At 37.5% G+C, this 261,677-nt stretch overlaps 5 protein-coding genes across 13 annotated transcripts; 1 reads left to right on the forward strand and 4 right to left on the reverse strand.

The window, feature by feature from the left end:
- Nucleotides 1-17,899: 17,899 nt before the first annotated feature.
- Nucleotides 17,900-54,242, reverse strand: foxo1a (forkhead box O1 a). The gene is made up of 3 exons (XM_028045070.1): nt 53,610-54,242; nt 25,080-25,271; nt 17,900-23,716 (listed from the first exon to the last, which is right to left on the reverse strand). Exons 1-3 carry the CDS (start codon nt 54,240-54,242, stop codon nt 22,535-22,537), a joined length of 2,007 nt encoding a protein of 668 aa, XP_027900871.1. The 3' UTR covers nt 17,900-22,534.
- A 2,336-nt stretch (nt 54,243-56,578) lies between these two features.
- On the forward strand, nt 56,579-65,704 carry slc25a15a (solute carrier family 25 member 15a). The gene is made up of 14 exons (XM_028045719.1): nt 56,579-56,866; nt 57,039-57,104; nt 57,596-57,854; nt 58,639-58,779; nt 58,871-59,046; nt 59,119-59,277; nt 59,787-59,905; nt 61,639-61,756; nt 63,173-63,276; nt 64,005-64,077; nt 64,188-64,270; nt 64,366-64,569; nt 65,096-65,230; nt 65,348-65,704. The coding sequence occupies exons 2-14, from the start codon at nt 57,050-57,052 to the stop codon at nt 65,537-65,539; spliced, it is 1,818 nt and encodes a 605-aa protein (XP_027901520.1). The 5' UTR covers nt 56,579-56,866; nt 57,039-57,049; the 3' UTR covers nt 65,540-65,704.
- A 1,369-nt stretch (nt 65,705-67,073) lies between these two features.
- On the reverse strand, nt 67,074-98,847 carry mtus2b (microtubule associated tumor suppressor candidate 2b). Of its 5 annotated transcripts, none has more exons than XM_027998883.1 (15): nt 98,689-98,847; nt 81,895-83,838; nt 81,529-81,712; nt 81,029-81,208; nt 78,441-78,584; nt 76,614-76,712; nt 75,561-75,733; nt 71,024-71,090; nt 70,532-70,746; nt 70,296-70,401; nt 70,146-70,219; nt 69,964-70,062; nt 69,763-69,882; nt 69,362-69,462; nt 67,074-68,816 (listed from the first exon to the last, which is right to left on the reverse strand). In XM_027998883.1, exons 2-15 carry the CDS (start codon nt 83,665-83,667, stop codon nt 68,609-68,611), a joined length of 3,543 nt encoding a protein of 1,180 aa, XP_027854684.1. In that variant the 5' UTR covers nt 83,668-83,838; nt 98,689-98,847; the 3' UTR covers nt 67,074-68,608. The 5 variants fall into 5 exon arrangements, with proteins under 5 accessions (XP_027854684.1, XP_027854683.1, XP_027854681.1 ...); XM_027998882.1 differs by having other exon boundaries at nt 69,362-69,459; nt 75,561-75,748; XM_027998880.1 differs by having other exon boundaries at nt 75,561-75,748.
- Nucleotides 98,848-99,786: 939 nt separating this feature from the next.
- Nucleotides 99,787-117,278, reverse strand: LOC114161435 (high affinity cationic amino acid transporter 1-like). Of its 4 annotated transcripts, none has more exons than XM_028044703.1 (12): nt 115,891-117,278; nt 108,183-108,583; nt 107,942-108,097; nt 107,092-107,263; nt 106,871-107,004; nt 106,565-106,787; nt 105,354-105,493; nt 104,660-104,762; nt 104,017-104,213; nt 103,779-103,930; nt 102,569-102,677; nt 99,787-102,480 (listed from the first exon to the last, which is right to left on the reverse strand). In XM_028044703.1, exons 2-12 carry the CDS (start codon nt 108,550-108,552, stop codon nt 102,311-102,313), a joined length of 1,926 nt encoding a protein of 641 aa, XP_027900504.1. In that variant the 5' UTR covers nt 108,553-108,583; nt 115,891-117,278; the 3' UTR covers nt 99,787-102,310. The 4 variants fall into 4 exon arrangements, with proteins under 4 accessions (XP_027900504.1, XP_027900503.1, XP_027900506.1 ...); XM_028044702.1 differs by lacking the exon at nt 115,891-117,278 and adding an exon at nt 115,747-115,883; XM_028044705.1 differs by lacking the exon at nt 115,891-117,278 and adding an exon at nt 115,489-115,727.
- Nucleotides 117,279-127,263: 9,985 nt separating this feature from the next.
- On the reverse strand, nt 127,264-243,331 carry gbe1b (glucan (1,4-alpha-), branching enzyme 1b). Of its 2 annotated transcripts, XM_028044700.1 has the most exons (18): nt 243,152-243,297; nt 234,880-234,929; nt 233,628-233,703; nt 228,388-228,557; nt 224,578-224,693; nt 221,347-221,472; nt 217,098-217,233; nt 212,720-212,810; nt 211,169-211,378; nt 195,481-195,596; nt 193,944-194,071; nt 193,591-193,689; nt 185,424-185,534; nt 185,164-185,335; nt 166,072-166,256; nt 158,800-158,930; nt 143,556-143,673; nt 127,264-127,945 (listed from the first exon to the last, which is right to left on the reverse strand). In XM_028044700.1, exons 3-18 carry the CDS (start codon nt 233,633-233,635, stop codon nt 127,883-127,885), a joined length of 1,980 nt encoding a protein of 659 aa, XP_027900501.1. In that variant the 5' UTR covers nt 233,636-233,703; nt 234,880-234,929; nt 243,152-243,297; the 3' UTR covers nt 127,264-127,882. The 2 variants fall into 2 exon arrangements, with proteins under 2 accessions (XP_027900501.1, XP_027900500.1); XM_028044699.1 differs by lacking the exons at nt 233,628-233,703; nt 234,880-234,929 and having other exon boundaries at nt 243,152-243,331.
- Nucleotides 243,332-261,677: the final 18,346 nt, after the last annotated feature.

Here is a 261,677-nt window from a genome sequence, read left to right on the forward strand (position 1 = left end):
TGTCAACTAAAAAGTTTATTTGTTGTTCTAAATATATGAATGATTTTATTGACTTTTTTTCATTCCTCTCTCCTACAGATTAAGGAAACTTAATCTAAACTTAATCTTAATCAAAATTTAAACTTAGCCTAACAACTTTTAGGACTTCCAGTAGATACTTCTCAGTTAGCAACTGAAATGCTTATGGCTATCCTTGTGATAGAGCTGCACAAAAAGCAGCTGAAACATATTAAATTTTACAATGAATTTTACAACAATCCTCTCTCTGAAGGCCTCCACAAGCTCATTCCATATTCTCATGGCGTTCACTCTGATTTCAAACAGTCAGGAGCACAACAAACTAAACACCTGAGATTTAAACAGAGCAAGCTACTTTTAAAATGCCAAAGAACTGCGTTGTGGGGTCGTCCTTTTTAATCCTCACCAGAAATTGCTTCTTTTTTTTTTTTCATTACACACTGTTTTGTAAAACTGTAAAATTTTATGGGAACTTTTGGAGTTTTCATCGTTTATTTATATAACTGGAAATAGTCTCTATTGCTACAATTAAGAGCAAATATCCACATGTTCAAATATATTAGAAAAACACAGGATTTTATGTGTCATAATTAATTTCTCATGTCTGTACAGCGCACTGTTTTCAGTGATGAAAAGTTCAGACTTTTGTGTCAAGATCTGCCCCCAACCAAAATGCAATTGAAAAGATGACACGGGTCAAAAGTAAAATTTGAAGGCGCTAACCTAAAGATTGGGTTGAAAAGTTGTGAATCAAATCAATACTCATTTTAAACAATGTCTTTGAGACTAAACTTGGATTTGTCAAGAAAAATACATTTTAGGCCAATTAGAAGCATGGACTGGTAAAACCAGTAACTGACCAAAGTAATTAAATAAATATTAAGTTGGGTGCTGATTAAGTGACTTTCAAACACCTAGGAGCTACAAATCTTTCAAAGAAACTTGGATTTTTTCAAGTTGTGGTTCTTCTCTCACTTTTTCCAATCCCAAAATGTGAAGTCAGTGTTTTACAAGCAAATGTCAGCAAATGAAACCAGCCTGTCTCCCAAACTGGCAATTCAACCAGCTAGAACAACTTATTTATAGAGGCCTGGTTGAGATAGTTGGATCAAATGTTGGAAATTCCCTTATTCCAACATCAATTGGAACTTAGTTAATGTAACATTTTTGGCTAGTTTAGGGATAAAAATCCGTTTATTTAAACAAAGTGTGAAAAAGCGGTTATTGCAGAAATTCACTTGCTTTAGTCAAATGTAATAAATTTCTCTACAAATTCACCAAAGACTGTGTTCAGAAAAAAACCCATGTTTTGAGGCCTTTTATCCTCTGTGAAATATCTGTGGCTCTAACAAGCTCAGGGAGTGAAAAGAAGGGAGCCCTGTAGCCTTCCCACCTGCTTACTGGCACAAGCACCTCAGGGAGCAGGTTTGGATTACAACTTGCCTTAAGCGCTCCACCCCCATGAGACATCAGGCCACAGAAAGCCTTGTCCAGACTTGCCAGTGTACAGTAGGATTGAATCCCACCCTACAAGTCAGGCCTGTTTTCCTGTGTCTAGCCTGCAGCTTTACGTGGGATAATTAGCCAACTCTCAAGGATGGGTGAACCATTGGATTAAGTGTAACACCTGAGCCTCTGCAGTAAAGGGTGTCCTTGTGGCAGTGTGAAAAACCAGTTTAAGGTGTGTATGAAACCACTTCATGGTTTTCTTTTTGCTTTTTCTCAACTTATTATAAACAGATTGATTATGTTAAAGAAAAAAAAAACACTGGGGAAAAAAAACTCTTGGAACCAAGTCAAATTAAACAATTTGCCTACATTTTCTTTGTGTAGACATTCTAGATATCTTTGTTATTCATATCTTATTCATAGACGTTTTTAGTAGTGTCATATTTGCAGCTGTTGTTGAAATGGTCTAAGTTTAATAACTAAAACACATACAAAGTTGATAAATTCCAACCAATGAATTACAAATAGTTATTAGTCGCAAAACAATTGTTTTTTTCCCCTCTTTTTTCCCCTCTAAATCACAAGAAATTTAATTACACAAATTATTTTTCATTCTGTTTCATAGTGGCAATCTTAAATCGCAAAATATGTTCATATTTTATTGAAAAAATTACGTTTAGTCAGTCGCTTATCAACAGTGGGACAACAGCATATACGTATTTAATGTCTTCTGACTAAGAAGCAAAGAATACAAGTTGGTTTGTAAAAATTTCTTTCAAACATTTTAGATATTCTGTACAACAAAAATCTGCAAATACACCTATGTTCCATAAATTATTTGCTGTTATGGCCCACTGAAAAATCTGCAAAACTGTTTACCTTGATAAGTAGTTAATTTCTGATCCACTCCAAAATTCCTTTTTTGTTATTTGGTTTGGTTATCCTAAGTAATTAACATTAATAAACGTAAAATAAACTTGGGATTCCTTGCAGTCTAATGCATTGGACCTTATGATTGCTGAAATCCCTAAAGTGGAGTATCATTAGTTGGAGGCTTTTGAATCCAGTGGGCATAAATCTCAATTAAATCACAACAAAAAACATGAGAGCCTCCTCAAAATAATAGAGTTGTCCTGCCTAAGATTTCAAAATCCCTGTGATCCAGTGTATTGTGTTGCACTACGTCCACCATGCACAATCCTTTGGGGACTACGAATATGTGTCATACATATTGTAAGTGTCTCCTAAATCCAACAGTGAGAGGCATTAGTGAACATTCCTGACAAATCCTTGCAGAGATCACTGTAGCATGGCTGCATTACAGGCAGCCCTGTGGGTATCAGCTGGGAAAACAACTAGAGACTGATAACAGATCAGACCCACATTCCCTCCAGAGCCGTGCTGAGGGGCAAAGCAGACCGCCGCTTTTCTCATGCACTGAGAGCCGCAAAGTTTCGCTGCAAGTGTGAGGCCTGCAGAGGCCGAGGGTTGGCGGCGTCTCACACAACTCCTCCGCTTTGATACACATCTCATGTTGCGACCAGGTTGCATGCGGCCGTGTGAATGCCTTCGCGAGAGCTGAAAACAAAAACATACGTCTCACTGACTTCATTCCGAGTCGGTTTTAGGCGAGTCTGTTTCCAATAATGTGAGGAATGGTTTGGAACTGTAAAGCCCAGGTGCTGACAGATCTCCCTCTGAGCTGAGCAAGGCTTTGGGGGTCCATGCTGCGCAGGCCTGGCTGGGCCCTGCTGGACGGCTGAGTACAGGTTGCTCAGCAGGCTGTGTTGTCTCAGCCTTCAGCCAGGGATGATAGATGAAGCTGGAAAGGCTCCCAGAGAGGGGGTGAGCACGTGTGGCAAGCAGTGGCAGGTGGTGAGCGCTGACTTGACAGCAATTAAATGCACAAATCTTTGATTAAGCGGGGTGGAAGGCAGTCATTAGCGAGTCTGAATTGGCTCTCACACACAGGCTCAGCTTCAGTTTCTCTCAAGGTACACAAACACAGACACACATTTCTTATCTCAGCGCTAGCACTAATTTATGACTAGAACTTATTGAACTGAAACAGTCTTCATGTCAGTCTTATTCTTTTGATTTCTAACAGCAACACACTCAAACACAAAACAAAACAAAAAAAATCAATAAATTGAAAACAGAAATTGCTAATCTCTCTCTCTGTGGATCTATGTATTTTTTGTGCTGGTATCAATAAATGCACTTAAAAATTACATATATCAAAGGCTAATGTTTAATATAACATGCACTTTTTTGGATTTTCTCAAGAAGCAATACTTCAGAAAATAAAATAATAATAATAATAATAAAAAAACACATATGGAACCTAGAAAGTTTGGAACCTTTCTAGGTTCCAAACTTCAGTTCTTACAACTTCTCTACTATCCATAAACAAAGTGCAGAAAACACTGCAAAAAAGTTTTTAACTTTTCATTCATTGCTAACTTTTCAAACAGGTAAAATGACAATTTTTGTTTCTAAAGATGGTGCCATATTAGTTAAGATCTAAGTCTCAAGATTTGTACATCCATAAACTCAATATCTGTCCGCTCTTTCTATGTGACAGCTAAAGCTTTGTCAGATTATGCGATTGATTCTCAGTTGTATTAAGCTCTAATCTTGGACTAGGTAATTATAACATTTGCTTTGGTCAAAAGAGTTCCATTATATTCAGGGTAAGTGTACGACTAAGTCTAACTAGCTCTGCCTATCTCTGCATCAACCGAAAACCACATGATGTAGCCACTACCATGTTTCATGATGGAGAATTTTGTTTGTTTGGTTGACTTGTTCTTTTTGGAAGGTGCACCTTCAAACCCGTCTCAAGTCTTTTAGAGCCTCTTAACATGTTTTCTTCCGGTATATTTAGCTCCATCCATCTTCCCATTGAAACGTCCTAAAATTTCCATTAATGCAAATGTTTGTTTTCCAACAAACATACTCTATCTGGGACATCTGGACACAGTTGGTTGCTCAGGTTTTAGTGGTAGCAGAGAAAAGTGGAATACAAATGAACCCCACACTTTTTAAAAAAATTTCATTTACAGACTTTTAAATGAAAATGCAATTGAAAAGCCAATTTATTTTAAGAACTCTTACTTGTCACTAAGTGAAACACGCTAGATAGATTAAATCCACACGGATGGGTTGGTAAGCCTTTATTTCTTTTAATTATGATAATTTTTTACTTACAGCTAATAAAAACATGACATTTTTATTGGTCTGATGTATAAGATTATTACATCAGATCAATATTTTTTTAAAACAGAAAAACATGTTTAATGCCTTATTTAATAAACGGTTCCATGTACTTTTCTAAGACACTTTACTTGGAAGGATGTATGACTTTACATAATGTCTCATATATCTAACAAGGCCCTTTAGAGTTGCCACAGTCTTCCTGAGGGACTAAGAGAGGTAATTGCTACCTCCTTCTCACCTCACTAATGAGCATAAGGTTATCTCTTACTCCAAGGCTCTTCTGAAATATCTCACTGTCTATATCCCATAATCCCATCGTCTAGGAAACACAGGAATTTTTATGTGGCTTTGCACCTGAGATTCCTCCTGTGAATTCTGTCAGCTCTCAGTTGCCACACAGGATTACTTAACATCTATCAAGTTTCAGTGTCAATTGCACACCCGGTGTCTGCTACCTGTTATTCATATAAAAATGTTTGCTTAATATTGCTAATAGCACATGAAAAAAAAAAAAATTACACTGCAAATGTTGTAGTGCTAGCTCTGCATGTTTCATAGGAGTCTGTAACCATGGAGATGTGAATGTTCTTCCTCCCTGTCAGAGCCAGGAGACACTGCAGCTCATCCCACAGGACCAAACTCATCCAGTGATGAGCTAATCAAACAAGGACTTAACTGTTCCACACCTGTGGGAGGGTAAATCATCCCAAGTAAATGGTGTTCTATGTTATACGGGATACATTTTACTAGAATCATAAGTTTTTTTCAGTGCAATGAACTATTTCAGTTTAGCAGTTTATTTTATTAACACCAGATACGGAGGGAGACATAATGATAGCAATATGAATTCAACTTTTTGTCATATTTATAAATGGTAGAAGATCAAAAAAGATTGATTTTATACCTAACAAAGCATTTCTGTGCTGATCTGGTAGTTCCCTCCAAAGCAGTAGCGGTTTCTGATACAGGCGACCAGAGCAACTGCCCAGGGCAGGGGGGGGCGCCAAACAAGACAGGACCGCCTTTGAGAAACTCCATGATTCCAACAAAAATCCCAGAGCTTTTGGAAGACAGCCATGCTCACAACTTTACACCAATAGTGAGGTTTTGCTTTTCCACTGATTCATCCTTTGTTTCATGTCACATACACTTGGATTGATCGCTGCCAAAAAGCTCAATCGTAGTCTAGTCTGACTAGATCACATGGTTCAAGTTAAAAATCCACGTTTGTGTTTGTGTTGGTAGGACTCAAATGATTTTTCACCTGGCATGCTTAACAAACAACTGGTTGGAATGAAGATTTATCTAATAGTTGTTATGGAGACTCTGTGGCCTTAAGATGCAATCTAATCAAACCTGGATGCTCAATCTTTCTAGTTCGTCACAATTTTAGTAATTGTTAAAGTTTATAAATGCGTTCACTGGCTGTAGATGAGGGCAAGTTTAGATCATCAGCAATGATCATGCACCCACTTCCCAAAATATGGTTTATTTTCTGAGTGAATCCCTTTAGTTGGTCCAGAGGCTTTTTGACATGATTTATTTAAAATGTAACTGTCAGATCTTAGAGTATTTTATAAGATAATTTAATTTACAGTAATTGTGGAATTGTTACCAATATCCACTTTTACATTTAAATCAACCTTTACATAAACTGTGACTGAACTAAAATTAGAGCTTAAGCATGTAATTCATATATAAACAGATATTTATTATATTGTTTACTGTTTGATCATTGTACAGTATATGTTCACTATGTTTTTGTTCTGGTCATTGTGTAATATATATATGTTGTCAGGAGCAACAGATAGAAATGACCTCTGAGATTTACGATCTAATATAAATCATACTTTCCTTTGAGATTAATGCCCCCATTCATGGTTCTTGTTAAAATAAACAAACTGTTTATGTGATGGTGATTTTCCCTATGAAAATCTTTGTTTTGAAGGAGGTGAGACGTTGCCACACACCACTTCACGTCATCATATTAAGACACGTCATGACAAGCTGTCAATAGCATTTCCTGGGTCTTGTTTCATTTCCCCTTGTTTTGCTGCCCACCCCCTCCGACCTCCTCCTCTTCCTGGAATACGCTGGCCGGCCTAATCACAGGAACCGACCCAGGCTAGAGGTGCATGCCTTTGCACATGGCAGCACAAATTAAAACGTCTCCTGCCACCCGCCTCCCTAATTCCCTGGCACTATGCCCTGGCCAGTCCCTCGAATTACAACCAGGCCTCCGTGTAGCGTAGCCAGCATGGGGCAGGCCAGCTTATTGACATGGAGCCCCTCCCTGAACTCTCCGAGTCAATAACTGAGTATCTCAGAGCACATGCATTCGGCCAGCCACATGAGGGTTAACCTCATTGTCAAAGGCTGTAGTTAAGAGCTTGGACCTGCAGGAGGGATTTTTTTGTGTCCACTAGTTACCACACAGAAAGAGAAATTTGAAGTTCAAGCTTTGGTTGATGTTTAATCTTCTTTAGCGCATTTCTTGAATGAGAATCTCTATAGATAATTCTTGAGCTTGAATCCAACTTAAGATATCCCTATAAATAAATCAGAAAGTTTAGGTTTTGATCTTATCAGCATCTTAATTTTTATTTGTTTAATACAAATTTAAAGTTTTATTCCTAAGGTAAACAGTGGAATTGTACAACAAAAACATAATTGAATAGTTGCAGAGAACCAGTGTAGAGTAGTCACAAAATCCCATTCAGGCTGTGCTTTTCTTTATTCATAAACACATTAGAGGTCATTTTCAGTCTTCTTACCCAGGAAAGACCAACTTTAAAATTTGGGGACAACTTTCTGAAGGATGTCTTTGTAAATATGTACGATATACGACAAAAAATGTATTAGAATCAGCTATTTCTAATATTAAGCAAGATTTTTGTTGACAAAGTAGAGCCATTAAGTAATGGGGTTCCAGTGTTGAAAACTTTATAATCATTCATTATGGGGATGAATGGCTTTACTCTGTTTTCCAAAGTGGAAAGACAAAACAATAAAACACTGTACTGATCCAAAACAATAAAAGAGGACATGCAAAAATTACATTAATTACACCTTTTTTCTACACCACACCAGGATGAAATTACACACTCAAAAATATGCATAGATTGAATGTCCTTCAGACAGTTTTAGACACTCATTATGAGAAGTTTTGGCATAATTCTGAGTGGATATTTCAACACTTTTAAGCATCGGTACTCCATCATTACCACTGATTTTGCTAAATTGACTTTTGGCATGATGCCAGAAACACACTAGACAGTGTGATTTGGTGTAAAAGCCTCATTTTGACTATTCCAAACATGTCATTGTGACCAAATAGCTCATCCTTAGTATTATCTAACAGTAAAGTAATTCTAGGTAATGCCTTTTGCTTGTTCAGTTGGCAAGTCACAAGAGTCAGTTGAGTTTGAAGGAATCCATTTTGGACCAAAGACCTCTTTCTAAATTGGCACAGATTCAGCATAAAAGTTCTGGGACACTGCTGTTCCACTTCATGTTGGGCTTGAGCCTTAGTGGTTCTTCGGTTGTTCTTGACCATCCTAACCAATTTTCTTTCATCTAAGGATAAGTACAACAGGCCCAGCGTGTTGGGTGTTCCAAGAATGCAACCCAGCCCAAAACTAATCGAAACCAGTTTGGAATTGGCAAAGCAGACTGATATTAAGCTTATGGAATAACCCATACCAAAATGTTTGGAAATTTTGTGAACTAAAGCTAGAGTCCAGATATATGTCAGGAAAACCGCCAGATTAGAGAAACAGGAGCCTGTATGAATGATTTTGACAGGGTTAGAAAGCTTGCAATGCACTGAAATGCAAGAACCTTGGAGACTTAATGGCTCATCCCACAATAAATAAGGCTAAAAGCTAGAAAAACTAGACCTGTGTCCCTGAGTTTTCAGAAGTACAAAATGTATTCCCCCCCTCATGGAAGGCTTTGCCTTACTTCAACAACATAAAGGTGCTAAAACCAATAGCACAACTCGGTGGCAGAGAGCCAAATTAGTCAAGTGAAGGAAAAAGGAAATTATTTTAGATTTCTTTTTACATTTAACAGCATTAGTACCTACTTTAGAGGTTTTTACAGACACAAGGTTAACATTTTGCAGTTGGAGACTGTATACCATATGGCACCATGGATTTGTATGTGGAGGGAAAACATTTTAAAGTGAATTACCTTTTATCTCAAGTTTCTTGTAATTTAAGTAGTGGAATAAATTGAATATGCTGATGAACCATCTTTGTTTGCTAGCTCAAGGAACTTCTGTTGCACAAGCCCGTAATCTTACAACATATATTCATAATAAACACATGGAGTGCATACAAAGTGAAAGGGGCGTCTTTAGGATGAGCTTGCATTCTGTAATGAACGATGTCTCTCTGTCTTATCAGAATCGTTATCCACAACAGCAATGAGATAAATTCTGTGGTTGAAACCCGATCGACCGCGCAGACTCACAGCTCAGTGCCAGGCTTTCTACACGAGAACGCCGCTTTGTCAGGATCAGCGGTCAATGTTTGCCGGCCGCTCTCAGCGCTGTTGATGGTGTTGTTTTCAAATGTCCTGCTGATACTCGCCCACGAACGTACCCTGAATGCATATTATTAGGTCGGTGCTCAGGTAAGCGATATGTTCCTAGATAAAACGTAAACAAGCCTGAAACACCTCATGACACACATGAGTAGAAGGGACACAGAATTAAATGCTCTCATGAATAATTTCATCAGTGGGTGAATGAGCCTCTGGAGCAGCAGGGAACTGTCTATATCTTGTCTCTAGCAACTGAAACACATGAAATATGGCAAACTGTTAAATAATACCTAAGGGATTTTCTCAGTTAGATTAATTTATGTTTAAAAACTCAATATAATAGTCTTTCAACTCCTATGTAGGCTGACAGATGTCCTGTAAATCAAATCTTGATAAAAAAAAAAAAAAACATCTTCTGAACTTTTTAAATACATGGCCTTGACAATGTATTCATATCCCTTTGAACGCGTTTACATTTAGTCATTTTACAATCACAAATTTCAGTGCTTTTTCTTTCTTTTTTTCTTGCTTTCAAATGCAAACCTAAAAGGCTTGGTGTACATTTTTATCCAGATTGCTCTGATTCCTCTGAATAAGCAAAAGGGTAACCATTTGCCTTAGTTTAATAAGGTGTTCTGGTCAAATGACCCAAAAACTGAATGTTTAGATCTAAATGGCAAAGCACAGTATGGCAAAAAAGGCACAAAAAAAACTGAATTCACCATACTAGCAGAATCATAATAATGGCAGGATAATGTGTTGGGGATGGTTTCAGGTTTTCACGTGAAAGCCGCTGTAATTTATGTTCTTATTTACAACTGAGTGTTAATTTGTGTTGTTCATTAAATATCATTAAACTACATTAACATTTGAGGTTAGACTAGGAAAAAATTTGAAAAAGTTAGAAGTTGGCAGAAGCATTTTTGCATCATCCCACTTTCTTGATGACACATGGCAGACATTAGAGGGAAGCTATTTCAGTTACATTTTTGGTGATTTATTAAGAATATTGGGGTCATATTTTGGGACTTTTTGCAATTTTTCTTTCTAGGCTAGTTTAGATGAAGTCAAGCCCAAGTCTTCTGCACAACAACTAATGCGTGCATAATCTGCCATGTGCATGTCTCAGAAGAAGACTTGTATACTTTATAGTAGTGATGTATTATCCCACAGCAAAATAGAAAAAATATGGGAAAAACATGGTAAAAAGGGTGTTCCTTTCAGTGAGAACGGACATCTTTCTGTGGAAACTGAAGAACCACAGCTGATCGTTGTCAGTCTAAACATCTCAAGGCAGGCAAAAAAAAGACTAGCACCACTCTGTTAGTGTATGGGAATTAGGTTGCTACTCAAAATGCAAATTGAGCCGCTTTCCTTCAAATTTCATGCACTAAACCCCAAGTTATCATCACACACTGCAATCTTGAGACCTTGTGGTTTTTACTTTTTGTTTAAGTGTGAAGATGCAGTCTGTGTCGAAAAGTTATGAATTTGTTTTTCTTCCCTGAATGACAAAAACGTAGAGCCAATGTTTACTCTTTACGTTTATTTTATAAGACGGACCACACAATGTGAGTGGATGCTGCTGTTCACAGTTAAAAATGTATTCATATCCCTTTGAATACATTTTCAAGTAGGAAAATATGTGATCTATTTAAAACTCGGAAAACACATTAAACAAAGTGCGTTGTGATCTTTTACTTTTCCCCCTGAATATTTTCAGCCAATATTTATTTTTAATCCTTCTATTCAACTGTTTCTTTTATTCCATTTTATGATATACTCTTAAGCATATGATGTTTTTTATGTTTCCAAAGATGAGCATCTGTATTATTTAAAGATGCTTTACAACAGCATTCAGATGAATTTTTTTACTTTACATTATGTCACTTAGCAACCAATGTATCACTGGAATTATATGGATTCAACCTACAAAATGTAGCATACTACATGACATGGAAGAAAAAATACATTCAATTTTGGTATTTATATGCCTTTTAGTCTTCTTTTCCTTTCAGCTTTTTCCCTTTAGGGGTCACCATAGCGAGTCATCTGTCTCCATGTAACCCAATCATTACCCCAATATCTGATATGTATCAGTTTTGGTTACACTGAACTAAATGAAGTTTAGTGTAACCAAGTGCCTCTAAATCCTACAGAATTAGTAAACATGGGGAAACCTGCACAATCTATTCTCAGTATAGGTAGCTGTTCTGTGAAAGCATCAGAAGTTTATAGGAGGACATTAGTGAACAAACAGAATCATTCAGACTGAGAAACACAGCAAATTATTCAGGGTTGAAGCAATGGAAAAGTTTAAAACAGACTGGATTATTAAAACAATATCCCAGACAATTAACATCTCATGGAACACTCATTCAGTCCATTTTCAGTTTTGAACAACTGCAAACTACAAATGGAAAAATAAGTTGAGAGAGAGTATTTGTTGTCGTCTCCACAAATCTCGTTTCTTTCAGAAGAATGGCAAGAAGAAAGTCATTGCTAAAAAAATAACCACAAAAAAGATTTTTCCACAGGGCATCATGCCGAAAAAGTTGTGCTGACCAAAGAAGAACTGTTTGGCCTTAATGACCAACCCCATGTATGGTTGAAAAATAATCGGAACAAATAATAGCTATAAGGAAGAGAGCAGTGTGAGCTTAGTGAAGCCGTAAAGAAGAAGCTAAAATACAATAGTTTAGATCAAAGCATATTCAAATGATGAATTACCCAATCAAAGTACAGACCTAAATTCAGTTCCGAATCAGTAGAAAAAAGGAAGAATTCATCCAGTGTGACTAAGCTTGAGCTTTTCTGCGAAACAATGAGCAGAAAGCTCATCTCTGGATGCCCAAAGCTGGTAGAGAAAAACCCTAAAAGATTTGCAGATAAAGCTGCTGCAAAGTGTAGTTCGCAGTGTTGACTTGTGAGGCTGATTACAAATGCATAGCACTTTTTATCTGTTCACACATGTGAAAACTATTACTTTCTTCCCTTTTTCCAAATACCTAAAACTTCATTTTGGTCTATCTAATATGTTCCAATAAAACACAAAAAGTTTAAAACCTAAGAATACTTTAGCGAGGTATTGTCAACAGACCAGATTTCCCCCCTTCTTTCCCTCCTTGTAGTTTTTTTTGCAGCTATGCCACACAGCTTTCACTGTTTACATCCTGCTCTCTTTTCAAGATCTGTTTATTCTTGGCACTGCCAGTGTGTGACTCTCTTGACTTTCCTACTATCACTCTAGAGGAAATGCCATGAGTCGCGTGCCAGTCACAGCTAACCTCAAACCCAGGCTTGGGTGGAGAGGGGCATTTTTCTTATAAACCATGGAATATGCCTGTGGGCGATCCATTGGCAGGCAGAGCGAACAGCCGCAAATAGACACCCATTACATGTAGTAACAGCTTTTAGCAACACAAAGACTGACTTTAGCAACCATTGCCTGTGGTATAGCTGGAGAAAAAGGGCTCCCATTGTCTCTGTGCAATGCTGACTTAGTCATAAGATATTCTCAGACGGTCAAATTTAATCCATCAGATATGAACAGTTTAAATTCACATCTGTCCGTTTTCTTCTCAGCACCGCTGGGTTTGCAAGTAAGACAGAAACTCCCTTAATGAACCCCCTCTTGAGATGTCAGTGGGTTGGGTTTGACATTTTTTGGTTCTCAGTGAGACACGCACAGACTCTCCTCTGTCTGGCACCATTACCCAGCACTACGTGCATCACACGACATAAACAAAGCTCTCTGGGATGTATATCTTATGTCTTGATGATAGATACTGAAATACTGCTGGAGGTATTAAACAGGGGCACAGTACAAAGGCAGCAAGGAGCTAAGACTGATGTGGAATGTAACCAACCTGGAAGCTTGACTCATATGGGGCTAATCAGTTCTAGCGAAGCATAAATTACAAAGGGGAGAACGGCGATGGTGGGCACCGCGGTCACAAACTGTAAAGATAAGAAAAAAAAAGTGAGGGAGACGAAGACAGAATCAGATCAGTATGCGTATGTCATGCCTGTTAGGCGTCTTATCTGTGCTGCAGAAAAGGTCACGTTGGGACACAAATCACACCACCATGTTGTGCTGTCTCCTTTTAACTTTAAACAGCAGAACTACATCTGTTTCTCCTTTTCTTTTTCCAGTTCTGTGTGTTTCTGTCTTTTTATACCATTTGCTGGCTCCAGAGCAGTCGCTGTTGGACTGACTGATGTCTTGTAATGCAGCATTAGTTTTCTACAGTGCTTCATACATTTAGGCAGTGAAAACTTTAAAACTGTGCTTTACAAAAGCCTTCCTACTCATTAATCATTTTCAGGCGTTGTCACCGTATGACCACAAACGTCTACATATTTTACTCAGATTTTATTTGACAGAGCAACCTCAATTACTCTATCATTTTAAACTAAAAGGGACAGGATACATGGTTTTAAATGGTTCTTGTAAACAAAAAGCTAAAAAATGTGAAGTACTTTTGCATTCATTCCCTCTTTTAGTCTGATAAAAATCCAGTGGATGCCCTGCAGGAAGCATAACAAATGTTTCTTTTGTTGGTAAAAGGTGCTCTGGGTGGATGAAAGCAAAATGAAACTCTTTAGCCTTCACACCAAAGATTATGTGTGGCATAAAACTAACACTGTGCCACATCCAGATGCAGATCAGTGATGGGGAAATCATGCTGAGGGTGATTTTCTGCAGAAGGGACAGAGAGGTGATTAAAGTTGAAGGCAAGATGGATAGAGCAAAATGTAGGGTAATCCTGGACTTTTAAGCGTACAGCAAGAGGAACAATGAAATGGTTTTAATCAGTTCGTGTTCATGTGTTAGTATAGCACAGTCAAAGTACAGACATAAATCTGATAGAGAATGTAGGGAAAGACTTGTAAATTGCTCTCAGATGCTCTTCATCTAATCTGATCTCAATAAGATATTCTGAAGTGATACACTTTATGCAGATTTATGCCGAAAGAGATATGCCAAACAAAAAAATGTACATGTGCCAAAAGAAAAAAAACTGGCAAGTTAGCCTGCATGTGTATCTTTTATTCCTCATAGAGTAGTACAAATATTGAAGAAATGAAAAGCTCTTCAATATTTTACATAATTTGATCTAGTTTGACTGTCCAGTCTGTTAAAAATGCAGGCAGCAGAAAACTTTACCAATGATTGCTGAATATTGAAGAAAGAGTGATATGAGACTTTTTGAAACATAAGCCAGTGGAATTTTTCTTTCTAAAAATAAAAATCTAGCACTTGCTTTTGAGTATGGTGTCTGGGGAGAAAAAGAAAGAAAATAGAGAAATTGCAAACAAACAAAAAAAAAAACAACATACTTTTAAATCCAATATTTTTGTCAAGTTAAATGGAAAAAAACAATTCTCAGTTATTTTTTCATAAATGAACCATGGGTCTTTAAAAGGTGGTGATTTCTGTGTTCCACACTGGCACTTCGCTGGTAACATGTTCCCATTTGATCCATGTCTTTTGGGCCTGATGCCTCTGTGAGACTTATTTGTGTCATTCCCAACGGATCTCCATGAGCACACACTGTCTTATGCATGTTCAGGCTTGTACGAGACCTGGGAAAGATATGTTTGACATAGCACACAAGAAGAAGAAAAAAGTTGCCAAAGAATGCTTTGTGTTTTCACATTTTAACCTGTTAAGACCGGATGCAGCACATAGATAATGTGGGATGATGCAGGATCTTAACTTTTTCTGCAGGGTGTTTTTTTTTTGTCATAAAAATGGACACAAAAATATTTATGCATTTCAAATCCTTTTAAAATGTTTTTCACCTTTAATAAGATACATTGTGAATAATTCAACCAAATAAGCAAATCCTTAAGTATTCAAAACTAAAACAAAAAAGACATGTCATCATAGCATTGCATTATTGTTCTCCTCTTCAAATTTATACAAGTTTTGTTTTTCTTATGTTGTTTTTCATGTTGTTTTTCTTATCTGATTAACCTGATATAAACTTCCTTTGATTTTTTAAGATTTGTCTCATGCTACTTATTTACATTTGCACCATTAATTTGCAGAGAGGTCATAAAGTGATCTCAATATACAAAGGGATCATTCAGAAGAAGGGCATAAAAAAGTCCTTTATACAAATAAAAGACAATTGAAGATTGTCAACAAATGGATAAAATCCATCCATCCATGCCGAGGTTCGATTCCAAAAAAACCGCCACTAACTTTGAATAACTTCAAACATTTTTGACAGAGTTTCCATTTCGGTTCTCAGTGTAATGAAACAATTTTAACAGTAAATTCATATCTGTCCAGTTGAAAGCGGACGTTTTAATCAGCCATAAATGTGTTCCTACAACATTCCCAACTGACAGTGTGGAAATCAAATTGAACAGATAGTCACGGCATCAGCACTTGAAGATGTAAGATTTATTTACTGGGAATCTCCTAATGGCCACAATTTACTGCATTACAAAACAGTGACAGCACTCTATTTATTTTCTTTCAATTCAAAGCAGGAGCTGAAGGAAACACTCACACTACGTCTGTGTCCTGACACGGCCCCAGTCATCCAACCGCATTTTGTCTCCTGGCACCCAGGGGTATGTAGGGATCACATATGCCTTTGGCAGGAGTTCACGCCCACATTCCTCAGCTATGTGCTCACACGCATTTTCTTTGCTCCAGCCTCCCTCCCACTTTGCTCTGACACCAAAAGTTGGCTCACATTTCTTTGCATTATAAAGAAATACACACACTGTTATTTCCTGGCAAATGGGGGGTGAAGTATGCATTTGCCACCTCTCTGAAAGTCACTACCTAGGCTGACTCATACAAGTTGGCTCCAAAGGTTTTTCAAGCTTCTTTATCACGCCACAGGGATTTAGTAGGGAACCATATTTAAATGTTTTTGTTAAACATAAAATGCAGGAATGGGACTAAGTCTTTTTATAAGCCAGGGATTTTCAGATGACTAGTCCCCGGTGGCTTATAGTTTTGGGTTATCTATTACTCAAGTCAAAGTCAAAGGCAACGGGGCCACAGAGGCTGTGCATTTTGCTGTCTGGGGTGAATGAGTTCATGGGTAGGGGGTGCATGGTGAGGAATGTGGCTGTAAGAAAAAGCCAGGAGGAATCATTATAGGGAAGCAATGAGACGCCAGAAATGGGAGCAAAGCAAGATTTCTGATTTTTCTGTTTTTGGGGAAAAAAGAAGTTTCTGCATGTGGTTTAAATCTTCCATTTTTGCAGGCAGATCTCGTATGCCTGTGTGACATTAACTTCTTTCCAGTTTCCTATACTCTATGGAGCTGTTTAAGCCAATACTTTGTAAAACTACTTTTGCTTTTCTGAAGACTGAAATTTTATTTGTTTATTGTTCTTTACCAGCTTGATCAGGCGTGTTGAAACAAGGAAACGTCAAGAAGTTTCAGAATTAATGCCCTAGAGCAGGGGTGCCCAAAGTCGGTCCTCGAGGGCCGGCATCCTGCATGTTTTAGTTCTCTCCCTGGTTTAATGCACCTGGATCAAATGATGGCTTGTTAGAATGCCTAAGAAGAACATTGACATGCTGAAAAGGTTGTTGGTACTACCAGACATCTGTGAAATTGTTTGCTGCAGCTGTATGATGTTGTCTCCTTAGTCTTAAGCAATTTACAGACTATAACAGGTTTTTATCCAGAATTGTTTTGTATTTAACTCCAGCCTTCTTTCCATTAAGTCTAACCTGCTTACCTGTCTCCTTAAAAAAGCTTCCCCGCAGCATGATGCTGTCACCACCATAGAGATGGTGTGAATCTGTCACCGTTTGTGTTGAAGTGTACTTCACGGAAGATGATAAAGGAGGAAAGCTTGGTTGTGATCTGAGGCTGCTTTGCTACATCTGGCACAGAGCGCCTTGAATCTGTGCAGGGTACGATGAAATCTCATGGCCTTAAAGACAGAGTGTCTGCCTAGTGTCAGAAAGTTTGGTCTCAGTTACAGATCATGGGTGTTCCGACAGAATAATGACCCAAAACACAACTTAAAACTCCCAAGAATAGCTAAAAGCAAGACATTGAACAGATCTAAACATTAATGAAGGTCTGTGGAAAGAGATGAAACACATCATCTGGAGAAGGCACCCTTGAAATCTGAGACAATGGAGTGGTTTGCCCCTGAGGAGTGGACCACAACACCTGTGGACAAGTGCTGAACTCAACAGATACAGAAATTGCTCGATTTCTTTTAAAAAAAACCCTGTGCAACAAAATATTAAGTTATAGATCCTACCATTTTTGTCCAGGTCTGTTTCAGTAGTTTGTAAAATGATTGTGTCCACACACATTTCAAAAGTAATGTCTGATTTTCATTAGTTAATTTTTGTTAAATGTTTATTAATTATTTCTTTTCTCAGTTTCAAGTTATTTCAGTGACCATTGTGGAATTTTCATTCAGAAACAGAGGTGTACAGACGATGTTGACCATGTGTGTATGTGCACCACCACTGTGTATTGCTCTGTCTGATAAAACCCCAAAAGATAGAAATGTTTGGTTATCATGTGACAAAATGTGAAAAAGTTCAAGGGGTTGAACTTTTATTGAGCTTTACGTGTCATCTCATTTTCTTGAGATGAACCAAACTAAAACAAGATTTCAAGCAACTTTTGTGCCCACAGAATGACAATTCCGACGCACATTTTACACAGAAGTACATTTATTTAGATCTGAAAACATTGATATCAAACAATATTACAATTTCTTATCATTACAAATCAGACTTCACAATTTCAGTTTTTTTTAAAGTAAATGTAACAGATTTTGACTCTAAACTATAGCATGGGAATTCTTCCTCTTGTTACGAGGAGCCCTTTGTAATAAATGTAAGTAAAAGTGCATCATCTAAATTGGTCCAAAACATGCCTTTTGAGCAGGACTTCTCTGATGAATAAATATTGTGTATTTCATTTTCAAAATGCAATATAACTTCACAAGTTTTTTAAAGTAATTTGCTTTTGTTGCTATTTTTCTAAAAACCTTTGATAATTTCAGTAAAAACAGTATAGTTAAAAGCTTAGCATATCGATCACTGCATCATCTATTTTCTAAATAAACTTCACCCCCCACCCCATATAACTATCAGGAACATAACGTTTTGACAAGAACAACACCATAACATCACAGGGTTATGTTACATTAAAATATTTTTGTTAAAAGTTCAAGGGGGAAAAAAAGGAGAAAATATAACGGCAACATAGAATTAAGGAATACAATGCATAGATTCAATCATCTGAAAATGTAGAGATATAATTTACTTAGTACAGCTCTGTAGTTTTAGAGTAAATCTACATAGATTTAATACAGTTAATCCTGACTTGAGTGACCGGCACAAATATATTTATACATTTTCACATAAAAATTATATATATGATTTTAAACACATCACATGATGGAGACGTTGAATATATCGCTTCGACTTCAAAGGCAAATTTGGCTATAGTACATATAATGGCATGTTTGGGTTAAGGAAAGGCAATGCCTGGCATGTAGGCTAAGCAGCAGCTTCTTTGAGGGCTTCTCTGCTGGTTAAGAATTTAGCTTTAGTCTTCTAAGATTTGACTATTCTGGCTGTACTGAGATGTTACTACATTTACATGCTCAAACTGAAGTTTTCACAGAACATTTATCTGTGTTTCTAAAGCTGAAGTCATGTCAAAAAAGGTGATATAAAACCCGGCAAACGCAGAGTCCTCAAGAAAACGAGATTAACTCTCATCATGCTCCAGATACAGCACCCTCCACAATTTTGCAACCCTGGTAAACATGTGCAACAAAAAACCTTAAAATGATATGAAAGTAATCTAAAAATGATAAGAATGTCATGTGAACTTATGGGGATCAAAGGTTAAGTTGCTAAGATACTTGAAAAACATAACCATCTCCATATGAGTGCCATTTAAAGCAGTACTTGTAAGTGAATTTAGTGTAAAACCTACATTTAATTATATTACCATTAAATATAAATTTTAACCTTTCTATAACAAACTTCATTTAAGACGATTAAAGTTCATTTAGATTTACGTGAATCTGTTGCAACTCATAAACAGGTTGGAACTGTAAAAATAAACTATGTTGATTAACAACAGGTTTATCTCTTAACATTCTTTTGTGGTAACGTCCTGGTTTGTGATGATCACTATACATTTGCCTTCACAAATAAATTAAATTAAATAAGTAAAGGCTTTTTCTAAGTTTCACAGTTGTTAAAACTATAATTTTTTAATATGGGAAGCTTACTCTACTAAATAAATGTAGTTAAATTAATGGTTGGATTTAAAAAAAAAATTCTAAATGAAATTATGCTGCAGCTGCAAAAAAGAATTGTTACACAAGGCTTTACAAGGTGTTGCCAATAATTGTGGGTTGCACTGTAAATCCCACTATTAAAGTTGCTGTCAAACTTAGTTTATCAAATTCCTTTTCATTCGTGATCCTCTTTGCCTTTTCGCCATGAAATGAGTCGACTTCATCGGATGAAGTCATGTTCTCAGACAAATTCACATTTTTGACTCTACATAAGATGAAATGTCTGTTAGTCAAGCGATCAGCGAGAAAATGCAAATATACAAGCTTAAGATCAGACTAACACTCAGTGGCATTTTTTTTAGGGATAATAAATTTAGTAAACCTTTTAATAAACAAAAATTAGGTGCCATCAAGACATGTAAATATTTAAAGAGACAACAATAAGCAGAGGTAGGAGAGGGCAGATTAAGAGAAGTAAGGCTGTTCTTAAAGACAGCATCAGAGGGCTCCTTTGGATCAACTCTAACCTTTGACACCAGAAAGAAAACACAACAAAGCTCTGGCACAGGCTGGTTATTTGCGTGAAAATGACAGCAGCGCTAGGAAATTTCTTTCATCCAAACTGTCTGGAGCTAGTAACATTCACAGCACTAAACGTGTGTTCAGTAAACCTCAGCAACATCATTTTACAACTTTTTTTAAAAAAAATTGAGCTCCAGAAAAGCAAACGGAAATTAAAAATATTTTTTTTCTCTTCAAGACTGCTGTATTTGAGCATCTCCTTGACCGTAGACATTTACAATATTATCTGAGCCTGCAGTCAAAATCTACATTTTCAGGCACTACAAATAGGCCCCTGTGGTATTAAGGTTCAGAGTGACGAATAACTCAGAACGATTCCAACGCCCGAGTGCAGTTTGTGCACCAGCGTAAATCTATATTAACCTCAAATAACTTAGCTCACAAATATATACTATATCTAGTAAACATGTACTGCTTCATTTTAATATACATTTGCAAAGTATGTACAAGAACTCAGCTTGACTGACCTGTTCACCCAACTTGTAATTAAAAGATCCAGTTTTCATTTTTATTTTTGAGCTCACTTCTGCTGGTTTGATTTTCATTTCCTTTCTGTAAACAGTATTTATAAACTCAATAAAAAAAAAAAAACAAGAAAAAAAACAAAACAAGGAACAAATATTACAAACTGTTCGATTACATTATGTACACTCAGGCAACAAGCATGTTCGTATCATTCTGAGTCCACCGAGAAATCTGTCATTTTTAAGCACTTCAGTTCCAAAACACACAAGACGCGTTACTTTCATCCTTCGTCAGAAGCTGAAATCAGTTATTTGGTACATAAAGCTTGACTGATGGAACATTACAAACTGCTTGAGAAGGTGCCCATCTTCTGATTGTTGTGCTGCTGCTGCTGATGAGATGCATTTGGCAGTGTCCGTAACCTTTTGCGTGTAAACTGGAAATACAGCGCCTTACAAAGGTATTCATACCCCTATAACTTTTTCCACTTTTTGTCAGGTTACAAAAACAAACTTCAATGTGTTTTTACTGGGATTTTATGCAACAGACCAACACAAAATGTACATAAATGTTAAGTGGAATGAAAACAACTCAAAGTTTATAGACTGTTTCAGACATAAGCTGAAAAGTGTTGTGTGCTTTTGTATTCAGCCACCTTTAGTCTGACATCCCTAAATTAAATCCAGTCCAATTGAAAGCTTTCACCTAATCACTAAATAGAGTCCACCTGTTTATTTAGAGCATCATAAAAATCAAGAGTCAACATGCCCAACAAGCCAGTGAGCAGGGATTAGAATTAATTCATAAAACAACATCAAAAGCTCTAACGCAATATTGTTTCTTTTTATCATCACATGCAAATACAAAGAAGCCCAAGTCTGCAAGAGTTACAGGTACCACAGTTCAGGTGAGAGAATCACATTTGGCCTTTATGGATAAATGGCAATTATAATGCTATTGTTGAAAGACAGCAATGCAATGTTTAAAATTTGCCACAAGTAAAGGGACAGATTTATTGACGTCGTCGCTCTGGTCAGGTATGACTAAAACTAGACTTAAACTTTCTGACATACATACAAAGCATGAATTATGAAGGAATTCTAATACTGCCAATCACCTCTGGAAAATAAATGCATACTGAAACATGATGCTGTCAGCATGCTGTCGGGATGCCTTTTTTGAGCCATGTTGGGGAAATGGATACTGAAAGCAATACTGCTGGAGTCTACAGAAGACTTGAGTCTGTGGAAGAAGTTGACCTAGCAACAGGAAAACAATCCTCAATCTGCTTTCAAAGCTAGAATGGAGCATATTCATGTTTTAGAAAGGACCAGTCAAAGTACAACAATAAAATCCAATTGAGAGTCTGTGTCAACACCTGAAAATTTGCAAATGTTCTCCATCCAATCTTATTGGGCTTGAGCTATTTTACAAAGACGAATGAGCAAATTAATATCAGTCTTTATTAATGTCAATCTCCAAATGTGTAAAAATTAATACAAGATCTGGAGAAGGTGGTAGAAGGTGAAAGGTGGTACTTCAAAGTTTTCACTCCTATTTACTCAAAAACATCTTGAACAATTTTTTTTGTCACATTCACTCTTAAATTGTGTTGGTTTTTGTCATGAAATTCCAGTGAAATATAATTGAGTATGTAATTGTAATGTGGTAAAACATGAAAATGTTTAAGGGGTATTAGCCCTTTTTAAGACATTGTTTGTGTTTCAGTTCGACTCTCGTTAAGGCAAAATGTTTGGCACTTGGAGAAAATCCTGATCTTGTCTTCATTGGCTCTGAAGTTGACATGTCCATAAAGGGTCTGCAGAAATAACGTTGCCTGAAAATATAATTTTGGAGCAGAAATGTCGCTGCATTATTATTTTTTTTTTTTTGATACGAAACTTTAATCTCATATTTAATTTTCTTTCTTTGCCTAAACAGCATTGTGTCAGTTGAGTAAATCTCTGATTGCCTTCACTTTCTACCCAGACACCCAGCTGTGTGTAGTGGTCTTCACTCCGTGTGGGAAACCTTGTTGGGTCACGACTGGCTCAAAGTTGAAGTCCAGTGAGTCGCCGTCCATGAGTGTTTCATGGAGCACCCTCTCCATGTCGATCTCAAACTTCTCGATGGACATGTCGTCCAGGTCACTTGGAAGTTTCTCCATGTGCGATGGTACGGACATGCCCGCTCGACCATATCCGTTGGTGTTGAGAGGACAGAAGTTGCCGGGCATGCCTCCCCCACCAACGTGCCCAGGGAGGCCGTAAGGCATCTGCATGGGGCTTTTGGTGACAGGTAGAAGCGCGCCGCCCCCATTGTAGCTCAGCGACATGAGCAAGCGGCCATTCATAGCTGGTGACGTGGCCTGGCCTTGGCTGTGCACGTTGTGGGGGTGAGAGAGACCGTGCGGGTGAGCGTTCCCTCCTGCCATGAGTTTGGCTGCGTGCTGGCTGCTGCTGTACGGTGGCAGCATGCAGCTCCCGCTGGACTGAGACACCACTGTGTCCACTGACGGCATCATCTCGCTGTGCTGGTCGGTGTCTGATGTCAGCAGTTCCTTCAGGAGCCCGGCGGGGCAGCTGTACTGCCCCATGCTGGGCACGAAGCTGGACTTGTTTTCTGACAGAGTCTGCAGAGGCATGGAAGGCAAGGTGTTCATCCCAGCTTGGCCGTAGACGCACTTGTGGAACTCCTGTTGCGACTGCGAGCCCATGCTCGGGGAGCTGTAGGCCGGGTAACCTGGGCTCGGCTGCATCATCGGTGAGGGGGAGGACTGGGAGGAGCCGGGGGTCGTCGCCCCCCCTCCGACCTGTGAGTTGTTGGGCGACAGCAAGTTCAGGTTGTCCAGGAGGTTCTCCATGACATTCTCAGAACTGTGTCCCAGAGATCCAGTCATCTCGGTGAGGCTGGGCAGTGTGGCTGTCATCTTTGATCCTGGAGCTCCAGGGTAGCCCATGTGCACGTCGGATTCCCCAAGGTCGTCCTCAGGCACGAACGGTGACAGGCGGCCGCTCACGGTGCTGGCATTGGAGCTGGTCCGAGGTCTGAAGCCGTTCCAGGCTTCATAGTCATCGTTGCTGTGGGAGTTTGGGCTGCCGGGCCACTTGGAATAGGAACCTGGGCTGTCTGCGCTGCCATCGGGGCCACCCTGCAGGGACAGCTATGAGGAAGAAACCAAAGGGAGATTATTACTGTACAGCAATGAAATAGAGAAATTAATTCAAACTTTCATTTAATTTACACAACAAGTAATTATATTCTAGGTAAAGTAAATAAGTCTAAGTTCAAAGGAGAATGTATATGTTTATAGAGCAGTTTTGTTTAATTCTACTTGGGAGCCTTTCCCAAAGACTTAATGTTATTTACAAGGAAAGAATGTTTGAGCCCCTTGCAAACTCATAAAGTTTGCAAGGGTGGATAATAGTTATCATGCTTATAACAAGGTGTAAAGCAGCACGGTATACCATGTACAGTTTTTAAAACTGTTTGTGCTTCATGTAACTGATATAAGCATAACAAAACTAATAAGAATATGATCCTGGCTAAATGTTTCCGAGGAAGAAGGGAAAGTAAATTAAAATCAAAACCCGTATTTGGTCTAAGGTTTTTATATAGAGTGTTTTGAATTATCATCAAAACACTCTCCAAATGAGTGTCTTCTAATATTGTATCTGGGAGGCTAGTAGATCTTGAACATGTAAAAACATGTAAAAAAACTGTTGTCTTTATGGGATTAAGTGCTTATCTTAATCTGAGTAGAAACCTTTAAAAGAAGTCAAGTGTCAACTAAAGGAAATCTACCACTACTAAATAATTCTATCATCGGCAAAGAAGAGAACCACAGCTGGATGTAGACCTATTATTATTTATATTAGTACAAAAAAGGAACTGGTCCCAAAATTGATCTTTGACAAACATTATTAGACACACTTTTGGTTCTGTCAGTTAGTTTATAAATAAATTCAACATAGGTTCACTAGACTATTTATTTTTAAGTCTTAAGATGTTCAAGTCAGGCTTTTCTTGCCTGACCCAATTTCTGGTTTTCTTTGAGGTCAGAACTGCTGATTCTGACTTTTTCCAAGGACTAAATCATACAAAACTATAAAAAGTATTGTATGTTTCTTGATAGAGCAAATAGTTTTCAATACCAGCAGAAAATGTTTAACCATCAAATTCGATCTCTAAAAATTCTTATCACTGAATGCATCAGTGACGATCATTTTGATCAACCACTCATTGACCAGAGCTCACCAATTGAAAACTGACAGATTTTTAGATGTAACTCAGTTTTGGATGTATCTAAAAAGAAAACAAGTTTGGCATATTATTTTTTTGTTACACAAAGCAACCTCGTCCAAAATGCTACATGTGGCTTCAAAAATATTCTTACTGGCTACTTTTGGCTATACAAGATCCAATTTCTAACACTTATTTTGATAACACATTTTAATTCATTTAAACAGTGTCAGAACTTCTGCAAGTAATTGTTTTACACATGGAAAAGTACTTGACTAACACACCTTTTTCTTTGCTGCTCTTCCCCTGCTCTTGGAGAACTTGCTGTTGTTGTCCATGGAGGCAGCCCTGCGTCGTGGGGATTTTCCACTTTTCCCGCCTTCTGGGTTCAACATCCACCACGAGCTCTTCCCTGTCCCCTCATTCTGGACGCGGACGAAGCGGCTGTGCAGGGACAGGTTGTGTCTAATGGAGTTCTGCAGGAGAGGGAGAGAGAGGGGGAAAAAATGATGAGGAGCAGACAAACAGGGACATTTGCCCTTTTCCCAAAACACCTCAGATGTGCTTTATCACAGAAGTGTAAATCCGTGCGTACAGGTGGCGGCCCTTGAAAACATGCTTGCCTTGACAATTGACTTATGAGGAGAGAAGAGAGGTTTTTAAGGTCACTCAACGATCCCATGCTGTTTGGTTTCCAAAGAAAACACACGTGCACACACTCAATAGATGTCAGTGGGTTTACACGAGCAACACATCCTGAACTAATGTGGACTCATAGGAAAACAGAGAAGGCTATTGTAGAAAAAAAAACAAAAAAAAATACCCAGCAGTCACATTCCACCTGACTCTGTGTCTTGTCTAAACCAGCACAAATTCAAAGGGAGGAAACCGACTAATCTTTCCTCCTTACAGACACATTAATGCTAAGCTCTGACGTTGCTTAGTGACACCACCAGTGGAAAAACTAATTTTTGAGCAGGAAGCTAGTGAAGCGTTATAAAAACAGGGCAAACAAAAGAGCGAGAATATTGGGTAAATGTCTACTGAGCAAACCGCAGAAAGCGAGACACTCTTTCTCTTCCACTGCACTCTGACGCCTAAGTCAGAAAACACTCAGGACTTCACCTGTTTGTTTGATTTTAAACTCCACACTGACTCAAAGTGCTGCTAAAGTGACCGTTTAACCTCAGAAAATAGTTTCAGCTCTGCCTTCGCATCATTTTCTGTACGTATTTAAACATGAAGTAATGAGCCTTGCCCAGACATTACAGTGCCTGCGTAAAGCTTGTTGTTTTGGAGGAAAGGCTGGAAGTCCCGGCACGCACACCGATACACACACACGCACACCCCCACTCGCACGCAGAGCTTAGCGTGCATAGCAGCCAACGTCATCAAGCCTTTTGCCCGCCGTGAGTCACTGCTTCACATCTGGTTTGTAGTCTGCACCCTCTGTACTGCCTTCACCTCTGTTTCTACTCATCTCAGCCATCACTTCTTCTGAATTCCAAAATAAGTCCCGTGCCACAAATTACTGTCACTGTCTATGCGTTCACTAACTAGATGAATATTCTGATTACACAATAATGTCTGAGCACAACAAACTTCCTAGAATCTGAAAATCATTATAAAAAAGCACCTAACTTTTTTCCCTCATTCCCTGACATTAAATCAGATCAAACTTTTCCTGTTTTATGTCAGTTAGGATTACCAAAATTATTTTTATTCATCAAACACCAACTGTATGACTTAGGTCAATTCTTTTCTTTTTTCACTCGTTTTTGACATTTCCCAGGAAATATTGCTCCATTAATCCTGACAGAACTGGTGAAACAGAGTCAGGTTTGTGCTAGAACAACTTTCTTCAGCACTGTTTTTTATAGGAATGAAACCAGAGCTTTGTGATGGCTCCTCCAAAAACATTGACTCTGGTGTCCTTAAGCCACTTTGTAGCAAATTATTCAGTATTACTACAATCATTGTCTATTTGGAAGACCCATTTGTGCTTTCAGAGATGTTGTTTCAGTATTTCCACAGTAGTTTCTTTCATCATTATGCTATCTATTTTGTTAAGTTCACCAGTCACTGCTGTAGCTCAACACCCAAACACTATGTTGCTGACACACCTATACTTTACAGCTGGGATGTTCTCAGGCTTCCCCCAAAATCTAAGCATGACCATTTTGACTACACACTTCAATTTAAGTTTTATCAGAATTATGATAGTATCGTACAAACTACAGGCATATCTTTACAGGATCTTGCTTTTGGTCCAGCAGATTATAATATTTTGCACCAAAAAGTTTTTCTCTTTTGGCTATTCCTGTATGTAAAGTCATATTCAATAAATTATAATATGCAGTCCAATGAGGCTTGTTTTGTCAGATTAAAAGCACCATTTGAAAAAAAGGCAGGTATTAAAAAATCATAAACCCCACACTTCTGTACATTTTATTTTCTTCCAATGTAATATTCTAATCTAAAATGTCATGTTTTCATCAGAAAATCATAACTGAAAAAAATCAGTCTTTGTGTAATTAATCTATATAATATATTTCACTTAGTGAACTGACTTATTCTAATTTACTGAATATATGTATATGTAATCAAATATCTGGTTTAAACTGTACATATTATTGTAATGAAAGTTTTTAATTTCTTTGTTTTTCAAACTCAAGAGAACACCAAGTTAATTGAACATAAAAACAAATGTGCAAAATGAAAAACTCTGTCCGTTCTTCAGGGGTTAAATAGTCATCACGCCATTTAACTCTAAGCTCCTTGGAAATGGGGAAACTTGCAAGATTTAAGGAAAAAAAGTTGTTTGTATGTCATAAGTTTTACATAATGCATTCTAATAACACCTCTGCAAATTACAGGAGCTGAAGAAATGTTGCTATTTTAAGATGCAGATTCATGGCAATTTTTTTAAGTGAGGTACTGCAACATTATTATCAACTTGTGTCCCTCTATGCACTTGTATTACTCACTTTCTTTCCCTTCTCAAAGCCTCCAAAGGCCCATTCGGTCCGCTATGAACACGGAATGCAATTATTCCTGAATTAAATGACTTGACCGCCAATTGTTTTGGGCGAGTTTTCATGATCTGGGGTACGTGACAGCCCTTCCCTGATTAGCTTCGCCAATGCTTCTCTCCCGTTTCTCCTCTTCCTGCTGCTGCACATCAGTAGTTATGACAAAAGGCAAAGAGAGAAAAGTCTAGTCATGAGTCTCCGTCTCCCATGACTGCTAAGTGTGCTGCTTTATTCAGCTGTGCTGGAGTAAGGAATGCCTGCAATGTGTGTGCAGACGCCGGGATGTCCTGTTACGGCCCTTCCATCATCCTGATGACAGGATTGGGAGAGAAGAAAAAAAGTCTCAGCATTGAAGAAATCTATTTTGCCTTGTGACACAATTTAAAAGGCAGGGTGTGATGATCTAGAACATTTAGTCCAGAAGGAATGGAGCAAAAGAGTGAGCAGATGCGAGGGGACATAAAAGTCCTCTGATGGGAAATACCAAAACTCTAACAGAACTTGGTGTGCTGTGTGGGGAGTGTGGCCCGGGGTGTCTGGTGTGGCCAGTGGAAAACGCTCGTCGTCTGCCCCACTGTGTGTGTGTGTGTTTTTGTGGAATGGCACTATGACAAACAGCAGCTCTGTAAGTCTTTGATTCTGCAGCACAGTCTGCCTCAGCCAGTGACGGTGGTTTAAAAAACACACGCAACTGGGGATAAACATGAACACACACAGTTACCCACGTATATGAATCAAAGTCCCTCCGGTTACAGTGTTTTCCAAAATATTCGTGCCGCTCAAACTTTTTATTACTCTGTCCCGTTCAAGTTTCACGTTTATTTGTATAGCACATTTCATCAATGAGGCAGTTCAAAGTGCATAACACGATGAAAACATAATTATGAAACAAGTAAATAAGCTTTGTCGTGTCAAATTCATCAAGAATAATCATCATCATATACAATGATCGTCCAGTTATGAATCAAAGGCAATTCTAAACAAGTTTTTAGCTTTATTTAAAAGAACTCAGTGTTCCAATTGTTTTGCAGTTTCTCGTACCTTCTTCCAGATTTATGGTGCAAAACTGAACGTTTCTTCTCCGTGTTGGGTTCTGATTCTGCGTCTAACAGGTTTCAGTTAAGGATTACCTTGTATTCACCTCTGCCCAGTTTCCCTGTTCCCTGGGAAACCATTCCCACAGCATGTTTCAGCTACAACAATATTTTTACCATGGGGACGGTGTTTTCAGGGTGCTTTCCAGCATTTGTTTTCTACAGAATACAGCCCTTTGCATGTTTTGTAGGGCAAAAAGTTCAATCTTTTCTTCTTTCCACATGGCTTGTAGCAGACTAGCCATTTGGAACATGAGCTGTGAATCTCTGTAGCTCCTCCAGAGGGCTTCTTGGCTGCTTCTTTGATTAAATCTTTTCTTACCCAATTTGCCAGTTTAAGTGGACAAGTGTTTCTTGGGAGGTTCATAGTTGTGCATTTGTACCACATTAAAAATTTTCCATTTGTAATAAATGTGGTCCAAAAGCAATCTGTTTACTGAAATTAGGGATTTCAGATTGATGAGCGTCGAAACACTTTTCAGATTTTTATTTCAAAACAAAATGTGTTAGCCTATTACATGAAATCTACCCCTAACATCACAAAGTATTAATTTTAAGAGGTACTGTACCAGTTTCAACACGATTCTTCTGCATGAAATAAAGAGCGTTTCTTTTGGAACCAGAGATGCTTTGTGACAAAGATTTATCTCTGGCTGTAGTACACAGGAATCTAAGCATTCCAGCTAATCACTGTGTGCAAAGTTCAATTGTAATCTCCGCCAACGTGCTAGTATCTTTTAGGAAACAGTAAATGCAGGATTCCCAGCCAGGCAGTCATCACAATCAACATTCCTGAGCAAGGTTACAAAATCCACAATTTCACATAGTTGAACTTTGATTACTGTAGCTGGGGGACATCTCGGAAAAAATACATGATAATGATGCACAAAAATAAAACAAATTAGGAAGAGTTTCTAAAAAAATAGATGGAGAAGGCTAAAGTTTCAGTCAACACACCCAAAAGTCATTTTGCACTAAGATATGCAGCCATAATAAGCAGGCCATAAGCTGACATTACTGTCTTTGTGAGAGCTTACTTATGCAGCCGCAGATATGGAGAGAGAAAACTTCTCGCTGTTGTTCTTGAGCCCACCGTGAGGAGCACCACCTCCTGTTCTCCGAGTCAACACAACAGTACTGGCAAAACAGAAGGAAGTGACCACATGAAAGAGGACTGTGACAGGAAACAGAGCTGACTTCCTGCCTCAGGAAACATGGCGGTCGGTAAGCAGTGAAGAAGGCATGGAATGCGAAGCCGCAAAGGCCGCGAGCCAAGTGGACACCGCAATCCCCAATTCAATCCCCGTTCTGTCAGCCAGAGGAGTTTATGTTTAGCAACAGGCACTAAGGCCTGTTGTCAGAGCACATGCATTAAAAGAAAGTAATGTTCACTATGCCAAGGCGGGGCTGAAAGTGAATTACATGAGTGGATGCATCATGACTCAACATGTAGTAAGTAGTAAGGGGGTCGTCTGGGTGGTGAAGGCTGTTGAAGAAATGGAGACAGAGTAAGCTGTGTGTGTCCAAGGCTTGGATCCTTAAAGAACACACTGTGCAAACTTTAAACTGCGCAACTGGCAGTGCTACTGAAAGAACTCTCTGTTTGGTATATCGCTCTAGATTTGCATTTCTCCTTTTTTCTTCTTGCCATCTGCCATTTTTTCCTGACCTTTCCCTTGCCTATTTTTTCGTGTTCTCATGATCTTTTTGGGTCTCTTTCCCTTTACAATGTCCCAAATTTTCACTTCAAGTTCTCCTCCTCCTCTATTCTTATTTCTTAAATTGATAAAGCACATTGAAAAAGTATTCATACTTCTAGTTTTTGCACTTTATCTAGCACTAGGATGGCTCGGTTTTCGAGTCCTTCCCATATCGGCTCAACAGGGCCAAAAGGCCGGAGTCCACCCTGACGACTCTGATGGCTCAAATTAGCATCCCTTCTTCAATTGTAAATGTGGCCGTTGACCGTCAGGCCAGAGGGTAGGAATGTGAATAGTCCATGTTGGGGGTGGGTGCGATCTATGATGGAGGCAGCTCTACAGTAGACTCTCCTGTAGGTAGTGCTCTTCAGTTTAGTTTTGAAGCATACATGAAGTGTTTTTGGAGAGATGTTACCTTTTGCAGCTGATCCATGATGTTGTGCTGCATTATCCAGGTCATTTTGCCAAATGGACATAGAGTTTGCAAAACATACAATCTGTTTCAAAAAATATGCAAAGGTTTTTCTAAAAGAAATTAGAAATGTTTCTCTTTGAAATAAAGCTAAGAGGGTATAACATGACAGTTTAGAAATAAACTAACCAAATTAATTGTGTTAATCCACCTCAAAAAAATCATGCAAAAAGTGTAAGCAAAAGAAATCTGGGAGACTTTGCACATGCAAATTTGCATGCAGCCTTTTGTGCTGTGGAGGATAAATAGGTGACTGCTTCACCTATTTAGTTCACAAGAACTAATGGCATTTATTTCAGTCATAATCTTGCGGGGGGTGACCAAGGTTCCATCACTATGTGACAGCTGGTCAGCAAACCTGGCAAACATGATTGACATGGCAGCACTGAATGCACATGTGCTTTATCAGGCATGCATTGGGGTGCAGGAGAGACGGGTGGACTTCCTGGTTGAGCTTGCAAAAGAGTTCGGTAACTCTCATGTGAGTGAGAAGAAGGCACACAAGGAGAAACTGCTTCGGCAACAACCTTCCACACCCAGCTCAGGCAAAAGGGCGAAGTGTCAGGTCAACCATCGATGCAGGATGCGTGTCCTGAGGCCGAAACATCGTCAGTGACCCCTCACACCCCCACCATGGACTGTTCTCCCTGCTGCCCTCTGGAAAGAGGTTCTGCAGCATCCGGTGCAGGCCCACCTGGCTCCGAAACAGCTTTTTCCTACTTGCCATCAGACTGCTGAACTCTTAACTGGACTGCACTCAAAAACTGGTCTCCACTTTATACCTTGCACATGTACAGAGCTAAATAACTTCTATTTTACTGTCAGTCCTGCACTTCATATTTTATATTTAGATTTATATTCATATTTTATACTGTATTTTATTTTACTCACAACATTGGAACCTCAAACATTATCCTGAGCCGTATGCAACGAAATTTCGTTCTGTATACACCCTGTGCATTGAAAATGACAACAAAGTCAGTCTAAGTCTAAGTCGAAGTCTAAGGAACAATTGTGCAACTGTGAGATGCGTTGAGGCCATTACCAGGGTACTTCTAAGGTAATGGCCCTATTTACTGAACAAAAGCACCTGCTAGATAAAATCCTTCAGGCCAGTTGGACTATCTAAGCCGAAATAGGTATACGTCAAAGTGGACTAACTCAAGCCATTCTATAGAGATGCACCAATCCAGTATTAGTATCTGTATTGATGCTGATATAGCAAACAACTCTAGATTAGGTATCGCTGATATGCCGAAACCATATCTATTCAATCTAATTCTCTGGCTTGGCTCTGAGCAGCATCATAATTTCTTATTTATTTAGCATTTTATTTAGAATTTCTAACTACATTTTCTGAACATCTGAAAGAAGGTTTGTTAATTTTGCATATTTGACCAAGGTAGTTCTTCCACTTATGAACTTTTTTTTTTCATGAAACTGTTCAAGTACAGTCAGTTTGTTTAAATTTTCATTTAACAGATTCTTATTGGATGTATTCCTTCCAGGATTGTTCCGTATGTAGCTACACCCATCTTCCCATTAACTCTGACCAGTTTTCCTGTTCTTGCTGAGGACTGCAACAAGTGCAAAGATTCCCTTTTACAAGTTATTTTGAAAACCATTCATCTTCTTTCCACTTCACCTGTTGCACTCTGTTACTCTTTCATGTAATATTACAAAAAAATATATTAACCTTGAGGCTGTAACCTAAGAAGATGATAAAACTCCACTTATTTCCTTTATTCTCTCTTTATCATCACCTTCTCTTGCAGACTCAAGCCATGTACTTAAAGAAAACTGACTGCAATGCAACAGAGAAAGAAAGTTGTTGGCACAGTGACCTTGGTGCTGACACTTTCAGGGCTGCTCAAATGTCAACTTGTCTAATGAAAAAAATCCCCGGAGGAAAGCGCAACACCACCTACATGCAGCGCCGCTTTGAATCAGTTGAAGCCACATGTAAAACCTCAGCTGCAAAGCCCATACAGTTATGGGTACGAGCAGCGGTGCTCTCTTCCTCACTGACTGAAAGCGTGCGAGCAGGTACAATGTCACACAGCAGCAGATGCAGCTCAGCACACATTCACCCAGAGATATGGAAGAGATGAAAGTGAAAATTGTGGTTTCCCTGCACTAGTTCCACTGAAGTCATTAGAGAAACGGTGCTGTCCTGAGCAGAAGTTTTTTCCTCTTTCGCTGCAAGTGTCTAAGCTTTAACAGTAGGTGTGTTTTTGCATGGGAACTACATATTTTTTATGTAATGTCTGAGATTATGAAAGCTGACATATAGGGCATGAGCCATTTCCAACCACCTCAGTAAGTAACCCTAAAGCTTCAGCCTGGTCATGTCTGGAGGTTAGTGCTGTTTCTGGTTTATTTAGGGCTGTGCGGTTGAGACAGAAGACATGCAAACTTGTCATTAGTTTAACACTGGATCAGCATGTCTGCCCTCCTAACAACAGCATGTGGTTGCTCATGTCGCTGCAGGTGAGAGGGTAAGACAGCAAGTGACAGCAAAGTATGTCCCACAAAGATCACAAAGTCATCAAAAGATGAGTCGAGCTGTAGCTTTCTGCCCATTGTGATCAAATATACAGTCCATAATATGGAGCGGAAAGGATCAAATGCTACCATACACAAAACAGTAGCATCTGGTCAAATCTAAAGCCACCTTTTCTGGAAACTCACATGCATCAATGTTCATCTTCATGGCTCATCTTGAGCCTGGTTCTGAAGGAAGATTCTTTCTGTTAAAAATAAGTCACTCATATCTACCTTGTGCTTGCCGAGGATAAGGCAATTCAACAAAATAAAGATTCAAAGCAATCTGTTGGTTTTCTTGGTACAAATCTAACTACAATGATTTAAGCAGGATGTAACTAAACTTTATAATTTGATTTCAGAATCTAATTGTATTTGGTTTGATAATATTGGAATTAATCAAACAAATGTTGACGGAATTGGTGCTGAAATAGATATTGCAGATTTTAAGGTACATTAAAAACAAGGTGGAGAAAATTAACTGGAATCACATTTGTTTTTTAACAGATCATTGAGTCATTGGGTACCCAATGACTATCAAAATTCATGAATGTGAAATTAATACCTCATACATGTAGACATGGAAAGGCAGGGTTGTGACACGACTCGAGTAGTAGCCATCGCTATCTCGTTCTATGTGCTGGGCTTCCCCCAAATAGCAGACTTTTGTAAGTCACTCTTGTTCGTCGCTCCCAGTGTCGAGGCTGTTGTAAACACAACTTTAGTTTTTCAAGTTGGACTTTGCTGCTGTACTTTTCGTACCATTCTGTCTAAAATGTTTTTTCTAGTTCAAGTGCTTTCACCTTGCTTGAACCTGATCACCGCTCAGTACTTTGGGGCGTGCTGTGGTGGCGCAGGGGGTTAGCTGTGCTGGCGCAGGGGGTTAGCACGCCCCACATTTGGAGGCGACCCGCGGACGTCGCGGGTTCGACTCCCGGTCACGACGACCTTTGCCGCATGTCCTCCTTCAAAAATGGCGCCGTCTCAGCTGGCTGCCTGCAGATGCAGCTCCCGTTGTGTGTGTGTTAATCTGTGTATAAAAAAGTCTTGCTGTAACTGCGAAATAATTTCCCTGCTGGGATGAATAAAGTAATTCTTCTTCTACTTAAGGGTTGCACTAATATCCACACTCTTGTGTGAATGCTGTTACTGACTAAATAATACTTAAAGTTAGTTATTTTCAGTGTCAGTAAGGTATTCAAATACAAATTCGGGAAAATTGCAGAGTTGAGACATGTCTGAGTTTCAGCTGGCCAGCCACAGTGAGAGAACAAAACTTTAAAGAAATAAGAGAAAGGCTAGAAAAATATATAGAGATATTTCTGTCATACTCTTTTGAGGTTTTTAACCTCTGCATATCTGATTTTGGAAATTTAAGAGTAAGGGTAAGGATGTACTTTCTAAATGGAATATACACAGAGAGAGCAAACTTGAACGAAACGTATAACTTTTAGCATGTAGAACTTGTCTTGTTTTGGATGCTACTTATTAGCTAAAATATGTTGTATTTGCTAAGGGCTCTCAGTCTGTAGATGTGGGTGTTCTCAGGTCATTCATAGTGATATGAATTCAGCAGTAGGTAAGATTTTCTATACTTCTATACTTCCATTAGGCCACCAAAGCACCACAAGCTACATAATAAGTTAAAACAGGCACTGAAGAACATCTTCACAATTTTACTTTAAATATCAAACGAAAGCAACTCTTTTGCCTTTTGTTGAAAAAAAAAACAAACTTTGGCTGATGCTGCATTTTGCTACAATATACTTGAAGAATAATCAACTAAAATTGGACTGGCAGAAGAAAGCTTTACAAAAACACAAGGGCAGACACCTTGCAACAATTTCTGATTGGTGCATTTCTAATTTCAAGTGACTGATATAATTTTTTACAATGCAATGACTGGATCAGTTGTAATACCTCTACATTTCACTCATTTGTCTTCACAATTATTCATCTCTTTCTATAATCTTTTGCATACTGGTACTACCATCTTCACAACAGGCTGAAGATGCCAATGCAATTCATGGTTTACATGCAAACCATAAATGTATAACACTTTTAATTAATATATTATTCTACATTGTGATAATTATCTATATGTATTGTATTGTACAACCAAAGAGTCCAGTTCTTTGGTGTCTTAAACTATCTATTAGGCTTGTAAAGTGACCATATTTATTAAGTTCTTTCTTAATAAAGACAAGAAAAACAAAATTTTAAAAAGCTTTAAAGTTTGAACATTTTATTTGAAGTTTTAGAATGTATTAAATGTTTAATATTTAATAAATTAGGAAGTCTCTTTACTTTAGTATTGATGTTTTCCTTGATGAGGCTGAATGTTAGAACATGAAGGATGTAGTAGAAAAACAAACAAAATCACATTCTGTTTTTCTGTTAAGTTTTAGGTTAATTAAGTTTTCATTAACCTAAAACTTAATTAAATCTAAACTAATTCACATAAACAATAAATAAATACAAAGAAATCATGCAGTTGTTCAGTTCATTTTTGTAACTGAACTAAAAGTCACCAAAGGACATTCTACAAAGTAAATAAGTTAAATGCAAATCCAATTTATTTCTTTTTGCAACATCATAACATTACCACACTTACAAAGCAATCTGAACAGACGGCAATGACTTCATGTGTTTGCAGTTTAATAGGTTATCATCAGCACCAATATTGAACTGTCCAGTTGTAATCACTGAAATCACTGACCTGTTTACCAAAGTCAATATGGCGATGATTATAAAAAGGCAGTGGAAATGAAAGGCCAAACACAGGAAATGCACAGCCCCGGGTCTTATTTTTTGTAATATTTACATGCTCAGATTAAAAACAGAAAAAACACAGTCTGAAAAATGGAAATGATTGTTATCATTAATGCTGCATAGCAGCGAGCAGCAAAGCAGAGTATAAATGTGTCACTGTTAGCAAGGCTATAAAAAGGAAACTGTTTTGCCACAATTTCTTTCAGAGAGAAAGCTTTTGGAACAAAAATGGAAACTGACCCTAGGACATGGGTAACCAAAAATAGGCAGTTTCTGATTTCTCTTCCATCCCTTATTATTTCCAGTTGCTCCTTCAGGCTCCTTAGTTAAAGATCACTACTTGCTGCACCTGATTGCACACTCGTGCTTCGAAAGGGTCTCTTTCAGCAGCTTATGTCTCATAGGCATTAATATCATATTCATTTTGGAGGTTTTATTTTATTTTGGTCATTTTTTTTAATGGATGTATATGGATAATAAAAAAACTGTGATGAATAAAAACAAACTGGTTGACAGTTTGAGATCACTATTTTTTCTCAAACCTAAATAGGTTAAAAATATACAAACAGGCTCAAATATATACATGTACCACTGCTTACATTAGATTAACAGTCTCTTAACAAGTTTAATAAAGAATGCATACCTGGGTTAATTGAAGTAGTGGTCTTCCTTCGAAATGGTTGCCGTCTAAGCACACACTCAGCTTTTAAGCAAAGCTCCTAAACTGTCAGTAGCGTTGAGTTGGGATCATCCCAGAAGCTTAATGTCTGTTTTTTCCCTCCCCACCAGTTTTATTGTTTGTTTGGAGTCCTTTTCATGATGGAACCTCAAACCGTGTTCAAGACTGACTCATCCTGCTGTTGGGTGATGTGAAGTTAATCTGGAGGTAGTCCTCCTTTATCATTAAACTGTTCACTTTTGTTACTGGTACTGCAAGCAACAGTGTTACCGGTGGAGAGAGCAAAATGCTGGAGAAAGAACTGTATTGTTAAAAACCCAAAATGTAAAATGACCCTCATCTCAGTCATAAATGAATTAAATTTTCTGACCAGCAGTGTGTATCTCCAAAGATAAGACAGCAGGCTATGCATTGAGCTGCCAGTGTGCAGCCCCTCAAATTCACTTTACAATTCTATTAGCCTGAATAGTAGTCAATGACTTCCAGGAAAGTACTTCTTTACAACAGCCATTACCAGATGGTGAGATATATGACCATTGTAAAGAGCAGATGGAACGACAGAAAACACAAGTCATGCAGAAGCAAGTCTGTCTGCAAATGTATTTACCAACTGCACTCTTGGCAGGATCGCCTTCTCACAACCCTCTGTAAGCAATCTCAGAGCAACCAAACTCTCTTTCTCCTCAAACTTACACACAGTCAACTAAGTTTGGAAGCCACAGAGGACACCGACTGATAAAGATGAGAAGTGATTATTCTCAGAGTCTCTGCAGAAAGCAGATTTTGCAAACGATGAGGATCCACAAGGCCTCTGGCACTCGGGGATCTATCGTCGCTGTGACCGCTGCCGTCCCGTATAAGGCGCAGATTCGCTATTAGCAAACTTCCTGCTGCATTGTGTCCACACAGGAAGAGCTGGCCAGTCCTGATACTGATCCCGCAGATGCCTCTGGTTTACTTGAAAAACACCACAAAATGAGACCCTGCTAGGTGCAGAGCCAAGGGACCAGCTGGAGAAAACAGTGGGTTCATGAGCCACAACTTCCTAATCAAAACTCCAGTCTGACCGGGCAAAACAAGAGGAAAAAGGAAAGAGTGGTGCCTGGTCCAGGTAGGCCTTTTCATGGAGAGGTTACAATGGATCAAGAATTACTGTACATCCCAGAAACTATTCTTCACTGAAGACTTGACCCCATTAGGTACCCAAAACAAAGATAAATAAATCCTCTCCTGTTGTTCTGGGTTTGACAGTTTGGAAAAATATTCAAAAGAAAACTTGGTTGAGGAGGTATCGCTGTGATCACATTGGAAACAAAAAAGTTCATATTTTGTCACATCAAAACTACAAAACTACTTTTTATCTTATTGACATTTTATAAGTTAGTCTAGCTCAAAATAGCACATAATTACAAAATAGAAGGAAAATGATACATGTTTTTATTTGTGGCATTTTATGTTATTTGGATTTAGGTCTACAGTTTCTAGCTTTATGTTTTGCGTTGTTGTCCTGTGGAAGATCAACCTCTGCTCTAGTCTAATGTCTTCTCCAGCCCAGCCTCTAATAGGCTTTCACCCAGTTTTAAGCTTCAGCCATCTTCTCATCAACTTTGAGGAGCTTTACTCTCCTTGGTGAAGAAAAGCCTCCATGTGGTCATGACCATGACAATCTGTGAAAGAAATCAAACTCTTCTGCTCCTTCCCTGTGGTCCTACTGCCATCTGCAGAAATACGCAGCTCAGTCTGAAACAACCAATCAACTCCAGGAGGAGGGTCTTAGCACTGTCAATCAGCCTTGTGTATGTACCACTGACATGTCCCCCTTCCTCTCCGCTTCCCTACAGCTCCTCCTCCACAAAGGAGCCTGCCATGAATGAGCAAACTAGTTAGCAAGACCACCGATGAGTGTTTTAAGTTTTAAGTTACTTGCTGCAGCTTTAAAATTTTCGCTTATAAATGTTACAAATATTTGCACATTAATGTAACGTAGCTGTAGGTTTTGACAGTGGACAGGTAATAATGTTAATATGCTGTGAAAATCATGTTCCTACAGTAGCCCTGAGTGGACAAACCAAAGCAGGGCTCTGGATTGAGATTACCTCGTTCTGTGTAAAATGTGTAATTAGTTTTTTTTCCAGGGGCAACTTCATCTGTGAAGATGGATGTAGACTATTCAATAGTTTTCATTGATATCTTTTTTTATTTTTTTAATGAAGTCACACTGATTTAATATTAAATGTTCAAAATACACCATTGTTTGCAACATGACTAATTGGCATTGAATGACTCCAACTGCTTTATTCGCATTTATTATATTTTTTATAAGTGTTGTTAGTGACAAATTCCTTGTAAGTAGTGTCTCGGCAGCAATGTGAGCTCTGTGTTCACATGTCGGGTTCGCTCGTGTGCTTGTTGATTATCTGACTCAGACTGGAGCAGCGTGCAGCTCATGTGTATAGACAGGGACTGAGTTGTGCTGGCTAAGCTTGCCATGCTAAAATATGTGCATGTGTTGCTATGTGTCACACAATGTGAGTCTGTAAAATGGACAGAGCTGTGTCTGTGGAGTGGGAATATTTTTTGCCTCTGATCCGCACGGCCAATGATGCAATTAATTGTTTATTACGACAGGCATAGTGTGCAGCATTAAATCCTTGACTCAAAGTCCAGAGTCTGCTATTTTGAAGACAAAGTGCTGCTCATTACACATTATTGGACAAAAGAGAGTTACTGATCAGTGAAGTCTTTATTGAATACAGATTAGCACCAATTCATGTCAGAAGCATGGTCTGATTTTAGACTTTGATGTAGAAATGCAGGATATATCGTCATTAACATTAGTAATGGCCGATGTCTATTTTTAACATATCATTAATGGCCCTATAAGTATAACTGGGGCTTGGTCATGTGGTGTTTGTAGTGAAAAGGATTGTGGGATGTTTCACTGAAGCAAAGAAGCAATGTCAGTTGTTTTTTTTCACAATGTCCAAAGGTCAGGAAATATTTATAATATGTAATACAGGTGAACAGCAATATTGTTCATATCAGTATCATATCCCTACTCTAATATATAATATTTAGCTAATTTCCACACACTATTATTTGGAAAATTGTCAAATGTGAAGTAAAAAAAAATAATGTGAGAATTTACATGAACAAGCATCAAGAGTGATTCACTTCCTGCTCTCAGCAGAGTTCAGATGAAGGATGTTGAAAAATTAAGGAAACTGGAAGAGGAAGAAGCCACTGAATCTGGCATCACGCTCCCCGTTGCTTCCTCTGCGCATGACATCACTGCGATGGTGCTGCATACCTTGAGCTGTTTTCTAAAAAGCCCGCTTCCTGTCAGTGAGAGGTTTGAAATTTACATCTTCAAAAAGAAAAGATGAAGTAGGTGGAGAAAAGTGCCGGTGACAGGTTCTAGAAAAGACATCGATGTTGCTCCTGTGAGCTGATGACACAGAATAAACTGATAGGCTCAACCTGGAGTGCTTTAAATTAATCGGACACTTTTCTTCATCTTGTTTCTGCTGCTCACAGTCTGTTCCTGAATGATACAAAGACATAAATGTAGCACCTTGCAGAAGTATTCACACCACTTCCATGTTCAGAGAAGATAAAAAAGGAACACATGCAAAAAATGCTCTTCGTAGAGGAAACACAGTAGATTACCATCCTATCATGAAACATGATAGTTTCATCATAATGAGCAGATGATATTATGATGAAGGAAAAAAACTGAGTTGACTTTCAGCAGGACAGCCATCTTAAACATACACAGAGGGCTACAATGGAGAGGTTTCCAGTCAGAACTCTTTTCCGCTTAGAAACTTAGGTCTTGGTTCGGTTGAATGCATATGTGAATACAAGCACCACTCAAAAAGCTGGAAGGGAACTATTGCCCAGGGCATTCTGGGTAAATACAACTAAAACAAATGTGCAAATCGAATGCAAGCAAGAGAAATGGCTCATGGCCATTTGCCAAAAAAAAAGAGAAATCCTACAAACTGCTAAAATTTGACGCCACCCCATTTTTGTTTACATTTTGTGAAGAAGGAATTAGTGCTCATGTCTTCTTGAGAGGTTTTTGGTACAGCGCCACCACAGGCGAGGGAGACAGTAGGTTTTTCAAACAGTTTGGTTTGATTGACACAGATGGAATAGTAACAAATGTTGCTATTTTGATCCCCACTTGAACCATGTCTATCAGGTGTCTATTGAACCACACTCTCAGGTGTGAAAACCCCCTAAAGCTTATTCATGACTGAGAATGGCCAAGTCAAAGTCAACAACAAATCCAAAGGAGAATCTGTAGAAAGACTTGAAAACTGATGCTCACAGATACTTTACATTCTGTCTGACTAAGGTTGAGCCATTTTGCAAAGACGACTTGCCAAAAATTAAAGAACTAACTTTCTGGAGGAACAAGTTGAGTTCAAGTGATTTTTTTTTATTTTGTTGAGGGGGACTCCAAAGATGCAGTTTTCTGAGTTTAAAGTCAGAATTCGGAGAACTAAGACAGATTTCTGAGAAAAAAAGTGCAAATTCTTAGATTAAAGTCTGATATTTTTTTTCTTTTTCAGGGCCTCTAATCCTCTTGTAATGCGATACAGTGCTGAAAAGCTCAAAGGCTAAAGGGCAAGACACTCTCAAAGACATGAACTTAAGAACAGCTAAGTGCTGGTTCAAATATCATCTGAAGTAATACTTCAAATAGTGAAAGAAGCAAAAACTGCTGAATAAAAACTTTTCGTCACAAGGCTCATGACATCAACTGACCTTTCTCACATTACGGCCGCCACCTAAAAATATCACTTTATATCAAGTCTTAAACAAGTGTTGAGGGTTTTTTTTTTAGGTTAAGTGGGTGATTAATTCTAATCTTTTGCGTCAATTACGTACAACAAGAATAGGAATGAATCATTGGGAGACAAATAAAGAGATCTTTAAAACCATACTCTCAGTCTCACTCTGAATTAATCACAGATTTAAATTTCCACTGCTGAGCATTCATGAGTGCGACAGAGAGGGTTGAGTGAATGTGTGATGGTGTGATAATGCCAGGCCAGTCTGACAGGCACCGTGTATAATCGCTTTAGGGCAGGAATTGCACAACAATGTGGGTTTGGGTAATGCCAGTGGTTTGGGGCCCGGGGCAGCGAGCGAGCAGTCCCGTTAGAACGCTGCCCTCCCCACGGGTCTGCAATCCAGTTCAGAGATCCACGAGAGCGGATTTTCACATGTGAAAAAGTACTGGGGACTTTCATTTCTCGTTTTAACACTAAAACATCGACAGTTCCTCTTTTTGCACCGTAAAACAATGTCGATGTCTTCCTGCAAAAAGAATCAGGAGATTTTCTTTTTTGGTTTGGGTTGTTCAGTTTGTGTGAAAGATGAGAAGCTGCGACGGCACGCGGGGCAAAAGCACACTCTGCGCCAAGCCCGGCTAGACCCGCGACCAAAACAAAGTATCACGTGCTCCTGTCCCGCTACTACCAAACCCGCTCTGAGAAAAACAAAACATTCTGACTCATCCTAAATGACTGTTTACCTGGCAAGCTAACATGATCTCTACTCCATATTTTCACTCTTAGTGTAAAGCCCCTAGATTTGGTGCTCCTCCCCTCTTTAGCTGAAAACCTAACTCTTTGCTGTTACGGCTACACTCACTGTGAAGTTAGTGGTCAGCCAGGACACTGAGTGGTCTGTCCTCTGGGCTGAAGCCAGAAAATGGGGACTGACAAAACAAAACACTGGCAGGAGCACAGCGTCTGAGGTGGGTGGAATCAGCCGGGTACACATTCCACCTGATTTGTTTGAAAATGAAAGGGTCACAATATGGGATTTTCCAGAGTTCAGTCCTGTTATATAAAGGCTCAGTAAGTGTTAATTTACCAGCTGCAGCACCTGATGTTTCACTAACTCGAGTAAAAAAAAAGTATTCCACAGCTCAGAACACATGCTGTGTAAATGGAAGGTGCTCTTACTGAGTATGTTTGACCTACTTTTAGAAAAGTCTTGTGGTTTGATGTAGTGCCTTGCAAAAGGATTCATGCCCCTTGAGCTTTTCACATTTATTCATGTTACAACCAAAAACCTTAAGCTGTTAAGGTTGAAAGACATGAAAGACCTGGGGTCAGCCAAGCAGCCATATTTAAGTTCACTTACACAAGAAAAAAGTTGTCTAAAACCGCAAAACTTAGAAAAAAAAACCATGCCCTGTCTGGTGGAGGGACTGCTGAAACCAACTGGTTTTTTTTCAGTTTGTATTATAAACACAACTCACCTGTATTTATTAATAGGATTGATTTAGAATACAGTAGATCCCATGTTCGAGGGATGTAGGGACCTGAATTGGATAGCTGAAATCCACAAATATTTGAGACTCCCTTTGGAATCCCTCACAATTGCCTATTTTACCAGTTCTAACATGAAATGCACTTTAACATGCTTTAATTTGCACAGTTGAAACCACTGAAGCTTTCTTATCTCTGCTCTTGAGGATACAGTCAATCAACGGCAAGGCAAATGAATGGCACTCCTGGATCGGCTGCTTTACAAACACAAGCCAATAGCGTGTCGAGTAGCAGGTATCTCAGCTTCCAAAGATGCTAAAAAATCCACAAATATGTGATTTTTCAGTAAATAATTTCAAGTAGCGCTCCACAGAAAACTCTGCAAGCAGGTGAATCCTCAAATACTGAACAACAAACAAGTGAAGATCCATTGTAATTTGCATTATATTTGTCTGTATGATAGGATTGAATTGACTATATATTTATTTATATAAATTGAATAAATTTGTTTTTAAAAGACGAGATCAGTGCTATATAAAAAAAACTGTATAACAAAAATATACAGATTTTTGTTATACAGATATACTAATAAACAGATCTTTATTTAATATGCACCAAATGAGATCAAACTGTAAAACAAGGACACCAATGAAGAAGTCCAACATGAGATAAATTAGAAACATTCAGCTGAAGTTAAAATGATGTGATGTCACATCATCAGAATAGCATCCATAAATAAACACACGTGTTCCACACTTAGACATCAACATGCAAACATCATTTGATAGCTGTGCCCTGCTGTCGTGCCTGTTTACTGCTTCAGTCTACTGAAGTTTGATTAAATCCCCTAAAGCCCTTCTGGGCAAACAAGAATGAAAGAGTGCAGAGAGCAATAGTAGTGCCGGAGCTGAGGAGGTAAACAAATCTGGAGCAGGATAGAAGGGAAAACATGACGTTGTGAAATCGTCTGTGGGGCTACTAGTATCACGCTGTTGCTCCATCAGATCAGCTTGGATCAGCACAGTTACGTCACAATGTTACATCGTTCCCTGCCAGCACCATCAAAACAAACTGATTGACTTGTACTTACAAGGGCATAAAAACCAGATCATGTGAAAAGAAAAACCTTCAGTTTTTTAATTAATATATTAAACTAATTATCTGAATAATCCAAATAAGCAAAGACAATCCAAGAAGGAACAATGTACTGTTTTGCAGTAGGAGAAGGAGAGCTGTTGTAGAAGAAAAAACAAAGGACCTCTGGTAACTACTGACAAGCCAGAGAGATCCAATCCATTGATGTGAGAAGAAGCAATTGCTGAAAATATGCCATAAGAAGTTCCGTTTGCTGTATGCAGCAACCAGTGTGGTGGCCCTGTTTTGCATAACTTCATTTCAGCAGGAAACTGCTCAGTTTTGGCTGACTTATATCAAAGCATATATATGTTTTGCAATGGCCCAGTCAAAGGTCATACCTTAATTAAATCCAAAATCTGTCCTAAAGTTTTAAAAAGACATGTTTACAGATACATTCCATCCAACTTGATGGTGCCCATAAATCAGTTCCTATGTCTATTCCCACTTTGCTTGACACCCCCTGTGTGCAGTTATGGTAATTCAGCACTACAAAACGAAATGTGATCCAGTAAGTGAAGAGTACAAAATCAGGCGGGAAGAAAAAAAGAAGACACAAAGTAGTCCTCTACAGTAAAGAAAAGGATATAAAAGCATGTGCTGGAATGTTCCCTGTGTCTGCCTGTCTGTCTGCCATCGTGATTGTGCATCTGCCAGCAGAAGAGCTTTAATTATGAGGCCCAGGTTATGTGTGTGCACTCACACACTCACACACGCCTACACACGCACACACACACAGAAGACTAGGGTCCCACATATCTCCAACACAGGCCTCACAGTTCCGCTGACTAACCAGTGGCACCAGACTTTGGCCTGCGGCTCCCTGATTCCAGTAAATGTCTTGTTATGCAACTCCTCACAAGTGTCACCCAGACTGAACTTGGAGCTTTCTGGGACTCTCCTTCCCTTAATCTTTAGCTCTTTGGTTTTGTACAAGGAATGGAAGCCCCTGGTGTAGCTGAAGGTTTGACAATGGCAAAAGAATATGGAGAGACAACAAGGGAGGGGAGTGTCTGGTAACCTTTTAAAAAATTAAGTGTGACCTGCTTTTTGCTGAGGCTAGAAACTGGGAATGAAGAGCAGACAGTGCAGGCAGGAAATGGGGAGGAGGGTGAGGAGAGCTCCTTCAGTTCTTTTTGCCTAAGAATCACAGATGCCCCTCATGTCTTGGGACAATGCCAAGGCTAGACTCCTTAAATGCTTCACAGGGGTTTGGTGTGTGTGCTTTTTGAGTGTTTAGGTGTCCTTGTGTGTGTGTGTTTTGAACCAGCTGAAAGAAGAGGACTGCTGTTCTATCTAACTTTCTGTCCCACTTAAAACACTTTCAGGGAAGTTAACAATCTTAGAGTTGTGACAAAGTTCAACTAGCTTTGTGCTTACTCAGGATTATAACACCTTCGGTCTCAGCTTCTGGTTGACTTTAAGCCATATTTCAGAGGTTTATAGGGCAAACATTCCAACATTAAATAGCTTTCTGTATCCTTGCTCAAAAACAACAAAGAGTTAAACTGTAGCCTATAAGTTACTTAACTGCCTCAATTCAACTGAAGAGTGTTCATCATTCCTCGCTTTGAGGGAAATGTTTTGAAGAGTTTTATTTCTAAGGCTGACAATATTAGAAAAATGCAGAGATACATTATTATTGTTCAAATACTGTTAATTTGGGACAATTTACATTGAGATTAACCCAAAGTAAATCTAGTTCATGCCTGCCATTTCAAGGGCTTGCAACTGAAAAGACAGCATAAAAAGGCAATATCAATCAGTAGCTTCTTTCTTTTCCAGTTTAAATTCTGACTTTAGGGAGCACTATAGTTTTACCGAATGGGAACTCAGAAAATCTAACTCCAAAGTACAAAGGGACCACACCATAAGTACTTCTTGTTCCAATCAAACAATTACCAAAATATATGTCACAAAATATTGAAGAAGCCTCCGGTGGAGATAAAATGGCCAAAGAGAAAGACCAGATTTAAAAAAGCCATGCAAACCATCTTTAAGCTCTGAAAAAATACGACAACTGGATAATTGCTATAGCTACTCATTGTGCCAAAAACTAGTCTTTGAATCAGGGCTTATGCTATGTCATGAGTTGGGTAAAAGTAGGTTTCAAGTCAATACGTGGTAGAAATGGAAACAATAAGTTAACAATAAGTTCTGATATTCATTTTATAAAAGCTTGGTTGTTCACTCTTTTTGAGTTCCTTCCTGCTTTCTCAGAATTTGAGAGGACTTGTTCATGTTCTAGGTGAACAAAGACTGGCCTGTTTTAAAACCAGCTTTGATTATATTTGATCAAATCTCAACAGATTAAGTAACTCTTATCAATAGCTTTCAGAAATTAAACAAAGCATCAATTGACAGACCCATGGTGAAGCCTAGGGATGATTCAGTTGCCAATTTGCAACTGAGCAATTACAAAATGATTCAGTTCAACTCTGAGTAATTTCCAATGAAAAATTTGTTGCATAACGCAATCATTTTTTTAAGCGGGATGTTTAATTGTCTTCCACAGATTGCATAACTGCATTTGGATGTCAAAGGTAAGATAAAAATGCAGAAACAAGCAACTGTTAGTGTGATGTAAATAACCAGCAAAACCCAGTAATGAGAGGCTGTATTCAGTTTTTACCCATTACTGGTTGAAATGTTTAATTTACTGGTTCATAATTTTTGTACTGGGACAGGAAGTGATCAAATGAAACGTTTGATATTTGAAGAAAACTATCAACTTATGATACTATCCTGCGTCATTTGTCTGATTTGAAAGATAAATATATCTTTAAATCATTTCAGTTGTCATTCGCTTCTATAGGTGTTGCAGGTGCTTGGGAGTTATTCTGTTAAAACGCTGGAGCAGAACCTTTCTCCTGTCAAAGTCAGTGTTTACAGTAAGACTGAGTGGGATGGGAGTCAATAGGCGCATTGACATGGTAATGACCCTTGTGCCGCTTGCCGTACAATCTGCTCAGACCGATGTGTTTGTCCGCTGCTACAGTTTGTTTTGAGTTCCGTGGGAGTATTTACCAGCGTAGGTTGAGGAATTTCAGGTCAAGAGAGCGCCGTGTACGGAGGAAACCTCTGACTGAACTGATCCTGATACTGACATCAAACGCACCTGAGCCATCAGGCTCCACCAGCTTAAAGCAAATATTTATCCTGTAGTGACGTAAAAGCAGAAAAAGAACAGATTTTTGGCAGGTATGAATGCATGCGTACCTCGTGTTATTTTAATGTGTGACTTTATTTATCTCATTAATTCCATTCATAAAGTTAAACTAATATACTATACAGATTCTTTACACGCAGAATAATAAAAGTCAAGCACGTATTTCTGTTAAGTTTTATGATAAAGGCGCCAATGATGCAGCACCAAATTGGTGTTCATGAAGCCCAGGTTTCTTTAATACTAGTCTGCAGCTTGTCTGCATTGTTGGTTCTGATGTCTCTCATCTTGCTCTAAACAATATGCCTCAGATTCTCCATAGGGATCAGGTCAAGTGAGCTTCCTGGCCAATAAAACACATTGATTCTATGGTGACAAAGACAGGTATAAGCAGTTTTGTTGTAGTTTGGAAAGTGTCGAAACCTCTTGAAAAATAAAATCAGCAATAAACCTTATCAGTAGAGGGAGACATGAAGCACTCTAAAATTTCATGTGCTGACTAATACTTGAGCTTTTGAAGCACACATTTTCCTTCCACATAACCTTCTACTAATGTAGAACAGAGCATTTAACTGCCATTCCATCTGTATAATACTCTTATAACTTTGTGTAAGCAAAAATAATCAAAATTAACACAAATAAATTATCAAAACGTATTAGTGCGTGCAATAAATCTATATAATAAATGCATTTCACGTTTTTAATTGAATAAAAAAAAATAAGAGAATTTTTCAATGATAGCCTAATTTCTGGAGCTGTCCCTGCATTTCTGGCAATAACGCTTTACAAAGGGAAATAACTGATCATAAAATGTGCACAGATCTAAGACATGGAGAATGAGCTCAGCAAAAATGTTTGGTGATGCATTGTTTGTGCCATCTGCTCTCTTTCCTATCAGGTGGCATCCTGGGCTTGGGCCAGTGCCCAGACCAAGCTGATCCCACCTGACACAACTGTCCTCCAAATTCACACTGTCACAGACGGCCTGAGAAGTGTGGAGGCTGTCATGACTCAGCTTAGACTGGACCTACCGTGGAAGATTAGTGGGACTGTGAAATGAGCTCTGTACATTTACAGAGCACAGAACCCTAATTAGATATTAATGAGAACTTTATGTGCTTTCTTAGCTAACAGTAGATAGTCATAGCAATAAACCATCCTCAAGTTAATTATAATTAATATCTGAAGGTGTTAAGGAAACCAAATATTTTTTTGATATGCGGCCAGTCATGTCTACTGTAGCTCACATAGAAACCACTGTCAGCCAAAGACTTACTCAATCAGTGAGTCAGCACAAACCACATATTGTTTTCTGATTCAGTGATTTGTGTTCTGTTAAGGTGATTTGGTATGAGTGCTTTTATCAAAATTACTTTTCCAGCATCTACATTAACAGAATATGTGCCTGTAACTAATGAAACCAACATGCTTTTGTATTTCCAGAGAGATATTTTGTCCCATTTGAGACAGAATGTGGGTAACAGATAAAAATTAGGATAGCAACAAGCCAAAACAATGAAGACAAAAATGTTAGAATATGAGAGATGAGACCAGAACTGACCAATTTTTAGCTTGATTAACCGTAACTTCTGACCAGTCAATCATAAGCTCATTTTCTGTTTAGTTATTCCATCACACAAAATAAGTGTTATCAAGTTGCAATGACAACAATCTTCAAAGTAAAAGCTTCAACGACACAGATTATTTCAGTGTCTTGTAGCTAGACAAAGGCTGAACAGAGTTAAGTAAAGAGATCATGTTTTATCCTTTTGAAACTCCAACCTTGGCTTGTCATAGAACATGCAAGATTTGGAAACATTGATAACTTTTGGGAGCATCCAGCTAAGCTAGTGATCTAAGTTATGTAGAATTTACAATTGGAGACTGCTGTTTTAGTAATGTTAGCCATGCTAACGGCTACAACAACGCTAAAGATGCAAATGCTAATATAAGATGCCAAAGATAGTTTTAAATGGACACTTCATAATAGCTTTGTCTTAAAACTGTTTCCCAGCAACTCTCCTCTCACACAGTATACTGACTTTAAGGCTGCCACTACCAGAATTGAATTTTTTTTTTATATATATTTCTCAAACTGTTCTTATATTATAGTAGAACTTAGCTGATCCAAATAGAATTAGCCATTCAAGATTTACCAAAAACTAATTGGAAATCTGTCAAAATTTAAAAGGAGAAAATTAGTTTAAATATTAATTATATTAATGTCTTTTGAGTTTGGGCTGCCTTACAACTGAGCTCCTGCTGAAGATACATTGTGTGACAGGCCCCCTGTGTGGAACCGAGCTCTATGAATAACTCCTCTCAGCAGTACTGAATGGTACTTTGCTTTCCAACAGAATTACTCAGTTTAAACACCCCCAACATGGCAGGAAAGGCGGCAAACCCAGGGGGTAGCCAAGCACCCCTCACTGGGCTGCCAGTCACACACAAACTGCTACATGGCTGCTACAGCAACAGAGAGGAAAGCTGTTAACTTAGATGCAGTAGATCAGACAAAAAACATGTTAAGATTCTGTCAGTGTGACTGTGTTACATACGTTATAAAATAAAAATTGACTGATGCAAATCAGAGTGCTGGAGACAATTAACCAGCGTTGATATTTTGTAACACTGTTTTGCTATAACAAAGTCACAAATTATCTCATTATGCAGGACTCCAAAAATATAATGATCAATGGCTGAAAAACTGAAAGTGGGGTACCAACACCTTTCTTCCAGTAATCTTGCTTCTGGTTTCCTAGTATTATTACAAATTAAAAATGGTTCCATGCATTAATATATTCCAAGGTTGCACAAATATTCTGTCAAAATGTTGCTACGGTTTAAAGTCTGCTTAAAGCTATGTCAGAGAAAGTCTTAGACCAGACCTTTCTCCTACCTGTTGCTAAAAACTCTGGGTCAGCTGGGTGAGAGAACATTGCTACAATTTCTCCTCACTTTCAGGAAAAGCAATTGAGTTGTTTGGGAACAAAAACAGCTATGATATCCAAATCAACATGATAAATAAATGTTAATTATAGTCAATAAGTTACTTTATTTCAGCAGAAGTGGAAATAACAGGGTTTTTTTTCCTTGTCTCCAATAATGGCGATTCAATAATTTTTTGTGTAGATCTTTGTTTTACTTTTTTTTTAGGAAATAGCATTTTATTGTGAGTATCTCATACTGGCTAAGCTTTCAAAAGACAATCATTAAAATGGCAATTAAAAAAATACAATAAAAATTTTAATGCAATGTTTGATAGTTATCAAAGAAATTCTGTAGGCAGGTAGTTTTTTTTGCATGTGGATTAAATAATGATGCACCTTCTCAAGTAAAAGCAATGAATCCTGCTTACGACTTTGTGTTTGTGTTTAGCCCGCAAATCGTATAAAAACGCACTGCGAGAACATTTTAGAGCAAAAATGCACATCCAGAATAAACAGTGGGTAATTGACTTCAGGTAAAAATCTACTTGAACAATATCAATCCCCCCCTTGCAACACATCTGTCCATTGACGGCTTTGTTTACTGAGAGTATTCCACTACACTGGAAGGGTTTTTCCACTTGTGGGACAACATCTGACAACTCAATGTAAATTTTAAGTTAATTTACTAAAATCCTTGAGGTCAGAGAGATAAATATGAAGCAAAATGTTTGCAAAAAAGAAAAAATACCTGCATGAAAACAGTGAAAATCCAAGTGAATCAGTATTGTTTATATCAATCTGTGTCAGATTCAGCATAAGCACTAAAAAATAATATTTTCTCCAATAACCGTGACTGACACATATGTCAAATTTCAGCACATGAGGTTGCTCAGATGGAGACAGCCCAAACAATAAAGAAAAAAACTACAACTGCTTCAAATTTCAACAACCCGGACAGCTTACAATAGAGAACAGTTGTAGTAAATCTTTCAGTATTATGGGCTCACTATGATTTCCTGCTGGGAGAGCAGACTGTCATTAATTTATTGTCAGACATCAATGAAACTATGTCTCTCCAAACAATAAATTTAATGAACGAAACATTTTCGCCCCTCAATGGTCCTCAGTAGGCGTGCTTTCTTTCACACCACATCAGAAATTTTGAATCTACTCTTGTGTAATGTTTTGGGACAGTTTCTAGGACACATGATCGGCTCCAGTGTCTCCTTACGACATAGTCGCTTAAACTCAGCTGCATTGGAGTTCCACAGTCCAATGTGGAAAACTGTGATTCAGCCTGAAAATGTACAACATTTTCGCAGGACAAGAAAAAACAGAGGGGAGCTGCCTCAGCGGTACAGTGATTACCATGATTACCATGTTTAAAAGATCAATACGCCAAACTGGAAGAAAAAAAAAATCCTGTTGAGTCAGGAGACTCACATAAGTCACATTGTGCAGTAAGAAGTCAGATGACTGTTTAAGGTGATGGTAGTAACAGACAAGTTTGCAAAATTATAATGCACTGGTTGTAAGACATGGTACAATTAACAATTTCATTGGCATTTAAATGTTCTTGCATGCTTTTTCAGTTAAGACCATTGAAAAAGCAATGATCTAAACTTAATCGTGAGGTGAAATTAAAGATGTACCAATCAGTCAGCTGGGGATCGGCTTAGGCCAATTTTTCTCTTGATCAGCTCTAATTTTTGACGGCGTGTACTTTTTGAGTTTAAGAAAGATTAAAAATGTTAGGGACTTGCAGTATGAGTGGAGCATATTGTTTTCTCTTTTATGTGTTACAGTCTGAATAGGAGAAAAAACCCCTGAAGTGTCACAAATTAAAATCGACAGGTCAGACATGATCAACCAGGAAAATCCTGACGAATGAATCATTTGTGAAAATGTAGACCAAAAGATAACATGCCAGTAACACAGACAACACAATGGAGATATAAAAGTAAACAACTCTAAAACAAAGGCTACAAAATAAATTCCTTGTCTATCAAGCACCACAGAGAAGCCAAATCTCCCCAGAGGGGATATTACAGTTATACCACATGAGATAAAAACAGCATAAAACACAATGAAGTCCATAAAAACCCACTGTGAAATACCAGAGACACAAAAAATTCCCCTGTGGATAACATTGTACAGGAACTGGCATAGGCAGAACTGGCATTGGCCAATCTTCACCTGATTGGCACTGATCAGAGCCGATCATTGTTTCCCCAACAGTAAAAACAGCAAAAGATGTTTAACCACAGATGGTAAGAACTTCATACCATTTTCAGTCCCTAAATGCATCAACCAATGACAGGTTTTGCTGCATAAATATCAGATTTGTTGTGACTATTCTTGACAGCACTTTTCTTTCTCCTGTTTTATGGATCATAGTCATTTGAATTTTAAAATATTAAAACCGAAACTAGCAGGTCAAAGTCTTGTCAGCTTTGTTGACAAAAATGTTTTGACTTAGCCAGACCTTTTCTGTACAACTAAAACCACATGCAGAATGACTAAAACTACAGCAGAAATGAGTGACATTTATGCTATTGAATAAAAACTAAATTGTGAAACTACTGGAAGGATTCATATTTAATTTTAGCTTGAGGGATGGTGGCATAGATTGTTTGTGTTGCAAGATATACGTTTATTTCTATTGCATTCTAAAATGAATATTAGACTTTGATGTAAAATATATATATATATATATATATATATATATATATATATATATATATTCCTGATAAAAGTGAACTAAAAAGTATTTGAATATAGCTTTGCACTATTGTCAACTGACTAAATTGTGAGTAAAGTCAAATTACACTTTAGTTAAAAGACTGTGAAAAACCCCAATTTAAAATGTATTTCTACTTCTTCAAAAAAAAGAAATCGGTAATGGGTATCAGTCAGGAAAAAAAAAACATGATTGGTGCATCGCTAATGTTGTCCACAGTAAACTCCAAGAAGCAAGTATGAAAACAGTCAGACATACCTTCCAGCCTGCAGAGCTGTTGCTGTCTCCCTTGTCCTTGAAGTAAGGCACACTTTTCACCATCCAGTCATAAATCTGAGACAGCGTTAGTCTGTTCTCTGGAGAACTTTCAATAGCTTTGGTTATGAGGTCTGCATATGACATATTCCCCCATGCGTTCCGCCGAGAGGAGCTGCTCTTCCTCTGTGCAGCGGCTGCAGCAGCTGCTGCGGCTGCCGAAGGTGAGGAGCCCACCGGGGTGGAGAGCAGAGGCACCTGCTGCTGCTGCTGCTGCTGCTGCTGCTGATGCGGGAGTTGCGGGTTTGGGTGCTGCTGCTGATGCTGGTGATGATGTTGCTGTTGGGCTTGCTGGTGGACGCAGTTTTCCTGACACTGAAACTCGCTGCACAGGATGACCGGCTTCTGCTCCGTGAAGTCTTCATTCTCCTCCAGCAGGCTCAGATTGTTAATGAACTCCGCATTGCCAACGCCGGGCTCCTGCTTCACGGACGGCACCGGCGACGAGGTGTTGGAGTCTCCCGGGTTGATGAACTCCGGCCGGGGCAGGGGCCAAGTGCACGACCGGGGCCGCGGAAGGGGTTCGAAATCCGGGTCGATTTCCACCAGGTGTGGCTGCTGGGCCGCTTCCGCCATGGTGTCGAGAGATGACCGAGTGTTCTTACAATGTCATATAAGTGTGACACCTTTTAAATAAGTAACAACTTACGTCTTTGAAATGTTAAGAAACTCAAGAAAAGTCTCAGTGCTCCGCCTCCGCAAAATCCTCACTGGAAGTTACATCCCAAGCCGGTGGAAACGTGAAGCAGTTTAAAAAAGTCTGCGACCGAGTGGTCTTTCAAGGGGGCTAAAGTTGAGTTGGTGGGACGGTTCTGCTGGATCGCTGGTTTGTTTATGTTGTCCAGTCGTGGTGATGTTCCGTCTGATGTCCCTCACAGCCTGTTGACTCTGTGTTGTAGAGCATGTGAGGAGGACTTACTGGAAGTCTCATTTGTCAACTGATACCACCCACATTTGACTGACAGCCCTGAGCCGCCAATGAATGCTATTTTAAAAGCTCCTCTGGTTTTATTCTGAGAAGGACCAAAAATACATTTAGTTCTCAGATAGTCTTCCAAAGTACTTTTAAATGTCAGTTTAATCGACTTTCTCTAAAGTAATCTGGCTTCTATAACAGTTTTTGTTGTAAATTTCTCCCCCTAGAATTATATTATATTATATTATATTATATTATATTATATTATATTATATTATATTATTAAAAACTGCAGTAACACATGCCTATTTCAGTAACACACAAAGAAAGACATTTAATTACACCCTTTTTTTCTTTTTTCTGTTAAATACTATAAGAATAAAGTTTTCAAAAGTTACTTTCTGTCTCACAAATGAGCCTCATTGGAACACATATTCTAATTTATTGAACATGATTGAATATATATATATATATATATATATATATATATATATATATATATATATACACAGTACAGCTGTGTATATATATATAGTGTATATTTAGACTGTGTGAGTTCAAGGTAGAGCAGATGAAATCAAGTATTGTAAATTAAAAAAAACATTTAGTTTTCAAATAAAATTAGGCTAGTTATATTTTCCATGGTGCAATTTTTTTAGGTAAAAAAAAAAAAAACAACAAAAAACCAAGAATCAGATCAATGTTTCTGATTAGTTGGTTGATGAATGTGGTGGCAGCATCAAGCTGAATGACAAAATGTTTTCATTAGGGTCACCTGAAGCACGATGTAGCTGAATTTGAAGGAAGAAAATCTGCAAAACACTTTATCCAATAGCAGAGGTTACCTTCCAACAGATCATACAGTCATCATAGAATAGTATAACATGACAATGTCCAGACCTAAACCCACTTAAACATATGTGGCAAGATTTGATAATTGCTATTCAAAAATGCTCTTTAATCAGTCTGGAATTTTTTTTTTACCTACGTTAAAAAACAATGGAAGCTTTTAAATGGTAGATAAAAAAAATTCTCAGGCAACATGTTAGCTGAGCCCCCATAATGATCAAGAGCAAGAAATGTTAAAAGGATATGTTCTAAATGGATCAAAAGTGCAGTGCAGTTGTGATGCACATAATGATTCATCAAAAAAGCCCCTTTTGCAACATCTGGACAACATAACGTCGTTTTGATCTCTCTCTATTTCTCTCTCTCTCTGTTTGCCTCTCCCCCTCTCCCATTCTCTCTCTCTTTTTTCTTTCTCTCTCAATCTCTCTCTTTCAGAATAGAATAGAATTAAATTGTACCATATTGCACAAAGAAATTAGGACGACCCATTTACCAAATACTTTCATATTTCACTGGATCTCAGAAAATGGTGGATTCAAACATTCAAACGCAATGAGAAATCTTAAACGAGAAGCAGCAGCATAAAAAAAGAAACTGATTTATTATGCAACTATGTTTTTTGCTAGGTTTGCATTCTGTTCCTCCCCTTATGAATCACAGCATCAGCACAGCAACTTATTCTTAAAAATTTATATATATATTCCTAAATAAGGATACATTCAAGTAATTTCGTCTACCCTTATTTTGCACTAAAATGCTTGATAGATAGATAGATAGATAGATAGATAGATAGATAGATAGATAGATAGATAGATAGATAGATAGATAGATAGATAGATAGATAGATAGATAGATAGATAGATAGATAGATAGATAGATAGATAGATAGATAGATAGATAGAGTTAGTAACTACAAATTTCAAGGCATCCGTGGAATCTACTGACATCTTGTGGATAATATTAGGTATTACAATCTCAACTGTGTTCGAATAACCTATTCTGTCACTAGAGGGTTTAGTAGATTTTATTTCGGTCATTCTGAGTTTGAGGCTTTACGAGAATATATAAACAGAAAACATATACTAACTTTCTATTCCGAACCTTTGTAGTCATGTCTAAATTGATTCCATGTTACTTACAGAGAGCGTCTCATTTCTGTCTTCTGTCATTGATATCAGTCTCTTGACGCGCTTACGTAGGGTGTGCGCCACATCTTCAGGGCTCAAGGGAGACGGAAGTTCAGCACGGAGCACCGACGTTAGCTCGTTTCTTCGGGCTGTGTGAGAGCTCTGTTAACCTTTCCTGGAAAGTGTGGTGAACAGTTTTACCTGAGTGGTTCTTGTGGGTTACAAAAAGTAAAGTAACGCTTCGATTAACAAATAACACCGTCTTACCTGTCATACTCTAAATCCGAGTTAAGGGGACTACAGAACAGGTGAGTGTGAAATATAAAGGTATGTACTGGGTGAATTAATTAACAGAGTAATTCTCTTACTGGGTGCTTTTCTTTTTCTGCTCTAAAGTTCTTTTTCTGCTCTAGGGTTTGTGACTCTTTTTTATGAATTAAAAAAAAGATTTGACCCTCAGGTTTGTTTACGTGTACACAGGCTTCATCATCATGGCTCCACATCCTGTAATACAGGCAATCATTGACTTTTCAGCAGGAGCAGCAGGTGAGTTCATTATTTTCTTAAACCTTCATTCTGTTAATTAAAGGTATATCAGTCGAATTAGACTACATATTCATGCTTTTTAAGGACCAGTTATGCAGAGATCTACAGTTGGGTGATAGAATGCTAATTTTGGCCACTACAAGTCTGCCTTTTATGATATAGCTGCAAGAAAAAGCACTTGTTGAAAGAAACCAATAAGAGCTCTGATTTGGAGTTTTATACAAGCCACTACAAAGAGGACATCTAGGTCCCTAATCACAGTTAAAGGTCATTTTACAATATATTTACTCAGGAGAGCTGGATACAAATGTGTGCCACACACACTTTTCAGATATTTATTTGCTAAGACATGTTGTTTGTTGATCTGTAATATAGAAGTCCAATATAACACAGTTGAACTTAATTATTTCCTAGCCATATCTACATATACCTTAATGGTGAAGTAGAAAATGTTTGTTCTGCTTTGTAAAACTTAAACTGTCCTATTTTAGGTGGTACAGCCTGCGTGCTAAGCGGTCAGCCATTTGACACCATCAAGGTGAAGATGCAGACGTTTCCCAGCATGTACCGTGGCTTCATCCACTGCTTCATTTCAAGTTTCAAACAGGTGGGACTCCGTGGTCTCTACAAAGGCACCACACCAGCCCTCCTGGCCAACATCAGTGAGAATGCGGTGCTCTTCTTGAGTTATGGCCTGTGCCAGGACACTGTCCGTCTTTTGTTAAGGATGGATAACGGAGCAGAGCTCAGGTTTGATACTGATGAGGATTTCTGTTTCTTTTATTGCAACTAAAAGTTTCACTGTGGACAAATATATTTGCTCATCTGTTTCCCAACCCTGTTCTTCAATGAACACTGATCTGCATGTTTTAGCATGCAACATACCACATTCAGATGATAGCAATTCAGTAAAACCCCTTTAGTCAACCATCAATTGAAATCATGTGTGCTGAAGCAGGGGAATGCCTAAAACATGCAGGGCAGCGTGCCTTGAGGACCAGGGTTGAAAAACACTGTTAGGCCACCACATTAATGTTTTGTAAAGTTTTAAAATCTGTACAATTTGCAGATCTCTTTGAAGAAGTGCTAGTAACAGGATCTTATGGCTTAATGAGCTCCCGCAATTTTTCCAACTTGTAGCAAGCAATATTGATATTTAAGAAACATTTATTTGTTAAGATATTAGGTGCACAATATTTCTGATAATTTTGACTAGAAGACTAGTTCTGCTGTGGGGTGTACTGTAGAACCTCTGGAGAAAAGATTCTTCATGAAATCTAGAACATTCTTAACCCTGTACAGTTTTTGAATAAACTTTGATAATATGAGTTAGAAAAACCTCTTAATTTTTCTTTGGCATTAATAAAGTATTTTTGGACTAATTACTAAAAGAACACTTAACTAAAGTTGATTCTTGTTACCTAACACACATGTAACAATATAAGCATATTAAATCTTGATTATTCTGTGCAAATTTGTGTCTGAGGACTGCCACTCATCTTTATACATTGAAACATTTTCTGTTTGTGTTCAGTGATGTCCAAAAAGCTTCTGCAGGGTCTTTAGCTTCCATCTTCTCCTCCATGGCCATTTGCCCCACAGAGCTGGTGAAATGTCGCCTACAGGCCATGCATGAAATGGAGGAGACTGGAAAAGTTGCAAAAGGACAGCGAAGGTCCGTTTCATCAGAGATGTTGGAATAAACAAAGCATTTTCAGTTTTGGCTGATTTCACCTTTCCTTTCTGTATTTGTTTTGGGACATTAGCACCGTCTGGTCTGTGGTTAAGACTGTGCTGCGGACAAATGGTCCTTTGGGTTTCTACCAGGGACTCACCTCAACCATTGTCAGGGAAATACCAGGTTACTTCTGCTTCTTTGGTGCCTACGAAGTATGTCGGAGTACATTTGCACACCATATGGGGACAGACAAAGACAGTATAGGTAGGTTCATTTAATTTTAGTTTTGATATCTGTGCTTAAAGCTACTCTGCAAACTGACATCTTTGTTTGCAGGCATTCTTCCACTTATGTTCAGCGGTGGATTTGGAGGGGCTTGTCTTTGGCTAGTGGTCTATCCAATCGATTGTGTGAAGTCTAGGATTCAAGTCTACTCTTTAGCTGGGAGGCAAGAGGGTTTCATGAAGACCTTCATGGGTATTATACGCACTGAGGGTAAGCTTTGACGATGCAATGTTTGCCTACTTTGACAGCAAATGCAGTTAGCAGTTGTAGAATACTGGGCATGGCTGATAGCTAGCACAGCAATCCCCAATAGAGACAACATCACACGTTTCTCTTGCTGGAGTTATGGAGATAATATATGACAAACACATTCAGTTGTTGCAGTCTAAAATATCAAGATCTAAAATTAAGCCCTAAAGCACTGAGAACCACAAATATTTAACATTGTTAATCATTTTTGCATTTATATACAGCTTTGCTAATATAGCAGATGTTTGAAAATATATTGAAAAATGTCACACATATTCATGTGCAGAATGTCATAAATGCATGTTATCCTAAACAGTAACATAAAACTGTATGCGGCAAAGCTAACTTACAAGTTAAATGAGTGATGAAACTCAAAAACTTCCTGGAGTTGTGAGGATACTGTCTCACTGTAAGAGTATTGTACAGGTTTTGCATTTTATAGCCACTGTTTGACTGTTTCTGCCTTACAGGTTTCACGGCTCTGTACTCTGGTTTGACTCCTACCATGATACGCACCTTCCCTGCCAACGGAGCACTCTTCCTAGCTTATGAGTTCAGCCGTAAATTTATGATGGACACAGTGGGGGCCTGATAGGGATGATACAAAATGTTTGGTCAAAATCATTTTAAATAAAGTTTTAATACAAATATTCATGTCATGGCTTCATATTTTTTACTTGGTATGAACATGTAAAAAAAATTCATCTAATCAATGGATAATTAGAACAAGTGCAATAATTGTTTAACTGTAGCGAAACTGAAGGATCAAAGTGACTGAACAGTTCAATTCTTCAGTTTTCATAAAATGTCAAAACTCTAAAAACGTAAATTCCTCTAATGGAATATTTGCATAGACCTGCTTTTACTTGCAAACTACTGTATGTAAACAGAATAGAATAGAATAGAATAGAAGTACTTTCTTCATCCCAGCAGGGAAATTAGTTCTAATGGAAAATAGGAATGCTCTTGTAGCAGGGAAAATATCTTGCATTGTGCATATCCTAAAATTGATGTTTTTTGTTTAAAAATACATCTTTATGTAGCCTTCTCAAGTTACATTTGGAAAAATCTTGGAAGAAGGCAGCCTTTTGGTTAACTAATCAAGTGTTAGCGGCTCATCAAAACCTGGAGTTCTGTCATTTAGCTGGTCTTTAACACAATGTCAATAAGATAAACATCATTGGTGATCTTGCCATAATGTCATATCTATAGTATTCGAAGTCCATTCTACATTAAGAAGGATTTTTCTAAAGTTGAAAATCATTTATCATTCATTCCAGGAGTAGACATCACAAAGTTTGATGTGCAGTGCTCAAAGAAATTTCAAAAGACACTCAAACTCTGTCTCAGACTCCACAAGCCTCAGCCATGTCGAAGGTCATAACAGTAAAATGCTAAAAAAAATAAAGAAATAAACTGACTAGTGTGGCTTGTTTAGCAGCCACACTGGATAAAACCATGTCCATCTTCTTGACTGCTTTTAGATATGGATGACACCAAAGTGGAGATGTATGCCCGATAATGCACGTTACAAAGTTTAGAGACAATAAAAGCGAATACAGGTTACTGGCAAAAAAAACTTAATGTTGATTTGGACTTGTTTTGCAACCATAGGTCATCGGCATCTTGAAGACTTTGAATTGACTATGTATTTTATTCTAAATTAAAATAATGTCAAGTCTTTATTGTTTAATGAAATATTACTGTTTGGGGAGTGAAAGGGTTATACATTTTAAGGCAAAATATAATAATTTGAGAACCTTGCTTATGTATTAAAGTGAATCAGTGAATTTATTCTAGTCTAACAGAAATATTTCTCGTCAGTCCAAGATAACTAAGTGACATGCTTAGAGTCAACAGGTTTTATTGAATTTCCCATTCAAGCCTTCTTACTTTCTCTGTGAACAATATGAATGTGGTTATCACACCCCTATTGTTGTGAAAAGGCCGTATTTCCTTTTTGCAGTCGATGAAAAAGACATTAGCGAGAAAGTAATAAACTTCTGTAAGTCATTTCTGTGGAAGGACTTAATTTTTTTCTCGTTAAAGTGAAACGAGAGAATGGTCACGCTGTCTCACCACATAAAGCCTCATGTTTCAGGACGTGATTATTTATTTATCATCTGCAGTCAACAAGTGACTGACTCCTGCAAGGGCAAGAAGATAATAGGATACCAAGAGGACTGAATTTGGAGTTCTCAACTGCGGAAAACATGCAAAGGCTGGATGCACTGTGGCTCAGGTTACCACAGCAATAGACTTGTACAAGGCAGGATGAGAGAAATGGATAGACCACACCCCACAGACAGAGGAGGGAAGTAAACAAGTGTGCCGCTGCAGCTCCAAGTGTCAGACTTCTCTCCAATGATCTCAACAACATCCAGCACAGTGGAGATGGTTACTCCACGCAAACTTCAGATCAGTGAAGAAAATGTTGAAGGTAAGTACTTTTTTAAGATCTTCCCATAACCATTATGGATACATGTTGTAGGTTTGAAATGTTCGTTAGCTTCAAATGAGGGGGATACAATGAATTATTGTTCTGAGGCAAATGTCTGCTTTTATCTGTTTATTGTATTACATTTTCTAAAGTAAGTATTTTTTTACATTGTAATATATGTTATTATTAAATTAATAAATATACGTTTTGATGGCTAGTGTTCTAGATCACCATTCATTGGCTGCTATTTTCTCACTAGCTCTACCCTCACTGACTGAATTGCTTTATTTCTTTCCATCCATAATCCAAATTCACATTCTGTGTTGAAAATTTAGCTTGGATAAATATGTACATTTTTCCAGTTATGATTGCACAGAAATGTTAAATGAAGCTATGAAAGTACAATTGTATACAGCACCTCTTATTCTAAATTAATAAGAGATGGGACAGTAAGGAATTTTCCTCTTACGTAAAATCTGGCCTTGATCATGTTGGCCAGCAAAGAGGTGGAGGTTTTAATCACTATCAGCCACTCTTTTGTCTCCCCTCCACAAAGTACTGTGTTTGAGAGAATAAAAATCACTAAACACTAAAAATTACTAAAATTAGTTAAACAAAAGCAATCAAAACCGTTTATAGCCTAGTTTGACTTAAACTGTCAGATTTTGTTTTCAGCCTAATAAAAAAGTATTGCTGCCGTTTACAGATTTAATCAGGTTTTGCTTTTTTGTACCATCTAAATCCTTTAGACTTTTGAACAAATTTTAATATCATACAAAGATAACCCACTTAAATACAAAAATCTAATTTCAATCATGATTTTATTTATCATAAAATCATAAATGGTATCCAAACCAACCTGATCCTATATGAAAAACGTGTTTCCTTTCTTTCAACTGAAAAATTAACTACAAAACCGGGTCAATTTGGTCAATTAAACTAGTCAGACCCAGCCCTAATTAGCACATTACCTGTAAAAGCAAGAAAGCATTTGGCTAGAACCTGCATGGCAACATGAAGTAGGCTTCAAGATATCAAAAAGCAACAGCTTAAGAAATTCAAAAGAGATGAGAAACAAATCCTCCTTGTTGGTGTTACTAGAAAAGATGACAGTAATTTACAATGATATATCAGTTGGTTTGCAAAACATGTCTTGATTGAGACAACCTTTAGGTCTTCATAGTTTCCCTTTGAGATTAATTACATCATTAGTTACAAATGAGATGTGTGAATTTACTGCAGCCCTTACGTGACAGCGAGGATGTTCTGTGTTCTCCCACTGGATTGTATTACTTTCTAATCTGCCATCAACAATCGTACTACAAGAGATGTGTGTTTTCATGGCTTATTGAACAGAATCTAACTTTAACTAAGCAGACACTTCCCATTGTACTTTGAACTTCTCTCTCTCCACAGATAAAAATGCAAGGAGGTTGGAATGTTTTGGTTGGCTGCTGGTAATTATATCCCTCCTGTTTATAACGCTAACCTTCCCAGTCACGTTGTTTATGTGTGTCAAGGTAAGAAAATGTTCTTATTTGTTGCTGATCAGGCTGCATGCAACAGACCAAAACAGTAGAGGGTTTCATTGTGAACTGGAAGGAAAATAATACATACATGTCTTCCATTTTACTTTTACAAAAAATAAAAACCTTAGTGTGGCATGCATTTGTTTTTAGTACCCTTTACTCGGATACCCCTAAATGAAATCTGGTGCAACCAGATAATCCTGTTTTCTCTGAGGATTTTTAGATCAATTCAGTGAACAAAATGTATAAGGAAGAGCAAACAGGGCAAACTGTTGTTGAGAAGTGTAGAGCAGGATTAGGTCATAGAACAACACCCAAAATCCTAAACTGACAAGTCAAACAATGAGAGCATTTACCAGAGAAGAAGCCATGAGGGCCATCGCTAGAGGAAATGTGGGGATTAACAACTCAGGTTCATGAAAAAATCCAGCTTTTACAAAACAGTGGAAAAACGAAAACAATTGCTGAAAGATGAAGACGAAGAATTTTAGCCTAAATAATAAATAAAAAAAACATACATTATCCACAGAGAAAATGTTGTGGCAGCATTAATGAAAGATGGATGGAGCTAAATATAGTATAAAATGCATACTTTTTATTGTAATCTGACAAAATTGTGAAAAAAGTCTAAGGAATATGAATGCTTTTACATTCAAGAAGTAAAAACTTTTCCCAGAATAATTTTGCTCTCTACACTGTTTGCTGTCATTGGTGTCCAGATAGTAAAGGAGTATGAGCGAGCGGTCATTTTCAGACTTGGGCGAATCGTCGATCGGAAACCTAAAGGACCAGGTTTGTAGTTTTACATGACGGATTATACACACCAGATCATTCCAGAAACTGATTTTCAGAAAAAAAGTTGAACTTGAAACTGATGCAGTTTGATGTTTCTCTCTTTCTAGGCCTATTTTTTGTTTTGCCCTGCACTGATAACTTTGTGAAAGTTGATCTAAGGACTGTGTCTTTTGATATCCCTCCACAAGAGGTCTGTTTTCTTTTTGTACATAAAATGTAAAGCCACAATGTGTTTCAAATAAACCTTCCAGTGTACTGTTCATTTGTATCTGTATTCTTTCACAGATCCTGACCAAAGACTCGGTCACTGTGTCCGTGGATGGAGTTGTCTACTTCCGCATTCACTGTCCCATCTCAGCTGTGGCCAATGTGTCCAATGCACACACATCCACACGGCTGCTTGCGCAAACCACTCTGAGGAATGTACTTGGCACCAAAAACCTTTCAGAACTACTGTCTGACAGAGAAGGAATTTCAGTGAGCATGCAGGTTAGATAAAAGACAAGAGACAAATGGTCAATTGTACTGAAATGAAATACAATCCCATGGAAACATAGTGATTGTCTCAACAACGACAAATTATAATATATTAAGATTTGCTATGACTGACCAACAGAAAATGATAATTGTGAGGAGTAAGAAAAATGATATAGAGCAGGTTTTTCAAAATTTTGTACAAATCTAAATTCATTTTTCATGTTTGCTGTAATCTCAACATAGCTTGTGGCAAACTGCAAAGGGGAGTTTTTTTCTTTACACCATTTATTTTTTTATTTGTAAAAACTGAATCATTTTCCTTCCACTTCACAACTATTCACTGCTTTGAGTTTGTCTACCACTAAAGTCCCAGTAGAGGGAAATATTTTATAGTTGCATGTGAAATGTATTGAATGCTAAAATTTCCGAGTATTTATGTAGGTAATAGCAGCCTTAAAAATATCTTTACTCAAAATATTTTGAATAATTTAATCTGAGTTTCTGAAATGAAGCTGAAGGAGTGTTTGTTTTCATACAGGAGGCCCTGGATGAAGCCACCGACTCATGGGGGATCAAGGTGGAGCGTGTGGAGATCAAGGATGTGAAGCTGCCTCAGCAGCTGCAGAGAGCCATGGCTGCAGAGGCGGAGGCCAGTCGGGAGGCCAGGGCTAAAGTGAGAGCAGTAGTGGAAGATTTACTTTCCATATCACACTCTACATCACTAAAAATAAAAATAAAAAAAATTGTAGGAAATGCTTGCAAGGCTGATTATTGTTTGTGTCTGTTTCAGATCATTGCTGCAGAAGGTGAGATGAATGCTTCCCGGGCTCTGAAAGAAGCAGCTCTAGTCATCAATGAAGCCCCGTCTGCTCTCCAGCTGCGATACCTGCAGACTCTCAATTCCATCGCCGCGGAGAAGAACTCCACCATCATCTTCCCTCTGCCCATAGACATGATGCAGAGTTTCATGCAGAAAAAGTGATGAACCATGTAGTCTGCACAATAATTTTCGTCCCAAAGTAAGTTCGCATGTTTCAAACAGGGAGGAAATAAGAGCTACTCGTTAATGCAAATACAAACCAAACACTGTTTTTGTGTACTTATTATGCTTATTGTGATTTAATAATTAAATACAAAGTGCAACATACACAGCCATAGCCTCTCATTATTAACCTCAGCTAAGTTACAGTTTCAGTAGAGGAGAGCGAATGAAGTAGGCAAGAAACAAAAACAATTCACAATAAACTTATAAAGACATGCTTTCATGGAAACTTCTCTGGAGTATCTGATTACAATCATTTTTAACAACAATCCACAGAAGTAACAACATCGACGTGATGCAGCGACCTCTCTCTGATATTGCATGAAAACTGTACACAAAAGCTTTTACTCTTATTCATTCATTAAATGTGTACAAGACGGTGTCCACAGGACACAGAGGCAATCAGTGCAATCGGAGTACCTGATGTAGAAAAAGGCAACTTCCACTGTCGGAATACAGCAAATCCTCTTCCCAATAAACGTAATTATCTTATCTACCAATAAACGCAGCCACAGCCAAATACCTGCTTTAAACATGTTTACACACTTTACGATACATGAAATGTATAAATGAAATACTGTAATGCTTAAAGCTGCAGTAGGGAGCTATAATAATCAATTTGTTTTTTGCATAACAGATAGACAGATAATCTGGGAAACAATTGAGCTCCTCCGTTTTCTCACTGTTGTCCTGCAGCCATCTGCAGTAATACACCGCTTCCAGTCAGAAACAACCAATCAGTGCCAGGACGAGGGTCTTAATTCTGTCAATAAGGCTCGTGTATGCACTGCTCAATGGGAAAGAACTTACTGTTACAGAAAAAACGTTCATCTGTTGTCATCAGTGGCCATGCTAACTAGCCTTAGCTTTCATGGCAGGCTCCAGTGTGATAAACTAGCTGAGAGCAAGGGGAGTGTGTGAGCTGCATGTACACAAGGGTGATTGACAGTGGTAAGACCCTCCTCCTGGTTCTGATTGGTTGTTTCTGACTGAGCGGAGTATTTCTGCAGATGGCAGTAGGACCGCAGGGAGAAGGCAGAGGAGCTCAATTTTTCACAGATTGCCTGTCTCATGTTTTAATAAACATGTAAAAAGCATATTGTTTCCAAAAGTTACTCACTGCAACTTTAAGTAGTGATTTTTTTCTAAGACCTTTTTGAAACATTTCTACCTACTTCTAACATCTAAATGCCTGTGTAAGAGAAATGTTTACCGAGACAGACTTCTGACGGCTGGTTGCCAAATGTAAACATAAGCGAATAAAATAAATGAAATTTAAATAAAATAAAAACCATGGCAGTTGTTTCCCTTTGATGACTTATGCATTTTCTCAAATCCTGAGCTTAATCAAAACAATGAAAAATGAGGTAAGATTGCATCAGACTTTCATTTCTTGCTTCTAAGTGACTCAGGAAATGTTGCAAAACAGGAACACTGCAGATATGGTGGAGAGACTTTATAATTGGTTTAGCCGTTCAAACTGTACATATGGAAATATGAAGACCACTGAACAGAGCGCAGAAAAGATAAAGCAAACTGTTACTGCTGCAAAAGGATTCATGCCCCTTAAGCTTTTCAACAATTTGTCAAGTTGCAACCACAAACTTAAATGTTTTTTATTAGGACTTTATATAAGAAACCAATGTAAAGTTGTGCATAATTGTAAAATGAAAGGAAATTGGTAGTTCGCAAATAAAAAAAAGACTTCTGAAGTTACTAATGGTATGTATATGTGGTTTAATCTCATCTAAATACAGGCAATTGGGTATTAACGTTAAATTTTCTTGAGATCTCAAGAAGTTTTATCGTGGTTAAATAAAGGTTGAATAAAGACCTTTATTTCCACTGTGGAAACACAGTGGTAGCAGCATCAAGCTTATCGGAGTTGATGTGAAAATGAATGGCGCTAAATTAAAGACGAGCCTGCCGGAATATGAAAAGGTTCCAGCAGGGCAGTAACCCTAAACACATCGCCAGATTTACATTGGAATGGTTTAGATGAAAGAATAATCATATGTTGGAATCTTACATGCATGCTCTTTTAGCTTACATATGTATGGCATACTTTTCAGCTTTCAGCTCATGAAATCCAAATAAAAACATTCAAGTTTGTGTTTGAAACATCCCAAAATGTAAAAAAAAAACTCAAGGGGCTTCGTCTGAAGCATGAATGTTCTGCATTGAGTTCCAAGCATGTAACTGATGCAGTGTGTTATAGTTTAAGAACTTCATCTTTGGTGGTTTTATTTTGTGTGAGTTGACTACCTTTTCTTTAATTCTACTGAGGGTGAGGGTTCTTTCTTCTCCAAAATATGTTGAAGTGCTTCTTTTTAATTCTTATCATCATACATACATGAAATAATCTGAAAATCTGTTCTAATCGGAAGACAACCCATGCTGCAAAGATAGTCATACATCTACAGAGTCTACACACGTAATAACTCATAATATACATACACTGTATTGGCAGTAAAGTGGAGTTATGAATGGTTTGGGGTTAGATGGCTTGGTATAAATCATACACTCATGATAAATGAAATGTTTCTACATGAAAATGTTAAGAACTGAAGTTGGCTTTTTCTGATAATACTGCCAACCCCCAGGTGGACCTTGCTGGTGGGAGGGAATGGATGACTGAAGGCGCTTCATGTTTTTTGAGTTTACTATGTCTTATTTATCCATCATCCTGAGAGCTGGAGGAGAAGATGAAAATGTAAATGGAGGCGATAATATGTAAATGAGGCACTGCGATGCTCTCTGAACTTTCACCTGCTGGAGAAACATGCTAAGGTTTTACTCTTCGTGTAATCATCCGTACAATTCATGAGGTCAAAGAAAAGAAAAAAAAATGTTTTGGAAATGCATCAAATGAGAGGAGATTCTCCCCAAACAAACAGAACATATCACTGTCTCTTTGTCCACCGATTGTATAATATTCCTTTAAAACAGAGGAACATTTTTTCAGAGTTAAACAAAACACTGATAAAATAAGATGTTTGGTACAAACAGTCACTGGTGGTAGGAGTGGGGGCGGGCAGGGGAGCCCGGTCCAGAGGCTGGGTGGTGGATGGGGGAGGAGCTGGGGGTCATGTGTGGACTCAGCTCGCCTGTCTGCAGACGCCACAGCAGCTCCTCATTGGTGCGGCTCAGACGCTTCTTCTCTTTGCTCTCCATCTCCACGTGCACCTGCAGATTGGCGTTTTCTTCAGAGAGTTGTCTGAAGTAGAAAAGGGACAAAAGGACATAAGAAAAATTGTAAGTCATTTTGGTAGTTACAGTGTTCGTGCCCCTTAAACCTTTAACATTGTTGTGATGCTACAACCACAAACGTGTGTTTTATTGAGATTTTATGTGACATCCATTACTGAAGTGACAGTAAAATGTCTATAAAATGCAGCATGCATCTCTATTCACACTCATTTATTTTGATATTTTTTAAGATAATCTCTGGAGGAGCTGCAGAGATTCTCAGCACTGATGGGAGAAAAAAAGAGACAAAAATAAAGTCTCATTTAGTCAGTGTCAACCCAAATGAAATAAACTTTTGCAATGCACTGTGAGTGTTGAACTCAACTTATATTTATATTCATATTTTATACTGTATTTTATTTTATTCTGGAGTAACCTCACAACATTGGAAGCTCAAAACACTGTCCTGAGCCGTATGCAACGAAATTTCGTTCTGTATACACCCTGTGCATGCAAAATGACAATAAAGTCAGTCTAAGTCTAAGTCAACCTTAAATGCACATACAAACAGACCTGGACACAGCTTGATTCTTGTCTATCTGCTCTCTCAGGTCTTCGTTCTGCTGCTGCAACACTTGCAGTCTCTCCTCCAGGTGCACATTCTTTTCAGCCTGCTCAAAAACACAGGAGAAAACAGTGCAAAACATTAAAGTCTTTAAATAAGTTAAAGCATTAGAATCCATTGAATGATATAGATGGTAATGCCATTTGATTTTACAGTCAAAAAGGTAACGAACGTAATAATCATTTAATTTAGACCATTACTATTTGACTGTTCTTGCAAGGATAGCAATTTAATCAAATTCAAATATATCTTTATGTTTAATTTAATATTACAAAAAAAATAGGAATAAGACACTCAAAAGTCATAGCTGTTACTTTACAAAATATCCGGAATAAAAGTTGAAGCATACTATTTTCTCCAGTTCAGAAATCTTCAGCTCCTGTTGATGAATTTGTTGATTCTTCATCTCCAGAACTTCTTTAAGGCTCTTCAGGTCCTCATCAATATGCTTATATGGAGCCAAAGCATCCTGAAAGAGAAGCGCTGTTTGTTCTGCAGGTATTTTCAGAGCTGTCAGTGTGTTATAGTGTTCTGGATCATGAAAACTTACAACTATCTGCTCATCTGTGCTCTTACGAAGAGCTTCTTCAAAGCGTTTTGCTCGATCTCTCAGGCTGCGGTTCTGAAACGTAAGTGTGTCCACCTGATCCTGAAAATCAAACGCACACAAATCTGCTAGGGATTTACTTTTTTCTGGTGGTAAATTTTACCTTAAAATGAAAAAACACATACCTGGAGTGAAAGTCTGATTTTCTCAAACTCTTCCTCTAGAGACTTTTTCTGTTGTTCATGAGCCATTTTCAGATCTTTTAAAAGACATAACATATTATCGTCTCAAACTGAAGAATATGCACAGGAGAAGTTTTTAAAAGTGCTTCTTACTCTTTACTGTCCTTGCATGCTCCTCCTGCAAAGTGTCCAAAGTGTCATTGTGGGCTGTCTCCATCTCTGTCAAGGATGCCTCATGATTCTCTGTCATCTCCTCAAGCTACAACGAAAATGTTGAAACATTTTTCAGTTTTGTTTTCAACAAAAAGTTCTTCATTTTCAGTTTGCATGCCAAATCATTAAAATCCTGAGCAAGTGAAGACATTAGAGTCTGTTTCTGCATGCTGCACCTGCTCCTGGTGTCTGAACTGTAGCTCCTCCAGCTCAGCTTGCTGATGGGCCTGCAGGCTCTCGGTCTCCTCTGTGTGCCGAGCCTTCAGCCTCTCCTCCAGCGCTCCCAGCTCGCTCCGCTGCTGAGCCCGCAGCCCCTGCAGCTCAGCCTCAAAACGGTGCTCCTGATCCTCCTTCTCCTGCTGCAGCTGCTCCCAGTGCGCGACACTAACAGCTGGAAAACATACAGAGGCGAAACTAGATTCAAATGTTGGTAATCAGCTACTCATCAAATGTTCAAAATAATAGATTTAGTACTATGCCTCATCTCATAAATAGTGGATTTTAAATAAACCATTCTGGTTAGCATGTTTATTTAACCCAGTTTGTGCAGTTGTGTAATTGAAAAGTGTTTAACTCTTATAAATTCAGGTTTCCACCTCTTCTTTTCTCTGAAGAGGTCATCTATCACGTACATGTTGGGAGTCCGGCTCCCTGAGGTTTCCACTTACCCACTTCATCCCTGATTCTGCCGAGCTCCAGGGACAGCTCCCTCTCTTTCACAATGGCGCTCTCATTCTGGAATGAAACAGAACATGACACATTTAGGGAGACAAACTGATGTATTTAATAGGCAAACTGCAAAATGAAAGAATTTTATTTCCATCATGTTCAGCACAATAGATAATGGTCAAGACATTGGCAGGAAGATAAGCTTGGATCCTCAGGGGGCTCTGCCTGTCACGGTTTTAACTATTTTAAACTTAAATTTATTGAGAGATTAATAGGAAAATGTGACGTTAAAAGTTAATGTTCCGGATCTAACAAGAACAACAGATTTGGGAAAAAAAGAAAAAGATGATTAACACCTGATTTACTTCAAATTATTGCTAAAAATATCTTGTAATTGGTAGCAGAGATATATTTCATCGGTGCTATTATACTGATGCGCCTCCTGTCAGTAATAACATAGAGATAATCAGATAATGTAATTATCTGATGATGAACAAAGTTCCAGTAATAAATTTCTATCTCAACCCATCTTTACAAATATAGCAAATGTCTTAAAAATTTCAAGCTATCTACAACTGTAAGCATTTTCTTGCGTTAAGCTTTTTTCAACTAGCTAAACAGACCCGAGATGCATTGCGCCAATATGGGGCAATTAGTAGGTTTTTGTAGAGGTTAACATCTTGCAACATATTTGTACGGCACACACCTGTAGGTGTTGAATGGCCCAAATTATGAATGAACCAATAAGGTTTTTTAAGAGAGAGAGAGAGATAAAAGACAGCAACAAGATATCTGATCATAATTAATGTCTGCAGAAAAATCTCTAATCCAAAAATAACTCAACAATCCTGAAGAGAGAAAGACTCAGAGGGGAACAAAGTGGAGCTTCTGAAAAATGTATGAAACAGTCAACAGTATGTCCCAGTAGAAATTATGTCACCATCTAAGAGGTTTTCTATGCAGCAGAAAATCATCACTAAGAGACTGGAATGATCTCAAGAGGGATGAAACATGTTCAGCATCATTTTATACACAGAAGCTCCACCCGTCCTCCAGGTTTCTGCTTATCAGTTCTCTGTGCTTTTTTTTTTCCTTTTTAATTTCCTGCCCGGCAAAGTAACTTAATCTAATTTAGAAATGCAACTATTGAGTATTTATGTATGTAATAAAATTGTTGATTCAGACTTTTCATGATTATTTTGTTTTGTAGTATCAAAAGAAATCTAGAGTAAAGGGCGGTAACAAGCTATTCCTTATAGAATACCAATACATTTTTATGTAATGTTTCAGGGGGGAATAAAGTGACATTTATTAATAGATACATTTTTACATATGTCTGACTAAATACCCTTAGTTTAGTGCTACACAGAGTAAAAAATAGAATAAGTTTCTGAAAAACTCTAAATAGAGTTAACTAACTTGAAGCAGTCATTTATTCCAGCCTAAGTGCAGCTTTAGTTTCAGTGGTGTAGCTGCTTATTTGGTGGGAGTTTTTGTCTTGTAACAATTTAAAGGCCAGGAAGAACATGAGAGGCTGCAAGAAATCCTCCTTGTTAAAGATGAAACTTTCATCCAGAAGTCATTTAAAAACTGCTGTGCTTTGCAACAGTAATTATATTCCTTGGACTTTTGCATTATTTTTCACAGTATAGCAACAGTTAATTTGGGTTTTCAGGATTTTGTGTTTGACTAAAACAATGTAATGCAGAATTACTAAATTGAAGGAAAATGATACATGGTTTTCAGAACCTATTGCAAATAAATATCTGAAAAATGTCGAGTAGATTTGTATCCGGCTGTTTTGATAATAATTCCCCTAAACAATATGCAATCAATTGTGTGGGAAGTTGGATGAAGTTTCACATTTTGACAGAAAAGCAAGTTTACAATGGAGGAGTTTAGATCAAAGCCTATTCACATGTTAGGAGGAGAGGAGAGACATTGACACAGCACACAGGAATCTGATCGATAAATGCACACACACACACGCACACACACCCCAACACTGAAATTATTATATCAGAATGAAGCACAGCTGCAAAATTATTCCATGCCGTCTTCCTGGAAACTCAGGCAGCTTTGACTCAGCACAATCATTCCTAGCTCTTTGCTCTCTGCCGGCTCTGTCGCTAGGAAACAAGTGAACATAATGATCATATAGACACACGCATTCAGACTCCTACAGCACCAAACACACATGAGCAAAGCTACAAATGCATCAAGGAATCCTCGGTGCCGGACAAAAACAAGCTTACTGCCTGCAGTAGACACTGTCTTTACCGTTTGGTCCAGACAGCAGAGAGGGAGAAAATGAAGCCTGCAGCAGCAATGGCCCATATTAGGCTAGCAAACGGCAGCATCCCTTAGCCTGATGGGGAGGCAGCAGGGACAGATGGGAAGTGAAAAGAAAGATGCAGAAAGAATGTCAAAGCAGAGGGGAGGGATGAGGCAGGCGGAGGAGAGGGAGAGAAGAGAGGAGAGAAGAGAACGACCAAAAGCTCACCTCGCTGCTTGGTTTGCGAGCATCATTTCTCTCTACTGGAACAAAGAGAGCCAGACCCAGCCCAGCTCTGACTGTCCTCCTCTCAACCCCCCACCAACACGCCCCATACCACAGTCATAAGCATGACAGAGAGCAACACACCCAGACACACGCACACAGCATCTTTGAATCTCTGAAGGCAGACGAAGAAACAGGGGAGTGACCTGATCAATAAATGCATAGATTCTCAGATTAGCGGGAAATATTGGCTTATTATTATTCTTTTTTCTCCTACAGAAGCTGCAGAATTACACAACAGCATACATCTGACAAAAACTGCCTAAATAGTTCAGCCCAAGCACAGTTTAAAACATTTAATACTTTTTAATCAAAAGGAGTTTTAATTCAATCCAGAATGAGCTAATCTACTCATAATGGGTTGGGCTCATAGTAGGACAAATAAAATAAAATCAAAGGAAGAGATAAAAGGACAAGACAATAGTTAAAAAGCAGCACACACAGCACCATTATTAGCATTTGCATAAGTATAATAGGAAATTAATTGAAATATCTTTTATATTTTCCTTAGATTTTTTTAGGGAACACCCGAAGTGTTTCACAGTCCAAATTTCAGTATAGGCTTCATTGAGAATGAATGTGTCCTCTACTATTATTTCAGCATAAAAACAAACTTTGGTATAGAACTTTAATTTGGAATTTTTTTTACTTTCTTAAATATCTTGAAGATTTTGAACTAATGTATTTGCAAAGCAGCCCAGAGTCAACAAAGCACAAAATAAAATCTACAACAAATCACGCAGTGGAAACATCTTAGTGCATTAAACAGTAAATAGCTAAAGTTCTCATGCTTCCTTAACTTTTTCATGTAGTGTCACATATCATTCATAAACTTATACATATATATGCTATAAGTGTATTTTAATGTGATTCTTATGTGAAATCCGAAACTGTGAAGCGGAAGAAAAATGTTCAATTACTTTCAAATTTGTTTACAACTTCCTTTCTTTACTGCAAAACTGAAAAGTGTGGCACATACTTGTATTAGGCTCTCTATGTCAATTCCTCTGGCTTCAAATACATCTGGATTTTAGTAGAGTGTCCTTACCTGCACAACTAATTTTGAATCCAATAATAGAAGCACAAATCTGTATGACTGTTATTTTGCTAGTGGTACATCTTAAATTCTCCACTGAGGGATAATAAAGATATTTCTAATATCTATTATTTTCTGTATTTGTTTCCCTTCATCTTTCTGTCATCTAATCTCTGACCAGCTTCCTTGTTATTGTTTAAGTATAAACAACACCCAAATTTACACTTCCCTTTTAACTATTATATTGACCTGATTGAAAATCTAAAATACACCAAACGTTTGTGACATCATATCAAAATGTCATAAAGTTTAGGAGGTAAAAATGCTCCCTTAAGGCACTCTATATATTGAAGGCAAAATACAACTAGTCTTCTTTTTCCCATTTTAAATAAATATAAAATCTTTGGAAGTCCTCAAGTTTGATGAGCCCTGATGCTGCAGACTCACACTTGATGTGAAAAAAAAGATTTAAAGAAATCAAAGGAACTTGCTTTGACAGTAGCAACTGGATGCTACAGGTGTCTTTTGAACAAAGGGATGTTGGATGCTTTGTAGTTGTATTGAAGCTCACAGTGAGATTCTCTCAGCTGGCTCTATCAGACACTATTGGTCAGAAATAGTTTAAAACCATGCAGCTAAATGGGGATCTAAATGGAAGCAAGTTCAATGATGATACTGTTTACACCATAAAATTTGTGCATTGTCCTTATGAAGTGATAGTGTGTAATCTTGTTTGCTTCAACCATAGCTTCCTTCAACACAAGAAAGCTAATTCAACCATATTCTTAACATTCTTCCCTAAAAAACAATTTACTTATCTAAAGCTCTTAAATCTTAGACATCACAGCTAACTGACCCTACGTGCAACTTTTTTTTTTCACATAGAACTGACAGAATCTAATCTTAGCTCTAAAGGAGTATTTATTTCTGCAGAGCCTACCTTATCACAAAAGTGCAGAGTGGTGATGCTGAAAACATCCAGGCACAGAGAGGCCTTCTTCAGCTGGACCTGGAGAGTCTGCAGCTGCAGGGCCTGCTGCTCACATCGCTCCTGTAGCCGCTGGATCAGAGCCCGGTCCACTTCCTGACACCGTCCTGTCCGAGGAACCGCTGCTGTTCGACCGCGAGGTAGGAGCACAGATAACCAAAATGTTATTGATTAGACTCAGATGAGAGTCAAAGTAAAAATGATCAGAGGAAATATACTAATCAATGATATTTCCTTGCAACTATGGCCCCCTTTTCAGATTAAAAAAATAAATAAATAAAAATTTATATATGTATATATATATACATAATATACAGTTCGCCACTGTATGTTTGAACATTATCTAACTAATTGGACTCCTCTGAATCTACATAAACTTTACTTTTTAGATTAAACTGATGAAATGAATCATTTTTTATGATATTATAAACTAATGGGGTGAACTTGTACTAACTGCAATGAGTCATACAACTTTACAACGATGAGCTCTGTTTGCTTTGTATAATTAATTTTCCTTTCTTGGCAAATCCCCAAGCGGGGAAGAGGAAATAAGATCGATTTCTGCACATTGTGGAAAGAGGAGCAGCTTCCTACTTTTCAAGTAGGACCGCATGATGTGTGTCCTGTATTGGAGCATTGTTCACTGTACTGCAACTCTATATGTTACTACCGCTTCTCTGTCTCAGTGGTCTCTGAATAAAGCAAAATTGGTGGCGAGCACTGATGTAATCTGAGCTGGAAGAACAGGCACAGAGGGAGCTATAGCAGCATTACTGCTACTGTAGCTTGTTGCTATGACAACGTCAGGTCGCCCGTGTGTAAGATCAGGAAATGAGGAGCAGAGATTGTGAACGCAATTTAAATTTTTAAAGGAACGGAAGCAGCAATTGACATGGAACAAACTTAAGATGACATCATATCATATAGGACACAACCTGTGAGTACATCATCCGTGTAAAGCAGAGAGAAGTTTGACGTGTGAGCAGTGTGACATGACAGACTCACAGGGTGATTGTGGCTTTGGTGGAACCACAGCACATCTTTTAGGGGAAGATCTTGGTGAGAGCACAGCCTCTGTGTCCTTCTGCAGGTTTGTCCTCGACACTATGCAGAATAGAAAACTGGTGATCTGCTGCAAAATGTCCAAGATGAAAGCATTCTTTGATTTCCCAAAGCATAGAATACATGCCAAAAATTAGGAGGTTACATCAAAAGAGTTCCAAAATAGATTCTAGTAAAGAATAAACATGATTATTACATAATGGGTTACCTATAAGAATACATTACATAATTTAGAAGGATGTCCTTTCTTAGAGTTTGCTTTCTTCAAGGTATATCCTCCTCTGGCTTAAACCCCAGCATGGCATGCATGTCAAAAACCAGAGGTTTTATCAAAATTGAAACCTTTTCAACTCATACAAATTTTTCAGAAAAGAATTGTGAAAACAAAAATATTTCAACAGCTATACATTATGTACTAAAATGGGCCAGTCAAAGGCAACACATAAGTACAAGAGACAATTTTTTAGTTAAGACTGAAAAACTGAAACTGAATTTCACACCAATTTCCATTGGTCTTTAAAATCAGGGCAAAATTAAATTAAATTCGTGTGAGAATTGTTAAAAAGTGTAATTGTGTAAGAAACTTTAAGTTTATAAATGTAATCTAATTAGATTTATGACTTAGTAAATCTCATGAAAAGCGATAAAAACATTAAAATAAAACATTAAAATATATTTGCCTTGAATAAATAATTATTGTATGATAGTAAAAATCCTAGATACAATGCCGGTTAAAAAGGGGACAGTACAGACGAACCGGGCAGCTACGAAATACACAGAATTACCACTAGATGGGGATGATTTCCAACATTCAAATCAAATATTAAAATGAGGAATTTGATCGAGCTCACTGCCTCCTACAGGAGCAGAAAGGAAGTGCAGTGTGTGGTGCTTCATCACTTCTGAACTGCAGCGCTAAGCAGTAGTTACAACAGCACCGAGGCCTGCAGTTGTGGTGTTCTGCACATTCTTTCAGAAATCCTTAATTAGACTATTAGTGAGGAAACTGGTCATTAAGACATTGTTGATCATAAAGGAATCACTCTGTGATTGCTGTTTTTGGTTTTAAAATATCATGCTAAGATACAACTTAAAAAAGCAGAAAATGAAGCAAAACCTCTCAACAAAAACACAATGCTCTAAGAAAAGCCTAATTACTATTTCTGTTTTTCTTTTTTTAAATATTTTGGGTAAGAAAAAAAAAGTCATTTTATCCATTTATTTTCTATGCCAGTTTGTCCTTGCATGCAAGGGGATGCCTGTGCCAATTTCCAGTGGTCATTAGATAAGGAGATAGAAGTACATCCTGGACAGGTCACCAGTTACAAGGCAGTACAAAAACACCAGCAGGACCAAAAAACGTGCACACACACATTCACTATATAAAGACCAATTAACAAATGGTCATGTGTTTGGGAAGAAGCTGGAGGAGAGATCCCAGAACCTAACTCTTTCTTCCTAAAAGGCAACAGTGCTATTCAAATGCTTTATCTAAAAATATACAAAACAAACTTCATTAAAGAGAAATAAGAAATGGTTTGCAGCACTTATCTGCAATTTTTCTTTTTTAATGGCTTCTTTTGGTGACAAAATCAAATGATCCGGCACAGCTCGAGGTCTAAAACCAGCTGTCAAAATTCACATCCAGGCATGGAAATAACGTGATCTCACCTCAGGATAACTCTAAATTGATAATCGCTCACAAGCACACACACTGAAACTGGATATCGGAAAACTATTTCTTCCTGTCTGTGCGATGTGTGACTGTACCAAGGGAGGAGCCATGTTGGGGTGATAGGTTACGATTCTGCAGACTCGTAGTGCTGGAGGGCTGAACCCGGCCCTTAGCCTGGGAGGTTTCACTGTCTATGACGGCTTTGTGTGGAAGTGTTTCATCACCGCCAGAGCAGGGATCTACAAAGGAAGGAGACAGATAAACGTGAATCTCTGTGCTTTACCTGCAGGTATGTCTGGAAAAAGCAGCAGCCCTGTGACATGTTAGAGGAAAACTAGACTATTTAAGCTGACGTTAATGTGATTTCAAATCGAAAGAAGAATTCTTTCCAACTTAAAGACACTCCAGTAGCAAATTTTCTAAATAACCAAAAGCACAAAAAAGCATTGCTGCAAACATCTTTATTGCATTTCTGGTTTTTGCACCAGAGATGCAAAAACCATCTTTGGTGTAAAATATACCAAAGATGGTTGTATATTTTTGCTACTCAGTTTCTGTGTAACCAGCAGCTTAAAAAGACATTTCTGTAGAGAATGTTCTAAATGTCTAAACTACCAAGAGCACAAAAAAGAAATGCTGCAAACATGTTACTGCATCTCAGTTTGTTTGTTTTTTATATTATGAACAGTTTTAGATGTGGAGAAAATATGAACAAAACACATTTTCTTTAAGAGAATACAATATTAGCAGCAAAATGGTAATCATTTTGCCAATAAAAAAATCTGTAAAAAATAATAACTCACACTTTCAATATTCAAATGTACCATCCAACAGCCAGTACTTTAATACAATTTATGTATTAAATGTGGTTACCTTCATAATAACCATATTTGAAACTATTAACAAGAAACTTGCAGGATGCTTTTCCTAGTCAAAATTGCAATATGTATCTTTTATTAAAAAAATATGTTTTATACATATTTGTTAAAACTGTTACTTTGTCATGATTGTACAAAATGAGACAGAAAAGCAAAAAAATGAAGCTCCTCCCTGTAGTGCTATTGCCATTTGCAGAAATACACTGATAGTTCAGAAACAACCAATCAGAGCCAGGGGGAAGGTCTCAGTTAGAATTGTCAATCAGGCTTGAGTATGCGCCGCTTACACCCTCCCCCTTACGCTCTGCTACACTATAAGTTATGGTAATAATGTAAAATTGGAAATGCGAGGAATATCGTACTTAGTGCATTTCTAGTTTTTAATTTGAGTTGTTTCTAACCATTTTTACATACAAACATGTCTAGATTAAAGTTTACTATGTCTGCGTAAACAGGAAGTCAAAAACCAGACAAACAGATTACATTACTTATAAAACATTCAGCTGCTAAATCAATGGTTGTGCTGACACAACTCCACTTTCTACAGGTAATGTGACACTTTCAAACTGAAAAAAACGGAGTCTTTTGCCCTTGAGCATCTTTACTGTGACCTTAGTCCAGATCAGATTGCACTGTACACTACTACACACTTAACTGCCTGAATCTTACAACTGCTGCAGCTTAATATAGTCTGGCTCTAAAATGAACACCCTGTAGGTCTGTGTGATACTTTCACAGGGACTGTCGCATCTCTTCACACTGCAGCAGTCTGAATCCACCTGGGAGAGTCAGCACATTTTCCCTTTAACTGAAGCTGATACCAAGCCAGGAAGAGCACTGACTAATAGGCAGAGCTATACAGCAATTTATGCTGTTGTTTGCATGCTGGGCTGCATGTGCAATATTAGTCAAACCTCCACAACAACAACACGATGAGTAGAGGCCTCAGGCACTCTGATTGGTACCTTTATATTAGAAGTTGCAACAAACTCTTGGATTCTGGTTAGCATGATCCGTTTTTTTTTCTTTTTTTATTTTAGCTAAAATTGTATTGCTGCCATCTTACTACAGCACACTTTCAGGAGACCATACATGGATGGATCAAAGCTATGTTTTTGGCAGCCAAAAGATAAAGTTGTTATAAATTGATTGGAACACAATACAGTTTTTAATAAGCATCCTTTTATGAAAATAAATCACAGTTAAATAAATCTTACAAATTGATCGCTCATCAATTTGGGGTATGTGCTGTAAGCTGTAATTATGAAACACTAGAAATACTGCAGCACTCTTTTTGTAATCAATCTAAGAATGTCTTATTCCTTGACTTGAATTACTGAAAATAACTAACTTTTTATTGATATTCTATTATATTAAGATGCACATTTATGAATATTAAGAGATGTAAGCTTTAATTGTGATGTTAATCAGTATATCTTAACAAGCCTTTTAGGTTCAGTTTGTTTGCCCAATATTAAAAAACAAACAAAATCCCAATATTTAATGAGAAAACCACTTAAGCCACATCATTGTAGAGAGAGGAAAACAAACTTTTAACATTGCTACAATATAACATTTCTGGAATAGAATCATTTCTTAATTGTGTGAAGTGATATTCTAAATTTCATGAGTACTGTAAGGCAATGGTCATCACTTTAAATAAATCCCTCTGTGTTTAATGAATATGAGTTTCACTTTCTTATTCAAATAAATGAAATAAAACATGTTACGACAGTTTTCTATATTTATTGACTTGCGCCTGTATAATCAAAGCACAGTCAAATAGAAAAAGCATCGCGACTTACAGTGACATTGGTCGTTGTGACAGCTGTCGTTGGACTGGCTGCTGGACAACGATGAGGCGCTGGAGCTGCGTATGACGCCTAAAGCAGCTAGTCGAGCAGCTGGAAGGCTGGAAAAGCCTGGAGGACGGAGACCGGACTGGCCCGACTTCAGCAGGACAGTTTTGGGTGTAATTTCTGGACCTTGGCAGAAATATATGTGGTTTTCCATGTGGAATACAACACAATGAAGCTGGGGTTCCCTTTTTAGGTTATAATTGTGGTGACATGACTGCTTAAATTGATCTAATTTAAATAAATAAATAAACATTACAAAATCATAAACCTAGTAAAAAATACATCTATTCAGAAATTTAGAGCACAATATAGAAGAGACCAGCATGTACCAAAGCACAATAGGGCTTGAAAAAGTTGAAATATGCAATGAATATTGACAGAAAGTCCTAATGTTAACCTTTTAAAGATTTCTCAAACTGATGGAGGTTAACTTTCCTCCATCTTACCTGTTTGGTCCTGGAGGCCTGGGGTGGACACGCTTGCTGCATGGCAGGATAGTGGAGCTGACCTCTGACCCATCTGCGGGACTCTTGTCTTGGCCGCGGGCTGCCTGGTGACTGCCCCCAAACCTAGCTGAGGCCTCAGAGTTCTAGGTGAACGATAGACGCCTCCACCGTCTTGGTAAAGATGCTGATGAAGGACATTAGCAACCAATTACTGTCACAAGAGCTACATTTCCTTTCACAATGAATATATTGAAGTTGAGGGATGCAATGGGAAAAAAAATTAAAAAGGTAAGGGAGATTGATTATGTTACATCTTGATTGTCATTCTATGTTAGGAATAGGTGAAATCCAGAATCTACATCTCACCTCTTGGACGTATTTCTTCGACATTTCTTCATGAAAGCTCTCTGATTTCCCGCTCACCCTCTGAGGTGCGGTGTACCCTGGAGGTTTCACGCCCATCGGAGCTGCGCCTGGCGGATAGTACCCTGCCTTCTGCAACTCCTGTCGATATTTGTCGAACAGTACATTGGAGGAGCTGAGAACCGGAGTGGATCTGGATTGAGGAACCCCCTTTGAATCCTTCTCAGCTTGTGCACCAGAAGAAGATAGTGGTTGAGTTGCCTTTGTTAAGCCTTCAGACTGGGTGTTGGTGTCTTGTGATTTTGCTGGTGTGCTTTTTCGAATGTATGTAATGATTTTTGGTCTCACATTTTTGGGCTTCTGTGGTAGAGGGGGAATTTTGGGCTCATTTTCTTTCTGTTGAGAGATGGGTTTGGGAATGCCACTATTTATGTTTATTTTATTCGGAAGTCTGACAATCTGACCAACAGTTTTTTGAAAAGCAGCACTTCTTTCCAAACTCAAAGCCCTTGTGCCCTGGACTTTAGCTGGAGAACCTGGCGGTTGTCTTTTGGGTGAGCAGGAGGTAGTTTTGGGAGTTGCCGGGGCTGCAGATCGACCAGGGCTTCCCCATGTTTTCCTCCGCTCCTGAGATGACAAGCTGGAGCTGTTCTCAAAGGAGCCCTGCTTTTTCAGGCTGTTATCAAAAGAAAGCTGCTTCTTGAAAGAATTCTCAAAGGATGGCTGCTTTTTGAAACTCCTGTCAAAAGAGTTTTGTTTCTTTAGACCGTTATCAAATGAGCCTTGTTTTCTTATGGCTTTTGGTTCACTTGATGGATGAGTTGCTTTTGCACCACTATTGACTGGTTTTATCAACTCAAGGATTTCACTGGCTTGTGTGCTTTTATCCATTTTAGTTTTGCTTTCTACACAGAATAAAGCTTTGTGGTCTGTATTATCACAATCTCCCTTTGAAATGGTTTTTCCTTCCACATTCCTCTGGTTATTATCTGTGTTCTGCTCGTTGCTTACATCCTCGCTTAAGACACCATTCTCCACTTGCTGTTGTGGTACAATAATCTCTGGATGAGGTGTTGAATTTAAATTCATGTCTAAATCTTGCTGGTGTGTTGGGCTTTTTCTAGCTGACAAGGAGAGATCAGCTTTTGGGGGGGCTTTGTCTCGCTCAGAGACGATGCTACAGGTTTGGGAGGCCACAGTAAGATCCTCTGAGAGGGCAGAGTGGTTACCAGGGGCAACATGCCAGGAGTCTGTCGTCGGAGTAGCTGTGGTGGACAAGCAGGTCACAAAAACATCAGAATCAGAGACATGAGACGCTGATGACTCCTGCTCACAAGCAACATCCACAACCGACTTCATTCCTTTACGATTTGTACCACCTGTTGCCTGTTTTTCTGTGGCATTACTACACGGTGAGGTCTCCTCTTGATGTTTCTTCCTTTCTGTGAGCCCAACAAAATCTTCCCCATCCTCAACCAAATAAGCCTCCAACTCCTGACACTCCAACATCTCAAACTCAGCCAGCTCAGGGTCGTCACACTGAGAGTCTGTGCCCCAGATGATGACTTTGTCTTGCTCTGCTGTCTCAGTCATTATCCCTGACAGAGAGCCAGTATGTCCAGTTCTCCCATCATCCTCCTCTGTCTGAACTCTGTTGGCATTTGCATCACCAGCACCCTGCTGGTTGTTGTTCCTCAATTCCCGGTCACCAACTTCTTCTACTTGATCACACATTATGGACAAAGTTAAGAGTCTGTGGCACCCTAAGGAGGTCATTCACATCACTCATCCATAGCGTCAGTTATAAATCTCTGCCTTCTCATTTAAAAGCCTTACATGCGGAAGAGGAGCACATAATGACATGCTTTTTTCCAGCACTGAAGGAATCAGAATGTCTCAGATAAGAGCAAATTTTGAAGAGATGTCCTCATTACATCTTTTTGGAGTCTGTAAGACAAGAGCAAAATAAAAACAGCATGACATTAGAATTGGTATTACAGCCTGATCCCACAATATTTGTCATTAGAGCTGAAATGATTCTTTGGATTAATTGTGATGAACTGATTATTGAAATAATCGTCAACTAATTTAGTAATTGATTAAACGTTAACTGGAGAATACAGACTCAAGAAAAGTCAGACATTCAGAGAAGTAATTACTTTAACTTTAAAGAGGCATTATAGTGGGACTCAGTATCAGTAAATGTCAGATTTTAATGTGAACCTGAATAAAATATCAGTGGTTCTTGTAGGACACACAGGTAACTATAAATCTGCTAGGATTTATAGTTTTTAGAAAACTTGTTTGTAAGCAAGTTAACCTGAAGTATATATCATGTAGTATGAATGAACACTTAATACAACTCTCCCAGGTCTATATGTGACATAGATAAAACTATGTAGTATTAAAACAGGAGACAGAAGCTCATCAAGCTTCAGATGTCCTGTATAAATATGACTGTAAACAAAAGTGGAAACTAGGACAGACCTCACTAGTCCTAAAAGAAGGATTTAACAACAACATTATAAATAATGATGACTGGAGGGAAAGGAACAAAGAAATGATCAAATTATATTTTTGAATTACAATGAAGGAATGACTGAATATCTGCCCTGTTTTTTGCAATGTTGAGAAACATTAACAGAGAGGAAAACAAAACAAAGAATGCACCATATAATTTTAACTTATCTGTTTCCCCATCAGTTGTATAGATATTGTCATAAATAACGCATTATGTGGCAGCTGTTACTTTGTGCTGTATTTTCAATTCTAATTTCTGATTTTTTGTTGTTGTGCGCACTTATAAATGCAACAAGAACGACAGAACTTACATCGACCATGGCTCATCACTTTGACATGGAAGAAACTATGTTGTCTTCTGAGAAGTGAATAAGAGTTGCATGCTGTGCTGCAGGCAGAACAGGAGGCTCTTAGCATTGTTGATGGCTGCATTTACTATGAAAGGGTCTGCATTTTCAGAGCTAGTACAATTAAAGGGACAGCAAGCCATGTTCAAGCTGTGCAGCACTGCTAATGGTTTTTGGTTCTCTTAATATAGTGGCAGAAGCAGTAACTTGGGTGGATGAATCCTTCAAAAAAGGTCACTGAAAGATTTGTTACTTTGCCATATTATTTGGGACTTTCTACAATAAATTTTGCATAGCAAGTAGGGATCTGTTCAGTAATGCAAATGCTTTTTTGTTCTTGTCTCAGCTTATAGAGAAAAGGTAGAAATGGGGCTGCATATCTAAAAATGATTCAGTGATCATACTGTAATGTTAAATATAATGATAATGTAACCAGCTGTAATAAATCCACATTAAAGTTTTCTGTTATTATGATGAATGTTAATCATCTTAGATACTATCGCGTATGTGAAGTATGGACATTTAGTAGTTCAGTGAAATTAAAAATTTGTGATACTTGCAGCATAACAACCAAGAGATATTGGATTCCAAACAGTTGTTTGTAATATTTTTTATTATTGCAGACAATGATGTTGTGATATATTTGCAATGTAAGGTGGCGCACTAGTTGAGAAATTATAAATCCAGTCATAATGCTTGATATTATTTTAATCTCTTTCTTTTATTTTGGATACAACACCACTACCCCATTCAAGGCCTTGCCAATAATGTGTCACATTTATTTGTTGAATTAAAATAATACACATAAAATGTTGCATAGGTTATATACAGGATACAGTGGAATTGTAAAGGAAGAATACGATATGTAATGCACTCTACTTATTAAAACATCTGAAAGTAGCCAATGAAATGCCTGATTAATCCGTCTCCAACTGGAATACAGTATTTTGATTTTCACTCAGTGGGCGCCACATTCCTGCTGTTCATGAGCAGCTGGAGTTTTGGTCCACCCCAGAAGTGAAATTCTAATATTTTAATATTTTAAAGAAATTGGAATCTTTGATAAAGTATATGATACAGATCATTTTTCAATCACTATATGTCTCTGAACAGACTTTGAGCTGCTCTGCACTTTGTGCATTTAAAGCCCCAGTTTTTACGGAGATATTGTTTGAAACGGCTGATGAGGATCCCTGTCCAGCTGTGGGAGTATTTGAAGTTAACATATCACAGAAGTACAGTATTGATGTACTGACAGAATGTACATGACTGATGCTTATATGGTGTTACAGCCATCGAAGACAACTGCATCTTGGCCATAATCCCACTGACCACAGCATGGTCATGGTTATAGCTTTAGTAACAGCTGAGCACATTCACATATATCACAGCAGTAACATGAGTGAGAGCTGTTAAACCTTTACTTCATTCTCTTTGTGGGCTGGAGATTCACTGACGTTTAATAAATTGTTTACTACATATTAAAGACTAAACTGCAACGTAAAACAGCCCAGACTCTCCCTCAGGGTCGAAGGACACACAAACAAAAGCATGAGTAATGTAACAAGATGGAGTGAGGTTGGATGTAAATCTTGTAAGAATGTGTCTTTAAGTTGTTTTGAAGCAGAAGAAAAACATATACAAGATAAATTTTAAATTTGAGCCTTTTTTCCCTTGCCTATCTCTAGAATTCTATACTTCCATACTTTTTATATCTGTGAAATTTACCAACTTATTTACTTACCCGATCACAATACAATAAAAAAGCTCTAAAATATTTACTTGGATCATTTTGACTCACATGAGCTCATATGTGCCAGTCAGGTTTCTCAAATATCTCTGCTGGAGGAAGTTTTGCAGCTGCTCAATTCTGCAAAGTGGAGGAAATCAGAGGCACAACTTTACTGCCATTTCCCTTCATCTTTTCAGGCAAAAAAAAAAATTAATAAAGGATGTCTGCAAAGGATTTCCTGACTGAATTCCTGTGCAGAAAAAGAGCCTTGAAAGTCCCTCTGATCTCAGCCGTGCCCACAAATCCACCTGCATTAAGCTCTCATCGCCAAATCTAAGAATTTATCCTCTGCTGTTTTAAAAGTTCATTCAGCTCATAAAATCTAACTGGACATTTAATAAAACTGTCCTGTTGCCAATCCTCATTATAATGATCAGTGTTTTTTGGGTTTTTTTTCTCACAAAAATGTGAACCGGCAAAGGGTTAAACAAAGGCTGGATTAATCTGCTCTGTGCACAAACAGAACTTCAGTAAATGTCTTTTTCACACATATCAACCTGTTAGCAAAAAATTAAACTACTGAAAACTGCTCTGCTTCATGGTTTTACTCCCCATTTCTATCCCTTACACAGTAGAAATAAAAACATCCTTGTGAAGGCTTGACATACAGTACAGACCAAAGGTTTGGACACACCTGTGTGTCCAAACTTTTGGTCTGTACTCATTATTATGAGTACAGACTTGTCTTGTCTACAACAAGAAGAAAAACATGTACCTGCAAAAGATGAATGAAGTTTACTAGTTTAGTTCTATTCGCTTATGGTTACTTAGGTTAAAAGTCGAGCTGCAGAGATTTCCCACAGTTACTTTGCACTTGCAGACACATGAGACGAGCTGATTCAGCAAAGCCCTCGGCTGTACACAAACCGATAAATCACATATCAGATTTCTTTATACGTGCACTTCCTGTTCCTGCCGATCAGGTCTCATACAGCAACGCAAGAGGTTTTAATGAAGTCAAAGTATGAACTGATTTCTGCTTTCAGGTCTCTCAGGTGGGTTATAGGTTGAACATTTCCAGGAATGATGGAGACTTTGAAATACAGGAGCAGCCACATTTATCAGCAACCTAGATAATTGTGTGAAAAATCCTACAGGCCTACAGGAGACTTGGTGACCTGAAAACACTTATTACACACTTTTAGCTCTCTTAAACTGCTGTCATACTGTCACCTATCTTGCTAGTTGCTATGAATGTTGGCATATTGAAAAACATATATTATGTTGGTCTAAATGTAGGAAAAATGAAATTTCTGACATGTCGTGGAATTACTGTCACATTTGAAGTGCATAGTGCATGTGTATTGCCATCATGGGGCTGTAATTTACAGTATTCTGCTGCATCATACCCAGGTATTTTACTTTTTCAGTAGTCGCTCTTTGGCTTTATTTATTTTTTGTCATATATAAGGATCAACTGACTCATTGGAAATAAAACATAATTTATTGCTGACATTCATTTCATACCAGGTCATACCATCATTTTCACCTGAGTTGACTGAATTTACTGCAGTGCAGACAAGCTGTATAACATAGTGTGATATGCTATTATTAAGTCACTATGATTATTGCAACATTATAACCACAAATGAGAATATGTGCAACATACATGTCATGTGAGAGCTGTGCTGTTCTTGTGAGATTTTGCTCTTCCCATAAATGATTACTTTAGTTTATCTTTTTTTCCACACATCACTACAAATAAATGTGTCAGTCAGTGTAAAGCACACATACCTGTTCAAAACGATTTGTATATTTTTGTGTCAAAGATCACTAAAAAGTAAACGGAATGGAAAACACTCTTAGATAGAATAAAAACACAACAGCCAAATGACTGCTGTGTTATGTCTAAAGAACAAACCTTGTGTTAGCTTCTCCTAAGCTTTCTGTTGAAAGCCTATAAAATGTGAAGAAACTCTGAGATGAGCACGAGACTGCTTTGCTCATCTCCGCAGCATTTTATTTGCGATTCTCTTTGTGGTTCTTAACTTTTCATTGTGCGGATCAATCCCAACAGCCTGTATCGAGCCAGCTCACATGAAATTTCTTCACACCAAATAAAGCTTAGGCCTCCTCTAGGGCAACCAGACATCCAGGGACGCCTGACAAGAGATCATTTTCAAGAAAGTAGCTGCAGTTCGGTAAAAAGGCTTGTTTCTGCCGTGGTCTTGATTGCTTTCCCATGCCTTAAATTGAATTCCAGCTTGAAATCAATCCAGCACAAAGTCAAGCCAATGCACAGACAGTCCAGGCCATCAGTATTTATCAGAGCAGTGGTGATAGATATGATATGGTGCACTTATTACATTTTGAAAGATTTATTCAATCAAAGCTCTGAACAGTTTGAGTTAGAAAAACATGAGTACAGTGTAACAGTAATTGAAGAAATAAACTTGATTCTGTTCACACGTTTAAGAAAAACAAGCTGCTTCTTTTGCCAGCTGGAACATGTCCAATGTTAAATTATTATTTACAGTATGTTGCACATACATTTATATCCTTGAACTTGCTTTTTGTCACTCAGAAATGTCTATGTAATTTATCTAGATTTTATGTGACAGACCAATTATGGAATAACGGTAAAGTAAAAAAAAAAGCAACACCTATGATTTTCACAGTTGTTGTTTGTTTTTTTCAAATAATAAGAAAAAAACCCGAAAAGCTCATAATCCAGACCTCTTCAGCCAGAGTAGGAGAATGTTTTGACAGGAGAACTTTTAGTCAGCAAATCTAGCTTTTATGGAACAATGTAAATCAGAAAGACATCATAGAAAGAGACAATTAAAAGTTTAAAGTTTGTCATAAGCCATGTAAGAGTCAAAGCAAACAAGTAGAAGAGACTATATCTAACTTTTTCTCCCTATGTAAAACTCTACTCTAATTGACACTGCATGTGACCCTGAACACATAATTTCTACACTAAACAATGTGCTACAGTGATGGTTTCCTTAAGCAGATAATGAAACTGTTCAGAGCCAACCGAAAAAGAAAAAACTAAATATATCTGAATCCTAGAAGAAAACCTCTTAGAGGCTACAAAAGAGTTGAAACTGGGGCAGAGATTTACCTTTTGTTTTGATAACGACCAAAAACATAATCAAAGCAAGTATTGACTCGGGTTGTTCAGACACGTATAACTTGGAAACAAACAAGTTCCATACTTCCTTGTGGAATTTCTTTCTAATTCCACTATTACATTCTACTTTGCATAGGACTCCCATGTGAAATCTTAATGAAATACATGTTTCATTGTTTATGGATGTAACATGGAAAAAATGATTAAAAAAATATTTCTTCAAGTCACTATTTGTGCCATACACAAAGGTTCTTCTGACAGTATTTGAGAAGAAATATTCAGTTTTCTCAGAGAAAAGAGGAATGTTTTTTTCTCTCAGATGAAAGAGAAAAAGTAAAAGAATACACTGTGTTCCAAATTATTATGCAAGTGATATTTTCTCAGATTTTCTTAAATGGTCAATGCAAATGATGGTCAGTATAATTTTCAAGTCATGAACTATTACAGCATAAATCAAATTTTACTGAACAAAGCTCCCCATGAGAACAATATTTTTTTCAAAAATACAAAATTCAAAATGCACTGTTCCAAATTATTATGCCTCATTATGCCTTTATCTGTAGAAACCCATCTTTGTTCTGTATCAGCCACAAATCTCTTCACAGTACGATAACTTCAGTTTTTGTTAAATATCTAATGTTTTCATATCTTATCATACGGCACTACACTATCTGATGAGTTTCGTCAGCAGAGAGATCCTTTCTCTTTCCCATATTGCTTGAAACCTGTGGCCTGCTTAATAATGTGGAACATCCTTCTTAAGTAGATTTCCTTTAATTGAGCTCACCAGACAAACTAATCAAGTGTAGTGGATCTAGAAATTAATGTGTTACTAAAACAGACACCCCCATTTTTGAAAAGATTATTTTAAGATGATTAGAACAACTGTCTAACATTAGCTGACTCATGTCAATGACTACCTAGTCAGTAGAGGGCGCTACTGTGAGTGAATGAACAAACGAGGAAACTTCTATAGTGTCTGCCCGCGCATGCGCAGTTAATAATAAACCGCTGCCAGCAGAGCAAGGCACAACGTATTAACGTGTCTGTTCCTCATCATTCACAGATCCACAGCGCATCCTGCCTGTGCATCGCTTGTGCCGGCCCAGATTCCCCCTAGGTCTGGGGCCGGTAACAATTGGGGGCTCGTCCGGGATCACCAGTGCCACCTAGTGGGGAGAGTGGGAACGGCTACAGAGAAAACCTGTGTCCAAAGCTTCAAGGAAGGCTGCAGTGCTGTGCGTCATCCAGAGAGTAGAGGTTACAGAGGTTAAAGATGGCTACCACAACCCCGCGAAGGATGCTGGTTTTCAAAATCCGAAAGAGACTGCTTGCATTGAGTATCAGTCAACTACAGGTCATCGCCAGTGCAATTGATGACGGATCGGGGCCGGACGCTGAGGGCCTTATGGCACTGAGTGAGCCAGAACTGTTTGATCTGATTGACGATTTCTTAAGAAGCGAGAAGCTAAGCGGCATGGAAGATGAAGGCATGTCTCAGATTCTTCACCTTGACGACATGCTCGATCACCTGTTACAAGACACGAATGAAGAAGATACGGTGGGGGAAGCGAGAGAAGTCAGTGAGGCTGCACCCCCCCAGGGGGAGGATACAGACACTCGTCGACGGATCAGTCCGACTACGGTATCCATGGGCTACCACCTGCTACCATCACCTGGAGAAAGAGACTTTCCCAGCCCTCAACCGACCACAGCCAGAGACGATAATGGACCCCCCAGGAACCTTTCCACCACATCGCCAGTTGAGTCCACCGCCAACAGCGCAGGCCTTCCTGGCCGTGCCAGCCTGTCTTCCAGTGTTGGTGAGTAGGTTGTAAAACTCACTGATGTAGCTGCTCTGTTTCCACGTAGAGAGTTTAAGATTTATGGTGGTCAGATTTCTGACACCGGGTCTGAAGTGTCCTACAGCAGCCTCTGTAAACAGATGGATCAAGGTTTACTGGAAGGGTTTAGTGAGACAGAAGTTATTCGCACTGTGTTTAAGATAACTAAACCTGGTACGTTCAGGGAGATGTTGACTAGCAAAGATGATCTTACTATGAGTGAGTTAAAAAGGTTTCTCCGCTCTCATATTAGAGACAAAAACGGGACCGAACTTTTTCAGGAGCTTAGTACTGCTAGACAGCAAGACAAAGAGGCCCCACAGCAATTCTTTTATCGTATCATGGGTCTAAAACAGAGGATTATTTTTGAGTCACAACAGCCAGGTGCAGATTTTTGTTATGATAAAAAACTCGTCCAAGGTACATTTCTTCACACTCTTTACCAAGGGTTAAATGAGAAAAATAGCCATGTAAGATGTGACCTGAAACCTTTTCTCACAAACTTACAGGTTACTGATGACCTTCTCTTAGAACAGATCACTAAGTCCACTGGTGAGGAGACAGATAGGTTGAAACGCCTTGGTACAGTGACTAAAACCCGACCAGTGTCTGTAAATGTGGCTCAAACTGACCAGACTAAACCGACCGCTGTTGATGCTGAATTACAGGCTAACCGTGTTGCTATTCTAGAACTGACTGCACAGGTGAACTCGATCGCTCAACAAGTTGCCCGCGTTGTCAAACCTTTAGAGCCTGTGACCAATGGGAGTCCTTGTTCCCCCTTCACCCGGCCCTCAAATCGATCCCAGATATCAGCTGAGAACAGAGGCAGATGTCAGGAGTGTGTGCAAAAGAACATTAGGAGCTGCCCACACTGTTTTGTTTGTGGCCAAGAAGGTCATAGAGCAGTTGGATGTCTGCAAAGAAAGGTGTCGGTAAACGAGAGGAGGTCACAGGAATGAGGCTGCCTGTGACCGTCGCCAGTAACAAGCCTCCAGCACAGGTTAACTCAGTTGAAACCGCAAACCCAGTAGACTCAACTACACTGCTGTCCCAGCCCACATCTAGAAACCGTGTAGCACAATTAATTGGCAAGCGATGTATGGTCTCATGCGCAGTGAATGGAGTCCCACTTCAAATGCTGCTTGACTCAGGGGCTCAGGTGACCATGGTGGGGAGAGCATGGGTAGATGAAGCGCTACCCAGTGTTAATATACAGCCACTCTCATCCTTATTCCCAGACCAACCGCTTGAAGTATCTGCAGCTAATGGCACCACGGTTCCGTTCGACGGATGGGCTTATGTTGACTTACAGATACGTAGTAAGAGCCATGGACACGTTGACATTCAAGTACCCATATTAATAAGTCAGAGTTGTGTTAATGGTCCCCTTTTAGGTAGCAATGTCATTGCAGAGATGATTGAGGAAAACAAAGAACAGGTAGATATTGCTGCCATACTGAAGGAAGCCATGAGTCTCAGTGAACAAACAGTGGAAACTCTGATCTCCATCCTCCAGATATTGTCCCCTGATGAAACACCTTCCCCTTGCCCTGTGCGAGTCGGAAAGAAAGGACTAACAATCCCTGCTGGTCAAATCTGTGAGGTGAGGTGCAGAGTCAGAGCATGGCCACAGAGTGGAACAATGCTATTTGAGCCCAGCCTAGAGAACAACTGTCCTGAGGGTTTAGACCCCCTTCCTACTTTAGTCAACGTCCCCTCAGGCGCATCAAAAACTGCGAAAATCCCCCTTCAGAACTTCACCAAACATGACATCTATCTGCCACAGAGAACCATATTGGGCACAATTGAGGGAATTAGTGAGGTAAAACCTATTACCCATTCTCCCAGCAATCCGAAGCAGACAAACAGTTTCACTGTTCAAACCTGCTCTGCTCTGATTAGAGAAAAATGGCATCCACCTATTGAACTGTCACACCTCGAAGAGGATGAACAAAACATTGCCAGAGAGATGTTATATGAGGAATCAGATGTCTTTGCCAAGGATGATGCTGACATCGGTTGCATCCCAAAATTGAAACTCAAAATCCAGCTTAATGATGAGACCCCTGTTCAAAAGCGCTATAATGCGATCCCCAAGCCCCTGTACGGAGAAGTAAAAGAATATGTGCGGAAATTACTTGACCATGGCTGGATAAGAAAGTCCACCTCACCGTACTCATCTCCAGTGGTCTGCGTACGAAAAAAAGATAAGAGCCTACGTCTGTGTGTCGACTATAGGGCGTTAAATCGGAAAACTGTCCCAGACCGTCATCCGCTGCCGCGCATTCAGGACCTGCTGGACAACCTGGGGGGCTACTCCTGGTTCTCCATACTCGACCAGGGCAGTGCTTACCACCAGGGTTTTGTCGATGAGAGTTCCAGGCACCTGACCGCCTTCAGTACCCCTTGGGGATTATATGAGTGGCTTCGCCTCCCTTTTGGCCTTACCAACGCCCCAGCGGCTTTTCAAAGATGTATGGAGGGCGTACTTGATGGTGTGAGGGACGAATGCTGCTCCCCGTATCTGGATGATGTACTTTGTTTTTCCAAATCATTCAATGACCACGTGGAGGACTTGAGGCGGGTGCTCCGTCGGCTACGGGAACATGGCATTAAGCTACGCCCAAAGAAATGCGAACTGTTCAGACGACAAGTGCGATACATTGGGCGCCTAGTGACAAGTGAAGGTATCCAGATAGATCCTAAAGACCTGGAAGCAGTGTTGCAACTTAAAGAGAGAGAGCCGAAGAATGTGGGGGAAGTCAGGGGTCTGTTAGGCTTCCTTAGCTATTATAGATCGTTCATACAAGACTTCTCAAGAATTGCACGACCTCTGTTTCAACTCATAGAGGGTGCCAGGCAGCCAAGCCAGAAACCTGTCACAGGTAAAAGCACCCCAGCCAAACAAAAGATGTTGAAGTCTGGGCCGCTTCTCTCCAATACACCTGTCCAGTGGACTTCTGGACACACTGCTGTTGTCACTCGCCTTGTGGACATGCTAACCAATCCACCTGTTTTGGCCTACCCCGACTATAATTTGCCCTTTGTACTGAACACCGACGCATCCAATGAAGGGCTGGGGGCTGTGCTTTATCAGCAGCAGGGAGGCAAACTTCGTGTGATTGCTTACGGATCCAGAACACTTACACCAGCTGAAAAAAATTACCACCTCCATTCTGGTAAGCTGGAGTTTTTGGCCTTGAAGTGGGCAATCTGTGACAGGTTTCGGGATTATCTCTATTATGCACCTACATTCACCGTGTATACAGATAATAACCCCCTTACTTACGTCATAAGTACAGCCAAGCTCAATGCGGTTGGACATTGCTGGGTGGGTGAGTTGGCAGATTTTCACTTCACCATAAAATACAGGCCAGGCAAGGCGAACGCTGACGCCGACACCCTGTCACGTTATCCAGTACAGCTGAAGGGTCACGTATCAGAGTACACGGAAACCCTCCCCCCTGAAGTTGTTTCCACTATATGGCAGGGGAGCAAGGCTGTAGCTCAGAAGGATGTGCCATGGATGGCTGCACTACATCTCCATTCTGGTGATGAAGACGACTCCTCTGTGACGGTCCCCATCATCACCCCAGAAGACATCCGAGTTGCTCAAATGGAGGATGAAGCAATCAATGAGGTGATGACACTGAAGAGGAGTGGATGGAACCCCAATGGTAAAGATAAAAGACGGATGGGACAAGAGACAAGGAGACTTGTACATGAATGGACCAAACTCAAACTGGACAAAGGAATTCTGTACAGACATACAGGAAAATGGAAACAGCTCGTTCTTCCAAGTAAGCTAAAGGCGACCGTGCTCAAACATCTGCATGATGACATGGGACATGTCGGAGCTGACAAAGTCATCCACCTAGCAAGGCAAAGGTTCTATTGGCCATTCATGCAGCGGGAAATAGAAGATCATGTCATCCGCCGGTGCTCGTGTATTAAGCAGAAAAAACCCACTGTCCCAGAAAAGGCGCCTATGGGGTCACTTACAACTAGTGCTCCGTTTGAGCTCGTTTCTATTGACTACCTGCATCTGGAGCCAAGTAAGGGAGGATTTGAGTATGTATTAGTCTTGGTCGATCATTTTACACGCTTCGCGCAAGCGTACCCAACTAAGAACAAGTCAGGCAAGACGGCAGCTGAGAAAATCTTCAGTGATTTTATTCCCCGTTTCTCTTACCCTCAGATTTTGCACCATGACCAGGGACGGGAGTTTGAGAATAATCTATTCCAGCGGCTCCAACAGCTGTCTGGCATTGCTCACTCTCGTACTACCCCATACCACCCGCAGGGGAATCCGGTCGAACGGCTGAATAGAACGCTGTTACAGATGCTGCGCACTCTCCAAGAGGAAAGGAAAACTGAGTGGAAAGATTATTTGCCCCATATAGTCCATGCGTACAATTGTACGAAACATGAAGCCACCGGCTATTCGCCATTCTTTCTCCTCTATGGAAGAGCCCCACGCCTGCCCATCGACTTAGTCTTTGACCTGGGGACAGAGGAAGAAGTGCCAAGTCGCGAGGAATATGCATAGAAATGGGCTACTCGAATGCAAGAGGCTTATAGGATAGCCTCAGAGAATAGTCGTAACAGCTCAGTTAAAGGAAAAAAATACTACGACCGTGGTGTTAAAGGAATTGCACTTCAGCCAGGAGACCGCGTGCTTATCAGGAACCTCTCAGAGAGAGGTGGCCCTGGCAAACTCCGTGCTTATTGGGAGAAGACAGTGCACAGAGTTATTGAAAGGATGGGGGACAGCCCTGTGTACAAAGTTCAAGCTGAAAAGGGAGACAAAACTATCCGTGTACTCCATCGTAACCTTCTCTTATCTGTTAATGACTTGCCATTCGAACAAGATGAGCAATCTTGTCATGCACAACGGCAACAAATAAAGCAGAGACACAGACAGATGAGCAACAGAGAAGTAGATGAGCAAGATTCTGATGGTCCTGTTGAAGAGGAGGGATATGTGTACAATCCCCGACGGCTGCCTGTGTATACAAGGAGAACAATAAGACATCAGGAGCCTCCATCTGATACACTCGGCAAGCTCAGAGTAGGGGCACAAGAATTCCAACCTCAAAGACGTGCATCAGCTTCAGGTGCTGAGTACAGGCAAATGGAATCTGCTCCCATGGTCGTACCAGCATCAGCACCAGCACAACTACAGGATGACACACCGTCAGCTGAGAATGTCCATGAACAAACTGGAACAGTTGATCGAGCAGATAATCCAGGTCAAGGAATGCCAGAGAGGATGGTTGAGCCTGATAGAGAGTCACAAGGTGGAGAGCTCCTAAGGAGGTCCACCCGCAGGGTACAACCCAGAGAGAGATTCACTTATGACCAATTTGGGCAGCCGTCATACCAGCCCTGGCGACACGGAGTGAATGCTATGTTCTCCTTTGTTCCTTACCCCATGACTCCGTACCCCGTCTTACTGGGAACAGACTACTACTCTACTCCAACTGTGTGGACTCATTAGACAGATGACTTCTCCTAGACTATTACCTGTCTAGGTTATTTCTTGTTGGTGTAGTTCTGGATGTCCGGAGACATCTCTTGAAGTGGGGGTGAGTGTAGTGGATCTAGAAATTAATGTGTTACTAAAACAGACACCCCCATTTTTGAAAAAATTATTTTAAGATGATTAGAACAACTGTCTAACATTAGCTGACTCATGTCAATGACTACCTAGTCAGTAGAGGGCGCTACTGTGAGTGAATGAACAAACGAGGAAACTTCTATAGTGTCTGCCCGCGCATGCGCAGTTAATAATAAACCGCTGCCAGCAGAGCAAGGCACAACGCATTAACGTGTCTGTTCCTCATCATTCACAGATCCACAGCGCATCCTGCCTGTGCATCGCTTGTGCCGGCCCAGATTCCCCCTAGGTCTGGGGCCGGTAACACAACCCAGCTCTCTGAAATTAATTATAGTGATTCAAAGAGCCCTGACACACAATACCATCTATAAACTTAATAGCACAACAAAAAAATTAATCTTCAAACTTTAACCTTAAATCCAATTTGCATAATAATTTGGAACATGTTGTAAAGTATCATAAAATGTAAGGACTCAAGTAAAGTGCATATGATGTATTCCAAATAAAGTGCAGTTCCTTAGGGAACACACTCATGCTTTGCTGGACAGTTATAGCTGTACAGTACATTGATGCTAGCCCGTGCGGCAGTTTCTTTCTTGTTTTCCTGCTGTTGCTGTGCTCTTCAAACACCTCAGGCAACCTGATAATTATAGCACAAGGGATAATTAGGAAATTTCTGCCAGTCCTAACAACACGCTTCCCTGAGCATATTTCTCCCTCACCATCCCCCATAACCCAGCGACTCACCCTGCCACCTGCCTCCTGACAACCAGGAAGGACCTTCGCTGTGATGAAATCTGTACACTTGTTTCGACTGTGGACTGCAATAACTTGTAGTCTTCTGTGAAACTGAGGCTTCCTCTACATCAGGAGTTATCATCCTGAAGCAAAACAGAGATCAAGACCTACGTTTAGTGTACTTAGCTTCACTGGGTGGTTTGTGCAGGATTCTCATGAAATATTGAGGACGTATGAAAATGGAGGCACTAGTCTCCCTCCAATTTTTAATGCCTGAGTGGTCCTGATTTCTTTGTGTACCCACTCGAAGTCTGCAGCGTTAGGTGTGCAGATGGTTTGCTGTGTTAATGAATAAAACTGTAACATAAGCTATAAGCTTCAGGCCTTAGATGTAGACCGTATTTGTTCTTTGCTGTGACTGTCACATCTGGACTAACTGTGAACAGTAACCAGCTGAATCTGTCATCTTAGTTTTACTCATCTCCAGTCCTTCCTTTTCTAAATATAATACATCTATATTCATCATCCAAAAAGAAAAGGGAAGGAGGGATATTGCAAATTCAAACATTACAGATGAAAAACAAGATATGGATAACTCAGGATCTGACAGAATAAAGGTAAGCACACCTACAGGAAGGAGATATTATTCCAGGATGACTATAATCAAGCTGCCACTCCTAAAAAAACAATTAACCACAGCTTACACGTTATTACAGACACCAGCACCAACAGGCTCACCCGCAGCATCCCAGCAGATGCAGCAGCCTTCATCAATCCCATTTATTCCCGAGCCTGCGAGTGAGACGGAGACGAGCAGGACTCACCTGCTGTCCTTCAGGAGGAACGGAAACGCTTACCGGCTGGATTCTGCAAGTCCTCTTCTGAAGGGCTCCAAGGCGAAGAGAGGACGGAAGAGAAGCGAAGTATTGGGTGTTAAGGCGAGATGGAGAGGAATCAGTCTGCAGGATTGCTGGAAAATAGGGAGGAGGTGAGAAGACGAGAGGTGACGCTGAGGTGGGTTGCCACCTGCTGGTCTGAACCAGTAATTACACCCAATAACTTCACAAACACAAGATGAAGTACTGCTCAGAAGTAAATGACAGAGCAGTAATGATAATAAAACACTGAATATATCTTAGTACCTGTAGGGATAATTTTTCCTGGCAGTCTTTCAAAAATAATTTAAATTAATTTGCTTTGATTGGACTTTGCCCTTTACTTTTTGTACTAAACCACTTAATGACATTTGAATTGTTGAAATATCTCATTGATGTTCTGTGAAAGGCAATGTAAATTGCTGTCTGCACAATTTTGCACAGTGCACATCCCCTTAACCACAGGAGCCTCTTGGTGAAACATTATGGTAGCAGAATCGTGCTGTGGGGACGTATTTCTGTAACATATCTGTGCTACACACTGTTTTGAATTTTATCAATAAAACACCTCAAAAACATTTTTCTTTTCCACTTCCCAATTATGTCATTCTCCATTGGTCTATCTTTTCAAAAACACACAGACATTAATGTTTGTGGTTGTAATCAGACAAAATGTAAAAAATTTCAGGGGCTGCTAAATTATCTCTCATAACAAACAAGGTCATGTCTTGACTTTTGCAGCCTTTTGTAGGAAAGTGGGGGAAACTGACTTAATAAACAATATTCATTTGAAATGTTGAGGAACTTCACTATGAATGAGAGAAAATCTTTTCAGCAAACGTCTTCAGAAAGTCTGGAGACCTAATGATTAAGACTCTTTCAAAAAAATAGGAAAACAGACTCCTTAAAAGCATAAAGTACAGAGAGGTTGCATGTGCAACATTTCAAGAGATTTAACTGTCACATCACAATTATTAAAGTTGAACTTAATTTCAACTGTATTTTTTTTTTCAATTTCAGTAGTTAGAAGATCCGATACCATGTAAAAAAAACACAAATAAAATAAATAATGAGGGCAAATTTAGGTTTTAACATTCACCATCATTTATTTACAGAACCAAATAAATCCATAAACAGATGATGGACACAGAAAACAAATACTACCAGAATATACTGTAGATATTTACCAAAATACTACAAAAAATGTAGGTTAATGTGTATAAACGAGCAACCAGCAAACTGTCCATTTGTCACATAGCATTTGAACACTGTACCATAGTCTGCATGGTAAATGCTTCAGTTCGAAGGTGAAAAAAACCTTTACAAGCCAACCAAACTTGAGTAAATTTGGCATATTCCTTTATATTGTTATTGGTATTTACAACATGGATTAAAACAACTCTATGACGCACAATCACACAATCAACAAAATCTGAGCGTAGTTACATTTTATGTACATTGTTGGTTATCTTACATGAAAGCCAGCACACTGACACTGTGACAAAGATCAACACAAAGATCTGTTAATAAATAGAGCAGTGTCCTGACATGGAACCATTTAATTTACCAGAATTGAATTCAAGTCCAGCAGACAAGTTAACGGAAGATAAGTAGAACCCAATATTGATGCTATTCATATTCAAGTTTATAGGTAAATCCATGGTAGAAATTTAAAATGGAAATTTTCTAATGCACACATTTCACCTAGTTGCCATTTTGACATGTAACATTCACGTTTGAGCTGCCTGGTGGGTCTTCACACAGTCACAGTAGCTTTCACTGTCATCATCAGTAAATTGTATCATACATAGCACAGTCCTGCTTCGGTTATGTCCAAATTAGGCATGCCCTAGTACAATCCCAAGCATTTGAAGAGGGTCCAGAGCAAGACATTTACATGATCGGTGTAGGCATCTATTGGTAAGCTTCACTCTTTATATCCATTAATTGTGTAAAGACGGTGATTTTATGTTAGCCAACCTCCCAGGAAACTGAGTTTTTTAAAAGTAGAGGAGATGAAATTGCAAAATTGTTCCAGATTATTTTGTTGATCTAACAATCTGAATATTCACAAAGAATAAAAGTGTTAAAAATAATTTGCAATGAAGATCACCACAAAAGAGACAAGAGACTCTTTTGGCTGTTGTAGCTTTGAGTGTGTCTATCATATCACTAGTTCTATATGCTGAACAACAACTGTTGATGGGGGAGACAAGAATGCAGTTGAAACATAGATCATTAAATTTTATGATGATCAAAGCAGAGTACTAAGTTTATAAAACAGGAGAATAAACCTTTGAATGCAAGTTTCTTCTAAAATCAATCAGATATTTGCCCAAATTATCAACAAGTCACATCATAACTGAATCGGCATTAGCCTAGCATGTTCCACATGAAAGCACAGTTAACAGGAGAAATATGTAAGTTTACCAAAGATTGTGGCTGTAAGACATATCTCTAGACATGTAAGACTGACCTGCAGAATACCTGAAAGGTCAAAATATTGGCTGCTCTTGTGAAGAAATGATAATACAATGTCTGGAATATCACTGGTGAGTGAGTTAAATGCAACACAGTCACAGTGGTAATGCTAACCACGTATTACTGATGAAACATAATCAGAAACTTTAAAGCTACTAAATTTTGAAGCATAAGTTCAGCATTGATTGCTGGGCAAATGGCTCGAATGGTTCGGCCCTGTACTTGGGACGAAATTTTTTAAAGAGACACCTGTTGCAGTTGATACAGTAAGTTTGAGAAGAGCAAATTAAACGAGTTTTGACCACTCCAACAAAACTTGACCACAATAAAACTGTTCTTCCTGTTTAAATGCATATGCACAAAAATGTAAAAATGGTCCAAAAATAAAATGTTCTATTTTCCTAAAAACCGGATTTTCATACTCCAGAGCATACTTTATATACAGACAATAAACTGCATTGTCATCTCCTAACAAGTATCAAATGTTTAAAGAATCTCACCTTTAAAGTTGTGACATCTCTTTGGGAAAAAGACACTTAAAATAATCCCTCTCAAGTATCTGATAAAAACTCCATATTAGCAGCTTTGCAGGTTTCAGATAAAACGTGAAATTTCCCCTCAAAAAAACAACACTCATCTTTACACCCAACAAACTTGTGTCATTGATCGGCTAATTTGCAATACGTTGACACATTGCTCTAATTTGCGATTAGAGCAATGCGTATTGCTCTAATTTGAGCAGCTCATCGAAAGCAGCATAATGCATTTCTTTGAGATGTAAAATTAATGTATGAAGCAACTATTTTTTCAGTAACATGAATATATTTTTTTCAATGCACCTAACACTTAATATATGTGTTAGGTGTTGTGGCAGAATGGCAGAGTGGGTGATTGTCAGCTCTGTCGATAATCTCTGTAATTCACAGTAAGCAACAGATATTAAAACATTAGGCTCTGAGTCTGTGAGCCACAGCTAATTCTGCACAACAAATATACCACTGAAAATGTGTTTGTTGTTTTGGCAAGTTGTCAGTTCAGAGATGGCGAACTTTAAAGACAGACATTCAAGGATGCATGCATGCATGGATCTGTAGCGTTTTCTGTGCAGCTGTTTCAGAAAATATCAACGTGTGTAAGCACTCATTTCCTCATCAGCCTCTCCGTCCCGAGTGCAGTTTGGTGTGTTCAAGGACTCCTTCTCTCTGGTCATTGGCTCTCCTTTTATTGAGCAGGCATCAGACCTGGTCGCCTCTGCACTGTTCCAAAAGCCATAGAGAAAGTAGATAAAGATACCTGCAGTAGTGGAGGAATATCAGGTCAGAGAGGTCAGACTATACTTAGAAAAGCTGGCAGAAAATGTTGCACTCTTGAGACCCAGTACCTATCAACATCCAAATGGTAAAGAGCAGCCAGGTTCCTTTATTGAGCTGCATCATCAGGTAGATATTGACAAACATGCTGATGATGGGAATGAAGGGCAACAAGGGAACCTGTGGAGAGAGAATCCATTTCCAAAGGTGTCCTTAAAAAACTCCTTCACAAAAACATAGTTCTGAAATCTATCAAGATAAATGGAATGAATGACTTCATGTATCTAGAAGGAAATCCAGCAAAAGAAGTGAGAAGAGCAAAAAAAAGATTTCACAGTTAGGTTTCTATATATCATCACTGGTTAAATAAAGTATTAATAAAATATTCAAGAAAAACCTTAGTCTGACTTAGATTGTTCAAAAACTGTCATTTGGGTTCACCCTCATCACTGAAAGGGAGTTGCACAAAAATCTTCCTGTAGTGGTACTAGTGGGTATTACAGGCCCAGTGTGAAAGCTTAATAAATATTTGACATTTGCAAAGTTTTTCTAAATAAACAGAAGTTCTGTGCTCTTCAAAGCAGCTGCCCAACACAAAATATCAGTGATGAGAGGAAAAGGAAGAAGGAAGCAAAACACTTTCAGAGAGTTGTTTTCTCAGTTAATATAAAGTAATACATGTTGACAGTCGAACTAAAGTTTGGAAGACTAATCAAATTGCCTGAACCAAGACAAATCAAGACCTGCATCTGATCACCAAGACAGGCCCAAACCTTTGTGCACAAGCTGCAACCACACCTATACAAATATGACCTTCACTATAATACTATGCTCTAATCCATACACCTAAATGCAATGTGAGTAGTTTACAAACCAACACCCTGATCTGACAAAAGCTCCTTATTTTGTTTGCCAAGTCTCCAAAATAAATTGTAGAAAACAATAATTGAGACTTCTTATAGGTTTATTTCAAAACTGACATTGTTCTTGCTACTCCATTATCAAAAATTTGGGGAATGCGTGACAAATAGTGATACTATCAACATGAACCCTGGATGGCTTACTAATTGAATTGCTTCTGAAAGCAGTTGGGAGCACTGAGTTTGAAATTCTTGTTTACCTCTGCTTTACTTCAATAATATACTGCGATGGTGCTGTTTTGTGTTGGTCTATCACATAAAATGTCCCAAAAATACACAGAGGTTTGTGTTGGTAACATTCCAGAAATTGAAAAGGTAAAAGCAACAAAAAATTAGCAAAAGGTTTAAAGTTCAAACTCACCTTAAAGGCCAGCTTGGCTTTGCTCTGAGGCTGCCTGAATATAACAAAGGTGAGAAGTACAATAGCCGCCATGGTAACACTCATCAGAATCACTGCCCAGGGGGCCAGAATTTGTTGAGCAGCAACAGCACTGAAGACACACATCAGAACAACTGGAGGAGAAAAAAAAAGGAGACCTCGTCACGCTCTTGGCCAGTTCAACATGAATTGTTCACTTTCATCCTCGTCCATGGCTCACCAAGTATGCTGGTGCAGATGTTGACTGTACGACCAGACAAAGGAGAGGGTTCAGGGTTGGACGGGGACAGGAGATTCTTGATGCTGACCGTATCTTCTGGTTGAGGAAAGACATCAGAGTTCCCTTCGCTGTAAGACTCCGGCTCATCCTGGGTGTTGGCCATCTCATAGGCCGTACTCAGCTGCTCAGGCTGGTACCTTCACATGACAGGCGAACAGAGAGCAGACAAGTCACTAAGGATGGGGAGGCGGGACTTAAAGATGAGGTGAAATCATTTAACAATAAACAAATTTTATATCTTTTAAAAGCAAGAACTGGGTGCGTGAATACAAAATCTAGCTCATTGTAGATTGTGTTATAATCTAGTAGACTTAAAATTATAAATATATGCTGAGATGGAGGGAGCAGGCCAGAGAATTAGGAGAAAATCAAGAACTAGGAGAAAATACTTAAATAATCTAGCTATGAGTATGTGCTAAAGTTTGAGAATTCAGAGATAGTCCTTTAAATGTTCAATTTCTAATCTGAGAATTCATTTATTCTCATGGCATATATCTAAACTTCAAAGTCAGGAGTATTGCATATTTCTTGGAATTTGGTTTTGGTTACATGTCTAATAAAACACGGTGAGAAAAATAACTACCTGAGTATCAACACACAGGCAGCAACCAGAGTATAGGCCATCAAAGTGCCAATAGACATGAGGTCCACCAGGTCCTTTAGCTCAAACAGGAAAGCCATCATAGCTGCGAGGCACAGAGGCGAAAATACACATCAGCAGAGTGATTTCAACAAAACACACAGCAGAATTAGATTAAATATTATTGACACAGTATTTTAATTAAAATAAAGTCTAAAAATAAAGCAGAAAACTGCCAATCTATTACTGTAAAGATCAAATACATTTACAACTATGTGTGATTTTTCCCCTCCCTCCTTCTTCCACATGGGGGCACTGTTGACTTTGGCTTTATCTCGGCCACCTACCAGACATCAGCCCTGCCACCAAGGTGGAGACGATGGGCGTCTTCCTCTTGCTGACACGAGCCAGAAACGAGAAAATCACCCCGTCACGAGCCATAGCAAAGATAATGCGTGGCAGCGGAAACATGGAGCCAAGGAGGCTACGTCGTGAATGAAGGGAGGAGGAGGAGATTTTAGAACGTAGCTGTTGTTCCACACGAGCCCTCAAACATTGTCAGCCCAACAGAAGAGCTGCTGCGTCAGCTAAAGTTTGCTGCCTTTGTGCTGCGTTTGCATGTTAGGTGTTGAGGGGCCTGCTTCGCCACATGTCGTGCAGCATTCTGCCAGTTAGTGAGTTTAGGGTGTGAGCTCACCTGCGACTATGCCGGAGGTTACTGTAGCTGATAGCGGGGTTTTGGTTCGCGTGCTGATTTTAGCCAAACATTTGAAGAGCAGGCCATCCTCCGCCATGGCCCAGATCACTCTTGGCATTGGGAACATGGAGCCCAGCAAGCTGGTTGGTGCAGGGAGGGAGAAAAGAGCATGCAATGTCAAGGAAAACACATACACACACACAGCTTCGATATGTATATGTATGTTAGAAAAAGCATATAATGTGGGCCATTTATGTCTCAGCAGAATCATTTTATTAACATTTTACTGTATGCTTGTTAAAGAGCTATCAAAAATTGATTGTTGTATCTTTATGGCTGACTAAGGTTTTTGTTAGTTTTCTGTGAGTATATCATGTAAACGTAAAATATGCACCACTGGAACTTTTGTATAATTCCCGAGTGTGGTGTAAATTTGGATCTACCCAACTGTGGTCTATGCAATTACTTTAATAAGAACAAAAAATGTATTTCACTTATTTTTTATGGTTCCTGAGCAACTCCAGTTGTTTTTGAAGTATTTCATATTCTCCCTAGGCCTCCATGCAAGGTTTTCTGCATCTCCACATGGGGTACTGCTATTCTTGAATAAATGTGGGAACTAATTGTTTAAAGCTAGACATTAATATTCAATCGAGAGACTTAAGAGGAAACATAAAACTCAGAAACACATATGTACCTCAGAAACAAACAAAAAGGAAGGAATGAAAAAAGGAGAGAAAGAAACAAACAAAGAAAGAAACCAAAAAGCAAAGAAAGAAACAACAAAACAAAGAATGAAACACAGAAGGAAACAAAGGTTCATACTATTTTTTTCCATATTTATCCACACATTGAAAATAGTTAAATTCCATATTTTTCCAGAAATTTGACCTTGTAGTAAATACTACAAGGATCATTATTTACTTTCAGAATCTAAATGATTTAAAATTTGCATTTATATATTGTATCAAAAACAGACAAAATGTTTCTAACTAAGACAATCTTTCTAATCTGTCACCTGCCGCATACACCCCAGTCCTTCCAACCTACTATTCTTTAACTGCAGCTTGTTGGCTACCAGCGAGTAAAGCATTATGTAAAAGAATTCACTACTCAGAGTAGCTGAAATGAATTATTCATTTTCTAAAGATTCCTGCTGAACAATTACTCTGTGGCTTCTCATGCTGAGAGGCAGTAGGAGACCCACTTACCTGGTCGACAGAGCACATAAAGAGCCAATGGCTACTGCATAAGTGGCTCCCTCCCAGCCTACATACTGAAAGGCCACTGGAAGAGGGCTGTTCTTGTCCAGCAGGTAGTACGGCATCATAACAGTGAGAGCCGCCGAAACTCCGAAGTAAGCCACAAAACAGATGAGGAGAGAGGCCACGATGCCAATGGGAATGGCCCTCTGGGGGTTCTTCACTTCCTCTCCTGAGGGGGAAATAAACAAAAAACGATATGTCAGGTAACAGAGCTCGTGTGTGTACTACCCATGTTAATGCATTTGCTGTCACCTGTAGTGGCAATGCAGTCAAACCCCACAAAGGCATAAAAACAGGTAGCAGCACCAGACAGGACTCCTGTCCACCCGAACGGCATGAAGCCGCCTGCACCAAGACTTCCATTTTTAGGGTGGGGAAATGTGGTACTGGAAGTAAGAACAAAAAGTACTTATTTACTTTATGAAGATAATTAGAGATGGTAATCATAATACACTGATCTTTATTGAACCTACTTATGGGTGGCGTTTCCAGTGGCATTGAGGATCTTTGCAGGGTCCAGTTTCCAGTTTTTTAGGTCTCCTTTAACCAGTCCAGAGATGATCACAAACAGCAGAACAAGCACATTGATGCAAGTGAATATTTTATTCACCATGGCCGATTCTTTGACTCCAAAACCAAGCAACGCTGTGAAAAGTTGAAAAGGAAAAAATATGATAGGATATATGACAGAAACAATGGGGGTGGAGGGAAGAAACCTTGTAATTTTTAAGCCCATTGTTTACGCAAAAATAAAAAAATTAAAACATAGGAAGGAAAGAAACAAGAAAAGAAGGAATGACAGAGGGATGGATGCGAAACTGAAACAATTAATCAGATTAATCGTGACTAATCGTTTAATGGAATAATTGTCAACTAATTTAGCAATTGATTAATCGTCAACTGGAGTATACAGACTCAAAAGAAGCAATTTGCTAAAGCAATAACACACTCAGAGCAGTAATTATGCTAAAGCTGTAAGTAGTTGAAAGAGAAATCTTCAAAACGCAACAATTTTTTTATGCAATTAATCATCAGAATAGTCAATAAAAGAATCGATTAGTAAAATATTTTTAGGTTGTAGCCGTAGATGGATGGATAATTAAAGGAGGGATGGACAAATGAAAGGAGGGAGTGATGAACGAATGGATGAATGGGTACAATGTTTAGATGGTAGAACATATATATAAAAAATTGAAATAGAACGGATGTTCTATACTAAGTTGTCTTTCTTATTCTGATCCAGGAATGAAAAATCTAATTCCTTATTTTTCTAAACATATCCACACTGTACCGGAGTCATGGAAAGAAATTATTGTGTCTAACCTGTCAGAGAGAGTATGATGAAGACAGCAAACATGTCTGGATATTCTGCCAGCCATGGTATATTCATTTTCATGTATTGATTGCAAAATTTTTCAATGTGCTTTCCGGTGAGCTCATCAAAGGTGGCACTCCAAGCCCTTGCCACACTTGAAGTTCCTGCACAGAGAAATCTTCAGGTAATTCACAAATCACAGAGATTAGCAGCCAGGTATTTCCCTTTCCTGTTTCTAAGTGATCTCACCAATGACATAGGAGAGAATGAGGTTCCAGCCCGAGATATAACCCCCCAGTTCTCCCACCGTCACATAGCTGTAGAGGTAAGCTGACCCGGTTCTTGGGACACGGGCTCCAAACTCGGCATAGCACAGACCAGCTAGCACGGAAGCTAGCGCAGCGATGAGAAATGAGACGACGATGCAAGGTCCAGCGTTTTCACGAGCAACGGCACCAGCGAGCACATAAACACCGGCACCCAATGTGCTCCCAACGCCCAGGGCCACCAGGTCAAAGATGCTGAGGCATCGGGCCAGCCGGGTTTCGTCTGTGCTGCAGTCCACAACCTTCACCCTCAGGAGCTGCTTCCCAATGCTTTGTAATTTAGCCAGAATCATCTCTGTTTGCGCCAAAGGGACACAAAAATACCTGTGGACAGACCAAGACAGGAATGGGGATGGGATTATGACACATCTGTAAACACAAGATATTCTGTTAAGCCTGTCACAATATAAAATTTTGCTGGATGATAAATTGTCCCAGAAATTATTGCGAGAAATGTTGTTTTCAGACCATTTTCAAGTAACATATTGGTAACGGCGTAAAATTGCAAGTTTGCCCTTTCAAAGTTCAACAACTTTAACTTTGTAAAGAACACTTCACAATGGAACTAAATGTATTTTAAATATCCAAAATAAAACACAATGACCACAAACCATAAATAAAATGAAAATAAAAACCACAAATAACCGAAACCATAAATTCTAGTCTATAAACAAATTTGCTCTTCAAAAAGTACCATTAGAATTTATCAAGCTCATTTTAATTTACTATGCAATTGATTATTACTACATGCTTATATTCAATGCTTACGACTTACAAAAAGTATTCAAACCTCATAAGCGTTCCATTTTCATTATGACAGATCAAAAAGTAGTGAATGGCTGTCAAGTGAACAAAAAGTTATTTAAGTTTTTCACCAAAAAATGCTTGAAAGGATAGTATGTAGTTGTATTTATTTGTATTTGCCACTAAAAGCATGGAACACAGCAAGCATGTGGAAGGAGACATTCTGATCTGGTCCAAAACAATAGTTCTTATTGTCCCTTGTGTTGTTATCAAAGTGGTAACAAAAAATATTGTGATAAATCTTTAAGTCCATATTGGACTCTTTAAGTCCATCCCTACTGAAAAGGCTTGAATTTTCAATTACAGAAAATTGTGGGGGTGCTCATAGCAAATGTGTGTGAAAACTTTTCAGCATCTTATTTGTAAAACAAAAATTAAAACCCTTTATCATTTCTCTTCCACTCCCCAGTTGTACACTCATTTGTGCTGATCCTTTATATAAAGTCCTGATGAAAAGCATTGAAGTTTGTGGTTGTGACACGACACGGCAAAATGTGGAGAGAGTGCAAAGATTTCACAAGGCACTGAATCCGTGCTCAGTGTAGAAAAGCATGACCCTAAGATCACATCTTTTTACCATCTATGGGCATTCCAGGAAAAAGGCTCATCAGTTTATGGTACTAATTTACAACATCCAATCAGGCTTAATGCCACAGATCCAGCATTTAATCTGAAAATGTCTAGGGCAGCTTTCTGGTTAATGAACACACCTCATTCAAAAACCAGTGACAGATTGACGTGTAATGTCCACACCTAAAATATGGGTGAACTAACTATTTGAATATCTCTTATTGTAAGATATGTTCCACATTTAGTTTTCTTAGTTAGTCCCAGTTACATCAATTATGCTCTGTTCCTTCAGAAAGCTAAATTAGCTTCTTTCAAATTTGTTTGAGCTTACAGCTTTATTGTAGTTTTCTTGTAAAATATCAATTACTAAGGGAGCTAACATGTACAATATCCTGCTACTGAAAAGAGTTAAAATGGAAGGGGACAATGTCTGATCAACAGAAACGGCTAAACAATTGTGACACTGCAGTCATTGCTTCAAGCTTCTGCAAAAACAATACATCAGCAATTGAAATGATAAAGAAAAGTACTCACTTCCGTTTTACAACAAAATCAACACAGGTTCCTGACTTTCACTGCTGCCTATACTCTCACAATGCTCCCAAGCTGGATTGTCCAGATGGCACATCACCTTACCGCCAGCTTTAGATGACATATTTACACTCAGGGGCTTGACATGTGACACAGATGCCAATTTGTGTACAAACCATTCAGGTATTTGGTGTACAAATAGAACAGTGATATATCACATGGTCTCAGACGCAGCTGTCTTGACACCAATAAACCCCCCTTCCTCTTCAGAGACCATTTCAAGTTCATATGTAGATAGACGCAACCTAATAGGACTATTTCTTTTTGTTATAGCAGTGAAATAGAAACTTATATCAAACAAATCCTGAGGAGATTTTAAATGTTATGTTCATGTGGTCTAAAAACGTATTGGCAAAACATCCCTTAACATTTTGATGGGTTTTTTTTCTTCTTGAAAGGATACTGTTTGATTTTGAAGGTTTAGAACAAAGCAGAGAGAATAGCATACCTGTGTACAAGAAATGCACGATATATCGGCACTAACATAAGTATCGCCAAGTATTAGTCATTTTTAATATGCGAGTAGCTGACTGATAAATAAAACAGATATTTGCAACCAAAGTTTATTTCTATCTTGATTTTGGAGGGGGCAGAAAGTTAGTCGTGGTATTTGTTTGCTCATGTGACAGTCATAGTAATGCAGTGCAGGATTGTGGAAATTTAACTGAAGCAGAGAAGCAATAACATGGTTGTTTTTTAAGGCTTTTAAGGGGTAGTGAAATGGTCATTGGTCATAGCAGCAATATTAACCTAGGATATCAGCATTGGTCCAAAATTGTATATCTGTTTATCTATCCTATACAACATTTATAGTCTGGGATTTGACTAAGTATAGGCCAGTCTGAAATGCTCCTAGTATACGTTTCAGTAAAGATACTGTGGTAACTTTACCATAGTATTTTTGCCTAAATATATGCAATTTACAATTTCTCAGGATGAAATTTTAATATTTGTAATAAAAAATGGTGGTACTTTATTGTTGCCTTATTATCTATTTCAAGCAGTAAACAAACCTCAGTTGAAGCCAAACAATTTTAAGGTGCGTGCCCAGGTCATACTGAACTGTTACACTGACCCATATGCAGTTGCCAAAACAAACTGAACCAAATAGCCAAATATAGACACTAGAAAAAAAAAATCAAATGGAAAAAAAATAATCTGAAAACTATAAGTATTTCCTTCTCCTGAAGCTAAAATAGGCTAGCAGGAATGTTTCCTTATATGCTGCTGGTGATTGGGATCATTAGCCACATCTCTATCCAGGAAAAAAAAATAAAAATAGGAGTGTTGTGATGAGTCAGTGGCTCCGAATTAACAACACAGATACACAGCAGAATGAACATGACGTGGTGTGTCTTAGCTGAGCTGAAAAAGGCGGGTGGGAAGGATGGGACACTGCCCTCATCTCAGCCAATCTCTGTGCTGATGACTTGTATCGGCATGTGCATGAATTTAGGAAAGCAATTGGTCCCACAGTCTTTAATGTTTGCCTGCAGGCACAATACATTTACTCCTTCAAATGACTTTTATACCGACAGTCACAGTTAGGCCTCAAAGACAACTTCTAAAAGCAGATCAGCTAAGTAATGCATAAATTACAAAGTAATTACTCATTTGATTAGATTCTCTTCATGTAAACATTGGTTTCAGGCAGAAGTTTTTGAATATAAAGGGGATGTGAGTGGACTGGAAGTGTACACACAGTGCCTGCTCACTGATGCTCAGCATGATGATGCAATGTTGACATACCATAACTACTTCAAGTTTTTTTCCAAAAGTTTCAAGCTAATTACCAACATGCTATCATGCTTTACACTTTACAGCGCCTTGTATTTGCCTAGCACCTGGCGCCTAGTATACCAAGTTTTGCAGCATTAAAACCACAAACTTCAATTCAATTTATTGGCACTTTATGAGACAGACCAACACAAACTGGTGCATATTGTGAAGTTGAAACAAAACACATATGTTTTAATGCTTCCACAAACACAAATCTGAGAAGTGTGGCATGTATTTGTCTTTAGGCCCCTTTTTCTCTGATACACTATCTGTAAATGAAAATGTGGCTACTGCAGTCATAGCTAAACATTTTCTTAGTTAATAAATGTGGTCATAATCAGAACCATAGGCTTTTTCAGTTAATATATGCACTATTGTAATTGTTTAATGCATTCCTTTGAGTTTTTGGCAGGAATGTAGCTCCATACACCATGGTAACTAAAGGAGCTGCAAAGTTCCCAAGCTTTAATGAGAGAACATATTGACAGAAACAATCGGCATCAATTGATTCTTGGGAAAAAGCCAAAGTTAGGTTTTCACTATAGCACAAGCCATGGGGGGCACACAGCAAACATATGGAACTCCACAACTGAAGGTTTGGGCTCTCATGCAAGTATTATGCAAGACACCATGTTGAAAGGTAGCATTATCCTGGGAAGTATAAATGCTAATCAGACTCCATGGGAAGGTGGAAGGAGCTGTTCTTCCATTTTCCAAAAAGTCCTGATAGAAAACGTGTTAAAGGCTGCAAAAGACTAGAGACTAGGGTGAGGATTTACATCCTTCCAGGTGAACAACCCTATAGCCAGATCTACAAGTGAATGGCTTAGTTCAAAAGATATTCATGAGTAAAGATTGCCAACTAGGACAACACAACTGAGAATCTATGACAAGACTCCATGTCCATGTTTTCTACCCAATATGACTGAACTTGAGCTAAAGACGAATGGACAAACATCTTAGTCTCCTGGTACAAGCACATGAAAACAATATGAAGACTTGTAGATATAACTGCGGTCAAAGGTAGTTCCACACCATATTGACTCAATGACAGCTGAATACAAATTGCAATGTTTACATTTTTATTTCTAAAAAAATATTCAAAAGTACGCATCTTTTTTTCTTTCCACAGTTTTCCCAGTTTTGGGGTATGTTGCGGCATACATTTCCAACAGAATAAAAAGGTTAAAGGAGGCAAGGCAAGCTACAGCACAAAATAACACACAGAAACTTAATCACATATCTCCTCATGTATCCTTGATAAGTGCCTGACCTCTTGGTAATAACCCTGCCTGTAGCATTGCTCCAAAAATATATTTAAAAAAGAACTATTAATTTTATGGTTCCTTGTCTGGTGGCAACACTGCTTATTAGGGGAATTAATTACTACCTTGAATGTATTTGCATTTATTTTAAGAACCTTGGAAAGGCTAATTAACCGTTATGACAAAAACTCTGAACTTTGAGTTATTTGTTAATTTCTTCGTTGTAGTAATTGGTGTTCATTTTCAAACTCAAGTTGTAGAAGCAAATACAGAATCATCATAGCAATAACTTTAAAAACAAATAATTAGTCGATTCATTTAGGGCTGAAACGATTCCTCGAGTGATTCGAGTACCTTGATTATTAAAATTCCTCGAGGAAAATTTATCTGCCTCAAAGCTTTGTTAAGTTATATTTTATTATTTAGCGCACCGTGTTCCGGCCGGGTTATTACTGGCATTGGACAGCGCTCTCACTTCCGCCTGAGTTACTGATGAAAGCTAAGTGTTAGCAGCATGACGTCCAGTTTTCAAATTCGGCCTGAGAGGATTTTATTGATTGATGATAATGTCCGGGTCTTTGTCGTTTTTCAGGGGACCAATACGCATCCTTAAAATGACGGGAGTGATGCTTGGAGTACGGCAGCTTTTCTCCTCTCGGAGCTGCTGCCTGGTGGCGGTTCAGAGTGAACGGTGGGGACGAGCGCCATAGGTGTATTTATACAGGTGAGTGGATAGACTGAACACTGCGGGCGGCTGTGCATTATTTGATTAACGTAAGTGTAGCTTTACGGACGAACCGGAAAATGTATTTCATATCATCCCGGTCTCAACAAATGGGTGGCGAAGCACTTCATGGCGGCACGTAGCTGGTAGATGTTTCTGTGTGTGATGAACAAAGATGTCAAATCCCGTCGTTAACATAAACACAAAAGCTATAAATGTCTGGGCAAGGTGAGAGTTCATCTATTAAATTGACTGAAGACGAATACATAAACGAAAATCTGGAGTGGACAATCTGGAGTGACTTTTTTTTTTCTAAGCGTATTTGTGAGCCTGCCTCTTTATTATTACATTGAGTATAATTTCAGATTTTTGTATAACTTTTCTTCAGCTTAACTTAAAAAGTGAACTATTGTAGTTACAGGTTAATTTTCTAAACTACAGAAAAGTAATTGTTAGGGATGCTTAAATATGAAAAAGTGGACTGATGTTGATATCCGATAGTAACTTTGCTGTTATGTTAGATTTACCAATGTTTTACTGTATCTTTTTTTATCCGATTACTCGACTAATCGTAAGAATAATCGATAGATTACTCGATTACTAAAATATTTGTTAACAACACCCCTAATTTCATTCCCTCTGAGAAAAAGACATATTTCCAGCCAAGTTTTAGGATAAGCATGGTTCTGTTGGGAGGAAGAGGGACTGATGCAGATGCTGAATTTAAGAATTCTGTTACTCCAATTTGAATTCTGTTTTCCTTTTACAAAGAGTCAGGATGCTATGATGATCTGAAATCTGACCGTCATAGTTAACTTTGGTGCATTCAGTCTCTGGAAGGCCAACGGTAAAATAAATCAACAAATATTGTCTGCAGATAAAATACATGAAAATGATTGCCTAACTGATTCTGAAATAATTATTAACCCTTTATTACACATATTATAACCTAAAAACCTTTGGCCGTCTAGGCTTTTTGTCTGGTTATTTTACGTTCATGAAATTCAGTCAGGGAAATGAAAATGTCCAGACCAACAAGCCTGAACACAAATTAAAAAAGAAAGTGCTGAATCTTTGTGTCTTTTAAATTCATTGATCACTAGTTAAATAAACAACGTCAGTGCTGATTTCAAAGATGATCAAGTATGGACGGAATGAAAGTGCCCCACAAATAAACTCTGCTTCAGTCTCAAATAACTTTGGGTCGTCTCTGAAAATAATTAAGATTCACAATGTAACACAACTGATTTGGAAAACAAAACGTTGTGATCTCAGTGACTTGGATTCCTTTCTAATTTACTGTAGATAAATTAAAACAGGTCCTAAACCTGCCTCAGAGAACAGGAAGTTTAATTCATACGTGTTTTGGGTTCACGTGAGTTCATCCGCCAGAACTACAGCTGTGAAGCGCACTCCTATAAAAGGAAATGTTCCTCCGCCTGCAGTGCTCACAGTTTTTAAAAGTGTAAACATCAACAAAACTTCTTTAAACTTGCCTCGATGCTTAGGTTTCTTGACAATTTACGCCACACTCTGAAACTTCAAAGTCTGCTAATGTGAAGAGTGGATCTTCTCTGAGATGCCCTGAAGTTTTATTGCATCAGCCGGATGATCCGTTAGTCCTCTCGGAGTCCATGTGCGCTGCTTCCTTATTAACAACTGCAGCGTGAGCGTGGCTCAGATGAAACCCGCGCGGCTGCTGAGTTTTTGCCCTCCTCTTTCATTCGAAAACAGAATAATTAACAATCACTTACTTTCAAATCAGCAACAAACAGCTTTAGTTTTCCCCGTTCAGGAAACTGACAGATGATTCCGTAGGAAGGGCACGCGCATGGAGGTGTTCAAGTACTCTCTCTCACACACGGAGAAAAAAAAAAAAAAAAAAGGAGTCCACCCACCCAGCTGTCGGTGGCGCCTGTGGCTCCACCCGATGCTGTGCGCTGCAGGTGATTCGCACAGCCGCTAGATGGCGCGGTTCACAAGTTAATGCTCCTCCAGGGCGTCCTTAGGATCTCTGAGGTACCTAGGATGGAGATCAGAGCACAGCGTGTCCTCCGGCCATGTCTCACTTTTAAAATTACCCCTATAGTCCATCAGTATGCGTGCCTTCACATCTGTCCCTGCTGTTCTTTTCAACGCTGGATGATTATGAATTTCTTGTGAAGTTGTAAAAGACTCTGTGGGGGGAAACAAAGCTGCTACGCTCCATTCTCCCAGTGTCCTGCTGTGGCTGAGTGGTGGTGATCCTCTTATCCCAGCCTGGATCTTCATAGATAACACAAATCTACATCAGGATTTAGGTTTGTCTACACAACTTTTACAGCATTTAATGCAAAAGTCACTATTACACTCATAGGCCAATTTATTAGGAACACCTGACTAGTAATGAGTTGGACTTCAGTTTGCCTTCATCGCCCCCTAATTTCCTCATGGAGTACATTCCTCAAGGTGTCAGAAACATTGCTCTGAGATTTTGGTCAGTATTGACATGACACCATCACACAGTCACTGCAGATTTCTGTGGCGATCCGTGATAAGGATTTGTTCCACAACTTTACAAAAGTTCTCTGTTGGGATAGGGTCTTGTAATTGTGCTGCAGGAAACTGGAAACTAGTTTGAGATTATTTGAGCTTTGTGACAGAGTTCAGTATGTTCCTGGAAGCAGTCCTCAGAAGACAGAGTTGCTGTTAAAATAAAGAGATGGACAATTTGAGCACCAGTGCTTCGATATGGTTAGGGTGTGCCAAGAAATTATACCAAAACCACCATCCTGATCTGTTGATACAAGACTCACTGAATTCATTCTTTCTTGTTGTTTACATCACATTTTGACCGAAGGTTGCAGCAAAAATCAAGACTTTGTTTAATGTCCAGTTCTGGTGAACCTGTATGAATTACAGTATGAATTCCACAGCAGATGTGGTCTTCTGCTGTGGTAGCTCACCTGCTACAAAGTTTGAAGTGTTGTGTGTTTATCATATTCTACATACTGTATATGGGCTACTGTCACATTCTTATGTCAAATCAGTTTGTCACTTTTCTTCCGATCTTTAACATCAACAAGGGAATTTATCCACATAAGTGCTGCCCAATTGATTTTACATACTGTACTTAGCTAGCAAATAGCTAGCTAAGTATGTGGCGCAGGGAAATAGGTCATATTTACTTAAATTTATGCAAACCAATTGCCTCAAAAGATTAAGTCACGGCAACATATAAAAGACAAGTGTAGTTACATTGTGTGATTTTGGCAAACAATATTTTTAAACTCATCCAAAATATTATTCTCTGCAAAACTTATTTTATTATATTTGAGTTTGTGCAACAAACACCAAAAGAAAAAAAAACATTATATAAAACCTGAATGGCCATTCAGTTTGATAAATATTTACACAGACCGTCATTCAATAAATTGATAGAAATCCAAGTGCACACATCAAAACATCAAATCTAAATAAATAATATGAACTGTATTAAATATTTTAATACAGACTGATGGTTTACATTGATCATTTATAAGCTTTAGTAATGGAAAATTCAACAACTACAGGTGTACTATATTTTGTTAGTGAACACACTCCATTATTTGTAAGATAATGGATGGAGGGAAAGCATCATTAGGGCCTAGAAACATACAGCGTATAAGTCAGAGACAAAAGTAGTGGATAATTTTAAAGGTAAAAAACAATTCCCCATGTTGTGACCAACTCTAGGAGCATGGTTGTGCAGTGTAAAAAAAACTTTCAACTTTGGGGAAAGTTGAAAGTTAAATATGAGTAGCCTCACCTAGGCCTGGTTAGTCTCTGTCACATATTCTTAAGAAATAAATTTACAGATGAGGAACTTTTACTGACATGTATCACACTAGCAAGTGTTAGAGAAAAAAACCTATAAGAGTTTAGTTCTTATAGATTCATTTTATTTTATTTTTTTTAATGGATGAAGGAAATCACAAACGCGCAGTATGCACTGACTAGTTGTGCTACCATAAATAATGCAGAAAAACTGTACGTTTTCTTTAGAGATATGTGTGTACTCTTTTGCAGGGACAGGGACTTTTTTTCCCCCCCTCACGACTGCTTCCTACACGCACGGGCGCACATATGGTGTGGTGAGTAGGGGAGGGCCACCTGCAAAGGGAATGTTTATTGCTGAACCCAGGGGCTCTGCTGCATCTCCTGAGACACAGAGTTAAAGTCAGAGGTATTACAACATTCTATTTAAATATGCTATATTGTATATTATGTAATATTCTGGTTAGTGATTATCTGTCATGTATTGTTTTCAAACTTTATTTGTATTCTTCTTAAAACTCATAGAGGTCATAAGGAGTTTACCAAAACAAAGTGTCACAAAGATGGTGAGCAAATGTCCTGACCATCCCGAGATTCATCCTGTACTGGTGTTTAAATTCTACATACCAGAGAGAATGTTTTATTGCTGATCCCTTTTAATTGCATTCTTCCTAAACTTCATAGAGGTCGGAAGGAATTTTCGAAAGCAACTTGTCACAAAGTTGGTGAGCAAATGTCCTGACCATCCCAAGTTTCATCCTGTGCTGGCCAAAAGCAGAGAGGTTTTTGTGCTACAAATAAATAATGCACCAGGGGCTTTTACCCCCTCACACAGATGGCATGTTGAGCAGGGCTGGGGTCAGCCCCCTTCCCCCACTTCATGCTAGACTGTAGTACATGCTATATACTGTATATTGTTCTTGATTATCTAACACTTATTGTTTTTTCATACTTTAGTTGTATTACTCTTAAAACTCAGAGGTCATAAGGAGTTTACCAAAACAAAGTGTCACAAAGATGGGACTAACAGATGTCAAAGGAATGTTTATTTTAGGGGGGGCACATCCGGTCACCGGAAATTAAAAGCAATTAATGATTAGGGTCATAAATCAGTCCATTGATTAAATTTTATCATATGGGTGTCTATATATCTCTCTTACTACAACCATGCTTTCTTAAATTATTTTCTTTCTTCCCCGTTCTGATGCTTGGTTTTAACTTAAGAAAGTAATCTTCTCTTTGTCCAATGTTTCTGCAATGTGATTGGCTGACTGGCTCTGTGTGTTAGCAAGCAGTTAATACAGTGAACCTTATAAAATGGATGGTGAGTGTAAAACCAACCATTTCAATACTTAATGCTTTTGACAATATGTCTGCAAACCAGAGAAGTAATTTTGTCCGCTTAGGTTGTTGACATCAATTGGATTCTTTTATTACTGGAATGACTTCCTCTTTTACTTGGACTACAGCTAGTACCATGTAACAAAACTTTATTGGAATAGAAGAAGCACTACAGATTGCCTCATCTGACATTTTTAGATATATTATGGACTGCTACTCACCCTGTAGGCCAATTGTGGGTATCCTTGATGAATGGTAATAGGTGCTCTTGGGTGATTTTTGTAGCAACAAAGTTCTCAGGGAAGGAAGTGGTTCAAAAGACATATTAAATCAGATCTCTACTTCTTTCCGGCTCACTAGAAAGAGACATGTCTAGAGGGAAGTTCCCTCTTTATAAATGATCATCTAAATTAATGAAGGTAGTAATCTTGTTTCTTAGTAACATAGAGTCTAACTTTGAATCCCAAATATTTGTGCTGTGTAAAGACTAATAAGTAATACAGCTAGAAGAAAAAATATAACATGCAGTGCCACGCAAAATATTAATACGAAAAAATTGTTCTACATTTGGTCATACAACTACCACAAACCTCAGCTTCACAACTATCTGCTGCGGAGAATATCATGAGATTCGCGGAAAATTCGATTAATCACCATTCCCAAAAGTTTTAGTTGATATTGATATTGAGTTTTATAGCAAAAATAAAAAAACGTGCAAGCTTCTGTAAACACAGAAGCCATGCAAGCACTTCAAAAGCTTCCGTTTGTGTCTGTTGTGCAAACCAATTACATTAAAGTCACAGAGCTGAGCATGCTTTAAAAACACATCTATTGATATTTTCAGACTCTCAAAGACTCTTTTAAGGTTCTGGAGGGAAAAGAACTGAAAAAGGGGTTTTGCATGATAAAGAACATTATCCCAAGTTACAATTCAACTTCCTAATCAAAACAAACTGAAGTCATAAATTAATTATGTATGTGTTCAGTTTGTACATCATAAAGCCAACTAAATGCAAAAACAAAATATTGTCAAAGCTTGTTAAAAGATGAAAAGCTTACCAAAATTTGTATAAGAACTAATATGTTTATTTGTGGATTCACAGTTTAACTCTGTACAAAAAAGATTTACATGCTAGAAATTTTTTTAAGTGCATACCGTACAGCATCCATCTCTTTATTGCTCACCCATGAAAACGTGCCATCCGTTTAACAGATATGCTTAAAAACATCAATGATTGAGTCTCCATGAAAATATGTAACCATCACCTTGTAATTAATCAGTATAAAATACAAATTTAACTTATTCGATTAAATTACTGAAATAATACAGTCTGTATTTGTGGTGGTAGCTTGAAATTTTAAGAAATGTTTAGAAATTATATTTGAAATTTTTCAAATATTCTCCAATTTAAAAAAATATATATATCAAAAGTAGAAATGTCAGAAGCAACAAATTTGGAGGGAGCACTCTTTTAAAAGAACAGCAACCACAAAAAAATCTAAAATTGTTAGTCTAAATGGAATAAGATTTCATGCTGTGTGTAACAGGTGTTCAAAGCTGCAGGAGCTTATTGTTCATAAATGCCATAAATACCACGTACCATTCCCTCAAAAAGCTACACTGGGAGCGGTGTGTAATATAGAGGTACAGCAAGCAACCTGTATACAGATACTATTAGTTCTCAATGCAGCTGCCCAGCTGGTTTGATTCCTGACCTAGTGACCATTGCTGATTATCTTCCTGTCTAAATATTGCAAATAAAACTGTATGTTTCTCATAACTGCAGAGAGAGGTGTCCATGCTGAAAGATCGACTTTACTCTTTTAAAAGTAAAGATGCAAAAAAATGATTCCAAACAATTCCATACAAGTGAGTCTGAGGGCAGCTAAGTGTTTTGTGTTAGCATTTATTCAAACATGAACAGATTTTACAAGATGGCATTTAGAAATGCTCTGGAGGAAGTAAACTGCGTCTAAGCAGATTTTTCAGGCACTAGGTGTTCCCTGCTGCTTGGACTGTATTATCCTGCAGAGAAAGGGGAGCTGTAGGATAGCGTACAAAGTGTAAACCCCTTTCATCACTCCATTCGGTGACATCTGCCATTGGATGAAACTGTATTTGAGCAGCAGCAGTTAGCACAGTGAAAAACACTCTCTGACTGGTGCAGTCTCATGGGCTAGACAGACACCATCCCCTCCGTGTCTGTCACACCTCCCAATTTTGATGACATGACTCCTGTTTAGAAACTTATTCATGAGGGCAAATAAGGAATGCAATTCAACAAAGTATTACAACACAGAACCCCCGCTACAGCCTCCTGTGTGAAGTCTTCTCATGTACTGTACTGCATAGTTTATACAGTACGACATGCATTTTTCATGGCACAGATACCTACAGGGAGTGCTGTCAATAACATGAACAGGTGTAAAATTCAGTGTTTCAGAAAGGTGGTTATTGCTCTCAGGTAGGCGTTGAGGCCATATCATGTGGTATTGATGTATTTTCTTTGCAGCATGTTTTTAGCATTGTCTACACTGTCAACACGGTTACCCCATTTGTGTTTCAGCACCCTCTCAGGTCAAACATACAGCACATTGCAAAGATACTCAACCACCTCCAACCTTTTCACATTTCATCATGTTGCAACTGAAAACCTGAAATCTGGTACACATCAACACAATGAGGCTCATAATTGTGAAACCGAATACAAATAAAAGGGGTTTTCAAGCTGTTTTAAAAAATAAAAGTCTGAAAAGTCTCTGTTTATTTGTACTTTGATACATCTAAATAAAATCCAAATGGATTCCAACTGGGTGTAATTCAGGGAGCATTAGAGAGAAAGCAGCTTTATTAAGAACAAGGACGACAGCAGACAGGTCAGGAATAAACCTGTGAAGAAGTTTAAAAATGGGTTTGATTATAAATCAGTAGTCCGAGCTTTGGACCTCACCGAGCACGTTGCAACATATCATATGAAAAGAGTACAGAACTTACCAAGACATGGACGTCCACCTAAAATGACAGGCGAACATCAATCAGTGAAGTAACCATGGCGACTCAGGAGCTGAAATGCTCTACATGTCAGGAGGGACAATCTGTTGGCAGTTCAAATCTTAGTTGTTAATCTGGCCTTTACAGAAGATTGGCAAAAATACAACCAGTGCTACAACGGAATTGTTCAAGTATATTCATGTGTTTCAGTAGTCCAGAATCCAGATTATTATTCAGTTGAGAATATGTGGCAAAATATATAACATTCCTGTCACAGACACTAATTTGACGAGGTTGGGCTATTTTACAAAAAGGAAAAAATGTTGAATCTCTGCATGTACAAAACTGGTAAAGACATATACCAACTATTAGGGTGAAATCACAGCAAAAGATTTTTCTTTATTTTTTGTTGTGCAAAATATCGACTCAGGCAGGTTGAGAATATAGTAAAGCTGTGGTGAACTTTAATCAGAGGTGGATTTTGATGTGGGCTAAATGGGCAGTTGCCCAAAGCGGTATAAGAAAAGGCTGGACCTCCCAAGAACTAGAAAATAATATATATCTTATCTGCCAGTTGTGCCTACAAGAAGTTTGCAGCTACTCATATCTATATGCAGTAGAATATGCTTGTTGCCTAGTACTGGGAGACTGGGTTGTCTTATGCTGGGGGAAAAAAAAAATCTGATTATTGCTTGAATTTTATTTGGTTGGGGCGGGCGGAAGAAGGATTGCAGCATTCCTGCAAGAACAAACTGATTGTAATGTGACAACTGTGAAAAAGTTACTGGGTTGAGAATATATTTAGAAGACAAAAACACATTGGATAACAATAGCTGGAAACTACTAACTTAGCAGGGACATGCAGATTCAAGGTTGTTTTTTAAATATTTGTCAGTGCCCTTGTAACAGGCTTGACAGTGCAGACAGTGAAAATTTGGGTGAGATCTGTGATGCTGCTCAAAATCAATCCAAAACTATTACTTCTTAGATGATGCCATATGATCCAACAGCTGAATCTTCAGACAGAAACAAGAAAAATCCATAGAAAAGAGTTAACAATAGAAAAGAAAACAATACAGAAAACAATAAAAAAATCCCCATAAGAATTGAATCCACACCTTTGTGAGACAGCCTCAACAAAAGCTATTGTGATCTTCCCTTCACTGCTATTCATGCTACAGTTGCTATTAAGAGGCTTACACCGACGCCTGTGCACAAAGACTCATAATCTGGTGTAAGTAGAACAAAGTGTGGGGGCCCAGGAAATAGAAATTAAAATATTACAGTCTGATGAGCTGTCTTTCATCCTCCTTGCATCATGTTGTAGGGAATCACTTGCGGTGATTTCTTCCGTGCAGTCATGTGGCGGCATTTCACAGCTTTTCTTGTCACCAAATGGAAAATGAAAGTTTTATGTGCTGCAGCACAGACTGTAAAGTAGATTCCTTCCTTTGTCGTCTGAGAGATTTCAGGGCTCTTTCTGCAGTCGACGGCAATATCCGAGCACACAAAACAAACACGCAATCTATCTGTGGCGAGTTATTTTGATTGAAAGCTGCTGCATTGTTTATGTTTACACTAAAATGTTCGGTTGTTCAGTATTCTTAGAAATGCCTCTGAGGAATTATATGTGCATAATTTTTAAATAGCAAATTAAAGATAAATATCGCTAGTTTTAACTTGCAGATGAATATTTTGTCATACATTCCAACTGCAAAAGACATAGCAATCTCTGTCCAGTTGCGATCTGAATTTCAGAAAAATTCTGATAAAAACAAGTATATGTTTAAAGTGAAAAAACCCTCAGGCTGTAAAAGTGTAGGCCTCTTACTAGTATCATGGTTTTAAAAAGCTGTGGTTTAGAAATCGCTAAAATATACCATCACATTATTTCTACGGTTATATTGACAAGCCTGGGAAAGTGCTGGAGTTTTCTCAGCAGCACTACACTTGCCTCAACTGTCACTGTACACTGCCAGTCAGCTGGCTGATGGAGGTCCCTCCAGTTTTCCTTCACTTACAAGAAAGACAAATTTGGAAATAGTCCAGTTCAAGAAACAAATGTTAGAAAATTTAAGACGATCCCCCATTCACTCTAAAACTGGCATAATATGCGTAGTCGTCACTCTATCTTGAAAACCATTTTTATAGTGGACTCTGCTAATGCTTGAGACACTTATAATCACATATTTCAAACATAAAATATACATTAATATGCATAGTGGAAACCACCTTAGCAAAACTGCAGACTAATATCTGCAGCAGGACTCAATAACATGTTAAAATTGGACAAATCCTCTAACCAAGATAGATTAAAGGCATCCAAAAGTTAACTTTTGCATTCAGATGTGATTTGCCAGTTCAAACAGGGTTAAGTTTGGTTTTCTGTTGTCAATTTTACATAAACCCTGCATTGCTGGTTTGGTATGCCAAATGTTGCATTAATATTTTTTTATTATTGTAGGAATTTAATTATTTTTTTTATTTATAAAGTTTAGAAAAATACATCTTTTTTTTTGTCTTTCCTAAAACCATGGACTGGGCCACTTGGAAATGATTTCTGAGCTGCATGCTTCCACTGAGCTGCCATTTGAAGAGATCTGGTCTTGAGGGTACAGCCAATTAGTACCAAAGGAATTAATTGGCAGCTTAGCAACCAATCCAGGAAGTAGCATTGCAAAAAGGTTTTCAGCTTCCCAGGCTGGATTGTACAAAAAATAGGCAGATTTTCTGTGAATAATTTAAAGTCAAGTTCCAGAGAAAAATGACTGGTGAATACTGATGAATTTAATGTGAACTGGGAATATGGAACCTCAAATAGACTCAGGTTCACTGTACCTCCTTTTCAATACAATTATTTAATCAATGTTAGATTATTTTAGATTATAATAGAACCCAAAAACCATTTGTTGCTTTTCTGTTTTAAATAACATCAAGGTAATTTAGATCATCCAATGTGTTACTTTTTGTAAATATGCTATTGTAAAATCGGCATGTTTTTACTCAAGGTAACATTCTGATTTCATCAGCATGCCAAAAGTTACCCCCACCCTCTCACACATACACACACCTCCCTCCATACTATGTCAAGGATGCAATAGAGGGATCAGTAGTCTAGACATCCAGGTTATTCACATTGCTTTGGTTTGACAGAGTGTGATTTTTTAAAATCTTTATTAGTAATGAAAGAGAAACGCTAAAACAGTTACAGTCTATCAGACATCAGACGTTCTTCAGAGAACAAAAGAGGACAATTGGTTGTGGCAGCAGCAAAATGACAGTGACACTGGGTCAGATACCGGGTGATTAAAGACTCTAATTCAGGTGCACAACCTTGTTGCTTTATAATATATGCAAAATGATCCTCTGAGCAATTTAAGAGGTGGAGAAAGTTCTTTCTTTTTGAATACTTAAACAGAAACAATGACATGTTCATGATACTTCTGACTAAATAGAGGAAAATCGTGTTGAATTTGAATGTGTTTTCTTTAAGCTGCGGGGAAGGCAGATCAAAACCCACCATGAGCTACAGTATACACCTTAAATGACTGAACCAATTCAAAAGGTGTGGATCATAATAATCTGAAAATCTGCATTTATTTGCAAACATTTTTTTCCCCTTTATTCATTCAACTTGGAAGCCGCTTAAAAACATCCAAAAGCAACAAGGGACTCCAAAGAGATTGAAAATGAAGCGAATATACAGACTGGCAGGAGATCTGTTATCACAGTTATTTTCACAACATACTTTGTGACATTTTGTAAATGTGTGTGAGTTCAGCAGTCAGCATCAGCGACGTTCCTCGGTTTATTTAAGTTAATCAATAACCTTCTCACACAACAGCACTGCTGCGCTCCTAGAGCTGTTCGATAATCAAGCAAGTTGAGACAAAAGTCACAAAAGTCACAACTAATTGAAAGAGGCACATCGCTCTATGTGTGGATTTCCCTTGCTTTTTTGGGGGGTTTTTTCGGGAACGATCCCAAGGGAATGCAACAGCACCTAATGAGCACGGTGTACATAAATCACACACAGCTTCCTAAGGTAGTCAAGTATGTGAGTCACACATGTAATACTGTCTTCTGTCTCACGCTGGTGTATGCTGAGAGATGGTGTCAATGTTTTGAAGTGGGATGTAGTTTGAGAATTTTACAGTAAAATGACAGCAGAAAACTTTACGCAAAGGGAAAAATTGGGTAATTTCAGCACAAGCGTTGCTTTTATTTTATGCAAAAACTGAACAAATCGATTTTTAAAATGGCAAACTGATGACTATTCATAAATGAAGTGGTCAATAAATCAGTACAACATCCAAGGAATATGAAGTGGATTTGAATGTGCTCTGAGATCCAATCTAACATCTAATAATAAATTGCATGGTGTGTGATTTATGTACACCTTAGCCATTAGGTGCTGGCAGAGAGGCAGGAGGAGATCAGATGCTACTACAAACTGAACACACCATCCTCTCTGTAAAATATGGCAGTGGCAGCATCATGCTTCAGGGACACTTGTATGAAAAGGAGAAAGTGAACCGTGATGGATGTAGCTAAATAGAAGGAAATCCTGAAAAAAAACCCCGATGTATGCTACAAAAGACGTAAGACTGAGGTGGAGGTCAGGACAAGCAGCCACCTAAATTAACAGATGATCCAGATCAAAGCCTAATTGTGTGCTAGAATGGTTTAGTCAAAGTCCAGAGCTAAATCCATCTGAGAATCTTTAATGAGACTTAAAAATGTATTTTTATTGACATACTAAAATCTAAAATATGGCTAAACTTGAGCTACTTTGAAAAGAAAAAATTGGGAAATGTCTCAGTAAATATGCAAATTTGGTGGAGATGTAACCCTAAAGAATTGCATACTATAAATGCAGCTAAAGTGTTTCTACAAAGCATTGACACACAATGTATGCCACATTTTTCACATTACTATGTGTAACATTTTGAAAACAATGTGTAATTTTCCCACAACGTCAAAATTACTCCGAATTTCGTCTGGTTTTGAATTCAAATTCCAACAGAATGCATTGAGGTTTATCGCTGTAATGTGACAAAATGTGAAAAGGCTCACAGAGAATAAAAAACAAGATCATTTATATACATTGAGTAGCTTTTAAAAAACAATATACAAGACAAAATGATCTATCAATTCATTATTTAGTGCAAGGGACTTTTTATTTGTAGACAGGAAATGTTGAACACAGACGGGTCACAGGTGGTTACATACACACACATTTTGGTGTCTCTTTCTGTATTTTATTCTAATAAAAAAGGAATCCAAACAAATCACTTCTGTTTCAGCACATCTAACAGTCTGAAATACTCTTTATTTTCTTTGATCTTTTTTTATGTTTGAATAAATGAGTGCTGGCTCTGTCACAGTTGCTGGTCGTGTTTTTCAGATGACAAGCCAAATGCAACCAAGCCGAGAAATAGGTGCTGGCTAGTGTCGGATGGACTCGGCAGTGTTTTTGATTTTTAGCATCTAGCTGCTCAGATAGGTTGGACGCTTCCCAAATGGACCGATCTGAAGTAAATGGGGTTACACACCGTCTAAGGTTACAGATGGTATTTTGAAAGCACACAATTTTAAGACGCCTTACTGTCACCCCTTCATTCAGAAAAAGACTCAGAAACAAAAAAAGTAGGTTTTGGCTGGTGTGCAAGGTTGACACTTTAAGATGAAGGTGATTGTTAACACTCAGTTTGAGCTTGGAATCTGTTCTCAATCCTGGTCTCTGTGGAGACAATCATCCTCTAATAACAGTAATCTATCTCCTCGTTGGCCAGGACAATAGCTGTTCTGCAGGGGATGTAGACCTGAGGAAGAAAGAGACAGGGAGAAAGAAAGAAAAGTGAGACAACTGAAGATTAATGATGTTAACAAGATCACCAATTTGGAGATTACCAAATCTTCAAGTTTATTGTATATATTTTTTTAGAAGTGACACATAGACACTTGGTAGTGCCTCATGATGAGGCATAGACACTTTTTCTGTCCTTTTTAACCAAGGTCGATGTGTCAACTGGGGAAGGATGAGGAGGAGGAAAAAGACAAAGAGGTGTATTCACATGTGAGCAAAAAAGTAAGTCCTGATAGGAGACAAACGCCACAGCTTTGATCAAAGTGAACCGTCAAGGTTAGGAAGGTATAATTAACGTGACAGCGTTGCAGCTCCTTGGCCTCTGGATGGCACTAGAGTCAGGAAACTGAGCAAAAGGGTGTTAAAGCCCAAATCCCACTGCTGCTCTCCCCTCGACAACATTTCGGATATTTTTGGTTGGGGAATGCAACTCTGAAGCGCCTGACAAAAAAAACAAAACAAATGAAACTAATACATTTACATCAATCAAAAGTTGCTGAAGGTTGTGTCTGGAATGCAGACCCAGGGTCAAAAACCAAACCACCACATGGCTTCCCACATTAGACTCAGTGCAAAGATTTTAGAAGTAGTGATGATGACTATGTTAAATTATTTAAGACAAGGGAAGAGGAGCAGAAACACATACATGAGAAGATGACCTACCTGCTGAGGGACCAAAATGCAAAAGCACCATTTTGAAAGGGCAACCAAAATTTGTGTGCTGCGTAGCATTTCTACCAAATCCAGTGACTTATTGCTTGATCGAAGCAGTTCTTAGAAAGATGTTGAGTCGTGAAGTTCATGTTATTTATGGCTTTCACGTTTGAGTAACAATTGAATGTGCTGCAAGTGTAGTTTGTGGAGAAAAAAAAACTTTGGCCTAACGTCTACAGGAAAGCTTCTTTGTGTAAAGGCTTGACAATTTGTTATTATAGTACTTGAAGCAATTCAAAGAGGATTAGGGAGGTTTGGAAATTCAAGGCATGTTCTGTTGCTTTTTTTTTTGCTCCACGCACTATGACAGGAAGTAGTGCTTTTGTCGAACAATTGAATAACCTTTTGATAATGCAAGAAAGACTATGCACTCACCAACAACTCAAGCAATTTGTGTTCACCATGTTTAGGCGCATATGCAATGAGTTGCTGCCAAGTTATTGGCTGAATTGCTATTAGAAGAAGTTGAATAGGTATACCTAATAAAGTGGTAGATCAGTGCTAAGGATGAGGCTTTACATCAGAACCGCAAGCTAAGTATTGATTAGTACATTAAGGATCATATTTTTCTTTATTATGTTCCTCCTTTAGATCAGATAATGTTTTTCTTAAAGCTTCAAATGCAGCATTGGTGAGACAAAATGACCACTGGTGAGACAAGGCTGTGGTTTTGTTTTAGATGAACTCGCATCTCACTGCAATCAAGCTGGATGTAATGCAGGTGCTGGCAGCAAATATTCAACAACATAATCCAATCTTATGCGACTATTTGGCAGTCTTGCTTAATGCATTTGTAACATAATTTTTTGATGTCAATCAAAAGTAGATTTGAGTGATTGTGATCCCGCTTGAGATTACAAATGTTTTCTTTTCCTTCCCAAAACCACATGGACACAGTCCGTCAATCAGTCCTACTGTTCATCCTCACAATGCTATTGGATAGAAAATATGTTATTAGTTCTATTCATCTACCCATGAACATGCTCATCTCTTTAATTTATTTATCTACATTTGTTCAACTTATTAAAATGTCTAAAATTATAGATGTTTGAAAAATTGAGCTAATGAGCTTTTTTAAAATCATATGTTTGCCATATTATTGTAATTTGTTTGACACTGGATGTTAGCATATTATATCTTTTAGGAGTGCCAAACTCATCTTCATTTGATGGGCCTCAACCGGCCCATCAAAATTGGGCCGGTTGAGGAAAATCTATTGATAATGCAAATTAACTTGTTTAAATACTAATAAATTGGTAAAATAATGTTTAAGTACATATTTGTTATTTTGAAGGTTCTATTTATGTGGCTCACCAGAGTCTAAGGTGGGCCAGATTTGGCTCGCTTCAAGTTTGACACACGTGTCTTACATGGTCACCCAGCACTTCTCATTTGTTCACTTATAGACAAAATGTTTCAGAAATACAAAAAACGTTCTTGTTTGTCTGTCACTTAGTTGTGCATTTAATTATCTGTTAAAATGTACTTAGTTTAGACAATACTTAAACACTTTATTGTATTTTCGAAACTCTATCTACCTAACTTAACATATTATGACTTGTATTTTTATTGCTTTTGTTTTGATTCAATCAAAGTTAACACAACATAAACAACAAAAAAATTGCTGATGAGAAGCCTTTTAAAACACTTGTCCAACAAATGTGTGGGCAAAGAACTTTGCCATTTCATGCAAAGAAGTGTCCAAATAAACTGGACACTTTCCACAGGATGGTGCACCAACACACACACGCGCGCGCGGCCCCCGCTTTTGGAGCAGTCGGCCCTAACAACATAGTACTTGTTAAAATATGGTCCTTACATATTATATACATACACCCCCCCCCCCCCCCCCCCCCCCCCCCCCCCCCCACACACACACACACTTGTTTTAAGCTCTATCACAGTTACTGAACACAAACTGGGGTCGAGATAAAATTAATATAGGAATTCACACCAAAAGCTTATCTCAGCACATTGAAAATAAACATAGTAAATATTTTATCATGACTTTTGCTAATAAATGGAGAAAGACTTGACAAAAATGTTTCATGATATCTACTGCCTGGAGGAAAAGTAAACCATTAACCTTGCAAATGTATCCATGAATTATATTTGGTCTGACAATATGAGGGGAAACCGCAAAATATTTGCTTTTAGCTAGTTGAAATATGTTACAATCTAACAAAAACATTAAAAAAAACTAAAATACTTTAACTGCTCCATCAGAGATCGCCTACAACATCACCTAGCAGGGGAAAAATTCTTTCATATTTTTTTGTCTGCACTTAGATCTTATATCCATTTCTTTAAACAATTTAGGGATAGCTTTCTAATGTTGGAAGCCTTTTAAAGCTTTCAATTGTTCAGTTAATTTGGTTGAAATTTTATTTTTTTATTTTTAATCCAAAGCAATTCCATTCACAAAAGAGGAATTGTGCATGAATTGGAGGCGCCCCGTCTTCTAAAATGTTAATTTCCAAATTCTCCAATCAATGCAATAACTGTTTCTCATTATCTCCCAAATACTGCCTGTGTATCTATTGTAAATATGGGCTTGTGTGAAGATGCACAATCTGCCACTGGGCATAAACTGATATAAAAGAAGCTCTGTGGCCGAGGCAGGAAAAACAAACAAAGCTTGTAAATGTCAGATTGCCTAAATATATATGGTACAAAGAGTCGGCCTAGTGAGGGCCTCATTTTCAAGCTGTGTGGCTAATAAAGCCTTTGATCAATTCTTTTGATATTCACAGTGTCATTTGGAGGCGAGAAGCCATCGTGTATCATTAGTCACTTCAGATTCATGCCAAAGGAAAAGCAAGACAGACATAAATGATGTGATATTTCCCCAACAGAACACTAAAAAAAGTGAGCAGAGTTGTAAACAGTTCAATCACCCTGCTGAACTCTCCCAGCCGCCCCTCAGCATCAGTAGATCTGAGCTCGCCGTGGATGCGTTTCTTTGGCAACAGTTTGTCATTGAGGGAGTCGAGCAGCCCGCCGCTGAAACACTGACACAGACATTGGTGCCTAATTAAACAGTCACAGTGGGAGAGTCTGCATGCAAAGGCACCACAGAGGGAAGAAAAGCCAGAATGAATCGCTGCACCTGTTCAGACAAAAGCTACCACTGCGCCAAACCTGGAGTATGTCAACAGCTTTTATTTCCACTAAACGGATAGTGTGACAAACAGTGACAAATTCTGAATGAAACGGAAAATGTAGAGAAGCGAGGAATGCATTCAAATTAACAAATTACTTCAAACATACATTCTGACAAACACAGCTAAAGACTTTCATCTGCTGACATAACTCAAATGTTACAGGATTCCCTCCACAATCCGAAGATTCAATATAACGAAATACTAAAGTCTTTAATAATAAATAATTCAGTATTCAGTAAAAGCTGTTCAAAAAGAAAGTCTGGCATTTCTTCTAGTTATAGTGAGCATAAAACTGCAGCAATGTCAAGAAGCCTCTCATAAGGTGCATACAGCAGCTACAGTACCATGCAAATATTTTTAATTGCCCTTAATTACGTTACTTTTAAATCTTTTTTTATTTTACAACTTTGTGGGTTTTTTCTTCTTTTTTCTACTTTTTCACACCTGACTATGCCGGTATGTTGTGCAGAATGCATTTTATTTGTAAGCTTTGAAATAAACCTGCAGCAGATGAGTATTATTAACTTAAACAATTTGTGGTTTCTCTAGATTTCACAAACTCAAATTTAAGACTTTTGTACACTATTATGAATTAAATTATAATAATACGACAGAAACGTACAAAAAATGTGAGTGCATATAAGTCGATATACTGTATATATTAAGAACACACATATAGAATAGATTTAATTTTGAATGTAAATGGAGCAAACCATTTGTAGCCACTTCATATTCCAGTATTTCTTTTTTCTTTAATCGTTTACAACACTTCTCTCTTTTGAGTAATTTTTTGACTCAAACAACAATCACTGGACTTGAATATTCATTCTTTTGGTTTATTTTGCTTAATTACTGGTGCATAATTGATAACTTACTTCATAAATACTTTATCAGTCCTTTTGATTGATAAGGTATGGACAGTCGATACAAACATTTAACATTGGGTTAAGTAGATTTTGCAGCTTAATCAAAGCTGCTAAATCTTTGATTTGCCATTTGATTTTTAACGGCTCCACGTTATTCACCAGGAGCCGAATAAAAATACTCACTTTATATGATAAAAGTTGCTGACCACTGTGCAAGTGCCAAGAACTAGTTTCTAACAAGATATGAAAAATTTGATTTCTGCTAATAAATAACAGTAGAGAGTGTGTGTAAAACGGTTTCACAAACGCATCATCTGTGATAACCCTGCTGATATTCCTTGCTAATGACTTCACATCCCCGGTTAAATCATGTGGGGGATTTATGAATCATCATTCCCATCCACTCACTCACTACATATTCAAATGAATTACTCAGATATATTCAACTTAATTCTCCTCGATGCATTACTGTTTTTTCGTCAGGGCAAACTGTCCTCTGGGATTTGTTTGAACATGTCTGCAAAGCCTCTGCTGCCTCTGATTACTCATTAGGAGTAGGTGTTTACTACTTCAGCCACTCTCAAAGCACATTTCATTCCCACACTCATAAGGAACATCTCATATCTAGGCAACAGCAGGCTCCTCTAACCGTCGGATCAAACAGCATTTACTGTAGGACAAAAAACCTTATCTCCACTTTACTCCATCACAGGTGCACAGCTTAATGAGATGAGAGAGAAGCAAAGTAGATTTCGCTTTTAAATATTGGATTAGCAGAAAGTTTGCCGACACACTTTGTCCTTTTTTTGCCTCCTTTTGTCTCGCGGATGTTCTTTTGTTGCCTCATTGCGTGCTCACATGAGAGAACTTGGATTTTGCACTCCCCTCAAGAGCTGAGTCCAGCCTTTGGGCTAATACTCAATCTGATCAATGTTCAAACACACTGATAAAGGATTCATGAGGCGCTGCGCTGGAACATCCACTCTCTGCTCTCCAGACCCCAGCTGCTTGTGAACGCATTGCCTGACTATCTGTGCACTTTAACTCTCCAGACATGTCTCTGTTTGGCTCCATTACTCACTTAACAAGAATCAACCCGCTGTAAGCACTTCTGTAGACAACATGTAGTTTGTATATTAGGCAGACAAAGAATCTGGCAGGGTAACAATTCAAAACCTGCCTTGGAGGTTGGCTAAGCTTTGGATTTAGAGGATTATATGCTCACAAGAAGGGTTACTAGATTGTCAAGCTAAAACATTCCATTCTGATGAATTTTATTTTTATTTGGGTAATCTTGAGAAGAAAAAAAGATGAAATCAATAAACTATTTTCCATTCAGTGCACTTGCAGTTTGGAGTATGAATTACATAAAAATTCTAGTCATTTTGTCACATTGTGACCACAACATAATTGCACTTTATTACAGTTTGTTGCAATATACCAACAAAAATGAGCTCAAAATTGTTAAAATTACACATGGCTTATGATGGTGGAAGGTTTAGTGTCCACTTGTATTCAGACTTGTTTTTTCCCTACATGTTAAATAAAGTGAAACCAAGTTATTTCAAAAGTCCTTTCATTAATAAAGGTCCACCTATGTGTAATGTCTCCAAAATGTAACTTTCTAGGCAACATGGAAATTGCTATGTGTGACAGACTGACACTGCATATCACCCTCAACACATCATCACTGTGGAGAAACATGGTGCTGGCAGCATCATGCTGAAGTATTGTTTTTAAGCATATACAGCATAGATGGAACTATTTATAGGGCAGTAAAGAAAGAAAACATTTCTTTGCGTCCGCTCTATGAAGTAAAACCCCTAAAACCACTGAGGGTTGCTTAGTGGCCAGTCTAGCTAACGTAACAAAAAACTTTATGTTTTCCTGAAGTTTTGACTTCTAATCACTTTGATTAGATGGTTATTGAAGGAGCATAGTTAAAAGCTTTTTTTAAAACCTTTTTTTTAACTGTCTAAAAAAAATTTTTCAGCCATATTGGATTTTGAGAACTGGTGTGAAACCTTCAACCTTCCAATTTTTCTTAGGTTTTCCAATCTGGATATTTAAACAATCTGACTAAAATAAACCTTCAAACAGATACTGCCAATAGATTATTTGTTTTTCTTTAAATGACTGCTGAATGTTGATAGCATTGTTTTTGCGCAGCAAGCTTCTAGTCTATCTACTTGGAGTCTGCATGTTCTTCTTGACTTGTACAATTAATCACTCTTTTTTCTAGTGGGTGCAGAAGATGGGCACAAGCAACAGTAACTGGATTACAGTGGTATAATAGACAGATGGGTAATAAATGACATTGTTGACAGTTTTTGGACAATATATACCTTTTTTATCATTGACAGTTCTGCACTACTTTCTGTTGGTTGATCACATTAAACTACATTTAACATAGTAGTGTTTAGGCTTGTAATTGATATGTGAAAAACTAGACTTTTGTGATGCAGTGCAAAGAGGTGTGAGTGGATTTAACAGCACTCTGTTGGATATTATATATGTATGTAAAAGTACGAAGAAGGTCCTTTGCTTGCTGTCACAGTTTTATTCTGTTAGTTCATACCTCCTCATCAACGTCAGGTCTTAGATCTGCGCCACGGAAATGAACGGCTTTTGATCATTTGCCACAAGCCTGCTACATTTCTCTTCACTTTCCTTCTCCTTCGTATTTCAGATTAATTTCTTTTTGAGAAACTGTCACAGGAGACAACCCCCTTTGATGCATGCAAAGTTTATCAAAAGGTTTCAGAGCAGATAATTATTCTTCACACTTTCTTAGCATTACATTTTTGACATTAGAACACTCAAACAAAACTGTACATGTGACACAAACTCCAAGAAGGATAGCCAAAAATTTCCTCACTGAGGGAGTTTTTATTCTCAGAGTATTTAAAAGTTTCTGTCAAGTTAAATTAATATACTGTAATTGTTCAATAGTAGTTCTTGATGTACAAAAGCCTCATAAAAGGCTCCCCATAGGAGATCAAACTGTCAGTTCTCTTAGACAAAGAAAGTTGAAGGATCTTTATCCAGATAAAGAGAATGAGAGCATTTCATTCAGTTTTATCTGTATCCATTTAAAACAATTCCCTTTTACATATTGCCCTTAATGAGACAAACTGCTGATCTAAACTGCCACGATTAACAAAAGTTTCACAAAGATATGGTTATAGACAATGAATAGATGGTATTATGTGCTCCTTAAATGTCAGTATCTTTTGCACATAGATAAAACCAACAAATGTGCAAAAATTTTTATATAAAACTAAAAACTTAATCTTGAGCTGGGATAAATTATATTGTAGCTACATGCAGTGCAGTGAAAATATGATGCTTGAAAGATGATTTAATTCATTAAAAGGAAAAAGAAAAGATATTCAAATTGAACTGTCCATTTGTGAAAGCATTAATGTTCTCCTTGTAAAATAATAAATTACCCAAATTTTCTTTATTTTTAAAATGTATTTCCCTTGAAACATCCAGGTCTGATTACCGTGAGACCTGTGGATTCAAGAAATTGCTTAAATTGTAAATATCTGACAATTGAGTAGGTCAAAAGACCAAAATGCAAAATACAAAGCCACACTTTAAAGAAACTCCAAAACAGGTGAAGAACAAAGTTATTGACTGCTATTCGGGTCAGAAGGTCATTTTAAAGCTTTGGGACTCAACCCCACTACATAAAGATACTGTAGATTATAGTCATAGAGAAAAAATCAAATAGAGCTCAATCTTCCCAGGAGAAGCTAGTCTACCAAAATGAATCCAAGAGCAAAGCAACGGCTCATCCAGGGAGTCAGAAAAGAATCACAAATGATATTGAATATACTACAGGCCTCACTTCTCAGTTAAGATCAGTGTGTCATGTTTAAATAATATGACTGAAACTTGGCAATAATTACATCTAGAAATCAGAAATGATTAAATAACTCTTCCAAATAACCCTGAAGGAGAATGTCTTGATGTTCAGTCCGGCTCTTAAGCCCAACACTGTTGTTGGTAATATTCTTAAGGCATACAAAGACATTATGTGAAAAACATACCAAAGTTGGAGTATCTATTAGTTGACTTTTTTTTCACGCTTGAATCAAAAGAATGTCTAAAAATGTAGCTTTTCATGCAACATGTTAATAGGTGTGTGTGTGTGTGTGTGTGTGTGTGTGTGTGTGTGTGTGTGTAAACAACAATAAATGCAAGTTGGACCTAAAGTGTTATCTGTATTGAAGTTACATTATCTTATCACAGCAACTTACAGTAGACTATAATACGATTATAGATGATTAGATAAAAGTATCAGTTGTCATATCTGGTACTAAATGGCCTAAAGGTAGGTGGAAAAAAAACTGCTGTTTTACACATAAGTAAAAAGAGAATGAAAAAAACTACAAATGTACAAAATAGTATTGGGCTTAAATGCAAATCTTCTCTCCAAGCAGCTTTAAAAAAATATGGTTGCTTAAAATGGCCACCTTATTCCAGTGCACATCTACCATTTTGTTGTAGTTTTATTCAAAATGATATTCAAATGTTTCCTTTAAGATTTCTCTGCTATAAATCAGGCTAAATTGCCATGTCAGTAATGAAAGGCTATTCAACTCTACTCTGTAAAACAACCCCTAAACATCCACTACATTTTGAACACATCTCACAATGAGGTCTTTATGGCCTTTGATGAAACAGTATGTTTCTCATTCAAACACGCTCAATGGTCTGGTCGTTTTCCTGTCTCAAACTTCCCCCATCTTGTTCAGTCACAGAAAAGCTATTTGAAAATGGCCTTTATGAGTTGCTCTGGGTTCTTTTGAAACCTTTAATATTAAATACCTTGCTAACAGAGAAATCCATGTTGGTTGACCAAACCCAAAAGCACAATGGTCAATTCCTTAATGAGTACACAATTTGATTTCTACAATCCAAACTCTTTTTGTGATGTTTTCCAAAAAAAAAAACATCACAATGATGGGTTTTTTTAAGAAAAAAAAAGAGCTTCCAAAAACTTTCTGTCTTTTGACCATATTCCGTATTTCTTTTCTTACTTTGACAGATACTGGGTGATGGTAATGGCACTTTTTAACCACATGACTTCAAATCCGTTTTTTTAAGAGATCTATGTAATTTTATATATGTTTTAATTTGCTTATTTAAAACAATTAGTCTTTATTTGTTCAGTCAGAAAAATGGCACTCCCATATTTTGCTTTCGGAACTGTTTTTCTGGAGAATTTCTTTTGTCAAATAAAGGCCGTAAGTATTTCTCACTCTGTGTAATGAAACTATATGCAATTATATATTAGCTTCACTCTAAATTCCCTAAACATTTTTTTCTCACATTTTTACTGGTCTAAGTTTAAAAACCAATTAATATTTTTCTTATCAGTTCACAATGATGCACTAGTTTATGTTTGTCTTCCATTAAATGTCTGAATAAAACACATTACATTTTGTGGTTGCAATGTGGCAAAATGTGGAAAGGTTTGCAATGCACTGTGTGTACAATCTATACGCTGTTTTAGGATCTATGTTGGTATTTTCCTTTGTTTTTGTTTTGAGGAGTTGGATCTGTTTTATCCTTATTGATTTCTTTGATAACGTAGAAAAGGATTCCACAGACAGGCCTAAATAGATTACAGTAAGCCCTGACCAGATTTGCAAACACTGGGTGTCAGGGTTACATACTGTTCTCCAGAGTCTACCAGGATACAAGGATGCTCCTGACTTTGCCTCCTTGATCTAATTATGTGCACTCACAGGCTGCAGTGTGATGCGTTCCTGGAAGACATAGAGTTTATTACCGCTCTGTAATGAGGAAGCTTGAGAACAGTCAAGACACATTAAAAAGGCGGGAGAAAAGAAGTTTGAGCAGACTTTGAAAGCATTAGTTGTTAAATAAAACATGGATGATGTGGGCACCTTACTGCATCCCCCGCAGTGGCTTTTGTCTGATTATTCTTGTCATTACCCGGTAGGTGTGAAGAGGAGGAGAAAAAGTAGCTTTATTCCAGACTATATTCTTATTGTCAAGTCTCTATGAAGCCGCCTTTAAAGGAGATTGGGTGCCGCGTGTGCAGAAGGGTCCCCGCTTGCCTCCATCCTTTTCTCCCTGTCGGCTCCTTCCCTCTCACTTCCTCTCATTCTCCCCATTAATTTGCACGAGTGCCAAAATTAGCAGATGACTAGCTAACTAAACTTCACATTTTAGCCAGGAGGGACATGACTGAAGAACTTGTGTTTAAATTAATAAGACTCAGAAAAAAAAGTTAACAGATTGGAGTAACGGTGTCATTAAGTGATGAAACCTAAGCTAATATGATAGCAGATCAGAGTCTGCATGAAAAAGGAGGAATCTTTGAAATAAAGTTGACAAAATATCTCTGGAATGATGTGTTTAGGAATGGCTGAAGATTGCAAAAGAAATTCATGGCAGTTTGAAGTTCACAGCCCAACACCTGATATTGAATTATATCGTCCACCCATTTACAGCAACACTTTAAGTATTGATCCAGAGAGGTTCAAGTGAAGTTCAAATGAACAAGCAACCTAGCAGGTGCAATGTCAAATATGGTACAAATATAAAGGGACAGTTCAGACATCTTTAACAGTGGCTCTGTCAAGAAATCAACAATTAATATCTTACATGCAGCAAATACTAACAGCTAGTGGCTTCATCTGAAATTCGGGGTAAAATTGATATAAAATCTTAGCATAAAATAGGTTTGAATCACATTGGAGTTGCTTTGTGTTTAGATAATCCAATATATAAGATTTACTTCAATGCACCATAAATGTGCAGTTTTTGGGAAATCCTTTCTGATCAGAGGAACTTCTCATCACACCACTAGTGCGTTGCCATTTGATATGCTGCGCGGAATTTTGAGCTGGTTAAATGGCTCCAGGCAGCTGGATTTGAACTTTATCAGATTTTTCTCCATTATAAGTGATGTACATTCTGCTTGACATTGTTTCCGGTGAGTAATTCAGTTAAGTGCGAAGCGGGCTACATATCTTATTGCGGTTGAAAAATATGAATGTCGACATAAAAATTTGGTGTGGTTCACCTTACTTCCTGCACTGTAGCGTCATGAGAAAAACCTTATTGCTCCCAGCCAAAGCTGTGTGTTGTCTCTGTTTTGCTTTGGTGTTTTGTAATTGCCCTACAGAACAATACATCCAAACATTGTGCATGTGTTAATGTTTAAAACAACACTGCATATGTTTGGCACATGTGCATAGTGAATTGAAGGGCTTTACCGGATATTTTTGGTAAAAATAATATCTGGTAGTATAAAAAGATATTAGTTTGGCCCAGTCATGGAAAGGAGTAGGGATCAATCAGTCTATTTTGATCTCAAAATCAACATGAATACAGTCACTGCTTTAATCTCTGGGTAATTTTTATTACAAATTCAATATCTTAAATTTCACCTGATTAAGATTTATTTTGAACAAAAAAAAAATACAAAAGATAATGATAACAGCAATTCTAGTACTAACGCAGGCTTAGAGAGGTAGTTTTACAAGTGACAAATCAATGTCCAAAATATTATTCAAGTGAATAACAATCTAACATTCACCCAGAGTTGTTGAGTCATTTCAGAGTTAAGAGAAAGGGGTGCGATACGTTAGTTCTGAGTTTGTGCAAATATTAGGTTTTTACCTGCAACTTTCACCCTGTTTTTGTATGCATGGCAGCCATATTGTATTTTGAATTCCGACCTGGCAAGCACAGACTCTCCCAGTCATATTTTCAATTTCAAGGGGAAACTTGAGTGGATGTGTTTCGGACTGGAAAATCAGTAAATTCAACTTCAGAGTACAAACAGAAAATGCCATAATTAACAGTTTATCTGCCTTGAATGCCAATTTCAAGAGTACATAGTTTTTCACACAAACCACTATTATGTTTCTAAAACCAGAGTTTAGTTTAAGGTATTCAATTTCCAATTTTTTTTTGTCAATCTCCCAGATTTAAAACTGTAAGAGCGACATATATCGGTTTATATTTAACAAAGAAGACTTGTGTACTGCAGTCATGATATTAAATGCTTATAAACGTTTGATAGAACTTTACAAATTCTGAACTTTCTCTTTAAATAATTCAGGCACAACCATAAGATATTTACAAAGCACAAGAACAACAAAGCAAATGTAAAAAAAGAAAACACTAAGCATCACTTCATCATTATATCTAAACTGGATTAAATATAAAGCAGGTAACCATTTGAGTATATCTGGGCATCAGTGGAGCAACCATGACAAAATTAAAATTTTTAGAACCAATGCTATTTGATCATATGAGCCTGAAGAGGTTCTCATGATGGAGGACCAGCGGTTCATTGTTTCAGGTAGTTTACATCCCTACATAGTGCCGTGGAGGTTTAAAAGGCATGCACATGAAAAGGTAAGTTCTGACGCCATGAATAATGCACACTGTTTGCTGGGGAGACTGAAAGAACCACAGATATCAGATTCCCATGACGCCCAATAACTTCAGGGAAACTGTCAAGCTTGCGCAGAAGAAAATGCAGAGAAGGCAAATATGATATTCACAAACAAAACCTAATGCAATGGAGACTAGATACAGTACTTTCCTTCCCCCTGATGGATGGATCTAGCCTTGATGCATGTAGCCACATTTGATCATTTCTTTATCTGAGATTAAAAGCTTGAGAGGAAACTGGTAAATTATGGGGCTGTTGTTAGGCTGAGAGTCCCAGACCAGGGAGATAGTGGCACTTTGCCAGGAAAGCAGCCCTCTTTCATGCCAGCACACTTAAAACTCATTAGAATGGCTTTAGAACATTCTCTCACTGCAAACCCCATTTCAGGCCAATTAAGCTGATTTGAGAAATCAAACATTCAACATAAAAAAGGAGAAAACATTAATGCGCTGACAGCTATTTCATCAGACTTTGTTTCTCCTGGCAGCACTTACAAAATTACTTTGCAACGGTAAAACTGTGAGATTAAAATAGTTAAAGAGATGCATATCGGCTCAGTGAGGGCGGGGTGAAGACATACATGTTTGAGAAAAGAAAAGCAAGCAACCTCTCCTGCCAAGAAGAAGAAAAAAGAAAAACACTGCCAAGAAAGCAAGATAATGTAGACAGATTTCCTGCAGTCAACATCCAACAGCAGTCCCATTCAAACTCCAACTGCATAAGAATAAACCCCTTCATTAAAGCTATTCTGATTTATTGAGCAAAAGAAGGAAAGGAAACAGATGATGGATATCAATGATAGCTGTCATCAATTAAAGTCACATCTTTTAAAACAATGCTCGTTATTGTTGCTGTGAATTTATTCTCAAAAGTCTAAAAACACTCCAATCCTCGAGATTCATCAATCACATTAAAAGTTGCATCAGTAAGCTGTCAGGTTAGTATATATATTTATACATAACACTTTAGGAGATAGCCCAAACTTTATTGAGTGTCACATAAAGTAACATTATTATTGTTTCAGTCCATAAAATCTATTCTAGAGTTATTATGGTATTATTCCGTAACCATCTGATGAATGAGAAGACATCTGTCAGAATTGTGAGTGATGGAATTTGAACAAAAAGTGCTCAAATCATCAGCATGGTGTGTATTTAAGTAAGAAAAGTCATATCTTTTCCTTCAAATGCTGCCATAATGTTTTGGATTTTAAAAGTGGGTCTTTTAAACCTCTGAGAATACAAAACATGAAAACAAGCAAAAAAATAAAAAATAAAAAATGCAGGTGATGGTGGCGATCTACATCCACAATGCTGAATCAGGATTCAGCATCAATAATGTGGTTAACTGGGACTAATGCAAAGGATCAAACAATTTGCACACCCCTAAAGATAATTACATGTACACTGCCTGGCAACAGTATTCTTTCCCTTGAAAACTCAATGAATTCTATTGAGATTTAATATGAAAAACCTCATATTGGCACATGCTCATGGAGTGAAAAAAACAGACAGTTGTCTGTTTCTGTCTGAGGGTCACATGTTTGTCAAAGTTGTTTACAAAGACAAAATAAATGCGGCCTGGTTTTGGTATTTAGCCTCTTGGGCTATCCTAATCTATATTACTCTTCATAAAACAGTAAGTAAAACTAAGCTCAGTTTTGTAGACTCAAAAACAACCTGAAGGAGGAGTTACTGACCTTAGCTTGGTGCAATCTTTATTGTGAAAGATCAAGAGTAAAAACAAAGAAAAGTGGTAATAAAAGTAATCAAAAATTAAATATTAATCCCACAAAGAGAAATTAAAGAAAGTAAAACATAGAATAAAACCAAAGATTCTGACACAGTACTTCTAAAAATCTAATATTTATGAAGAATCTGTCTGTCTCTAAAGGTTTAGTTGAGAGCAAAAGTTGCTTATCCAAACTCTGTTAGATATATATTAAATGTTTTTTTGGCCAATTCCAGAGCCGTCTCATCAACGCCCACAATTCCTTTTGATGCTTTTCAGCTGTGACCAACTCCTCAAAAAAAAAAAAAGAAGCCCACATTTGTTTACAGCTATGTGGGACAATAGTGTCTATCAACAGCACACTCCGTCCTCATTTAGTATGCATGCTGACATTTTTGAGCCTGCTTAATTTTGCCTCTTCTTCAGTGTGAATATACAACAACCTCCCAAATCATACTCGAATTAGTATGCAGAATACGATGTTGATACAGCATTGGTTCGGAGAAAAGTGGCCATAGACTCAACAACAGCAGCCTTGAATCTGTAATTGTAGTGCGCTCCAAAGCTAGGACTCGGTGACATTCAACAAAAAAATGGTGACCTCTGATGAGTCAAAAGTATTGTGTTGGAAATATTTACCAGCATCGAGTTGGAGCGTCCGTTGAAAGGTTGGGGCTCAGTGAAGAAATCAGTGTTGTGGTCGAGCCGTCCGTGCCCTCCATACTGAACCTCGTCTGAATCCAGCTTGATTTTGTATCTGACAAAGATTGGAGTTAAGGTGCAATAATGGTGGGAAACTAGCTTAAGAGCTTGAAGACAAAAGAAGATAAAAAAGGAAAGGTTTTATCATCGGTGCAGACTTGGTTTAGCAGTGCTCAGGTGGTGTATACTTTCTGAAATCCTCCCATCCATTAGCATTCATCTACTTCCCAAAGCACTGAAATGTGACAGTGAGAAACCAAAATACTAATGCTGCCGTACATGAACTGAATAAATTAGTTAATGCTTAACCGTACAATCAGATAATTTCATCTAATAGGCTGGATAAATAGTGCTTGATGATACATTTAAATAAGTGGAAACAGATGTTTATTTTTTTTCTTTATTTTTTACAACACTAGAGAACAACACAAAAATGTAGGGCATAATTACTTCCAACTCCTCCAAATTATTACGTTCACTCATACTGAGGATAAATACAATTAATTTAGGACTTTACTGAACTCATCTGTACTGCTTTTTTTGAGGATGAAATGATTACACAACAAGCAACATATTTTGAAGAACTTGTGTGCGAACTACTACTAATCTTTAGTTAGCAAGTTCCTGGGAAGTCATACGCAGATTTTACTGCCATCAACAAGGTGCTGTTAAACTATCGGCTGAATATTTTTACCACTTTTTATATCATAAATGGTAGAGCTAATTTGAACAAATAGATTTTTAGGTACTGATTCTGCTTTGAGGCACAAATGTCCATAAGCTTTCAAAAGGGTTGAAACTGCAGTTGTTGCAGCAGATTTCAACTTTCTACTGAAGAGCTGTTTGAGGTGAAGTTGAAAAATGTGAATAATCCTAATTCTTCATTGTTTATTTCACTCTGTTCTGGATTTGAAAGCATGGTGGAGCTACCACCATGTTTGTTAAACATCTCTTGTAAACATTCCTCCTGCTTTTGTTTAAGTAACAATAGATTAATCTCATCTCCAAGGTGTTTGCTTTATTTGTGTGGAGAGCTGCAAATTCTGACTTTGGAGAAGAGATGTTTCACTGGTCAGAGCCCTCTAAATATATATCGATGTTGTACTTGTTTGTGTAGCAAAATTTTTTGTTTAGTCCAAAGAGCCATGCTAGTATTCTACAGAAAGAGTGATTTAAAATGTGATTTTATGCATAAAATTAATTAAAGTGTTTCCGTTTATTGCTATTTTTTTCTATTTATTGAGGAATAAGATGCTGCATGTCTAACAGTTAATGCCATCATCAATTATGTTTAAAGACCATTGATGAACAGAAGTCTGATCTAGATTGTGGAAGAGCGCCAAGCTATTGGCTGAACAGATGAACAGTTAAACTCTTTTTGTTTCTTCTCCTTATTTACATTGGGTCTGTATTTTTTTAGTACTCATGTAAAAAAAGTGCTTCGTTTAAAGCGATATTTATACAGAAAGATGAGCATCTGCTAACTTCAAAGGACAACTGCACTTGAAGGCATCCATATGCTTTAGTTTGATATAATCCAAACAAGCACTTTATCAGTTTTGTAGATCTAAACACCACAACTATCCCTATAATCCCCACATGAACGCTGTCTTAACTGTACGTCAAATGAAATGTGTTCTGTTAATTATACACGATGAGATTTATAGTTGACATTTTATTCATTATCTGCTCTTTTGTGTCAGGGAGAGGCTAAAGAGCTGTGAAGGTGTGCAGGTATAAGACAGTTGAATAATCAAGAGAAAATGTGATGCCTTTGATCAGGTGTGGGGAAGCTTTATGTACTGTATGTGAGGAAGGAGGAGGAAGGAAATCCCACGTACTGTCACTTTTTTCCCCCTGTACTGCCTCTCCTCTGAGCATCTGAATGAGGATGCAGAGATACTGAAGAGCAGGCCGATGGCAGCTCCCATTATGAGGCTCCCATGAATTGTGTGTATTCTGAAAAAGGGACCACAATAGAAAGACACGCCATGAAATATGTAAATCACGCCATATGCTGAGGCTCCGGGATGTATCCACCTTTCGTAAGAGAGCCCAGTTCTGTCCTTCAGCTGGCTCACGCGACCTAGCTGGAAGAGCTACTTTCCAAGGACATTTTCAGAAAACTAACACAAGAGTGCTTGACATAAGAGTAGTACACATCTTCTGTCTTAAGGGAAATAATGGGTGTAAGAGTCAGTTAAAGGAGTGGTATAATGTCAGAGAAAATATATAGGAGACTAAAAACCCAAAGTGCCATAAAGTGAGACTTAAAAATTCAGAAATCCACACATTACCTAGAAACTTTGCAACAGGAAAATTTTGATCTAGAAATAGTCTCCTCTTGGAATAAAATGCTAAACTATTTAAGATGCAGAGAGCAAGTCATTTACAATTGTCTATAAAGAATTAAACTAACAATTATACAGGAGACACGTGAACAGTACTTCCCCCCCCACATGTTCTGATGCAGAATATTAGACATACCAGATGGACAAACCGGTTGCCTGAATATGCCACTGCAGTTTAGAAGAAGAAAGCAATGGCTTCCTAACTGCTTCATTGACTTTAGAAAATCAGGGTAGCATCTGAAATCCAAGTAGACAGATTCTGTGAATAGAATATGACTGCGTATGACCCATAACCTTGCAGAACTCAGCACCAAAGAGCAGCGAGGGGCAGGTAGCATCAGCTACCGAGCACTGCAGACACTGCACCCCCCACAGAGTAGTCACACACCCCACTGAGGCAGGTCGGCAGTGAAACACAGCAGCATCAGCCGTCTAACCCCCCTACTCTCATAGCCCCATTAACACAGGCCAAGCCAGAAACTCAGAAACCCCCAGAGCAGAACTGCCTCCTCAGGGGGAGGTGTCACTGAGTGAAATCCAGAATCCACAATGCCATGTCTTAACTGGTGAAGCAACTTGCTTTGCTGGTGCTATGGACATCTCCAGTCAAATTTTGGACCAATCCTCTTGGCAGAAAATCAAAGAAATCCTTTGAGTGGCATTATGTGAGTCAAAGCTTCAGGTCCACAGCTTTTCTGTCAGACTGAAATCACAAGACTCATTAGGTCAAGCTATTACACTGGTAAACTTTTTCATTAGCCGCTCCTCTGTGATAACGTTTGGGACATTTTATTACTTAAAGACCCAGTATTGTTTTGGCTGAGAGAAAAAATGTTCTCTGTTTCAGAGTATCTGGTCTTCTTTAATAAGGTGAAGTCATCAGACAGGCAGTCCCAAAGCACACTGCTTCCCCCTCTGTGCTTGACTGTGGATGGTGTTCATTGGGTCATACTTTGCATTTATCTTCCTTCGGACACAATGCATTGACTTTATGTCAAAGAGCTCAATTCTTTTGCCATCTGACACCAGCACTTTCTTCATAGCCTCCTATGAATTATTTCAATGTTTAGCAGCAAACTTGTACAGACAAGTCGGAACGTGTGCCTCATACTGCAGGGGACTCCGGGATTTCAGTCTATGTAATGTAGGACGTCCTTGGTGACTGGTCTTAAATGTCTTCAGATAATTAAACAACTCTTCTCATGTATTGGTGGTGCGATGAGTCCTTTCTGATGATCGGCCTTACTACACAAAACAGAATGTTGCATGGAGAAGGACGATTACTGGTTGGACATTTTATACATTTTTGTTTCCAAATAAACCAACCAAAAGTTGTTGCCTAATTAATATTATGCATTTATTAGGCACATACTGACATTTTATAGCACAATCAAGTAACTATGTTGCCTTACGTTGATATAAAAATGGTGTAAATATTAGATTTGTATTAAAAGAAATTTGACTACTAATATGATGCCTTGAAATGAACCTCTTTTTTTTAAATTAAGAATTTTTTTGGCACAAGTTCGATAATAATCTGACAGGAAGCGGTGCAGACAGAAGGGGGTAAAGACATGCGGCACAGTCACCAAGGACGCGAGTCAAACTCGGGACTGTACATGAGGTGCTCGGTGTAACTACTGTGCCATGCCTGAGATCTGGAAAGTTTGACGGTAAATCAACACCTTAAGCTGTTTCCCTTTCCAAACTTGCTTTGTTGTGATGGGAAGAACTGGAATAAAGGGGGGCAGGCTGATTCTGAGTGTTCTGACACTAATTTTTTCCCTGTCTGCATTATTGCTTTAAAGAATCAGCACAGCAGCTCTTCTGTGACTACCCAGGCAAGTGTTTGCTCTTAAAAGCACTGGGTGCACATATCCCCATCATTGGAACGCTCCGTTTTTTTGCACTGCATTTGGACACATTTCCCAGGTTCTGCCTCCTTTGGAGTTGTGCTTATCCACTAGTCAAGCAATCTCAATCAGGCCCTTGTTAAAGTCATTCATTTTTACTCTAGACTATTTTCAGTGCTTTCAGCACATCAAATTCAAAATACGGAGCGAGTTTTCAGTCACTGCAAAATATATCTCACTCTTTGACAGGGACTACTTTAATGAGTGAATAATCAATGTTATTCTCTCTAGCTGTCAGTAGTTTTAATATTGAGGCTGACTAGTGTCTATGTGTGTGTGTTACACAGAAAGTCCTGGGAACGAGGCACAGTTACAGTAATTTAGAGTTCCCTATCAAACTCTTCTGCAAGGAAGTGAGAACCAGCACAAATTGGTAGTTGGAAGTGTTTGAGCGATTACGTCTTTGTTAGTAGCTACAGACGGCTGCAGAGACAGCTTGCAGTTCAGCTGGGAGACTCTGTGATCAATACAGCCTATGTGAATAAAGAGGAAGATTAAAGAACACAATCGGTTTTACCCAATGACTAGAAAGAAAAGACGGCAGACCAAAAGCTTGAAGATTAGAGTCATTGATGACTTGAAAACAATCATGCCATGACCACAATTTCAGCCCCAGCCACCACTCAGTTTCTCTGCAAGCTCATTGATGCTTTTTTCTACCTGTATGGAGGTAATAGCATGCCACCATGGGTAAAGAAGAGTTAAGTGAGCTCTGTGCACACATCTAAAGAATGTGCATGGCCTTTTAAGTGTTATAAATGCCATGTCTAGTCTTTTTATAGTCAATGTCACCACATGTTCTGATTTAAGTTACATAAGAGAGGAACAAATGGTTGAGTTCATTTCTATCATGGAAAAAAAAAGAGACATATAATAATGTAAAATAAATCAATCTTCTACAGTGACTGACTTTAAAAAAGGACTAACAAATTGTCTGAAACAAAGCAGGTATTTCAGTTGCTTACAATCAAAGAGTACAAGCAGATTTAACACAATGATTAAATGAGATTTTAAGCGGCAATGGAAGAATCCAACCTTCGAGTGAATGTATTCAGTTGAAAAACCCACATAAATAAAAATAATAAAAAATAAAGCACCGTTACTTCTGCTGCAGGTTACGCCACTTCCACTGTAGCTTTTGTATTTCCGTTGCGGGTACTTTATTTGTGTTGGGGCTATTATATTTCACCTGAGACCTCTGGGCCACCATACGTAGCTCTTGTCTGATGAAACAAAAATGGAGAAAGCCCTGCACATCTGGTAAAAAAATAGTTTCAATCCAACTTATTCAAAAATAAGAAAAAGAAATCATCCACATTAACACCTTTGCTCGTAAATGCTCTCCAGAGAATGGTGAGGTGGCATTTTATCTATGCACCTTTTGGTGAACTCTTACCACATCAAGATGTATTAAATATCATGTAACCAATTTTACCAATCTGATAAATGCACAAACTTCCTGTTAAAATCTCAGTGGCGTTTAGTAACCCTTCACACATGTAAGTTTGTGAGGAAAGCAGGCAGTAGATATGAATGAGTTTTAAAAAGCAGCTATTTTCTCATGGCTTTACTTATAACTTATACAATTCAGCATACACCTGCCTTACCTAAAAGGCATGTGCACAAATCTCCCATACTTCAGGGTGGCTGTGTCAAATCATATTTGTACCTCCAGAAAAAAATATTTTATAAATTGCTATAAATTAAAAGTTCTTAGAGACCCTGAAGGCAATAAAGGTGAAAATTAAAAAATCTTTAAAAATAGAGTCTTTATTTTTGATGGTGAAATTATGCTGCTAAAACAAAAGCTCAATGTATTTTAAAGTTGAAAAGACATTAAAAATGCTGAGCATGTGAAACTAACATTAAGCATTAACAATATTAAACCCTTTTCAGATTCTGATAACTAATTTAGCAAAGCTCCATTATTTTTGCACAGCTGGTAAAAGGCAGGTTATATAATGATGAAAACAGTCAGAAAAAGCACAACCACCTCCACCAAGGCCAAACAAAGGTTCAGCTACAGTATAGCAATACCTGAGGCTTTCTGCTACACTAACTTGTCAAATAAGTCCTTCAGATTCAGCTAGCTATAGCTTTTCTTTTCTTTTTTGGTCTTGTAAAATACACTTTTATGCCCACAAATAAATTACCGTTCCATCTTTTCTCATATTCTCTATTTAACAAGGCACAGCATTCCATATAATTATGCTTTTAAACTTCAAATACTGCCTCAGCTTGATTCAAGCGGAGTTAAAAAAATAATATCTTAAGGAATCATAGAAAAAAAATCAGAATATTTGAGTATGTAGACTTAAAGGCCAGATTTTTAGAGCCAGACACCCTAAAAAACAACTTGAAAGCAGAATAACTAAATCACAATCAAAAAAATTCCATCCACTTTTAAATAATTCTGATAATTTTAAATTTAAACTTTCATAACCAAAAAATAGCCTTTTGAATCAGACTTTCAAAAATCACATATGCTTTTTCATATATGGATGATGATATTTAATTTGAAACGCCATCTGGAAGCCCATCATATCCCAATACAGATTCTTTTTGTTTCACATTTTGTAACGGTAAAATGTTTAACGAATGTTTGGTCACTGAATGACAATGTAAGAAAATGATGCGGTAAGCAATTTACAATGATAATTTAAGGAAGGTTGGTTAGCTTTGTGAAATTAAATGGGTGAACAGAATCATTATCTAACAACAGACTAAAGACACTCTCCACTGGACACACCTTGTTGAATAATAACACAATCTTGGTTCTGAGAGAAAGAACAACACAAATCTGAAGGAGAGAATACAAACAGGTTATGCCAATGTAATGACAACAGCTTAAGCAGGAAATAAGCAGCCAGAACAAGGAGACAACTGTGGGTAAAGTTAATCAGGTAAGAGGCCGTAACAAACTGTTGTAGAGAAACCAGCTGTGGACAGAGTTCTAGAGTTTTAATGTGACTATGTTAGGATCCCAAGCTGCTCCTCTACATAACATTTTTTCTGAGTTCTTCCTCCTCACCGGACTAGCAATGAAGGCAATTTAAATTTTTGAAGTCGAACTGGAAACTTTTCCACCAATAATGTCTTGGATGGACAATATGTTATGCTGGATGTCTGAATTCAATAATATCACTATATGGAAACGTTCAGCTTCCATCTCAACTGCCTTTTGTTCTTTTTTCTTTCACTTTTTTATGCTTTTTTCAATTTCGGTCATGAAAAAAAAAAGAATATAGCTACAAGCTTGAAAAACATGAAAGATTGTGACGACATATGCAATTTAAAACACTAAAAGCTAAGTTGAAACATGACCTTGCATAAATGCATTCACTAACAAACAAATAAAATGCCACTTTCTTCCTTTTAAACCATTTCTATGGTCACCCTTTGGAGGCTCTAGGCACTACAAGTTGCATATAGAATAATTATGCATGGAGTCATATTCATATACCCTGGAGCACTTTGCTATGAGCAAAGCTTAGAAAAAAAACAGACTGAATATTTTTTCCTTTACTTATCTCATCCAAAAACTGATCATTTTTGGAAATATTGTCTATACACTGTAGTGCTTACTTTGATCAAAATTCTAGTGAGTAAGTGACACCACATCTACAGTTGAATTATTCTGCACGGCAGCCCAGGAAACGCTCAGACAGAAAGGGAGAATGATAACCTGACACAATCGCAACTGCCTATTGGCACAGTGTAAATCAAAGACCAATCTGCCCCTACAGGTACAGCTTTCATGACGGAATCCAGCTGGGATTTCAAATACTCTAACCAGGCAGATAAAGACCACTGTCTGAAGATTGTGTCCACCATGAGATGGAGAGAAAATAATAAAAGACACTGATGGGAGACAGCCCACTGAAAACCTAACGGCCGCTGCATTTTAATGAGCAACGTATTTTGTTGAGGGGCCTTGCTCAACTTTTTTCTCCTTTTCATCACAGAGAAAGATAAAAACAGACACATATAAAGATAAGCCTGTCAGAAAGCATAAAGAGGCCAAACTGTCACCGAATGTGTGACTCCTGAGGGATACATTCCTGTGATATTTGTTTTAAAGTCAAAATGTGCAGCGTTTCGGGTTTTAATTTCTGTTCATTTAATTCTGCTAAGAACTGCTATGTCTAGGATTCCCTAAACGATTAAGCTAAAAAAAAAAAGAAAAAAAAGAACTACAGAGCCAGCTGCACTTAACACCAATGGTAAAGGCTATAATGTACATTTTTAAGTTTAAGTTGGATAAATCAACTTTAAATTCAATTTGAGTGACTTGTGAAAGTACAAAGAATGATGTTGCATAGAATAATAGTTTTGTTTTACTGTTCCTTTATTTCAGTAAGGCTGAAATAAAAATAAAAAATAAAAAACTGGCGTTGCGATCCTATGCTAAAGTTTTGCCTGACAATGGAGTCATTTACCTTACAGCTCAGAGTATAACACCTCCGAATCTCAACCTCACATGTATTGCGGTAAACCGTTTGATCAATCCACACACTTTGACACAAAACCTCTGCAGTCACTGACTTTCATGCTTATTATCTCTACCTTCATCATTGTAATGTATATAGGATTCCTTTTTGAAAAGGAAGGTTGTCTATAAAGGACCAAAATGTTCTTCCCTTCTTTTGCAGAGTGCATGATGCTTTGACTGCCTTGTTGTGTCATGACTGACCTTGTTTGTAAAGAATAAAGACTGATTATTGTTTGTGACTGACTTTCATGCTTGCATACATTGGATCTCACAAAAGGTAGTTTAATTACATGAAATGTGCAAGAGGGAGGTTTGTAACAACATTATCAGCTCATGACAGTAGCTAAAAATACACAATATTATGTTGACTACAACAAAATGAGATTTTGGAGAAAACTTTTTTACACAAAAAGAGAGAAAGTGTGAAAAAAACATCCCCAAGCTGGGTCTAAAAGAACTTGGTATTGTTGAAGAATACTCTGATCCAAGTTCACCAGTCCATATATTGCAATGTCTTTTATCAGTAAATATTGTAAATATTTGACAGATAGTAAATGTGGCTCAGAATAAGCCCTCTAGTATAGTTCTGAGTCTGAAATTATCAAAATGCCAGAGGAAATAAGTTGGTCAGCAATCATTAAATAGTTTGTTTTTTAAAATTCATATCCCTTTTATTGTTATTTTTTGAGATAGACCTGACTCATATCCTATCAGAATCAAACTTCTAGGTTAAGTAAAAATAATTTTAGATCTAAAACTGTCAAAGCCATGAATACTTTTGGGCTTAACTTTAGATAAAACAGGGCCCATAACAATGGCTTAGACTTACTTCATTAGAGGAAGTCATGCTGACAGTACAGATTTCACTTTAATGAGAAATATCATAACAATTTAATATCTTGAGATCTCATTACAACCCAAGTAAAAATACATTATTTTTTATTGCAGTGGCATTATCTCACACTGAACAATTTTCTGCATTTCTCTACAAGTGAACTTGGGATATGTATTTACCTTCCTTATCCTCTCCACTGTGCACTGCAGCAACATAACCTTGAGTTCTTATTTAGCTTGTTTTAATAAGTTTTTGTTTTATCATTTCATTTTTTGGTATTGGGTTTTATTTAGTTTTTTCCTCCGCTCAGAACAGGGGCAGAGAAAAAAAGGGCGGGAACCAGAAAAACTTTTTGGTTTGGGAGTTTATCTCTGGGAGGACGCATCGACGAGTAATGGCCTCTCTATACAGGATGCCCACACTTCCCAGCTTTTTTTTAGTTCTCTGCAGTTGTAGTTGTTATAAACTTTTTAAATTATTGCTGTCTCAGAGAAGATATTTTCAAAAATTACTTACTTTACTAGTCAAATAAAGGTTACATAAATACATTCTACTCTTTTTCTAGTTTTGAGAAGCTGCTAAGAAAATGAGCCTGTGTCAAATAAGCTACGCATTTCTGTTTAAAGGTTTCTACACCATCTCAGCAACTCAAATTAGAAATAAGGCATTTTAAAAAAAAAAGTTTTGCTACATTTATATGACTGTCAACTATGATGAAAAAAAAGTTTCTTTGCAAGGGATTTTTTCACTCTGCACCTTTCCCAAATTAAAGGCTGCGTTTACCTAAAAAAATAAGACATGATTATGTAACTGTATTATAGAATGAATACATTGCAAGCTTTTTCCCCTCATTTTTACCAGGCAACTTGCACTTTTTAACCAAAAAGTTCTTGTACACATAAACAACTCTCCGCTTGGCGACACCATACTTATTTAGCTGAATAATTAACTGCAGAAGCTCCACAGGTGAGAAATAACACCTGGAGACCTGCGTTAAAAAGCAAGCAGCATCCAACAAAGCAACAAAAAGAACATCAGTGATGTTTTTTCTTTTCTTTTTTACTCCGGAGGGACACTCAGTTATTGTACGATACTTGCTATATTGCCAAAAAAAACATTATTCCTTGGTGGATCAATTTTCAGCAGCACAGAGCATGGTCAGCTTCATTTAGCCATTAGTTCCAGATACGGCTGCAGAGCAGAGCTCCACTGTGACATCCTGACCCTCACACAGGTAGAAGAAAGTTTAAGTATATGACAGCTGAGTGTAATGAAAAAGCACTTTTGGACTCTTTGAGCTTGTCTTGTTTACCTCCACTGCCTCTGAGTGGCACTTTCATCTGTCTTCTCCCCTAATTGGATCCTCTGCACACATTCCCATCGGAGGATCTGCATCTCCTCATACACGTGGCACATTTACCTAGCTCACACACACAGCACATTTGCCTTTATGTGTTTACCGCCTCTCTGTATAATGACAGCCAGAGCTTTGCCCTCACATTTATTTGCATTTCCTCTCAACCCACACCCAGTGTCTGAGACCTCTCCTTAAACATCAAAAGAAGCACCAGGAGGAAAATATGTGGTTCTATCTAAATGAAAATAAATCCTCAAAAACGATGTTAGAGACACTCTGCAGCTTGGCTATTAGCGCTTTGCCCAAAATTCACCCTCTCGACATTAAGCTAATAACACGAGGCAAAAAGTACAATTATCCCACATCAAACAAACTTACAAAGTATCAACCAATGCCTAGCAAAACTATTTACAGCCCTTGAAGTTTAGTTTTGGTACATTAAAATCACAAATGTTAGAGTGTTTTTATGGGCATTTTATCCAACAGAGCAACAGAAAGTTTATAATTATGTCATGGAGGAAAATAAATACAGGGCTTTTTTTTAACCTCTGTTTTTTAATAAATAAAAATATAAGTGTGGAAAGCATTTGTCTTCATTCCGTGGTAGAATAATTTTTTGCTGCAATTGCAGATAGCCCCCAAATTGCATTTCCTCTACATGGGACTTCTTACAGGATTCTACCAGCAATGACTACATAAACAACATTGCACAACGATGGATTTCTAGAACTCATCCAATGTTACCACTGACTTCTTGGTAACTTCTATGATTAAATGCTCTTCTTGTCTGACATGCATTATTTTCCTTCCACCTGAAAATGCAGTACATTGTGTTGGTCTATTAGATGCAATCCCCATAGAAAACACTGAAGTTTGGGGTTGTGACAGAAAAAAAACATGAACGCTTCCAAGTCTTATAAATACATGTTAGCATTTAATCTGTTTCCGCTTTATGGAGCGATACTAACTTAATTACCTTTAATCTAACTTTCAGAAAAATGTATTAAATGCCTGCTTGAGATCATTTACGTTTTCATTGACATTTAAATGCATTCTGAAGCTTTTGTTATGGCATCGTTAGAAAGGGGGAAAAAAGAGATACTTTCAATTGCGACATCATCTTAACTCATCATAGAATAGATTGAGATTTTAACAGCCAGCATCCAGAGAAAAACAAACTTGGGTTGCATTCTAATTCATTATCACTGTATTTTAATCACAACCAAAGAAGTAGCACAGCCTCCTGTCCACCAGGGAAACTGATGGTGTGAGATGTAGTCGGCCTCATAAGGGAGCAATGTCCGCAATGAAAAATACAGATCTGTCAGCTTCCTGTCCCCCTACACATTCCTGATCATTAGGCCTGCTGCAATAACAACTGGGGGACTCATTAAATTCCTGACAGCCAATGTTGCTAAACAGAGTCTTTCTGAATCAGTGGGCTCTGATATTATTTCTCTCTAACAGCATAACAACAATGCAATAAACAACCAACTCATATTCCCCCTCAACAATTACGACACAAAGTGCCAACCTCAGAGATGAGTGTGAGAGGGGGGGGTGGGAAAGTCATTAAAACTGTGCGTCTTTACAAGTCTCGTTTATTTTTAACAGGTCTCCCGCAGAGTGCTTAAATCTCTGATCCACTTCTCAGCCTAGAGTCTTCTCAGGGGACATTTTTAGTGCCCTAAAATGTCTTGTGCCTCTGTCAAAATGTAGGAGTTTAATTAAGAGACAAGTCAAGCCCTTAAAGTCATCAAGAGTGAATGTGAAGATTAAAGGGGAGCTTGATGCAAATCTGAGAAAGGAGCACAAAATAAATCAAAATCATGTAAGTTTCGTCTGAAAATATTTAATAGAGAAGGGTTTATAGTAATGGGAAAAACCACAACCTTCATCAGTTCAACTCTTTTACATTTCAGTACATAATAAAAATGGTCCGCTCATTAGGTTAGATCCAACAACATCTGTAAGCGTAGAAAGGCGCGTCAAATAAAAATTTTACTATATCTTTGTGGATGCATTGACAGTTCTTAATCTGCTGTGTTTTGTACACTTTAGGTTAGCATTTTTTATATATAAATAAAACCAAGAACTAAAGGAGAGTTCACATTCTTTTTCACATAACCGGTTTTAGCATCTAGTAAGGAACGAAACTATGATGATTGACACATTGTTGTTGTAAGCATTTCTTGAAGAGTGCTGACAATGAGAGAAGTGAAGACTGTATCAGCTGCTACATTAGCAATTCTGTAGCATTTCCCAATGCAGCTGATATAAGTGGAATGTGGTTATTACTTTAAATTTATATTATATGTATAATGAGGCATCATTATCTGGGGACTTGCATACAGTTTTGACTAAGCCACAGAGTTCCTTAGGTGTACAATAATATTTTCTAGCAAGTTAAGGAGTCCACTTCTCTGTGTGTGGATTGTTCATTTGCAGTTTTCCAATTTTCTGTCTCCTATTATTATCTTGGCAAAATACTGTTAGCAATTTTCTCGGGAAGGAATGAAATAAAATAAATAAAAAAGGTGTCACAAATATAATGCATTAAAAGAGGTAAGTCAATAGCAGTGACATTCACAAGTCACTTTTTTCCAAACGCAATTCAGATCTCAAGTCTTTAAAATGAGCAGTGTCTCTTCATCTGTCATCTCTTTGGCCAAAAATATGGAATCACAGTAGCTTAAGTATTAAAATTATTATCGCTAAATTCAGTTATATGCAAAATCTTTATAATTTTCAGAAGATGCAATTAAGCTTGCAAAACCTTATCAACTGCTGTGAATTATTTGGAATAGAACTATAAGATATTACATTAAAATAATATATGCCCTACTAATAATTTGTGATTATTACCAAGGTATAGTATGTATGTGAATTTTTATTAAAATAAATAAAAAAATAAAAAATAAAAAAACGGTAAACACTCATTATTGTTAAATGTCTGGAAGACACAGACAGGACTCGAAATAGTTCTGAAAAAATTTTTTTGGAATAATGTTGTTTACACTAGTCTACCACAATACAGGGCATTATATAGAATTAATAGATTTTTTTCCCCTCCTTATTTTAAATGCAAAGATTTGCAAGATTGGGAATCTATTTACTAAGTCTGTATTTAAAACCATTTCTTTCAATTCTGAAGAGTCAACCTGTCTAAAGGTGTACCGACAGATTATCAAATGGAGAGTGAGGCATGATGTAATAAGGGAATCAGAGGGAATACTGAATTTCTAAAAGTAACTGTGAAAAGTGCTTTTATTTTGAAAACCTGAAAGTATTATAAAGGCACTCACCTAACAGAGAAAGAAGAAAATGTTGAAGGCATGCAATGTTTTTTTGTTCAGAAATTACCCCAAGCTATTGAATACAGAGTTTAGTTGGAAAGATATTCAAGAGATCATTATGAATTAGGTTATAAAAGGAAACATTTCACAAACATCCCTCATTAACAAAACAAACACACCAACTCTAACCATCTGGTTAGAGTTGCAGTCTTTTAATGCAAAGATTAAAAGATTCTTTTAATCTTTAAAAGCATTAAAAGACTCTTAACACAAATATTCTTTTAATGCATTATATTTGTGACACCTATTTTATTTATTTTATTTCTTTCCTTCCCGAGAAAATTGCTACATTTCTCACATTAAGCAGATGCTCACTCAATGGTGGTATTAAATGCAAATAAAAAAAGGCAGAACCAAGCGTTACCATGACAACCTGTCATATGTTTACTTCACAGTAACTCAGAATGGACACATTAATTATTTACTCAAATGATTTGCCCTTACAGTCTTACTCTCACCTTGACTGCATAATATAAAGATTGTTTATGAGATTCTGGTCCCAGAAATCAAGCCCAAGTCAAGTCTCAAACATTTAAAGGGCAAATCTAAGGCAAATCTCAAGTGTTCAGAGCATCAGTCTGTTGTACCTGAACAAGAGTATAAATTAAGTCCCGAATCTTTAAAGAGCAAAATGAAGACAAGCTTCAAGTCTTGAGAACATGGGTTAACATCTAGGTTCTTTTAAGCACAAGTTTAAGTCAAGTTAGAAATTTTCTTTGTACAACTAAAGTGCAACTCAACTAAGGCCCAGACTCGACTCACCATCTCTGGTAAGAAGGCTATTATTGCTGTTAGTAACATTAGATTGCGTGAAAGGAATTTCAGTGTCTGAAAAGAAAGTAGACATGTCATGGCATATCAGAATAAAAAAGGATACTTTCCTGGTGCTTCCACACCCACTCTGTAGTCCTGGAAGCTCTTGTTGGGGTGGAAGTTGAAGATAAAGAGCACATTTGCCCTATCAAACACAATGACCTTGTCCCCTTCATGCTTGGCACTGACGTAGGCCTGGAGGAGGAAAAGCGAAGGGAAAATTAAAGTTAAGTATTTCTTCATGAATAGTCATTACCTCTCTCATACTGGATTTAAACAGTTATAATGGGTCACATTATATCAGGGGAGCACAGATACGCAAAAAGAATGAGACGCACTCCCACATCAAAATTTCAGATGGCTCTCATCAGCAGAAAGCAGCGGCCCTGATGGTGTGAGGCAGACGCCGTCAGCTTTAGACAGCTGCGTGTGATAAAGGCGCCTCTCTCTCCTCTGGAGCAAGCCACGGCTAACGTGTCATTAGCAGAGATTATCAATGTCACCCAACCTCCTATTTTTGGTGCCTTGTTCCCCAAGCCAATTTCAGGGCAGCATATTCACGGCTGAACGAGATGATAAGCACCCCTGCAACTGGACCGGCAGAGAGGATGGAGGTTAAAGAAATGAGCTGACAGCCTGGAGTCGCTCCATTTCTCCAAGTGCTCTGAAGTAATGCCAACTTCGTCTGGCTTACAGCGACTGCTTTGGAATTGCAAAATAAAATTTAGCTTGCACCTAGCAAGCAGTGGTCAAATAAACCCAGGTGATTCAGTTTTACATACATGTTAAAAAAAACATGTGAATCGTCTACGCTGCTGTTCAGACCAGTTGCAAATATATGTAGAATCTCTTGTTGTTTGCTTACAAAATCCAAATTATGCATTAGATTTCCACAGCAATGTCCCCATGAGATAAACAAACATATGTTTGCCTGATATCAAAGTGAGAAATTCTAGTCTGAAGTTAGGTCTCAGAGACAGTCGAGTTTCTGTTTTTGTCACCGCCTGCAGCGTCACACTGACCTGGAACAGTTCTGAGTCAATCTTAGCCATGGAAAGAGAGCAGGATGAATCCCCATTTGTGAAGTCAGCACTCTCAGGAAGATTTTCTTTTTTTGGACGGGGGGGAGGAAATGGCTCAAAGAATGTCCACAGCCCTTCAGTCTACTCCTCTTCCCCCACTGTGACAAAAATTTAGTCAGCTGCAGATGCTCTCAATTTACCAAGAGAGAAAATTATATGAAACTTAGTAAGACTGTTTTAGGACAACATTTCCAAACATCTCAGTTATTTTAACAGCTCAAATCCTTAATGTGGTTTGGTGCATTTGTCATTTGACCGTGTTTGGCGAAAAGCATTAAAAGCCCCACAATTTTGCCAATTTTCTCACCCGATCTTTGCATGATTTTAGAATTTTTTTTATGGTTGTGAGAAATTATCTAGAAAGGAGCTGACTACGTAATTATAATGAGAGATCTCAAGATGAAATGTCAGAGTAATGTTGTCATAGCGATAATTTAATTGGGTGATTATCTTGAAATATGACTTTTAGCTATCTGTTTAAATTACAACTTCATTATATCATGTTGGGATGATTAAAGTTTGTCACTGCGACTTTAATAATGCATCAAAATAACACATCACGTTTGGCTGCCATATCATCTAATTTTCTAAAGTTATCTCACATTCTTGACCTAACAGACAAATACAGTGACTTCAATCAGAGGCTCCTTAAAGGACATATTAAAGCCAGATTACAGTTTGAAAATGCACAGAGGAACAAAGGCCTTCATTGTTAAAAAAGAAAAAAAAAATAGCCCTGTGGTTTGATGAATCTAAAGTGGAACTTTTCAGCCACAATGACCATCGTTGTATTTGTTTTGGTTGTATTCATTAGGAATATAAAAAACTGGGATCACCATTAAGATTGTAAAATCTGAAAATACATGTTCAAGCGAGGCAACCTACACACTGGACTGTTCTGACGATACTTCTTGGTTCTGACACCAGGAAGAATGGTGTCAGAACTTCAACAAACTTTTGTGAGAAGTTTGTAGAAGGAAGCCCAAGAGGTTTGACCCAAGTCATACAGTTCAAAGAAAATGCTACCAAATACCGAGGACAATTAGGTAAAGTTCTGATGTGAAAACCATTTTTCTCATTATTGCATTTAGCAAACAGAAATCCTTTTGGTAATTCTAACTGACTTAAAACATCAGAGCCTTGGTCTGATTAACTTCAGACGGTGAGAAAAGGGTATCAGCCCATCCAATGTGGATGCTGAAGTCCATTTCTCATGGTGTTCTGGTTTTTATTGGCATTTCTTTCCTTTGTTATAAATCCAGCACTGCTTTTGCTGCATTGACAGAAGTTTCAGTTCACATCCACAGTTTATGCCTTTGAAGCTCTACATCTCTGATGTTTCCACAAATCACAAAGTCTCCCTGCGTGTTTCCATTTCCCCTCAGTTCATTTGCACCTGAGACAAAGTGAAAAGAAAAAAAAAAGAAAAGAAAACTGCTGACAAATCATACCGTGCTCCTCCTTTCAACTACAAAACGTCCTTGGATCAGGCCGGCACTGAAATATTGAACCAGCTGAGCTATAGAATGTATCTAATAAATGCAATTACCTTGGCAATGTCATTGATAAGCCCTGCAGAGGATTCAGACTTATCTGGTTATTACAGCTGAATCTCTGAACATTATTGGCATTATCTGTGAATGATGTTCGACAAAGTCTTTTTCTGGTATCGTATTAGCCCCTGAATAAATGAATAAGACTTTTCTCAGCAGCTGCTCTGCAGAGTCTGACACAAAGGGTCAGTTACAGGAGCTACGGCAATAGAAATGTTATCTCCCGCTGTAGTTTGGTCTTCAGATAATTTATTTAGTCTGTTATTTGTATGTGCTGTAATATTTCCCAAGAGTCCACTTTAATGACACAATCCTAAAGCTATAAAGGTAGAATGTTTTGAATTATTCATTCTAATGTATTAGTTTATGAAAAGATGATTAGATCCGATTTGTTTTGCATTTCAAAACAAACTACGTAATTCTTTTGATGTATTACTATAGGATTTTTTTAATAACTAAAGGCCATACAATACTGAACTATAGCTGAGCGATTCTACTTTGGAATAACAGCACAGTAATTACAGTATCCACAGCAGAGTTTAACGCAGAGCATCCTTTACAATTATTTGCCCCCTTTATGACCTATTAGAGCAGTAATTATGATTTCTTTGGGGTATGAATACAGTGTGAGAGAATATGTCTGAAAAGAAAGGCAGAGGTGTGTAGTTATGTAAAGACTAATATTAAATATTTACTCTTTTTCCCCATTTCTCTTAGTTTTCCAAAATATACAAGAGAACATAACATTCAAGTAAATGTAAATTGATCCCCTTAAATCAGGAAATGACTACAAGTAACATATTAACCCTTAAATCAATAGTTAGATTGTTTAGCACGGCAGGGACAGTGAATAGGCTGGAAGAGGAGTACGTTTATTATGCAACCACGCAAATTCAGCAGGACAAGAAAAGCTCACCATTGGTCCTGTGGCATTCAGGGTCACAAAGTCTTGAGAACCTCTAGTCTATTGGCTTTGAACATGTATTTTCAGATTTTACAATTGGAATGGTCTATTGGCTTTGACCAACAGACCAGTGGTCAAAACACCTGTCTACTGACCAGTGTTTTGTATGTTTTTTTTTTTTCTGTCTATTTACACCTTCAGTCATTACCTCTCTCATACTGGATTTAAACAGTTAAAAATCCAGCAGAAGACGCAGCAGAAAACTACTCATCCTAAGTTTGACTTAGTCTTTCCTTTCCACTCGCGCCACATGTTTACTGAGGGATTGCTGGATGTTTAGTCACTCAGTGTAATTCTTCATCCTCTACTGTGTTTCCATTAACCGTAAAATTGTGGCAACATGCCAATTTTTTAAAAAAGTAACGTTTTTTGACCAAGAGTTTTTGCTCCAGGATAATGTGCTTTTTCAGCCATATTAAGCAATTTTTCAAGCAATTTTTCACATCACACGAGTCATGTGATCAACAGCGGGACGTTACTAAAAATTACTCCTCATGAAAAATAATGCCAAAGTTGACAGGAAGTAATATCAGGTGTATGGTTTGTTTTTGTTTTTTCAGACAGTGCAGCTTACGCCACCAGAGTACTCACAGCATGGCGCAGTTCATAAAAAGTTGTGCTATTCAAACGTGTTGAATCTCTTCTCTAAAATCAGCTACTACAATTTCCTCAAAATACCGCATATGTATCCTCTCCTAAGTATAACGGGTCTGTCGCACCAAAACCTGAATAAGACGCCAACGTCTCCCCTGATGCTGATAGATAATGAGTGCTACCGCCACGGCTAAAATATCAATATTTCAAGTAACTGTTTACATTCGCCACTGCCATGATTTTTAATGACTTATCACGTGAACAAGCTTATTCACATGAGTTTAATTTAATTTCTTACTTAATGGAAACACAATTGCAAAATTGTGTATTTTTGACAATAGAAGAATATAGACATAGATCTGTGCACATTTCTAATTGAAATCCATACTGCTGCCATATGCTTCCTTGTAGTAAATATACAAAGTAATTGGTTGGGTTTGCTTACATAGATAAATGCTTGCTAATTTAAATTCTAAACTGACCACTCTGTATTACATGTGGTGCCTTGAAATGACATTTGTTGTGAAATGTTCCCCAAATATTTGTTCCCAATTCCAGCTGAATGGAATTGGGGAAGAGGGTAGTAACCTGCCAGGCAGAGAGAGAGAAAAAAAGGAAAAACTTGCATTTTGCTAAGTTCCTAAAAAAATCCAATGAAGGATTTCTGGTAAAACATCTGATTAAAGGAACTTTCTCAATACCTGATAGAAAAATGCAATAGTATTAGAACATCAATGTTTTCAAAAACATTTTTTGTACAACAGGATAACAGAAAGAGGTCAATGTCTACTACAGAGTAAGGTTAAGTTTACAGGGCCAATAATCAAAAAACTATTCAGCTATGCTCAGATTTTAACAAGAAATTATTACAAACAGGTTAAAGTAATCAAGGAAAATCTTCCAGTTCTCAGCATACTTCACTAAACTTTCTTATAGGAGTCTCTGAAATGCCTGGCTCTAATTTCCAGGTCATTTCTGAAGAAACCAATGGCCCTACTCTTTGTTCCGCTACAATATGTCTTTAGCACCAGCTGTGTCTGCTCTGCTTCCCTCTGTTTAGCAACAATAGTAAATATCGCATCTGCAGTTAAGTTTTCCACAGCCCAATAACCCTGCTGGGCATTAAAAACAGCTTAGGGGTCGACATTAAATTGAACTAAATTTACTTTGATTTGCAGTTTGATTTGGAAAACTGCCCCGCTGTTTGAAGAATCAACAGGAATTTCTTTTTCACTGCCTTTAGTCGGCTGAGGTGTCAATAAAATGACTAGGAGACATTTTGCTTGTGATGTACGACCCTGCTCTCCCCCAGATCCCGGAGCTTCATACACAAAAGCACCTAAAGGCAATTACAGTCACACACTGTTACTATATAATTTGGCAATTATTTTACACGTGACTTATTTTACAGATGGTGACGTCTTAAAGGTGTATTGTGGAGCTGTCAATTACCGAACCATTTTACACTAAAAACACATAAAGAGCCAAGAAAAACAGCCTCCAGTGTGTAGCAGGTCAGCATTCGTGCCAATGATATTTGTCTTCTTTGCCAGGAGCGTCCTCTGGGAACAGCATTTCATATCACTCTCCCAAAAGGCTCCTTTTCCTCTCCCTCACATCCAAAGCTCCGTCTCATTTACTTCCATGGCATGTAAGAAGATGCACTGTTTAATGTTAGAGCAAAATTCAGAAATAATTCCTCTGATCTAAGCATGCGTGTAATTATGCTGTGGGATATTTCTCAGATTCTGCTGCTTTTAATCCATCTGCAGGTCAGCATGAGACATCAAAAGGTGGATTTTGTTTTGAGAACCGTTTCCGAGGGATATTAGGGGTGTTTTGTTTTCCAGTCTCATCTAAGACCTGTTAGTTATGATTTTCATCAGTTTTATTCCTTTATTTATCTTCACACTACTTCAAGAATTAAACCTTTCTTCTCTCGCAATTATAGGTAAAGATAGGAGTTCGAAAATGCAAATGCAATCCATTACTGCTCAAGAACACAAGAAGATGCAAGAAGAAACAAGTCATTTTACAAAACAAGCTCCATTTTTTAAGCTTTTATTTCTGCATGCTATCTGAAGAATACATGTGTTTGGGAACAAATGTTTAACAGACTTAATCTCTAAATAGAATTTAAGTCTTTTAATTTGTTTTGTGTGTCACTAAAGGGGGAAAATCATTACATGTTATTACCAAACAATCTAAAAATATTCAAAGTAAATCACAATCAGATTTTTTTATTGGTGTTTTTTAAAACATAATTTTAAGAAACTTTTTGGACACAGAGCTACAAATCTCTAAACTAAAAGGTAATACTATACATGACTGATGATATTTTAGGTGGAATCATAAAGTCCCATTGACACTGAAAAAAAAAAGTTTACTTACAAGAAATATCTAATGGTACAAATGTTTGAGATTAAAAAAATAATTGGTGAAAATGGCGAGGTTGTCTTCTCCCACCACAATCAGTCTTTGTTCACTAAAATTGTTTTGTTGCAGGATTTTGAAATAACTGGAACCATATCTTCAAAAGAAGGAATAATCCAAAGCTAACAAGGACACAACAAAGTGAACGCTTTATGATTCTTCCAAAAAAAAAAAAAACCCTCCTAGGTATTGTGGTCAACACTTAATTATGTGGAGAAAGTAAGACTTTCAGCTACTTCCATTCACTGCAAAGCTCGCTAATACAAAGCATTCAAAGTATGCAGCCACTAAAAGAAATAGGAAAACGGATCAATGCCAGTCAGAACCAGAGCAGAAATTACCAGAATTCTGCTATATATATGAAATTTTTTCATGCAAATGAATGTCACAAGCAGACATTTAATACTGGGGCAAATAATAGCCTGACTGGATTTTCCAAAGGGTGTTTTAAACAACTGGACAGGGTGAGAGTCTGTCAAATCCAAGTAAGTAGTTTCACACTTGTCTTTCTTCTCATCACTGAAAACTCAACCATGTTAATATCCATCTTTTGAATTAATGTTAAAGCACTGATGCCTGTGTTTCGTGTTTTGTACGCATCACTCAACAGGGTTCAGATGCCTTTCTTTATTTCATAATATTTTTCAAATTCTGATTTTATTATTTAACCCTGCACAAAATTTCAAAAGGTCAGTGTGTGTTGTCCTTACAGGTTGAGCCGCCAGCCAGCCGTACTTGTCTTCGGTGCGGTTCATGTCCCGGTCAAAGGCGTAGAGCTGACAGTAGCGGAGATGATCCATATCCAGCAGGTTAAACTGCCGCCGGGCGTAGTGGTAGCTCTGATTGTTGCCTTCTCTGGGGAAATCCAGCCACTCAGGATGGCCAAACTCATTTCCTGCAACACAGAGAGTGTTATTAAAGAGCGCACGTAATGAAGGGAAAGGCGAGTTGGCTCGGAATTAGCATACTCTCGTGTCATGCTTTATGAGGTTCTTTTTCCTCTGAGGTTTTGTGAAATTTTAACAAGAGCGAAATAAAAAAAGGATGAGATCAAACACACAAAAGTGGCAGAGAGTTTTTGACCTTTTTATCACCCCCAGAGGTTAACACTTCCCATAAAAAACAGTAAAAAATGTGACAGTCTTGCTGCAACTTTAGATCTTGTCCTTACTTGGCCCAAACTTAAAAGGAAAACTACAAAAAGCAGAAACATTTAATTAGAGTTACTGTAGATTTACCAACCAAAACCTATCCTATCTATATGTTGTAATAAATTGAGATATTTTTGCATAGCTGAATAAAGTTCCAAGTCTGTGTTGCAAATTAGGAGATACCCTAAGGAACACTGCTGTTTAAGTTAAAACTACCGGCACAAATAAATAAAAATTGACTCCAGAATACAGCTCTGAGTTAATTCAAAGAAACTTAAGAAAACTTTTACATTTTCTACCACTTCCCATGAGTTCATTGGTTTTTCTAAAAATCTGGTAATTAGGAGAAAAGGAAAGCTAAGCATGTGAATAAAACCTTCAGGAACGGTTTCATTATTTCATAAATCTAGATGCACACTGCGAAGGTATGCGAAACTATCCTGTCATGCGAAGAGATGAGATAATGAATCCGTCAGTGAATGTCATGAAACATCATAAAACATTGGTCGGGATAATTGAATTCCCAGTAGAGGAAGAAACAGACAATAGACGGAGGAGGATGCAACCACAGTAAATAAATAAATGAAAATGAAATAAGAAAAACACAGTAATCGGATGGAGTGGAACTGACGGGTACTGACAGCAAATTCTAATGAAAAACATTATGAAGGTGTTAAAGAAGTGGCAAACAATAAAAAAAAAAAATTAAAAATGGACTGCCGACAGAACAAGCGCGCTCTGCAGCAGTCGTCTCGAAATTAGGGCAGCGAAATTGTGAAGAAGGAGAGACAGACGTGAGGAGGAGTAGAGAGTAAGGAGGGAAGGAGAAAGGAGAGAGAGACGTTTTTTGTGACATGTGCATGAATAAAAAGCCTCCCACACAACCTGAACGTGGAGTTACACCTCAACTAAAGCATCTAAAATCTAGACTTCTTCCTTCCACTCTCTCCACCAGATGATTGTGTTCATCATATAGTCTGGCATTCCTGTGAATATTTAACATGAAATAGACGAAAAGACCTCTGCACCCTATAAATAAATAAGCAATTTTTCCTGATGCCTAGACATTTTATTTAAGAGGAAAAAATGGAGACAAAATTATTTAACAGCAAAAAAAAATACTTTATTAAAACTGTTGTAGGAAGATAAAGAAGAGTATGGAATAATTATGTATGCCATCTCAACATGAACTTACTTCCCAGGAAACATTTTTATATAGTTTGTACACAGTTTGTACATTTATTTATTTGTACTACTTATTTGCAAATTTTTTTTAGAACTTGAATATTTTATTTAATAACTATACAGTCTTATTTCTTAGTATTTGTCATCAGAGATGGGTGATAAGAAATAAGAAATTTTAATTATGTAAAATGTTCTGTTTTTATACAGGGATCTTAAAAAACATACAATAAAAAAACTTTGCAAGCTGTTTTAGGCAACTGTTTGGGTGTAGCTGCGTGTCACTACAGTCACTGTCCCACAAACACAAATAAAACAGACATTTTGAAATGCGCTTCTTTGGAACACCAGTTACAAAGAGAGAATTAACTTTGTTGTCTACATTCCACCAAGTAAAAGCATCGTCACAATAAATTCAAACAGTAATCACGATGATGAAAATGTTCATGACAACAACAAATGACACGATAAACACCCATCCATATTCGCTGTTGTCCATTATATTTTACCTTTGTGTGAATCTACAAGCTTCCTTTTGATAGTCACTTTGCTGCTGATACACCTGAATTTCCCCACTGAGTGAGAATAAAGGATATTTCTATTCTATTGCAACATTGCATATTCTTTCCCTCCAACCATCCATAATGCATTAGCTTTAGTTGATGGTAACCTTGTGTTCTTTTGTTCATGTGTGCAAGTCTTATTTTGTTAAGCATTAGAGTTAAAATGCTTAGGTAGTTCAAAACAGACATGTTTCTTTTCCATTTTTTAGAATAACTATTTTATATTTCAATCCTTATTTTTTTCTAACATACAACTCTGGTCATTTTTCATGCCAACCATATAGATGCCACAGCTGATTTAGTTCTGCAGGACTCCAGTTTTGCCATAGATCAGCACACATGTGAAGCATACAGCATAACAAATCTGATTTTATTATTTCAATCTGATAAATAAGGGCCACATGTTAATTCAAATGTAAAGTCAAAACTCAACTGGCCTTTCCTGCTTTCCCGCCAACAGAAAAGCACAATTATTTTTTCTTTGTAATGATCACAGTGTTGTAGAACAGAATTTTAATCAAAACTACTGGAGAGTCAGCAACTTTCGTGACTTTCCTACAATCAAACTATGCGGTGCACTCTTAACGTTTGGACTCGCACCAAACCATGTATTGCACTTGTTAGTAAATCAATACGTAAATAGGTGGTAATTGTTATGGGACCTGGTCAAAGTTGTTTCTGCAGAATGAAGAAGCCCCACTCAATATACGGCTGTCGGTAATTACAGTTGGGCTCTAAAAAGAAAAACAACTACGTCAAAATATATAGATTCTACAAACAAAGTGAGTATTATACCATTTTCTCTTATTGCATCAACACAAATTTAGTGAGCTAAGAGAATCCAGTGGGATTTTCCCCCCTTAGTTATGAATAAGTGTGGTCATTTCTGTGCCCATCAGATTCATGTCTCGTGTGTTCTCACAGTATCTGGTAGGAAGGATGCTCTTAATAATAATCACCTGTTCCCACAGCTGAAACGGCATATTTGCAGACATAACGACACACTTTTGCTGTCTGATATCAAGTCGGATTTAAGTTTTGCTATTTTAGGTCAGTTACGATAAATGTATTTGTTCGTGGTGGCACAGCAGCGCAGTTGTTAGCATGAATACAGTACATAATAGGCTGTGTGGCAAGATGTCTTAGCATGCCTCACCTGCTTTGTTTGTCACAGTTCAAGCTGTTTAAATCTTTTACAAATCTTTGCTCCTACTGTGTTGTTATTGGAAGTCTTTATGCGGACATCTGTAATACATACAATTATAGTAATTTCACGATGACTTTCATCCATCTCTCATTTGAAAGGCATGGTCTCTTGTCTTTTCCATTTTGGAGAGAGGCTAAGGGAAATGGGTCATTTACATTTTTATCGTCAAGGGAAGCAATAAGTAATGGATTAGAAAGAGGTTCCTAGAAATTATAATCAACTTTAAATTACAAAAAAAGGAGTTGAATTTATTTTATAGAAATTGTTAGTGATTCCAATAACTACGGCCCTTGTAATTATTCAGGACATAGAGATGTTACTGCAAAAAAATATTTTATTTGAAGACTTTTACACCTTTGTACCAAAGATGTCAATAAAAAAAATGTGCTGTAATTGGAGCTATACAGCAAGTTATTACATGCACATATTAAGGCACAACTTAGTAATTGCAGTGACTGCAGAAATAGTACAAGGAAAAGAGAAATACCAAATAAAAGCTTTATGCATGTTATGGCATGTTTTTGAGAACCCAAAATCAAAGAGCCATCATTGAAGTCTTCGTTTTCAGACCAAAGTACACTTTTTCTGCTCACTAGTCAAACCAATATTCCATCCAACAAAAACATTCAAAATTGTTTCGCAGCAATGTATTTTCAACTGAGCAGATTGAACTGAGTGCTGATATGCACGGCTTGATCTTCGCTGCCCCTGCAATATATATTTGGAACAACTTTGAGTTATATGGAAATGACAGTGCTGTAGATTGCGCTGTGACAGACAAGCCCAGGCAGTGGAGGAAATTGTCGCAGGCCAGTGGTGCAACAGGCATATCTGTGCTGCACAAGGTACATCAGGAGGTTGGAGATGGAGACTTAATATGTGAAAGTTTTACAAAATTGATCTACTGGACGGCTGATATGGCCACTGCATTTTGGCCACAGCAAGCACAGCCCTCACCTGACTGTGCCATTTCAGAATGAAAAATCAGTTTAGTGTAGTTTGCTGGTTTTCTTGTAAACAAGTCCCTGGTTTCACTTACATCCAAATACAATAGATATGATGTTGCAACAGTATTTTTCAAAATAAGGGGAAATATGTGTTCTCTCAAAATCCAATTTGCTCACCATAGTTTCCATACTCGCTTCTCACCTTTAGAAAAGTAGAAGCGCAGGTGGTCAAAAAAGTTTAAAATCTTAAAGAACGATGATTGGTGCACAATCATCAAGAAAATTACATATCTGAAACAAGCACAATTTCTGGCACAATCTTTCAAGAAATTTGAAAGTAATGCATACTTTCATAACTTCCCATAATGGCAATAGTCAGGGTTTCATTGGTTGCATACCAATGGTGCAAAAATGCTGCTGCTCCATTTAAAAAAAAAAACTGGAACAAGTAAACCTGAACACATTTCTCCAGCCTTGGCTTTGTTTCACTTCACTGGCTTCCGAGTTCATTTCAGAATCCATTTTATAATTCTTCCATTAGTTTTTAAGTCTTTAAATAATTTTCCTCCTTCTTATCTATCTGAACTGCTGCATCCATATATACTTTCTCACTCCCTCGTGTCAGTAAAGCAGTTGCTTTTAACCGTTCCAAAGGCAAACTTAGAGGTGACAAAGCTTTTGCTGTGGGAGTACCAAAATTGAACAACGCTTTGCCTGTCAGCCTGGCAGCTTCTCTTGTTTTTTAAATCTTGTTTAAAAACACATTTTACTCCCTGACTTTCAACCCAGTGTTAGATGCCTACTCTGACCTCATAGTTTTTACATTTGTACTTGCTTTATTTGTTTTTGATATTTCTTTTTTTTTATAGCATTTGTGCACCTCTTGTTCTTTGGCCTCTGTTAGCCTTTTATGTTTAGCTTTGTTGTTTTATTATTGCACTTTGGTCAGCCTTGCTGTTATTTGAAATTGCATTATGAATCACATAGCATGATATGTAATCTTTTGGCATTGTTGTGAGTGAAGAAAGGTCAAACTCCATTCAGATTTATTCCAGTTCTGAATGGACAATTAATGTTACAGCAAGTATATACGTATAATTTTTTAATACAGTTACCATCTGCACTGTTATCTGATCTTATCATGAAAACTACAGTTAAATCTGGGAGGCTCATGTAGGTTTGTTGTGTGACTATGTGTCCAACTTCAAGCAACAAAGCTTTGGCTGCATGTAAATTGTTGTGGTATAGCATAGAAAAACAAAAACAAAATTCTGAAGTAACTGGGTGATTTAGCTTTAGCTAAATTTCTTCTTCTTTGTCTGTTTTGATAAATTACATGTCATTCTGAAGCTCTGACATGTCCTAATATGATTCTAGCTGAACTGCTCACTGCTGCAGTTATAATAAACATTGCCTTTTGATTTTAACATTATTCCTCTAATTACTGGGTTACTTTTTTGTTATTTAAAAATTTATTGAATTTTTATTGAGCATTAAAGCTGCAGTATGCAACTTTTATAAAACTGTTTTTTATATATATATATTTCTTGAAACTGTCACCATGTCATGATAGCATGGCATGAGACACATAATCTGTGAAAAAAATTCAACTCCTCTGCCTTCTCCCTGTGCTAACTAGAAACGACCAATCAGAGCCAGGAGGAGGGTTTAGAGCTGTCAGTCACCTGTCAGTGTGTCGTTGCTATTTCATGTTATGAATCCTCAGGCTAGTTATTATGGCCAATGATGAAGACGGCAGGTAAACTGTCTTCCTGTAAAGGTAAGTTGTTTCTCCGCCATTTGCACATTTAGCAGTGAGAACATGAGGTAGATACATAGTGCTAAGACCCTCCTTCTGGCTCTGATTGGTTGTTTTTGCTTGTCTTGGCAAACCAGGAGCAGTGGATTTCTTCAGACGACAATAGTAGCTCAGGGAGGAGGTGGAGCCGATTGATCTTTTCACAGATCATCTATTTCATATCATGCTACCATGGCAAGGTGACAGTTTTAACAACAGTAATTTAATAAAAGTTACATACTGCACCTTTGAAATAAAATAACATCACAGACTGAACAAAGAAGCATATGCACACCATACATTCACAGCTGAATATAAAAAATTGTCAAATTCATTAGTCCATATAAATGTTAACCTGCTCGCCTCTTTACAGTACTTGTCTGAGTGGATAACCTTTCATTGGTTACCAACAGATGAGAAATCAAGATGAATGTGGCATGTATATTTGAAACAGATGCTGAAATCTTGTTTTATTTGGTCCTTCTACTTTGTCTGAAAAAAGCATTATTGCAAAAGCCAACTCAGAGAAGAAATGTCGCCTTCTGAAAAGAGCGTTCCTGCAAGCATATCCAGAATAATTATAGGTTTCAGAAATGAGTAACAGTTATGTTTTACGATCTGTGATAATTCATGTGTACATGATGTCCTGGTCTTTTCATCCCTGACCACATTCTCAACATACAGAAACAGAAAAATTACTATTTAAAAATAGTCAAATACACAATTTGTAGGCCCTCAGTAACTGTAAAGCACAGAAAAGACCACATCAATAATAAGCTAAATTACATTTTGCTGTCGTTCTATGCGCGTAACAGTGGAGTTAATGAAGCAGCAAAATATGCTGGTAAATGCAATATTTAATTTCTTTAGAGCATTCTCTTAATCTTTGAAAGATGAAGGTCCAGCTATGATTATATATTCTAATCTAAAATGTTGTGTAACGACACTGGTCCACGAGTAGCAAGCACAATTCACACAAAGCATCATGTGTAACATGAGAAGGGCTATAAATAAAAGTTGATATTTTCCCCCTAATCTACTGTTCATAATCCATAGAAATAGTCATTGGCAGTGGACCAGGATTTAGTCCAGGATGTTTCTGTCACATCCTTACATTTTTTTTCTGCTTTATTTATTAAAAGTTAATCCAGTGATAAGATGATGGATGGGGCCAGGGAACGTTTCAATCTCTTCAGTTTTTCACATTCTAGCTCAATATCATCTAACCACTTCTTCTCAAGTTCCATGTTCGGATTGTATTTGTCACATTTGGCATAAAATGTTTTAAACATCTTTTTATGCAGAACAAAGCTGCATCATTTGACCAGATGTCCATAATGTCCCTATTACCAAAACCTGTTTACACACACAGTTGTGACATTTTATTTAAGCCCAACTTCCTGGAACCATATCAATCATTACCCGTTTCTCTCCTCAAATCAATTTCTGTTACCCCAGTTAGAATAATCTCATTTTACATTTGGAGAAGTAAACACTCTTGAGCATCAAGATTGTGATCACAGTAGACAAAGACAAAGTAACTTCTCCTTCTATTACAGAGCTAAATTTATTTTAAATTAAGAAACATGAATCAACGTATCCATATAAAGTAGACATCTCAATAGATTTGATTTCTGTGTAAAGAACACAAGAAACTAGTCTGCTTTCCTCTCTTCAAGTTGGAGAACTAGATTTAGACAATACCACTCTGTTTACTTTGCATGATAACCTGAAAATGCAAGGAAAACTACATTCTTTAAAAAAAACAACTACTTTTTCTCATCAAATAATGCCAGTCAAAGGAAGCATTGTTTTCTATGGGCTGAGAAGGCTTTTACATACACTGAAACACAAAGAGAGGCGTAGAATAATGTTTTCAAGCTCTGTTCTAGATTCTCCACTCGAAGTAATACATTAAAAATGAAGTATACGATCACCTCAGGGAACTCTGCTAGAAAAAATACACTCAGATGTCAAACATCAATATGAGGTGTTTAATGCATATTTCATAACTTTACTGCATCCTCTATCACACTGGCTTGTAAATATCTACAGTACGTTTGAGTTCCTACATTTCCCAGTATTACTTTCAGCATGCCCTAGGGGAAAGGGTCTCTGTGTTGCACTGAGTTGCACATGGTACATCTCGAAGTGAGAGCTACCACAAAGGCATTGTCCTTTTTTTATATAGAGAAGCAAGAATAAAATGGATCAGTTCTGTGGTGTGTAGCTCAAACTACAAAAAAAAGCTATCACAAAGTGACTTTACATACCACTGATGAAACTCCAACCGAAACGCAAGGCACAAATGCATTACACAGGTATTCAAACATTTTCCATAGATATGAAGGCCATCTGGGGTCTATCCATTTGTGATGCAATTCAGAGCAACTTCTGAACATGAGGTCCTCTCAAAATTGCAAAATTATCAAAGATTATGTACTATTGAGAAATCTCTATAAAACATTACAGCCCTACAGGTCAAGGTAGGAAGAATGGTGCCCCTGCACCTACACAACTCATTTTACTGGGATTTCATTTATTGTCAGTGACTAATAGAAATGTGAATGTTTTATTTGTCCAGTTAAATAGTTAAAGTACAATTCAACAGATGGCTAACACATACATTACTTAATGGTATCTAAATATTACCCTGCAGACTTTGTATTGTAGCAAAGCTATTTCTCTACAAATACTGGCTGAATTGGCATGCAGTGTGCTGCAGGTGTTTATTTACCCGTGAGAGGAAATTTGATGCCACCATTATCTGGGCCAAAACTTTTTCCCCCCCTCTTGACCTGTAAATGTACTGACATTCTCATCTGTTTTCATAATGCACACATGCACTAAGATACCTGGAAAGGTTTCAGAAGGATTATATCTGGTTGAGGTACACAATACACAGCTCAGTGAAGCAATTTTACAGGTGATCAGACCAGGAAATAATGCAATCATACAGCTGGAACAAGAATGTTGATTAGTGCATCTTCCATCAGTACATATGAAGTCAAGATACTGCCATATAGGCCAAATTTAACAATCATTAACAATGAGTTTTTTCAAAAATTTATCTCAATAGTTAAAAAAAATGTATTAAGTTAAGTTAGAGTCTAAGTGGTGAATCTTCAAAGTCAAGTATTCTTATTTTTACTGTGCGAGTATAAGTCAAATCAAATTTTTAGAACATGTCTAAATCAAGTTTTCAGCCTTTGTTTTGGACCCAAGTGCGACTCAGGTTCAAATCTCAGACTTGCATCTTAAAAATCACTTAAACCATTTTTTCGACTGCCGTTCAAACTGAAGTAATATCAAAGATAAAATAAATATAAGGAAGTCTTAATGAAAATAACTGAAACTGCAGTTTATGTCACCTGCTGGAAAGACCTGACCTGAAACATGGATCAGCAAACAATAAAATCTCACTGAATATTCACAATGAATATTTTTTGCAGTAACTGTGGAAATAAATAATGGGTTGGTTTTTGCATAGTGCTGCATTTCAAAGTATTAAACTGCTGCATGAGGGATTTTCCTTTAATTAGTTAGTAGCGGTCCTTGTCATATCAATTTTTTTCTGCCATAACAGGAAAAAGGAAGCCAGATATACACAACACACACAAATTCAGGAAGAAAAACAAAAAGGTTTAAGACAGAAAATAATTCTCTTAGCAAAAAACACAAAGCTAAGGTATAGGCCAGAGCTCTGATAAGCAACTCTTTAAAAAGCTACACTTCATTAACAGCACATGTACACAGAGTTCTTTCATCCGTTTCAATTTTCAGATGTTGTACTTCCTAAAGTCTAGCCAAGATGATTGCTTTGCTTCAGAAGTTGATACGGCAACCCATGGAAGCCTTTGACTCCTTTTTTGATTTCAGCTTTAAAGAACTACATCTGACACACCTCCAATCATTTCCCTCTTCGCTACAATAACACGGCACAGTTCCTCCCATCTGCCTGCATTAATCACCGTAATAATCACCTTCGTCTGCCTGCCCAGAGCAGAAATAAAGCAGACAGTGTATTATACTGTCCAGGAAGAAGCTGTGATGGATTCTCACCCTGATGTACACATAAATAAAGCCAACATTAGATATTACTAGCATTGCCACCAGACATATAACACCAGGTGTTTTAGTGTGATATAAAATGATTGTTTGTGATCATTAAAATATCATTCTAGCTTTGTTGCAGCTTCCCAAAACAAATAAGTGTAAGTCTGTTATTGCTCAGTAGAATTTTGCTATCAGTTTTATTGTCTTTTCAAGCAAACCTGAGGAATTGTTTCAATCTTTATCTGACAGCTCATGTTCTTGTCAAAGTACTAAGTATGGATTTAGTTTGGAGCTTATCTACAAAGAACTTAAGTAAACGAAAGTGTGTCTTTGTTTGTACTAAAACATCTTTTGGGACAAACATCAACCTAGAATCATCTGACAACTGCAGGGGAGATACGGATAGACATTAAGATTGGGCAGCATTTATTCACAGGGTTAAGATCCCATTTAAGTAAACATGTCTAATTCAAATTTAAGAACATGGAGCTTTGTGTACATAGGCAGCACTTTGTGGTAGCAAGCATTTAGGCTTTCCCGAATGACAGGAAGTATAGTTTTTGATGAGGGAATGATATTGCAACATGACATAAAGCTCAAAAAGTCAATTTTACTTAATAACTCCCTCTAAGCCAAAGTTAAGAGTTGCCTTCAATTAAAATGAACTGGAACATCATTAATTTTTGTCTGCATTCCAACTTTTAAATACTTGTCTTCATTATGTCAATGATCTGTAATTCTTTTTGGTTTTGTTGTTTTATATTTTCATCATATAAACCACTTTGAGTTGTCTTGTTCCTGAAATGTGCTATGCAAATAAACATGCCTTGCTATGTTGTGCCTAACATTTTCCATTGTAACTTTAAAATACCCCAAACGTAACACAGCATTACAAAAGTAAACTGTTCATTAGAATTTCTGGCAGTTTCTATTGAAAATAGAAGCTGAAAGTGCATTAGTATCTCTTTTTGTGAAAATGTTTATCATTCCCAAATCAATGCTCAAATTTTCAAGACAAACTGAATAGAACATTTATAAACTCAGTCTTTCAACAGCTTACTACTCTCATCTTACTTCAAAATAAAAGTCTCACAGACAGGATGTAAAGCATATAGCACTCCTTTATATGCAGTGTCTGGAGTATTTGCTTCTTCTTTACTTGACAAAATGAACTACTGAGATTAGCTGAATAATATGAATTGTCAGGGCAAATATCACTTTGACAGTGACAAGTATTGCAGTGTTAATACCTTATTAGCCCCCTAGTTAATAATACTCTAAAACGACCTCTATAAATGAACAACTGAAAACTGCCTTAAGGAATTTTTTTTCAAACAAATTAAAATTTGCAAAATAGACCTGTTGGGCAATAATGCTAATTAGATTTTTTTTTTGTTAGTTTCAATAAGAATCAAAAATAATTATGCCATTACAGGTAGAACCAGTTATGCCTCCACATAGTTATGTCAGACAGCATTTCAGCTGGCACGTCCCATTACTTGTCTGCACAGCCCTGCATCAGTTAACCGCCTGACAGTGACACAGTCCCCTCAGTAATTAGCAGCACAAGAAGGAGCCAAGGATCAATGTGTTTTCCATTGGAGGGATTCTGGCAAAGGAAGATCAATGAGGGGATGAGAGGGCAAGAGTCACAACAGGTTTTAGATGCAGTGCAAAACAACAACAAAAAAAGAAGCTACAGATGTTATACTCAGATTATTAGGAATTGTTCTAGATTTATCTCATGGTATTATGATAATGTCTCTTCCACTCCCAGTTTGCACATTAAAAAACTGTTCCTGGTTAAACAGCAGAGGCGGGACGGGCACACTCATCCGAATCCCCAAGCAAGCAAGAATAGTCAGCTCTAAGAGGGATTATACATTTGAAATGTATGAGAAAGAAGTGCTGGTTTTCAATTCACTCTTCAAGGCTGCAATATAATGGCTGCCTGTTGCACTGTAGTCCTCTGTGAATGCAAAGAGGTGGGAGAAGTTTCAGCTCAGAGACTTAGACTGTAAATCTGCAAGGTTATCTTAAGTCTCCGTGAGCCCTGAAAGTCAGGAAGTGAGAGCACTTTCATTTTGTCCCTGCTGATGTAATGATAAACCCACTGAAGCATTTCATTAGCGCCACGCCATTTGGTGCTTTAATGTCATTGACGCTCCAACATCTTTTACTGTATCCATCCAGCAGCACACAGAATGTGAACACCCCCTGTGTCCTCTTGCTCTGTGGTGTTTGCTAGTGGTCATGAGTAAATGAATGGTTTTTCTAGGCTATGCACTTCAAATTGATTTGCTAGCTCAAACAATTTGCTCTTGCTTAGCACAGGCTAAATGACTCCGCCATTATTGATCCAGTGACATGGCAAGTCATCTCAGATTTACTTGATTTTCTTATGTTTTTTCTCCTAAAGTATTTTCCCCAAACACTCTCACAATGGCCTAAACTTGGAAACATTTCAAGAGCCACTTTAAGCATATTTTAACTCTTCAGTTCTCTGATTTAATACTGTTCACGATGAAATACCTATAGCCTTACTTTAATAGGATAGTAACATTATATTTGTGAGTCAGAATTCATTTTAATTCGAAAAATTTAAATTATTTGGTCTGGTTGTACATCTTTACACTTTGATAGAATATACATCAGTTCTAGACAGTGCTTTAATTAATTCGGAAAAAAGTGCGAGTATTTCTCTTAATGTCATACAAATATGGAATAGAAACGTTTGAGATATATTTATATAGATCTGTCTATTAATCTGTAGAGCAATACTTTTCTTGTACAGAAATTACAAAGAACAAAGCTAGTTTTTAATCAAACCCACGAGTCAAATTCAAAGTGTTTAAGAGTTACTTGTTCATAGCTTCATGGCGTTAACATTGACATGAAAAATAACAGAAAAAATATATTTCTTTAAAACACAAAGAAGTGACAAATCCTTTGTTATTATTGTGGTCTGTGAAAATGTATTTTTCTCAGTATTATGTCTGGCCTCAACCAGCCCATGGCACGTTAGCAATATCATCTTACCCATTATGTAAATATATATATATATATATATATATATATCCATTTATCTATCTAGATTGACGGATAGATGACAGAACACTACTTTGTGTTTACTTGGATGTTTGAGCTTTCACAGTTGTACCATAATTGTTTTGTGTTTGGGTTTTTGACTTTCGGTTTGATTGTTTCTTATGGATGATTAATGCTTCACAGTTTCCTAATTCTTTCTTTGAGGTCTATTTCATAGCTAATTGTTGTGTTTCCCTCCCTGAATATTTATTTCCCTCTCATGATGTTCTGTGTTTCATTTCAGTTCTCTCTTACCATGTTTTGTTCAGTCCCATATATTAATCATTACTGAATAGGTCTTGCCATATATGTTTATTCTTTTTTTATTTAGTTTTAGTTTGTTCTTGAATTTTGTACTTTGTGTTAGCATACTTTATTATATCCTCTTTAGTTTCTCTCCTGTTATTAGTCTGCCTCCCGTTTCTATTGTATTCACGCTCACCAGTAATAATCACTTGTGTCATTCACCCGTCTCATCATCCCCATGTTTCACCAGGTCTACCAATCATATAAGCCCTTGATTTTCTACTATTGAGTGCTGGAGTCTCTGTTTTCATGCCCTGAATCACATCTACTTCTTTCTTCTGTTCCATGTCCCATTTTTTCCGTTTCTGAGTTTTGTAAGTCTTGTTTATCACATTTTTTGACAATACCTCCCATAAGATGCTGTCTGTAAAAGCCAAGACTGCTGGTGTCACATACAGGTTTTTTGCTGCTTGTGCAGGTGGAGCTGTAGGGGGGGTGAACATACTGCTGGGGAAACGCAGACCTGTTAACACCTGTTACAACACCGGAAAAAGTCCTGGTACACACCGGCCTCTGGAAAATAGTGAGGTAAAATTTTAAAGTGCTGGTAGTGTGTACCAGTGAATAATAGCACTAGTTCTAGATATTCTTAAAACTCAAACATTAGGAAATAGAAAAGAGTGAACCAAAATATTTTTGAAAAATGATCAACATTAATTTACTTAGGTTAATTCTGAAAATGCATCTTGTGCTTGCAAACTTACCAGACTGCCACCCAATCAAGAATCTTAAAAGCCCTGCTTGGCTGTAATTTGCCACAAACATGAGCCCAGTGTGTGACATTAACTAAAAAAAGCAATGGAAAGGCCAGTTAGGATAAATTTATGTTAAATAATTGTACATTTGTTTGCAAAATGGAATAATAGTGTAATGCAGGAATTAACACAGATGGTTTAAATGGTATGAATAAAAATAGCAGAAATATTTAGTTACTTCTCAGATTTAGGAAGGATCTCCACATGCTTTCATTCAAAGGGCCTTTCCCTTTGATTACATGTTAGTCAACATGTGAGTGCAAACCGTTCCACAGTCCCGAAAGGGTGGGGATGACATTTACTTCAAGAGTAGTTCAAGCCTCTAAAAGTTCTTTCCAACCTCTTAAGCAATCATTGTGCTTTTGAAATCATCTATGAAATGCACCTTTTAATATTGAGAGGGGTAACATTATGACTTTGTCAGGCTGAGGTGTCATTTTAAAAAGGACACTGTATCTATCATCAGATACAATCTTTGTAAATGCTACTAAATACATCTTTAAATGTAATTAAAGTTGTATAAGTTTGAGATTAGTTCAAATGGGTGCAACTTCATAGTTTGTTTTATAGAAATTCAGTGGACTTAATCAGATCATTGTCAAATAAACTTTGAAGGTATTCATCACTCATCCCTTCATCATTCTGAATCTGTAATGATTAACTGAAAATGAATGTGGCACAGAAATCCGTGGGGGAGTCAAAGCACCAAGAGAGCAGCAGAGAGTGCCTTTCAGCAACGCTTTTGCCAAAGAATCAGATATAATTACTTTCAACTGTTCTTCAGCAACCCACAAGGGGTCAATCCTCTGACATTCTAATCATTAAAAGCTGTCCAGTTAGAGCTATCCAAAGAGAAAAGCTGTTTTGATTGTGCTCTGTCCAAACCTCTCCAACACGTTCATCCAAGTAGCGGAAAATCTTACAGTAACACACACCACCAAGGGGAACAGAGACCTGTGCTGAAATCCAGGCAGGTAAAAATATCTGCCTGAACTAAAGAGTTCAGTTAAGACCAGGGAACCAAATCCTCTCGTGGATGGAAATAAATCTCCAATCTAGGGTCCATTTCTATTCAACACCATCTACACTAGTGTCCCTCCATAAAATCTAATGCAACATACTGCCTTCAGAAGTCAGACACAGCCAAAAATCCCATGGTTACTCTAGAGTAGAGTTTAGATTTATGACCAAAGTAAAATAAAAAAAAATATTCGAGATTGATAAAAATGTAAAATTGTTTACGTGATGATTGGGTCGGGCTAAGGTTTCTATGGTGCATTTAATAAGCCTACAATATATACAGCAAGGAGAAAACGACAATGCGCTGTATAAAGTTGTTATTTAATAGAGGATTTGGATACTTACTCAGTTAAAAGTCAGGTGCAGAAGTTCATTAGACTGTACAGGAATACAGCACTGCAGTAAATGCACAGTAAATGTGAACACAACTCCGCTCCTATCACTCACACACCCCAGGTAATTTTGCAATTTACTCACCCTGTAGCTACAAGCCAAAATGGAGACAAAATGGAGCTGGAAGGTCTTAACCAAAAGCTAAAAACTGTAGAAGTTACACTGCTGGATTTTGTCAGATAGAGATTGGACACAGAGCCTGCATGCCGGGTCTGGTTTTTTAGGCTTGATCTAAACTCTCCTCCAGAGGAGTATCCATGGAAGTTTTGTGCTTTACAAATGTTGCCATCATGCAAGAGTGGCAAAAAGAAAGACATTGTTTAATTGAGTGTTTCCCAGCAGGAAAATAACCATGAACAAAAGTTACAATGGAATGGTGACAGAAAGACCAGGTCCAAGTTCAAATCCAAATCTAATTCCCAGATGCGCCACATACAGAATAGGTAAACATTTCAATTTAAAGACTTATAGCATTACACACCACAAGATTTGCAGATTTAAAAGGAGCAAGAGTTGATTCTCCTAAGCATTGTCTCAAAGGGCCTACATACAAATGTTTGCCACACCTTTTTAAATGAGTATTTGCTAAAAACAGTGAATAATTTTTGTTCAACACAATTATGTTATAATTTGTGCTGGTCTATCACCTATGATCACCACCAAATTTAAAATTTGGTTAGTAATGAGACAAAATGTCAAGGAAAGTTCGAGGAGTGTGAATATTTTTGTAATGCATTCAAAGGTGCATTACAATTTACGTTAAATCTGAGTGTTTCAAAATCAAGGAACTGCATTCCTTTCAGTCAAGGTCAACTTCCCACGGTATGTAATTAATTATGACTTTATTATCTTTACCAGCAGGAGCAGATAAAGTCATGCTCTGGTTCAGATGATGAGTTGCAAATGAGGTGCATCTCAACAGTGACTGCAGAGTGGATCCATTTAGGGAATAAAAGCAATCTATCTGATTTTTGTCCCACAATTCACAAGCAGTTCAGGAAAGTGGGGTCAACTCAACTTCAAAGAGGTTCTTGTGATTCCAATCAGCTCTTCCACACACACATTTTATGAAAAGGAAACAACAAATTATACAAGTGAGCTCTTTGTGTTGCATTTTCTTTTAAATTATTATGGGACTGAATAAAATTCATGTTTTAAAAAGTGATGCAGCTAACCTTGAAATTAAACAACTAATGAAAAATACAAAAACAGTAATTAAAATACATTGCCCACAAAAAGAAGCATTCATATATACAATCTCCATATAAGCCGTTGAATTATTTATTTTAAAGAAATGTTTGTTTGCTCTTCCCTGTGCAGCAGCTTGTCTTAAACCGCCTGCTTGCCTGTAAAAGACAGGAGAGTAAATGTATTTTTCTATCTGTTCATTGAACACTTAGGGGAGCGTTGTGTCTGCCTGGGGGCAAATGCTCAAATGCAGCTGGATTACAGTGCATGACAGGGATCCAAAAGCATTTTCCTCGCCTGTTTCAATAGAGGAAAAAAGTGTGAGCTGCCATGTAATGACCTTGATCACCTCTTCGGCATTTTAATGTCACCTGAACAACACAAATATGTGCCCTGATTGTAAAACATGACCTAATTAGGGAGGGCGACATCAAAGTTCACTGCAGAATGACTCGTTTTGTCAGCTCACACAATGAATAAGACAAAATGCAATAACGGTGCAAACTTGAAATATTTACACCAGATGTATTCTAAAACTGATTAAGTGTTGTTCCTTCAATCTTCCTTTAATCTCGACGAAATAGTCTACAATAACACACCGAAAAAATGTTTTGGGTAATTTAGGAACGTATAAAACCCTTTAATTTTAAACATAATAGATTATATTAAGTATCAATGATTTCCACTGATCATCCTTGAGACGATCTTGCAAGTTGATTTAGGTTTAGTTGATTTAAATTCAGTCAACTGAACAGGATTTGGAACTGTTCAAACTTCCTGTGAAAGTTGGCATATCAGAATAAAAACTAAGCAATAAAGTCAAAGGAATTGTCTGTATACTTCCAGAATCTGATTGTATAAAAGCACAAATTGGGATAACGGTACAAAAAAGATGCAGCATCACTGTCCCAAAAGTTCCTCTTATCTCCATTACAAATAAATACAAAAGTATGGAAAAATAGGGATGCTCTGTAGATTAGAGAAGATTCATTTCTGAAGAAAAACAGACAATGTTCATTACCTGGTTGACACCAGTATTGCTGTTAATTATGGAGGCAGCAGCATCTTGCTTTGGTTTATCTTTAGTTCATTCATTAAAAAAATGTTGGACTAAAAAAAAATTTAAATGCTGCCCTTCAGTTTCTTTTAATTGGGTAAATGTGCTATGCAAATCCACTAGCCAGGTCTTTCCCTTCAGGACAATATTATTGGTGGTAAAGCAGTTCTTTTTTTGTGTGTTTTTTTCAATCTGTCAAATTATTTTTGCATTACAACATCTCTTAGATAAGAATATCAGCAGATGGCAGTAACTTGACCGTAACTGTGGCTGCAAAATTGTGCAATAGTTGCATTTCTAAACTTATTCAAAACTGAACAAATACCTTGATTTTTTATTTCAGTTTAAATTTTGGCTTCAATCGATCACAAAAAATAACATGAAGGAAAGACACTGAATAAGATTATTCAGACACAATTCATTCAACAAGTACTCCCTCATCTTATTCTTTAGGTGCATCAAAAATGTTATGTTTCTAAATTTAAAGAAATCATGTTAGTTAACTATTACTAAAAAGACAGATTAAGCATAGTGATTTTATATTTTAATTCTTAAATCAATCACCAACCAGCTCACAAACCTCAGATCAAAAAGTAAAAGAAAATAAATACAAGTAAGCCTTATTAATGCCAACAGATGCAGGAAATTTAAGCATCTATGCTACTGAAGCTTCACAGACAGTGGGATTATCGAGAGCGGAGCAGGTTGAGAAATTACTGTCTGCTGTAGAAAATGATGCGGGGAAGAGCCGTGCAGAGTAGAACTGTGCTGTAGCATGTAATGGGAAGCCACTAGTAAATGTGCATGTCAGACAAGCTATTATCATGCTGTGCACAGGAAGTGCTTTTTGAAATAAAAGTAATCAGGTCTCATTCTTTATAACATGGTGCAGCAAAAAAAATGAAAATAATTGTTTGTCTTATCAGTAGTTATTTTCCAGCATTTTTAATTGGACGTTGCCTCTATTTGCAGCGGTAATAAAAGACAAAATAAAAACATGGCACAAGTTGATATTTTTCATATATTTTGGCAAAAATTGCAACTTACACACCCCTGTAACTATAGATTCTCTGTGTTACAGTGATGACTCACCCATAAAGTTCAGGTATCCCTCTCCACCTAAGCCATGTGTGAGGAGGCGGATCATCTTATGCAGCTGCATTCCACGGTCGATGATGTGCGACATGGGAACCAGGGTACTCATATTGGTGTACATCTCTTTGTCCATTAGCCAGAAGGCCAAGGTCTTATCACCAACCAGGGCCTGAAAATGTGTGTGATATTTCATTATTCACAGCAGAAAAAGATGCTGACTACATGCAGTGTAAAGTGAGATAGAATTAAATGAGTACCTGGTCATGGCTTTCTGCATATGCAATGCACTTCTCTCCATACCGCCTGTTGGTCAGCGTGAAGACAATATTGCCTATGTCCCACTCTTCATCCTTTAACTCCTTCAGGATCTACACAATGACAGAGAGGGCTTATTGAAAAAGGGTATGATAGATGTATAGCTGAAAGATCTTTTCAGACTGACTGATGCCTTCAGCTCAGTATTTCAGTTCCGGCAGACTTTCTACCTTTCCCAAGTTTTCTCTGGGTTACACTTCTTACCAAGATCAATCTCTGTTTTGACATCTCTATATCCGCACTGTGAGTTATGTCTACCTATAAATGGTGGTAATGGAGTTTTTAATAACTGCACTACAGCCCATGGGTAGTAAGGCATCAGCTCTCCAAACCCAAGATGGGCAAGGTCAGAACCTCTCATCCAATGGAAGGATTCAACAATAAATCCAACCGGTGGCACTGCACTGGCAAGTCAACATGCTCGCTTACTGCCAATTGAGTCATTTCCAAAAGGTCAGGAGAAGACAAGAGGTCACGAAAGCATGCATTCAAGGCACGTCTTTCAAGATGGTATCACAATAAAGAATTTGTTCAAACGCTGTATACAAAAAGTATACAAAAGCAACAACAAAGTAACGGGGTGGGGAAAAAGATCATGTGAGCGCACCAAGAACAAAGATAATTCAATCAAGATGAGGAAGTCTGGAAACCCACAGAATCATTATCCATCCATCCATCCATCCATTTTCTGTTCACCCTTGTCCCTAATGGGGTCGGGAGGGTTGCTGGTGCCCATCTCCAGCTACGTTCCGGGCGAGAGGCGGGGTACACCCTGGACAGGTCGCCAGTCTGTCGCAGGGCAAGAATCATTATGAATATGAAAAAAAAGTCCTCCAAGAATCCTTGGCAATTGACATGCAGCTGTCTGAGAGGTGGGTGACTCGGCAAACCCATTTCAGAGACAGGCTGAAGTCTGCTCAGTGGAATTGGCAGTGGCAGCTGATTGACACGTCAGGAAACCTTTATATTACTCTACAGAGCCATAATCCTCTGAGTAAAGAGAGTAAATTGTGCCGATCAATATGTCTGAGATGAACTGACTGGTCCCCCTAAATAAAGGCAATACGCCTCTCTATATCACCATCTGTTCACATTCAATTTTCTTCACCTTTGCCTTGTGTGGCTATAGTCATTGCCATTGCCACCAAAGACATTTACTGGGGCAATTCTTTTTATACTTGCAACCGAATCTCAGCGGTTTTAACACCTTGAAGGGCTGACATGTTTTCAAATCCTAGAGCTACACACTTAGAAACTCTTTAAGATAAGATCAATATAAAATATCAACACTAAAATGTAAAAAACACAAACAATCCGACTATTTAAAAATAGGCAACTAATTGCTTGTTCTGTGTTTCTCTTCAAAGCAACCCTATACCAAATATTGTAATTCTTGAATTAGAATATACTAGCCAAGGACTGGCAGTTTTTGGGTTGACCAAAAAATTTAAAAATACCTTTTTCAAAAAGTGAATGAAGTAAGACTAGGTCTGGAAAACTGTGAATTATAGTTCCTACAGAAAAAAAATGGAAATGGCTAAAATCAATATCGGCAGTTGGCGAGTGTAGTTTTTCTGTTAGTGAGCCCATGATGGCTCTTGTATCATTGTGGTCTGTTTGATGTTGATTTTAGAATTTATGTTATGTATGACATTTTTTATTACTGTTTTATTGTCTTTTGGATTGTTGTATGTTATTAACAGCACATGGGGACATGCATCGCAAATTAGTTTGGCCTATAATTGTTATAGTGTCCATTGCAAATGGAACAAGTGAATTAATTTATTTATTGCAAAGTAACAATAAAGAAAGAACTACGAGATGTTTAATAAGCCATTTTAAATAAAATAAATTAGCTTATGTCATGCATTTTTGTTTAAAATTTCTGTGTTTGTATTGTTATAAAGTACATGATATTTCTACTCACAATGTGTGCTTCCTATACCAACACTGAATTATTAATATGTAGTTATACACAAAAACAAAATACACAAATGTAGTTTTAAAAAAACAAACATAACAACTGATAAAATTTTATGTCTCCTCAAGGCCTTTCTTGAACAAATGAATCTACCAGCAGTCCCCGAGAGATCATCAAGGCTGCCTCCACATCTACTTACAATCAGACATTTTACACTTCTTTATGAATCATTACAATTCAATTCAACCGCAAAAGTGGTCTGGGAGCAATTAATTTTGGAGTGGGACTGTCGGAGCAGAGACAGAAGTGAACGGGTTGATGACTTCCCTACCACCAGCTCACCCGCATCAGCCCCGGCCAGCCGAGCTTCCTGGCACCGCTGACACTCCACTTCATCAATGATAATGAGCAGTGCACAAATCTTACTTTACAAGCCTGCTGTCAGGAGCCAACCAGAGTGCCCAGATTAATTAGACAGAGCTAGAAATAAAATAATAAAATAAAAAAGTCTTGCCGTGCAGGATGAGGTCATTTTGCTGCCACTGGCATGCTGTGACTGATTTAAGAGGCTCTCACGCAAAGCTGGAAAGGATTTAATGGCGGAGAAAGGTTTAGCTTTTAGCCCCATTTTACATTCTTAGGTTGATCTGAACAGCAGTTTTTTTTCCCTATGCGGACATCTCATCATATAATACAAACACTGCCACTCCTATATTGTGAATGCTCAATGAGCTGTTATGCATTGACATCAAATCTCTACTGATTCTCTGCTTTTCAGCTCCCCTAAGCTAACCCGTCAACATTTATTACAACGTCATGAAGACAGTATTTACCCTCTTTGCTTGTTCGTTACATTTTGGTCAAACACTTTTAAATATAAGACTAAGATACTAAAAAATATTAAAAAAACAATTTTTTAGAAAAATAACTTCAGTCATAGAAGGGAAAATGCTATCCGCCGCTTATTGAATGAATGAATGGATGAATGAATGAATGAATGAATGAATATACTTTATTAAACACAGAGGGAAATTAAATTTTTTTTTATTAATTATTGGCTGGAAATGGTGTGTTGCAGAGTTTAAAAAAGAACAAATTATCTGTCCAAGCATGGAATGGACTCAACATGAGTTCTTCCCAGTCTTTTGACCTGCGGATGGGACACTTTTTTTTTTAACATTTAATTTTAATGTTTATAAATCTCCTATTTTAAGTTCAGTTCCTTGGACTAGAATCAAAAATAATCTTCCTCTTAACTTTAAAAGTTTCATCAGGAAAGCTGTGAAAAGTCATTTTTACTGGTTGGGCTACGTTAAAAAATAGATCAAAGAAAGCATGCACCGCTTCGTCCTCCAACACAAACATCCACATAACTTCACTGCTTAACAAAAGGTTTTGCCAACAGAAACATCGGTGGACTTTGCTCAACTAAAAAGGCCCACTTTGGGTCATGTCACAGATTCTGCTATAAAAAGCCTTGCCGAAAGCCCGTTAACACCACACACAGGTGGCCTCAAAGTGCAATTAAGCTGGACAAAACTGAAAAGCTGCTGCTGTTAAAAGCAGGCGTGCAGAGGGTGACACCAGCCGAGCAGGTCGGAGCGAAAGGCTGGCGATAAAGCCCGCGGCATGTTTACGTAAACAAGCCGAACTCCATCATTGCTCGCTGACAGCCTGAATTTTATTAAGTCATATTAATTGAAAGTGTTTCTGGCATGATGGACAGAGCGGAGTGACTCAGAGAAGAAATAGATTTTTTTTCTTTCCCTTTCCCTCCCCTGAAACTAATAAGGGAGAGCTGTTCAGACTGATATTTTCATTCAATTAAAATAAATGGAGGAACAGAAGGAAAAATTGAGACAATTGACTCGGAGGTCATTCAAGTTGAACAGCCGAGAGAAGCGGAGGGATGCCGGCGAATTCTCAGCATCAACCTCTCATCTCCTAGCCGCCACCATGGAGCCCTCTTTCTCCTCTGCCTCTAATTGTTTCAATTACATCTCAATCTATTGTAGCTTGAGGGAAGGGTGCTTGTTAAATTAGAGAGCTTTGTAACATTATCCATTAGGAGTGACAGCATTTTATGGTCATAATCAGATCGAATCATCCCAACTTGTGCCACTGCGCCTTATCTGGTCCTTCTCATTAGGACATCTTAATTTTTCACAGTCTGTTGGTCCTAACAGCCTTCTGCAGCCAGTAAATGAGTCATATCAATCAGTCATGCTGAGGACAAAACACAGCATGGGGGCCCCAGCCGAGGAACTGAAAGAGATTCATCCGTGCACACATGTGAATCTATAAATAAGCTCGCAGCTCTGTTGCTCTGCGTCTTTGTTTCTCTTTCCTTCTGTTTCCTCCTGTCTCGCCCTCCCTTCCAGCTCCAATTCTCCTTTTCTGCAACATATACCTCACTGGAGGCTCCACTTCAGTCCATTCAAATCCCTCCCTAATTGACACTCTGTGAGAAGAGGCAAGGCTAGCCCTGAATGCACTTCACTGACTATATCACAGCATGTTCATATGAATGCATCCCTGCACAGATATGGAGAACATTTTTGCTCTGCCTCCAGCATCCACTCTCCTTAGGGAGGTTACAAATTTAATTAAAACATGTAACAATGAGTACCATCAAAACAAACACCAAACAAACGGGGGGGGGGAAAAAAGGCTTGCAATGCAGTAAGCAAATGCAACAGCAACCTCTCAAGAAGGGTTCTCGGGAAAATTGAGCGAAGCCTCGGAGGTACATGCTCTGCAGGCTGCACAGCTACTTCCAGCATATAGAGGAAGGTCAAGTCGTGGACTAGATCTCTCACCTCCTTTTCTCCTCCCTTCAAACCCGACGCTGAGTAAAACCAACCGCTGTGAGAGACAGACTTGATTAACGATGCATTGACTCCCCCCGTTGGGAAACACAAGAAGCCGTAGTGCATGCATGCTGAGCTGAGGTCATACTCTCCATCTTGCTCCCCAACCCTCCCCAACCCTAAAATATGAGTAAATATTTTAAAATTCGCTGTGGACCCATAGCAAAGAAATATGCTTTCCATGAAAACGTTACAACAGCCAACCTTTTTAGCTATTCTGCAATCAGCGCTTTTCTTCAAGCCTCTACACTCAAACAAACACACACACACACGCATGCACACGCCGAACAATCTTCACTCATCCGGCAGCCGAACCTGTACACGTATGTCCCTACATAACATACTGCCTGGCTATATTTTTATATATTCCAAATTGACTGCGCAATTACACAAAATACTTGGTGATAAAAAAACAACAACAAAAAACAGTTTTAAAGCGACAATAAATCGGTGGCATTTTTATCAAAACAGCCTTCGTCAGAACACAAACATTCTGACAGTGTGTCAGCTCATCTAGAAACAGCAGGAGAAAGATTTGAGATAAACAGCTTTATCTGTGCATGAAGGATTGGGTGTGCATGTTAAATCCCTCCACCTCCATCCAACTCCCTCCCTCCGCTACTTGGCTTTACCATCATAAAGTTACGGACCTGATGACTGAACAGTTATAAACAATGTTTTCCCATTGTGGGCTATTAAGCACTTTCGCAGTGGCAGTTCGGACTGAAGTGTCCAACTAAAGGGTGCTTCAACAGTTGTTGTGGAGGATTTGTGAATGTTTGGTGCCCATTATTTCGCCTGCAGACAGATGCGCCGTTGAGTGGTAACACACTGAATAATCTTGTCATTTCTTGACAGTGCTCCTGTCATGTAAAAAAAAAAAGAATGAGTTTGATTGCAAAGGGAGAGCGGGTCATTAATTAAAATAAAATTATTGTAATAAAATGAAAACATTTATAAAACAGGTCTTAAACCTACTTCAATAGTGGGCATAATAGTATAACTCAATTCACAAGTTTAATTAGAAAAGTAAATTTCATAAATTTTGTAGACTCATTAGACACATACTTCAATCACTTGTTTCTATTCATTTTGATTAATTTTGCAATATTAATTGCAGCATAAAATAAACTAAACTGTAAAATAAAATAAAATAAACTGTAAAACTGGCTCGAGTTTCTAATCAAGAATACATGTATTGAATGAGACTCATTTAAAAATACCAGGTGTATAAATAATTTTAGATCGAGCTGTATTTAATAATCTGCAAAAAAAATAAATAAAATTGTAGTGGAAAAATTAAAGTAAGGTTACACCTGCTAGTTGTATTGCTATATGTTTATTCTAAGTTCCAGTATATTCCCACCAAGTTAAACTATTTTGGTTACATGTACAAGGTTGGACGTTGTTTTTCAAAGCTGCATGGGAACCAGTCTGTTTCCCATGCTTAGGATCCCTTATCCCTTTGTATAAAACTCATGTGTTGGCTCTGACTGGCAGAGCTTTCATCCAGAACTGCTTCATTACTGATTGTCCTACAAGCTCTCTGTATTGTGCACAATACATGAATAAACCGGATTGAATGATTTCACCTGAACAGTGCTTGGAAATAGTTTTTTTTCCACGACAAAAATCTTTTCACTGCAAGACATTGCTAAGAAAACAAAGTTTTCACATGGTTTCCAATACACAGCAGTTTTCTAAGACCAATCAAGATTTATCTGACCTCCCAATGGAAATTAATAAAGTTCATATTATAAGTCAATATCAACATATTGACAATTAATCTCATAAAGAATGTATTTTCAGAATGTTTCTATTCAGTGTCGTTTAATAGTGATGCTCTTCACAATGTTCTATCTTATGAACTCAAGCTATCATGAAAGGTCACAGGCTTCAAAGACAGTTCATAGAAAAAAAAACAATTTGTGCTCAAGAAAATAATCTTTGAAGAGAAGCAGGGGAAGTAGGCTGATCTGTTTAAGAGTAAAACAATAAATTGCTTCTCTCTGATGATTCTGCAGGAATGTGTAAAAAAAGGGAGAGTATGATCTTTATGGATATTCTGACTAGATAAATATGATATTAATAATATTCTGTTTGAACAGTGCATGAGGCAATCCCATGTTAGGATACATTGCAAGTTAATACATGAGATGACAGCCTGCCTTTCTACAAGTTCCAATAAAGAAGCCTGGAAGTTGACCTTTATGTTAAAATAATTAAGTTTATCTTTATTCCTCTTCCCACAAAATTACAGGTATGTAAAGACAGAAATTACTGATCACACAATGATGACTGTGTGCTTTTATTTCTTTCATAATAACTGCATGTGTCACACATTTATTCACAGCTATGTCTCTGCTGGGTAAAAAATGCTTGTGCACAGCAGGAAGAATCATGGGAGAATAAAGCAAAATAAATTAGCAAATCTTTGAGAAGAGCAAACACTTTAAGCTTCTTTCGGCCGGTTCAGGTGACACAAGAGAAATACTCAGCACAAGACTCTGTTTTACATCACTTCTATAAAACCACTCAAAAAACAGACGTGTTTACCATCATGAATCCAGCAGCTGTAAGGATGTGTGTCATGATTTCAAGAACCAAATACATTATTATCCGTTTTATGGAAGAGCAGCACTTATTTAAAATAGTCATGATATGACTTCCCTGGATTTATTTCACTTTTTTCATGTCCACAAATTTAAATTTAAATATCATGATGCTGTGGGATGCTAGAGCAGACAGCTGATGGGAAGATGGAGAAATCTAAGAACAGGACAAAAGATGTCAAATTGGGAAGAAAGATTTCCTTCTCGCAAGACATTTACCTCCAGAGCCACAATGGAATGATTTAAACTTATTCATATTTTAGAATAGTTGTAAAGTCTGGACTTTATGTTTATGGAATTTCTGATTCACAAATTCTCAAGTCTGACACTTGAAAATTTCTACTATCAAAAGTACATCCAACCTGAATTTTCTTGAGCCTCTAAAGCAAACTGATCAAAAATGTCAGTCTCCACATGTGCAAAGCTAGAAGTGAACTCCAAAACACTGAAGCTGAAGACAAACAGATTTCCATTTGTAATAAAAATTGAATGCCACGCATAATTTTTTTTGCCATGAATAATTATAATCTACTTTGTGTTGATCTTCCACATAAAATCACAATAAAATAAATTATTCACATGTGACAAATTCATGTGACAAATGCATTTGACAGCATTTTAAATGATCACAGTGTTCATTTCTAGAATTTTAACTGATGATTTGGTTTGTGAAAAGAATCTATTCAAGTGAACAAAACCCCCCTACCTGAATCCATTTGTCAGGAATCGCCATCGCCAGTCGATAATCGAAGCCCAGTCCTCCCTCCTCCACTCTTCTGCAGAGGGCAGGCATCCCAGACACATCCTGCAGAGAAGTCTTACTGTGTAAAACTACTTTTTTGTGTAAACCCAAATCCCATTACTACAGGCTGTATAATTTATGTGTTGAGCTAGAAAAACATAAAAAAAACACTGATCCAGATTGCTTTTTTTACATTAACTTTTAATTACGGCAACGGGAAAGAAATAAGTAGGATATGCCTGCCTAATAAGTGCTTTTAATTAATAATAGCTACAGGCAGTGCATTTTGCAAAACGTGGGCCGATGTGAGTTTTTACCTCTGCAATAGTGATGCAGTCCGGATAAAGACTATGGAGAATGTGATTGGAAAGCATCAGGTACACCAAAGATTCTTCATCAACTTGTAGGCCGAAGTACTCATTGTAGTCCCCCGAGAAGCCAGTGCCTAAAGGGTAAACACCCACACAGTGAACACTCATCATGCTTTCCACCCCAACTTCCAAACTGACCAGATCTATTTTTTAAAGTGATACAACTATTTTCACTTCCTCCGTTTGTCAAATTTTACCTCCAGCATTTTGGGCTGATTGCTTTAAACTAAGTTCCCAATTCAAGCGGAACTGCTTTACACTGCCTTGAAAAAGTATTAATACCCTTTGACCTTTTTCTCATTAGTAAGTTTTCAATTCTAAAGGAACTTGTTTACACTGCATTGAAAAAGTATCCATACATGTTGACCTTCTTCTCATTCCAAGCACAAACTTTATAGTATTTTACAGGGATCTTGCAAGATGGACCAACACAAACCAATACACAGAGAAAGAAAAATTATGAAATGTTCATATTATTTTAAGAAAACAAGCATCTGGAAAAGTATGAATATAACTTTTTATGACAATTCTCTGAACATGAAGTTTTGCTAGAGATTCCAAATTGGATTTTTGACCAAACTTGGATTTTTTTTATCATTTTACGACATGAAGACACTTTCATCTCAAATATTCTACTGTAGCTCTGACTATAGGGTTTCTGTCCTGCTAGAAGTTCCAATCAATTCTGATCACCTTCCTTGTCTCTGCTGAAGAAAACCATCCACACTATATCATGTTGCACTATCATATTTACCTACAGGGATGATGTGTTAAGTATGCAGCGATAGTTTTACATCACACATTGTGCTTCTGCCTGTAAGCTGAAAAGCTTAGGCTTTGACATTTTCTGACTCAAGCAACTTCTTCAACTTGTCTGCTCTGTCACCAACCTGTCTTTCAACAAACTATGGCTTCTTCCAGCAACAACTTTGTATTGCCACTTCTTCAAAAAACATGCATTTAGACAGCATGACTAATAGTTGTCCCACCTGAGAGGTGGATCTCTGCAGGTCTTCCAGAGTCATTATGAACCTTTCAGTTGGTTCTCTAATATGTGCCTGGTCTGTCAGTTTAGGTGGACAACTAAATACTGATATTTTAACTTGTGGTCTCGATTTAATTTCTGGGTATTACAGTGACAAACACTCAAAACAAATGCAGCATACTTTTCAGATTTTAATTAGTCAAAAAAGTGAAAACAGGGCATCTTTTTCCACCCTGTTTTCTACAGTCATGCATTAGTTTATGCTGATCTTTCACAAAAAATCCAAACTCAAGGAAGTTTATGGTTGTAAAAGACAACTGTGAAAAACTTTCTATTATTCTTTTCTTTTAAAACTGAGGCATTTTTCCGAACTGTATGTTAGATAAGTCAGTTTTCCAAGTCTGTTTTCCAACTCTATGCATTCTGAAGTAAAAACTGCACCGTTGTTACAGAGGAAAGCAAGTCTCCCTTGTGTATGCACAGATCTACCAATCTTACCGATGCCATGGTGGTGGTACAGCATGGAGGTAATGCCGTCGAACCTGAAGCCATCAAAGCAGTACTCCTCCATCCACCAGCGCAGGTTTGACAGCAGGAAGCGCAGCACTTCCCAGCTAGTTGTGTGCACACACAAATGACACAAACAAAAACAATTCAAGGTCAGATAAGCAAGAGGCTGTGAATTATTCACACATCTCATCATGAATTTTAGTCACCAGAGATTAATTTTCCCCTGAAAGCAGGACATTCACATATTGACAACTGAAGCTCCATTATGTTGGGAAGGGAGTGGCGGTGACAGCAGACGGCGCTTATATCAACAATAGAGGGAAGGAACTATGTCTTTCACATTTTAAGATGTCATGATGAAAAATCGGTGGCTTTCTGATTTCCATCAGCCAGCAGAACAAATATTATGTACATCTAGGCATCCTGGTGTATTTAAATTAATGGGATTGCAATTCCGCACTTGCACAGCAGAATTAAGCCCTCTTACTTGAAAATGGGACAAATCATTTGTCTTCAGGCTTCATGTATAACAGGTTCCAGTGTTTGCCATTCAAGAGGGTAAATACTCCCAAAAAAAGTGTACATAAACTGTATAAACTACCTAAATATTAAATACAGCCCGCCATAGTTTACAGCCATCAGAGTGTCACGTAGCACACAAATGTGCTGTGGCTGTTGGCTGCAGGCCGGAGGAGGTGGATTCCATAAATGGCCTCCATCCTCTATCCTGACTGGAAGAGTCATCCAGTTCTATACAGTCACTCAAGGCAAAGTACACCGTGCACCTCAACTCTTTCCATTCGGTGGCGTGTCGCCATGGAAACATCAGCAAAAACTCAATATTTGGTCGTCTCCATGCAGTGCGCGTAATGAGCACCAAATAAAACACTGTACTCGGATGCAGCGCTGTAGGGCAAAGCAAAGCACCAAGGATGTGAGACGAATGACACATTCAAGATGCTGATTAAGTGTGAACTGCTGCCTCTGCTGAGGCTGAAAGACCCAACTCAGATCTACAGTGTGCTCTCAGTTCCCAACAGTAATTATACTGACATGTAGAATTTATTTATGAGTGAAAACATGCAAAAACATGTTGTTTTTAGTTTTTTTCTATGTAGTTTTATATCAAGTGCATGCAAAATATATTTATTATATACACATTTATAACTGTGTTTAGTATAACATAAAAAAAAGTTTTGAGAAAAATACTATTAAAAAAATTACATTTCTGTATGTTTACCAAAAGTCAAATCATATATTTTCTCTACTTTTCATCAGAAGCTTATGTCACCAGTTGCACCTTACTGATACTTGTGGTAAAATGTGTAAAAAAACCAAAAGATTTCAACAAATTAATCTTTTATTGTTGTCATTAAAATTTGCATTGTATTTAGAGTACAAGTACTCAGTGGGGGGGAAAAATCCTATCAGAAGATTTCTGGGTCATTCGGCTGATTAAAAGCAAAACTTTTTCTGTAGTAATCCGTGTCTGTTCTCATATGGTGTAATATGATGTGACACGGAGGTAAAAACCTATAAAGACCGATTCATTCTTTTAAAGATTTTGACAAATCTTTACCAAAAGTGACAAAAATATGTGTAGGTGGTGCTACACCTCATAAACGTCTTCACTGATCGAAGCTGAGGTATATAATTTTTATAAATAATAGAATTTGTGCATATTTGTTAGGACTGTCACTACAGTATAATATGACAAAGACAATCTGTGAAAAATAATTTAAAAAATAATTCAAACTCCTCTGCCTCCTCCCTGTGGTCCGAATGCTATCTGGAGAAATCCACCATTCAGTCAGAAACAACCAATCAGAGGCAGGGGGAGGGTCTTAGTGCTGTTAATTGACTTGTGTATAAGGTGCTCACAACCTAGCCCTTGCTCTTTGTTACACTACAGCTAGGAGCTCGACTCGTCAGAGATTTTCTCTCACGTTAAAGTGTAGGACATATAGACTGTTTAAACAAATATGTAAAAAAAGAGAGACCTTTTTATAGTTTAAAAGTTACATGCTGCAGCTTTAAACCACTAGTATGCAATTAGGGCTGTGTAATTATATCGATGCTACAATATTTATCAATTTTTCCCACCCTCGGAAGGTATAGATTTTTCATCCGCAAGTATTGATACTTTAAACCGTAGGGGTCCATAGGCTTATACCGTCTTTTTAACATGTCTGGTTTGTGAGAACGTAGCAGCAAGACTCCACCTCCCCCAGTCTCACTTTCAACTTGTGCTTAAAGTGCACATTATAAACTACACACCAGTTTTTTAATTGTGTTAATAGGCTAAGTGAAACCGGAGTCATGCTAAAATAAATAAACCATATTTTTCCAAATGTCAAAGAAATGTGAAAAACCGGCTTTCCCAGTTATGTGAAAGGGAATGAGCTTCCAAACACAAAAAAATGAAACGCAATATTAGATTCCTTTGTTTCTGGAAATTTCAAATCTTCAATAAGTAACGATGGGCTGTATTTTGTTGCTAAGAAATGAAGTAAAGTTGCACAAGTAACCGTGAAAGAGAAGCGGAAAGGAGTAGCGGCGCGAATGGAGTAGCGGCAAAAGAAGTGAGATCGCAAAATTAATGCAAAGTTTGGATATCAGAGCAACTAGTGGCATCCACTTTGTAATTTGTTTGTAGCTTAGTGGTTTCTGTTCTGCATATAAACGATTACCTGAAGAATGAACACGCAGCATGCAGTGGCGCTCTGTTTTGAGCTGGAAAACTAAGAGGGGAAACCCGCAGCCGCAGTCTGGGCGCAGTGAGGATTGCCATGATGACGATGGCAGATCGATCATTCTTACTAGCAACTGACATCAGAGACTGAGAGTACGATGAGATCCGGGCAGTCTGAGAGGCAGCTACTCAGAGATCCAAGCAGGGGAATGGAGGCGCCGCGCAGCTGCAAGGAGTCGATCACTATGGGGTGAGGCAGAGCCACTCCTCCAGCAGCTACTGTAGTAGTAAACAGCCAACTCCGGGAGCAAAGGTAGAAAAGCCCTTTCCCTATAGTCCAAAAGACTTTTTTTTACTCCAAAATGTAATCACAGTATGTCCAAAAGAAAACCATAAATGCAATCATTTGCATATTGAGAGTCTACAGAGGCTGATAATCTCCCCTCTCAGCTCCTGGATCACTGTTGAAACTTTGAGTTTTATGTCAAATCCACATTAATTAAATGACAGAAACTATTTTTCTAATTGCATCTTTAATTCATTTTGTCCAGCTGTAGACTGTTAGACGCTGTCCAATCAGAGTCAGGTATTGTGTAGTTGGTGCTTTTAATCAGTTTTGAGTTAATTAAATCCAAGTCTATGGAACACAAAATGTCACTAAAATCACTCTGTCCTTCTAAAATCTTTCAGAAAATCGTAAAAGTGCATCGAATCCTATCGAATCGTATCAAATATCATGACACATATCGTATTGTGATCAGAATATTATATATTGCATCGTATCGCGAGATTATTGTATCGCTACACCCTTATATGCAATGATTCAACAATTTCTCCCTTGAATAATGCAGAGTGAAAAAAAATCATCTCAGCAATAAAATAATACATTTTTGATAAGCTCAGAAATATTTTAAGTTGTAAAACCTTCAATAAAACAACACAAACCTAGTCTTGTTCTCAATACATTCACTTTAGAAAATGTTTCGATTCATCCTCAGCACTCACTTGCAGAGGAATACATTCTATATGTCACAAGAGAGAATCTGAGTTTCTTTAGAAAAAGAAAGCCATGACAAAAAATAGATTTAAATGTTTTCCCTCCTGTGCTCCACTCCTCGGGGATGACCAGCGCCAGCGCTGTTTGACAGGTGTGAAGCCGCATGTTACATCTGCGCTTCATTCTTCCCTGGAGGAGCAGAACAAGGGAGCCTGGTATGATCCGATATAGCAGCCTGGCTGGGTGGTCACGCAGACCCTGTGATAAATAGATTAGGTCCTTCACTTCGGTGCACAGAGCCAACAAAGGCTCAGACACAGTGTATCCTCACGGGATGGAGATAATAGCCAGTGAGAGCCAGGGGCCCCGAGATGAAACCATACTGCCACATTAAGGCCCACAACGCCATTCATCATCAGGTCCAATTACAGTGTGAAAGGTAGATCTCTATACCAGATGCAACACATCGCTTATCTATGCAGTGCCGTGAAGTTATCAGCTGGTCTGTGGTGTTAATATAAAAGCAAATTGCACATTACAGCGTCCTTAGATTAAAGTGTAGCAGTGACAGTGAAACCTAGTTAGGGAGCACTAATAGAGTAAAGCTCTAATATTGCTGCTTGTAATGAAAGAGAGGATAATCTGTCATGTTTTCCTGTTTTACCTGCAAGCACACACACACGGAGGAGAAATACCTCATGTTAATTCAAAAGAAAATTTTCCCCACTCAAATTTAATGATCGTTAACGGAGCTCATTTTTTCCTCGCTTGGGCCGAAACTGTGGCTCAAATCAGAAAAATCTTTTTTCGTCTTTTGTAGCTCAGATGGCTTTAAACTGTGCACACTTCTTGACCTTTTTCCACATTTGGTTGCATTACAGCTAAGAACTTAAGCACATTTTACGGTTATGTGCAGATATCCACATCTCTTGTGGAGGATCAGTCAACAGGACAAATGTTTGTCATACACCACACAGATGTGGCTTAAGAAGAAATGCTTTGTTATAGGAGAGCCAGAAGAAGCCTGGTTTGAGGTGTCATCTGCTGCTCACAAATAAGTCCTAAGTAGCAAAAATATAACAGTTTGGCCTGCATGCAAAGACCTATACTTGGTGGACAACCAACAGTGTTCACGCTAAGAGCATTGTGCCCAGACGTAAAGAATGTTGTTGGGAAGTTTTTCTTCAGAGAAATGGGAAAGGAGGGAAACGCTGATGGGAGAGTGGATGGAGACAAATGTAGGGCAATAATAGAAAACAACTATTAGATGATCATTGGGTACAGAGGTTTATCTTTCGACAGGATAGCAATCGTAAACATACAGCCAAAGAAACGGAGGAATAGTTTGGATCAAACCATATTTGTGTGTTAGACTAGTCCAGTGAAAGTTGACACCTCAATCCAATTTTAAATCTGTCGCAACACCGAAAATTGGTGTTCACAAGGCCTACCCAGCCAAAATGGTTGTGCTAATCTTAATAAGATGCATTATGAAAAAGGCATAAAGGGTGCCAATACTTTCAGAAGGCACTGTGGCTAAAAATAAAACATTAAAACATGGGTTTTCAGATGTCAATTTTCCATAAAGGATTGTGGCAACTTGTCTTTATATGTGAGAAGAAAAAAGATTTAAGTTCTTTTTTTTCCCAACGTCACAGGTAAGCTGCAGATAAGAACAAATAAATTCAGGAGGCTGACAGGTAATTCAAGAGGAAGTGTGATGCTCAAACGACGACACAATGACATGCGTGATGGATGGTGAGCATTTGTTGAAACAAAAAGGGACAAATGGGCTGCCTCTTCTGACGCATTTCAAACTTCTATAATCTCTTCAGCTGGCACAGGATGAGGACTTTGATACAACTCTCAAACAGAAGCAGTTCACATTTTTTTATTAAAAGTTGATCGGTTCGTTTAGCTATTCTTTTTGTCCCCTTTGGTTCTCATTGATTATCTTTTTATAATGTAGCTATAGTTACAAATTTGAGTTAGTCAAATACGTGTTGTATGCTGAACTAAAGAAACAAATGTTACATGTAACAGCAGAAATCATGTAATGCTCGGGTCCTCTTTGGGAAAACTCTCACTGAGATGTCGATGCTTTGCTGAGCTTTGTGTTAGATATCGGCTGTTTTTCTGACTTTCTTTAAACTGCTTGGCAGCTACCTGCTCTTGCTTGGCATCCTAAAAGGGTTCCTCCGCTGTCACTGAGAATATATGTTTGGCAACCTGTAATTAGGATCACTTTGTATTTGCTGTCCTTTAGAAATCAGTGGCAGCTTGCTGTTCCTTTTGTACTTTTTTTTTTTTTTTGGAGTGTTATAAAATGGACTAAAAAAATATGCAGGAGGGGTTTTCTTCTCATAAAAAAAATAATTATTTTAATACTCTGACCATTTGGTTCAAAAGGCCCACTATAGAAAACTATATTTTTTGTAAAATCAACAAAACTCTTAACAAATAGCACTGCTATTTGAACACTTCCTATTGAATTTACTTTTAAGTCCATAACCTGAGGTATAAATGTAAAACATCAGTTCAATAACCCCTCCTCTAACTAGGAAAGACAAGAGAACAACCCATAGAAAAAAAACATATTGAATGATCTTTATAAATGAAGAAATGGCTAAGAAAAAATTGTTATTAGCGTAAACCTGGCATTAAGAGCAGTAATTAAAACAAGTGGAACTGGGGCTGATTGAGGATCCAAGTTGCCACCACAAATAGTGAGGGGAATGACTAAAGAGGAATAAAAAAAATAGCCACAGGGTGCTGTTGGAGAACTGGAGAATAACAACCTTTTATTTTAAGAGTCATGCCTACATCATACCCAGAATACCAAGGACTATAAAATACCTGCCGAAGACAGGTTTCCATAAAATTCTTAATTAGTTACTTTGTTTAGAGTCTTATTGCTGCAAAATCTAGAGGAAGGGAGTAACATTCTGTTCTAAAAAGTTTCATCACATATAAAGTTTTTAGCACTTGATTTTTATTAACCTCCATAACTCCACCAGAAATATTTGATCTCAAAGCACAAGCCACGTAATTGTTCAAAGAATTTCCTGTTAAAAAACTGAATGCCAAGCCTTTAGTTTTATGGTTGCTGTTCTGTGGAACCAGGTTCCAGTCAGTAACCAAGACGGAAGGCTCACTATATTCAAAATAAGACTTTACAGTTATAGAATTACAGTGGACCCATGACTATTTGGAGTACAGACATATCTTTTGAACTCATTGCCAAAGTATTTGTGGAAAATTCATCTATTTGCACATTTATTTTCATAAATAATAGCCACAGTCTATCCATCCATCCATCATCTTCCCCTTATCTGGGTTCGGGTCGTGGGGGTAACAGCCTAAGTAGGGAGGCCCAGACTTCCCTCTCCCCAGCCACTTGTTCCAGCTCCTCCTGGGGTATCGCAAGGCGTTCCCAGGCCAGCCGAGAGACATAGTCCCTCCAGCATGTCCTGGGTCTTCCCAGGGGCCTCCTCCTGGTGGGATGTGCCCGGAACACCTCACCAGGGAGGCGTCCAGGAGGCATCCTGACCAGATGCCCGAGCCACCTCAACTGGCTCCTCTCGATGTGAAAGAGCAGCGGTTCTACTCTGAGTCCCTCCTGGATAACTGAGCTTCTCACCCTATCTCTAAGGAAGAGCCCAGACACCCTACGGAGAAAGCCACAGTCCTAATTAACATTTTTTTGGCAGGCAAAGCAGTCAACACAGGAGTGCCATTCATGTTTGTTGTTGCTGATTGGCTGTAACTCCAATGGAGATAAGAAATACCGTACATGTTAACTTCCACAGAAGTGCTCATGTGGTTTCCACTGTGCCTATTACTGCAAATTAAGGTATATTTCGTGTTTGAACTATTGAAACAGAGAGTTACAAGTATTTATAAATTTTAGGTAGTTATGGGAGGTTGTAGTTCCAAACCCCCAATGAATGCCAAGTGTCCACTGTAGCCAATTTCATCTCAGATATTGTGCAGCAATAACTTAAGCATTTTACTACTCTAAAATATTTTATTTTGTTGACAAACTGATCTCAGAGATTGTTTTATTGTCCAGTTTTATTTTGTTGAGTGTATTGTTTGATTGTGTCTGTATGAGCAGAGGCAAAATGCCAAACTCAAGCCAGCAGACCAACAACTGACCATTTAGAAATACTAAAACAAATTACACCTGAGTATTGTTTTAGTCATGACTGTGTACATGACTACCTCAACCCAATTTTCAAAATACAAGCACAAAATAAGGTCTTTATTCTAATGTTAAATTGTGTAACAGGTGTGTAATTTCTATAGCTAGGGAATGTGTTTTACACATCATTGCTATGAGACTTTATTCTGTTTCCCACACATAGTTTTAAAGGTGGGGTGCAAGCGGTGAGAGTGTTAAACTACATCTTTCCAGCACAAAGTGGAAGCACAACAAGCAGCTTCAGCAAGCCACTATTTACACCTACTGCTAAGCTCAGCTAATTAGCTGAAGCCTAACAGAGGGGAAAACCACTTTTCTCTTTTAACTTGATTTCATGGTGCAAAGAAAAGGTGCTAAATACTGAAACTGGAATGAACTAACTTTCCAAGTTTGACTTTACTGAATGATCAAACAGAACTTAGACGTGATATGACTCAAAATTTGTCCAAGTATGTAAAAGTACATTGAAAGAGAAAATAGACATCTCTTTCCTAATTGTCTAACAGTTTCTGCAGACTGAACTGAAATTGATTATTGTTTTGAAGACTTTATTACTCACAAAATAAGTACCGGATTTCCTTCTACCTTGTTTGTGCTTTCAAGCCGTAAAGCAAACTTTCCTGCTGCCAATTTCAAAATATAATAGGCCATGTTCAAAGCAGTTGGTTTGGAATTTAGAAGCAGAAACAAAAGAAATCCTTCTCACCAGTTTATTGAAAAAGGTAGACCTTTATTAACACATCTGAGTGGAATAAAGTCCACATATTGAAAATCTTGTAAAAGAAATATTTTAACTGGGACCTCAAAGGCACGGCTGATCTCTCAGGGTGAGAACATGAAGAAGAGTTTAAAAAGTCTTAAAAAGGCTGGCCCTAGGCCTATTTTTCATATCTTAAGAAGTCACACAAAGATTGATGAAAACTGGATGCAAATGATCCTCAGAGATGTGGAGGATTATAGAAAAAGCCCACATCAAGCTCCTCAGAATGCTCAGTACTCACCAGTCAAAGCACTGATCTGCAAAAAGGCTAAGCTCCTCTGGTTGCCAACCCGCTACTTAGAGAACCGTAGGCTCCATTCAGTCGGTCATCGTGTCAAGGTTACTTGACGTCGTCTTTGAAGGAAATGACTTTTGACTGAACCATGCATATATCTGCTAGCTTTGTTCCACTCATATAGAGCGGAAAAGAGTCTGGTGCGGATGTAAATCATGCATCCTGATTAGTCTAATGGCTTAAGTCAACAAGCAGGCCAACGTAGTGTGAACCACTAACAAGGCATAAACTTACAAACGCAGTCAATGTTGTTCTATAACAACTAATTCAACTTTTTAAGAAATGTACCATCAAGAAAAGCATACCAATTAAAGAAACATGTGGCCCAAGCTACAAACTGCACAGACTCAAGAAAGTAAAGCTTTTTCAAGATACGCACTGAAATTTTCAGTCGGGCTTAACTAGTGACTGACTCAAGTTGCACTGGTTCAGGAGAGACATCCAGATGGCCCTGTCCCCAATCTACTGCTCATTTTTAGAGATCTCAGCATGTTCCCCAGGTTAGGTGATGGTCAATTGCCAATAAAAGATAAAAGGTCAGTTTAAAATGCATCTCTCTCCAATCATTTTGTCTTACATGTTTTATAGGTACTGTTCCTTCATACACACAAAGTGATGTCACCTCTATTCTGAATTAATAACCTTTCATTTTCATTGCAAGAAGGAAAAAAAAAATAAGGCTGTTTTGTTGTTACATTACAGCTCTTTAAGACAAGTCCAAATCGGTTAAATTTGGCATAGGTCAGATCTCAGATTTTTTTAAAAACAAAAATCAGAGATCTGACATTGACCACAAAATGATTGATTATATTTGCATCTATATTTTGATAATAAACTTGAATGGTAACTCCGGTTAACACTTTGTGTCTGATTATATATACAATCTATTTCAGTTATTTCAGTATCTATCCTCACACAGGTGTCTTAAGACTTTGTTCTTCCGTGTAATGACTTGCAACTCTTGCTTCTCTACACTCCCTCCCATAGTTTACGGCCTTGATTAGCACCTGAAATTTAGGAAACATTAAGGTCATTAAAGACAAACGTGTTGAAATAAAAAGGTAAGGTACAATCTTAAAAACAAGCTTTCACTGCTTGCAGCAAGCCTTTGTTGCTGTCCTGGAAAATAAATTTTTATACTGAAAGAGCTGACTGAAACTGCAGCTTGACTTCTTGGAGAGAATCCAGGTCACATGAGAAATTTACACATTTATTCACTCTTTCTATCAGTAACGACAGAACAAAAGACACTCAACTGAAAAAGAGGATTGTGAAACTTCTGTTGCAGAAGCATCAGTGAAGAAAAGAAAGAAAAGACCGAATGCCAAAAATAAAACGATGCTTATGCTCATATTCTTTAGCTTGTTTGGACTTAATCAGTTCTGTCTTGTTTAATTTCTTTTTGTTTAAAAAAAAACAACAAAAATAACAGAAATCTTAATTGTCAGGTCTATGGCAGTTCAGCTAAATTTGTTGTGGTACAAAAAAATTCATACAAGAGAATAAGATATCCCTCCTATGTAATGTTTTTGAAAGCTGACAAAATATCGCTCCTAAAAGATGTCCCTATTGATTCCAAGTATTTCACAAGCCAAGTATCAACTCGTCTAATACATTGAATAAATTAAGAGTTGACCAGAACTGGCCGAATTTCAAGTTGGGCCCTGATTGGTGACTTGCCAGTCAAGTCAAAAACCCACTCTTAATTTGGCCAGTGAATGCACCCAGGAGCACTTCAAGAATGAGTTGGTTGAAGTCATAATGTACTCACAATAGCAATTTAAATAGCTCAAAACAACAGCGTTTTCATTAACCACAAAGTGTCTGAAGTTAAGGGAGGTACAAGAAAATCTAATAAGTCCAAACAAAATAACTTTGATAGCACTGTGCAGTGTAGGCAAGATAACTATTCATGACATTTTAATAAAACCACATTTAAAAATGTACATATTTACTTACAAAATTTATATTACTGTTGGTTGAACTGAAGCAGAGCCTGATTGAAAATAATATCCATAAGCTCCCAAAATACAGTCAGATACAAAAAACCCTCTAATTTGAGGTCTAAATTAGAGGTTGAACCTCATCTGTTCCTCTATAACAAACACAAATATTTCCAGACTGCAAAAAGGTGAAAGTGACATTAAAGCTGCAGTGTGCAACTTTTATAAACAATATGGGTTTTTTTTATAAAGTTGTTATATAGTTGTTATGTCACTATGTCATAATAAAATAACATGAAACAGAAAGTCTGAAATTTTTTTTGCTTCTCTGGCTTCTCCCTGTAGTCCTACTGCCATCTACAGACGTGCACCACTCAGTCAGAAACAACCAATCAGAGCCACTCTTTTTGTTCCTAAAATACCCAGGTCAAAGAAAAGATTACGAAAAGAGTGCAACTTTAAAACTGAGGTATGCGAGTGATTTTTGCGTACCGTTACAACCTAATGAACACTAAAGCTTAAAAACAGCAAGAGCATACTGCCGTGGTCTAGACGTTCTTGGTTCTTTCATGTCCTTCTGGATGAGTGGATGATGCACTCTTGGGAGTCATTTTGGTCAGGTGGACACTCCTGGGAAGGTTAATAACGTTTCCATGTTTTTTCCATTTGTGGATAATGGCTCTGACTGGGGTTTGCTAAAGTCCAAAAGCCCTAGAAATGGCTTTCTAACACTTTTCCAAATTGTGATGCCAGTTACAAAGTTTCAAATTTGTTCTTGCATTTCTTTAAATGGGGCATGATATGTTGCTTTTGAGTTATTTTAACCTACTTCAAGTTGTCAGATTGTGGCCTCTTCATTATAAAGAAATCAGGCCTGACTGGTTTGTGAAACTGTCAGTTGATTTCAGATTTAGGATGGTGAATTAATTTAACTGGTTGGTTTAAAAATCTGTTTGAAATAAATTGAAAAATTTATTATTATATTTACTCTGGTAATCTTTGTTTAATATTAAAATTTGATGATCTGAAACACTCAAGTGTAATAACAAAAAAATCACAAACTTCAGCTAGTGTTTGTAAATTTAGTAAGAGAGACAGATTAGGTTTGTTTTGGAAACTATTTATTACTATACCACATCCTTCCTCTAACAGCCACGTTTACTTGTTTTAACAAAGTTTTGTACTGTTTCAATCCCTCCCCTGTAAGTTGGTATTCACCAGCAGCATAACTAATCCTAGTATTTCTCTCGCCTGGAACCAATGCCTGCAAAGCGAGACGTTTATAACGCTGAATGTCGATGCATTTGACTCAGAGGCAACGCAAGTTAACAAATTGGATGGCAGGCATCTATCTAAACAGCATTTCCCCAGGACTGTGTTGAATGTTTTATGAGGAAAAGCTAAAGTGGAACGCAGACTAGAACAAAAAAAAAGAAGGTGTTGTCTGGATGAAAATGCAGCAGCAAAGGCAGAGTAAAACAAACAGCAAAAAGGGATATAAGGGCGACAGTCTGCATCAGTCAGCGTCTGTCATCCTAATAAGAACATCATGGTCAGAGTGCTGTGGCTCATAGAAAGGATGTTTGATTAAAAACACACTGTTTCACGCTGAGTTCACAGTTTGCCTCTGAGGTTCATTTCCCTCTAAAGTGAGTTACAGAATGCTTGACACAAACGACACGTCCAAACATCCTCTGACAAGTAAAGAAGACAAATGAACTGGTTATGACATTGCAGTGGTCCTTTGGGTTTTTACAAATGACTCCTCATATGCCTCCTAGTCGCAGCATATGTCTGCACCCTGTCTAATGAGGGCTTCTGATATGAGGACGGTTCAATAACTAATGAAAGGAGAACCTTGTTCTCTTATTATAGCCCACACGGCTGACACTAAGCATTGTATAATGTATTGGAAACTGCTGCACAGTGACACACACTTATTAAAAAGTGAGTTCAAAAAGGCATTTGATAGACTCAATAGTGCCTGTTCCTCCCAAATGTGCACTGGGATTATTTTCTTGGTGCAAAAGCAAGAGAAGCGTCTAATTAATGGGGTCGACAACAACAGCACCCACCAATGTAGTCGTACATTGGATTTTGGAAGAGGTAGAAAACAATTCATGAAATATCATTTCTTGACAAGTTCAATTTTGCCAATTTGGTATAAGAAGTGATTTTTCATGGTAGATTAAAATCAACACCTGGCATGTCAGGGGTTTAAGAGGTAACAATCAAAATAACCGGAAAATTCCCCCTTAACATCCTATTTTGTGAATTGTGTCTGTCAGATAGACAGCTGGCCGGATTTCATGAGCATGTTGCTGTGTGTTGCAACGTGCCATCTCTGTGATCATATCATGCTTCTGACCTTCAACATATCATTCTGCATCAGACAGTCTGAGTGGTATGTCAGCTCCCATTTGGCCTCATTTATCAGCCTGTTTAAATATTGCTCATGTTCATTTTACATCATGAACCACAGAAAACCAGTGCACTCATTTATACATCTGATGTAACCAGGGCAGTTTTTTAAATATCCCTCCTGAGCTGAATGTGATGGGTAACATTAGGATGCTGCTCTTAATCTCCCCCAGCAAGAACATAAATGAGGAGTCAAAAATGCAGCAATCCAAAGGCTGTTTCCTTGCCTTAATATTGCATTGAAGCTGAGTTCATACAGCAGGTGTTAATGCTCAATTCTGATCTTTTGCTGAAATTCTTTTTTTTTTTTGGCATGGTTGTTCATAATTATGGATTCAATCAGACTTCTGTGCACATTGAAAGAGAGATTGTATTGGATGTTGCAGATTTCAGGTGTCTCATGCGACCTCTTTGTGCACAACACTCCGAGAGCTGTCAGTGTACGTGGGAGATGCACAGAGAGCAGCTGTAAGGTACTCATTAAATTTTAAGACAATAAAAGCAAGGCGCTGTCTTGGCCCGGATTTACTGAAACAATATTAAAAAAAATGTATGAGCTGAATGATGGAACAGTTACATCAAAACATGCTAGAGGCCTACGACCATATCAAACTGCTCTGAATTAAATCAACATCAGCAGGACCAAGATGCCAGTTAGTGTGTGTGATGAATCAGATATATTTTTAGAAAAGCAAGTTTCCCCTGCAGAAACCCCAGTTTGGACAAAATATCTGTCAGTGTCTAGAGAAACTGAAACTGTTGCATCTGGAATGTAATTAGTGAGTGAGCTAAGTAGGACACACACACGAAGGGTTTTTTTCCCCTGTGTCCCGTCTTGGCATTTTAGGCACATTCATAATGATAATCAGTAATGTAACAAAGATGGAAAATTTTCTATGTTAATTGCGCTGTATCCTTTAAAATTCAGAATCATCAGTCATAGCACTGAAGTATCAGTCTAAGAAACCGCATTTAGTAAATTTGGACGACACCAAAAATCTTTATTGGGACAGCCATAAAATAATGAGTGTTTTTACTGTTTTAATGTTAAAATGTTCATTTTTGTAAGATTCACTTATGTTGCAAAAAAGCTTATCTTAGAGGAAATGTGGGTACCAGACTGTTTAAAAAAGAAGGTTTAAACAAGACATTGTAATCACAACATAACTCCACTAATTAGTGGAACTACTGTAATACTACACATAATATTCTGCAAGTCAGCGTCTTTATATGCTGACCTTAAAACTGGCCATGCCCTAATTTTATAAGCTGCTATGAAATACCTTAAGAGCTACATCATAATCATTCTATACACAAGGTTGAATGTGGTTATAAGCAGCTAAAAAGCACCCAGAAAGAGAAGCCTAGTCTCCCTTTAAATTTCAGTTGGGTTTTATTTGAAAGAAAAAAAGAACAAATGCAAACAAATGCAGTTTTTTGGTCAGGCAGCAAAGTGCCTCTACACTGTGAAAGGAGGCTGAAAATTTGGGATATAATGGCCCTCAAACAGCCTTTGTCAGGCTGGATTGCTGCTATTTGTAAGTAATATTGTTACTGTTACCCCACTCATCTCTTTAAAAATGTAGGACAGTAACATTTCACCAAAGCTTTATCTGCAAGGTTTTAGTTGAGGAAATTATTAATATAAAAGTTGTGCTAGTGTTTCAGTTCAAACAAAAATGAATGCGTGTCAACACCAAAACAATTGTTTAATGTCTGGTCTCATGAGAGATAAGGACATATTCAAGCCTGATGTGCAATTATATTAAAGGGAATTGCTCACAGCATGTGAAAGAAAACATTTATGATTTACATTTATTTACAACAAATGGCTGCAGTGTTTCCTAATTCAAGCATCTAGTCCAGTTATACAGCAAATATTAAAGACTTAGATTTAGTTTACTGCTTTAATTTGAGTCATATGGATAGAAGAGAAAAACATATTATACCCCTTCCTATGCAAAAGAAGGAGCAAAGAAAATATATGGATCCACATAAACACAAATATTGTCTGAGTCATCCAGTTCATGTTTTATATAATGATACTGTATCATAATATAAAAAGTAAACAAGAGTTAAAAAGTTTAACTCGAACAGAAGAAACTTTTCAAAAAGAAAACATATTTACTCCCACTCCCCATGTTGCTGCCGGTGTAATTTGAGATTTAGTCAGCTGTGTTATCATCACCACATCAAAATTGTTACTTTATATTATGCATAATTTTAATTAATAATAGGTATTTATACTTCTCAATTATGAATAAAATTATATTTAGTAATTCTATTAAGGAATTGGCACTGATTTTAATGAGAATGATTTGGTAATAAAGATGAATTAGTTACTGGTGCTGTGGAGTGAAATACCTGGCGTAGTTAAAGAGGCGGCTGTCCCACAGAGTGTGTTCCCCTCTCGGCGGTGAGTGGAAGAAGCAGGAGTCGGACCCGTCAAAGGCATTAAGGCCATCCTCCGTGTTCTTGGATGCATGACTGTGGACAACATCCAGCAGCACCACAATGCCCATTGAATGAGCAACATCAACCATCTCTTTCAGCTCATCTGGGGTACCATAGCGACTACGAGGACAAAAGACAGACACAGATTGAATAAATTAAAATATTTAAATTAGGTTTTATTTTTTTAAATAGAGCTGACCTAAACTCCATCAAATCACTAGTCAGACAGTGTCTAAAGGAGGAACATAAGACACATCACAACCATTATTTCCTGTATTACAGATCAGTGGATTAAAATGGACGTTTATAGCACTTCATGCTAATTTGACTGAGCTTGAGTGATTTTAGTAAAAATAGACAAAAAAAATCACTCTACATTTGCAAAGCTTTAAAGACATACTTCAAAAAAGACTTGGAGTCAAAGGTAGTACTAACACAGCAGATGGAGTACTAATGTGGTACTGAGTTGTATGTTGCTGAAAATTTTGAATGGAAGTGTAGCTACACTAGTAAAAAATAAACAACAACAACTAAAACAGTCATCTGCAAACATTCAGGCCTACCTACACATTTTATTTTACTCATCTGCAAAATGTTTTCAAATACATTTATATAATTTTCTGTGATGATTTCTGCTTAAACTAGAAACACATTATACACACTCTTTGCATGAACCTGAAAGATAGATCTATAGCATTCTCTCAAATTCAACCCCTTATCTTAGTACACAAATTCTAAGGTTTTAAATTTGACTATCAGACAATCAAAGGGTGAAAGTGCAATATATACACTACTCTGAATGATGCAGTATAAACAGAAGGAATAAGCATCTCTGAAAGACGATAAAGACTCTGGTCTATCTTTATCTATGAATCCCTCCACTGTATGGATTAACAGCAAACGTGTTTACAGAGAGATTATTGATGGTGCCAGACTGCCTAACCTTGATTTGAGGTGACTGTGCTGAAGCGGCTCACTCAGTTTACAACAAAGTGCAGTTATAGATACTATATGGAGTGGATAAAACTGAATAAATAGGGAAACTCTGCGACAAATACGCCTTTGAGTTCTAATCCCTCATAGTTCACTCCCGGCTGATTTGTTAACACCTGTGGTTACTGAAGCAGGTCATGAATCTCTATACTGGAAGCTGAACAAATGTGGCTCAGAGGATTCATCTCACTGTATTTTTTTTTAAACTTTATTTCAGTTTATGGTCAGTACATGACAGGGGAGTGTGGTTCAGCATGGCAATTTCTGAATTAATGCACAAATACTGTCTGCAGAAGGATATGAAATGTGCATATGGATGAGCTTCTGCTCTATGCATGATCATATAATCCTGTTTCCAAACAATAACCCAATACATATTACATCTATTGCTGATTGAACAACTCAGACAATCCAAAATATAACTTGAAACAATTCCATTTAAAAGCATTTATTAAAACGAAACTGTACCTGGAAGCAGCAAAGAAACTTGTAATCTGATATCCAAAACTTGCGTAGTAGGCATGTTCCATGATCGCCATCAACTGAATGCAATTGTAACCTGAATGAAGAAGAAATTGAGATAAAAAAAAAGCATTAATAACTTTTTTAGAATTTGCATTGCCTTGCACAAGTATTCATTCCACTTGAACTTTTTTCACATTTTCTGAACTTACAAAGATAATATAAAGATAATTTACCAAGACCTTATGTCACCAATTAACAGTATCGTTCACAGTTATAAATTGAAGTTAATGATCTACATGACACATTGTTTACATGCAGTATGACATGTGCAGTTGGAAACCAACACTGTACAACATAATGAACCAACATAGTGTTGGCAGCATCATGCTATAGAAAAGTTTTTCTTCATAATCGACAGGGATGTTAACATAAATTTATAGGATTAAATGCAGCTAATGACAGGATGATTCTGCGAAAAAAAATCTGACAGAATCTGTGAAGCTTCATATGTTTTTAGATTGGGGCATTTATTTATTTTTTATTTTATATGATCTACAACTGTTTTTTATTTTTTATTTTAACAACGTCAGAGTTGTGACATGTATTTGTATTCAGCCCGTCTAAGTAAAACCAAGTAGCAACCAATAATTTGATCAAGGTCAAAAACATACTAACTACCGCAAAACTTTCATCCATCTTAAATGTAATAAAGTCAATAATGTAATAACTTATCACCGTAACATGTTTTGGCTGTCTGACAGTAACTTAATAACGGTTCAATAAATGAAAATATAATTACTGAAGCTAATAATGGTCTAACATAAGCAGGACTGTAAATAGTTCCAAATCAGTCTAATTGGATGGACATTGTGAGGATATGTATTTCTAAGTCTAGCCACCAATTCTCAATAAGTTACAGGTCTGGACTTTGACTAGGCCATTTCAAAAGTCCTCAAACTGCATGTTTGGAGTAATTGTACTGGCGGAAAGAATCCATTAGAGGTGTGATTTTCTTTGCCTTCAGAAAATCATCTTTGCTTGATAAAAATCTTAGCCAGGCCGCCACATTCAGAGGATGTAACCGATTTTTTCGTCTCTGCACTTCCACTGAGACCTTCTCAGAGTACGCATGCTAATATTGATTTCATTAACAATGTGCAGCCACATCAGTATATCTCCATGTCTTAGACTAAGCATGAGGTAAACCTTGACTATTTCATGTAAATTAGCTGTTGTACTAACCTTCATTATGTATGCACTAAAAGCACACTACCGCCACCATCTGGATGACATTGTTATGTTTATACAATAGAATTATCACGTTTATACATTATATTATGCTTACACAATATATTATCAAGTTTGTACAACATAATTATGTTATAACACGACAGTGTTCAAAAACCTTTCTTACGTCACAGCAATACACTTCAGTGGTTGACTAAGCGAAATGTAAATAAAATAAAAAAGTCCCTCCCTCCATGTGACAAGCAAATGGCAATGACTTCCTGATGAAAACAGAGTTTTCCATCTGATACAGCCAATTATAGCTTCATTAGATTTTCCCACACAGGTTTGTTAATCACTTTTTTCCTCATAAAACTTTTGGATCAGTAAACCAATACTGGTATATTTCTGGTCTTGAAACAGAGGCGAGCTTGTTTCGTCAGTAACAGCGCAAAATCTCTGCATCTCCCTTTTTAAAGGACGATATGATGGTGCTTTCTGCTTTACACAGCTTCCCCTCCAGCAGTTCAGAGAAAGTTTAAAATCAGGTCAAACTCAGTTCATGCTGCAGAGGCTGTGAGTTCATGATTTTGTGATTATATTTCAACGTTTTATTTGAAGCAGCCGTGCTTCAAAGTTATACTATATTGATAAAATGCATACATACGTTCTAACTTTAAATGTGAAATATTGACATCAATTAGCACTTTAAATTGTTATTTCATCAAAGCTCTGCCTGAATTCATGAGTATTATGTCTAACAGTACTGCCTCAATAAAGCATCTCTCCAGCATGATGTTGCTACAAACTTGTTTCTGGTTGCCACATAAAAAATATGGAGAAAAAGAAATCACAGGGGATTAAATAATTTTGCAAAGCACTGTATGCAAAATTGGATCCAGATGGGATTGTGGGTAAAACTACTAAATTGTGTGTGGCGATAAAATAAGAGTTGAATACGCTTAGACAGAAAGGAAGTGTTGCTTAATATCGTGGTGCTTTTTTGTTACTAAGAGCATTACATCATGTCTATTTGGACGGTTCAAGATGGTGGGGAGTCTCATTTCTGTCAGCGCCTCCTTTCTTATGATTCATTTAACAGGTGCCCGCTGCTTGAATCGTTCCCAAAACAAGCATGCAATAAATTGGCCATGCGGCAAAAGGAAAGCACTGCAAAGCTAGTATGAAAGTGTCTTGAGTACTGTATGACAGTTTCCATTTTGTTCGGATGCACTTAGCTGCAATAATTTAGCACAGGAGGCATCTGAAACCTATAGTTTCTTTTCCTTCTTCAAACCCTGATTCTATGTGTCCTGTGCCAGTCGAAGTGTACTAATGAGCTCCAGGCATTTCCTCTTTGACACCAGCTCTAACACCTTTGTACAAGCTCAGGCAAAAGGGAAACACCGACTATTAGAGTTAGGAGGTCATGTACGACATTTCAAAAAGACCTAGAAAAACTGTCTATGAATAAGAGAACAACAGGCTTCTAAAGTGCCGCTGAGCACTCCAGTGGGAGGCCCCAAGGTTTTTCATTGTTGTCTGGAGCACATTTATTTATATATATCTTTTCAGGCAAAGGGAGAAAGAGAGAAAACTTTGCCTCTGAAGGAGTGTGACAAAGCACTGGGGTGAGAGGAAGTTTCTCTTTTTTATATTTATATATGTACACTCTCTTCAGTCAAGAAAATGAAATGGCAGACAGAGTCAGCCATCACTGGAAACGATGAAATTTAGCCTCCTAGTGAATCCTATTGTGCAAAATCCCTGAGCTGTTGCAGGAGGATTCTTTGACAGCATTTAATCTGGCAGTTTCTTTACCCGCTAAACAAGATGACACAAGCAGGAAAACAGCATTTATCACAAGTCTCCTGGTGTGCTGCACCAGTCATATTGGCGTCTTTTAATAAAGCGACGGCAAGAAGGTGTGTGCTTACATACAAAATAATGCAAAATGATACCAATGGTGAATTTAACCATTGATATTTAAAGTTTGGTTTAGATAAATGCACTAATTGTTTGTTTAATAAGGTACAAGACCCAACATATTAAAAAAGTACAGCTAAACTACTGTTTAAAAAGGATGCATATTTGATAAATGTCATAATAATGACCAATAGATTTTTAGTTTTACTTTCCACAAAGATTTTCTATGTGTTTTCTGAAACGATATGGATTTGAGACAAACATTTCAGATATTTCTCCACAAGCTTCTCACAATAGTTTGCGGACAATTGGGTCCATTATACCAGACAGAATTTTTTGGCTGATAGTTTGAGTTATTGCGTCAATATTTCCACAAAACACCATTTGGTCACTATGTTGAGAAGTGAACCAGTCACTCATACAGCCAAACATCCACACAACATGATGCTGCCACCACTATACTTCACAGCTGGGAAACTGCTGTCAAGACTTGCAGGCTTCCACCTTCTTCTTTCAATTGTAGCAAGAGTCATTATAGCTAAACTCTTCAACTGTAGTTTTATCAGACACAAGAATTAAGGTACTTTATCACATAGTCCATTTAGAAGCTATTATCTGATTCATATTGTTGATGCTGGTGAACTAATAGCTTCTTCCTTGCTGAATGACCTTTATAGCTCATGTCCACAATACATGTTTTACTCCAAATAATGAAGCTCCTTTACCAGCTTCAGCTAGCATCTTTACAGGTATATCCTTTAAATCATCAGTTTTGCTGTGACTTGAGATTGGAAGGTCTCTTTACAAAACACTGCCCGATGGCCAGAGATCCCTCTAGGTTGTGTCAGTACACAGGATGCTTAGGTGACTTTTTGCACAGGGAATGTGACAGGTCTGCCACAGAGAAATACTGCTCCTGGAGGAACAGTGGCACTCACTGCAGTAAAGCTTGTCTGCTGTGTGATGGGCCAGTGCTGATAGAAATACCTTCAGCTATTTATATAAAAAGGACAAACAAGAAAAAGTGGGAATTTCTTTGTTTTCTTGGCAGATCGTTGGGTCCAAATTGTGTATGTGAAGGGAGGTATACAACCACTGTTTTACATTCACCTCGTCTCTGGCTGGACATGTGTGATGCTTTTTAGCTCAATTTAAGATCAGTCTGAGACACATGAAGACAACAAAATAAATAAGAGACCTAAGAAGGAAAATAATCCCACTGTCTTACCTAAATCTTTTATTCGAGGAAGCACGTTGTGTGTGAAGTTTTTGTACGAGGCGATCTTCGGCTCTGGGGACCCAATGCCAACATGGGCTTCGTAAATTCTCAGGCTCTTGGGTTTCTTTGGGCGAGGATGGATGTGCTGCAAATGCCAAAAACAGTATGATAAACGATGAAAATAACAGAGCACAGTTTCAGAGTTTAAAAAAATACAATAAATGAAAATGATATATGCATCTTTGCTTAAACATTTTGCAAGGAATGAATCACTTTACAAATGCCTTCCAAAAATATTCACAGCATTTGAATAACTTAAAACTTTGTCATGTTACAGCCACAAACCGCCATGAAATTTTGACTTTTTATGTCAAAAACCAATACAAAGTAGTGCTCAATTCTAAAGTGAAGGTAAAAATTATATCTCAATCTTCACAAATAAAAATACATTTTACAAAAGTATGTTGTGCATATGTATTTAGTACACTTTACTCTCATACCCCAAATAAAATTGCACAACACCAACTGCTTTCAGAAGTCACCTAATTAGGCATTTGATTAGTAAATTGGTAAATTAAGTTTATCTGTGTATGTGTGAACTCTTTAAGGCTTTAGATGCTTAGCAAAGATATAGCATTATGTAGACCAAGAAACGAAGCACACAGGTTAGGGATATAGTTATGGGGAAGATTAGAGCATGAATTGACTGAATAGTCACATATTTCTTTTCAATTGTGAAAGAGCTGCAGAGACGAACTGCTCAGGTGGAGAAATCTGTTGACAAGATAACTCTTAGTTGTGCACATAACAAGTCAGTGCTTAATAAAAGAAAGCAATTATTGAAAGAAAGTCTCATTTGACATTTACCACAACACATAGGGGACACAGCAAATGTGAAAAAAAGTGTTTTGATCAGACAAGAGCAAAATGTCAAAGTTTTTTCAATGTGACAAACACTAACAATGTACTTTACCCACAAAAATAATTGAAGGAATGGTTTAGATCACAGCATTTTTGTGTCAGACTTAAGTCCTAGTTCAGTTTTAGAATGTGTATCAGAACTTGAAACTTTGTGTTCAGATATTCTTTATTGAAGGTGTTCAATCTGAGTTTCTATTTGTGTAAAACCAGTGCTAAGCACACTTTCGCTAATCCACTAATATGTTTCCACTAAATACTACTGTAATACAGCAATGTAGCATTAGTCAAGCTAATATTTATGATTAGTGCTTTAAAGTTAGCACAACTAACTTCTTAGCTAGTGGTGACTACCAAAATAATAATAATCCATACAAAGCTTGTAGAGACATATATTTTCTGTAGACAAATTGTCAGAAAAATTCTTCTGGTTTTCAGCTTATGCTCTACTTTGCATTGGTCTCAGCACATTAAACCCTATATTTTGAAAAATAACAATATGTATGAATACTTTTGTGAGGTGCTGCCCCAAAAGTTTCCCTTAGTCTGTAATAAAAAAAGGAGAAGGGCTTGTTTTATATATAGACAAAATTTCTGGGAGCTACCCACAGGGCCTTGAACCCTCTAGCTGAAGTACATGATTGAGGCACTTGTAAATAAAACAAATATAGCACCAGTGAGAGGCCCCAACTAATTAAAATGGTGCCAAATAACCAACGATAAGGAAAGCAAGGTGGACGCTAATAGCCTCTTAGTGTTTTTCCCTTGTTCACTCTTGAGCTAAGAACATCAAGTAGTACTGAGAAACATTGAGACCCTCTGAAAAATCCATTTTTATCATTAAACTATTTAAGAATAAAGAAACAACCTCCCATAAAAAATGTAAGGTTCATTTAAAATGAAGGAGCATGTTATTCAATGCAAGAGAAAGGGAAACACATCACAATCTAGTTTCAGATGCACAAATTCAAAATGATGTATTTTGATGTGGCACCAAACTATCAAAGCAGCAACAACGCTTTTAACAATTAAATGGAAAAACAACTAATTAATTATTAAAGATTAGCTTTTAATGGCCATAAACAGCTACTGTTCTGGCAGAAGGCACTTTAGACACTCCTGATTACAAGTTTGAGAATTTCAACCTGCTAGAATGCAGCAACGTTGAAAGTTGAGCATAAAAAGACAAAAAGAAGAAACAAGAATAGAAGTAAAAAGATGTAGAATAATCAAATTATTAAAGACGACATGTAACCTGAGACCTCAGAAAAGGCTAAGAAGAAAGCAGCCCTACTGCTGAAATTGTTGATGCAAGTGTTAAGGGAATCAACTACTTTAGTAAACCTCCTTTGCTATACATACCTGAATGTTTTTATCTAGATTTAAATTAGATGAAAACATGCAAGATGGTCTATAACAAGGTTGTTACTTCACTGGAAGAGATCCTTCATCCCAGTCGTCACAATACAGCCAAAGGTTCGAAGGTAAGAGGGATGCCTACTGCTTACATCTTCACATAGCCAACATACCAAACTGTGGTTTTATCCCCTCATGCTGTGAAGTTTCTTTGCTCCATTGAAGGAAAAAGTTTCCTGACTAGAATGGAACTTTTTCTTTGGCATGCCAGTGATGTTCAGAGCCTGCATTACCATCCAGATCAAACTTTTTTCTCAAAGAAAAACTTTCTTCTTTCTTTCAATGTCCAGTGTATGGTGGTCCCTTGCGAAGTGTAAATGAATCCTGTTGTGGACAGGGAGAAGACGTGACCGTTTTTGTTCTTCAAGTTCTTCTTTCACAGATGCCATATTGTAGTTAATGGGCTCAAGTCAGCATGCAAGGGCCCTAATTTGGGCTAAGGATCTGGCTGTGTCTTAACCGACAGCCCGTCAGATCCTTCAGCTCAGTGCAAGTGAAATGTCTTTGGTCTATCCCATAACTTTCTCATCCAACCCTCATCAAATTTCTTCTAAGAAATTTGAAGTGACTGTCTTTCTGTGTCCGACCTCTGCATTGACGGCATGTTGCAAGAGGCCTTGCTTGTGAAGCTCTTTAATGCAGCCATGTTCAAAGACAGAAAGTAATTTTGCCTTTACCCTCAGGGGGTGAGGAGTGCGAGTGTCTCACAGAAAATGACACGAAAGCTAGACTTATTAACAGATTTTGACATTTTACAATTATGGTCTTAAACTTCATTTTGCCATTCAGAGGTGGATTTGCTCGTCTACTGTAGATCACTTTGAAACTCCTTGAAACTCCCATGGTTGCCATTTCCTTCTCACTGTTGAGGCATGAATACCAAATGCAAGTGGATTTTGTAGCAGTGGGCCGTTTTTTTTTTTTTTTTTGTCTTGTCCTGGAAAGATTATTGACATGCTCTTCGGTAATTTTGGCAGGCTGGTTACTCCTGAGAAGGTTTACCACTTTTCAGTATCCGTGGCTAATGGCTTTCACTACAGAGTCGCTGGATCTTTAAAAATGGCTTGGTAAAATTTTATTTGTTCTCTGTGTCCTACACTTCCATATTTGTAGATAATGGATCTGACTGTGGTTCAATGAAGTCCAAACCCCTTAGAAACTAAATTTGAAATCTTTACAAGTTTGTTACATTTTGGTAGTTCCTTGTCTGATTTTTAATTTCTTTAGAAGTGTTGCTTTTTAAGATTTGTAGGTGAATGCCACTGTTTTCAGACAGGTTCTGTTAAATTGCTTATTTGATTCTACCGGTCAGGCAATTATCAAGCCTGGGTGTGGCTAGTGAAAATGAAACAAATAATTTGATTAATCACAGCAATTTCATAAATTAAAATTACTTTTCACAAAAGCCCAAGTTGGCTTAGATAGCGTAAAGATATAATAAAGCATTTTTATCTGTCATTGTCTGACATCAAAATGTAATCTCATACTTTGAAGTATGACAAAAAAGTTCAATTGGAAGGAATCTGTATAGACAAACAATTTCTAATGGCATGTGAAAAGGTATTATTACTATTTGATATTATTAGACAAAGATAAACAATACACAATAAATGGTCTAGTGACTAGTCAAATTTGATCTGGAATATTCTGAACTCAAAATATTAAAACCCAGTTTGTGATTTGAGAAACATTTCCAAGTGAAAAGAGGGATTCTTGGTTCCTCCCATTATATTGCCAAAATCTTTCTCATGTCGTTCTTGTGAACCAAGTAATGTGAATCACCTCATATTGTGGATTGGATGTTTTGATTCACTCACTAGTCATCAACATTTAAATAAAACAAGATGCCAAATACATAGTTTAGACAAAAATAAAAGTAGCAAAGTAAATAAACAATTTAGCCATTCATAAAATTCTTGCTTACAACATAAGGCTGAGGGGGATCCCAGTGAACCCAGTCATAGATGACAGATTTCTCCTCTCTGGTCACATATTTTGCCCAAGGCGAGATCCTGTAGATGCGATCGCCATCCTTAGTGTGAACTACCACCTGGGGAAATAAGATAAATGAGTGTTATGTTAACGCAAGGACACCTTGAGTGATAGAAAGTGGACACAAAAACAGCCACTACAGTCAGTTAGCATATGGTTAAAGAACAGAAGCAACTTTGCATTGCCTGATGAGCTGGAATGATAATGAAAAACAGTTCAAACCCAAAATGAGCCCAAGATTTGCAAGATTTAAAATTTCCAAAGTTAAACACTTAAATGCAGATAAGAAGAGAAAATCTTTGAAAGTAATTAAAAAATTCCATCACTGAGACTCCTGAGCATATCTTCCTCTAAATGTTTGTGATTTTACAGCCTGCACTTATTTACGCCTTCCAGCCATGAAATGCTTACATCATAAAACTGAGACATTAGTCTCTTTCCATTACACAGAGAGAATGTGCAGACTGTTCAACCAATAAACTAAACATTTTTTAGAAATCTTTCATCATAAAAACACACTTCTGTTCCATCTCCCTGCTCTGCGGCACAAAATGTATAACTCTGTATCTTTCTCAGAGAAAACATGGCGACATGCTGCAAAGTATTGACCAGAACACCAAGTGAACCTGGATTTGGTGGTGATTGTGCTGCATTATATTTTCCGGCATGGGGCAACTCTGATTGGTTTTTAAAACAGCAACTTACTGGCTTATCTCAAGAAGGGATTTGAGCCAGGGAGCAAATTAGAAAAAAACAAAAACACGACAAAAAAAATAACAGGATGTCTAAATCATTATTCCTTGCCTTTCATCCATTATGTCCTGCAATTGGGGTTTGGACGGGGCTAAAATAAACACACTTTGGAAATCTGACAAGTTACTTTGCTCCCATTGTCGAATAATAAAGGAGAAAAGCAGTGTGGGAGCTGGGAAAAACCCACCAAGAAATCGACGTATTACCCACAGTATGTGTTCGCCCTATTTTGTCCCCTGCAGAAACGGGCATTAGAACTCAAGTAAATCTGGCCACTGTTGTGAAGTAATGACCGCTCCAATGCCACCTGCCTGTGAGCCAGTAGCCAGACTCCCCTCTGGGGTTTTTTCATTATGGGCAGGCCACCTAGGAGTTAGCTGCCTGGTTCCCAGTATGACATGCTTCATAGTTTATAGGATTAGGAAAAGATAGTTAGATAAATGGACTGGCATTAAGCCTGACAGAGTACTGGTCCTGCAGACAAATTGGCCAGAATTAGGAACATTAAAGAAAACTTTGACTGCTGGACAAACTGAAACACTGCCTGAGCCAGAAGAACAACTTGGAGCTGGCCAGTGTGCAAGAAGTAAAATGAGGCTAAAACATAAAGATATTTATGTTATCACTTCAGATGCTGATTTGCTGTTTGTATAGAGTCACCGGTATGAAAGTCACTGTTTTTGAGGGAGGTTTACAGAATGATACAATACAACAAACATCTTCTAAGACAAGACATTTGATTTGTGCATAAGCCTGCAGATCCCTGCAAATTTACTGTGATCCCGACAGGGTCGATCTGATGCCTACTGGCTGAATTATATACATTTCGAATAAACCTTCTTATGTAAAGCAGTTTTATTCATTTTTTTGTAACCATCAACAACCCTCTGGCATAATTCTAGCTGGACTTTTGACACCAGATCATTTAAAATCGGTTTGTTTCTTGCTGTAGATTTTGTTGCTGAGATTGATCTACCATCTTTTTTCAATAGGGTTAAAGTTGGGGCCATTCCAAAGCCTTAATGTTTTATCTTGTGTATTCCAAATCCAGTTGTAATGCATGATTGTCCTTTTGGAAAACCAAGTTATGTCCAAGTTGCATAACTGTTGCTTCAAAGTCAAGTTTAGGAATTTGGAGGTGCTTCTCCATCACCAGCATAACTGTACTGCTAGCATACTTGACAGTTGTACAAGTCAAATCTCGATTCCTCCAAACATTCTTCTTGTCATTATGGTCAGGTGTTTAAGCAGTTTATAGTTCTGGTTATAAACTGAATTGATTTGAGTGTTCCATCAAGAAAATGATTTCAAACACATGTTGAATAAGGCTTGGAATGGACACGGCAAGAGACTAAGGTCAAGATTACCAAGTTGAAAACGAACTCATAACTAATCAAAGTGTATGTGTAAAATTTTTAACCGATGCAGATAAGAATTCCCTTTGTGTAATTGTTGTATAATCCACCCAGAAAAAAATAGTTAAAGTACATCACTAAAAGCCAGAAATAAATAGGACATTGATGCCACTGATAAATCCGTTTTTACCTCTGACCAGTATTAAAATAGAATTTTTGCATTTTCCATGCCAAAGCAACCCCCACAAAGGGACAAAACCCGTTTATGAAGAAAAATTAGGCCTCGAACAAAGGGGATGGGAGGGCAAACCGCTCTCCATGAGGGTGATCGGAGGTAGGCTTTAGCATCCATGAGGGAGAGCTGTGGAACTAATTCCAAAGTGGAGCTCACAGCAAGACTGCTATTCATCGGCAGCAGGGGTGCACAAGGAAAGGCCAGGTGCCAGCATTTCCATCTGCTTCTTATCGTCCTTAGACTGACCTCTGCAGACAATGGGAGCTGGGCATGCGGTCCAGGGCGCAGGAGTGTGCCAGCGATGACCCGTTCCCAAGGAGAGAGCCCGTAGCGATGCCATCCTCTCCTCGTCTGGCATCACAATTTTTGGGTTATTTCTCATGCATGCTGAGACAATACATAAGGGGAGGTGCATCTTTTGCATTTAACCCTGAGGAATTATTTACTGAAGCTTAAAACTAATCATGTACATGGACTGTGGGGTGCATTTTGAACCGGGGGGGCAGGAGGGGAGGAAGAAAAGAAAAGAGAGCACAGCCCTGAGGTATTCCTCACAGTGCGCAGATGGAAGCTGAAATCATAACCATCAGATGGGGCTCTTCAGGTGTATCTGCTCTCCGCTGTGCAGTCTGTGTACATATAGTAATCTCACTTCTGCCCTGTGATTATGACATGTTGTTGATGGCGACATGCCAGGTTTCCCCTCAGTTCATAAGACACCGCACACGACAGCTTGAAAGTGACAACTCTCTGCTCCGTCACGTCCAGACGTCACCCACTGAGGGCGTGAAAAGAAGCATGAAGATGTTCTGTTCTTTACCTTCAGCTTGGTGTGATGATCCACAGCTGGAGAGTTGTCAGGCTTAGGTGGAATAGTCAATTCCCACTTGCCAAACTCTTTCTTGGAGTAAGGGCAAGAGAATTTGTCCCAGCCATCTATGGGGAAACAAACAGAATTTAAACATTTTAAATTCAGTTTATTTGCAAATTTCAATATGTTGATCAGGTCCTGATGACAAAAAATGTATGAGTTAGATAAATGGATTAAAGAAAGAAAATGCACATGTCTTGTAACAGTTTTTCTTGGTAGGTCTCTGTATTTATTAAGAAACATACAGCTGTGATTCTTCAGACGACAGTAATGGTTCAGTTTAAACCATATTTCCATTACTCATCTCTATCTTTTCCTTTGTGATCACAACAATGCATAACAAATTTTGCACTACAAATATTAACATCCCAAATTTAAATGTCATTAAAATATATTTTTATTATATTATTTTGAAGAGAAACACAAAAAGTAGATTCATTTAGAGTCTATTTATGCAATTGGTGTTTATTTTCCATACCATCTAATATTTGAGGCTAAAAACATTTTAACGTTAATTTTAATATCAGAGTAAGGGAGTGCCAAAAACTAGCTGCTGTGGTTGGCACACCTCCTTCAATGCACTAATAGCAGAGTTAATTTTTCACTTTTGAAAATATTTTGCGCACAGCTTCCTCTAAACTACTTTTCCAAATAAATCCTAAAGCTCAAATTTACTTCTCATTTTTCCAAAACCAAGTAAAGCCATTTCTTTCGCTAAAGCTAAATACCATGTCAGTATATGCCTTTATTATTTACTGAAATAATGCTGGATGAATAGCGCTTTGGAGTTAGTACAACCAACTTTTTAGTTAGTTGTGTTCATCACTGATTAGTGGCAACAATGGTTTTCCCGTCCCACAAATGGAAATGGGTACATTAAAAATACATGAGAAAAATTCTTGTGAAGAAAAAAAGGGAAAAAAAATTAAAAATTGCAACTGGAGTGTGTCTAAGTAATGCATTCTGAATGTGACTCACTCCATTTACTCCCGACATGAAGAGGAGAAAAAAAAAATCATAAAAATTACAATTCTCCAGAAAAATGCACAATTTGGCCAAATCACATTGCCCTTCCAGAAAATAAAATTCAAAAAGCACAAAAAAAATGAAGGTACCGAAAAGTGCAAACACAAGTAACAGTTCATTTCTGTCAGTGTTCCACTTTTCTTTCTGACTTCTATGATCTATTTTCACATGCTCCCTCACAAAAAGCGCCCTTACATAACCCCTTGCTGTTGTGTTTGATCTCTCTACTGATCTTTGGGTCATGTGACTATTGCAACAGAGAATAAAGCAGAGGCCTCCTACATCCAAAAAGAAAAAAACTGATCAGACTGCATCGTAAATTCTATATTTAAAGGCAACAACATCCCCAGTTGTCTACGACTGACAGAACACAAAACATTTATTATAAAGTGACCACCCTGGCCCGTCAATTTAAGATGTTTTCATTCTGCAACGCATATCTGCTTGCTATTCATGAGTGGATACAAGGCAAGGATAGAAAATGAATCACAGGAGATGCTCTAGAAGTGTTGGGGCGCAACCCCAGCACTTTTCACAGGTAGGAAGTCATATTTTTTCACTATTTATTTATCTCCCTTAGCCTAAACTCGACTGGAAAAAAAAACAAACAACAAAAAAAAAAGAAAACAGTGCATTATGCATCCAACCTGCACCATATTCATGACTAGGGCTGCTGGGCTGTTTCCACATTTGCTATGAAATTGAAATCAAATAATATGACTGAGCCGTGTCAAAATGTAATCTCTCACAGAATTGAATGTTGGAATTGAGCTGCTGCCCAAGGTTCTGGGAAGATAATTAAAAAGGAGAAGGAAGTGTAGGAATACAGAGAGAGGAAAGCGCAGACATGGAGCTAACTAGCACAAAAATGAACAAAAAACGAATTGATACATTTCCACTTTTGCACACAGAATCAATCCGAGGGTATTAACATTTCCACTAATGCTAATAATATCGTTTTCACTGTAGCAAAGAGATAAGAGTTGTACCGTACTGCTGCCTTCTGGGTAGAACTTGGTCTTCCCATGTGGTTTTAAAAAATATTCCAGAAAAACTATCTTGAACATTTAACTTCTGTATTTTTTTTACTTTTTGGATGTTAACCATCACAGATTTTCTGGAAAATATCCTCAAATTTCCTCAAAAAAGAGGAATAAATTTCAAATGATTACCTATTAGTCAAAAATCATTTATGATAAACTGTTAAATAAAAAAAAATAAAATAGATATGGCAGATGCTCCATCAAAGAAGCATTTTCAACAGAATAATGTGTTTTGTTATGGAGTGATGCACAAATATAGTGTCATCTTTGGTTAGAATGTGTAAAAAGTCCCAAATGGATAGATTTTTTTTTTGCTGAGCAGATTTTTAAAATATGTCACTGTTAATTTTAAAAATGTTGATTTAGGAGTTAAAACAATTGTCTTGCATATTTTATTAGCAAAAACACTGGTGGCATAACTATTTGTACTTTCTCCTCTCATCTCCTAGAGCATACTTTTATTCTTCCAGAACATGGAATCAAGTCTGGAAAACTGGAATTTAACCATACCAGGAAAATGATGATCAAATGCCGTAGTTTTCCTGAGCTACAAACCATGCAGGTTTTCTGTCAAACAAAAAGAGTTTGAGATTATTGGTTTAATTATGCAATTGTTTCTAGTCTCTTATCTGTGCATGATTGTTTTTTTTTCAATTCATAGTCTATGATAGTCTCATGCCTTTGCTTTGCTGCTCTCCTTTTTGTCGCATCTGTATGTCACTGCAAAAGTGCCTCTACCTTTTGCTGTAAGAGCAGTTGGACAGATGAGTGTGTGCCTCTGTAACGCATGCAGAACTGCAACTTCGAAGCAGCTCCAGGTGTAAGCACACCATTGAGTGTGTCAGCACACCATGGGGCTCTGGGTGCTTTTCTTTGTGACCATGACCAGAGCCATCAAAGCTCTGCACAATCGATGCAGTGACACACCAAAGAGTTCTGCTGAAGCCTTGACAGCTCTGTCGCAGGACGCAGTCACAAGTTGCCGAGGTTATGGGGGAAAGTCTTGGTTGAGTAGCACCTTCTGCCATCTGTCAATGCTTCAAGATTATAATGTTTTGTTGTGAAAAAAGGAAATGGACAAAGAGCTCTCCTGCCACTCTGGCGAGAATCATGAGAACCGTAAAAATAACTGAGTCCTGAAAGAGCTCCTTTGTTTTAACAACACACAGTTAGCAAAGGCTTAATTGGGCTTGTTAATTATTTTTTCATTTCTCTGCAGACTCCAGAAAAAAATAACATCCAAAAGTATTGACCTAAAATTATTTTCAAGTTCAGGAACTGGAAAAAATAAAGATGTCATTAAAAACATAGTGGTTGCACACTTTCAACAACTTTCTAACCAATGATGAAATAACCAGCAACTAAAATATTAACACAAATACTCCACATTTAAAGTCTTGAATATGCAAGTTTATACTGTGTAATCAATATTTCCTACATTTCTTTCACCCTGAAGGGCTGTTTGAACAAGACAACACCCTCTTAGTGCTTTATGCTGACCTTTTTCTTACAGATTTAATCAGCTTAGAGGTTCGTGTTTTCTACCTAAATCACCATAAAGACACGTTATCATGATATTTCAGGATATATTTAATACAACAGAAAACAATACAAAATTTCAATAATCTGGTGTTAATTATTGAAAACAAGTTCATCTGTTAAGCAAGAGAACAAAACTCATGCTACTTACTGAATTCACCAGTAAGAAAAAGGGCCTCAGCAGCAGGAGCCCATTCTTTGAAAAACAGGCTGTTGTCGGGCAATCGCTGCACACCAAAGCTGCGATAGCTGCGTGTGAACTGGTCAACGCCTCCCTCTGCCTCCTCCAGCAGAAGGACCTGCTTCCTTAGCATGTCATACCTTTCAACCAAACAGAAAAGATAAATTAATGAAACGAAAATTCAACAACACATTGAAATTCTTATGGCTACATTCAAAGTTCTGCAATATAAAAGAAGGAAAATTCACTAATTCTAGGCTTATTTTCAGTATTTTGAGTGTCTCCGTTTCTAAATAATTGTTCCTGAGTCGTTGGAAGACAAACAGCTGGTTGGCTGGTGACCACAATCAAACAATTTTCAGGTGACCAGCTGGTCAGAAATGGAGAAATCTGGTCTTTTACCAATCAGTGCCTGAATGCTGATGTTAAAAGTTGAGCAATCAGCAACACTCTTGAGTGTGGAAGTTTTATTGCAAGGAGATGCCTCAAAGCTTGCCATTTCTGGTGTCAATGTCATTTATTGATGAAATCAGAGCAAGCACAAACACATAACTACAACCATGTACACAGAAACTTACTGCTCAGGGGAAGCTTCAAGAATCTAGTTAAAATAGCCTCGGAGTTCTCTCTATATCTACAGAAAACCCCAGAATTCATAAAGAGAATGTAGAAACTTCATGCAGAAAGACCCCAGGCCAGCATTTAAGCCCAAGGCATTCTTACTGCAAGGCAACAACTGCTCCACCATGCAGACTTCAACGGGAACCATTAAGGGTGAAAGTTTTATAGTCTGTTTAAGTTTCTTAACTTTGGTCATGGAGCATGCTGGATTAGAAACCTTTGCCAGCCTTTTGGAGATGTCAGATTTAATGTAATTGTGTACATTCTTTATGGCATTGACACATGAAACTCATGTTTACATTTACAAATACGTCTCAAAAATGCTAAGTTCAATATTTCTATCACTCATTTCATAATGTGAAACTCATATTCTATCATGACATATTTCAAGCCTTTATTTCTTGAACTTTTGATGGATGTTGCTTACAGATAATGAAAATTCAAAATTATGTGTCTTAGAAAATTTGAATATTGTGAAAATGTTAAATATTGAAAACCAATGGTGTCACACACCAATCAGTTAATTCATTAAAATGCCTGCAAAAGGTTTCCTGAGTAAGGTTCATTATATTAATTACAATCACAAGCATTGTATCAATAAAAGTCATAATAGAAGAAATTACAACCTAAAAAGTATAGTAAGCATAAGTATAAAAAGTAAGCTGGTCACATCAGGACAAAACTCATTTATTATTTTGCCTGAGTAATAACAAAAAAGAAGGCATTTGAACTATTTCTAACATGATGCAAATGTTTGACTGGTACGGTGTTTGCATATCTAAATTGTTAGTTACAGTAAAAATAGATTTCCTAATTTCCTTTTAATTGTCAGTGTAACAAACAATTGCAAACGCAAAACCGCGTTCAAGCATTCTGCAGTCATGCATGGGAAAAGTTTGATTTCCTTTATCATTATAACATTTCTCGAAGCATTTCAAAATCATTCTAGCACAAGCAGCCCATGGTGCCTTATTTTTTTCTGCACCTTCTTTTTTTAATCTTTTTGAGGTTCTACCTCCAGATGAAAACCTGCCTCTCTGCCTTCAGAATGTATGACTACAGGCATTTCCTAAGAGATAAACGTCTGTCTATTACCTTGAACTGCAAAAGACAGACTAACTAGTTTACAATTTATCTCACTTTCGTTTCTGCAGGCAAGCTGGTGTCCATATCAGATTCCCTGGGTACAGAGTGCCTCTCTCAGCCAGCAGAGTTAAGTGTACTCCGTCCCCTATAGCCCTGAACCAAAGCTGAGGCTCGCCTGTGAATGCCCTGGGGTTTAATGATGATTTCTCAGCAGCTGCTTCCTGACTTAAGCATGCTGGATGCAGGCAGTGGCTACCAAATGGAAACCTTTAAAGTCTGACCAATGCTGCCACATGCCTCCTATAGCACTTTGTCACAATTTTGAGAATATGCTGAAAGGAAAGGGAGCACGAAAACGAAGTGGCCCAGAGTTACAGTGTTTACACCCATACACATTCTGTCAATGGCTTTAAATGAGGCAAGTAAACATAATGAACACACTGTCCTCTACTAGCAGTGTTGTAAACATGCATTGATTTATTCTGAAACATTTAATTGTTTCATATCAAACCAATGTCATATCAGACAAAATATAACTTAAGTACTTATAAAAAAAAAATTATGAATTCATTTCTGTAGGGGAAATCTAACTAAACATCCTGAACCTATGTCGAACCATAGATAACACGTCATCCAAGAAGTCAAAGAACAATGCAAAACAACAACTAAAGGACTGAAGACATCACCTCCATGAGATAAGACCAGGATTCGTGATTCAAATGCCAATAACATCTTGATGATCTGAGGCTGTTTTGGGACCTGAACAGGTTGTCATTATTGATGACACCATAAACTCTGCTATGTACCAGAACATCCGGGTAGAGAATATCTGACCATTTCTGCAGGACAATGATCTGAAGCACACCACTAAGTCCACCTCCAAATAATTTAAAGTTAAAAAAATATATATATGTAAAATAGGTCTTGGAGTGGTCTAGTCAAAGTCCAGATTTAAATCTGATGCTGTTGTATAGCCTTCATTTTTGCTCAAAACCCTCCAATGTGGCCAATAAAAAAAAATCTTAAAAGAGGAATGGGTAAACATTTCTCTGCAGTCTTATAAAAGACTAATTGTCACTTTCATACAAACTTCTAGGTTTAGGGAGGAATTATGTTTAAGCTACTTTCAGCTCATGTTGATATCTTTCTTCTCCTTTATAAATAAAATAAATGTTTGATTGTTGGTTGTTTCATTTTATTTTGGGTTATCTTTGCCTTACATATTTTTCTTTGATGATCTGAAGCATTTAGGTATGTCAAAATAATCATAAACAGCAGGAATCTGGAAGCAGGCAAATATTTTTCATAGTACTGCATATTCTGCATCTGTTTTTACTTCGACATGAATCAGGACACAATAACATACAAACAGATACATGACAAAATGTACCTTCCGAAATGTATTCTTTCAACATAGATTTTTTTATTTAATGTCTTGACAAATTATGTGTTTTATTATTACAAAATTCATGCAGCTTCACATGAGACTCTGAGGCAGCATTTGGTTCGATGACATCCGCACATAAAGCAGCAAAGAGCAGAAGCTTCGGCCATCTTATCACATATGGCAACCCTTTTTTTTTTTCTGGAGTGCTGCTCCTGAATTCCAAATGCAGTGAAGTCAGTATTAAAACTGCAGAACTGTGGCTCACCTCATAACTAGTTTCTGAACTGCATTCACCTGAAACCTTCCTGGTTCTCTGTAGATTTTTATTATGTGTTGACATTTTACGTTATCATACCATCTGTGAGTTATTGAGGCACTACAAACAGAAGCTAAGGGAAGGTTTTCAGACCCATTCCTGTTTTCCACAGTGAGTAAACCTTCAGATTCAACTTGAGTGAATCTTTTTATTAATTACTCTTTACACATAATATGAGAATGTTGTAATCCATTCATCTATGTAAATAGACTATTCATTATAATCCTTACTCTCAACAAGGGTGTCCAAAGTGTGGCCTGGGGGTCCATTTGCAGTCCTTAAAATTATTTTGCATGGCCTTCAATCACAATTCAAAGAGGCCATAAATTTATTAGGTCGGGCATTTTATGCAGATGCACATTAAAAATGATTGGGTGCAATTTTCTTTCATTTTATTTTTTATTTCTTCAATACAGAAATCAAACTACTTTGCTTGTTTCATTAAATATTGCGTTTCATTTATTGTTGAGCAGGTTAAAAAAATTGTTTTTGAAATTTTAATCAACAAATTAAAATAATCATCAAAATATTAGTATGGCAAGTCTCATATTTTAAGGGGAGGTTTAGTATAAATAGAACGTTTATGTTAAATTCACTGTTTGTATTTTTGAGTGCAATGGAATGTTTTTTTTTCCCCAAACTGAATTATTGTTTTATGCAACCACAATTTCAATATTGACCAAAAGATCTTGACTAAATTTTCACAAACTCGCAGATAAAGGGCGCTGTTTAAACTAAAAATCCGCAGGCAGCTAGCAATGTACAATAAATCTAAAATATATATGTTTTTACAATGAAGTCTGTCAATATGCTTTGCAAAGGAAAATACCAGTGCTTATTTATCTGGTAGAAGATGCTAAAAAATCCTGAGTATGATTAAACCTTTCTAAATCTTTAAGCTATTGCTGCTTTAAGTTATGGAAGGTGAAAAAATATTGACTTTTGTTAATATTACACAGAGCAAAATAGGAGTTCCTAAAATGTTACAAAAACTTGTAGAGGAAAAGATGGTAGTTGGGGCTTTGTCAGTTTATATTTTTATCAGGGAAAAAACAAAAAACACACTGGAAAAAACAAAAACGTCTGTTGGAAAAACAATGGATAAAAGTTGATAAAATATTGTTTTACTTTTTTTATTCCCCATTTCTAAACCAGTCTTTTAAGATGGCTACAGAAGGTAAACATTGCCTTCTGCCTGGTTCCAAAATAAAAGTATAAACTAGAGGGGAGAAAAGCTTAAATAGTATAATGTAGTCCAAAAATGAATACGTTTTCAAATAAATTTAGATTGTTCACAGCTCTCATATTCAATCTCAAAAAACTGCTGGATGCCACAGCGGAGCAGCACAATCTCACTCCAAAAGAAGAAGAAAAAAAAGTGGGCCCCTAAGCCAGCACTTTATAGAGCCCTCCTCCTCATGGAAACTGACTGATCTTATCCTCTACTTCTTATGAGGCTTTTAAGTCTAAGAATGTGGTTTTTAAAGCAGAGAAAACTCTTGAGGTTTGCCTACTTCGTACTGCACAGCAGGGGCTCACTTTCGGTAACATGCCAAACTGGCTCCCACAAGAACACAAGCGCTCAGGTTGCAACAAACAAGAGGAAGACTGCGCTTTCTGTTAGGAAAATCTTTTCATTGCCTCACTGACACTACAAAATACCTGATTGTTGCTGAAATTCAGTTTAACAAAGGGGCAACTTATTAAAGGTCCAGTTAGACAGAACTATTGCATCAGTTTTTTGTTTTTTTATTTTTTTAAATAACCAAATGTTTGTGTAAAGACCCATCAGGTCTTTACCTGTTCATGTGGATTTCTTGTGTATTTTGATGTCTGACAATTCCAGTTGCGATTTCCCTTAAAGGACGCACAGCCTCTTTTTTTTTGCAACAAACATTGACAAAAACAAAAGAACAGAAATGAGGTGCAGGTCTTTCGAACCAGGTAGTTTTAAACCCAACAGGTTAGTGCAGCACTGGTGGGTTTGGAAGAATAGAATATCTGGTTATTTAAATCATAATCTGAAATTAATACACATCAAATTTGAACATGTTTCACTTATGTAGTTGCACATTAAACATTTCCAACAAAATATATTCAAAATATATATTTTTAAAATATATTTATTGTTCAGCCATTTTTTTATTTTGTTTTTCTTTTACTTGGATTATAAAAAATATCTCCCATCTCAGTCCCAACTATACAGCTTTTAAGCAGATTTGACACTCCCTGGCATTCAATTCACTGGACAAAAAAAATACAGTAAAAGTTAAAAGCATAGTATTGCTGCTAATTTTTGTAATTATTTTTAAAGTAAATGCATTAGACTCCCTTGCAAAACTATAAACACTTGGGCTTTTTCATACCACCAATTGCAAAGTTTTTTCTTCAGATGATGGATTGAATAGGGGACGTCCACAGCGTGGAATAACCTATTTGCTTCAAACTTGTTTGCAAATTAATTCCTATCCTGTCTGCTGTGTTCCTTAGTCTTCATGATGTTGCTTGTCCACTAATGGTCTCTAACCAACCTCTCAGAGCTTCACAGAACAGCTGAATTTATTCTACGATTAAATTACATACACATATGCGATTAGATGACTTCTGAACTACAGTATAGTAGTACAGTAAAGAGGGCTTAGTTCAAATAAATGCAACAATTTGGACTGCTGTATTTGAACAAAAGATGTTTTTGAAAAAATTGGGTTGAACTATCACATAAAATTAAAAAATAAATACGTTGAAGTTTAAACGACAGAATTTTAGTGCTTTAGCTTTTATATTCTCATCCCTTTAGTGACGAGAATAAAAAGTTCTAATATCATGAGAATAGTCTTAAAATCACCAGAATATAGATGCAATATTACCAGAAGAAAGTAATAAAATTAAAAGACAAAACATTGCCTGGGATAGTCATCAATATCTGACGTGTGTGGCTAGGATTACTGTGACATGCAGACACAGTCATAAAGTTGCTTAAAAGACACTTTCACTTTTATGACAATAAATAACCAAAAATATCATGATACGATTATAAATTCATTTTGCTCACCCTTACACAGAGGGGTTTAATTCTTCTCCACACCCAGAAGATGTTCCTTTCTACAGAGCCACAGAAGAGTGAAAAACAAAGTGAGCAGAGAAACATCCAGTCTGGGGTGATTTGGAGAAAAAGTGACAAGCTCTTACCAAATCTGGCAGCAGCTGTGAAACAGTTCTGCTGTACTATTTGTAGCCAGAGGATCATTCTTTGACTTTATTCTCTAGAGATTCTGTCTCACTTACACTTCATTAGGAAGACTGGCCTGTGTGGGCTTTGTACCAGTTCTGGTTCAAAGTGTCCGCTGCTAGTTCTTGAAGTGAATGTAGGACAAAAGCTTAGTTCCCCACTGACAAAACGAGCCAGCTTCAAAGAGCTTTGAATTAAATAAACACGACACATGTATTTACCTACAACAGCATTGGGTGGTTCAGAAAGAGCTGAATTATTTATGAAAACATCTGCATAGGTGGAAATTAAAGTTTTGACAGTAAAGAAAAATGGTGATATTACCTAAACGTACTTTCATATTGGTGGCAAAACTCTCCAAACTGCAAGATGAGGAAGATTTTATACAAGAATAATTTAGTAAGTATCAGACCTTCATTTCCTGATTTTGGTCAGCCATCCAGTGTCACAAAGCGGCTTACATTTTATATCCACAGAGTAACAAGCTCAGAATTTAGACATATTTAGAAGATTTACAGTCCTTTCACCAGTTTTTATGTAAATAAAAGCCCTTTTTAGATTATTTAATTTCCTATTTCAAAGAGAAACACACTCTTTTTGGCCGATGCAATTTTCTTTGAGGTCTGCCCTGAAGAATAATTTTATTTTTAGAACAAGGACACTCAAAAGTGGAAACATGTGCTATTGTTTAGATGAAAAGACTTGCTTTAAATATAGTCAGAAAAAAAGGAATTGTTCATATCTGTGGGAAAACATTTCTAACCTTTATCTGACTTTTGATGAAGTAAAAAAAAAAAGTTTGTTTTAATTATTATTATTATTTGCTCTCCTTAGCATTGATTACAGCATATTATGGTCAAATTGATAGATCCTATGCTCTGATTATTTGACTTGTGCATCCCTTGATGTCACCACTCCATCATATATGTATGACATAATTGTGACTTTAATACAGAGATTGTATCAAAAATATATAACACCAGCTAAAATAAACCACAGAATAAACCCATAAACTCACTACATAAACATATTTAGTGTTCTGCTCCATAGAATAACAATGTAATATCTCCAGGGGTAGCCAGCCTGTCATAAGCTGTTTAACACACATGCCAGTCCTAGCTTGCTAACTCTTTAAAACAGCTTCCTTAAACAGAGCGATTGGTAGCGCCAAGTGGTAGCCTTCTTTCAGCCAGCTAACCAGCAATGCCAAGCAATGAAAGGCAAACTGCTCACTATGTGTTAGTTTATGCCCACTCCAGCACCTTGTCTGGTGAATTATAAACCTTAGGAACCGAAGGATGAAGAAAAAATCATTTTAAACAACACAACCTTTAGAAACCTCTGTATATCACACAGGGCTGTACATTATAATGTACATTAAAAATCTGCATTTTAAAATATTATAGCAAAACATTTAATGCTTGTGCTACAAAACTATAAATCTCTATTGAACCAGCCCTATGAGGTAAAAATCTCTTACATACAGGCCTGCTTTGATACCATCAACTGCCCCATACAGAGTCCTGTCCAGCAAAGCTACAGGCTGCTTGTGCTCATTAAATGTTTAAGTGGTCTTGTGTTTATATTATTTTGTAGTATTTGTGAACAAAATCAATTATATTCACATATGTGTAGACAATATATATAATATATATATGTATATATATATATATAATGAGAAACTTATTCAGTAACGACATAGAAGTCATTGCTTCATATTTCTAGTCAAATTCAGCTCATTTTATTGTATTAAATAGCTTTGTATTTTAACAAAATTTACAGTCTCTCAATAGTATTTCAAATAATATTTGTATCCATCTTTGGGAAATAGCTGAACTCTGTGTCAGGTTAACACACTCCTGGTTGCAAAATGTGAGAATCTAAATATAGAGTGATCGGTTCTGTTTTGATGTGTTGCGTGACTGATGGTGACAGCTGAAGCACAGTGGTGTCAAGTCCATCCGGATCATATGAAGACACACATGAGAAAGCTGTTCAGCCCTTGATCTTAGATCGTATTGGGGTTTACGTCAGGTCATCAGTAAGGAGAGTTTAAAATAACGTCCTTCTGACTGAGGATCGAGGAAGCAAAGGAAGAGGAAGTAGCTTAGTATCTGAACAGAAGTCAATTGCCAAAAAACAAGCTTTTTTGAAGTATTGTGACATAATATAAAGTGGTGACTAACTGACGTCACTCAGCTCAAAACAATTACTCTCACCAAAATGGTACAAGCAGAAAATTCCCTCACTTTTACATCCAAATTTAATCAACCAATCAATTCATATGTTCCTTCTCATGTACTTTTGTGTGTTCAGATAATTACTACAGTAAACCCTCGCCTATTTGCTGTTCAGTATTTGTCGATTCTCTATTCACAAATTTTTCCCTGTAACACAACTCCAATATCTTCATGAAAAATTTGCCTATCCGTGAAGCAAAAACCTGTAAAAATATGTAAGTACAATGTTACTCGGCACACTATTGGCTGGTGTTTGCAAAGCAGCCAGTCCAGCAGCAGAATTCATTTCCATGGCGTTGATTGGCTGTAGAACGGAGACAAGAAAGACTGCATCCATTAGTTTCTTCTTAATTTTTGTAAGGATTTAATCTATTAGTATGGAGGTGATCTTAGTAAAGGGTGATCTTTAACCCCTTTGAATAATAGGAGTCCACTTTACTTAGCAAAACTGTCCTATTAATGAAAATAATAATCAGTTTTGCTCCAAACACACTGCATTACCATTCCAAGCAGATTAACATTAATTGCTGGGGTTTTAGCTTTTGCTGACAGCCCTTTACTTGTATTTGGAGTCCAGTTAGGGAGGGAATGTTAAAAAAAGTATGTGAAATAAACCAAGATGAAGCCAAAATGTAAAAACTTTTTGTGGTTCATGATTTAGTAACTTCTAGACCTACTTTGATCAGCAACACCTAAAAAAAACACACACACACACATTTGTCTTTAGAATACTTTTTTACACAGAGCAGTCCTACACACTGACTGCAAGATGCCCAGGCCCAGTAATAGCAAAACAAGACCAAGTAATTTCTCCTCCACCACTGTGCTTAGAGGTCTGAGGTCTCTGTGGTGATTTGCCTCACAAGACAAATGACCTAATTACAAGAACTTGGGAAAGACAGTGACCAGTCCAAGTAAACCCAAAGGCACGTATTCCATGCTCTGATACTAGGCAAACTAAAAGTGGTACAAATCCTGAACTTGAGATCAACTGGTCCAATTTTAAATATCTGAACTCTAAAAGTGAAGAGACGTGTACTTTTTGTTTAGTGAGTCATTTTAAGATATAAATTGTACTGCAGTTAAAAAAAATACACTACTCAACCCTTCCTGCAGAATTGCGCAAGAGGAAGGTTAAATATTTGAAGCATGTCAACAAAACCGCACATTGTAGCAGTAACATGCAAACAGTCACAGCAGCTGTTTTCACAATCCCTTTCAAAAACCGCATCCCAGTGAAATTAAACAAGAGGAGAAACAAGCAACCACAAAAACTAATTGGGATGAGGGAGTTCTCCTGAAATCAGATTAACTGTGCATAGCGTCTCTGTGTGACGTGAAAGTTGATTAGACCTGAAAAATGGGCAGCGCTGAGCCCTGGGTTGGTGGTGAAATCCAAAAGAATCAATCTTTGTGGTCATAGGTCTCCGTCGGATAAGGCTGCTAAATTCTTGGCACTGGGACTCAGCATGCCACAGCAGCTCAGAAAAGAAAAGAGATTTTGATTTCAGCTTGTGTTTGTGTTATGGTGTTTGGTCTCCAGGGATGAAAACACTGGGAGCTTATCAAGAATTAACCTTGACACAGCAGCAATTCTATATGTAAAATACTTTATGTGCAGCGTTTATCAGCAGGACAGGTGTTGGAGACATGTCTAGTGTGCAGTGAAGCCTAGAAATCCCAAGCTGTGTCTTAGATAGAACTGACATGCTCATCTCTCTGCGAGGCTACAGCCCTGATCGCTGGCTCCAAATACTAAGCAGGTGGTCCCTTACCTGCCACATTAGAAACGAGATCTGACACGGTAATGAAAACACATGAAACTATGTGGTCCCTTAGTGGAGTTTTGAGGCTTAGTTTCACTGAAGGATGACCCAAAATGAGCAGATGCCTCTCTGGGTTATTACTGTCATCTTCTGACTGAGAAACAGGACATCATCAGAAGAGGGTGATTTAACATGAACTGGAAATTAAGTTAAACAACTTCAATGCAATGAGATGAGATAGAACCATTCCTATTCAATCAAGTGTCTAAGGTACGATAATCAGCAGCACAGAATTACATTTCTGGCACAGTTACTCAGCAGTTTTTACAGACAAGCAGATGGTGAGCAAAGAACAAGTCATTTAATGTAAAAAAGTATGAGTAAATTGTAAAGAGTATATTTGTTCATAGTTTTGTTTTAAAAATACATTTGTACATAGTTAAGGAAAACAAATGCATATATAATTGTATTTCTGCTAATGTAAAACTTAGGTTTTGTTATGGTAAACCTAACCTACGGCGTGAGTTCACGTAAATGCCAAAAATTGTCCTTCTTTAGAGCTCACACAGATATACAGATTATTGTTTTATGATTAATGTTTTTAAAAGAGTACATTTGGTCTTTTTTGACTTCTCTTGTTTGTTTTGACTGATTTACATCTCTTATTTCATAATTTATTGAGATCCTGATGCTTCACTTTGGAAATTAAATCATAATTTGGAAATCTAAAAAAATAAAAATTAGGCCTGTCACGATAGCAAATTTTGCTGAGCGATTAATTGTCTCAAAAAATTATTGCGATAAACGATAATATTGTTTGAAGACCTTTTTACACTGATTTAATGGAAATGACTTAATAATGCATGTGATTTCCTGCCAAAGATAGATACACTTTATTTTCAAAAGAATATTTAACACTGGAGCTGATAAACAAAATAAACAAAACAACCAAAAACAAAAATAAAATGGACTCTCAGGCTCCATTAACAATAAATGTACTTGAATAAAAACTAAACAACATAAAGCCAAAGTGGAAATAAATACTGCATTTAACCAAAAGAGTGCAGATTATGAAGTCTGTATACTATGTTGCCCTTCAGTAATAATTAGATTTAAATAGAGAAGATGGGCACATCGACTACATGATGCAATAATTCACACTACATGATTTTTTGCTCCCATTTCTCCCCTTATGACAATCTTAGAACGTTGGTCTTTCTAAGATTGTGTGGTGCGTTACGGTAGATCGTCGTTGCCGCTCCGATCCAAATCAGGGTTTTTCCCCGACTGGGAGCTTTAACTACACCTGTTGAATGCGACGGGTAGCCAATCAGAAAGCGCGGATTCTCCTTAGTGTTTTCTGAGGGGAAATTACGTCGGGGAATCCCAAACAGCTGACACAGCGCAACCCGAAGTCCAGCCGACGTGGAAACAACATTAATGTTTATTCAACATGCAAAGAATATAGAAATGACAAGGGGAGGAGTTGGAGCGAAATTGCTACCAGTTGACAAACCCGGTAACTTTTCAGCTGTTCTTCGTTAACGTGACATAAATAGGTTCTAATGATTTTCATTCAGTCAGGACTTTACGCTGACACTAGCCACATGCATTGCAGGTAGATTGTAGTAAAGCATTGATTAATGTCTGGTTTTAAAATTAGTTTACTGAACTTGTAGCCATTATTCTGTGCCCATTGTTGGACACCACACGGCAGGAACGAACCCGAAAGAACCGTTATACCTAGGATTTCTGTCGGCTAATGTGTGGTCTGTCAGGTTTTAAAAATGGGCCGACAATCGGCGACAGCGCTAAGATCGTGTAGTGTGCGCTGGGCTTTACACTAAGGAAATGAGGAAGGGAGGGTCAGTGGAGAGCACTGGAGTTGAGCCTTTTTTCATTCGGTGTCATCAACAGAAAGAGAAAAAGGCCGGAAGAGACGATAATGCCGATAATTGACATGACGTCGATAGTTTTAATTTATCGTACGATTAATCGATTTATCGTTTATCGCGACAGGCCTAATACAAATGAAAGTTTGCTTATCAAGCAACAGTACTGTCATGAAACATAAATGCATGCTGATTTTCAAAACTATTTGAAAATATCAAGTAGAAAATCCTTATTAACCCCTTGCAAAAAGCTATGAATGTACCAATCACTAGTGCTAGTCACCCCTAACAACTTTAACCCATTGGATTTATTTCAAAAGCACAGCTGCTTTTAGACAAAAAATTAAAACTAAATTATTAGAAATCTGAATAAAATTGTGGGAATAATAATAACAGTTAATCAGCTGTTTTAAGAAAACTTAGAAAATGTTGCCTTAGTTCAGTCTCATTAGGTAACAGAACAGTTTTTAAAGTGAATAATTTGACAGTTTTCCCACTCTAAACTATAGACAGTAAGTTAAGCATCTAGCAAAAATGTAAGTTTATTACATCAAGCCTCAAATCCACCCATCCATATTATTTTTCTTCTGTGATCAACCTATTGTGAAGATTCAAAGTGTCGCCCATAACGTAAAGCTGCAGTGTGTAGCTTTTATAATCATCCATGTACAGAAATTCACTTAAAACCCAACTAATCAGAGCCCCAAGGAGGGTCTTAGTGCTGCTAATCATGTGGTGCTCAATGTCCTGACGACAGAGAAACAACTGACCATCACAGGACAACTGTCTATCTGCCTTTAATGGTGGCCATGCTAACTAGGCTAAGCATTCACGGCAGACTGCGGTGCGAGGAACTAGATGTGGCGTAGCAGACAATAAGGAGGAGGGTGTGACGGTGATTGACAGTGCTAGAATCCTCCTCCTGGTTGGTTGGTTTCTGACCAAGTGGTGCCTTTCTGCAGATGGTCAGTGGGACCACGGGGTCCAAATATAAAACAAGACAGATTGCATGTCTCTTTACAAATATGCAAAAAACATAATGTTTGTAAAACTACTTACATACTGCAGCTTTAAACCACAAACCTCGCAAAAACAGGTTGGTTTTGATAGCGGTGTAGAAGTTTGATGGGTGTTAAATGTTTTGAGATAAGTAACACACAAATTTAAGGCAAACATTTCCAGGGATTTTCAGAACAACATGGTTCTATTTACATACAATTATTCAGGGCTACCATAGTAAAGAGGGACTAAATGCAAATGCACACCACACCTTTCAGATTTTTTGTAAGTAACAAAAACATGCAATGCTTTACTTCCACATTTAAACACTACTTTGTGATAATTAACCAGTTAGAATAACAGCAAAATATAATGCAATTTGAGAGCTTGAGAGGAAAAAATGCAATGGTGCTAAAAAGACTGCAGGACCTTTTAAGACATCTGAGAAAGAGGAGTAACTGACGCCATGAAATAATTGCTAAATATTGCCAAACAGCCTGTCAGTTGAGCTTAATCCAAACACAGTCTTCCACTTCATGCATGAGTCCAAGTCTAAATTTGTTTCAATGTCAACTCTGGGTTAAAAGGAGCAAATTGTGTAACACACTCTGCACCGAGCAGAGGTCAGTGGGAATGCAGGAGCTACAGCACTGCAAGTGGCTGCAGCTGCATACCCAAAACTCTGCACAGCAATTTGATGTTTGTTCACACATCAAAACAACATCAGACACACTGTGCATGAGGCAGCAGTGTGAACATTAGCGCCGCCTCAGCACATCACCTGACTGAAGCACGTCGGACACTTCAGCTGTCACACACAGGAAGTTAAAACGACTTGCGCTTTTTCTGCAACTTGTCACGCAAAATGAAGCTTTTCTGGCAGTTTTTCATTACTTTCCTATGGGCTGCAGTCATATCTGAATGCCAGCTGGTAAGAGCAGGGTGATGAAGAGGGGGAGGGTTGAAAGGTTAGCCCACTGTGCATGAGGGGGAATGGAGCTCGGTGCTACTTGTCATTCGTGCCGTGGCCACAGAAGGAGACGTTCTATTGCACAATGATCGAGTTTTGAATGTCAGATGTGTTTTATGTGTTTCAAGACACGGATGCAAGGTAAGCATGGCTCTTTCCTCGCTTTAGCGGGGGTCTTGGCTTTGACACGCTGTGCACAGAAACCGAAGTGTGAGTCGGCTGATTTACCTCCTCCTGAAGTCGTTCTCGTAGTTTTTGAGGTTAGGGTCAGTCTGGAGAAGGTTGTTGAATTCGGGAATTGAGACGTTATCCTCATGGTCTTCCATGGTTTCTGCAGCCAGACGAAACCAATCGAGCACCGACCGCTCCGGAGATGACACTGACAGAACGGGAAAGAGAGGGGAGGGGAGGGGACGTGTTTAGGGCTTCTAGTAACCGGAGCCCCGCAGCGAATCACGCTGCTTCTTTGCCAGAGCCCATCCCACCACACAGGGCTTAGTTTACAACAGACCGGAAGCCTGACAGCTGATCCTGTCTGATGTTCTGCTCTGTGTCTTTAAGAAGCCGCTCCAAAGGAATATAAGTCGATGTATTGACCCCTTTGCAATGGATTTGATTATTGTTTTATAAACTACAGTACCGAAACTTTAAAAAGGCCTCCAGCTATAGATAAATATGACATTCTTAGTAGCAAATTAAACATTGTTGCACATTATCATAACAATTCAAATTTTGTTCTCAAGAATGGCATTGGACATAAGAGTGGAATAGGACAGTTATTCGCAGGTGCATCTTAATAAATTAGAATATCATCCTTAATTTCAAATGTATTTTTTTCAAAAGTAGTATTTCAGAAGAGCAGAAGAAATCTTATGTTTTTTTGAACAATAATATTTGTTAATCTGTTGCTAAGAGATGAGCACGGTTTCTGGTAACCAAGTGCCACAAAGTAAACATCTGATTTTTACTTTTGCAAAATCTACCAACTTTAAATTTCTTGTGTCTAAGCAGACAAGCAGTATTTCAAAAATAGATTGTTTTATAAACAATAATATTACTTGTTAATAATTTGGTGTTAAGAGATGGTAATGAACTGTCAAAGTATACATCAGATTTTTACTTTTGTGTTGAATGTCTGTTTTATAATATATTTATCACCAATGACAAAAAAAATGGACTTTTCTGAAAAATTGACCAACTGCACAATTCTTGTTAAGTAGTAAGTAGTGTAAGATACTATTTCAAAAGAGCATAAGAAATGTTATGTTTTTTGAACAATAACAATATTTGTTAACCTGTTGCTAAGAGATGAGCGCGTTTGCAAAATTTACCAACTGTAAATGTCTTGTGTCTAAGCAGATAAGCAGTATGTCACAAGAGCGTGTGTTTTGTAAACTATTTGGTGTTAAGAGATGAGTGTTTTGTTTCTTGTAACGAATTGCCACAAAGTATAAATCAGATTTTTACTTTTGCATTGAATGGCAGCATTTAGGCTAACATTAGCATTTTGGCTAATTTCAGCTTGTACACTAATTTTAACATACTAAATGAAGTAAGTCCATGTTGCTCAACATGCTTATGACTTTCCACATGCTATTGAGTACATTGTAGTTTATTTTAGCATTGATGCTAATTTTTTAGCCTCAGAATGCTGGGTTCCAACCGACAGTCACACTTTGGCAGGCCCCGTTTAAATTTCTTCAGTAATTTTCTAGTTATACATTTATTGCACACATCACTTTATATTTAAAACATTTATTTAATTTAATATTGATGTATTTATTTAATTTATTGAAATTATCCAATTTTAATCAGTTAATTTGGTTAATCAGGTCTTAGTACATGAAACCCATAAATGAAGTTTCTCAAAGCAAATAAAAATCTATTTATTTAATGTTATTAGATGGTTGGACACCCTTTGAGAAGACTACTGACTTAACTAGTTGCCCAACAATCACTGCTAAAGGAGCTGCATGTGTAGAGAGTGCTGTGCACAGTTTTGGAAAGTTGATTGAAAGAAAAATGTGATTTAGAAAAACATGCCAAAGTGTTGAGAAGACTGTGAAGCAAAGCCCACTCAAAAGTTCTAATATTCAACTTAATATTCTTTAAGCTATTAGTCAAATAAAACAGTTCCATTCAGCCTCATTTTTGTATTTAATCATTTAGAAATGCATGTTTTAAAAACAGACATCTCAATGATCAAATGAGGAAGTTATTTAGCAACATTGATTAAATATTTGCACTGTTTTTACCTGTATATTTTTCTAGTTCCTGCTATAAATTAATTGCTAAACAGACTACATGTTAGGGTATTTTACACTTTGTTCAAATGCATGATTTATTTTCATTTCTGTAATTGGTAATCATTATGTGCACTATCTGATGTTAACAATCTTTCAACATTTGTTTCTGTTTTATTTGTTTTTCTATTTAAGGATGTATTCATGTCTATGTAATGTATGAACATTTCAGTACTTTATGGACGTATGTCATGTGCAATTTTAATGTAAAGAAAAAGAGAAAGCCACTCTCGACCACATTTAGGTGGACGTCTTTTTACCCTTCACTGTTCAAATGCAATGTCATGTTGCTTAGAGAGAATATGTCTTCTAAGTTTATGCAATAAAATGTTGCTGGAGATAGGTTTACAGAGTTAAAATTTCCCTTGATATATCTGACTTGCCGTTGAGCCATCTAATGCATCCGATACTATTTATGAAAAACCAGCAACATTGATTTGTTCAAAGTTGACTTTAAGAAGTGTTTGTTCAGTGTCAAAGTTTACCATCATGTAACTGGGTAAAGTGGACTATAACACAGAGCTGACATGGATGTCTGCTTAGTGTAGAATATTATCTACAAATCCATTGAATAAATGGGCTTAATATGTTCGTTCTTAAAAGTCAAGTCTTAAAATTCAGCAGCTACTCCATTGTCCCTTCCTCCTATTACTGTTGTAAGAGGCACATATTTCCAAACTGACTGCTCAAATTATTCTAATCTTATTCTTTATTGCCACAACAGATCTCCCCACAAACCTCTTCAGAATTGAGATGACAAAGTTATTGAATTCAAGATGATAACCTTGCAATAATTTAGATTAAGTCCCTCTTTGGAGGAGGCTGATAAATATGCATGCTGCCTGAAGACACAGAGCAGCTCCTGAGGAGTGTTGTCCTTGTCACAAAATGAAACCGTCCTAGCTAAAGGTCAGAAAGTGAGTGTCATTCTAAAGAGCCATCTGTTGGTAATAGATGGAACAAGGGTGTTGCTGTCTGCCACAGAAGGTTGTGCCAATAAATGCTGTCTCTATGATTCACGGCTAAATAACAAATGTTTACAAGTAAATGTGAAAAAGCACAGAAGCCAAGGACAATGACTGACAAAAATGTTAGATTTAGCTGAAGGATCATAACCTGAGAAGATGTGGCGAGGAACTGCTGATCTTTTTTTTTCTTTTTTGTTGCTGAGAAAGACTAAACTTTTCTCAGTTTAATTTTCCACATATAATAGAGTCTACAATTCTAAAAGGGCACTTATCTCTGACTTCAGATATCTGAAAATTAATCAGCACCTTTTACACCTTCCCTTCTTACGCAGAAAAAATATTTATTTTTACTAATTTGAATCCACATATTAAAGCTGACTGGCTATTATTTTTATAATAGATTATTTACAATAAATGTTTGTAATTAAATAAAAAGATAAATCCAACAATTTAATATATGTTTAAAATGTCCTTTATTAACCTATGAGTACAACATAGAATCTGCCTGACTAAAAGCACACAGTGATGGTAGGTGCCTTGCTGTCTTGGTGCTGCTGGACCGCACAATGACTTTTGACTCTGTTGATCAGTCTGTCCTTCTGTCTTGTTTACACCACTAGGTTTGGATTCGTCTCTCTGCACTTAAATTATTTAAGTCTTATTTCACAGTCTGGTACTTGAGTGTCTTCTTCTAGCACTCCTCTGTCATGTGGGATGCCACAGGGTTTCATTTTTGGTCTGCTCCTTTTCCCCTTTATCTGCTGCCACTTAAAACAACTGCATCACTTTTCCTTTCACTGCTATGCAAATCCTATGCTGAGATCAACTTAATTAAAATAACATCCACATCTGGCCACCACAATAGCACCAAACACCAGATAAGATCAGAATGCATAGAACACACATTGAATTTAAGTCTGTTTCATTGATTTTTCACCACATCCTATGTGGTGTTCCAATGAATCTTGACATCATTTCCAGCATCCCTCTGACCTCAAACCAACAAATTATTGCTTTGTGAAAATATTTACAAAACATTTTCGGAAAGCAGTTCTTCAGCATTTCTCTATTCTAAAGAACTGAGAAGTGCATGTGGGAATGAGCCCCATCGGATTTGATGTTTTGAGCACATCCGCTTCGTAGTACTGAACCCTACACCCACAGCGGCAATCAGAGAGGCATATCAGACATGCAAAACACAGCCAAAATGCCATTTCTGTGTGACTTAATAGGAGCTGACACAATCCACCTTCTCATTCAACTAAAGTGACACTAGTACACAAACCCACTGCACTGATGTCATTTGTAATAAAGAAAATATAATTAGTTCTTCAATACCTGTAATTATTTATGAAAGCATTATTGTTCACCCAGGCTGAGAGAATTACTTTCCAGAGTGTTCAGCAAATATGAGATCCCTCCAAGGCAAATAAGTAATAGTTGCTAGAAGATTTAACAGGGGGATGTCAATAAGTGGTATAAATATTTCAAAAAGTGCTTGCTTTAATAAAATAGTTATATGAATTGACTCAAAAACAACACAAAGCTAAACAATTATTTATTTTTGGAAAACAACAGAGATAAGAAATCAAGTGTTATGGGCCAAAAGAAGAGAAATGTGAGATGAAATTGAGATGGTATTTCTTGCTTTTTCTATCTTTCTGAAAAGCGGTCAAAATACAAACCACACTCACGTCTCACCACATTCAACCTTTAGTTAAAGTTTCCATTTTCTAAATGTGAGCAAAACACATCTTTAATTAATTGGAATTCCATTTACAGACAAAAGGCTTCTTACATGTAAGAGATGAATCCCTGCTTTCAAAAACCGTTTCAAAACTAGCGATGACAGTTTGATGTGATTAAAAAAATGCAAAACTCTTTGAAAGGACAAATGTGAAAGTAAATATCATTATGTTATGAAGGAGGAAGAATATTCTAATTATTCTCAAATTAAATAAAACAACATTCAATACTGTCTTTTTTTTTTTTTTTGCTATTTGCCACAACTTAACATGTGCTGCACAACAAGACCAGATTTACAGTAAGAGCCATAGTGAAATGGTTTAGATGTGTTACAATGGCCTAGTCATATCTACATAAAACTGTAAACATGGACTTTTAAAATTTTGCTTTGTTTCATAATTAGTGATAATGTGATAATAAATAAATAAATACAATGCTTATGACTGCTTTTGTTCGGCTCTATACGTACAGTACCTGTCCCAGAACTATTCTTTTTTTCTTTAGTTATGGCACTGTATATGTACAGAGAACATGATTTGAGGATGTCTATGAGTTGGCATCCCAGATGTTCGCAGCTGAATATTTTATTCAGGGAGCAGCTTTTCCAGGCACGCAACATCTTCAGACTCCAGCTGTCATACAGGAGTTGAGTCAGCTCCTCTGTTTGTGAGCTGGTTGAAAAAAAAGCTACGGCATGCGTATCAACACAAATACATCAGTTGAACTAAGCATAGGCATAAGGAAGTGGCTCTGTAATTGCAAACATCCGGCAGCGTGATTAGTTTTCATTCTCTGTATCTCAAATTGCTTCTGAATTGAAAAGCTGTGGAACAGTTGGACATATTACCTAAATCCTCATTATGTTTCTGAGTGGTTTGTGGTTTACAGTGCATGAAAGTCTAAAAAAAATATTCATGTAACAGCTTATTTTTTTTGAATCAACTGCTTTAAAATGGAATGACATAAAACTGTTTAAATGTTTTTTTAAAGGTTTCAGTGACATGTTTAAAATGCCCTTAGATGTATTCATGCCCTTAGAACCATAACACATTTTGTCAGCAATCACAAACTTTAATATATTTCACAGGGATTTTATGTGATGAACGAACTCATAGCAGTGTATTATTATTAATTCTTACCCTGAACTCATTATTCAGTGTGTGCACGGCAGGAGATGTTAAGGTCTGATAGGAGTGTAACCAGAATTTCTCTGTCTTGCGCAGAGACTGGTTTTTCTAATTACAAAATGAGATAGTTTAAACCATTCTCTTATTATTTCACAGTTTTAATTATTACTGATTAATGTCACCCTTTGAAATGACTTTAGTCTTTCATGCAATGGTTATGAGGTTTTTGATAAAAATGTTTATATGGGCAGTTTGATTTTTTTAAAAAGATATTTTAAGTGATGTTTTATTGGGATAAGGACTTTGGGTCATTTTAGAAGAATACAATAGAAAAGAAATATCCTTAATCATCCCTCAGAGGAGAAGTGTAGGCGTACCTCCAGCAAAGTTACAGGCATATGGAAGCATGCAGATTTACATAACAGGTAAAAATTCAAAGGTGAAAATTTACTACAAGTAAATTTCTCAAAAGAAAAATATTGTGCAGTTCTGAAAATAACATTCTTGGTTTCAAGTAACATGCAACTAAGTAGGATAATTTAAAAAATACAAAATGCGTATGTGTAGTGGGTCACATGCCAGTGAGTCCTTGTGTGGAAGGGCAATCAACATAAAATCAAACCTAATTAAATATGTGAATTACAAACTGCAGACTCCATACCGGATCGGTCGAAGGCCAGGTTAACAACGACCGCCATTGGTGCTGTTAACCGACAGGGTGCTGCTGGAATTTGGACTACTGTTGGTCTACAGAGGAGGAAATGGAGATTTTCTCATACAAAGTTTCTTAATGGTCTGATGATATCTGGATTATTATTTATTTCATTGTCACTGCAAGTTGTTCCTATATTTTATCTTTAAATGTCTGGAACTGAATAAATATATTTGTTTTATTAACAATAAGTAATAAAATATTATCTATTAACTTTAGATAATATTATCTATTATATATTCAGGATTAGGATTATTCAGGATTAGTAGAAAACAAAGTGTTTCTACTAATAGAAACACTTTGTTTCTATTAGTAGTACTTGGTGATTTCTTCTATAGATGTTATGTTCTTGAGCTGACTGAAAATACTATGATTGTGATCATTCCCCATGAAGATAAAAATATTCTTAGCCAACTAATACATTTGTTGTTTGTTAAATATAGGAGACTAATTTATTAATTGATTATACAATAGTATTAATTTGTATAGCGCTTTTCCAGACATTTTGACCACTCAAAGCACTTTACACTAGAGTCACATTCACCCATTTGCACACACAAACATTCATACACCGACACACAGATTGGTAGGCAATGTGGGGTTAAGTACCTTGCCCAGAGGCACATTGACATGTGGCAGGAGGAAGCTGGTATCGAACCTACAACCTTCCGATCGCAAGATGACTACTCTACCCACAGTCGCCCCATTAACATAACACTAACACAATTTTCCAACCACCACACCATTTAGAGATATGTGTTGGTCAAGTAAAATCCTTTCAAAAACACTACTGTGAAGTTTGGGGGTTAATGTTATAAAATGACGTTAAAAGATGGGGAAAGGTTAATGATGTATGAGTACTTTTGCATGGCACTGTGTGTCAGTATGATGTTGGTCTCCATTTGCTGGTAATAAAATCAGATGTCAGCCATTAGTGTGCTGAAATACTGCAATCTGCACAGTTTCTTTGAAAGGTGGACAGCCGTCCTCAATGAATGCCACCAAGTGAGAAGGTTAACACAGAGCAATAAATGGAACCAGAGAGAATGGAAATGAAGCTAATGAGAGGCGATAAGATTCACTCCAGTCTTCAATTTCAAGCATGGAGTAGCTGGGATCTCAGAAAGGACAAGAGACAGACATGAGGATGGAGATCTTTAATGAGAGACATTTACAGAGGGCAAAAGAGATACTGGTGTGTCAGGCAGAACAAAAAGCCCACGCTGACAATAATTTCTGATTCTGTGAAGTATTATTTTGAGGAGTTTAAACGTTCCAAATGATATGTCATGCTGTCACATACAAAGACTAATCTGAATAATTCAAAATCGTGGATTTGGCTAATGAAAAAAAAAAAAAGGAAATAATGCCCCAGTGAGTGGTATCCGTTGACGTCATACTCACTGATATGGGTTGAGGCCACACAGAAGTAAGCAGAACTCATTGTCGGATTCAGGATTTTTTTTTTTGGCAAAACTCATTTATGAATTTCAGTCTCGTCAGCCCCCTGAGAAGAAGTGAATTGTTAACACCTGACCTCACAATATAAAAGGGCCAAATGGTTTAAATCAAGCAGAAGGGGCTCTGGGGACGGCGTCAAAGGAAGAGGGTGAAAAGGGACGAATTTCAACTCGGTTTCAGAAAGGGGAAGTCATGACTTTTTCTTTTTTTTTTTTTTTTTTTTACAGAAACAAGGACACTAAAAAACAAGGTTAAAACAAAAATAATTACATTAGTCTTTCAGTTTCAGAGAAATCAGGATTTTTGTATGTGCTGTAGATATGACAAGGTTGCACTGTGAAAAGTAAGAATAAAGCTTCCCTCTCAATGTGTGATTAGTTGCAAATAAAGTAACATTTTAGGTCAATCTATGGAGCAACACATTGTTCAGGTTAGGACAATTGTTTAAGTGTTGTTCAAAACTAGACAATAAGAAATAATCTTTTCAAGTACAAACTGTAAAAGATGGACATTATGTAAGATCAGAGACTCAGAGCTGTCTTACACAACAGCAACATAGATAAATCTTTGCATATTGCTTCCTCCACACTTATTGGAACCCCTAGTAAAGTTTGTCAAAAGAAATATATTCACCTTTATTCCATTAGCATAATCTCTTTTCAACAACTGTTCAAAAGTACATCATTACTACCAATGGCAATAATAAGACTGCTTATTATTATTTACTAAAGCTAAATGTATTTCAGTACATATAAGATGTTGTTGTTCAATAAAAAGTTTATCTGTAGTTTATCGAGCAATAGTTTCCAGCTGGCCACAGGGATCAAAGCTAAATCACTAAAAACTTCCAACCTAAGAAGCTTCTGTTAACAACTGATTGTAACTTTTCTACTGTCACTACATGGTGATACTTTTAGTAAATATTTAAATAAAGATATTGATTATAAAAGTTACCTACTGCTGGTTTAAATAGGAGAAATGGCAAACATTGTTCAGTATTACTAAAACTAAAGTCACAGTGTTTAAATACATCATCTTACCTGGTCTCCTGCCAGGGAGAGCTGCTGCTCAGTTGCTTCTCCTCGAAGGGGCGAGTTGACACGGAGCCAGACAGAGAAGCAACACAGGCTGTATTTGTTTACAAACTGAAATGAACTTATGTGTTTAATTATCTGCATGTGCGCTCCATGAAAGCTCTTTTGCAGCCATGGATGTAGAGTAATTGTACAAAGCAGAACAGGTCTGTTCATGGTGGCGTCATAGCCTCTGTGATCCCTGGCCCACTTCTTCGAGGGGGTGTCTTTTAAAGCAGGCAGCTGGAAAAATGCTAAAGTAATAATCTGTAGTCATCTTAAATGTTTTCATTGCTAGATTAACAAAATTACAAAAGGAGGAAGACGAAACAGCTTCAAACGGCTCACTTTAGTACTGTACAAATTTCATGTAAAGAACATGAAAGGATTCTAGTTAAAATGAGAATGACATTTTATTCTAATTGCCAATATTTTATGATTCCCATAAAATATTGGGAATAAGTGGCCCTGAATTCCAAATATACATGTTAGTATCAGCAGCAGAAACATTAACATCGGATGGCCTCTAATTTCAAACAAAACGAGAGGGATCTTTGACCAACAACTGTCTGACAAGAGAAGGTGTCTAACAGAAATTAAGTATTTCAGTTGTTAATTAATATTTCCATTTATCATGTGATAAATGAAAAACCGTAAGGATGGACTGGCGACAAGTCCAGGGTGGACCCCTCCTCTCGCCCGTTGACAGCTGGAGATAGGCTCCAGCACCCCTGCAGACCCCAATGAGATAAGGGTGTAAGTGGATGGATGGATGGATGGATGGATGGATGGATGGATGGATGGAAAGCCATAAAGTTTAGAATATGATGTATTTTAAACAAACTCTCCTTCTTAACATAGGGTTTATTTCCCCTTTGAACAAATGTGCCAGTGGTGCCAAACATGTAGAAATCATAAATGTATGTGATTTTGTTCTCACCTGACCATAAAAACCTCAAGTCTCATTGAGATTTACAATAAATAATAATTCCATCCATCCACTCATTATGTGGACTCACTTGTCCTTTCAGGCTTTAAGAGGAGCTGGCTCCTAACTCCAGAAGTCATTATTATACTGCAACAAACATTTTATTTTTGTTATTTTTGTATTTTTGTTTATTTTATTTAAGCTTTTTTTGCTTTTACCAGAGGTGCCAACCAGTGCGGAAGGTACTGCTGTACTGCTACAGATAGAACAAAACACATACACAAAAATAAAAATTTAAAATTGATCCACAGAAACATCCATGATTTAAATGTGGTTATAACTGGGTTTATATACTCACAGGGACAAAATAGAGAAAATAAATACTGGAAATGCTGTGGTAAATCTATCTGCAGAATCAGCTCTGTGCTGCATTTATGCTACATAATTATACAGCTGGTAAATTAAAATGGTCTAATCTATATTACAAAAAAAAATCTCAGTGATGTCATGATGGGATTAGGATCCATGATTCCTGATAATACATCATAAGGAGGTCAAGTTCTGCACCAAAGACAAATCAACCTAGTTTACCTGGTTAAAACTGACAGTTTAAGGATAATGTTGATGTATTTCCATATGAAAGACTTTGAAATGGCAAATCAGTGATAATAGTAGCGTTCTTTTCTTTGAAAAGAAAGATTTTAATGAAACTAAAACTCAACTAAAGAGCACCAATTACATCCTTTGCATCAAAATGAAGAGTCATCAGTCTAAAATTTGTATGATTTAACTAAATGTATGATAATACATGGAAAAACATGAAACTGAAAAAAATCTCTGGTCCAGAAATCCAATTTTCATATTTTGTAGATTTGATTGACCAAATAATGAGCCCTTAGAGCAGCTGCGGCCACAGTGGTTAAGTACAGGGTTTGTTTCTCTGAACGTGATGCAAGAATTATGACAAGTCGTTCATTAAGAGGCAAAAAGTGGTTTAATAACATCCATTCATGTTCTTCTCTTGCTCTCACACTTTAAAGACCTCTTGTGACGCCTGAGCCTACATTTGAAATTTGTCGAGCTGCTTTGAAAGAAGTCCATTACAGAGTCATATATGATTATCTCCACAAGTCTCAACTTTACAATTTGCACAGGGGGAATAATTTGTCATTTTGTCTTTACGCTCAGAATCACTGAACACTGCCATGGTCAACCACTTCAAATGTCTACAGAATGTTTGGCCTCCAAGTTCGTAGACAGAGTTTAAGAATATGTGGCGAGAGTGTTTTAAATTTTTGACTTTTTAAATCAGAAAAATCATCAGTTAGAAAAATACCTCTGTGAATCTCCTTTTGGTTTTTTATTCCTGTTTTATTCCTAAGGATAAGAATGTATTTGCAAATTTGCATCCACATACACTGAAAGCAAAATGTATTTTCAATTTCAACAATAAAATAAAGTATGTATAATTTACAAAGACTTTTTTTTATAATTCCTAAGGGAAAAAAAAATAACTTTTCCATACTTTGTCACATTTTTCCAATGTTTCTGCGTTTATATTCCCAAAACAGGAAATTTCCATCTACTGTACTGCGTATCAAATCAATACCAGGTCAGGTCTTCTTTTGCATTAAATGCTGCCTCCATGTGCTGTGGTATTGAGCCCATCAGTGGTTCTGCTGATGTTCTAAGATAGCGTCTTGCTCTGATGTTTCTTATCTTTCTCTTGACAACACTTCTTGTCAACTCTCTGTGGGGATTGGTCAGCTTGCTGACACAGATATTTCATGGTCATTAAGAAAGGCAGTGTGGACATGTGCCAGGTCCTAAACATCTCCATAAAACTCATTAACAGAGGAGAACATTAGGTGCTCTAAAATATCCTAAATGGCTCCACAGAGTTCAAACTTGATAACCACAATGGACTAACACTAGAAAATCATGACTGATTGTAAAAATGCCCCACTGGAGCCCAAGTAAAGTAACTTGGCTTATGCACCTCTTCACATTTCCTTCAGACTCTCACACCTTGATTTCCAAATGCTGAATTTATTTTTATGTGAAAAGTGGGCTTTGGACCGCTGAGAAACAATGGTGCAGGAGTGGTTTCGCACTTGAATCTCAACTCACAATGGGCTTTTCTTCACAATGTTCTGAAGTCTGTGCTTATTCCTATTACTTATGCAACTTTTTTCCCTTCCACTAAAAAGACCATTAACCTGCTTGTACTGAAAACTGTCAAAAGCCAGATTTTTAAGCCATGATCTTTTGTAGATGCCCTTCTCTTTGTTAGTAGCTATCTGCTGTACAATTGTCAAATCAGCCATTTTCTCCAAAGACCACACTGAAATACAAATGCAGGTTCAAAAATTAGGATATCGATAAAAAGTTTAAATCTCTTTGTCACTCTCTTAGGAATGTAAAACTCATATTATTACACAAAGAGTGAAGTATCTCAAGGCTTTATTTCTTAAATTATGCAATTATGGTTTCGAAATACATGTATGTCTATGTAAGAAATAAACACTCATAGAACACAAGTTTTATTTATTTTTAAATCAAACTACTAAAAATAAAAATAGTCGTATTATGAGGTATTCTACACTTTTGTCCAGTGTTAGCTCTTCAGATCCTTATCTCTGTTATATTTACTGACTTTAATATTTTTGCAGCCACTTTTGTTTAGAAAACTTTAGTCTTTAACATCTTCATTCCTAAAAATTACCTTTTAAATTGCATACAAAATAACAACAAAAGAATCATTATTATTAAAGGATGAACAATACTCAGTTTGTGACATAACTTGTCAGTGTAACTTTGTGTGCGTCTTTTAATTGATAAACAAAAATGCTGGAATAAAAAAATATCATCTGAGGCTTTAATTTTAAGCAGCATCACAGTTATATATTAAAAAACAAAAGACAAAAACAAACTTATTCATATCCGTCTCAGCGGGAGACCAAACCTTAGGAAATGTGTATATTTTTATTTATTAAAAAACACTGATCCTTAAAAAAATGTAACTGAAGCCTTCTACACTTTTACTGTTTTGTAAGCATGAGCAGCATCTCAGAATGATAAATTAGTATTCTGTGTATGAAGATGGTAGGAAGGCCCATTTCTTTACCCGTTCTTCAAAATGGGAAAGACAAGAACATATGCCACTGCAAGGTCTATCTGTAACCAAGAAAAATATTTTTCTGATACCATGTTGCCAAGTCTAAGTGAGACAGTACTATTTGTGTTACTTCTATCAAAACACTAGTGTTATATACGTACATTGCTGTTTCTCATATGGCATCGCCTTTGCAATCATTGTTACTTTGTTGTAAAATTTGAATAAAGGGTTTTAAACAGCCAGCTTGCTATTTTTCTGTTGGTTCCAGTTTATTAAGGGTAAAAATAGTTTTATCGGAATGAGTCACTGACATGCACCGGCGCTCACATTTCTATACTGATTCTGCCGGGGTATACAAATTGCATCTCCATACCAGTTAGTCAGGAGGCATGAGTGCATATAAGCCATACACAAATTCTATTGGCCAACTTTGAAGAGCTTGACATTATATTATTATCACTTTTTAATATTTCACCACAGTAGTCATTGTCAGACGCTGTCACTGTCAGATGTGCCAACAGTGTTTGCCAATCATACAGACTCTGATCGAATTCAACTGTCAATCAGAAGCCAGTCAAGTTGTTTTCTTGACTTCAAAAAGCTTCTTTTGGAAATCATGACAAAAGATTCTCATCTTAAATTTAAAATCCCTCTGGGTGACAGTTGTTTAGACAGAACAACTGGTTTTGATTTATAAAAAAAAAGACATATAACACTTTTGAAACATTTGGTATGACTTTCAAAAGAACATCTCGTTGCATAGAAATAAATAATCTATTCTCAAAATAGGGATATGTGAGGAAACATTTTGCATGTACATTTGTCTGTGCTGCTGTGCATCTTTGCTAAAAGTGAATAATGCTGATGACATCGTTGTGAAGATGAGGTGAAAGCAGCCTATTATCTGTCAGTCTGCCTCTGCCTCCCCCTCCTGGTGCCCCGATAGGGCTCTTCTCATTCAGACCTGTTTTGGAGTAATGCCACAGATGGTGATGAGCCTGTGTAATCCCCGTAGATTTCCACGGTTTATAAACAGCAAGACAAGCAGCAGGTCCCGCCGATCTGAACAAACACTTCCAAATCAGGAGGTGTTTATCATGCCTGTTTGGGGTGGAGGTTGTAATTATTGCAAACAAGAGCAAACATGCAAAGAGAAATGGATTTCACAGATCTAATTGATTGTGGGAGAAGCAGGAAATGTGACTGCTGTAAAGCCAGACTTCCCCTCCCTTTGCATTTCCCATCAGGTGATTGTATGAGAGTTTAAAATTTATCATATTTTACAGCACCTGAAGTATTTTCAATTTTAAATGAGGTGCAATCAGAGTGAGCAGTTCAAAGTTAATTTCCTGTGGCTAAATCCAAGAAACAAATATGACTAAATACTGCATTTTATAATGCTGTAAAGCAGTGGTGTTGTTCAAGGTTTTACTTAAAGCAGAGAAGACACATATTGTTCCCCCTTCTACATAAGTTATTGTATGTTGTATTATATTTGTATGTTTATACAAGATCTCTATGTTATAGTGTCACAATATTTCTCGTTAAGGTGACTAACATCTTGTGTGCATTAACCTGATGAAGATGTAATAGAAAATTCCCCAACTTAAATTATTTGCTTGGCAGAATTTTGGGTTTCCTTTTAAAAAAACTTTTAATGGTGACAGAGTGACAAACAAGACAAAAATGTGTAAGCACTGCAAGTTACTCAGGAGGCAGAAATTGTTGCTATGAAGTCTAATAGCTGGACGTCAGTGGGTACGTTGAACTGCGTCATTATAACAGTGCAACGCTGACACTAGCAACTGGGGAGTGGTAAATGTGCTGTACACCATTTGAAGCACTCTCCAAAGATTCAAAGAAGGTCAAGAAAACAGAAAAAGAAAGATCTGTTTTTTTGTGATTTTCTCTTTTCCCCCATTACGTTTTTGGAGTTATACGCCACAGGATTTGCCACTTTTAGGCAAGGTCATGGACGTCTGACTAACCAATAATGCAAATCTGCTTTTTTCTTTCCTAAGAAATATATCCATATCAGTTGGGAAAGTCCTCTTTGTTTGTGTGAAGCACTTCAAGGATGAGTTTGCCAGTATCTAGAAGGATTTACCGACAGTTCCTTCTGTTTATGAATTGATAAACACAAACAAAGCGGCAAGCTAAAAATAATGCTAAAATGACTACCTTTAATTTAGATATGGATTTATTGAGTGTTGATATAATGTCTTGGCCTTTCTTCTGATATCAGTAGCATCTTGCGTCTACTTATGTTAGCAGTATGTGCTCACTTCTAGCTCCTTAAGGAAGTAACCGTACTGCGTGTCTTGAATAGTATTATTACACAAACTATTTGGCATTATTTTGCCGTTCTTGTCTTGGGAAGCAGATGACCCAAATGCAGTCAGTGACGATTCTGTGCCGATAAATAATCGTGTCTCTGCTCTCGGACTACAAAAATTGCCAAACGGCGGTGAGTTGAAGGTTCTGCTATCTGGATGGGGGTGAAGTGCCTCAGTTGCATTTAAAGAGACGGCATCAAAACAAGTTGCTGTCAGACACACCTCAGAACCGGGGTAGAGGAGAGGCCTGTGGAGCTGCAGCAACCAGGAATTCGGACCAGAGCAGTTCCACTTTATACAGACAACTATAAGATTTAAAAGAGAAAAAGAAGGTTTTAAAAGCATGATATGTTTACTTTAAAATAAAGCTGTCAGTTTAAAAACTGAAATATATGTTAAAGGTCTATAAGCATACTGTTTCTTGGAGTAATAATACCTGAGGGATGTTTTTTTTTTTTTTTATATGGTTGTTTTGTTTCTGTTGCTTTATTGTGGAACAAGGGTGTGAAAATAACTAATTTGACAGTTGTACATGTAATGTTGAAAAAAATCTGCATATTCTTTCTGTGAAGTGCTTTGAAAAAAAGACATATGTTAAGCACCCTTTTGTTTTTGTGTTTCACCTTGTTTTAATGCAACCAGAGAGTTGTCTAAAATTAGCAGCGCAGTTTGATAAACAGCAGGTACAGCGCACCGTGCTAATAGACTCTGGAGGTGAATTAGCCATTAACTGAAAAGGCTAATTCACCTCTAAACCAGATGTCTTTGTAAAAGTGGAAAAGAGTGGAACTGTAAATACAACACTGAGAGAGGTGTTGGGAGATATATTTAAAGTGTTTGTGCAACTGCTTAGAACGCAACCCTGACTGCAATTGTTTATCAGTTTATAGAACTGATCAAAAATAGAGTATGAGCATCAAATATCAGTAACATAAAAAAATGTGTGGTTTTCTAAAACTAAATGTAGAAGTTGAATTCATCACATGAAGTTTAACTCATTGCATTTACTTGTCCATCCATCCATCCATTTTCTGTTCACCCTTGTCCCTAACGGGGTCGGGAGGGTTGCTGGTGCCTATCTCCAGCTACGTTCCGGGCGGGAGGCGGGGTTCACCCCGGACAGGTCGCCAGTCTGTCGCATGCATTTACTTGTGATTCTCAAATAAGCTTTAGCATTACCACTTACTAAGTAAAAAAGATTTTAGTTTGTCACATTTTGTCAGGTTTCAGCAAAACAAACTTCAACATGCTGGGATTTTACTGTATATCATAAAACACAAAGAATCATATAATTTTGATAAACGTATCTTCTGTATAACAGTGGCCCAGTCAAAGTCCAGACCTAAAGTCCAGACAAGAGATGTATTCCAAAAGGTGGTCACATACTGTATATTGACTATTAAACCTCATATCCTTTCCTTTCCACTTCAGTTAGTGGGAACATTGTGTTGGCCTATTAAATATTGTAACATCTAACAGTACAACATATAAAGCATTTCAAGGGGTGTGAAAATGTTTTAAAAATGAAAAAAAGTTCTGTATCTTCCATTTGCAGATCAAAGCAAAGCGCAGAAAAATCTTCAAACCAACAAGTGAATCATGCTGCTTTTGTTTGTCTTTTTTGAGCAATAACATAAAACTTAGCCCACAAAAAAATATGAGGGTACTTTCAAACTCAAGTTAGGTGAAGAAAGTTGAAGCTCAGCTGACTTTTAATAGTTGATTGGTATATTTTCCTTGAGCTAAAATATCATTATAAACATTTGGATTTTTGTGCTTCCACTAGCCTGAATCTATTTCCTTTCATACCATCACTTATTTATTTCAGTTTATTTCACTTTGATGTGAGCAATGCTTGTAATTGCATGTACCTCAGTCATCATGTTTCCTTGATGAAATTTTTATCTGTGTATAAATTATGCATTAGTAATGCATAATATATGGATGGAATTCCACTTTTTCTACAAAACAGGACTTTTTAAAGTTTATTTTCTTAATTAAATTTCTCTTGGTGGTAACCAAATGTCTGATGCTTGTGTTTTGCAAGCTCAAGGAGCCCCATTTTAAAAACATCATTACAACATTTGCAAACACTAATGATCACCATGATACATTTTAAACAGACCTCAATTTTATAGAGGTCTTTAAGGGGTTCTGCAGTGGTCATTTGCTTAAAACCTTAGATGGGCAGAGGAACTCCTAAAATACTTGCAGCAGATTCCAGCCATTATATTATATCTCTAGAAGAAACTATATCTAGAAGATATAGTTTCTTCTTATATCTAGAAGAAACTATAGGAGCAGAGGAAGTTTATGGCTGTAATATGATAAAATATAGGCAAGGTATTAATACTTTTCAAGGTGCTTGAAAAGTATTGAAAAGTAAATGAAAAGCTAAATTAATTTAACAGATATTAAATGAGAAGGTAAGTGAAGCTTTCTTTAAGTTTTTATTTTACTTTGTTGTTAGGATAGTGGTGTGTCTGAGAACTTTACTTTAGTATGTAAATACTTTCTGTATCCCTGATCAGTCACCATGACTTAAGAACTGGTTTCTCATAGTTATTCTTCAAAATTAGAAAAACAGGAGAACATGCTTTTTCATTAAGGCAGATAGATACATGTTAGTCTTCTTGAGTTGGGAAAAGGGACACAGGAAAATAGATGCTCTCCTATGCCCAGATATCTACTCAAATCAATAATTCAACAGTTTAAAACAACTAGAACTATGAGAAACTAGGCTAGAAAACCAAAAAAACACACAAAATCCCCAAAGATCACTGTTAGACAACTGGAGCAAAGATGTGCATCTTGGTGGTGACAATATGTTCATAACAACAACACATACACTTCAGATTTTTTTAGTATTGAGGAGTAAAAGAGAGAGGAAAAACCATATCAATACCAAGATGTACTCAGTGGAAAGGGGATGTAGAGGCAGAAGCTGGCACATTCAGAAGATTGGCAGCAGGGAACAGATGG

This window comes from Xiphophorus couchianus, chromosome 18 (genome assembly GCF_001444195.1).
Source record: "Xiphophorus couchianus chromosome 18, X_couchianus-1.0, whole genome shotgun sequence".
NCBI classification, from domain to species: Eukaryota; Metazoa; Chordata; class Actinopteri; order Cyprinodontiformes; family Poeciliidae; genus Xiphophorus; species Xiphophorus couchianus.

Bases quoted from the DNA above. Each gene is read 5' to 3' on its own strand.
- foxo1a (XM_028045070.1), bottom strand. From the start codon at position 54,242: ATGGCGGAAGCGGCCCAGCAGCCACACCTGGTGGAAATCGACCCGGAT. The intron at 25,272-53,609 runs GTATGTCTGACT...CCTCTCCTGCAG, and splicing joins ACAGCTCTGCAGGCTGGAAG to AACTCCATTAGACACAACCT. The intron at 23,717-25,079 runs GTGTGTTAGTCA...TCTTCCTCATAG, and splicing joins GAAGAGCAGCAAAGAAAAAG to CTGTCCCTGCAGGGTGGCCC.
- slc25a15a (XM_028045719.1), top strand. From the start codon at position 57,050: ATGGCTCCACATCCTGTAATACAGGCAATCATTGACTTTTCAGCAGGA. The intron at 59,278-59,786 runs GTAAGCTTTGAC...TCTGCCTTACAG, and splicing joins GGGTATTATACGCACTGAGG to GTTTCACGGCTCTGTACTCT. The intron at 64,570-65,095 runs GTTAGATAAAAG...GTTTTCATACAG, and splicing joins GAATTTCAGTGAGCATGCAG to GAGGCCCTGGATGAAGCCAC.
- mtus2b (XM_027998880.1), bottom strand. From the start codon at position 83,667: ATGACCTCCTTAGGGTGCCACAGACTCTTAACTTTGTCCATAATGTGT. The intron at 71,091-75,560 runs GTAGGCTCTGCA...GTTTCATTCCAG, and splicing joins CTCTGCACTTTTGTGATAAG to AATGAGAGCGCCATTGTGAA. The intron at 68,817-69,361 runs GTCTGTTTGTAT...TTTCTACTTCAG, and splicing joins AAGAATCAAGCTGTGTCCAG to ACAACTCTCTGAAGAAAACG.
- LOC114161435 (XM_028044703.1), bottom strand. From the start codon at position 108,552: ATGATTCTGGCTAAATTACAAAGCATTGGGAAGCAGCTCCTGAGGGTG. The intron at 108,098-108,182 runs GTGAGATCACTT...TTCTCTGTGCAG, and splicing joins CATTCTCTCCTATGTCATTG to GAACTTCAAGTGTGGCAAGG. The intron at 104,763-105,353 runs GTGAGCTCACAC...TGTGCCTCGCAG, and splicing joins AACCTCCGGCATAGTCGCAG to CTATGATGGCTTTCCTGTTT.
- gbe1b (XM_028044699.1), bottom strand. From the start codon at position 243,249: ATGGAAGACCATGAGGATAACGTCTCAATTCCCGAATTCAACAACCTT. The intron at 211,379-212,719 runs GTACAGTTTCGT...TTGTCCTCGTAG, and splicing joins AGTTTCTTTGCTGCTTCCAG to TCGCTATGGTACCCCAGATG. The intron at 194,072-195,480 runs GTAAGATTGGTA...TTTACCCTTTAG, and splicing joins GTACCACCACCATGGCATCG to GCACTGGCTTCTCGGGGGAC.